At 44.2% G+C, this 222,914-nt stretch overlaps 1 protein-coding gene across 1 annotated transcript; it reads right to left on the reverse strand.

Moving 5' to 3' along the window:
- Window positions 1-38,413: 38,413 nt before the first annotated feature.
- Window positions 38,414-164,975, reverse strand: MARCHF4 (membrane associated ring-CH-type finger 4). The gene is made up of 4 exons (XM_056111783.1): window positions 163,972-164,975; window positions 66,725-66,880; window positions 60,932-61,124; window positions 38,414-38,808 (listed from the first exon to the last, which is right to left on the reverse strand). Exons 1-4 carry the CDS (start codon window positions 164,485-164,487, stop codon window positions 38,441-38,443), a joined length of 1,233 nt encoding a protein of 410 aa, XP_055967758.1. The 5' UTR covers window positions 164,488-164,975; the 3' UTR covers window positions 38,414-38,440.
- Window positions 164,976-222,914: the final 57,939 nt, after the last annotated feature.

Raw genomic sequence — 222,914 nt, forward strand, 5'->3', positions numbered from 1 at the left:
TATGTCCATTTTTATTCCAGTGCCATGCTCTTTTGGTTACTATTGCTTTATAAGATAGTTTGAAGTCAAGTAACATGATGCCTCCATTTTTTAATTTTTTTTCCCTGAAGATGGCTTTCATTATTTGGGTCTTCTGTAGTTCCATATAAATTTTATATCTGTTTCACCAGTATCATTAAAACTTCGTTAGGGATCCCATTGAATATATTGCTTCTGGTAATATTTGGCCATTTTGGTTGTGTTAGTTGTGCCTGCTTTTCTTTTATGGTTTTTGCTCCTTGAATTTGGTGAACTTCATGTTTTTCCCATTGGTTTCTCAGTGTTCCTGCTGTGCCAAGGATGAGTATTTGTAGTTAGAATCCCTGGGAGATTAGGGGATTAGGGATTAGGCTGTATTGCTATGAGATTAGGCTATATTGCTCTATTCCTTCCCTATCTGCCTTCACCCAGTGACAGGAAGTATAACTGTAAGCAATGTAAGATTTGCTGTGTGAAATGGGATATGTGGCATGGAACATACATATTCCACACTAATATAGTGAAGATCAAGGTGGAGACTGCCAGGATCTAGTCAGAAGGGAGGGACTGTGCCTCCCATTTTTAGTAGAGCTGATGATGTCAGCTGGAGATTGATCTCACCTGGAAGGTGGAGCAGCAAGTACCCAAGTACCTGGACACTGATGAGGGGAACACATACAAAAAGATGTGGAAAATAGAAGAAGCCTCCTTTGGAGAACATCAGAACAGCTGGGAGCAGAGATATAGGACAGACAGATACAGGTAAGGGTATATAACATGCTGGGAAAAATCATACAAAGGGGCTAGAACAATAGTACAGCAGGTAGGGCATTTGCACACGGCCAACTTGGGTTCAATCCCCAGCATCCCACACAGTCCACTGAGCACCTACAGGAGTAATTCCTGAGTGCAAAGCCAGGAGTAACCTCTGAGCATTGCCTGGTGTGACCCCCCCAAAACCAAAAGAAATGATTGAGGGAGCCAAGGCTGAAGGGTGGATCACCCAACACACCAGCTACAGGGGTTCCTAATGCAGTGATCAGCCCTTAATGCCTTTCAAACCAGTGCCTGTCCAGAATAGCAACCAGCTTCTTAGTCTACCACCCCGTGGTAGAGACCACTGGAGATAGAACCTTGGGGGAAGGTTCTGCAAGTGAAGCTTGTTGAAAGCTAAACACATCCATCTGCAGCATCCTCTCAGACCATGCTTGGGGTATATTCACCTATGGTGCTTGCTGCCTCTAGCCAAGTTTTAAGGTTGTGGTAATCAGAAAAAAAAATAGTTGGTATGATTTTAGTCTTGCTAAGTGTAACATTTCAAATGTTTTCTGTGCATTTGAGGAAAATGTAAATTCTGCTGTTTCGGCATGGAATGCACTATAAATGTTTATTAAGCCCATCTGGTCTGGTTCATTATTTAAGTAAAGTGTTTCTTTATCCTCTGGTCAGACTACTCATGATTGAGAATGGAGAATCCGCTACAGTTCTTACGTTGCTGTTAATGTCATTCTTTAGTTCTGCTGATTGTTTTATGTATTTTAATGCTCCATCATTTGGTGTCAGTAGTAATGTGTTATGTCTTTTTTTTTCTATTAAGCACTTAACCATTATAAAACACCCATCCCTGTCTCTCAGTTATATTATGTAGCTGAAAATGTACTTTATCTGCTATAAATACGACTGTACCTGCCTTTTTTTTTTGAATTTTTATTAGTGAAACACCATGAGGTACAGTTGTAGACTTACAAATTTTTGTGCTTGGGTTTCAGTTATACAATGATCAAGTATCCATCCCTCCACCAGTGCCCATTTTCCACCACCACAGATCCCAGTATCCCTCCCAACCCCTATCCCCCTGTCCCACCCTGCCTCTGTGGCAGGGCATTTCCTTTTGTTCTCTCTCTCTTTTTTTTTTTTGGTGCTGTGGTTTGCAAAAGAGGCATTGAGTGGCAATCTGAGCTGCCTTTTCCCCTACCATGTGTGGCTGGCCTCCAAGTCATGGAGTAAACCTCCTGGTACTAATCTCGGCTATTCTTGGGTGTTAGTCTCCTATTTCGTTACTTTATGTTCCCCAGATGAATGCAATCTTTCTATGTCTGTCCCTCTCTTTCTGACTCATTTCACTTAACATGATACTTTCCATTGTACCTGCCTTCTTATGTTTGTTATTTGTTTGCAAGATTGTCTTCCGACTTTTACTTTGAGCCCGTATTTTTCTTTAGAGCTAGGATGTGATTCCTGTATACAACAAATGTTGAATTTTTGGTTTTGATCCATTCAGCCGCTACTTTTTCACTGATAACTTCAGGCCATTAATATTAGAAACACTGAAATCCAAGTACATATTTCCATTTTATTGTTTGATAGCTGTTTTGTCTTCTGTTTTTGTCTTATTCTTTTTTTGTGCATTGACATTTTCCTCTGCATTATGTTTGAATTCTTTTCCAATTTTATGAGTTTCTTCTGTGGATTTTTGCTTTGAGTTATAATGTTTATGTGTAAAGTTTTATATCTATGACTATTGGACAAATTGATCTTAAACTCTTTCTAATGATCTGCATTTTGACTTTCCTTACCCCTGTTGTGTAGTTTGGTGTTTTGCTGTTTCTGTGTAGGAAAGATAACAAGAATGACTGGTATTCCACCCACTTGGTAGAAACAACATTTCTCCTAGACAGACAGATGAGCTCGATCACTGATAGGTTGAATCACTGGAAAATTATGACCAGTTTTTTTGACTGACAGGGTCCAAGAACTGGTGCCTGTGTGCAGAAATTTTCTGGTGGCCTGAAAAAAACTTGCCCCCACTTAACAAGACAATGGTGTTTTTCCAACTAGTAGTCAGCAAGTGTGAAAAGGTCGAAAACCACTCATCTGGACAGTCTTTTATGCATGGCTTGTCTTTCTGTGCCTCTGTAAGAATGAAAGGTTGAAAAACACTTTCATTTCTATCCAAATGCACCGATAGATGGTGGAAGTGAAAGGAAGGGAGTGGTACCATACCCCAGCCCACCTGGGAATGCCCAAGAAAGGTGAAGAAACTCCATAGAAGCTGGACTGATTCTTATCCATCATTCATGCCTTTGGTAACACCCAATAATCACTTGATGAGAGCTGAGGTCCCATGTCTAGTGTCCCAGTGCTGTCAAGTGACGTGAATAGACTGAAATCTACTCACCTCTGAGAAGATGAGAGGATAGCTTGGACCAGCCCAAAAGGCTGAGGAATGAGATCCATGCAATTGATTTCTATGAAAGAGAGGTCTGCTACTAGCTTTTTTTTTTTCACTAAAAGGGGAAAAATAATGTAAAGTCGATCTATCTGTGGTTAACGTTTTCACAAATGAAACTGAGTCAGAACTAAGCCTCTAGTAACTTCTGCTGCCTGTGCCTGAGCCCTGAGGATGGGGAGAGGTAGGCTGCAGTCTCGGGCCACTCAGAATGTGGATAAGTCTACCAGAGCTGAGGGCGGGTTTGGAACTTAAAAAGAGCTGGGATTCTTAGTGTTCTTCAAAGAAATCTTGAGAGGCCATACACATCTTGTTTAATTGAAGCAAGTCCTCAGCTTTGTCTTGACTATTACCTTCCAGGATTTACCAGAGATGACTTCACTTTTTACCAACATCAAATACACTGTCCATCTGACTGACTTCATTCAGCACAACATCTTCTAGATCCATCCATGTTGCCACATAGTGCATGATTTTGTTCTTAGAGCTGCATTGTATTTCATTGTCTATATATACCACAACTTCTCAATCCATTCATCTGTAGTGGAATATCTCCTTTTAGGCTTCCATTTTGCTGTATATGGTGGGCTTGTTTGAAGGGTAAATAGGAGTATTAGACAAATACTATAAAGGAAACTCCAGTGTCAGTACACTTGGCCCTGCTGCCCATCTGTCCAGCCTGTGTAGTAACAATAGTCTGCAGAAATCTCTGGAGGAATCTGGAAGAGTCTCTGCCACCTGCCCTGCTGCCCAGGCCCCCTAGGTCTCCATATCTGGGGCCTACTCAGGAGGGCCTGCCCCCTCCCTCCTGCTGCCTTCTTCACTCCATCAGTACTTAGGTAAGTGCCTGAAGAAGTGACGGTTGTCCCTCCTTTGACAACTGTTGACTGCTGCCCTTGAGTAGCCCGTGTTGACAGTTATTGGAGTAGAGTGGCACAGAGGAAGGAGGATAGTATGGATTTGTCATTCTACACCCAAGACCTTCAGTCATCTTCAGGCTGTCATCGAGTGAACTTACAGTGCTTTTCCCACCAGCCCCAGTCTACACTCTGCCTGCCTGAATTTGTAGCCTGTCTTACCATTTCCTGGCTGTGTGGCCATGACCAAGTTAGCCACTCTTGACCTTAGTCTTCTGCAGCTCTCAAACAGGGTTTTAGTCCATGGTACCTTGCTTGGAGGGTCAGCAGGATGATCAGCAGTGAGTCACACAAAATCTAGTCCATCCAGTGCTCCGGGTTGCCTTCCTCAAACCCCTCCTCCAGCTTCTGAACAACCATGACCCCAGAGGCACACAAACCAATTTCAGAACCCAGGGGCTTTTGGCAGTAACCCCTCTAGTTTTATTACTAAAATAAATAATACCTCTAGGTTTATTACTAAAATATCAGAAATCCAAATTCATGTGGCCGCTATTGTGGCCACACGACATCATATGCTCTTCATAATCAGCAATAGAAAACAAATTATCTAACAATGTCTTTTTGGCAGGTCTGAATGTTGGGGAAAATTCCAAATAATAATGTTGGGTCTTTCGTCGTAATATTGAATGTGATCAACGTAGAGAGAGTAAAGTGGAAATCTGCCATACAGGCGGGGAATGGGTGGAAGGGGGGAGTATACTGGGGTTCTTTTTTTGCTTTTTGGTGGGGGGGTAACACCCAGTGATGCACAGGGGTTATTCCTGGCTCTGTACTCAGGTCACTCCTGGCAGTGCTCAGGGGACCATATGGGATGCTGGGAATCGAACCCGGGTCAGCCGTGTGCAAGGCAAACGCCCTACCCACTGTGCTACCTCTCCAGCCCCTATACCGGGGTTCTTGGTGGTGGAAAATGTGCACTGATGAAGGGATGGGTGTTTGATTATTGTATGACCGACCAAGACTTGAACTGAAAGAAAGGCTTTGTGACTGTTCTCACAGTGATTCAATAAATTAAAAAAAAAAATCTAGTCCGTCACTATGTCTCATTACTAGCCCCTTCAATCCTGTTTTTCCCTCCTCATCATCAGCACTGACAGTGCTTTTGAAAGCACTGCTCTGGGGCTAGAGACAAAGTCACAGAGGTTAAGACACTTATCTTACATGTAGCTGCCATTGGTTCCATCCAAGTACCTCATAGTCCCCAGGGCATTGCTGGGTGTAATTCAGAAAGTCCCTGAGCACCAGTGAGGTGACCCAGATATTCTGCAGGATGGTGGGGGCTCAAGAAATACTGTTTCCATGCATGGATTTACCTCCCTTGTTAACAGGATTAGCTGGAGTGACTTGTTGGGAGTCACTGAGTCACTCCAGAGACACCTCCCCCCACTCTCCAAAACAGTAATATAAAAATCTTTGCTCTGCCTCAACAAATGGATTCCTTGTGGATTTGCCAGCCAGTTTCTTGAGCTCTAGATGCATAGAGACAGGTTTGCAGGTATGAATGTGATTTCCGGTATCTGAGACTCCACACCTCAGCCCCGTCATGGAGTCTCCTCACCCACTTCCCAAGTTCCTAAGACTTCCCTCCCCCATCCAGCTTCCTGCTCCCTAGGTCCTCCAACAGCGTCAGGGGCAGCTGCCTTTTATGGCGTACTTTGATTAGCATCCTAATAGAGGTTTAATCACCATTTATAAACTGCTCTGCTCTAACTACTCCTGGGCAGTAGATGACACTTAAGAGTCCAAGCCAGAGGACAAACAAAGGTTCAGGCATAGGACTGAGAGACGTGGCTTTCTAGTTTGCATCCCTGCAGATAGTCTAGGAGTGAATCTAGGCTCACAGGCCACCAAGGTAGAAATAAAGCTTATTACTTGAAAATCAATATATATATATATATATGTATATATATATACATTAATGTTTTAAATAGTATCACTACATTATCCAGGCATATCAGGCCTACCATGTGTTATGCACCAGTAATGTTTTCACAAATGGGAAGGCAATGTTTGTACCCCAAGTGACTGGTGTTTGCAAATTTCTTAGGCTGGGGGTAAAGAGGCAGAGAAAGAAAAATATTTTTAGCTGAAAAGGCAGTTTTGTGACTTGATAATACATATGTTTATACAAACTCCTATGCGCACTTATTATGTACAAATGGCATAATTCTGTCCCAAATATGCACATACTCCCTTGCTGGGTCACTAGGTTCCTTTCAGAAGGCATCAGAGAAGGAACTAGTCATTGGATCAGGAGCACACTTTCCAGTAGGGCTTCAACATGAGTAATTATGTCACCAATGACCTGTTTCTATATCTGGCACATTCCAATATACTGGGAGTGAGGACTGTTGCACAGCTTTTGTGGAGAACATAATTCAACCTGTCGCAGCTACTAAGATTAGTCATTAATGTTTGCAGAGAATAAAGGTATATGGACGGGGAAGAGTGTTAGGGTATAGAGAGGCACTATAGCACTGTCCTCCCATTGTTTATCGATCTGCATGAGCGGGCCCAGTAACGTCTCCATTGTGAGACTTTGTTGTTACTGTGTTTGGCATATTGAATACGTCACGGGGTAGCTTGCCAGGATTTGCGGTGCAGGCGAGATACTCTTGGTAGCTTGCCGGGCTCTCTGAGAGGGATGGAGGAATCAAACTCGGGTCGGCCAGGTTGGTCGCATGCAAGGCAAACGCCCTACCCGCTGTGCTATTGCTCCAGCCTAGGGTATCAAGAGGAGGTAAGTTAAATTGTACACACACGCGCGCACACACACACACACATACAGAATTGTACAGAATTGTACACACACATTTGGGAAATGTGTGTGTGTGTGTGTGTGTGTGTGTGTGTGTGTGTGTAATATACACCTAGAACAGCATGTGTAATATAGGATTCAAGAATTTTGGTTCCTCACTAAGTTAATGATGATTGGAGGGATCACCCAGGATGGGAGATATGTGCTGAAAGTAGACCAAGGACCAAACATGATGGCCTCTTAGTATCTGTATTGCAAATCATAACTCCCAAAATTAGAGATAGAGTAAGAAGGATTGTACCTGCCACAGAGTCAGGGAGTGGGATGGGGCAGAGGTGGTAGGAGGGACACTGGGATCAATGATGGTGGAAAATGTGCACTGGTGGAAGGATGGGAGATCCAGCATTTTATGACTGAAACATAATCATGCAAGTTTGTAACTGTATCTCATGGTGATCCAATAAAACTTATTTTAAAAAAATGAATTTTGGTACCCATAATACCCAAAAGGGAGGGGGAGAGGGAGAAGAAACATACCAGCCACAAGAGGGAGGCTGGGGAATGGGGGGAGGGAAACTGGGGACACTGGTGGTGGGAAATGTACACTGGTGAAGGAAAGGGTATTGGATTTTTTTTTTTGCTTTTGGGTCATACCCAGCGATGCTTAGGGGTTACTCCTGGCTTTGCACTCAGGAATCACTCCTGGCAGTGCTCAGGGGACCATATGGGATACTGGGAATCGAACCCAGGTCGGCCGCGTGCAAGGCAAACGCCTCACCCGCTGTGCTATTGCTCCAGCCCCCAGTGGTATTGGAACATTGTTATGACTGAAACCCAATCATGAACGACTTTGTAACTCTGTATCTCACAATGATTTAATTGAAAAAAGAATTTTGGTTCTCCTCTTCCTAGAAATAAAAACTGGGTTTGTGTTGTTCTCACTTGATAGGAAGGTAATAACCACTTGTGTATCACCTGTGATCAGGAGGGATTATAATCAAGACTGCTGGATTATGAAGAAGTAATTTCTATGTGTCTGCATTTGTTACCAGTGTGATTATGAAATAAGCCAGTAATCAAAACACGTCAGCAATTATTGATAAGCATATTGTCATTCATGAGTTCTAAAGAGAAAAAGAGAGCCTGTCTTGCCTGGTCTCAAATATGTTGGTCTTCCCTTTTACATTTGCACCTTAAGGCATGATGGAGTACAGGGATCTTATGTAACACCACAGTTGGCAGAACGGGGAACCTGTCTTGATATTCCAGCTACCCCATAAACAGGGTCATGGACTCACCTGATGTGTCTCAAGTGTCTTGTCAATAAATTCAATTTAACAAGCTAGCACTGAGTGCCAGCTACACCCAAAACACTAGCAGGCATTCCAGAAGATTCACAGGGGAGGGGGAAATAAAAAAACTAGCAACAGCCTTCGGAAATCCACAAAGCGCTAGAAGCCACAAGAAGAGGAAAACCTCTGAAAGGCACCCCGGAGAACCACGGGGGCACTGAGGAAAAGATTAATTTCAGCCTGGTAACTGGGGACACTTTCTGGAGTTGTTGGCATTTAAGATGGACCACGAACAGAACAAGAATCTAATAAAGAGAGAGAGGAGAGGGCTCGGGCGTTCAAATAAAGGACAGCAGAAACAGCCCGGGAAGGTTGGGTGGGGCTGGAGAGAGAGGGGGACGCGATGGAAATTGGTGGCCAGGGAGACAGCGGAGATAGGTCAGGGCAATTACCGTGGGAAATCGAATTTTGAAAAGAGAAATGGAATCGGATGGGCACTTGGGCAAGGTTATTTGGACACAATGCATAGGCAGGGTGGGGAGGGCAGAGGTGTTTGGAGGCTGTGGGATTCTCTTCCTGTGTGGGAGAATGAGGGTCCGTGCCAGTGACTGGAGGGGAAAGACCACCCTGAAGCCAGCCCACCTACAGCTGTTTCATTGTAGAACTGCACCTCCAATCGGCCCCATTCAACTTGCTTGCCAGGCTGAGTTCTCTCCTCCCAGTGTCTCTCCACTCTCAGAATGGGCTCCTGGTGCTCAGGGACTCCACTGGCCTTGCTCCCTCCTGCCACATCTCCCTCTGGCCTTCACCCCACATTTCAGGAAATTGCAAACAGCCTTTATCTCTCTCCTATCCTGTTCATCTTCCAGCCCTCTGGGGCCACAATTCATGAGAACGGGACTCACACTCACAAAGCTCCTCACCGGGGGACTTCATGCAGGGCCCCACAAGAGGGAATGTGTCTGCCATGGAGGCAGGGTGGGATGGGTTGGGGGTGGCTGGAGGGACACTGGGAACATGGGTGGTGAAGAATGGGCACTGGTGGAAGGATGGGTACTCGATCATTGTTTGATTAAAATGTAGGACTGTAGCACTGTCATCCCGTTGTTCATCAATTTGCTCGAGCGGGCACCAATAACGTCTCCATTGTGAGACTTGTTGTTACTGTTTTGGGCATATCAAATACACCACGGGCTCTGTGGGCTCCGTGGGGAGCTTGCCAGGCTCTGCCATGCAGGTGGGATACTCTAGCTTGCCGGGCTCTCCAAGAGGGATGAAGGAATCAAACCCAGGTTGGCCGCTTGCAAGGCAAATGCCCTACCCGCTGTGCTATATCACTCCAGCCCTGATTAAAATGTAATCACAAAAATTGGTAAGAGGCGGGGGAGGGGGTATGAGGGGGTAGCGGTAGGGTTACTGGGAACATTGGTGGTGGAGAAAGCACTGGTGGAGGGATGGGTACTCGATCATAGTATGACTGAAACGTAATCAGGAAAGTTTGTAAATCTGTAACTGTATCTCATGGTGATTCACTGTAACACTGTAGCACTGTCCTGTTGTTCATCACTTTGCTGGAGCGGGCACCAGTAATGTTTCCATTGTAAGAATTGTTACTGTTTTTTGGCATATCGAATATAATATGTCATGGGCATCTTGCCAGGCTTTGCCGTGCAGGTGCAATACTCTTGGTAGCTTGCCAGGCTCTCCGAGAGGGGAGGAGGAATCGAACCCGGGTTGGCCTGGGTCGGCCGCATGCTAGGCAAACACCCTACCCACTGTGCTACCGCTCCAACCCATGATGATTCATTAATTTTTCATTTTTTTAAAGAGTGAAAATAAAATAAAAGACACTCTAAAAAAGGAGATGAAGAAAAGAGGGGATGAAATCTTTGAAACTCCAACACGCCCCAAGCCTCTGGTGTGGCAAATCCTCTTCTAAAGGAATGTTCTTCCTGCCCTCTTGGGGCACATAAGGACTGGCTCTGCCTCCGCTTCATGGATGGGTTCCTGGGGACGAGTCTGCACAGAGAAGATAAGGGGGAGGAAGGCAGTGGCGTAACCCCCGCAGGCCCTGCTCTCTCTCCCACCCCCTCCCCAGGAACCCTCAGAAACGCCAGGGCCGGGAGGGAGACGTACGGATTAATGGCTCTCCAGGCCCACAATGGCACCTCCGTCGCCAAAGTTTTAATTAATCATGCCAGCAGATGGGCTGTCAAGGGCCTCAGCAGCCGGGTAATGAACTCATTTATTATCCGGCCCCATCCAGGGGAGGCTGGCCGGGCTTCGGAGAGAAGAGAAGCTCCCAACTCCAGAGCCAGAGACCTGAGGGTTGGAGGACCCTGGGATTGCTCCAGCTCTGGACCTGTGGGGGCCAAAAGGAACCAAGTTGTTGCCTGGATTGTGGTCCAAGCAGGTGCAAGAAGCCTGGAGCATGGTGCTCTACTCTAGATCAGGGTTTATCACCCAGCGCCCACAGAATGACCTAACATAACCCAAGGGGGACACAAGGTGAAAGCTGTAAATGGGGGACACAGTGCAAGACTGGTGGGGGGGCAATGGGTAGGACAGTGGAAGGTCACAGGAAGAAAACAAGGTCAGAAGTGGACCGTATTGGATAGAGTGAGATCACTGGTGTAGGCGGTATATGAGGATAACCTGTGAAGGTACAGGGACATGAAGGTGGGCTTGACTTGCCCTTGTTCACAGGGATGTGGCAGGATGCTTTGACATACCAATATCAGAGGTCTAAGGTCCTGCTTTGAGGGCACAGTTGTTGGTTTGTCTCATTCATCCAGTGCCCAGGCCAAGTTGTGTGCGACAAGTATTTATAACACATATTTCTTTTCTGGATGCCTGGATCGAAGCCATGCCCTGTGTTGCTTGGGGGCCACCTAACAGGGATCATGTGGTGTCATAAATCAAACTGGGCTTGGTCACATGCCAGGCAAATACCTTTATTGCTGTACTCTTGCTTTGGCCACATGACAAGTGTTTACTCAATATGGTGGAATGAGGGAATGGATGGAGAAATGAACACATAAGTGAGGAATATCCAGCATGAGGACACTGTGACTATTAGGGAAGAAAAAAATTATTGACCCCAATTCAGTTCTGAGACTCTAAGCTATGTGTGATGCAGCACGCTAGGACTTCACATATACATGGGCATTTTCTCTTTGTTCAAAGGCCATATCTGGCAGTAGCTGGTGGCTACTCCTGGGACAGTGCTTAGGGGTCAGGAATTCATGCAGTGCTGGGGATGGAATCCAGGACTTCATGCATTCCAGCCTATTGAGCCATCTCCCCAGCCACAGTCCTTGCTTGGGGGTCACTAGGGAGGACAGCACCAGACAGAACATGTAGAAAGCATCACTCCTCTCAAGTTGCTTTTGGGTGGTTTTCATCTAAATGGAGGGGAGATCAAAGGAATTTGACTATTCCAAGTGTTGATAAGGGCAGGGGTGGGTGGGGAGGAAGCCCCAATACCACCTATATCATCTCACCTTCTCTTTCACAGCAGTTGAGATGGAAGAAGTTTTGGTTGAGCTAATGGGAGGAATCACTATGGCCCATGTGATAGAGTCAGACTGACAGGACTTCTAGGATCCCCGCTCTGCAGCCTAGAATTTCTGGGCCTCCACTCTGACAATGATGGGAAATCAATGTAAGATAACACCTCTGAGACATGATGGAATCATTGAAGGAAAGGGAAGACTTAAGGATAAAAAGAAAATAGTACAGAGGTTAGGGACATGTTTAGCATGCACCCAACACAGGGTTGATCCTGATATCACTTGATCTCTCACGCACCTCTGGGTAAGGTCCTGGACAACCCTGAGAAGCATTGCATTCTTGGACCCCAGCAAGATCCAAGCAACCACTGGCCTGGTTGGGAAGATCCATGGTTCCCTGAGCACTTAGGAGCCCCCACCCAATTTTTAAGAGTTATAATAATAAAAATAATATACAAGAAGGCTTAGTGCCATGGAGAGTCCAATAAGTGTGAGCTATCACTGCTCTTTGCCCAGTTCAGAGCTATAGCCTGACATGAGCTATAAGAATGAAGTACACTCTGTATTTCAAAGTCTTTGTGTGTGTTTGTGTGAGAGAGCAAACATCCTTGCAAGGTTGTTCTACCACATGTTTTACCACATTGCTAAATTCTCAAAATTTTGAAGTCAGGAGAAAATGAGAGATGATTCTGAGAAAAATTTCAAGTTATAGAGCAAAATGTCTAGTATAGAAAAAGCCCTGAGTTTTGCATGTCCCCCTAGCTCCATCAGAGGTAGTCCTGGGAACTCCCAAGTACCAAGCCATCAGCCTCACATCTCTGGAGTAAGCATCACTGAGAGTGACTCCCTATCCCCCTGAGTTCTGCAGCACACCATCTTACAAATGAACACGTAAACAATGTTCCTGGGACCACAGAGCTCAACTCAAAAAAGCTGAGTGCATGTTTTCATGCAGAAGGCCTGGGTTCAATTCCTGGCACCATATTATCTCCTGAACAACCTCAGTATTAGTCCCTGAGCATGACCTCAAAACAATAACAAAGCCTAAGCAAGGTCATTAATACTTTATGTACTGAGTAGTGTTTCAATAATATTTTGTAACTATTGAGCTAACTAAAACATGCATTCGAATTTATTTAACCTAGCCCACATGGCAAAGCCTGGCAAGCTACCCGTGATGTATTCAATATGCCAAACACAGTAACAATTGTCACAATGGAGACGTTACTGGGCCCACTCAAGCAAATCGATCAACAATGGGAGGTCAGTGACAGTGACAGTTCTAATATGACTACTCAAGAGTTTTAAAATGATGTTCATGGTTCATATTCAATTTCTGTCTAAAGTGTTGGTCTGATATAGAAAATGGTACCTAACACAATAGGTTCTTAAAAGAATGATGAAGGAATCACGAATCACGAATCACGACCATCCTGTTATTCGTCGATTGCCTCGAGCAGGCCCCAGTAACGTCTCCTTCAGCCTAGCCCTGAGATTTTTAAGAAAGTGCTATATTCAAGGCTCTTTAGGAGAATGAGACCCATCATTGTTACTGGTATTTGGCATATTGGGTACGCCACGGGGAGTTTGCCAGACTCTGCCGTGTGGGCAGGTTACATTCGGTAGCCTGCCAGTTTGTCCAAAGTAGGAATGAGATAATAAGATGTCATAATTCACGGCCACACGGTTCCATGAGCTGGGTTTTATAGTCTCTGCGTCTTGGCCATTGATGGGATTACACGGCACCAGGGGGCCAGTTGGTGGGTGTGACCCCCGCCTACTGGAATTCGGAGGATCTGGGTGGAGGATGCTCAGCCCTGATCCGAGTAGGCTTGGAGGTCTCAGCCCCGGGACCCACTTGCCTTTGTTCCTCTGCCAGTACCTTCATGTGTGTGGAGAGTGGTCTCAGCACGGTGGTGGCTGGTTCTGGAAGTCTTCGGCTGCCGGAGCCCTGGTCGGGGTGGGGAGAAAAGCTCAACCTGCTCCCCTTGAAGGGGCCCTGGCGAGGACAGCCAGGCGCGGGGGCAGGAGACCGAAGGATGAAGGAATAGATAATTTTTTTTGAGCTTCTGTGTTTTCATTGGAGCCTCATGCCCCATTTCTGACCTCCTGCCCTACAATTAATGACCAACACAGACTCAGCAGTAACTCTCCTAGGTGCTTTCCTTCCACGGAGGCCTCCAATAGAGAGAGGACCTCAGGAAAGGCACCCAGTAAATAATGGAGCAGAGGCTGGAGTCAGGGTGTCTAGGCCACAATGTGGGTCCTCCCATTACCTTAATTTTCCAGGGAAGCCACAGACTTTCATAAACATCTTCATCAAGGCTGGTGGAAACTTACAGAATAAGTGGTGATTTGGTTGTTAGAATTAAAAAAAAAAACCATGAGCTCTCATGGAGCATGCCATCCCACTCTGAAACCCAAACTCACTCACTAAAGTCAAGCCTAACCCCAACAGCCCTCTAGGAAGCACTGGAGTTGCAGGCCTTGGAGGCAGAAATCAACAGCATTCTCATTTGTAGCATTTGGTAATGTCTTTAAGTAAAAGGGCCTTGGGGTGTCCTTGTAATTGTGATAATAGTATTGAAAAAAGTCAAAAGAGTTGGCAATGGCTCTTTGGAAGTCTCTATAATCGTTAATATTATTGATCCAGAGGGGCTGCCAGTTGGCACTTGCTAAATTGTTTCTTGCGTTTAGTTTACACACATACACAACACACACACAAACGCGCACACCCCCCCACCACCACCACCACCATCACTAACAACAACCACCACCAAAGTGCAGTCAGAACCCAGGGTAGTCAGTGCTAGTCAGTAAAAGGTTCTGGAAGAACACACTTAGAGTCCATTAAATCTCAGTTTGAGATGGTTGCGTAATGACATAAATAACTACTGGGATCACAATGACTGAGGAAAGCAAGCGGCAACGTTCAGTAAGAAGAGCAAAGGCACACAAGAGTAAAAATGTAGGGAAAATGTAAACCAGGATTTCTTTTGCCGCAGCTGATCTCCTTTATAGAATTGGCCACAAGAGTCTCTGCCCTGTTTATTCTATTTCAGATCTCAGAGCACTGCCATCACATCTATCCCCCAGCCTGGATAATAATGATGGAACGGAAGCTTCTCATGTTCAAGGTGACCTAGACCAAAACAGGAAACAACTACCCACAATGTACAGGATCGTAGAGATAAGTCACAGAGACCTAGGTTCTAGGTTCATAGTTTCTACTGGAACTAAGGTTCTAAAAGAAAGCAGAACTGAATGGTTAGTGTGTAAGAGTAAAAAATGGGGAGAATAAATGAACGAAAACTTCTTCTAAGAAGAAATACAAATGGACAAAAGGCACATGAAAAAATGCTCTACATCACAAATCATCATGGAGGTCCAAATAGAAACAACAATGAGATATCATCTTACACCACAGAGACTGGCACATATCAAAAAGAATAAGAACAACAAGTGCTGGCATGGATGTGGGGAGAAAGGGACTCTCATTGTTGGTGGGAATGTGGACTGGTCCAACTTTTTCGGAAAACAATATGGTCACTCCTCAAAAAACTAGACATTGATTGAGCTTCTATATGACCTCGCAATACCATTTCTGGGACTATACCTCTGGGGTGCAAAAACACACAGCAGAAATGACATCTGCTCTTGTATGTTCATTGCAGTATTGTTCACAGTACCCAGAATCTGGAAACAACCCAAGTGTCCAAGAGCAGACGAATGGCTAAAGAAACTTTGGTACGTCTACACAATGAAATACTATGCAGCAGTTAGGAAAGATGAAATCATGACATTTGCATATAAGTGGATCAACATGGAGAGTATCATGCTAAATGAAATGAGTCAGAGAAAGAGGGAGAGACGTAGAATGGCTAGACTCTTTTGTGGAATATTAAAAAAATTCATAGTATGAGACTAACACTGAAGGTATGAGACTAACACTGAAGGATAGTAGAAACAATGATCAGGAATATTGGTCCACAGGTGGGAGCTGCCTCAAGGGCAGGGGATAAGGGCAGTTGGAATAGAGAAGGGACACTATAACAATGATGGTTGGAGAGATTGCAATAGGTGAGAGATGCATGCTGAAAGTGGGCAGAGGGGACCAAATATCATGGCCACTCAGTATCAGTATTACACAGCATAATGCCCAAAAGGAGAAAGGAGAGAGAGAGAGAGAGAGAGAGAGAGAGAGAGAGAGAGAGAGAGAGAGAGAGAGAAGAAAAGTGCCTACCATGGAGCATGGAGGCAAGCTGGGGGAATGGAGAGGTGACAGGAGGGATACAGGGGATATTGGTGGTGGGAAATATGAGTGTATTTGTGGAGGGATGGGTGTTAGAACATTGTATGACTGAAACCCAATCAGGAAAGCTTTGCAATTAACTCACAGTGATTTAATTGAAAAAATAAAATTAATTTTTTTAAATTTAAATTTTTATGCTGTGAAGTGGGTAGGGTGTTTGCCTTGCACGCAGCCAACATGGCCGACCCGAGTTCGATTCCTCCGCCCCTCTCGGAGAGCCCGGCAAGCTACCGAGAGTATCTCGCCCGCACGGCAGAGCCTGGCAAGCTCCCCGTGACGTATTCGATATGCCAGACACAGTAACAACAAAGTCTCCAATGGAGACGTTACTGGGCCCGCTCGAGCAAATTGATGAACAACGGGAGGACCGTGACAGTGACCGTGACAGAAATTTTTATAAAGCAGTTCACAGTATTTGATTACATTTAATATTCGAACACCAATGCCACCACCATTATACCTTCCCACCACCATATTTCTGATGTTTCCATCCAGAACCCCAACCTCTGCCCCAAAGCAGAACCAAAATAATTTATTTTGTATTGTTTGTTATGAAAAACCACTGAGAATGTTCCAAAAAAGTTTCCTTAGAGGAAAGTGTGTGAAGATTATTGCATCTCATCCGGGGACCATTAAGCCCTTCTATAAAAGATCACTAACATATTATTAAAGGTTGAGTCTTGTGTGCTTTATACACACACACACACACACACACACACACACACAAGGCTGGAGTGATAGCACAGCGGGTGGGGCATTTGCCTTGTATGTGGCCGACCCTGATTTGAGTCCTCCGTCCCTCTCGGAGAGCCTGGCAAGCTGCAGAGAGTACCCCACCTGCACGGCAGAGCCTGGCAAGCTCCCCGTGGCACATTTGATATGCCAAAAACAGTAACAAGTCTCACATTACTGATGCCCGCTCGAGCAAATCGATGAACAATGGGATGACAGTGCTACAGTGCCACAGTGCTATATATGTGTGTGTGTGTGTGTGTGTGTGTGTGTGTAAAAATATATTTTCCTCTAAGATTGGTTGTCTTCTACTATAAACTTTATCAAATGCGGTGCACTACTCTTGGATATGAGTGATATGAGTGGTGTGAGGTATGGGACACATTCGCATCCATGCAGACCAGGAATACATTCACTCATACAAGAGAATCAGCCTGAGTGTGTGGAGAATGGCCATGAGCATGGTGACGGTTGGGTTCTGGAGGTCTCCAGCTGCCAGGGCTGGATTCCTTGGGGAAGGGAGGGGCCTCACCCCCCCCCTTGGGGTGCCCTGAATGAAACAGCCTGGTGCAGGATCCAGAGGCATGGATAGAGTGAGTCATTTTATGCTCTCTTCCAAGAGAAGGACCTAATTAATTAATTTAATCAAACACACACACACACTTTTTTAAAATGTGAAAAAAGAGGGGGGAGGTATGTTGTTTAACTGGAAAGATATTTAGATTTGCAGGTAGACCTGGAGGCAGGTGAGAGCAGATGGAGAAGCTGATTATTCTGGATAGTGACAGAGACCCTGGTTGGGAAATGTCCTCAATTTTTAATGTAGTCCTCGTGAAAGATAAAAGCAGACAGTTGGGGGGGGCGGGAAAGAAAGAGAAGGGACTAGAACTCATTCTTTCCATCATAGCAGTTCGTGGTGACTTACCATCTTCCTTCATCAGCAGTATTTATTCAATAACACTGAATTTGCTGCCATTCTCAAATGCCATTCTCTGGAGCTTTTGCCCAGAGCCAGGGAGGGTGGGGTAGGGTATGGAATGCTGATCTATGGTAACTAGGTTTAGCCTGTTCCCTGAAAGCATTCACCTGCTGAGAGTTCCAGTTGTCTGCCTGCCACAAATGATGAACATGACACAGAGAGCGAAAGTAGGGCAAGTGGAAGGATGAATTGAAATAAAGAAAGGGAAGCAACCTGTGAAAATCCTTGCAAACAAGACTGACATCAGCAGTGAAAGTCAGTGAGCCAAACACCATCTGGCCTTGAAAATGAATGAAGCCAAAAAGGGCAGCCTCGCCTCCCGGGAATCTGTGTTCCAGCCATGCCCAGAGTGGCCTTCATGACTGCCTGGATGGGAGAGCAAGGGCTGATGTGTTTCTGCAGAGCAAGACATTGTGGTGAGATTATTTTTTTCACTCCATCATGTATCTGGGCATATTTTTGCCTAGTGGACACTCTTCACCAGGTAGTCATTATTGTAATGATTTCATCTCTGTCTCCATACAGAGCAAGATGCAGAGCTTTGATCACAGGAGTTGTCCCCAGAGAGGCACATCTGGATGGTCTCTAACCACTTCCATTCACTCATTTATTGTTGTGTTTACCTGTCCTTCTATTCATGCATCCCTCTCTTCCTCTCATTTCATAACCACTATGCACTGGATAGTCAGTCTGCCTCTTTATGAGTCTAGAAAGGGGTTTGTTCAGACCCAGGGGGAGTGCTTGAACCAAAAAAAAAATCCCTAATGGAGGAAACACATGTATGTCTGGGTCGGGCTGCCTTGTGCCCCACTCTGTCCTACACATGAAGCCAGCAAAGCCTCTTTCCAAGACCCAAAGTGCACTAATCTGCTCCTCTCTTCAGTGACCTCATTGCTCAAATCACAGGTGACTCCCTCCTCCCAATGAAGGAGCCACTGCCAATCTCTTAACCTCTCCACACACCCAATCAACTTACTCTCTGTCCACTCCCACACATTTAGGACACTAATGAGTTCATGTCTTCATACATAATGGTTCGTACACAACAGTTTATACCTTTGTTTAGGTAGGTCTTCCATCCTGCAATACCTTCTTTCTTATCCTCTCCCACATTCTCTCACCTATATACCTGCTAATATTTACATGAAAGCCCCAAGTATGGTGGCCAGGAAAATGGGCCACTATTGCTTAGTGCTACTGGGAGTTCAATTAAAGATGCTCCCAGCTGAGCTCAAGTTGAATCTACCTTGTTAAAGTTGATTCCTGAGGGGATGATCCCAGTCAACAATGAAGAACAGTGGGGTTTGAGGTAGTCCCATCCAACAAGATTGCAATTTTTCCTATGGATAACTTCTGCTCAGGGATTTTGCTACTAGGTTAGGCTAAGCCAAGTTTTCCTTGAATTTCCCTGCAGTTTGAGATTATACACTTTTCTCCCTTTTAAAAAATGGGGGCCAAAAGTAGAGAGTATGGGGAACATTGTCTGCCATGGAGGCAGAGGGAGGGTGGGAGTGGGGGGGGGTGGTATACCGGTATATTGGTGGTGAGGAATGTGCACTGGTGGAGGGATGAGTGTTTGATCATTGTGTGATTGTAACCCAAACATGAAAGATAGCTAAAACTCTCATGGTTATTCAATAAAATTTAAAAAATAATCACTTGATCACTTGAATACTTGACATCTCGTTACTTATCAATTTGCTTGAGCAGTCGCCAGTATTGTCTCCATTTGTCCCTGTCACGTGCTAGTATAGCCCAATGGTGTCTGCTTGCTCCAGGAACATGAAGAGCCTCAAACCGATTGTTCAGGGTCTTGACAAAGAAGTCTGACCATCTTGTAGGTGGCAGCCATGCGATCTTTTGATGTCCTGTGAATTCCAGTTTGTAACGCCTCTGGTCCAGCAGTTGTCTCCAAATCGCATTATTTGTCCAGCCCATCTGATTTTCAACGTCTTGGCAAATGAGACAGCATCCCTGATTCTTGATCATCCACAAAGGTTGGAACTCCGGATTTTTTCTCATTTGAGTGAAGTGGGTTACTCCAAGCATAGCTCTTTCGATTCATCTTTGGGAGACCCGAATAGCGTTCTCATCCTGTTTTCATAGGGCCCAGGTCTCTGAGGCATATGTTAATGCAGGAAGAATAGTGGAATCAAAGAGATGTGCCCAGAGCTGGAGGTTCTTTGTCCTTTTAGCTATTTCTTCAATGCTCTTAAGGGTGTTCCAAGTTACTCTCTTCCTCTTGTGCAACTCAGGTAGGTGCCAGGTCATTTGTCAAGTTGACTTCTTGACCTAGGTACACATACCCATTGCATTTGGAGATATTCGTTCCATTGAGAGCAAATGAAATGTGAGAAACGAGACCGTTTCTCACAAACATTGTCTTCATGAGGTTTAGCTGTAGTCCGACTTTTCCACACTCATGGTTGAAGTCGGCCAGCATTTGTGCTGCTTGGCTGATGTTTGCTGTTATTAGAACGATGTCATCAGTGAAGTGGAGGTGGTGTAGTTGACAACCGTCTATCTTCACTCCCATTCCTTCCCATTCTAGTCATCGCATGACATTCTCAAGGGTGGCACTGAAGAGTTTTGGTGAAATGGTATCACTCTCCTGAACCCCTCTATTGACATTGGTGATCACTTCCTTGTAGAATGGTGAGTTCCTGGTAGTGAATTCGTAATACAGCTCACGGAGGATCCTGATGCATTGAGTTTGAATGCCCTGATTGGCTAAGACTTCGATGACTGCTTCAGTCTCAACAGAATCAAAGGCCTTCTTTAAATCAATGAGTGTTAGAGTGGCATCTTGAATTCCTGAGAAACCTCAATGAGCTTGGTTATCATGTGGATATGGTTGATCATGCTGAATCCTTTTCAAAACCTGGCTTGCTCACATGGTTGTTCTTCATCTAGTGTTCTGCTAATCTATTCAGGATGACTCGAGTGAACAGCTTGTACATGACAGACAATAGGCAGATCAGGTAATAGTTGCCAATGTCGTGGATGTCTCCCTTTTTGTACAGTAGTACAGACCTGCTGGTTTTCCATTGGGACAGAACCTTGCATTCAGACAGATAGCATGTGAAGAGCCTAGTCAGTGTATTGATGAGTACTGATGGCAGCTTCTTCAGGTGTTCGGGTCTGACCTTGTCTGGGCCAGATGCTGTTCGTTTTTTTACCCACACAATGGTGTGTCGGATTTCGGAAGGGAGAACATTGGGAATGACATATCCATCCTGCGGAATTTGGTATGTGGACAGGTGAATGTGGCTATCGAAGAGATCTAAGTAGAAATCATGGATAATCTTCTCCACTGCCCTTCTGGAAGATGTGATAGATCCATCAGGACATTGGAAGGCAGTCATCTTGGTCTTGTAGTTGGCGAAGGACAGGCAGGCATTGTGAATGTGTTTCCCTGCTTCTGCCACATCTGCCAGCACTGCTGCTCTTCTCTCTTTGATGTCTTCCTTGATCGCTTCTCTGCACTGCTTTGTGAGCTCGAACATTTGCTTGAGGTTATCTGAGGCTTGTGCCAAGCCACATTGACAAATGAGCTGAAGAGTTTTCAAAGACAGGCGTTTTTTTGTGGCTATCTCTCTCTCCCTCAGCATTCCTTGCACAACCATGGAGGTGCCAAACCAGTCAATCGTATTCCTTGTCAATGTTGTCAATGACGGCATCTTCCACGTTGCCACAATAGTGCCAAAGAGCTCCCAGTTGGTGGTCGTTCTGGGAATTCTCTTCTTAAACTTTGCAGCCCTTTCTCCCCGCTCCATGAAGTAGAATTTTGCACGAAGGAGACCGTAGTCCGATCCTGTTTGGAATGTTGGGACAACAGTGACATCAGTCAGGCAAAACCGTCGATTGAGTATGATGTGGTCAATTTCGTTGTGAAACTGTCCACCGGGAGACTCCCATGTCCAACATTTAGATTCAGCCTTCTGGAACTGTGAGTTACCATGGATGGTCTTTTATTATTATTATTACTATTAGTAGTAGTAGTAGTAATAATAATAATAATAAAATTTTAAAATGGGGGCTATATTCAGTGATGCTGGAGAGAAAAGGGGACAGTGTGGAGGACTAAACTTGGTCTAGCTGCATGAAAGGCAATATCTTTTATTTTTTTAGAATCATACAAGGGTTCTAAATTTTATGTATTTTTTGATATATTTATTTTTATTGAATCACCATGAGATGCACAGTTACAAAGCTGCTCATGGTTGAGTTTCAGTCACACAATGTTCCAATACCTATGCCTTCACCAGTGCATATTTCCCACAACCAATGACCCCAGTTTCCCCTCCCACCACCTCTCACTCCCTCAGCCCGCCTCTCTGGTACGCATATTTCTTCTTTCTCTCTTTCTTGTTTTGGGCATGATGGTTTGCAATACAGGTCATATTTGTTCCTTTACCAACTTCCAGCACTCAGTTCTTATCTGGAGTGATCATTTACAACTGGCATTGTCATAGTGGTCCCTTCTTTATCCCAACTGCCTCTGGCCCAGCTCTTGAGGCACGCTTCCTACAGTGAATCAATTCTCCTGGCCCTTGTTTCTACTATTTCTACTTTCTTCTTCCTACTTCCACCTGGGGCTAAGATGAAAGGCAAACAAACATCTTAACCCCACACTATCTCTCCAGCCCCTTCTATCTTCCTTTTTAAACAGGTGTCAAGATTTCACAGTGGTCTAAGGGCTCTTTCTACCCCCCCTTACTTCTTCCATCAGTGAATTTCTTGCAGGTTAAGCCTCCCTTTGCAACTGCGTTCCCACAGATCTCAACTACAGCTCTAACTTAGCAACAACTCTTTTTTGAAAATCTTCTTAACCCTCACTCCTAGAAATTCTCCCCTCTGCTTTGTCCACCGTTTTGATGATTTCACCAGAAGTTCCTTAATGATTTGTTTGTAGACCTATCTCTGTTTCTCAGGCTATGACACAGATCAACAAAGCCACTGAGCTGCCCGCCTTATCTTATTGCTACCGCTACTCAGAACAGTGCTTGTCATTTTCAGATGCACTGCAAATGTTTATGAAATAAATAAGTGATTGATCCACTTATTCATTTGTCAGTTTCCATGGTCCTAAACCATAGGTTAAATCTGGAGGAGAAAGTTCAAGGCACTCTCAGGCAGGCCGGTAGGCTCAGCACTCAGAGGACAATTTTATAAATGCGAATGAACTTGTTGCTATCAAAACGCTACAAGCAAAATGAAGCTAGAAAGAGGAGGGATGCATTCTTGTTCCTCACTATGGAGGAGGGAAAGAGCATTGAGCTTGTAGGATCCATCTGATTTGTATAGGGAGAGGAGAAGAGGAAGCACTTTTTCTGCCAAAACACTGCTTACACAAGGTGCATGGAAGACGAATATGCCAGAGCTCTATGGTGTTGATTTCATTATGAAAAATTTCAAATACTCATTTTTAAATAGTAACTGCCTTGTCTAATCTTTCCTTTTGTTGATGTTGTTGCTGCCAAATCAGGTTTTATTTAGTTAATGTTTGTTTGTGTTGCCTGATCCTCTAGGATCTCCATCTGCCCAAGAAAGAAGCCTTCATTTTGTCCTCTTTTTTTTTTCCCAATTTCTCTCCATTGTCAATCTCCTTGACTAATTTTCCCATGTCACATCTGGCGGACTCTGAGGCCAGGCCTGGTGTTTGGGAGGCTTCAGGCATTTGACTGGAAAGTCAGGAGTCTTCACTGACCGTCCCAACTGACTCTCTCTAGAACAGAGATCGACTGACTCCTGATATCAAAGTTCAGTAGCTCCTGAGAGCTGGATCCAGAGTGGGTTTGAAAGGGGCTACCTATATCCTACATGTTGTCCTCTCTCAGCCATTGTGAGGAGGCATTATCTAGCCATTGCTTAAAAACATGAACCTACAGCCTCAGCCGCATACCTCTGAAATCTGGGGCAGCCACACCCACACCCCATAATCACCGTCATGTAAATTTCACTGCCCAGTTAAATATCCTGGAGTTTCTGGAGCTCATGGCCACATTTGCAGCCACACAACACCTTCAACTTCTACAACATTGACATCCCACTAGGAGCACATCAAAGCACTAGGTGGGAAAGTAACATGGTAGCCAAATAAGCCCAATAAACAATAACAATCACACAGAAAGCTCAACTAGCAATGAACAGTTTTAGTAAACCCTCAGACAAGGACTTAATGACCCATGGTGAGATATAACAATTTTTTTTCAATTTTATTGAATCACTGTGAGATATAGTTACAAGATTTCATGTTTGAGTTACAATCGCACAATGATCAAACACCCATCCCTCCACCAGAGCACATTCCCCACCACCAATATCCCTGGTTTACCCCCACCTTTCCCACCCTCCCACTGCCTCCATGGCAGACAATATTCCCCATACTCTCTCTCTACTTTTGGGCATTATGGTTTGCAATGCAGATACTGGAAAGTTATAATGTTTGGTCCTTTATCTACTTTCAGCACACACCTCCCATCCCGACCGATTCCTCCAACCATCATTTTCTTAGTGATCCCTTCTCCATTCCAGCTGTCCTCTCCCCACCCGCTCATGAGGCAGGCTTCCAACTATGGAGCAATCTTCCTGACCCTTACATCTTCTGTGAGATATAGCAATTTTCACAAGTTTTCTTTTAATAGCATATTTTCGATCATTCCATTAATCATTTAGTTGTAACATGCAATGTAAAATAAATTGTTTTGTGCCTGTTGAGGGGGCACGTTTGGCCAGGGAGCAGTTAGAGACAATGGTGGAGGGAAGTTCACACCAGCAGTGGGATTGGTGTTGGAATATTGAATGCCTACAACAAATGTATCATGAACAACTCTGTAAACAAGTTTTAAATAAAGTGGGGGGAAAGAGCCCAAGCCTAAGGTGGACTTGGAAGGGAGGGGAGAGAGGAAGGGAAAACACCAGCTTCCTGTAGCTGGTGTTTGGATGGTCCAGTGCTGCCCAACTCACCTGCTGCTTCTCAGACACACACCAAGCAGGATGACGGGCAGCCACTTGCAAAGACATCTGTCTGCAGAGGTGCTCAGTAGAGTAAAGGTGTACTTCCTAGTATACTTGCAGCTATTTGCCAATCACATGCTTCTGTGTATGGCATGGGAAGTATACAGAGGCGGATACACTTTTCTTGTTCCAGGCCACTCTTCTTTGGGGAGTGTGTTGGCATCCTAAACTCAAGCTTTCTGATCTGGAGTCTGTGATGACCCTACTAAAGGTCCTCTTTCATCCAGTTGAGATTTTTCTCTTGTCCTTCAATAAATCTGTGAATATAGTCTCAGTTGCAGAGACTTGGTTCCTTGCTCTTAAGCCTTACTTATCCCCAGACCTAGAAATACAGGAAGCCTCCTGGAGACTTTTACACCACATGTCCATAGGGGAGACCCTCTGATCCAAGCCAGGTTCTAGGAAGAAGGTGATGGAGGACTTAAGTACCCATTTCCTTCCTCTAGAGTTAGTAATCAGTGTTGCAATGGTTGCTCAACGTCCACTCTCTTTAAAAAAACACTTCAAAGATTAGACAATCCTCAATAAAACCGCCTTGAGATATGGTCAATAGAGCTGTTCCTAAGGACACAGGGTACAGAGGGTTCAGGGAAGGGACCTTGGGAGATTGGTGAAGGGATCCTGTCCCTTTGTTTGTGGTCATGGTGTAGCAGAATACCAATATAAAACAATAAGATTGTACCATTATTTAAAAAAATTAAACTTCTGTGTTGAGTACATACCCAGTGGTGCTCACGGCTTACTCCTCGCTCTGTGCTCAGGGGTTGCTCCTAGTAGTGCCCAGCGAATCATATGGGTGCCAGGGATTGGAACTGAACCTGAGTCAACCTCATGCAAGGCAAGTGCTTTACCCATTCATTGTTCTCTGTCTCCATCCTCTTTTTTTAAAAAAAGTTTTAAATTAAAAAGTCACAATAAAATATGCACAAAAAATAAAATTGCACAGAAACAATAAGCATTCATTCTTAAAAGTGCAAAAATGCAAGCTACATGAGTGGAGAGAGAGTTGTCTGTGTATTCCCCAAGCTCAACCCCACCTAGAAACAAAAAGCTCTGATCCATTTGGTGGTATCCTTCCATATTGTTTGGGACTATGGCATTTAAAAGCTGAAATGTGGGTGGAGTTCTTTTTTGAGTTCTTCAGCACATACGCAATCACTGCGCACATCGCCCGCAGATTATATCTTTTTCGTCAACAGTATGACTTTGAGGTCTGTCCCTGTGGGTGCATCCCGGTCTGTAACTATGTCTGATACAGGGGCCAACCGCAGGTTCATTCTCTGACTTCATCACTCGAAAGTGACGGCCCAAGGTCTGGTTTATTTTTCCAGTTTGTTTCCTTCTGAGGGTGTTATCCCTCTGATTCTCCTTTCCCACACCCTTCGAGAAGACAATGAACCTTCTTTGGAACTCTAGAAGATTTCCAAAGAGCTAGAACTTTTAAGAAAAGAGTACACACCTTTTAAATTCAGTGTGATGCATGTGATGCAACCAGTGGCTCTCCTCACCCCAAAGCACACCGCCACTGTTAGCTTCTTCTCTTTCTATCCTTCCCCTCTGGCATCCTTGGCATGCTCACTAACCCATAGCTATAATCACGCAGTCTCCGGGGCTATTATTTATTGTCCAAACTAGAAGGAAAGGAGAAGACGTGAACCCAGGATAAAGAATAATGCCTAGAATCATGTTTCTCATCCTACCTGCATCCACTTTGGGGCCAGAAATGTGTCAGTCACTCTCAGCGGCAGGAGGGCTTGGAAAAGTGATTGCCTCTCTCTTTGGGTTCCTGCCATGGAATGCCCTGAGAAGAGGAAATAAAGGATGGGTACCGTGTAATCCCATCAACGGCCAAGACTCAGAGACTATAAAACCCAGCTCCCGGAAGAGAACAGCACAGAGTCTCCTGCTCCCTCACCTGGCTGTCCTCGCCAGGGCCCCTTGGAGGGGAGCGGGTTGAGTTTCCCTCCCTGCCCCTACCAGGACTCCGGCAGCCGAAGACCTCCAGAACCAGCCACCACCATGTTGAGACCACTCTCCACACTCATGAAGGTACCAGCAGAGGAACAAAGGCATGCGGGTCCTGGGGCTGAGATCTCCAAGGCTGCTCAGATCAGGGCTGAGCATCCTTCACACAGATCCTCCAAATTCCAGTAGGCAGTGGTCACACCCACCAACTGGCCCCCTGTCGCAGTGTAATCCCATCAACGGCCAAGACTCAGAGACTATAAAACCCAGCTCCCGGAAGCGCGGCCACGCAACATCTTATTATCTCATTCCTACTTTGGACAAACTGGCAGGCTACCGAATGTAACCTGCCCACACAGCAGAGTCTGGCAAACTCCCCATGGCGTACCCAATATGCCAAATACCAGTAACAATGATGGGTCTCATTCTCCTAACCCTGAAAGAGCCTATCTCAGGGCTAGGGTGAAGGAGACGTTACTGGGGCCTGCTCGAAGCAATCTACAAACAACAGGATGGTTGTGACTGAGTATGCAAATCAGGGACCTTTGCCCCTCTCCTGCTCTGGATGCCTCACTACAGAATAAAAGCAAAGGTTTGGGACCAGAGCCATAGTACTGCAGGGAGGGCATTTTCTTTACATGCGGCTGACCCAGTTTCAATCCCCGGCATCTAGTATGGTTCCCCAAGCACTGCCAGCAGTAATTCCTGAGTGCAGAACCAGTAGTAACCCCTGAGCATTGCCGGGTGTGACCAAAAAAAACAAAACAAAAAAAAAAAAAGAGCAAAGGTTTGATTTTTTTTTTTTAAAGTCCTGCCTAATTGGGTATTTGCTATTTCTAGCTGAATGGAAACCTAAATAAGACAAAGTACCAGTGCCAGGTGCTCATTTTGGCTTTGATTTAACCTCACTTTCTGTCTACTCCATGATCACAGTACAGCTTTGCCATTACTCTCTTGAGCAATAATAGGATAATAGCAATAATGTATTTGCCGCCAACCTTATCCGTGTTATCTCTGATTAAAGAGATAAAGAGGCAAATTGATTATGAGGCAAAGTGGTGATCTTTCAAAGATGAAGGAAGCAGAAACCAGAGAAACTAAATTACTCATCCATGTTCAGAAAGGCTGGATTCTGACCTAGTTCTTACTGCTTCATTTCTTAAAGTCAGGGAGCAGCGTATCTCTTACTTACTCCTATAAAATCAACAAGGTGACCTGTGTGTGTGTGTGTGTGTGTGTGTGTGTGTGTGTGTGTGTGTGTAAGGAGGGGCATATCATGTATACCATGTCATATATCACTGCATCACTGTATCACTGTCATCCTGTTCATTGATTTACTCGAGCAGGTGCCAGTAAGGTCTCCATTCATCCCAGCCCTGAGATTTTATTTATTTTTTAATTTTTAAAAAAATTTTTATTAGTAAAACACCATGAGGTACAGTTGTAGACTTACAAATTTTTGCGCTTGGGTTTGAGTTATACAATGATCGAGTACCCATCCCTCCACCAGTGCCCATTTTCCACCACCACTGATCCCAGTATCCCTCCCATCCCCCCACCCCCATCCCACCCTGCCTCTGTGGCAGGGCATTCCCTTTTGTTCTCTCTCTCCTTTTGGGTGTTGTGGTTTGCAAAAGAGGCATTGAGTGGCAATCATGTTCGGTCTATAGTCTACTTTCAGCCCTGAGATTTTAGCAGCCTCTCCTTACTCATCTTTCCCAATGGTATTGGAGGCTCTTTCAGGGTCAGGGGAATGAGATACGTTATTGTTACTGTTTTTGGCATATCAAATTCACCATGGGTAGCTTGCCAGGCTCTGCCATGCAGGTGGGATACTCTTGGTAGCTTGCCGGGCTCATATATATATATGTATATATGTATATATATATATATATATATATATATATATTTCCCTCTATGATTTGTTGCCTACTGTCTGAACCCCATCAGATATGGTGCGTGGTGTGGTAATTATGGGAAATGGGTAGGGAGTGTCTTATGATGTGTCTCATGGTCACAAAAGTGGCCATATTGTCGAAGAATATGTTCATTCATAAGGGACCCAGCCCCAGCAGCCGACCTCCACTACCCAATCGCCACCATGCTCCAGGCTGCTTTCCACGCACTTGGGCCGAGTCTCACATATCATTTTATATATATATATATATATATATGTATATATATCAATGGGAGGACAGTGATATATATATATATACATATATATATATATCACTGTCACTGTCCTCCCATTGTTAATTGATTTTGCTCAAGCGGGCCCGGCAACATTGTGAGACTTGTTACTGTGTTTGGCATAGCGAGCCATACTGTGTTTGGGGAGCTTTCCAGGCTTTGCCGTGCAGGCCAGATACCTCGGTAGCTTGCCAGGCTCTCTGAAAGGGGCAGAGGAATCGAACCTGGCTTGGCCGGACTGGCTGTGTGCAAGGCAAATGCTCTACCACTGTGCTATCACTCCAGTCCCATATATGTGTGTGTGTGTGTGTGTGTGTGTGTGTGTGTGTGTGTGTGTGTGTGTACAAGGTCGTGCCAGGGGAAAGAGAAGAATCATTTGACTGTGGCCAGAACATCAAGGTCTGGCGCCCATTTTGCTTCCTCCACTTCCTCCTGTCTCTGAGTCCTGGCCTGCTGGTTTCTGTACTGTGGTCTTGCAACTGGAACTGGATCATGCCCAGTTCCAACCCCATAGACTACATTTCTGCATATGATCTGTTTGCTCTTTAGTTCCTTTTCTGTCTCTTCCAACACAATCTTTTGTTTTGTTTTGAGGTCACACTGGATGGTGGTCAGGGCTTAATCCTGGCTCTGCAGGAGCATCACAGGGCTTGGGGACCATTTGGGATATAAGGGATTAAATTTATATTGGCCACATGTGAGTGTCTTTTGCACCATACTCTTTATCAGTATAGTGAGAAACATAATCTTATGACTTAAAAAAAAAGGTGTCATTTTTGTTTATTTGTTTGTTTGGTGGGATATTCCCAGCAGTGCTCAGGAATTACTCCTGGCTCTGAACTCAGGAATTATCATTGGTGGTGTCTGGGAGACCTTATGGGATGACCAGGATTAAACTCGGCTCAGCAGCATGCAAGACAAGCACCCTACCCTCTGTACTATCACTTTGACCCTTTAAAGATATTTTCTAAAACATTGAACCTTGCATGTATGTTTGTGCATACTGTTTTTCTATTTAATGTATTAAAACGTTTAATAAGATTAAAATAATCAATAATTAAGGGCCAGAGAGATAGAGCTATCTCTATGAAGTGAGCACATGCTTTGTGTACCCTGAGTAAGGTCCCTGGCACCACATGATTCCACCAAGCACAGAGCGAGGAGTAACCCCTGAGCACCGCTGGGTGTAGCCCCCAAACACAAAAGTAAATAAACATAGCTAGGGGATTACATCAGTGGCAACAAATGCTGCTGTTATGCAGACTTGGGCCCCTGACCAACCCTGAAAAGACTTTCCAATATCTTTGCCCCCCACAAGCAACAAACATGATTTGGATTTAGCCCAGACTATTGTCACAGGACATGGATATCTTTGTATTTGTGATGGATGATCTGGTTTGTGACACACATTCAGATGATTCTAATGTAAACAACCCCCAAAACCTTGGCAAATATTCTTCAAAATCAGTGAGAAGCAGATTCAGATGTGGATCTGGGAGAAAGCCAGGGTCTTTTTCCTCCCGCTGTCTCCTTGACTTTATTCTGAAAACCAGTGCTTCCCATGGGGGCTGTTCTCACCAAGGCCTGGTCTCAGGGGCCAAGCTGAGGGTGCAGCTTCCATTCGCTTCCTGCATTTCTGGGTCTGTGTGGCAAATGCACGCACCTTCAGCTCTGATCTTCCTGGCTAACTGAACACCAGGCACCCTCATTTACTGGGTGGTAGAGATCTGCCACTTACTACTCCTGCTTAAAATGCAAAACACTGATGAAGAGAACACGTGTGTGTGTGTGTGTGTGTGTGTGTGTGTGTGTGTGTTTTGGTGGGGGACAGGTGGAACCACACCCAGAAATTCTGGGAGTAGCTAATCCTGGCAGTGCTCAGGGGGTCAAACCAGGTTCAGCTGCATGCAAGGCAAACGCTGTAGCCCTTATACTATTTTTCCAGCATGAGGAAGGATCCCGTGAAAGTCCCTGTTTGTGGTCCATTAGACTAAGGAGGTTAGGTTCTCTCATGTGAATAGCTGTGGATGGGAAACGCTGAGTCTCTGACCCATAGCCGGATAGCCGGCCCCTGGACTGTGAGGTCCTGGAAGGTAGTTATGGCTGACTTATACTACAGATATCCACCTGGCAGCAATCTCTCACTGCCAGCTTTTTGTTTTGTTTTGTTTGTTTCCATTTTGGGTCATACCTGGTGATGCATAGGGGTTAATCCTGGCTCTGCACTCAGGAATTACTCCTGACAGTGCTCGTGGGACCATATGGGGTGCTGGGAATCAAACCCAGGTTGGCCACGTGCAAAGCAAACTGTGCTATTGCTCCAGCCTCTCACTGGCAGTTTTTATGTGACTCGGGACCAGTTTACCTCCAAATCTCCAATTACAAGCGTAAGACACACAGCTGTAAGTGGTAATATTCTGAGTGAGAGGAAGAATCAAAAAGGAAGCATGCTGCCCCACATTAGGGATTAACTTGGAGTCAGAGTAAGGAAATTGCTCTCAGGCAGAGACTGGAAATCTTCGGTTCAGAAAATTCTAGAAACTGGAATAGAAAATTATGGGGGATCTGGTGGTTTAAGAATTATGAGGGCATTAAGGCTGTTGTCTGAGTGGCATACACAGGCCTGTGTGAGTGGACCCCTAGTTCAATCAATCTCAGGCACTGCACACCCCCACACCCCCACCCAGCACCTTTGAGTCCAAACATCACCTGAGAACTGCTGGGTGATGGCTTCCAGAAAACTATTTCTTTCTTCCTGATGAACATCCCCCACCCCCTAGGATGAGGGCTGCAGAGGTTTGCATCAATTTTATTTGGGGGGTTTTGAGCCACACCTGGTGATGCTGAGGGCTTACTCCTGGCTCTGTACTCAGGGATCATGCCTGAATGGTGTTCATATGATATGAACATATGAGGATCATATTGATATGCTGGGAACCAAACCTGGATCAGCCACGTGCAAAGCAAGCACCTTACCCACTATATTCTTGCTTGGGCCCTGGTTTGTATTGATTTTTAAAGGCAGGTGACACAAGTGTTATCTCAGGTGACATCCAGTCAGTGTAGGGATCATTCACTCCCCCCCCCCCCCCCCCCGTCTTTCAAATTAGGACCAGTCTTTGATGATTGTCTGTAGGATAACACTGTTTTGTCCTTCCTCAGGTAGCTTACGTTTTTCGAGTCACACCCATCCCAGGGCATTGAACTTGTATTATAAGTTAATATTGCCTTTCTCCTCTCCTTATGTCTTTTGAATAGTTTACCTTAAAGCAATGTCCTTTCTGTATGGGCACAGGAAGACAGTTAATATTATGCTTTGTAACTTGGGAGTTGATTGACTCCAAATAATGTTTACTCCTGGGCATCTTATTTCTTGACTCAGTTGCCCTTAGTTCCTAGCACCCCAAAAGCAGGGTCCCGTCAAGGGACTGAATGGACCCACAGCAAGCTGTGAGCTACCCTGGCATTGAAATGGGCCAGGCCAAAGCGCCACAATACTCAACTCTAAATTGAGGACATGATCATGGACAAATGCTGTCATGATCCAAAAGTAACGATGAGACTAGGACCCTGCTGGGGTTAGGAAGATTAACCTGGCCTGAGGACTGTGGAATGTATAGTTAGATGTTCTCAGGAAGAACCAAACTAAGTTCATATCTCTTACTGTGCTCATACAGAATGACATTGCTAGAAATATTAGAAGTAAATTTATTACAACTATTTAAGTAGATTACTAATTGAGGGAAGAGCACACCCTTGTTGGTATCCCACCCTTGAGCGGATCTTCTAGTAATTAGGAGTAATCTCTTTAGATGAGATTTTATCCTTGAATAAATCTCCTGGAGGAGTGGTCTTACCTCTCTTTGTTGATTTGTTAATGTTCAAGCCATCTTTGTGTTGATGCCTTACATGATTTCTATAAAAACTAAGACTGTAGGCCCAGGAGGGGGAGATCCAGAGTCAGAGCGAGAGGGGCTCAAGCTTGAGAGAGAGAACAGCGGTCCTGATCCAGGCCACACACAGGGCTCAAGAACACCGAACGCGGGCGGTGAGAAAGACCCATACAGAGAGCCCGCAAACACACAACCTTCAGCGTGCTAAGATTTTACAAATGTCCACGCAGGAACATGGAGTGGCTGACAGCCCAGCATATGATAGCATGCGCTGCACTATCGATTATAGCATGCCCTGTGTGGCCCACTCAGTCGGAGGTGCCAAACTTCACCTCTTTAGGCTTCCAGCCCCACAGCTGAAACATGGACATTATAGTACTCCCCAAATGCTGTGTCTCCTTCCCTCCCTCTCTCTCCCCTTCCCTCCAGTTTCTTCTCTCCTATTCCCCTCTCTCCCCTCCTCCTAGTCTCCCCTTCCTCCTAGTCTCTTTGAGTACCTACGTACAATGCTGCAAACTCAGGAATTGGATTTGGGGTCAAGCCAGCCTTAGGTTCTACCTAATATTCTTCTGTTCATTTAAAACTACCTTGGGATGATATTCAATTGCCCACCCCTAGCATTCCCTGATCCTATGTGCTGTTCTGCCAATAACGGTGGGTGGAGAGGTGGGGTGGTGGAGGTGTAAGGACCACTGAGCCTTTGCTGTAGGATCAGAGCCTTATGGGAAAGTCATGCCTCAGTGCTTCCTCCTCGTAAGCAGAATAACTGGAGAAAGGGTGGTGAGGAATAAAGCAAAACCTACTTTCCCTCCTGCAGTCTGCCTGCTCACCTTCACAATACCCTGAAGTCAGCTTACAGAGCACACCCTACTGTTAGGAATCAGTGACCCCTCTATTACACACCTTTGGCTCACACAGGTGAAACAATGAGGTTGTGGACCATTTTCTCACAAAGATGAGAAGATTCTAGGATTCTGGTGTTTCCTATCAGGTGGTGACAGGCTTGATTCTCCTAATAGGGAAGGGCCAGACTTCATAACTGTGGGGTCCTTTTAAATTGTGGGAGCTATGACTAGACTCCTTGCCTTACCCTTCACTCTGTACGCTCACATGGAATGAAGGTGCGAAGTATAATCTTTGGGTAGGAAAATTTTTTTTTCTAAGAGAAGCTTTTATGATCCCTTGTGAAACCTGAACATCTGTCCCAAATGTGACTGAGTTTGGTCCACTGTCGTTCTGAGTTCCCAGAGGCTAGTTAGAAATAGTTTCTATTCTATTCGATAAGCTTCTATTCAATCTCTCCATTATCTAAACAACAAAAGTCAATTGTTAGGGGGCCAGAGAGCATATGGGGTGAAGGTTTTTTGCCTTGCACGTGGCCAACTCCAGTTCCTTCCGCCAGCATCTTCCCCCAAACATCAGCTGGTGTAGCTCTGTAGCCCGCCCAGCACTACAGTACCTGAGCAGCACCTCATCCTCAGACCACCATCCTGGTTGGCCAAGAATCACTGAGAGGCACCCCCAGCTTTCTGAGCACTGCTTGGGAGACATCCCACCACCTCCACCACCACCACCACCACCACCACCACCACCACCACCACCACCAAGAATAAAGAGTTTACAAACGCAGGGCTTTCACTTTTAAGTTTTTAGTAAAGGGCAGTAACAGTTCATAATTATTTAGGCTCCATTTCTCCACTTCCCATCTGCTTCTTTAGTCTCTGCAGGATTGTCTCCCAGCATTGGTCTGACCCAGATTTCTCTGCCACTGGAGTGATTTCAAACAAAACCTGGAAAGGACTCCTGGCTGGGGTCTTTGGGCTAGTTTGTTCTGTAACCTCTTTGCCTCCAGTTCAGTCTCTGGAAATGGAGAGGTTAAGAGTGTCTGGAACACTGGTTGCTGTCTCTCAAGCATTTTTTTCCTGGTGCCTAAACTCTAGTAATGGCTACAACTGCTGGTTAGTGTCTTGTTCTGACATGGCCATCTTTGAGGCATATACAAGGGAGTCTCACTTTTCCCCTCCTTCTGCATCAGGGAAGGCCACTGGTCATCTAGGCATCTGCTCATGGGGTAGAGGAATACCTTTTCCTCTCTCATTCTCTTGTGGGAAGAGAACCATGGCTTCTGGTGACTGTATTGCTCTCTTGTGCTCCAGAGAAGCATATAGATTATAAAAGCCCAGTTTATTCCTCTTCATACTCAGTGACACGAATATCCACAGAACAGGAAATTAGCCATCCCCTGGAGTGAGAGGTCAAAGGCTGACTTTTCTTTGTTCTATGACTGACTGTGACAGCTAGCATGTCCTTGGAAGAAGGCTCATTCCAACATCCCAAAGACTCTCTTTTACTCATTCCAGTGTGTTGTGTTCATCTGGGAACATTTATTGAGCACCGTCAGTATGCCAAGCACGACTGTGTGCCCTGGATATAGAGCAATAAATAAGACAGATGAGGGCCTTACTCTCTTAGAGTTTACAACCTCAGGAGCCAACACATTTCAGAATTCTATTAGAATTTCTCATTAATCACGTCTTCCATGTGGCAAATTCACAAAGATGGCCCTGAAGCACCCCAACATTCTGAATCACCTAAGAAAGATACCACAACAGCCACTACAGTTTAGGAGACAAGCGTATGCTGTGTTTGAATACTTCTTGAAAATAGAAAAGTTCTGGGGCTAGAGAAATAATAGTACAGCAGGATGGGAGCTTACCCTGCACATGGCAAACCCAGGTTCAACTCCAAGCACCCCAGACGGTCCCTTGAGCCTGTCAGGAGTAATTCCTGAGTGCCAAGCCAGAAGTAAGCCTTGAACATTGCCAGGTGTGGCCCCCAAGAGAAAAACAACATAAAGGAAAATAAAGTCCATGTAACAAATCTATAATGTCCATAACGTTTTATTAAACTGAACAACACCATCCTGGACACAGAGACGCCATGAATCTACATGAATTTATCTGATGGTTTTGTGGATTTCTACCTGCTGGTATTTCCTCCCTGCATCTTCTTCTGTAGCTGTATTGTGCCCCAGGGTGAGGAAGTGTCCAACCCCAGGGGAGACCAAGGGGAGAGTCCTGTGTGGTCTGTGACAACCATCAACACTGCCACCACCTCCCTGGGCTCACCCAGGGCCTCTGCTCTGACAGTCAAAGGGCCACTGTGGTGTCTGAGGTGCTCCGGGCATCGGCCTGCAGTACCCCAGCTCCGGCTCCCTGTCCCACTCCTGGACTCTACAGCTCTGCTCTTAGGGGGCAGAAACTTCCCGAGTTTCTGCAAGAGCTGGGGTTGTGCGTCAAGTCAACTTGAAGGGATCCATGTGTCAGGATGCCAAGAGGAGGCCAGGAGCCACAGGGCATCATATCACACACACACACACACACACACACACACACATACACACACACTGCACATACACTGCACTATTCTATAGGGGCACCCCCCCCACACACACACATACACATAGACACTGTGCTTCTCTACAGAGATACACATACTCACATACATGTACATACTCTGTACGTCACAGTACACGCACACAAACACACTCACATACTGCACTATACTAGAGGGGCAACCCCTTACCCCCCGCACACACATAGATACTGTGCTTCTCTACAGAGATACACATACATACACATACACATACTCTGTACATCACAACATACACACACACACACACACTGCACTTCACTACAGGGACACATGCTCAACCCCCACACTTACAAACACAGACACTGTACTTCACTACAGAGACAGACACACTCACACACATATACTCTATATATCACAACACCACACACACACACACACACACACACACACACACCCTCCACACATGAACTGGCATCACAAAAGGAACACACGCACCTGCACTTCACTGCAGGGTACCCACCCACTTCCACACGAATCCCCATTCAAACACACACACATACACACACACAACATAGCACTTCACTATAGGTGCAGCACATGCCCACCCCACACACTTATAAACACAGACACTATACTACAGAGACAGACACACTCACGCACACTTACTCTATACATCACAACCAGGACACACACACACACACACACACACACACCCCATCTCACTTCACCCACACTCTCAGAGAAGTGAAAATACTCTTGGTCTCTTGCTCTGAAGGAGACCCCGGGTGGCGAGGACAGGGATAGAGGGAAGATGGGGAGGAGAAAAGGAGAGAGAGAGGGAAGAAAACACACAGATGGGAAAGGACACTCACGGTAGGGAAAGAAATTTTATTTTCAAGCTTTTAAGAGAATAATACAAACAACAGAGAGTTTTAAAAAACCCTAAAAACTAGTTTAAAAAAGTACTCGACAGTGTCCCCTTCAGACCCACGATGACACAGCCATTGGGCATGGACATGAGCCGCTCTCCCGGGACCTGCAGTGGCCTTCCTGGCAGAGGCCTGGGGCAGCAGACATGGGAAGACCAGGGCACCAGAAGGACAGGAAGCTGCACTGGAAGTACCAGGGAAGCCCATAGCACTGAGGGGTAGGCCACGCTGCCCAGTCAGAAACACTTAGATGGCTCCCCACTCCGGGTACATCCGGCCAGTGCCCCGCCACCCACAGAGGCGGCTCTCTGGGGGCCCTGGGGTGCAGAGGGTGCAGGCAGGGGTCCTGGCCAGGTGGGTGGGTCGTTGGGACAGGGCCTCCGGGAGGCCAGCAGGAGGATGCTGGGCCCACAGGAACCCCGCCTGCTCTCCCCGCGTGTGCCCGCGCCTGCGCGTCCTGTAAACATCTTTTCCAAATCACCACACACAAAAAAAAGTAATAAGGGCACAAAAAAAAAAAAAGAAAGACCCCCATCTCCATACCTAAGCCCTCTCCCGAAATTGGGAGTTCTGGGTTCGAAGGGAGGAGAACTCCCCGTCTCTCTGGCCTCCGACACAGCCTCCCTCCCACACCATCCACCCAGCAGCCCGAGCCAGGGGCAGCCGGGGCACCCTGCCCACCCCGTGTCCCTGCCAGTCCACCCTGCCCTCCCCGACACTGCCCCAATCCAGGCCCAAGAGGCAGAAACCCACACTCCGAGGCACACCCAACACGTCGCCTTGCCTCCCTGCCCTTGGCAACTTCTCTTGCACCCCGAGGTGTGTGACTTCGCCCTGACCAGCGGACACTTCTTTCTCCTAGGTTCTCTGGCACTGGGACATGAGGAGGAGTGTGTCTTCCTCTTGGATCCACCTGTGTGGCACCCCGATGCTGAGTTTGTGTGGATTTTCCTTGCTCTTGTCGTGGGAGCCTGGGATGGACTGATGAGAAACCACAGGGTGCTCTTGGCACCCACCTCACCCACCCCCGTCCACTCCAATCCTGCCCACCCCGAACCCCCTCCAGGCCGACCACTCTCTGCTTATCCCTGGCTCTGCGCCCCACCCCAAGTGCCGCCTTGCCCCCTCCCCATTTCTCTCTCTCTCTCTCTCTCTCTTCTCTCTCTCTCTCTCTCTCTCTCTCACACACACACACACACACACACACACACACACACACCCCTACCCTATTCCCCAAGCAGGCATGTCTGGAGCCCGGGGTTCGGCCTGGGCCAGCTCCCCCCCTTGTAGTCATGGCCTTCCTGGGAGGAGGTCTCTCACACGGTGGTGACCCTCATGACGAGCTCCCGGCTGCCGCCCTGCGGATTCCGCTGCTCGTGAGGTCTGAGGTGGCTCAAGATGTGCAGGATGGTGTAAGCACAGTGGTGATCGGGCAGAGGGCCTGCAGGGTGGCTGGCAGCCCGGGCAGGACCGTCCTCGGGGGCAGGGGTGCCCGTGGCCTCCTCTTCAGAGGAGGGGCCATTGGCCTGGGTGGAAGAGGAGGTCCGGGGGTTGGTCCTGCCTCCCGCCTTCTGTTCCTCCAAGTCTTTTGTCTTGTCATAGTTCAACACTTTCCACTGCTGGTTGACAGCCTGCCACCGTTTAAAGATGCGGTACACGGAGGGGCCCTCGTGGATGATGAGCCCTGCAGCCGCAGAAAGGAGGGAAAAACAAAGGCCACATCAGACAAAGCCAGTCCCCATCTCCCTCAGTTTATTAACAGAAGCGTCGGCGGGCTGAACTGCAACTCGTGGGATTCGATGTTTTCCAACCTAGGTTTCAACTGAGCTACGTGGTCAGTGTCCCTGCGTTCTGGGGGCCCAGCAGGCAGAAGGGGTCAGGCTGCGGCCCCACCCCCTTGCTCAGAGGCTCCTTGAGCAGCTGCGCACAATCCCTTTGCCTACCTCTGCCCCGCCCCACCCACTGCTAGCTTCGCCAAAATGCGAATTGCTAGTGGGTTGAGGCATAATAGAAGCATCTTTTCTTCACTCCATCGTGTATCCATGGCATCCAGCATTTAGCAGATGCTGAATGTGTTGCGAGCTTTCAAAGGGCCCGTGAAAGAAACCCTGTCATCATTCCAGCCGTGTTGAATGATGTCTGAAATGCCAGGGCTAGCTCTGCACACAGAGCCCGACACTCCTGAAATGCATACTGCTCCCCAGCACCAAATCATTTTGTTATGTTGGTGCCAGAGGCAGTGCAGAGTGACTGGCACGTGGCATCAGACAACTGGGCCAACACAGATGAACTGCATGCCTACTATGTGCTGAATGCTTGAATGTAGAGGCTGGGCAGGCAGTGCCACGCACTCAGAGAGTTGACGTTCTCATGGAGAGACCCACAATACACACTTCAACAAACCAGGCTACTAAAAGTGGTGCCAAATCTGTGAAAAGATACAATAGGGTGAGGTAGCCCCTGGCATTAGGGGTCCCCGTTTCAATGAGAGGGTGGCAGGGAATGGACTTTTCAGGGAGGTGACAGCCTTGGACGTCCCCAAGCAGCTACTGGGGTGGTCCAGGGCTTAAGCAACACTGTATTCCTGGTGTGGCTGGGAATCACTGGGAGAGACCTCCAGATCTCCTGAGAATTGCTTGGAAGACCCAGAAAAGGAATAATTATAAATAATAAAGGGAAAGGAGAATCTTGCAAAGATCTGGGGAGGACATTTGTGGCAAGAGGACACTCATGGCAAGAAATTCAAACGTGAAGACCAGGAGGTGGGAACAGAAAGAAGGCCAGCACGGCTGGGTGCAGTGAATAAGAGCAGAGAATGAACAGAGGACTGACCGAACACTGACCAAATGTAGCCCAAGGAAGTCCCTGAATGGTTTACTGTTGGGGGAGGGGCAGTATGTGATCCAGGAAGCTTCTCCTGGTCCCAATAGATACAATCAGTTGGAATTTCTCAAAATGAATATAACCAGAACCAAAAAAAAGTGAAGAAGTGATGATTTGTCAGGAAATGATTGCTGGACGAGACTCGGACTTGGGGCTAGTGATGGAGGTGGAAGGAGACCATTGGAGTTGGTGTTTGCTGATAAGCTTGAAGATGGATGAGATGTGGATCAAGGAAAACAAGAAGTCTTTGGCCTTGCCCGTTGGGGAAATAGAGGTGTGGTGGACTGTGCTCTGGGGGGTGCAAGGGCAGAGTGGTGACCACTGCATGTGTTTTCTGCCTGTGGCTGCTGTTATAAGGTACTACTCATATAGTGGCTTGAAACAACACAAAGGGATTCTCTTGAGATAGCTGTAAGGTCTAGACTCAATCGCCCTGGGTTAATACAAATGTCTAATGGCTTTGAGCGGAAGAGCCATTTCCTTCCCTCTTTTTCAGCTTCTAGAACACTCCCGCCCTCCTCGCCTCTTCATCTCATCATTCCACCTCCTTTTGGTGTCATCAGATCTCCCTCTTCTAAGAACACTTGTAATTACATTGGGCCCATGTGAATAATCCAGGACAATCTCTGCATTTCAAAATTCTTGAATCACATTGTAAAGCCCCTCTGGCGATGTAAGGAAATCAAAAGCTCCAGATTTTAGGAGCTGATATTACTGGAGGTTATTAGTCAGCTTTCCATAAAGATTAATAGTTATATTTTGCTTATGGTAAATCTAGGACTGGAGCGATAGCACAGCGGGTGGGGCGTTTGCTTTGCATGCAGCCGACCTGGGTTTGATTCCTCCGTCCCTCTCGGAGAGCCCAGCAAACTACAGAGAATATCCCGCCTGCATGGCAGAGCCTGGCAAGCTCCCAATGACGTAGTCGATATGCCCAAAAAACAGTAACAATGGAGACGTTACTGGTGTCCGCTAGAGCAAATCGATGAACAGTGGGAGGACAGTGCTACAGTACTATTGTGAATCTAAGATGTCTGGTAGGAATCTCACTGGATAGGTTAGGTGGGCTGTTAGATATGTTAGTCTGAGGCTTAGGGAGGGGTCTGACTGGGAAATAAAGGGAAGTTTGATTTTGGAAATACCCCAAATCTCTTGGGAATTACAAAGATAACAGTTTCTGATCAATAGATGGTGGACGGAATGCCAGCAAAATAAACCAGGAGCAATAAATGATTATTGAAGCCAGATCAGCAAATGTAGAGCACCAGACAGCAAGAAAGAGACAGTTTCCAAGGGGTGGGGGGAGTGATAACTCTAAAATGCCATTAGAAGGTGGGCTCAGGTGAAAAGAGGGGTGGGCATTGGCTTGGTGGACATGCGGAGAAAGGATGATAAACACAAGAGTGAACTTCAGGTAGTTCTCATCTGAGTGCATCCTATCTTTTTCTTCCATGAAATCATCATCTAGAGTAGAAGAGGCAAAGGAGGGAGTGCTGCATATTTGTGGGGAGAAGAGGAGGTGAGAAATAATTATCCTGGAAAATGGGAAAGTGAAAAAACAAGGCAGATATGATAGAACTAGCTGATGCTTTGGGGTGCCCAATTGAGATTTGTGACTCTACATTTCGAGTGAGTCATTATTTGTTGTGTGATTTGGATCCACACCTTCAACAGTTGCTAGGAGCACCTGTGGAAGAAGAAGAGGAAGGTTGGCTTTTGTACAGACTGTTTTTCCAGGCGTGCAAAGTAAGTAGGAGAGGGAGAATGACAGATGCTTGCAAGGGATTGATTATTATGTGTACCCATGGAATTTAGACTGGGGAGGAGGAGAGTGAAAGTACAAAAGGGAATAAGAAAACTGAAAAAGAAAGATGGAAGAAGCTAGGGCCAATGCCAAGTGCTCTCTATGAAACTGGAGAATCGATGAAGCCAGAAAATGACAGGGGGAAAAGGTCATGGTTCAAAAGGAGAATGTTGAAATACAGGTTTTAGAATATCTGGCTTGATGATGATGAGGTCTAGGAGGGGATCGCTTGAGTAGGGTTGAGGTGGGATCGAATAGTGAGAAAGCCAGGGAGATGGATATCCAGAGTGCTATCCAATCAAATGCTTCCTTCCTAAAACAAATATATTTCAGGATGCTCTTTCCTAGCTTGAAGTGAAACTCATATGGTAATATGAGCCACTGTGGTTTTTTTAAAAAAAAATTAATATTAAGCTCTAACACAGAGAAGCAAAGGGTGAAGTCATTTATAAGAAGACAACACAGAGTTGTCTTTTTCAATAAAAGCTGGGACCCAACTATATTAAAAAATAAACAGAAACCCCACCATCATTTCTGAAATTCCCCTAGTGATGGTTCAACCTCTGCTGAGAACAAGATCCTGAGGGTCACTCGAGCCAGGTACGTGATGGAAGGGGAAAGGTGAAGAGGCAGTCAGCCGCAAGATCGGCAGGGAAAAGGGGGAAAAGGAGTGGAGGGCAAAGAAAACAGGCCCTCCACCATTCTCCACAGAATCAATTATATAGGAGAGAACACAGCCACAAAGGCAGAAACTGTGCTATCAGAGGACAGTTATGTCGCAGTTAAAGAAGACTGACAGGAAGTCCTAGTGATTAAGCTGAGCTCCAGAAAGTGACACGGAAGACGGGGTCAGATAAGGATGGGCTATTGAGGAAAGGGGTGACTGTCCATCTGGGGAGACTGTGTGGAAGACTGGGACCTGTGACAGTGAGTGAGGTAGGGGTGGGGGTCCAGCCCCTGTGGAAAAATCTGTATCAACATCAAACTGGTGAGATGGGGCTGGAGCGATAGTATAGCAGGTAGAGCGTTTGCCTTGCATGTGGTTGACCTAGGTTTGATTCCCAGCATCCCATATGGTCCCCCAAGCACCACCAGGAGTAATTCCTGAATGCAGAGCCAGGTAACCCCTGTGAATTGCCAGGTGTGACCCAAAAAGCAAAAATATTAAATTAAAAAAAACTGGTGAGACTCCTCCATCTCCTCCATATCAAGCAGATGAACGGGACCACCGGAAGTTGACACTCTCTCTCCTCACTGGGCCTCTAGGAGAAGAGACAACCAACCACAGTGAGCTTCCCACCATCTCCCTCAGCCCCTGCCACCACATTCTGGGAGAATATTCCAGACTTCAGAGGGAAACAGTCTCCTCGTTGCCCAGAAGATCCTTGTCCTTAATTTCACAGACTCGTCTGAGGATCCAGTGAAAGTAGAGGACCATCTCCCTGGAAAACTCCAGACACTTGAATTATCCTTCTAATTCTAGGAGAGTTCTAAATACCTATGGATTCTTTGAACTGGAGGACCTGGCTGATCCAAAACTAGGACAAGGGGCCACTCTCTCTGCCCATGTGTGGCGTCCTCCTTATGTGCCCACTCTCCTGAGGTCTTTCAGCCTTTGGGAGACCGTCTTGTGCACCCATGACTCTTCAGCAACCCCCCCTTTTTCCCCCAGCAGTATTGTCCAAACAACGCCAGACTCCGTCTCCTAGAGTGTAAGTCCCAGGGGGACAGGGTCAGGTGTAGTCGAGACTGGGCGCCAACACATTATCCACAACTTCCTGGGTAATGACAGAGGAGAGGAGGGTCCTGGGAGAAAGAAGGAAGGATCAGTTGAATTCCCAAACTAACTCCTTTCAGTAAGAGCCACTACACTGCATTCTTAATTAGCTTCTTGATCAGACAATTTTGCCCTGATTGAAGAGGGTGGCTTCAATTTTTGGTCTGAATACCGCCTTCTAATTATATAACTGTCTCATGTGCAGGAAGTAATTAAACCATTTTAATGGATAGGTGGCTGAAGGGGAGGAAGGCGCACCTGTTTTTGTAGATAATGTGTGTTTGGCAAAAGTTGGAAAAGTACTAAGTACTGCATCCACTTCCCTCAGTCCCTGCCTCTGCTTCCCGCTCGACAAATTACTTATTGATTTCTTGGGTGGCAGAACTTTTCTTCATAGAGAGAAAATGGGCAGGGCTCTACAGTTTGAGACAGGTGAAGGGGGAAAGGTGGGAGGAATGGAAGAGAAAATGAAGGGGAGGGAAAAGGCAACTGATAACAGAGAGACAGAAATGAGGACAGGAGGGAAGAGAGCACTGGGCAAGGGAGCTGTGGAGCATGGCAACAGGGTCAGAGCTGATAAGATCTGTCCCTGCATAGCAGATAAGACCTATCCCTGCATAGGGACCCAGTAGGGAGTGTCTGGGTGCATTTGACAAGCACCAGGTATCCTGTGTTGAGTCTCATCCCCCAAGAATTGTCACCTAGCTGCATTCCTAACTAGCCCTAATTGGGATTGGGCTGGAGCAAAGCAGAGTTGGAAAGGTGATAGATAGGTCAGTAATGCTAAACTTTATGTGATTGAACCATCCTCTTAGGCTGAGACCCTCTATAAAATATGTGTGTATTTGGCGATAAATGAGCAGCAATCAGCTATCTCCCAGAGTGGTTTCTCTGCATACCCATCATCCTTCACCCCAAGTCTGCCCAGACCCAATGGGCAACGTGTCTGGGCATGTTGAGGAAAAACTGTTCCCCAAGAGGGAACCAGAGAAGTAGCAAAAGAAAATGTAATCTTAAGGTGCTTGGTCAAACCCAGGATGTTATGACTCAGTCCTTTGGGGGGGGGGGGGGTTCTGCTTATCAGTTATCTGGGAACCACCTAAAAGATACCCGAACCCAGGACTATATTTATGGAAAATCCAGTTCGAAAAGAATGGAATGTCCGTATTCCAATGTCTTCCATGTCAGAGGATCTCTTCCCTGTAGACCTGCAGGCCCACAGCTGACCAGATCCTTCCAGTTTCATCATCTGTGTTCCCACCTTTATTGAGATAGCCTTGAGAAGTCCAAGACTGTAGGAAATGGGATAATCACTGTAGGGGCGGTCCTACCTACTGGGTCACCCCTTTGCCCCTCACTCCACCCACTTCTCCCCAGCCTTGACCACTGGCACTTGCTCTGTTCGTTACAGTGAATTCAGTGCAGCTTTTTTTTGTTAGTAATTCCCGAGTACCTTCTACAAGTTCCTAGGAGTACCTGAGGTAGAACCATGGGTGAGTGCCCATAGGGGTGGGGTCAGCCAACTGAGAAGTCTGCAGAGAAGCCCCTGGGCCCCTCAGCACTACGACAGTCCTCCTCCCCAGCCCCTACTTCCTGCTGGTCTGAGGCATAAACACTGCTGGCATCTCCAAGACAGTGCTTTTTCAACTTTGGCCTGTTCTAGGCTCAGCCAGAAGGGGTGTTAAAGCCATTTCCCCACACCTGCACCTAGAAAATGGAAATTCAACAGCTCTGGGGGGAGACCTAGGAACTTGTATTTTTGGGTAATGCTGAGACTACAGATCTCATTTGAGTAGCACTGCATAAGATCTAATCCTTACCCTGGCCAACTGCTGCTTGGAAGAATATATATATATATATATATATATATTTTATATATGTATAAATATTGTTTGGGTATCTTATATATATCTTATATCATATATATATATATTGCTTTTTGGGTCACACCTGGCATTGCACAGGGGTTACTCCTGGCTTTGCACTCAGGAATTACTCCTGGCGGCGCTCAGGGGACCATATGGGATGCTGGGAATTGAACCCAGGTTGGCTGCATGCAAGGCAAACACCCTACCCACTGTGCTATCGCTCCAGCACCAAGACTATAAATTTTCATTAAAAAAGTAGAAAGAGGGGCTGGAGCAGGAAGGGTGTTCTTCTTGCATGTGGCCCGACCCAGGTTCGATTCCCAGTATCCCATATGGTCTCCCAAGCACTGCCAGGAGTAATTCCTGAGTGCATGAACCAGGAGTAACCCCTGTGCATTGCTGGCTGTGACCTCCAAAAAAAAGAGAGAGAAAGAATTACTAAGGGGCTGGAGGTGTGGTTCAGTGGTGGAGTATATACATTCCTCACATAGGTGAACCCTAGCTATCATCCCTGAAACCACAAAGTGAACAAAAACTATATATAATTTAAAAGGTATATTTTAACTGATATAACTTAGAGGTTTTTAACCAACCCAGTTGAAGAAAAGGAGATTTCCTCTCCTACACTCAAGGAACTTTGGGCCCCCTTACTTGAATGCGCTTACTACCAAATGTGCTAAGTACCTCTGGCCTACCAAATTGAGACTTCAGTCACACTTCCTCTTCCTGAGCATGTTTTTTTACTGACACATTGAGGCTGACATTTCCCTTGTTGTTTTATTTTGGTTTGGGGAGCCACACCCAGCTGTGCTCAGGGCTTTCTCCTGGCTCTACACTTAGGAATCACCTCTTGAAGAATTTGGAGGAACTCTATGGAGTGCCAGGAATTGAACCTGGGTCAGCTGCATGCAAGGCAAGCATCCAACCTGCTACACTACCTCTCTGGCTACTACTGACAGTCCCTTTCTTAGAAGACTGTTGGGAGGGATGGTCCCATGAACCAACACTTAGTACTAACCCTGGCACGCCTTTTGCTATCAATGCCACATGCCAGTGACATGCCACAGCTCCAGAAATCAAAGAATGTTCCAGATGTGGAGACAAGCCTTCACACTGGGGTCTTCACTTCCTCCCCACAAAGCACCCAGCCCTGTCAAGACCTGCACTAATGACCTAATGAGGTCAGTGTGAGAAAAACTAAATGTGCCCAGCTATTTCAGGGGTGTTCAGATGGTATCACTGGGAGAGACTGGATCAACCATGCCACTAGCTCAGTGTTCTCCAGGAAGATAACTTCTCACAAATGGAGCTCGACTGTACTTCTGCGGGGGTCTCCCTGGGCAGATGTGGGCCCAGGGGTCCTATTTGAACAGGCTCACCTCATAGACTCAAATGCTTTGAGCCTTAGTTTTGTGAATGCTTTGATCCACAGTAACAAAGACTCAAAGGACAGAGAATTGAGCATTCAGTGAAGGTGAATGAAAGCATGAAAAAATCACCATCCAAGGGCTGAGAGAGATGGTATAGTGTGCAAGGCGCTTGCTTGCCTTGCATATGGTTGACCTGGGTTTGATCTCTAGTGCTGTACAGCATCCCTCAAGCCCTAACCAGGAGTGAATTCTAAGCACAATGCCAGGGTATAAATCCCTAAGCAAAGTTGGCTATAGCACGAAAACAAACAAACTGGGTAACAAAATGTTTAAAAAGGAGAGACTCAGCAGTCAATCCCAGAAGACAGCAGTTTACCAGAGATCTCTCCAGACCCTGTACCAAGCCAATTCCACCAGGGCACCTCAAATGGAGGGGGTATGCCCTCTCTGCCCACCCCAGATGAAACCCTGGTAGCCACAAGCTTCCAGAAACAAAACCCAGGTACACAGGTTCAAGGTCTAAGACTCCATGCCACATGGCGGCAGTAAATATGGGCCATTCCTTCCCATCAGCTTGGGGTCCTGGCTGTCACACCCATGATCTGCCTCCAGGTGCCATCTCAGCTTATCAACAGTCTTGATCCAGAGACTCCCAAATGAACCTCACAATGAATTAGCTCCCTACAGAGATATCTCTGGACCTCAACCATTTACAATTTTAGAATTCCAGAAGCAACCTCTCATGAGATTTATAATAAGCAATAGAAAAATAAATTATTTAGCATCTGCTCCGCAGGCAGGCTTGAATGGTGGTGGGAAAATTCAAAATAAAGGTGGGAAGGTGTCATGGTGGTGGGACTGGTGTTGAAATTTTGAATATAATCAATGTGGAAAATCTTATGAAAATAAAATTTTTTAAAACCTTAAAATAAAAGTTTTTAAAGGATGATGTAAAGCCACCATCCCATCTATCACTGCCCCAGCCATGGCTTAGGCCGCAGCTAAAGTGCCAAGGCCGAGGGCGTCGCTGTGGAAGTGATTTCTGTCAGAGCTCTCTCCCGAGTAGGACCTCTAGAGGTTGACCTTGGCTGAGCATCACAGACGGTGTCTCCATGCATCAGAGCCAGAACATTCCCCAGCTCTGCTTACTCAGGACATTGCCGAGCCCTAGGAGACCTTCTCTTAAAAGCACTGAGTGATTTTAGAAATGAATAGAGACCAAGACTCTTAGAAATGACATGAACTTCGTTCAGAAGGTCTGGGTAGGAAAGAAAAATAGCCCTGAAGCCCCAGATTTCCCTGCGTCGGTATAATTGAGAGATCCATTCTTGAAAGGAGGGTTATGAAGCTATGCCCCAAGATACCCTGTGGGTAATCCCCACAGGGAAAAGGTTTAGCCCTGTCACTGCTGCAGACAGATATAGTTGCATTTCTCGGCCACTTCGGTGATGATGAAGGCCATGAAGGTGACGATAGCCAGTCACTATTCATTGAATCCATATTAGTCTCTGTCGTTCTAAAAGCACTTTGCAAATACGGTCTACTGTTCACCGACCCCTCTGAGAGAGGCGAAACTCTCCCCACATTCTTGAAAAGGAAAATGAGGTCAGAGAGACTAAATGTCTTGCCCAAAGACTCACAGCTTGTCCTTGAAGTGGGACATAAACTGAGATGCATCTGCAACAGGAAGTGCCAATGTGTCTGGCAGTTTCCTCCTGCACACTGCAGGCCATATGCTCCCCCCAGAGACAGAGCAGCTATAGGGGAAACACTCTTCAAAATATGGATGTGTATTGGTACACACTTTCTATTTGTGTTCATAATAAGATGCCGTTTGTGCTATGTGTTTTAATGCTTTACCCGGCTGAGAGTGGCTTACAATGTGGGCTTTGAAATCGGATGAAACTCAATTCGAGCTGTGTGATCTTGAGAACTGACTTCTTAGCCTCAATTTTTTCATCAGGAAAATGGGCATTATAACAGCAAGTACATCCCAAAGTTATTGGGGGAATACATGAGAAAGTGTGCAGAATCACTTCATATAGTTAGGTATATTATGAAGAACAAATGAGTTCTTTTGTTGTAATTATTATCATTTTACAAGTATCAGATACATTTTTTTCTTTTTCTTCCTTTCTTTCTATTTTTTTTTTTTTTTTGGAGCTGGTAATCAAATCTAAGGTCTTCCACTTACCAGCAAGTGCCCTACTGCTGAGTCATATTCTAAATACAAGTATTTCTCTGTAGTAGATACTATAAAGTTACAAAGGTAGTTTATTCATGCAACATGATGAGATGGGTTTAAAATTTTATATTTTAAAATCCAGGTATTATGTTCTCAAGTAAGTGCGTTTGCCTCGCACGCAGCCAGCCCGGCCAAGCCAGGTTCGATTCCTCCGCCCCTCTCAGAGAACCCGGCAAGCTACCGTGAGTATCTTGCCTGCATGGCAAAGTCTGGCAAGCTAACTATGATGTATTCAATATACCAAAGACAGTAACAACAAGTTTCAAAGTGGAGATGTTACTGGGCCCGCTTGAGCAAAATCGATGAACAACGGGAGGACAGTTGTATTGTATGTTCTCAAATATCTGGGACAAGAAAACACAATGGATATCATAGTTGTTTTGTACACAGCTGCCTAGTTCTGTTACCAGTACTACATATGGTCCCTGAGCCAGGAATGATCTCTGAGCAAAGAGTCAGGAGTAAGCCTTGAGATTTACCAGTGTGGCCTCCAAAACCAAAAAATAAAGTATTTGTAAAAGATGTCTATAAGGTTTTAGTGTTGTCTGTTTGTACCTGGCTGCTTTCTCCCTTATTTTAGTTTTAAAATAAGGTGAGGGGTGGGCTCATTTTCCCCAAAAGAGAGAAATATATTAGCTTACATGTTTAATTTGTGGCATATATTAAAATTAAGTTGAAAAGTCATATTTTTACAGTCCTGACACCATATCCCTTGTCCATTTGCTCTAATTTTGGATTATACACATATTATTGAATTCATTATACATATATAGTTGAAATAATATCTCATCAAATCCCCTTATTTCAGAAGGAAAGGGCCTAGTCTCTCTAAATCATAGGAAGCAATCTCAGAGGAGGAACACAGGGCGCTTTGACAAAGATTTTTTTCCCTCCCTTTTTTGATAAATACTGTATATTGGGCTGGAGCAATAGCACAGTAGGAAGGCATTTGCCTTGGGTGCAGCCAGCCTGGCCAAGCTGGGTTCAATTCCTTTGCCCCTCTTGGAGAGCGCAGCAAGCTACCGAGAGTACCTCGCCCGCACGGCAGAGCCCGGTAAGCTACCCGGGACGTGTTCAATATGCCAAACACAATAACAACAAGTCTCAAAAAAAAAAAATGGAGACGTTACTGGTCCCGCTCAAGCAAATCAATGAACATCGGGAGGACAGTTTGTTTATTATATTGACTATATATCGAAAGATGTGGAGCCATCTCAGAAACTTTGCTCCTTCCTCGCCCTAATCCTAATCCGTTGCAAGCGAAAACGAACATGATGAGGACAAGTGAATCCTTTTTCATTGCAGAGTTCACGTTCTGATGGCCAACCTTCTGAGTCTGCGGAGTTTTGCTTTTTAACCATTTTTGGTGCCAAAACCCTTAATTAATTTGCTCTTGTTAAATCCTAATAATTTGACTCACTGGAGCAGGGAGTACCCCATTTGTTTGCTCTGTCAGTCTCCCCGCTGGGGCAGACAGAGTCATTAGAGATGACGGAAGAGGAGGCAGGTAGAACAAGGACACTGGATGTCATCATACCTTCTCAAGGAAGGGACAAGGATGAAGGAGCCAAACACTATCTAGAGAGGGCGCTGTTCCTGGTACCAGCAGTCTCTTATTTCTCTATGAGAGCTGAGGGTTGGGCTCAGGGACGGGGCTCAGGGGCGTGGGCCGGGTTTCAAGAGTCTCAGTGAATCTTTGTCTAGTACCCCTGTGGGAGAGGTCCAAGCTGATCAGGAACCTCCTGGCTAGCCTGTGTGGTGGCCGCTGAGTGCCTGCTCCTCCACACACACCCCTCACCCCTATGCTCACAATACCCCTCAGAGAGGAGACTATTGTTCCACTTCACAGAGGAACAAAAGGAAGTCCAGAGTAGTTAATGTAAATCACCCAAGGTCCTGAGGTTGGTAACAGAGGGGAGCAATAGGCAGCCCTCAACCAGCAGGTTATAGCACTCTTGCTGTCCTGGAAACCCATCACTCTGGGTGCTGTGTCTCAGTACCTGCCCTTTTCCCCATGCTCTCTCTGTCCCATCCCTAAGTACTTAATGCTCCTCCATTCTCTGTCCTTAGACACCAATTCTCTGAAGACTCTTAAGTTAACTCATCAAAATGGAAGGCTTTACAGAATCTGGAAAAGACCTGAGTGCCCGAGAACAGATGACTGGTTAAAGAAACTTTGGTATATCTACACAACGGAGTACTATGTAGCTGTTAGAAAAGATGAAGTCATGAAATTTACGTACAAGTGGTACTACATGGAAAGTATCATGTTAAGTGAAATGAGTCAGAAAGAGAGGGACAGACATAGAAAGAATGCATTCATCTGGGGAACATAAAGCAACAAAATAGGAGACTAACACCCAAGAATAGCTGAGATAAGTACCAGGAGGCTTACTCCATGGCTTGGAGGCTAGCCGCACATATTAGGGGAAAAGGCAGCTCAGATAGAGAGGGGAGCACCGAACAAAGGGTGTTGGAAGGATCCTCCCAGGATGGGAGATGCATGCTGAAAGTAGATTATAGACCGAACATGATTGCTACTCAATGCCTCTTTTACAAACCAAAGCACCCAAAAGTAAAGAGAGAACAAAAGGGAATGCCCTGCCACAGAGGCAGGGTGAGATGGGAGGGATTGGGGGGAATGGGGGGGTGGGAGGGATACTGGGATCAGTGGTGGTGGAAAATGGGCACTGGTGGAGGGATGGGTATTCAATCATTGTATAATTGAAACCCAAGCATAAAAATTTGTAAGTCTACAACTGTACCTCATGGTGTTTCACTAATAGAAATTTAAAAAAAAAAAAAAGGAAGGTTTTAACTTCGCCTCAGGGTTGACCTGCAGTCTGTCCCCAAGTTCAACAGCAACCTTTTCTTATGCCTCCCTACCCCGCTCCTACTCCACCCTTCCATCAGTCACCAATCTTTATCAAAACTGTTTCCCTGCTTTCAGCATCCTCCTCTGTGTCTCAGGGAAAGAGCCCCCCAGGCAGAAACTCTTTTCTCCATAGTCCATGAGGTTCTGCATGTGTCTTACTTCTACTGCAAATTCTTTCTGGAGAATGAACTCTTCCATCTCTCTGAATCGAGGTCCCCTTTTGCTTTGGGACTTTGGTCTCCTTTGTGCCCCCCTCCCTTCACTGCAAAACCCATTTTCATGATGGTGCTGGTTTCCCCCCAACCTTGAGTTCTGGGGTTCTCACTTGCCTGGAGGTTAGCTCAAAAAATCCTATGGTTCCACTGCCTCGGTGTTTCTCAAGCTCATCTTGGACTCCTCTTTCCTCTGCCACTGTTTCTGCATCTCTTCTATTCTTGTTCCGGGTATTATGAGTGTTTTCCAACAGTTGCCAGAACTTTCTCTTTAGATTACACACCTGACCATACTTCTCTCCAGTATAAAATCTTACTGATGCCTTCCCATCACAAGCAGAGCAAGCTGAGCTGCCAAGCACTGATTCATGATGCCGCGAGTCCTGCCAACCTCCCTGTTCTTCTCGTTCATCATTCACCTCCCAATCCTGGCTCTTTGTACTGAGTGATATAAACCCACCCAAAGTTTTCTAAGGACTCCTGTTCTCCATGTTTTATGTCAGCATGCCTGTCCACAGGCTAGTAGTCACTCTACCTAGAATGTCCTCCACTCCTCAGGATAAATGTTGACTTCTCTTTTGAAATTAGCTCAAGTTTAGGAATTCTTCTTTAAGAAAGTTTCCTGAATTCTCCCAAGAAAAACATGTTTTCTTGACTCTGTTTCCCCTTCTGTACCTGATGCAGACTGTAGCAGTAGCAGTACTGTAAATGATCTGTAGATAGTAAGCTCACTGAGGACAGTGACTATGTCTCATTCACCTCTGTTAAATATTGCTTAATTTTGAGAACAAGACAGCCAGCAATTACTACTGAATGATTGGATAGGACCACTTCAAGCCCCCTCTCACTCAGTTATTTTCAGGGCTCACATCCATGTGACCAGGTCTTAATCTGAGTTCTTACTATGAAGGATCATGATTGACTTACCTGTATCATCAATGAGATGTTAAGAGCAAGCTATTATTTTATTGTAAGGTATATATCTAGTGCCCTCTCTTTTTTTGTTTTTTTTGATGGCTTTTTAAACAAATTTTTATTAGTGAAACACCATGAGGTACAGTTGTAGACTTACAAATTTTTGTGCTTGGGTTTCAATTATACAATGATTGAATACCCATCCCTCCACCAGTGCCCATTTTCCACCACCACTGATCCCAGTATCCCTCCCACCCCCCTTCCCCCATCCCACCCTGCCTCTGTGGCAGGGCATTCCCTTTTGTTCTCTCTCTCCTTTTGGGTGTTGTGGTTTGCAAAAGAGGCATTGAGTGTATCTAGTATCCTCTCAATAAATATTTTTGTTGATTAATGAATTACCCAAGTCCATATAAATCTGTAGATTTAACTGTACCACCACACTCACTCCATTTTATTTGAGGTTCTTTTAGGGAGATAAAATGCCCCATTTTTATCTCAACTAATCAGTCATTTGTGTCACATTGATGAAAAGAAGCAGCTAGTTCTCCATGAATTTCTGATAATACCCTGTACATCCAAGTATTTTCTAGACCAGTTTCCCCTCCACTTACCTCCTTGTCTGTACTCTGCATTTGCAATTTGACAGAGTAATCAGAGATAAAATAGCAATAAGTGCCCTGGAATTGGAACCGGAAAGTTTTGATCCAGGGCTCAGAGCCATTATTTGCTTAGTTGTATGACCTGTAACCCAGTTGCTTTAAGTTTTTCCTTGCTTATGAAATACAGATTGTATTATCCATCCTGCTTATCTTGGAAGAGTGCTGTGCCTTTCTCAGTCCTATCTGCCATTTCAAGGGGATTAGTGGTTTGTTCTGCTCAACCTACATTGGGTTTCTAGAGAGATACGTTTTGCAGTATGGCAGGACTCTATATACAAGGGTAGTAGCACTGTAGTAGCACTGTCCTCCTGTTGTTCATCAATTTGCTCGAGCAGGCCCAGTAACATCTCCATTGTGAGACTTCTTGTTACTGTGTTTGGCATAACAAATATGTCACGGGTAGCTTGCAAGGCTTTGCCGTGCAGGCGGAATATTCTCGATAGCTTGCCGGGCTCAGGGGCGGAGGAATAGAACCTGGGTCAGCCGGACCGGCAGTGCATAAGGCAAATGCCCTACCACTGTGCTATCGCTCCAGCCCATATACAAGGGTGCTTCATCTATATGGACATACTGCATCCTTGAATTGCGAAACCACTGCCTCAAAGAGCATCAGACCTTTCCGAAAACATTTCAGGCAAAGTGTTATGATGAGAACTAAAGATCCTTCTCTGATTCATTTTCTGCGATCTTCTCCTAGATTCCTAGTTGATCTGGAGGTGATTCAGGAGCAATCAGAATGGAGGGAGCTGTGTCCTCCCAGACTGAGAAGGTCTGCTGAGCTGATATTGGGCCCAGGGAGGTTTCCCCACATGTACCCCTCATCTCCCATAAACTCTCCCTGAGTACGTTCCTTCCATAACTGAGGAGGGGAGCAGTAATTAAAGCTATACATGTTATCTTTTTTCAGATTATTTACTATTATTATTTACATTTTATCTTCTTTCAGACGAATTGAAAATTTAAGTATAAAAAGTCTCTTTAGTTATGAGATTAATACCCAAGAATAGCTGAGATCAGCACCAGGAGGATTACTCCATAACTTAGAGGCCAGCCGGGTATCCTAGAGGAAAGGGCAGTTCAGATAGAGAAGGGAGCACCAAATAAAGGATGTTTGGAGGATCCTCCCAGGAGGGGAGATGCATGTCGAAAGTAGACTATGGACTGAACATGTTTGCCACTCAATGCCTCTTTTGCAGACCACAACACCCAAAAGGAGAGAGAGAACACAGGGGATTGCCCTGCCACAGAGACAGGGGGGATGGGGGGATGGGGGTGGGAGGGATATTATCCATGGTGGTGGAAAATGGGCACTGGTGGAGGGATGGGTATCTGATCATTGTATAATTGAAACCAAAGCACAAAAAATTGTAAATCTACAACTTTAAAAAAAAATAAAATACAATAAAGGGAAAAAAAAAGTCTCTTTAGCAAATGGATTATTTTTTTTGAACTCTAATTTTTGAGCAGTTATAGGACTAGACTATCTTCCTTCTCTGTGATAAACTTTCAGAAGTTGGATTGCTCCAATCCAATATTTTGAGTCTAGAACAGGGATCATCTCATTCAGGAGCTTTCCCCCAACAGTTCTGGAGAACATATATCTCTCCTGTCAACCCTTCCTCCCACTCTCTGCTAAGAGGCTCTCTCTAACTCTGTCTAGTCCTCAATATCATCAGAGTCTACTTTCTAGGGACTTCTGGAACATTTGGACTTCTCTTTTCTCCTGGAAGTAAGATAATTGATTGGAATTTTTGTTTATTTGCTTTTGGACCAAACCCAGCAGTGCTCAGGGCTTATTCCTGGCTCTGTGCTCAAGGATCTCTCCTGGCAGGATTCACAGGACCATATGGTGTGCTGGGGATTCAATCCAGGTGAGTCGTGTGCAAGGCAAACACCTTACCTTTTACACTATCTGGTAGCAATTGGGGTTTTAACTGGTGTCTACCTCAAAAGTGAAACAGATACTCTCTGTAGCTCTCTTGTCTGTTTTTCTTTTCTGTGCTGTAAGCTCATATTGTGTCTCCTATGACTGGTCCTGTTAGGTCTCTTCTCCCATTTCTAGCTTCACTGCCTTCCAGTAGTTTAGAGAATTAAGCTATTATGGCCAAAGCTCAAATTCCTATATGGGCGCAAGAGGCAGTAGGAGATGGGAGACAAGACACTTTCTTCTTTTACCAGCATAAATTCAACATGAGCAAAATCTGAGGAACCTACAGATACACCACACATTGACCAGCTAGGCTGGAGGTAATTTCTTTAAGGCATGTGCTTTACCATGAATGTCTGGTGGGAGACCATGACTTCAGGCTTCCCTGAGCATGTAACTGAGTATGACATTTGTGAACCCCAGAAATTGTGTCAAAGTGAAACTTGAACCCACTGATGTGACTCTCATGTCAGTTTTGAGTTATCATGTGAGGACCAAGAGCCTCGTCACAGCCTTGGATATAGTGCATAGTAAGGATTGACCTGCAAGAGGTGAACTGGACCTGCTTTGGGGCTGAGGCTATGGTTCCTAATCTATGTTGCTCTAAATGAATCCAGTGCTAAATGTGCTCTATGATTTTTACATGACTCTGAAAGACTCAAAATAAAAAAAAAAAACCTGGCAAGGGATGAGGGGAAGGGCATGCACTGGGAGATGGCTTAGTGTTGAAAGCATCTTCCTTGCAAGCATCTTCCATACAAGCATGGGCCTTAAATTTGATCCTCAGTGCTACCTTCATGTGCCAAGTACACTTCTGGCATCTCTACTGTTTGTAGCTGGGGACTCTGCTGCCTACAACCCCTGGTGACTCTACTATAGCCAGATAGAGTGTATCTACCATAGCTAGAGGGTACATCTCCCAGAAGTACCACGACTAGACAGGCAGGCACCACAGCCAGGAATGAGAGTCTCTCTCGGTGAACACATATGTGAGCTGAGAACCTCAGCAAACCCCGGGTAGCACAATAATTAGAATGTATTTGAGCACCACATGAGAAAGTTGTGGAACCCCCAGTGGGCGTGGAGACCTCACCCAGAACCCTGGTGTTTAACATAACCAGAGGCGACACTACCACAGACAGATGTGTGTGTGACCCCTGGTCATCACAACAGCAACACAAGGAAGGGAAGGGGGAACATAGTTCCCTGGTGGACCTTACAGAGTCACTCGTTCTCCTTTGCAGACATTCCCTTCTTCACAGGCACATGTGGAATGCTTTGTTTTCCCTCCCCTAGCCAGAGCCCTGCAGAGATGTGCTGCCACATGAACTCCACCCCCAGTACCTCTTTTATCACTACCTATCACAGCCATCGCAAGACTATGTCCTCGGCAAGCTCTGTCCAGATCACACACTACTCCCTCTTACATGGAGCCTCCCAGCATTTCTTCCTGGGAGCAGCCTGTCCTGGAAGAATGCTGACCTGTGGGTGCTACAATGCAGCCCGAAACAAGTCCCTTAGTCTCAGAATTTCAGCCTCTAAAAAACAGGAAGATGAATGGGTGCCCCCAGAGACATGCAATGCAACTGAATTAGCTCCAGCAACAATTGATAACAGTAACAACATTTGTTATAGGCGAGAGCATCTAAATATCAACTATACAACTACCTCAGGTTGGCACCCAAAACCATGGGAGCCCTCTTTGTTCCCCTGTTATCCAGTGGCTATTTCCAGCAGACAGTGACTTGTCCAAGGGTAGGGCATGGTGACGCTGGATATCCTGGGAAACTCTCTTTTTGCTAAAAACTGGGACAGGAGGAAAACCATGAGGAAACCTACATCATTAGCATCTCTGCTTCTCCCCAAAATGGAGTGATTGAGTGTCACAAGGAGCAGAAGCACTGGAGAGATGCAGAAGTGGACTGGGGGAGGTGGGCCACTAAGGAGGTAGGTACTGGGGAAAAGAGACAGAGGAGATGGTGCCGCCGAGCCTTGATCCAAGGGAAGACTCCAAAAGCAGGAGAAGCCAGAGCACCAGGCAGGCAGGGGGAAGGAGAGAGGTTCTCAGGGGGCTCAGAGCCATGGGGAGCAAGGCCTATTGGCGGGGTTTTCTCCTGTGAGTGGGCCAGGTGCACTCCGTGTGGCAGATGGCATCCCATCACTGGCGCTGCAGGACTCTGATGCAGGAGGGAAGGCAGAAAAACACTAGACTGACAGTCGGTAGACTACTGCTCTCGTCCCAGCTGAATAACCTTGAGTAGATCACTCCCCTACTCTGGAACTTTAAAAAGAGGGGGTTGGTTTTGTTTTTGCAACGTTAAAAAGAGGTGGTTGGTGGGCCGGAGCGATAGCACAGCGGGTAGGGCATTTGCCTTGCACGCGACTGACCCAGGTTCAATCCCCGCCATCCCATATGGTCTCCCGGCACCGCCAGGAGTAATTCCTGAGTGAAGAGCCAGGAGTAATCCCTGAACATTGCTGTGTGAGACCCAAAAAGCCAAAAAAAAAAAAAAGAGGTGGTTGGGTCAGGGCAATAGTATAAAGGGTAGCGGGTAGCTCACTCGCCTTGCTCATATTCAACCTGGTATCCTGTATGGTGCCATGAGCACTGAGCATTGCTGGGTGTGGCCTATGCATCCCACAATAAACAAGGGAATTTGTACTGGCTGGCTGTGCAGTGTGCAGTCTCTTCCATGTGCAAATCTTCGTCGATCTAGGACGTCCTGAGTTGTAGGTGGTAGTTATGCTCTCTTCTCTAATCCTCACTCCCCTCAATCGAGAAGGACTGAATTTCCCATAGGTGTTGCGCTTGCAGGTGACTTACATTGGCCAAAGGAACAGTGTGTCAGCACTGGCCAGAAGCTTTGAGAAGCATTTCTCCTTTCCACCAGACTTCTGTGCTCAGTTGGAAGATTATTCCCTACTAACGTTTGCTCCTGTAGCCTGGACTCCAGCACAATAAGAAACCCAGGGCAAGACTGAAGTCAGTGCACATTCAGAAGCTAAGCTCAGCCAAATCCAGTAGAGCTGCAGCTTTCTTGCAGATCTATGAATGGGAAGTAAATGCTTCCTGTTGTGTGCCCCTGCAATCGGGGGGTTGTTCCTTACTGCAGCTAAGGCTGACTAATCCACCACGTACCAGGAAAGCTTGGCTTTTAACCAGGCACATCCAGGACCAATCACCGGCCTGGCTGAAGGGTAATGAAGGGCAGCTGGAAGGGCCCCAACAGAATGGTCTTCCACTGCTTGGCCCTTCATGCCAGAGCCGTATGCCTCCATATGGAGACACACCTGGGACTTGGCATCAATAACCCAGGCCTCAGCGGGAATAGGAAAGGAATGAGATAGGAGGGAGAATTGCATCAGAATTTCTCAAAGTCAAGTTCTTTCCCATTCCCAGTCCTTCACACTAGAACACTCTGTTTCCTCACTGTCCAGGTGTCAAAATGAAAAGGCACTTAAGCTTGGGGGTCAATATATTCGTTTAGCTAATGTAAAGGGGCTTCAAGAAACTTAGGCAAATTTACAAGTTCCAACATCACTGGTCTTGCTGGCTTCTGTGGTATGTATGCAAGGCTCTGGGTCTCTCTGTTTCTAACAATACAGAACCCCCAAAGAAATCCATGTTCACAGCATCCCATTTATAACTAATAGATGCTTTTTGGCCAAACATATCAGAACAGTGTACTGTAACACTGTAGCACTGTCCTCCTGTTGTTCATTGATTTGCTCTAGCAGGCACCAGTAACGTCTCCATTGTGAGACTTGTTGTTACTGTTTTTGGCATATCGAATATGTCACAGGGATCTTGCCAGGCCCTTCTGTGCGAGCGGGATACTCTCGGCAGCTTGCCGGGCTCTCCAAGAGGGATGGAGGAATTGAACCCTGTGTGCAAGGCAAACGCCCTACCCACTATGCTATCACTGCAGCCCCAGAACAGCATATTTGATATAATTATACAAACTAATGCCCAGAGAAGACAAGTGTGGGACTCTCTGTCCTCAATGCTGCTGCCTAGGGAATAACCTGAGTGTAACCTGATTCAGTGTGTGACCAGGGCTTAAGCATGCTTCATCTCACTTGAAAAATCCAGGATGGTTCCCCACTGCCTCAGTCACTTGAACCAAGATTTCTGAATTGGCAGCCACACTTCTCTACTGGGGCAAACAAAAAGATCTTATCCTCTACCTAACAGAAGGCAGGCAGGCAGGCAGAACACTGATGTGCGAATGAGGTAAGGAACAAGCAAGAAGTAGAGTGATAGGCTTCTAAAAGGTAAAAAAAAGGTAAAGGTAAAGGCCCTCCCGTTGATCATCGATTTGCTCGAGCGGGCCCAGTAATGTCTCCATTGGAGACTTTGTTGTTACTGTGTTTGGCATGCTCTGCCGTGCAGGCGAGATACTCTCGGTAGCTTGCCGGGCTCTCCGAGATAGGCTTCTAACTTGTATTAAATCCCCAAACCATTTAAATAGAATCTGGATGTGTAAGTCAATTAAAAAAAATACAGATGCTCAGAGTGAAGCAGAGGTAAAGCCGAGTATAGGTCTTTCTGGGCATCATTCCATGTTCCACTCCCAAAGGTGGTGTCTGGAACTGTGTATGCAGCCCCAAGCCCCAAGAGAGTTTGAGAGGGGGAAAAAAAAAACAACCAAAAACATGAGGCTAGAGAAATCTTGAATAGGTGTATAAAAAGCTGGGAAAAAAAAGAGGGAGGTGGTACTTGGATGGCTATATCTGTAGAAAGAAGGAAATGAGGGGTTGGAGAGATAGAACAGCGGGTAGGCTATTGCCTTGCCTGTCACTGACATGGGTTCAATCCCTGGCACCATACGGTCCTCAGAACACCGCCTGGATTCCCGAGCGCAGAGCCAGGAGCATTAGCCCTTAGCATTGTCAGGTGTGGCCACAAGACAAACAAAAGAAATGAAATAATGAAATGGCTTTCCTTCTCCTTTTGCCTGAGAAGTTAAGAGTTCCCAACAGAAAAGACAGCTTCTATATTGTGTGTGAGGCCGATAGATTGACCCACAAACATTTCTCAAAATTTCCTAGAAACAAGCTTCTTTATCCTTATCTCCAACTGGAAAGATATATTTACTCAAAGATTTATATTTTCTTTATCATCTTCCCCCTTCACTCCTTAAATCTAAGCCACTAGCCCTGCCTAAACTCAGAAACCTGGTGCCATATTGGCTTTGGCCTTGGGGGCTTCAGCTAACGCATCAACATGTGGCTTCCAGTTTCCATGGACACAAGTTTCCAGCAGACCCACCTATGCACACCACGTCCATGAATCCATACATCCCGTAGCAGATCTGGAACAGGAGGTCTTGGCGCTGCCACTTTGCAGAGGGACTGAAGGTTGACCAGATGAGCCACGAGATACTGGCGATGAGGAAGAGGGAACCCAAAATGGCAGCAGCAATTTGTACTTTCTCAATGACTGTCAGAGAGATGGCCTGCCACTGGGGAAGAGAGAATGACAGGTTAGTTGCTGCTTGCACGCCCTCACTCCGGTCCCGGCCCATTTCTCTCCCTCTTTCTTCTGCTGTTTGAACCACTCATCTCAGGCCTCATAATAAAACCAGGCTTCTCCAGAGGCTGCAAGATAGCATAGCAGTTAGGGTGCATGCCTAGCATGTGTTCAATTTGAGTACTAGTCCTGGCACCAGTGGTCTCCAGAGCATCACAGGAGGCAGCCTTAGAGGCCTCTGGGCACTTTTGGATTGACCCTGGAAGCCCCCAGCACCATCAGGGTAACCCAGGTGGCCCCAGCACCATGGCCCCAGCACCACAGGGCCCAAGCAGCATTGCATTCCTTCACCTTTGTATTGATCAGTCAATCTAATTGGACCAGAATTATTGATGGAACCACCAGACCTCCTGATCATCACTTGTGAGACCCTCCCCCAAAATGTCATTCTGGTTTGTCACTGTCACTGTCCTCCCGTTGTTCATCGATTTGCTCGAGCGGGCCCAGTAACGTCTCCATTGTGGTACTTTGTTGTTACTGTGTTTGGCATATAGAATAAGTCATGGGTAGCTTGCCAGGCTCTGCCGTGCGGGCGAGATACTCTCGGTAGCTTGCAGGGCTCTCCGAGAGGGGCGGAGGAATCGAACTTGGGTCAGCCATGTTGGCTGTGTGGAAGGCACACACCTTACCCGCTGTGCTATCGCTCCAGCCCATAAAAATGGATTTTTTTTATATATATTTCTGACTCTTTTTACAATGTAGTTTTGATGCAGAGGAAACCCAATCATGTCAAATAATTCGAAGTCATTGTAGGGAGGACGGTATGGGCAGCGTGGCTGAGAAGGAAGGTCTTTCCAGTTGATTATAAGACAGAGAAATATAAAAGGGAAAGGAGAATGCAGAACCTTTGTGTGGGTGGTATTCTGGGACCCAGAATATTCTTTTAAGAGCAACACTGTTTATTTTTACTTTAATAGGTACTGAGAGGGCACAGGCCTTTCTATTGCTTGTTTTCTACAACACCTGGCATGTCATTTAATATTCATCCTAGAGATTACCAATTTAACAGATGAGAAGAGGAAACAGGATGTGGAAGAGAGATAAGAAAAACAGTATAATTTACTGAATGTATATGAACACTGAGACTCCATTTGTTTTCCACAGAAACAATCCTATACATAATAACAAGTCTGATGGATGGGTTGAAGGCTGGAGTGTGGGTGAATTTCGTCACTGAAATTCTATGGATCTATGTTACTCTAGGTAACAATGACACAAATAACTCTGGAGCTGTACTTGAGTTTGGGATTTATTCAGACATTGACTCAACAAATATATACTGAGTATGCTCTATGTGCCAGTTCCTCTGTTAGATGCTAGAGATAAAGTCACAAGCAAAAGCCTACAAGACTTATGTCCTTGGAAACGTTCAAAATAAAGACAATTATAAAAATTTTTTTTCTACAACTGGATGCATAAGGAGTAGAAAGGGAGGCATGGTGACAACCTATAATGGGGTGGTTTGACTTCTCAGGGAAAGCAATACTTGAACAGAGTATAGTTTACAGCACAACGAGCTCCAGGCAGAAGGAGGAGCATGTACAAAGGCCTTGTGGCAGATGTAAGCATAGTAAACACAAGCTCTTAGAAGAAGATTTTGGATGTAGCAGAGACAGCCAAGGGAGCATGGGTGACACTTCTGGGAGAGAAGACAAATAATCTTGAAGAACATTCATACATTTTTTTTTCAGTTTTAAGCAAGGAAGAAACAGGATTAGATTTGGGAGGTGGAGGGGAGGATAATCTCTGTATAATGCTCTCCAGAGAATCTCCAGGGAAGGCGTTGGAGCTAATCTCCTTAGAAAGGATGGGCTTTCTTCTCTCTGCCAACAAAGAGGCCCATGACATGATGGCCTGCATGGAAACACTGGCTGTTTCCAGCCAGGGCTGACCTAGGGCCTTGATGAGACTGTAACTATTAGAAACTACTTCACTTGCTAGTAGAGATGTAGGACATCCTCCTTTACTTTAAATTATACAGATAGCATCCCATTACAGGTAAGTGAGTCTTCAAATTTTCCACTTCTTCCCTCAGTCTAGAGTTACACAAAACAAAGGAATTTTCCAGAAGATGGAAAGAGTCCTCTCCAATACAACAAATGCTTTTGCCAGAGGCTGTCTCCCTGTTAGGAGGGCTCCTGAATGAGCTTTTAGTTTCTACCAATGAGTCATAAATAATCCTCATGTTCTACTACTCCGGACTTCAAAATTCCCAAACAGAGAAGCAAGAAAGAGTAACTTAATACCCAAAGTCCTTCCCTACAAACCCCAAGCTACCTGCAGAACCTATCCAGGAATCGTGGTTACAATTTGAAGCATGAAGAAGGAATGATTTGGGAGTCCTTCAAATAGGCTCTCCTGTCGGTTCTCTAAGAGCCTTCCCAAGAGGTATGGGGTAAAGGAGAAGACAGAGAACAAGAGCGCCCTGAAATCTCCCCATGAGGTTGGCACAGGGTAAAAGTGCTCCTGCCGCACCAGGCTTGACTACCAGCAGCAGACATGGAAGCATCTTTCCCAGGAAGAAGCTGATCTCAGTATCACTAGACAGACTTCCAGTTTCCAATGACCTGACTTCCAGGTCTGAGGTTCTGGTGTGGGCAGACAAGACAGAAGAGCTGGAGTTCTACCTGATACGCAGAGGAGACCTGAAGAAGAGCTCTGGAGCTTCAATCCTAGGCCACCCAGCAGAATATGATCTAAAAGTCAATCACGGTATCACAGTCCTCCCGTTGTTCATTGATTTGCTCGAGCGGGCCCAGTAATGTCTCCATCATGAGACTTGTTGTTACTGTGTTTGGCATATTGAGTATGTCACGGGTAGCTTGCCAGGCTCTGCCATGTGGGCAAGATACTCTCAGTAGCTTGCCGGGCTCTCCGAGAGGGGCAGAGGGGCGGAGGAATCGAACTCGAGTCGGCCATGTTGGCTGCGTGCAAGGCAAATGCCCTACCGCTGTGCTATCGCTCCAGCCCCCTGAAAGTCAATAAATCATAAAAACTCAATTTTACCATCTTCAAAAATGGAAAAATTGAACCTTCTTGCTTCCTAAGTATTATAAAGTTTAGATGAAATAACTATTATTTGTGGGAGGGAGGGTTCCCACACCTGGCGATGCTCAGGGGTTATTCCTGGCTCTGTAGTCAAGAATTACTCCAGGTAGTGCTTGGGGAACCATATGAGATCATATGAGATGCCGGAGATTGAACTCTGGTCAGCCATGTGTAAGGCAAGCATTCTATCTGCTGTACTATACTCCCAGCCATGAAATAATGCTGTAATTGGTGCTGTGAAGGGTCATAGATTCCATCTATCATTATGTTTTAGCAAAAAAAAAAGGTATGTTTGTTAAACTGGGATTATTCTCAAATGCACTCAGAAACTCTGCCTATACATGAACACGTAGAAAGTGATGACTTCAAACTCAATACAGTGTATGAAACCCTTTGCACCTCGGTCAAATTGCTTACTCATTCTCTCTTCCTCTCTTTCTCTCTCTTTCATATTTGAATGTGGTCCATGTAAAACTCCAGTGTCTAAAACAAAATGATAGATAGACCCCACCTACCACCTTCACCAAATCACCCATTCCTGGTCCTTGCAGAATTATCTCCTTTCACGCCAGATAGTCATGCAGCTGGGCCATGCAGTTCCAATTTTCACTGACACACTAATGGATAACGTGGCAGTTTAATTTATTAATTGATACATACAGTTTAACTGATACATATGTGGAGACATTTGCAGAAGCCTCGTGCTCTTTTATATGTACCTTATAGGGAGAGCTGTTGGATTTGGAGGATTTATGAGGTTATGCAGGACCTGCAAGCTTTTGGGGGGGGGGTGGTGATGGATATGTCCAGAGGCAGTGGGAGGAGTGATAGAAAGGTAGAAGAAACCCCCCATTCTGAGGGGTCCATCCCTATCTGTTAGGCAGAACCCCTCCCCTCCACCCACCCCGGGTCTCTTTTTTTTTTTTGTGAAACATGAGGTACAGTTGTAGACTTACAAGTTGTTGTGCTTGGGTTCCAGTTATACAATGATCAAATACCCATCCCACCACCAGTGCCCATTCTCCACCCCCACCAATCCCAGTATCCCTCCCACCCCTCCCATCCCCCATCCCACCCTGCCTCTGTGGCAGGGCACTCCCTTTTGTTCTATCTCTCCTTTTGGTGCTGTGGTCTGCAGAAGAGACATTGGGTGGCAATCATGTTCTGTCTATAGACTACTTTCAGCATGCATCTCCAATCCTGGGCAGATCTTCCCAACACCCTTTATTTGGTGCTCCCTTCTCTATCTGAGCTGCCTTTGCTCCTACAGTGTGTGGCTGGCTTCTAAGCCATGGAATGAACAACCTGGCATTTATCACAGCTGCTCTTGGGTGTTAGAGTCTCTTATTTTGTTACTTTATGTTATCCAGATGAATGCACTCTTTCTATGTCTGTTTCTCTCTTTCTGACTCATTTTGCTTAGTATGATATTTTCCATGTAGTACCACTTGTATGTAAATTTCATGACTTCATTTTTTCTAACTGCTACGTAGTACTCCATTGTGTAGATGTACCAAAGTTTCTTAAACCAGTCATCTATTCTTGGGCACTCAGGTTTTTTCCATATTCTAGCTATTGTAAACAGTGCTGCAATGAACAAAAAAGTGCAGATGTCACTTCGACTATACTTTTTTGCCTCTCTGGGGTATATTCCCAGGAGTGGTATTGCTGGGCCAAATGGGAGCTCAATTTCTAATTTTTTACTGTTTTCCAAAAGGGTTGAACCCGTCGACATTCCCACCAGCAGTGAAAGAGGGTCCCTTTCTCACCACATCCGCGCCAACACAGGTTGCTTTTGTTCTTTTGAATGTGCAGCCCGGGTCTTCTTGACCTCTATAAGTGATCTATCTTATTACCCAACCTTCTTTTGTCTTCTCCATTTTACTCTGGTTCCTTGACACCAGAAAATATGGTCCCTGGATCAGCATCATCAGTTATCAGAAATGCAGGATTTGAGGTGTGGCTCCACTCCAGACTCATAAACTGAGTATACATTTAACGAGATCTCAGGTGAATTATACTCACATTAAAGTTGGGGAAGCTCCAGTGAGTCTCCTCTCTCTTTATCCTTTTTTGTACCCTTAGCTTCGTGTATCTTTTCCTTGTCCATCCTACTGTCTTTTATTTTTCCTTCTCTTTTCTCCCCTCTAATGTGTTTTCTCCCTCCTTCAGGGCTCTTCTTACTTCCCTTTCCTTTCTACTTTCACCCATCCATTACCCATCCCCCACCTATCCACTTACTAACTAACTGACTTATTTTCTCTTCCATCCGCTTCTCTACACTCACATCCTTCTCTACCTATTGCTCTCTTTTCCCCCCATCCCTTCATTGCCTCCTACAAGGAACCGAACATTCTTTTATCCTTTCCTTCCTGCATGCCATCTGTTGTCTTGCCTTTCTGGAAGTCAGCCTGGCCCCTTGGAAAGCAGGCGGAGTGGGAAGGCCTGTAACCCAGCCTCCCCTGGGGCCAGCCCCCACTGTACCTGCAGAGGATTCTTTGTGCTTATGGCGATGACGTGGTACTTGTAGTAGCAGAGTTCGCAGCTCCAGCAGCCCCTCTCGCTGATCCACTTGATGAGGCAGGGCTGGTGCGTGCACTTGACTGAGCCGTCGCACCGGCATGGGCTCAGCAGCTCCCCCTGCAGGAAGAGACACAGTGGTGAGTGCTGGAAACCGCCAGGTGTGCGGATGAGTTGGAGAGCTGCTGGCAGTAAGGCTTCCCCCATTGGAACCTTCTTTGGGAATAGCAGACCTCCTAGAGGGGTAAAGGTAAAGGTAAAGGTAAAGGCCCTCCCATTGATCGTCGATTTGCTCGAGCGGGCCCAGTAACGTCTCCATTGGAGACCTTGTTGTTACTGTGTCTGGCATATCGAATACTCTCGGTAGCTTGCCGGGCTCTCCGAGAGGGGCGGAGGAATCGAACTCGGGTCGGCCATGTTGGCCGCTTGTAAGGCGAACGCCCTACCCGCTGTGCTATCGCTCCAACCCAAAGTTGATAATTTTTTTTTTTGGCTTTTTGGTTCACACCTGGCAATGCACAGGGGTTACTCCTGGCTCTGTGCTCAGCAATTATCCCTGGAGGTGCTCAGGGGACCATATGGGATGCTGGGAATTGAACCCGGGTCGGCCGCGTGCAAGGCAAATGCCCTACCCGCTGTGCTATTGCTCCAGCCCCTAGAGGGGAAGAAACGAAATCTAATCTTCTACCGTCAGAGTCAGGCAATTTCAACTAAGAGTTCTGAATCCAGTCCCAGCTTCCACTTGGTGCTGGACGAGTCTAGGGTTTCTGTTAAAAAAATAAGTGGATTGATTTCTCCAAAAGCCCTCGGCCATACAGCAATTAGGCTTGATCTCAGGCATCACATAGTATGCGGAGCAAGGCCGGGAGCAGCCACACCATCCCCACCCCATCCCCCCAACACAGATGTCTGCCTCCCCCCATACAGGAATGAAGGAAGGAAGGAAGGAAGGAAGGAAGGAGGAAGGGAGAAAGAAAGAAAGAAAGAAAGAAAGAAAGAAAGAAAGATAACAATGAGCCTGCTAACCTCCATACACTTTTAAAGGTGTAGCGGTCACACACAAGTACCCTCAGAGCCAGGCAGGCAACACAGACACCAACTGTGAATTTGGGAGTTGGGGGACACAGAGAGAACTGGAGAGCCCAGACTCGCACCTCCCCTCATGAAAGAGACAGCCACCATCAGTTGCAAACAGCTGTAAATGAGACAATTCTTATGTAAAAATTCCCTCAATAGCCCAATACTAGTGATGAGTACAGATTTTCTAAATAGATCAATACTATATCAATCAATAGATCTAAATACTTTGCCTGAGATTGGCACTATGCTCTTGAGCCTTTCACACTTAGGCAGACAAGCATGAGGGGATACATGCCCCCTCTGTGAAGCAGTGACCAGGTCACAGCAGGTGAGAGCCAATCTCACTTCGGGGACCGAGGAGGTTGGCCAAGTCCCCATAGGTCTGGAAGCAGGAGACAAAGGCCTTGTTTCAGGTAGGTGGCTGCAGGACTTGAAGCCCCTCGCAAGTGACAGCAGAGTCAGGCTCTGTCTACAGAGCACCCTGTGACTATATGTCACATGATCTGCTCTGAGGCCTGCCTCTACTTCCTGCCTAGTCTGCCCCATGGTGCCTATGAGCATCCCTATACCTCCCTCTCTCTCTGTTCTCTACATATGCTCGCTTTCTCCCTCCTCACTCAGCGTCCTTCAATCCTACTTGCTAAATCCCATGCACTCAACTCCTTCATTGACCTTCATAGAAAGTTGAGCAACTGAGTGTATATTGTCCCCTGCCTGTGCTCCTTTGTAACCTGTCCCATGACCATTCCTTTCTTCCTCCCTTACCTGAATCTATCCTTCTATCTCTCTCTTACCAAAGGACACAGGAGCTGACACACACAGCCCAGATTCAAGAATCCTATGTTGATTTGTTCATAAAGCGGCCACTTGGACCACAGTCCTGTCAACTGGGGGATGTTGGCATTCAAACCACCACATTTTGCCCCCAATTTGGAGTGAGTAAGCACAAGAGCTCCTGACTTGTAAGTTACAAGATCCACTGGTAAATTTAGTTATATGCTTTGCTGTAAACCAAAGATGTTTCCTTCTAAAGATGCTTGGAATTGATCTCAGCTCACTCTTGATATCTATACTACTGAGATCTAGAATTTCCTTTTGTATCTGGTCTACCTGCAGTACTTCTTTCCACAATGGCTCCAGTGCCACCTCCTACAGGGAGTTGCCCCTGACTTCTTGGTTGAACTCAGGACTTTGATCTGAGTGCCTTGTGTGAATGGCCTTGCATTGTGTTTCATTGAGAGCAATGTTTCTCAACTTTTTCCTACCATGGTCCCTTTATGACCTTATTTCCTTCCTGTGCATCCCTCCATCCTACCAGTCAGGCCCCTAGTCTCATGCCCTTTATGTGGTTTCTACCTGTGGTCCCTTTGTTTGACAAGCCCTGAGCTAGGGCACTCAGTAATACTGATAGGGACCTATGCATGTGCCATCTACCTGTAAGAAGATCTCTGGAAAGCAGGAATGAAGGAACACTTATCTTTATATCTCCCAAATTGCCTAATCTGCTCCCAGAAGGCCCTCAGCAACCTTTGCATTTGAATGTGTAAATCACACAACTAAATCACTTGTACTTTCTAAGGAGTACGATAAGACTGCCCCCAGTCCATAAAAATAGGAACCACACCCCATCTTGTTGACCTTGGGACCCCTGCATCTTGTTCAGTGCCCAACACTTCCATGTATATCTGCAATGAATAAACTTCGTGGCAGAAATGCTCGAGTCCAGAATTCCCATGAAAATATCTCTGGCTCTCCAACTGGTTCTTCCATAGTGAGTGGTGCCTTCACCGTGGCTCCGGGCACTTTCCCATCCAGATGTCATCATCTCAGCCTCCACAGACAGTCTTCTTTGTCATAAGACTATCCCCACTTGTGCCTGGGTCACTATAATGATAACCTCTTGCAAGGACAATATCTCATCTCTCTGCAGCCACAGCATGCAGTTCAGTGCCTGAAACAGTGAGACTTTTCCTGCAATGTGGCGAGCAGAATATATACCTACTGGTTTGATGAAGGAAGTAGCCAGCCTTGGGCTCCTGGAGGGGAGATATGGAGCCCGGAAGAGAGAAGAGGCAGCAAGAGATGCTTGCCTGCAGGGCACTCAGCACACTCAGCAAGGCTTAATATTCTTGGCATTGAGGAAGGGCTATGTTTCCTGTTTCCAAGAAAGAAGCAGGAGGAGCCGATGGATAGGGGTGCCAGGGGGAGGAGCTAAAGCCCTCATTATTCATGGCCATATTTCCTAGGCTCATTAATTCTAACAGGATGAGCTGGGTTTGATTAATCGGGTTGTTAAGCAACCATGTCAAATTGCCGATCAGGTAGGAGACATGACTTCTGGTTCCCGGCAACGGTGCCTAGCGACTGTGAGGGTGAGGGTGTTCCTTCCCTCCACAGTCACAGTCTCCAGGCATGACAGGAGGGCTGCTGGAAGACTTCACTGATTGCAAGACCTGGACCCTTCACTAGGGGTTCTGGTGGAAGTGGGGTTCACTGGAGCCCCTGATCTTCAAATACTTAACTGAACAAAGGATCTTCAAATCTGGACCAAGAGCCCTGAGGTCACAGATGGACAGCTCTTTTTTCAGTCCCCAGTACTATTCCTTGGGTCTGAACAACCCCAAAGACAGAAACTGAATTTGTCTTGGGGGCCACCAATCATAGAAAGCTGTTTTAAAACCTCCTCCTCCTCCCCCTTCCCCCCCTCCTCCTCCGTTTCTGGACCACACACCACTGCATTCAGGATTTACTTCTGACTCTGAACTCAGGAATCACTCCTGGTGAGCTTGGGAGACCAGATGGAGTGACGGGGATTAGATTCAGGCAAATGCCCTACCTGTTATACGCTCTTTCCAGCCCCAGAAAAGTTCATTTTGATAAAAGAAGTGACTCAGATGCTTCCTCCATGATCTGTTCAGAGCTTTGGGGGCCAGGGACCATGCTGGCAATGACTCAGGCAAGAATAATCAGCTCCTTCCTAATGCCTCAGCAGGTGGGAGGAAGGGCCAAGGATGGACTCTCCCCACTGTTGGTGACGCAGCAAACTGCAGCCCCAAGATCCCAGTCATTTATCCATTCATAGATTTCTTTCTGTTTATTTGGGATTTGCTCCATGATTCTCCTTCTGACCCCCCTACCCCCAAATCTGAAATTTTAGAAAAGTACGACTAGTGCAGAAATAAGCCATTTTAACTTTGATATTCAGGCAAGTTTTGTATTTTATCCGTGTATTTTTACATCTATTTAAGAAAGGGGCATTACCTTTTTCTGTTTCGAGTTTCACCATCTTTAACTGGTTGGACCTACACTCTATGAATGATAAAAAAAAAGGTGGAAATGAGTCATCAGTCAGCTGGAGTTCAGGTGAGACACTGTGAAGATGTTCATTGTCAAAAGCAAAACTGAAAGAATGTGGAAAAAGAGATGGAATTGCATCTCTGTAAGGGACCTGCATTGAAGAGAATGGGTAAAAGACCAGTTGAAGGTCACTCAGCCAGGCTCAATGGAAGGCAGCCTCTGTGTGTGTGTGTGTGTGTATGTTTGTGGGTTTGGAGTTTGGGACCACACTCAGTAGTACTCAGCAACTACTCCCAACTCAGTGCTCAAAGGACACTCCCGGCAGTGCCGGGGGTGGAGCAGGCAGTGCTGATGATTGAACCCACACCTCTTTCTGTCGCCAGACAGTTCTCATCAAACCTCTCTGCTTGAACCTTTTCTGCCACCTGAGCCCTTCTGTGCTCCTACCCTGTGCTCAGTGGTCCTTCCTGAGACTCTCCATCTCTAGATTCCATCCCTTTCCCAGCTCAGCCCCTCTGTCTAGTGGCCCAAACAGGCCAGCTCTCAGCCTTGCCTTCTCTTTCCAGATCCGCACTGAGTTAGGTCCTTAATCTTTAACTGTATCCTCTGGAATCGAGCTGCTCTCCTGTAACCTGCAAAGAACTAGACACACTGGGAGATGCACACTCAGAAATAAGCTTGCTGACCAGGTGGGCCCAGGTGTATGGGAGAGAATGAACCCTTCTGGCCAGGATCCTGAGGCTCCAGACTTTGGGCTGGGAGGATTATTCCAATCTTGTCTGTAGAGCTCAGTAAACTCCAAGGATCAAAGGGGCTCATTAAATTCACAGGGAACGGGACTCTTTCCTCCATGATCTGTTCAGAGCTTTGGGACCCAGGGACAACCCTGGGAATGACTAAGGCAAAAATAAATCAGCTCCTCCCTACTATCCCAGCCAGCCCCTCTCCTCCACTCCAGGACTCAGTTGTAAAGAGGATCTCAGCATCGTTTTGGTCATTGCTTTTGTTAATTATTGTTTTTAGAGACAGACTCCTTAGTCTGAATCCCTTTCCACAGCTTATCACTTGTGCAAACTCAGACAAGTTTCATAACCTCTCAGGAGTTCTATTTGTTTCTCTATTTCTTGATTATAGGCAGTGCCTACCTCCTCCCAGGATGGCTCTAAGGACAGAAAGAGATCTCACAGGCTGCAAGCTGCACGCCTTGCCCAGAACCAGTAAAAGCCCTGCTTTAGGGTTCCAAGTCATATATCCATCTGACTTTAATTTCAGTTTGTTTTTTCTATAACAGTTCTATTTCACTCTACAGCTGCCATTCTCAAACAGGTCAATTAGGCAGTTACCTACTTCTGAGTAGGTAACTGAGGAAGGGATCTACAGGACCCGAGAAAGGGGTAGAAATAATAATAATAATAATAATAATAATAATAATAATAATAATAAAAACCTGTCTTTGAGACGCTCTTCTCCTGAGCTGGGGAAGGAATCCCAGACTTCTGGCCCAGGACTCTCCTCTGGATTCTTTATGGGGATGCTGCAAGCACTGGGGAGCCCTGCTCCCCAGAGATGACTGCAGGAAAGAGGGCTAGCCTACTGGGTGGATTATGGAGAAGCACGCCTGTGGCCAGAGGAAGGCAAGATGAGACAGAGCCAGACTTGGCAGTGGTAGCATGGAGGCAGGTGGGAGGAAGGGCCAAGGATTCTCCCCACTGTTGATGACACAGCAAACGGCAGCCACCAGGTCCCAGTCATTTCTCCATTCATAGATTTTTTTCTGTTTATTGGGGGTTTGCTCCATGGTTCTCCCCCTGCCACCCAGCCCCCTAGGCTGAAAGGATTTGCTTCTGGAGTCCTTAGGTTACCTGGTTGTCATGGCAAAGGCAGGTAAGTCAAGACTTTCCCTGACACCCACGCAGGCGCCAGGCATGCCTGCCATCCAGCAGAAAGAAGCAAATATCATCTAGTCAAACAGAGACAGCTCCAGGGGGGCTGCAGTTTGCAGCTCTGGGAAAGCGGAACAAAAGAGTCCAGAGAGAGAGAAAGCCAAGGGCCAGAGTGATAGTGCAGGGGTAATGCACTTGCTGTGCATGTGGCTGACTTGGGTTTGATCCCCAGCATCCCAAATGGTCCCCTAAGCCTTTCCCAGGAATGATCTCTGAGCTCTGAGCCTAGAGTGAGCCCCCAAAATGGCTGTGTGTAGACCCAAAACAAACACAAAACAAAAAGCAGAGAAATCCAGTGTGCCGTGTGGAAACAACTGCTTTGTGGAAATGAATCTGTTGGTTTAAGAATTTTAACTCTTAAAGGGCTATACATGACAATCTTTCAGTATTTGTATTGCAAACCATAATGTCCAAAACGAAAGAAACAGAAACAGAAAGAGACAGTGAGAGAGAGAGATGCACACACAGAGAGAGACAGAGAGAGAAGAAAAGTGTCAGGAAGGTGGTGGGGGTGTGGGGAGTGGGGAACAGGAGGGAAACTGAGGACATTGGTGATGAGTAAACGTACACTGGTGAAGGGATGAGTGTTGAAACATTGTATGACTGAGACCCAATTATGAACAATGTTATAGTTGTGTATCTCATGGTAGTACAATAAATAATTTTTTAAAATTAATTAAAAATAAATGTAAAAAATAAAAGAATTTTAATCCTAGAGTCTAGGAATGTGGCTCAAGTAGTAAAACCCAGTGTGGCCCCCACACAATAACAAAAGAATTCTAATTCCACAGACTAGAGGTAAAAGGGGTGAGGAACTTGCCTTATATGTGACTAACCCTAGTTTGAAACCCGGCTCCTGAGCACTGTTAGGAGTGACCTGTGAGTGTAGAATCACTATTGGGTGTGGCTCAAAAACAAAAAGAAAAATTGAAAGAATTCTAATCTCTGACAGATAATGGTATAGCCAAGATCTCACAATCTGTATGACTCTGGGCCATTCATCTACTTGCATTCATTGAGTGTTCATCTAGTATGTTCTACGTTCTGTTCTTGGTGACAGACGCACAGCAGTAAGGGGAGCTAACTGAAATTCTCTAGCAGAGAGGAACAGACAATCAAAAAGATAAACAAGTCCATTTGAGCCCCTGTGATGCTGTTATGTGCCATGGGGGAAAGGGAAATGGTAATCCAGGGAGGATGCAGGTTAAAATTCTAAATCGAGTGGCTATGGAAGGCTTTTCCCAGTGGGAACATGTTAAGAATGAGCTAAGGAAGGTCAAGGAATAGACCAGGCAGATATTTGGATGGTCTCTGGGCTCTGCTGAGCAGAGGAAATGGGTCCAAAAGCCCTGGGAGAGAAGCATGCCTGTCCCGTTCAGTGACCTGGAGAGGCTGGTGGGACTACGGTGGGGGCAGATGAGAAGGAGCCAGGGGGATGAGGTTAAAAATACTCTGGGTATCAAGAATGTAGGACTGAAAAGGCAAAAATTGCAGCTCATTTTAAAGACTTGGCATTTACAGTAAGTTGGGAAGTAGGAAGAGCATTTGAAGCAGAGGAAATTAATGTGATCTGATCAATTTAGCAGCATTTTTCTGATTGTTCCACTGAAACCTGATGAGAAAGAAGAAAAGGGAGAGTATGGAGACAGGAACTGTGCCAATAGTTCAAGTAAACCATATCAGTGCTTTAGACTAGGGGAAGCTCTGAGCAATAGCCAATTTCTGGATATAGTTTCAAGCTATAAATATTAATATGTCAATGGATTGGATGGGCAGATGATACGGAAAGAAATCAGTAGTGATGCTAATTTTGAATAGAAAGTTATCTTCAACGCAGACAGGAGAAACTGAGGGAGAGGAAGGTAGCTGAGGGTAAACTGAGCACTGAACTGTGGGCATATTAACTTTGAGATTCTGCTTAAATATCCAATAAAATAGGTCCTTATTGATAACAGTCTAGAGAGAGACCCAGGCGAAGACATAAATTCAAGGGTCTTTGGCAAACAAATGGTGTTTAAAGCCACAAGCCTGAGTGAGGTCAGCAAAGGAGTGAACTTGGGTAGGGAAAGAGAGGGGAACTGGGGCTGGAGTGATAGTACAGCGAGTAGGGCATTTGCCTTGCATGTGGCCAACCGGGGTTTGATTCCCAGCAACCCATATGGCCCCCCAAGCACCGCTAGGAGTAATTCCTGAGTTCAGAGCCAGGAGTAATCCCTGTGCATTGCCAGATGTGACCCAAAAAGAGAAAAAAAAAGAGGAGAACCTCCAGGAGTAATTTCACCGGCAGGAGTAATTTCTCCCTGTAGGAAACCCAGATGGTAGAGTTTGGGGAATGAGGAAAAGCTGGTAGGAGAGACTGAGGAAAGAAAAGGAGCAACATGACAAAAGAATATGATGCTCCAAAAAGTCAAAGAAGCAGATCAAGTGTTTTAAGGAAGAAGCACATTCAACCTTGTCACATGCCGCTGGGAGATCAGGGTGAATGAGAATGAGTAAAGTGTGGATCTGGCAAGTTCTTCTTCAATTTCTTCTATTTCTTGGATGAAATATGAAGCAAAGTCATGTGCTGAGAGTGAAGGAAGAAGGGGATATTGGAAGTTGAGAACTGGGATAAAATAGTCATCCTGGAGAGTTTAAGAGTTTTAACTGAAGGGATGGAACAATAGTACAGGGGGTAGGACGTTTGCCTTGCATGCTGCCACCCCAGGTTCGATTTCCAGCATCCTCTATGGTACCCCGAGCACCACCAGGAGTAATTCCTGAGTGCATGAGCCAGGAGTAATCCCTGTGCATCGCTGGGTGTGACCCAAAAAGCAAAAAAAAAAAAAAGTTTTAACTTTAAAAATATAGTATGATAACCGGCAGCCCAAAACCACATCCTGTGAATAAAATTGCTCATCTGAAAATGAGGGAGGAAGGTCAAAAGATAATTATTTAGTACTAATTCAAGGCTTACAGTATGATATCAGTAAATGTGGGCTAATACAGAATGAGTTGTGATGGGGGTGGAGTCGATCTAAGTCCACCTTCTTGCCTACTCTAAATAATGATTACTGTCCTTCCTTTCTTCCTTCTATATTTAACATTCTCTTCTTATTAATAATCCTAATGTGAGAAACATTTCAAAGAACTAACAAAATACATGCGCAGACATCATACCATCTACTACCTCAATAGCCATTTGAGGCTAATAATAGTTTCCCCTGTTTTACATATAACAATAGCCCCTCAGAGAGGTAATTAGATGCTCAGGAAGAAAGTAGTTAAGCTCTAAAATGGATTCTTGTTTGGTCTATTTGGTGCTCCCTTCTCTATCTGAGCTCCCTTTTTCCCTAGCATGTGCAGCTGGCCTCCAAGCCATGAAGCAAACCTCCTGGTACTAATCTCGGCCACTCTTGGGTGTTAGTCTCCTGTTTTGTTACTTTATATCCAGATGAATGCAATCTTTCTATGTTTCTCCCTCTCTTTGACCTATTTCACTTTAGCATGATACTTTCCATGTAGTACCACTTGTATGTAAATTTCATGACTTTATGTTTTCTAACAGCTGCATAGTACTCCATTGTGTAGATGTACCAACATTTCTTTAACCAGTCATCTATTCTCGGGCACTCAGGCTTTTTTCCAGAGTTTTGCTATTTGTAAAGAGTGCTGCAATGAACAAACAAGTGCAGATATCACTTCGACTATACTTATTTTGCCTCTCTGGGCAAACATGATTGCCACTCAATGCCTCTTTTGCAAACCACAACACCCAAAAGGAGATAGAGAACAAAAGGGAATGCCCTGCCACAGAGGCAGGGTGGGATAGGGGAAATGGGGGGTGGGAAGGATACTGGGACCCGTGGTGATGGAAAATGGGCACTGGTGACGAGATGGGTACTTGGTCATTGTATAACTGAAACCCAAGCACAAAAATTTGTAAGTCTACAACTGTACCTCATGGTGTTTCACTAATAAAAATTTTTTAAAAAATGAATTCTTCCCATCAGCACCCACTTGTGTGTACAAGCATCCATGGTCTTACTCTCTAGGGTCACCTACATTTCAGCTCTTCTTCCACCCCAGTAACCTGGTCTTTTTCCATCCTAGTAAGACACATAAACTGGCTCAACAGCAGACACTCAATAAAAAAAGAAAGCCTCTCCTCCTCTTCCCCTCTCCCAAAGTCAACTCCAGGCAGTATTGGGTATTGATTTTTTTTTCTTTTTGGGTCACACTCATCTATACTCAGGGGTTACTCCTGGCTTTGAACTCACACTCCTGGCGGTGCTCGGGGGACCATGTGGGATGTTGGAAATTGAACTCGGGTAGGCTGCGTGCAAGGCAAATGCCCTACCTGCTGTACTATCGCTCCAGCCCCTGGGTATTGATTAATGGGGTGGAGGTGGTGGTGGGAACAGGAAGAGTTTAGCTTTCCACTGATTCTCGTTTCACACTCTGACCATTGGTGGGAAAGAAACACTTGGTAAACCAAAATTAAAAGAATTTTTGTAAGCCCTGGAATATATTAAACTCTGATGTGGTTGTCTTAATTTTGTTGTTGTTTTGGTTTGGATTTTTTACCATACCCAGCAGTGCTCACAGCTTACTCCTGGCTCTGTGCTCAGGGAGAAATCCTAGTGGGGCTCAAGAGACCATATGTAATGACAGGGCTCGAACCCAGGTTGGCCATCCACAAGGTAAGTGCCCTACCTTTTGTACTATCCCTCCAGCCAAAATGTGGTCTATCTTAATAAGGAAAAGCTTGGGTACCTTTTAGATGCTCCATGGCATCTACTTTATGGCCTGGAGCCTTAAAGTCAGGATTCCCTCTCCAACTCAAAGTCGTAATCTGTGTGTATTTTGGGTGCAGAAGAATGACCACAGGAGTAGAAAAGTTCATTTGGATTGTAGAGAGGAACTAGACAATATCAAAGGAAGTCAGGACTCCCCGTTGTTCATCAGAAAGTATCTATAAGGATGGATAAGGTTGGACTTAGTAGAGAAAGTAAGGAACTGTTTTTACTACTCTGAGACTCTACATACCTGGGGGAACCAACAGACAACAGACTGATCACGAATACCTCTCCTTGTTGATCCATGAACAAAGAACTTGGTCCATGATACTAATAAACTATTTGTGTAGTTGTTAGTCTGGATCAGTTGGGGGAAGACTTGGAGAAAGTGGTGGGGGAAAATTCGCATAAATGATGCTAGGGTAAAGAAGGAAAACTTAGAAGATTTCAAAGCATTTTATTTGCTGAACATCAGGGTATAATTTCTAACTTACACAGACTTGTGAAGGGTTAATGTATTTTGGTATAAGGATAAAGAAAAATGAACCATGGAACCAGAAGAATACTACAGAGAGTAAGGTTTTGCCTCTCACATGGATGAACTGGGTTCAGTTGCTGGCACTGGATACCCAAGTACTACCAACATTGTTCTCTAAGAACATCCAGGTGTGGCCTAATAACCAATAAAACACACACACACACACACACACACACACACACACACACACACACCAGGAAAACAGGATGTCATGAAAACCTAGTTATGACCATAGTATAAGCTGTAATAGAGAAATAAATAAGGAAAGGTGTAACTCCTGCTACCTGGAGGATGATAAAGCAAACCACCTACCTCCAATCTATGGCTTGATTGGCCAGATGAGCATCCAAGGTCCTCATAACCCTAAATCCATGATTATATGCAAACAAGCCATTCTGAACCCTCTGTACACTGTGTCAGGCAGAGTATGGGCAGTTTCTTATTATCAGACCCTTTCTAGTCAATCTTTTCTCTCTGTTATGCCCCACCCATAGTGTCCATCAAACTTTCTTTCCAGCCAGGCCAGTTCCATTTTTCTCATTTCCCCTCTCAGTGATCCAATGGTCAAGACTAACAGTGACTCAACACTGGAATTTGAAGGAAAGAATTAAAAAACAAAAGAAGAGGCATAACTCTACAGACTCACAGTTAAATCTTAGAAGAGATGTGAGCCAAGCTGCAAAAATTCACAGGTACACTGGTCTCTGGCAGAAAACTCTGACATGTCCTCAGGAGGGGGCAGGCTGAATCCTCACCTGGTCAAAGTCCCAGGAGCTGCACCCACACCCCACAGCTGCCACCATGCCAACAGCCCAGCTCTACTTCTTCACGACTAATCTCTGCAGAGATGCCAAACTGCCAAAAATTCCAGGCACACCAGTTTCAGGTGGAGAACTATGGGGTCTTCTCGGAGTGGGGAAGAGTTGTCTCCCCCGCTAGCTCCCTGTACTTCCAGAAGCCCTGGAAGCCACACCTACATTCACAACCATGTAATCTCATGGTTCAGTTACATATCCTGAAATTTCTGAAGAGCTTGGTCACATTTGCAGCCCTGCAGCATCTCCAAATTCTACAATACTGACATCTCAGTAGGAACACACCAAATTAGATGGGACAATAACATAGAAGTTAACTATGCTCAATAAACAATAACATAGATGGCTCAACTAGTAACAAACCACTTAGTAAACCCTCAGACAAGGACCAAATGACCCCAAGATGAGATATAAATTTTACAAAATAATTTTTATTGATATATATATATATATATATATGGGCTAGAGCTATAGTGGATAGGGTGTTTGCCTTGCATGCAGCTGACCCAGGCGACCCGGGTTCGATTCCTTCTCCCTTCTCAGAGAGCCCGGCAAGTTACTGAGAGTATCTTGCCCACTTGGCAAAGCCTGGCAAGCTACCCGCGACATATTCAATATGCCAAAAACAGTAACAACAAGTTTCACAATGGAGACATTACTGGGCCTGCTCCAGCAAATTGATCAATAGCGGGAGGACAGTGACAGTGACAGTGACATATTTTTTGAAAATTCTTTTAACTGGAGCATAAAATGAGGCCCCGCCCCAGGCTGTTTTCGCTCTGGGCGCCCCAGAGGGGGGCAAGTGAGAGTGCTCCTGCCTCAAGGGACCCAGCCCCAACAGCCAACCTCCATTACCCAACTACTGCCACGCCTTATGCATGAGTGAAGTCCTATGGAACCTAGGTAATGCGGAACTTTGTGACCTTATACTCTGGGCTCAACAGGACCTGGAAGAGGAAATCCTCTGCCCATTTCCTCCAGCCTCCAGATGCTCAGGGGTCACTCCCATAAGCCACCTCCTGTCGGTGCCAGATAATCTCGTCATCGCCAGATCCCACAGCTGCTTCTCCTGGAAGGGAGCATAAGATGAGACCCCCATAGACTATCTTAAACTAAGAAGCTTCTACATCTCAAAAGAAACAGTGACCAAAATACAAAGACAGTCTACAGAGTGGGAAAGGATATTCGCCGAATACACATCTGACAAGGGGTTGATATCAAGGATATACAAAATACAGGTTAAACTCCACAAGAACAAAACATCCAACCCCATCCAAAAATGGGGTAATGAAATGAACAGAAACTTTCTCAAAGAAGAAATCCGAATGGCAAAAAAGCACATGAGAAAATGCTCTACATCATTAATCATCAGGGAGATGCAGATCAAAACCACAATGAGATACCATCTCACACCTCAGAGACTGGCCCACATTCAAAAGAACAAAAGCAACCGATGCTGGCGCGGATGTGGCGAGAAAGGGACACTCCTTCACTGTTGGTGGGAATGTCGACTGGTTCAGCCCTTCTGGAAAACAGTATGGACGATTGTCAAAAAATTAGAAATTGAGCTCCCATTTGACCCAGCAATACCACTCCTGGGAATATATCCCAAGGAGGCAAAAATGTATAGTCGAAATGACATCTGCACTTGTTTGTTCATTGCAGCACTCTTTACAATAGCCAGAAACTGGAAGAAACCTGAGTGCCCAAGAACAGATGACTGGTTAAAGAAACTTTGGTACATCTACACAATGGAGTACTATGCAGCTGTTAGAAAAGATGAAGTCATGAAATTTACATACAAGTGGTACAACATGGAAAGTATCATGCTAAGCGAAATGAGTCAGAAAGAGAGAGATAGACATAGAAAGATTGCATTCATCTGGGGGATATAAAGTAACAAAGTATGAGATTAATACCCAAGAATAGCTGAGATCAGCACCAGGAGGATTACTCCATAGCTTAGAGGCCAGCCGGGCATTCTAGGGGAAAGGGCAGCTCAGATAGAGAAGGGAGCACCAAATAAAGAGTGTTTGGAGGACCCTCCCAGGAGGGGAGATGCATGTCGAAAGTAGACTAAGGACTGAACATGTTTGCCACTCAATGCCTCTTTTGCAGACCACAACACCCAAAAGAAGAGAGAGGACACAAGGGATTGCCCTGTCACAGAGGCAGGGTGGGATGGGGGGATGGGGGTGGGGGGTATAATATACATGGTGGTGGAAAACGGGCACTGGTGGAGGGATGGGTATCTGATCATTGTATAATCGAAACTCAAGCACAAAAAATTGTAAATCTACAACTGTACCTCATGGTGTTTCACTAATAATAAAAAAAAAAGATGAGACCCCCATAACCATGCCACAGGACTGTCACGCTACAGGCCACTCCCCTCTCACTCGGGCCAAGCCTCACATATGAGTGAACATATTCCTGGACACATCATGAGACACTTCCTACCCATTCTCCATAATTGTCATACTGTATTTGATGGGGTTCAGACAGTAGGCAACAAATCATAGAGGGAAATATATATAAACATATATATGCATATATACATATTTTCAGACATAAATACCAAAGCTCACATCACCCAAACTTTAACAACATGCTAGTGATATCCTATAGAATGTCTTAATGGCTCCTGCCAAAATAGAACAATCTTCACACTGTCTCCTATATGAACACTTTTCTGTAAGCATGTTCAGCAGTTCTTCATAACAGACAATACAAAATATATTCCTTTGGTTATGTTTTTGGACAGGGATTGGGATTTGGGATGAAAACATCCTGAATTTGGTGGTGGGAAGTTGTAATGGTGGTGGGATTGGTGTTTGAATATTAAATGTAATCAAATATTATGAACTAACTTATAATTGAGCAAATAAAATAAAAAAATGTAAAAATAAAATTCCATTAACCATTTAGTTGTAACAAGCAATATAACAAATTATTTTGTGTCTGCTAAGGGAATAGGCTGGGGGTGGGATAATTTGGAAAATGGGGACAATAGTGGAGGGAAGGTCACACTGGTGGTGGAACTGGATTGGAATATTGAATGCCTACAGCAACTGTCTTATGAACAACTTTGTAAAGTATAGTGTGTAAGTAAAAGGAATAGTTTTTTTTTAAAAAAAGAAATGGTTGCATGACAATTTGATTTGAAAGAGACAGGACTGTATTACTAAATTGGAAATAAAGAAGACTTAAGACTCTAATGAACTGTAGGTATCTGTACTAAATACAATTAGCCTTATCATTTTTTCGACTTCTACTCTCACACCAGCAAGTTTACCTTTGACACACATAAACACACATACAATGGACCTTCTCGTAGAAACATTTTCAGCTTTCCTGTTTATCAGTTACAAAAAAAGAAACATAGAGAAAGAAACAAGGAAAATAAACACACAAACTCAAACCAAACCAAAACATGGTTGGGTTTCCCAGCACCCCCCCTTCATTTTCATGGTAATTGTTTTATTCCTGTAGTGCTTTTCTCCCTATAATTTAACTGGTATAAGACAAATGTACCTATTTCCTCTAACTGCCTCTAAATTTACTCTACTCATATTAGAAAGAAGAACTTAACCTCACAATAATTGAATTTAAATAACATTCAATTCCATAATGTCAAACATGATCTGCATAATAAACAAGCCAGGCCATACTAAGGCTGGCGGAAAGATGGAAAGTCATATTTTATGTGTATGTTCAGAATCCAATCAATACTTCTAATGACCAAAATGTGCAATATATTGTCTGTTGGTCTTTCTACGTAACTCATCATTATCAGCAGCAGCAGCAGCAGCAGCAGCAAAGCACTAAAATGAAAGGCTGATCTTCCCTCAGTCCTCTGCCAGACTTAACAGTGACTCTTCATTTTGATAAAGCTTCATTGGTCAGAATTGAGCTATTTGCATATAACAGCGAGCTGGGCCTGTTTCCAAGGTTCCAGGCCAGCAGGCTAAAATTTCAGAGATTCCAGGTCATCATGTCCTCTTTACATGCACACAAATTAGGCCAAACCAATGGCAAGTTAAGAGACAAATGCTCAGCTCAATTGTTCCTTGGATTCAGTCTTCCTTTGAGGAACAGGGATCCCCTCCCCCATGCAAATCTTTGTGCTATTTGAAGGGGTTGTGGTAAAATAATACAAAATTAGCTTCCAGTCACTGATATATATTATTCAGGGTGTTTAAGGGATATATATCAGTGACTGATATATATTATGCAGGGTGTTTAACAGCAGATGTTATAAGTATAAATGAGCTAGGATGAAGTGTTATATTTCACAAAATTTCTAAATCACAGCCCTCTTCACTTGGAGGCTTTTGGTAAGGTTGACTTCTACAAAACCAAAAAGTCGGGTTTTCCTGGGTGCCAATTCCAGCTCTGCCACCATCTGGCAGGTGATCTTGAGTTTCTGCTGTCAGCGCCCAATTCCTTGATTCTCAATCGGTTGTACACAAGATACCCCAAGGGAGTCTGTGGTAAATGGATTCTCCAGGCTTTTCTCTAGAGAATCTGGCTACAAGGGGATTTCCTCTTCCTCTCTTGAATCAAGGTCAGCTCAGACTCTATGATGCTCTGGACCGGACACTCTCTGGCAAACCTCTGGTTCCCTCATCACTCTAAGATTCTTATGTACACAAAGAACAAATGCCAAGCGCTGAACTTCACTGAGAACTTACTATAAGCCAAGCCCCACATGCAATCATTCACAGCTGGCTTCCAATCCTAGTTCTACCGTTTACTCTTGTGGGAAGGCTTGAGGAGAGATGTTAGAGGAGAATCCTAGTTCTACCATTGTTTTTAAGTTGTTCCCCCACTCTAAGTCCCAGCCCCCCACCCCATCTGCATCTTGACTCCTTTCCTAATGAGTACCATCTTCTACTGCTTCCTTTCTCTTATTGAGCACATGGAGAGCAGGTGTTGCTCTATACACTAGACAAGCTTGAAGGTATAGCATAGTTCCTGGGAACTGTGAACCCAGACTCATTTGAATCCTTGCTCTGCCACTTGCTACCTGGGTGGTGATGCCAGGTGTGTTCAGAGGCAAGGTGGGACCACAGATAATGTGGGATGGTGGTAAGGTTTACAGAGAAGGAATGTGGGGCCTGCTCTCCAAGTTATCATAAGGATTAAATGAGAGAAAGCACGACAAGAAACATGCAGATAATGAATCCCTACCAGAGAGCACAACGGGGGGGGTCTCATGTGTTCCCACCTAGGGCTCCAGAGTCCCTCCACGTGCTGACAGAAGAAGAGATGCAGCAGAGACAGTGCTCTCTCTGCACTTTGTAGCCTTCCTAAGCTCCTCCCTTTGCCACCTTGTAAATGAAGCTCATCAGTCTGAAATCTGCAAGTACTTAAGCTGCCTGGGAGCCTGGATAATGAGTGTAGGTAATAATAGTGTGATGAAGGCCAGGCGTCTCCAGGTGCTGCTAACTGTTCTGTGATTTCAGGAGGAACAAAACAGATACCCCAGCTTCCATCCACCTGGTGGCCTCAGCGTCTCCAAGGAACCATCCCTCCTCAAGCCTCCTTCTCACAAGTGCCTGAGTTTTCACCTCCTAGGAGCAGGAAAGGTAAAGGCCCTCCCATTGATCGTCGATTTGCTCAAGTGGGCCCAGTAACGTCTCCATTGGAGACTTTGTTGTTACTGTGTTTGGACGAATGGTCTTGGTCTTGAGCTGCAGGTAATTATTTGTTTTATGTTTTTGTTTTTGGTTGATTTTTGTTTGGGGGCCATCACCCAACAGTGCTCAGGGTCTATTCCTGATTTTTTTCGGGTCACACCCAGTGATGCTCAGGGGTTATTCCTGGCTCTGAACTCAGGAATTAGTCCTGGTGTTGCTTGGAGGGATCATATGGCATGCTAGGGATTAAATCCGGGTCAACCACATGCAAGGCAAATGCCCTAGCCACTGTGCTATTGCTCTGGCCCTCTTATTCCTGATCTTGTGCTCAGGGATCACTCCTGGAGGAGCTTGGGGGAACCCTATGCAGTGCTAGGGGTGGAAGCACAGTCATCTGTGTGTGCAAGGTAAGTGATTTACTTTCTGTACCATTGTACCAGCCCAAAGATGCTTGTCACCATCTCTCCTCTTCTGCCCTCCACCTGTCAGATAAGGCTGTTAAGTACATGTGCTGGAGTCCAACTGAGCACTATGGAGTGGCCGCTTCCTAACAAGTCACAGACAACATTGCAATGGTTTTCAATTCTTGCTGAGGTGGGGTTTGCTTCTTTCTTCTTCACAAGCCTCTTCATATTCTCTTCCACGTCACTGGGAAAACCTGAAGCCCAGAGACGGCAGTGTTTTTCCAAGGTGGGTGCAGGTAGAGCAATCTGAAATAGGTGCAACATAAATCAGAGCCCGGAGAGAGTCCCACAGCCTTGTGGGACTGAGGCCTCTCCCCAGCTGGTACCCAGTTCAGAGTCTGCTGGAAACGTACCACCATTCTCTTCACACTTCCCGGGGAAGCTTACTATTCCTGAAGTCTTGGCTCTTGCTCCCTGTCAGGAATAAGCATGCTAAGTGGAATTTGAATTACTATGGTGTGTGAATAGACTCAGCTCTGTTGACTCGAAGCTTCTGATAATCTGCTCCAAGTGGTTGTAGCTTCTGTCATCTTGGCAATTTTTCTTTTCGTTTGAAAGACTTCTCTATTTTTTTATTCTTCTGGAGCTGAGAAGAAGGGTGGTCTTTAAAGGTTCTCCTCTGAATCCCCCAGCATCTGTTCGGCTTGCCTGCCCCAACCCTGACAGATGCCCCCCCATATAAAGAGAGTGCTGAGGACGAGGACCCCCTGGGATATCCCCTCCCTATCAGTTTTACTACTTACATCCATTCATGAAAACTAGTACAGGACTAGGTCAAAATTGACAGAGCAGACCAAATTTTTGCACTCGTGGCTGGCAAGAGGTGGTACATTTATGAATCAACAATATATTTCTGCAAATGATAGTGACTATAGTTCCCTGTCTGTAATTATCATTAGAGTTATTATTAGTTTACCTTCACTTATTGCTGTTGCAATGACCAAGGCTCACACACATGCTTAGTTATGATGCTAGCTGCACTGCTGGCCACAGCGCTTGCCCACATTTAGCTGTGTTCCTCCCTGGGGTAACACACTGGGTACTCGGGTGTGCCTGGTATGGTGCACCAAAGATCACACACCTTTTGTAATGTAAGGATCCTAAATAGAAAGCTGTCAAGATCACATATGAATAGCACCAAGGATCAAACTCCCAGCCTCAAGCTTGCAAGTCAGGGGCTTTTGTTACTGGCCCATCCCTGGGCTTCTATTGTCTCCTCTTAGGAGCCATTCAATGCTTTGGTTGAGTACCAACTCGGGACCCGGTGATGAGAAAATAAGAGAGTAACTACAACATGGACACTAGCATAGACTTTTTTGAAGCCATTCAGATTCTCAGCCTTTGCCATGGATTTTAAGTCTGCATTTTACTTCAGCAGTGTGGTATATGAGGTATCACTTTTTCCTTTTGTTTTTCACATCTTCCAGATGACAAAGTGGTTGAACGAGCAATCAAGGCTGTTTTCAATGACTTTTTGGGATTTGGGGATCCTAGTTCCTGCTTCCCCCGACCCCTGCTTTATATGATTGTTTAAAGTTTTATTCATCTTCCCTTCAGCAGTTGTCTATCCCCAGTGAAAAGGTCTATTTTTAAAACCCATTCCCATGTCATGCATGATTCTAGCTACTATTTTTTTTCTAGGTCTTCACCACCATTACATTTTTAAGGTACATTTTCCTGCTAATTCCAAGCCAACCAAAGACCACTTGTCCAGAGACTAAGGGAGCAAAACTCATGTAGAATATGCATAAACGTTTGTAGAAATTAAATATGTATAATTTAAATGTATGTAGAAATTTACTTTAAATAAAAATTTTCTTATAACCATAGCTCCCTCACCATGCACACATAATTTCCTCCAAATCAGGAAAAATAACATACAACTTATTTAACAGTCTCAAGTCGACTGATTCTGCTCAGCTGGTCTGGTTGGTCTTGGCTGATCTTGCTCATGCATCACTGAGTTGGATGAAGGCTGGATAAACTAGGACTGGATGTAGCTCTGTTCACCAGTCTCTTATCCAGTAGGATTTTCCAGGTTTTTGATGATAACATAACAATTTCCACCAGCAAGAGAGGGCAAGTCCAGATGCATCATCCCTTTTCAAGTCTCTCCTAACATCAGTTAATGTCCCTCTGGCCAAAGCAAGTCATGTGCTACACCAGAGCCTGTATGAGAAGGTGTGGCCAAAAAGAAGTGACTGAAAAGAACTCATTGTTATAATCAAACTATCATGTTAGCTATGAACTTGGACAATTTCCTCAACCTGCATATTCAAAAATGTGGTTTTATAGGATTCCTTGCTATCATATATATAAAATGTCTGACACATAGTGAAAATTCCATATGTGTTCATTTCCTCCTCTTTCCAATCATTTGGACTTTCTCCTTTTTTTAAAATACATTAACTCTATGCATTGCTTTCAACATTCAAAGCTTCAACATAGTAAACCAGGCTGACTGTGACTTCTTATGAATGCCCAAATTTTAACCAATGCCTCCTAGAGTATACCACCAATGCATGCCTCCAAAACTGGAATTTTGATATTAGTCATTTGCAATTCATGGACTGCTCTCTCCTTTATTCCTAACAGATCATCTCTTGACTCTCTGAGCCAGTTCTCCCACCAAAAGTGATATAGAAGAAGTTGCCATGTTTGCATTGATTCGTGAATAGAACAGAAGCAACAGGATGGGACCTTCCATTTTCTAATTTAAAGGTGGCCTTGTAGGTTAGATAAGTATCCTGGCCTTTCCTTAGCTAAGCAGGCTCCAGAAGAGACATTAATTGCAGTCAGTCTGTCCTGCTGGGGAGACCCAAGGCTGCCAGCTCCCTTGCTGGGAATGGAATAGAATTTTAATTGGCTGTGAAAGCATCGTGGCAGGAGGTACAGATAGAGTTGGTCCTCTCCCCTAGAGCAGGTGAGGGAAGCTTCAAGGGAAAGGTCCCTAGGAGGTTCATGGAGAAAAGATTGGCCACCTTCAGAGGACATCTTAGTGATAGCCACAGTCCCCATTCTAGGGTTGGCCTCCAGGCAGGGTCAAGGTCCTCTCACACAGTGTTCTTATGATGATCAGAACAGGAACACTGAGTTGACAGTGTGTTCTGCCCCTGTATTTCTCCTGACTTTGATGAGAGAAGCACTCCACGGTATGGCACTTGGAAAGCCCAGAATATCTGTATGCCCTGTCTCCAAGAGCTCTCCAGATGCTCAGCCTCTTATGATTGTGTGTGCTTATGTGTCCATTTTCCTATTTATGTGAGCTGACAAGGCACAGCATTCCCTCACTGACGCTTCAGGGCAATGCTAGTAGGTTTTTTCCCACTTGGATTATTATGATAATTAGTGGATAAAATGTGTTCTTGAAATGTGTGTATTTTTTCTGCCATGGGAATTCCTGGAACACATATGTAACATAGGGTGACCTATGTAGGCCATAGATGTGATTATGAACGAACACAAGACAATGTCAGCTTATTAGCATAAACATGATCAGAATTAGTTAACTTCCTTGTACCTTAGTTTCTTTATCAACAAAGTGAGAATAACATTAATTGTAAAATAGGACCATTGGAAAGAGTAATAAGATGTAATGAGCTCAGACTAATACAGAGACCTGATAAATATGTTTTCATGCTTGCTTCTAGGCTGGAGCAATAGCACAGCAGGTAGGGCGTTTGCCTTGCATGTGGCCGACCCAGGCCAACCCTCATTCGATTCCTACGCCCCTCTTGGAGAACCCAGCAAGCTACCGAGAGTCTTATGCCTGCACAGCAGAGCCTGGCAAGCTACCCATGACGTATTCGAAATGCCAAAAACAGTAACAAGAATCTCACAGTAGAGATGTTACTGGTGCCCACTCGAGAAAAACAATGAACAATCAGAGGACAGTGCTACAGCCCTACAGTGCTTACTTCTAGAGACACAGAGGTGGGATTTGTCACTGACCTGCCCTTTCTGTCAACTTAGTGGTTTGATGACCCTATTGGCAAAAAGTGAAACAGAAAAAGAGTGAAAAATACACATGCAAAATCAATACTTTAGAAAACTCCTTTGTAACATGAAAGGTTGATTAAATTTCCCAAGAAAACATTATTAATACTTTAAAATGTAGAGCAATGGACGATCATTTGTAACTACTGGACAGTTTTATTTTTGTTGTATACTTTGGTTTCTATTATTAATGGTTTATCACAACCCAAGAGAGAAAAGATGCATTGGAGACCACTGAAATGGAATTTTATAATGTATAAAAATACAAACTTCTAAAACACTAAATAAAAACAACTCTATTCCATTCCAGTCTTACCAAGCCTTTCTCCTATTCTAACTTCTATATCTTCATTGGAGAATAAGACCTCTTTCTGGTTTAAACTGCAAATGGGAATGATAATAATCATTATAAAAGAAATGGCTATACACGGCATCCTCTCTGAAATAATAAGAACGTCATCTCCTCAAAGAAAAGAAAACGGAAGTCCTTGACCTTTAGTAAAAATAACATGCAGAAGAGGACATTAATTCACTCCCTTTAAGGACAGAACAGTTCTCTCACTATTAGAAAAGCCCTTCCTCCCCCTACATCCCCCCAATCTAATCCCCAGCTCATACTTGTGTGTCCAAATTTCTGTTCCTAATATATCCCACCTCAGGCCTGTAATGTTTGAGAAATACACAGAACAATCATTTAAGGAAGTAATTGGTTGCACAAATCAGCTCACCTCTTCAAGGGATGGTTTTTCTTATATCTCTGCATCTCTAATAGGTAAGTGAGGTTTAGTGGAGAGATAGCCAGTTCTCTACTGTCCGTGGTGCTGATAAAGCAGGCCTGGACCACTTCTCTGGGGTGGAAACACTAGTGCCCCATAAAGTGCCAATGCCTTAAATGAATACATCCGTGGCAGCATAAGAGATGAGGAAAAATCCATTAAAATTGAGAATAAAAATTTGTCTCAGATACAGCACCTGTTTATGATGAAAACTCTTAGCAAAATGGGCATTGAAGGAACTTTCCTCAATATAGTTGAAACCATCTACCATAAACCCACAGCAAGCATCATTCTCAATGGGGAGAAACTAAAAGCTTTCCCTCTAAGATCGGGGACAAGACAAGATTGCCCACTCTCACCACTCCTAGTCAATATAGCACTGGAAGTTCTTGCCATAGCGCAAGAAAAAGATATCAAGGGCATACAGATAGGAAAGGAAGAGGTCAAGCTATCATGTTTGCGAATGATATGATACTATACTTAGAAAATCCTAAAAACTCTACAAAATAGCTCCAAGAAACAATAGGTTTGTATAGTAAAGTGGCAGGCTACAAAATCAACACCCAAAAGTCCATGACTTTCCTATATACAAATAATGAAAGAGAAGAAAGAGATATTTTTAAAAACAATCCCATTCACAATAGTGCCTCAAAAAATCAAGTACCTTGAAATCAGCTTAACTAAATAGGTGAAGTATCTATACAAAGAAAATTACAAAACACTACTTCAAGAAATAAAAGGACACTAGGAAATGGAGACACATCCCATGTTTATGGATAGGGAGATTAACATTATCAAAATGGCAATACTTCTTGAAGCACTCTACAAACTTAATGCGGTCCCTATAAGAATACCCATGATATTCTTCAAAGAAATAGACAAAACACTTCTGAAATTTATATGGAACAATAACCCCCCATGAATAGCTAAAGCAATCCTTGGGGAAAAAAGATGAGTGTCATCGTCTTCCCCAACTTCAAACTGTACTACAAAGCAGAAGTAATTAAAACAGCATGGTATTGGACTAGTAACAGACCCACAGGCCAATGGAACAGAGTTGAATATTCTGTCACAGACTCTCAAATATATGATCACTTAATCTTTGATAAAGGACCAAGAAATGTGAAGTGGAACAAGGAAAGCCTCTTCAACAAGTGATGCTGGAAAAACTGTACAGCTACCTGCAAAAAAAAAAAAAATGAACTCTGACTCCTGTCTAACACTAGGCACAAAAGTCAAGTCAAAGTGGATTAAAGATCTGAATATCAGACCTGAATTCATAAGGTACATGGAGGAAAATTTAGGCAGAATACTTCATGACACTGAAGCTAAAAGCATCTTTAAGGATGAAACACCACCAACCAAGCAAGTAGAAACAAACATAAACAAATGGGACTACATTAAACTAAGAAGTTCCTGCATCTCAAAAGATACAGTAACCAAAAATACAGAAGTTTCTGCATCTCAAAAGATACAGTAACCAAAAATACAGAGAGAGCCTACAGAATGGGATAATACTTACCCATCTGATAAGGGTTAATATCCAAGATATACAAGACACTAGTAGAATTGTACCAGAACAAAACCTTCAATCCCATCCAAGACTGGGGAGAATAAATGAACAGAAGATTCCTAAAAAAAGAAATACAAATGGCCAAAAGGAACATGAATAAATGCTCTACACAACTAATCATCAGGGAGATGCAAATCAAAACAACAATGAGATATCATCTCACACCACAAAGATTGGCACATATTCAAAAGAATAAAAGCAACCAGTGCTGGCGTGGATATGGAGAGAAAGGGACTCTCTTTCATTGTTGTTGGGAATGCCAACTGATCCAGTCTTTTTGGAAAACAATATGGACATCACTTCAAAAACTGGAAATTGAGCTTCTATATGACTCTGCAATATCACTTCTGGGAATATATCCTGAGGGTGCCAAAAAGCACAGTAGAAATGACATCTGCACCTATATGTTCGTTGAAGCACTGTTCCCAATAGCCAGAATCTAGAAACAACCCAAGTGCCTGAGAAGAGATGACTGGCTAAAGAAACTTTGGTACATCTACACAATGGAATACAATGTAGCTAGGAGAGATGAAGTCATGAAACTAGCTTATAAGTGGATGGTCATGAAAAGTATCATATTAAGTGAAATGAGTCAGAAAGAGAGGGACAGACATAGAATGACTACACTCATTTGTGAAATATTACAAAATGAGACTGATGCCCAAGGAAAGTATTGCTCCGTAGATGGAAGCCTGCCTCATGAGCTTAGGGAGAAGGGATCACTAAGTCAATGATGGTTGGAGGGATTGTTTGGGATGGGAGATGAGTGCTGAAAGTAGATAAAGGACCAAACATGATGGCCTCTCAGTATCTGTACTGCAAACCATAATGCCCTAAAGTAGAGAGAGTATGGGGGAAATTGTCTGCCATAGAGACAGGGGGAGGGGTGGGATGAGGGCGGATACTGGAAACATTAATCACTTAATCACTTAACTTCCCGTTAATCGTCGATTTGCTCGAGCGGGCTCCAGTAACATCTCCATTTGTCCCTGTCGCGTGCTAGTGTAGCCCAATGGCGTCTGTTCACTCTAGGAACATGGAGAGCCTCAAACCGATCGTTCGTGATCTTGACGAAGAAGTCTGACCATCTGGTAGGTGGGTGGCCACGCGGTCTTTTGACATCCCGGGGAATCCAGTCGGTAACAGCTCTAGTCCAGCGGTCGTCTTTAAATCTCATTACGTGACCAGCCCATCTGATTTTTGACACCTTGGCAAACGAGACAGCGTCCCTGATTCTTGATCGTCGATGGATGTCAGAACTCCGGATTCTTTCTCTCATTTGAGTGAAACGTGATATTCCAAGCATAGCTCTTTCAATTCTTCTTTGGGAGACCTGAATAGCATTCTCATCCTGTTTGCATAGTGCCCAGGTCTCTGAGGCATATGTTAATGCAGGAAGAACAGTGGAATCAAAGAGATGTGCCCGGAGCCAGAGGTTCTTCGTCCTCTTAGCTATTTCTTCGACGCTCTTGAAGGCGTTCTAAGCCGCTCTCTTCCTCCTGCACAGCTCGGATGCCAGGTCATTTGTCATGTTTACTTCTCGACCTAGGTACACATAGCTGTTGCATTCGGAGATGGTCGTTCCGTTGAGAGCTAATGGGGCATCAGGAATGAGGCTGTTTCTCATAAACATTGTCTTTGTAAGATTCAGCTGTAGTCCTACCTTTCCACACTCACGGTCAAAGTCGGCCAGCATTTGTGCCGCTTGGCTGATGTTTGGAGTTATTAAAACAATGTCATCAGCAAAGCGGAGGTGGTGTCGTTGCCAACCATCTATCTTCACTCCCATTTCTTCCCATTCCAGTCGTCGCATGATGTTCTCGAGGGTGGCACTGAAGAGTTTTAGTGAAATGGTATCACCCTGCTGAACCCCTCTCTTGACATCAATGATCACCTCTTTGTAGAATGGTGAGATCCTGGTAGTGAATCCGCAATACAGCTCACGGAGGATCTTGATGTATTGGGTTTAAATGCCCTGATTGGCTAGGGCTTCAATGACCGCTTCCGTCTCTGTTCAAGAAGGGAGACATCCATGACATTGGCAACTATCGCCCGATCTGCCTATTGTCTGTCATCTACAAGTTGTTCACTCGAGTCATCCTAAATAGGATTGGCAGAACACTAGATGAAGTTCAACCATGCGAGCAAGCCGGGTTCCGCAAAGAATTCAGCACCATCGACCATATCCACACAATAACCAAGCTCACTGGGAACATTGCATGGTGAAAAATGTGCGCTGGTCGGGGGATGGATGTTTGATCATTGTATGACTGAAACTCAAACATGAAAGCTTTGTAACTGTTATCTAACAGTGATTCAATAAAAAAAAAAAAAATAAAAATTTGTCTCTGAATCCTGGTTTGCTACTTGAATAAGTATATTTTTCTTTTTGGACTTCTGTTTTCTCGTTGTTAGTGTGGGAGGCATAACATTTAATCTATATAATAATAGATTAACATGTATCTATTTCTGACAGTTTCTAACTGTCATAATGACCCTGTAGAGTGAGTATTTTAAATTAGTATTTCAGCCCCCACATGTGTATCTCATCATTTTTCAGTGTCTCTGTAGTGTGTTCACTACCTCATAAGGTTAATCATAGCATCTTATAGTAGTTCCAACTAGTGAATGCTGGGCAAAAAAAATAAACATTAGTTCACATGCCATAGGAGGGCTGTGGACAAGTCATAACAAAGAGACATCGTGAGAGACTGGAATGTGCTCAGGATATGTGGCAATGTGTACCCATATTGGTAGAATGGTGTATATGAAGAACTATAGCACTATCCTCCCATTGTTCATGGATTTGCTTGAGCGGGCACCAGTAACGTCTCCATTGTGAGACTTGTTACTGTTTTTGGTATATCAAATACGCCATGGGGAGCTTACCAGGCTCTGCTGTGCAGGCGGGATACTCTCGGTAGCTTACCAGGCTCTCCAAGAAGGACAGAGGAATCAAACCCGGGTCGGTCGCATGCAAGGCAAACGCTCTATCCATTTGCTATTGTGCCAATACCAGGGTGTATATGTGTTGGCAGAAAAGGAGATAGGGAAAGTTAAATATAAGAAAGCCCAAGTATGTATTAGAAGTTTATCTTAATGTTCATGGTGCTCTGTACATAAACTGGTGATCTTTTCTTATCTTGTTTGCAGCCGTTTTCCCTACCACCTGTCCCACCTCAATCATCTGGAATAAATTCCTTTTCGTATTCACCGTGAGCATCATTTTTTCTTTCCCTGACTATGACTCTCAGACAAAGTACCAGAAGCAAGAAGAGTGGAGGAGAGGTGGAGGAGGGAAATGTGGTATAAAAGAGGCAATCCAAAGGCTTCGAAGCTAAGAGTCCCCACGGGGATAGGCAGTCAGGCATCTCAGTGTCCCCAGGAAAACCATACAGACAGACTCTGTGGTTAAAAAAATTTTTTAGTTTACCACCTTTTATCTCAGTTATTTCAGGCCTGGTTGAAACTTTGTAATTTGTTCTGGGGGCTGGCCTGTGTGGTCCATGACTCTTGAAGGAATCAAGTATTGGTCATCACCACTCATTTATCTAGACTTATCTCTTTCCCTTTTGCCTGAGCCCCTCAGAAGAATAACACAGCATAAATATTAAAGAAGAGAAAGGCAGACAAACCACATAACTCTTATTCTGGCATCTTCGGTCTCAGGATGCCCCCTTGCACCAACCTATGTGCATCCCATGTTTCATTCATTTACACATTTTTATAATAGTCATCACTACCTTTGATCTTAGCCAAAAGGACAAGAAGCAATGGAGCGATAGCACAGTGGTAGGGCATTTGCCTTGCGCGCAGCCAGCCAGGTTGAGCTGGGTTCGATTCCTCCACCCCTCTCAGAGAGCCCGGCAAGCTACCGAGAATATCTTGCCCACACGCCTGTGATGTATTCAGTATGCCAAACACAGTAACAACAAGTCTCACGATGGAGACATTACTGGGCCCGCTCGAGCAAATAGATGAACAACGGGAGGACCGTGATAATAGTCATCATCATGATCATTATTATCCCAGTAGAGGTTGCTTTTATATCACTACTTGAACCCCAAGGATGTTTTGATTTACAAAATGCAAACTTGAAAAATTTATTTGAGTCACCATAATATACCGTTAATGATGGTGTGATACATACAGCCTTCCAACACCACACCCTACATCAGAGTTTTTGCTTTCTTCCACCACATTCTGAGCTCCCCTCAATCTCCCGCTGTGATAAATTCAGTTATGTAGATCAGTTCTCATGTTCTGACAAATGTAAACTTTTAATAGGAGTTATATATGCATTGACAAACTCTCCCTGAGAACATATTTTTCAAAGAATGTCATTAAGCCAATTTAATTTCTGATTCAATCATTTTAATATGTGGTCATTAAACTGTTTTAATTTTTCTATTTTTCATTTAATAATATTGAAAAATTTTATTGGAATAAATCATAAAATGAAATATGTATTAACCATTTGATTAGTTGATCTGTTTTGGGTCCATATTAAAATTTGCCAACTCTCACTTCTGTCATTGAAAATTTTATTTTGTGGCCTTTGTAATTCCTTCATATTTAATTTTTCTGGATCACAGTTTGCAGATCTGAATTTTATTATTAAGCTGTGAGTGAGTCTTCTGCCAGGTTTTAATAAATTACAAATTTTACTGAGGGCAATTTTTAGTACTACCAGTTTTTCTGGTACTGAATGATTCTAATTAGAACAGCATCAGGGTGAAGATGCTTCACCACAATAGATCAAAGATATTTTATTAAGCACCTACTACATGTGGACATCAAAACCACAATCCTATCAAATAAATACAATCTCAATAAGCACAATGGCGTTCATAAATATCTTATCTCATAGTTAGGGAAACTAAGATGAAGAGAAGAGAGGTCACTTGCCCAATGTCAGATAATTTTCAATGCCCTATCTGACTAGGGCTGGAGCGATAGCACAGCGGGTAGGGCGTCTGCCTTGCACGCAGCCAACATGGCCGACCCGAGTTCGATTCCTCCGCCCCTCTTGGAGAGCCCGGCAAGCTACCGAGAGTATTCGATATGCCAGACACAGTAACAACAAAGTCTCCAATGGAGACGTTACTGGGCCCGCTCGAGCAAATCGACGATCAACGGGAGGGCCTTTACCTTTTACCTTTTATTGAAAACTAACCATGGGAATTGAAAGCTAAGCCTTTGCATATTAAAAGTTTTCATAGTTTTCAACTGTGCCACAGTGTATTTGCTCCTTACTCATCATGTTCATAATTTTTAGTGACCAAGGAAACATTCACGTATCCTAGCACCTCTGCTTTTGCTCTTACCTGTTTCCTATTCTCTCTGTCTCTGTGACTCTTTCTCTTCCCTCCCATCTCTCTCTCCCTCTCTCTCACACACACACAGTATCCTTATATCAAAACATATCTGACTTCCATCAGACTCCAGGCTTCCCCTGGTATAACTCACTTTCTGCTTTCTCTCTCTGGTAGGTGAGTCCCACCCAGGAGACCATGTACTAACATCACCTTAAGTGGATCCTTTTAGGTTCTCATCCATGTGTGCCTCCACATTCCAGCTGGATCCTGGATACACAGTCTCCTGGTATCTGTGTGAGCACAGGGTCTTAATCTGGCAGGGGCTGAGGGGCAGGGCTGGGGGGAGGGGAGTCTATCAGTGTCAGTCTGATTGAGTCTGCAGGAGCATGTCTTTTTGGTGGAGAACATCCAGGCGGTTTCCTTTTTTACAACAAATTACAGGGGGATGGGAAGGAAAGGAAATGGAGGGAGAGAGGGAGGGAGAGGGAGGGAGGGAGGGAGGGAGGGAGCGAAGGGGCTTCTATTTTTAAATCCTTGCCAGGCATTAGTTCTGTGGAAGTTTCTGTGAGGAAAGTAGAAGGGAATAGAAGCTGGGAGGGAGTAAAGGAGAGCAGACTAGAGGGCTGGGGTCAAGGAAAGTTGCTTTTGAAGGTACTTTTTAAAGAAGATGGAACCTTTTATCCCAACGTGTCCTCTGAGGAATGCCAGTTGGTCCTTCCCCTGAGCATATCACATCCCTAAATACTTCTCCTGTAAACAGGTTTTATCATGTATTGAACAAGGTGTAGGAAGCTCACATTTCCATGTATTCATTCACTCATTCATTCATTACAGACTTATTGAAGCCATGCAGCTGCTATGCAAGGACCAGGCAAGATACTAGAGGTATTGTGGCAAATAAATCAACACTGGTCCCTGTTTGTGGCCCATTAGAGAAGACAAACGTTCATGAAATAATTCTGCAAATGAATCATCTGCAAATGAAAAGCTGCTACTTTGACAAGCACCGTGAGAAGCTACACACAGTGACCAGAGAGGAAGGTGCCCGGAGGGATCCATATGTGGGCTCAAGGCTGAAAGACAGACTTTCCAGAAATGAGCAGGTTATTCTAGAAAGGGAGGATGGCAATTTTGGGGTCCTTGGCACAAGTGAGCATGGCATGGGTTCCTGTCATCCACTTCCTGTGAGCAATCCATCCATTAAGCTAAGTGGCTTCAAAACAACCACACTCTGAATCTCAGTTTGAGCTTATAAACAATAAACACAAATTTCCTCCAGTGATCAGAGGATGGGAGGACCAAGGTCAAGATGGCAGGAGATTCAATGTCTTTTGAGACCTGCATTCTCATTTATGCATGACCATCACACAGTGTCCTCACACAGTGGGATAGGACAAGGCAAATCCCTAGGGTGTTTTATATAAAGCGCTTGTCCCATTTATGAAAGCCCCCTGAATCTCCCAACCGTCTAATCACCTCCCTAAGACCCCACAGCCTTAAAACATTGCACTAAGGGTAAGAGGAGGCATCAACTTTCAGTCGGTAGCATTAGGTGTGTCACATGCTTCTGGATAAATCATTATAACTCCTTACCTGCAGAATGACAGAATGATTGGCACCTCCCCACCCATCCCCTCCCACACATATACACAATTTACAGAAAGCACTAGGAACAGAATTCAGCACATAGTAGGTCACAAATAAGCACTAGCTGATATTAATATTTTGATTCCCACAAAGTTGAAAGATGAAATGACTCTGGCTGTGAGTCACAGATACCAAGTAGTGTGGGCATGGTGGGTCCACTTGGGATGGGTGTGCAATCTTTGGTGGCTAAAGGTCTTAGTTTGACTCCCACAGTAGCCTCAAAAATGTGGTTGTTTTTTTGTCAACCTACAAAACTGATTGTGAAGATTAAATGAGAAGTAGGAGACCTGGCTGGCAAACAGCAGGAACTGGGTACATTGTCAACTGTCTGTCCACCTTCCTGTTCTCCATTGTGGCCTGCTCGAGAGTATTGAATGCCTGAGTCCCACCCCTTCAGACTGACGTTGGCTGCCTGGGGGACAAGGCAGCAGGATTCCTCAGGATCTAAACATATAGAGCAGGTGGCACTGACACCGGGAACTCCTGCTGTGGAAGTGCCTAGAGCAGCCCCATCAGAGCTATCCTGGGTGCCTCATTAAGGGATCGGTCAGTGTCCGTCTCTCAAGAGCAAGACATTCAGCGCTGTTTCCAAGCAAGGATGTTTATAAGCAATTAATGATTTAGTCAATGAGTGCATCATCATTGGGGGTCTACAGCTATTACCATTCCTCAGCAGAACTAGGTTTGCGTTAAGAAATCGACGAGGCCATCTTACAGCACACAGTCGCAGAGAAGAAAGGCCGCTGGATGGCTCCACAGCTCCCAGAGAATGCACCAGGTCCCAAAAAGAGCTGAGATCACCGGGAAGTCCCAGATGGGGTAGGTGCTGCATCCTGCCTCCTCCAGATGGAACCCCGGTGACCATGAGCCTCTACAAGCATAGCTCGAGTATGTGGGAACCAGGACCTTTACTCCAAACCGCATGGCTGCTTATGCGGCCGTGCGACATCCCCCTATATACAAAGTGATCAATGGAAAGTAAATCATCCAACGTGTCTCCCTGAAAATCAGGCTTAACTCTTATACAAACCACAACACCCAATAGGAGAGAGAGAACAAAAGGGAATGCCCTGCCACAGAGGCAGGGTGGGATGGGGGTTGGGGGGTAGGAGGGATACTGGGATCCGTGGTGGTGGGAAATGGTCACTGGTGGAGGGATGTGTATTCAAAATAAATTTTAAAAAAAGAAAGAAATCGACGAGTGTTACCTCATCTCTATGAGCCATGCCCATGAGGAGGAGAGTGCTATAATTCCTCAAAGCTCCCACCATTACAACCCCAGGACCCCTTCTCCATGCTTCAACCTTGTTCCTTATAACCCAGAGCCACTGAAGGGATAACTGAAAGACCCTGAGTAAGCCACCCCAAACTGCACTTAAATTTACCTTGTATATTAAGGTTTCATGAATTACACTGTTAAAATAAGTTCTGCAGGGGCTGGATTGATAGCACAGCGGGTAGGGCCTTGCACACGGCTGACCTGAGTTTGATTTCCAGCATCCCATATGGTCCCCCGAGCAGCGCTAGGAGTAATTACTGAGGGCATGAGCCAGGAGTAACCCCTGTGCATCATCGGGTGTGACCCAAGAAGCAAAAAAAAAAATTCTGCAGCAGGTAGGGCACTAGCTGCTTCAAACCCCAACACCCCATTTTGTCCCCCAAGCACTGCCAGGAGTGATCCCTGAGTACAAAGACAAAAGTAACCCCTGAGCATCACCAGGTGTGGTCCAAAAACAAAAAAAGAAAGAGAGAGAAAAGAGGAAGGAAGGAAGGAAGGAAGGAAGGAAGGAAGGAAGGAAGGATTTGTTGACAGTTCTTTAAGTTGAAAATTGTGGCATTAAATACATGAATTTGGTTTTTTAAGATGCTAATTTAATTTTAACTCCCACTTTGTTTTGTTGTTATTGTTGTTAGACCATAGGGTCATTTGAAATTGTGCAAACATAGAAAATAATAATGATACTTCCATACAATTACATACTACATTGCAGTTTTCATAATGCTGTTGATTATAGTTCTTATATGAATCTCACAATAACCTAGAAAACTATTCAAATAAGGGCTTATTCCTTATTTGCAGATGAAGAAAATGAGATATAGGGCCCCAGAAGATCCTTGTGAAGATGAAAATCTATCAAGCTCTGGATGGGCTGTCAATGACGATACTAATCACAGAGAAACTTTCAAGGACCTATTTATATCAGTCCCTATGCTAAGAATTTTATATATCCTCTCTTTGGGTTCTGAAAACCATAAGAGTTGTGTGAGATTATCAGGAAATTGAGGCTGTGTGTCATTGAGTAACTTGCTAAAAGTCACACAGATAAGAATTCATGCATTGAACTTGAATCTCATCATCAGTAAATTATCAGAAAACCCAAATTGTGTGACTTTCTATGAAATAACTGGCCTGGACTCTTCACTCTTCAAAAAATGCAGTGTTGTGAATGATAGATTAAGTTTGGGAGATAGAGAGACAGGACATTAAAAGACATTATGGAGATGCTCCGAGATACTTGAATATAGATTGTACATTAACTTTTAGCATTGTGTCAGTGCAAACTTTCTTGAGTGTTATAGTGTGCTGATAAAAGAGACTATGCCTGTTCTTAGGAAATTCAGAAAGAAGTGTTTAGGGGTAAAAGTATCACATAGGCAGCAACTTAGAGTCAAATCATTAAGCGGAGGATTTTTTATAATTAAATATCTGGTTAGACAGATGTATGCACACATGAATACATATATATGCAAAAGATAAATCCACATTCCATGTGTGTATTGCAAGATTGATATGGTATATAGTTACCATCTAACATTGTGTATAGACATTGTATATAGATGTGTACCTATATCACATATAAGATAGATGTGCTATCTATGGGCTAGAGCGATAGCACAGCGGTAGGGCGTTTGCCTTGCACGCAGCCAACATGGCTGACCTGAGTTCGATTCCTCCGCCCCTCTCGGAAAGCCCAGCAAGCTACCGAGAGTATCTTGCCCGCACGACAGAGCTTGGCAAGCTACCCGTGATGTGTTCGATATGCCAAACACAGTAACAACAAAGTCTCCAATGGAGACGTTACTGGGCCCGCTCGAGCAAATCGATAAACAATGGGAGGACAGTGACAGTGACAGTGACAGTGATATCTATAGCTGTAGCCCTCTATCTACCTATCTATATGATGCAACATATATAAATGAATCTACACAAGGGTAATCCTTGTGTAGACTCTCTATTTTTGTGTCATCCTTGTGCTAGTCTCTCTATTTTTCCATAGGCCTTAATGTTCTTTAAATTAAAAGTTGGGTGGTAGGTATATTGTTGCTGTTTTAAGTCAGGCACATGGAACTTCTGCCCTAACTACATTGCTATCTAGAATAGTTTTGGGAACAGGTTTTCTGAGGGTGGGTGATGGGCCTATGCAAACAAAGTGAGCTGATGAGACAGGAATGCCCCATAGCAAATCTTGTTTTACCCATGGTCCCATAAGCGAATAGTCTGCTTCCTGAGCCCTGGGTTTGGCTTTTCCATTCATTCATCACGTGCTTCCTAATCTTTGTCTCTGACAGTACCCAGAAAGAGCTCTTGCAGGTTGACAGAGAAATCCAGACTATGACGTTTGCACACTGCCCAGACAGTTATATATCATCCATAGCTCATTAACCAGAGCTAAAAAGGGAAAACCACTCCACAGAGCCAGCTGTAATCCTCGGGGTACTGATCCTGGTTAGATTTGTATTATACAACCCATTTAACTAAGCCTGGTGCTTCTATCTCCAGCATCTACTCTTTGTGGAGAAGCGTCTGAGCATCCACCAATCACAGTCATTCGTGTTTGTTGTTTGTGAATGGCAAAGGAAAAGTTTTTGGAAAAGGAAGGTATTAGTTATCAGAGCCAATATGAAATCTGTGACGATTTGTAGGGGTAATTTTTTCTATCTTTGGATCCATTATCACCCCATAAGCATAATTTTTAAAAGGGAGAGTTCTGGTGGCAACATATATTTTCAAAGCATCCAATTCTAAAGATCCTATGACACTTTACAAATGGCTTCAGTAAAACCTAATTAATCTTCACAGTCTGTCTGTGAAGGAAGAGATTTCTATCTAAAAGTTCCTGAAGAAAGAAGGTGACCAAATTCCCCGAAGATCAAGATGATAGGGACTTATAACAGAAGGAATTCACCCAGAAGAGAAGTGGACCCATAAAACAAACATTTATGATATTACAAACGTTACCTCAATGGGCTAATATATACACATATGTATATTTGCATATACATAGCACTGTAGCACTGTCTTCCCGTTGTTCATCAATTTGCTTGAGCGGGCACCAGTTTTCATTGTAAGACTTGTTGTTACTGTTTTTGGCATATCGAATACATCATGGGGAGCTTGCCAGGCTTTGCCATGCGGGCAGATACTCTCAGTAACTTGCCAGGCTCTCCGAGAGGGGCAGAGGAATCGAACCTGGGTCGGCTGCATGCAAGGCAAACACCCTACCCGCTGTGCTGTTGCATGCATATACATACATAAGAAAATGTAGGGAGATGAACAATTTATCTGAATATATTCTAATATTGATTTAACTTTCAATCTTTCATATGTTTGGAATCCCCTGCAAAATAGTAGTAAAAATAAGCAATATGGAAATACATTGATTTTTTTTCTGATATCACCTCCCTGTATTTAAAAATATGTAAGAACTGGGTGGGAGCGATAGTACAGCGAGTAGAGCATTTGCCTTGCATGCAGCTGACCCGGGTTCAATCCCTGGCATCCTGTTTGGTCCCCCAAGTACAGCCAGGAGTAATGCCTGAGCATCTCTGGGTATGACCCCAAAAGAAAAAAAAGTAAGAACTACCTGTGTGAATTAAGTTGGTTTTTTTGGGGGGGGTCACATCTGGAAACCCCTGTTACTCCTGGCTCTGCACTCAGGAATTACTCCTGGAAGTGCACGGGGGACCATATGGGATGCTGGGAATTGAACCCTGTTTGGCCGTGTGCAAGGCAAACGCCCTACACGCTGTACTATCTCTCCAGCCCCTGAATTAAGTTTTAAAAAAGGAATTTATCATAAAAAGGGAAGTACAGTTGGTAGATAATATAGACATAAAAAAGATTTCAATGGCAACTAAAATATTTTTTTCCAAAATATTTGTAAAATAGAAGAAATCTCCCTAGAGCAGACGTTGTAAGTGTTTACGTCCATGAGCCAAAGAAAGCTAACCTACCTCCATCTCACCCAGGTTCCAGGTATGTAGAGATCACTCAGCCTAATTAGTCAATTGACATTCCCCTTGGATCTTGAGATTGCAAAAGCAAAAAAAAAAAAAAAAGACTTTAAATTTTGAAGGAAAACAAAACTGACCTAAGCTCAGGAATGCTCCTGGTGATGTTCGGAGGACCATATAGGATTCTGAGGGTTGAATCCAGGTTGGCCGCTTGCAAGGCAGATGTCCTACTCACTCTATACTATTGCTCATGCCCAGGAAAACAGTGCTTAGTCTGAGTTTATGATCTGTAAGCACAGTATAAACTCAAAGCATTCAGAGATACCTTGGTAAGCAAGCAGCTGCACTCAACTACTCAGATCAAGAATAAAATTTGAAACTTAATTTGAGAACTTTTTTTTTGGCTTTTTGGGTCACACACTGTGATGCTTAGGGGTTATTCCTGTCTCTGCACTCAGGAATTACTCCTGACAGTGCTTGGGGACCATATGGAATGCTGGGGATCGAACCTGGATCAGCTGCGTGCAAGGCAAACACCCTACCTGCTGAACCTCCAGCCCCAATTTGAGAACATTTTTTAAAATTTAAAAACCATTGTAGAATGGTGAGATCCTGGTAGTGAATCCGCAATACAGCTCACGGAGGATCCTGATGTATTGGGCTTGTATGCCCTGATTGGCTAGGGCTTCAATGACCGCTTCCGTCTCAACAGAATCAAAGGCCTTCTTTAAATCAATGAACGTTAAGCAGAGCGGCATCTTGAACTCCCGAGAAACCTCAATGAGTTTGGTTATCGTGTGGATATGGTCGATGGTGCTGAATCCTTTGCGGAACCCTGCTTGCTCACATGGTTGTCCTTCATCTAGTGTTCTGCCAATCCTATTCAGGATGACTCGAGTGAACAACTTGTAGATGACAGACAATAGGCAGATCGGGCGATAGTTGCCAATGTCATGGATGTCTCCCTTCTTGAACAGTAGTACGGTCCTGCTGGTTTTCCATTGAGATGGAACCTTGCATTCAGACAGGTAGCGAGTGAAGAGCCGAGCCAGTGTATTGATGAGTACTGACGGCAGGTTCTTCAGGTGTTCAGGTCTGACCTTGTCTGGGCCGGGTGCTGTTTGCTTCTTTACTGACGAAATGGCGTGTCGGATTTCGGAAGGGAGAACATTGGGAACGACATACCCATCCTGTGGAATTTGGTATGTCGGCAAGTGGACATGGCTATCGAAGAGATTTGAGTAGAAGTCATGGATAATCTTCTCCATTGCCGTTCTGGAGGATGTGATGGATCCATCAGGACGTCGGAGGGCAGTCATCTTGGTCTTATAGTTGGCGAAGGACAGGCGGGCGTTACGAATACTTTTCCCGGCTTCTGCCGCATCTACCAGTACTTCTGCTCTTCTCTCTTTGAGGTCTTCCTTGATCGCATCTCTGCACTGCTTTGCAAGCTCGGACGTTAGCTTGCGGTTGCCTGAGGCATGCGCCAAACCACGCTGGCGAATTAGCTCAAGAGTTTTCGAAGATAGGCGACTTTTTGTGGCTATCTCTCTCTTGGCGTTCCTCGCACATTCATGGAGGTGCTGAACCAGTCGATCGTATTCCTCGTCAATGTTGTCAACAATGGCATCTTCCCATGTTGCCGCAATAGTACCAAAGAGTTCCCAGTTGGTGGTCGTTCTGGGAGTTCTCTTTTTGAACTTTGCAGCCCTTTCTCCCCGCTCTGTGAAGTAGAATTTTGCACGAAGGAGACGGTGGTCCGATCCCGTTCGAAATTTTGGGACAACAGCGACATCAGTCAGGCAAAACCGTCGATTGAATATGATGTGGTCTATTTCATTGTGGAATCGTCCACCGGGAGACTCCCATGTCCATCGTTTAGATTCTGCCTTCTGGAACTGTGAGTTACCATGAATGGTCTTGGTCGACATGATGAACTCAGACAGTCTCTCACCCTGTTCGTTCCATTCTAGGCCATGGGTTCCGATGTGAAGTTCTTCAGCTGATCTTCTCGGTCCTATCTTGGCATTAAAATCACCCACAATGATCTTGTAGAAGGTGTGGTCTTCTTTATAGAATTTCTCTAGCTCCATGTAGAACTTCTCGATTTCTCTTTCATCATAATGAGATGTTGGTGCGTAGACAACGAAGATAGAAACTGCAGGCAGTGAGCCACATCTATTCAAATGTAAACGTCCGATTCGGGTTGTTAGGCATTCGAATGAATCAATGCTCTTGATCGTTGATCGTTGATCTCAAGAGAGGGGTGCGGCAGGGTGATACCATTTCACCAAAACTCTTCAGTGCCACCCTCGAGAACATCATGCGACGACTAGAATGGGAAGGAATGGGAGTGAAGATAGATGGTCGGCAACTACACCACCTCCGCTTTGCTGATGACATTGTTTTAATAACACCAAACATCAGCCAAGCGGCACAAATGCTGGCCGACTTTGACCGTGAGTGTGGAAAGGTAGGACTACAGCTGAATCTTACGAAGACAATGTTTATGAGAAATAGCCTTGTTCCTGACGCCCCATTCGCTCTCAATGGAACGACCATCTCCGAATGCAACAGCTATGTGTACCTAGGTCGAGAGGTCAACATGACAAATGACCTGGCACCCGAGCTGCGCAGGAGGAAGAGAGCGGCTTGGAACGCCTTCAAGAACGTCGAAGAAATAGCTAAGAGGACGAAGAACCTCCGGCTCCGGGCACATCTCTTTGATTCCACTGTTCTTCCTGCATTAACATATGCCTCAGAGACCTGGGCCCTACGCAAACAAGATGAGAACGCCATTCAGGTCTCCCAAAGAAGAATAGAAAGAGCTATGCTTGGAATATCACGTTTCACTCAAATGAGAGAACGAATCCGGAGTTCTGACATCCGTCGACGATCAAGGATCAGGGACGCTGTCTCATTTGCCAAGGTGTCGAAAATCAGATGGGCTGGTCACGTAATGAGATTTAAAGACGACCGTTGGACTAGAGCTGTTACTGATTGGATTCCACGGGATGTCAAGAGACCGCGTGGCCGCCCACCTACCAGATGGTCAGACTTCTTTGTCAAGGTCATGAACGATCGGTTTGAGGCCCTCCATGTTCCCGGAGCGAAGAGATGCCATTGGGCTACACTAGCACGCGACAGGGACAAATGGAGACGTTACTGGCGCCCGCTCGAGCAAATCGATGACTAACGGGAAGTTAAGTGATTTAAGTGATTAAAAACCATTTGGAGCTGGAGCGATAGCACAGCGGTAGGGCATTTGCCTTGCACACAGCCAACATGGCCGACCCAAGTTCGATTCCTCCGCCCCTCTCGGAGAGCCTGGCAAGCTACTGAGAGTATCTCGCCCGCACGGCAGAACCTGGCAAGCTACCCGTGATGTATTCGATATGTCAAACACAGTAACAACAAAGTCTCCAATGGAGACATTACTGGGCCCGCTCGAGCAAATCGATGAACAACGGGAGGACAGTGACAGGACAGTGACAGTGAAAAACCATTTAATATATTTGAGTCAGCTCATGAAAACCATGGAAGTTGGAAGAAAATGTACTGGCATTAAATTTTAAAGATGACTTGAAATTGAAACGATTGTAGACCAGCATCCTTGATTCCAGTCCTTCCACACCTAGTTCTATGATGCTCACGTTTTCCTGATTTTTGAAGAAATTTTTTTCTCCTTTTTGGATCACACCCAGAAATGCCCAGGGATTACTCCTAGCTTTGCACTCATAAATTACTCCTGTAAGTGCTCAGGGGACTATATGGGTTGCCGGGGATCGAACCCGGGTCAGCCGCATGCAAGGCAAATGCTCTACCTGCTGTGCTATCACTCCGGCCCCGATTTTTGAAGAAATTTTTGATTTGTTGTAGTTGCTGCTGCTGTTTGGGACTAATATCCATTCTAATTTGCTCAATACAATTTGTATCCCTAGCAATCAATCATGCTTCACTGGTATTCCTTGACCTTCAAGCCCTATCCCTAATCAACCACAAATACACAACTTTTGTCCCAGATGGATTTGGTACCATTTGCTTATAACTGCTGATCCAGCAGAGTTTTGATGAGCTTCAGTACTCTCCGTGCTTTATGACGGGCAAACCATGGCATCAGAGGTATCAATGAGGCTCTAGAAAACACCTTACTTGTATAGTCACCTCTGTGACCTTTCTAACTTTGCCCAAGGTTGTCACCCTCCCTGGATTTCAGCAATGAGCTAAGCCTGCCTTTCTCTATGGGTCTGTTTAACTCATTAGTCAGTTCTTCCTTATACTGAACCAAAATCCATTGTATTATTTGTAGTAAGTGGTATGCTCTCAGTGACACAGAATAATTTGCCGTCTATGTTTTTTTGATTTTATCAAAGTACTTAACAGCATACAATCTGGCTGCCTGGTCTTGTCTATCCTGCGGGTCTTGTCTCTCCTGAGGGTTACCTCAGGAGTGGGGGCAGGACACCTCATGTCCTTTTGTAGCTACTTTTCATATTCCACATGAGTCCTTTGATCGTGTCACCCTTCCATGAACATACTTACAGTATTATGCGCTTTTAGTGGTGATCTTCTGAACATAATAGATGTTCAACCAAACTGCAGGCCTTCTCAGAGTTTGGATGGACAACCTCCCCCAACCTCCCATACTTCCAGAACCCCCTGCAGCTACATCCATGTCCCATCATCTCTATTATGTGAGCTCATCAACCGGCCTTGTTCCAGACACTCAAAATTAAGTCTCGAGAGATATCAACCAGTTGCAAATATTTCTCAGATACTGTTCTCAGAGACCTCTAGGGTTACCTCAGGAGTGGGGGCAGGCCAGCTCATGTTCTATCAAAGCCCTAGCAGCCACTCCCATACCCCAAAGCTACCACCATCCCTCTGTCTGTACTGCCCAGTTAAATATTCTGGATTTTCTGGAGTGACATTTCCAAACTCCACAATACTGACATCCCAATATTAGCATCCAGTTTGGATGGGAATGTAACACAGAAGCCAATGCTCAACCAACAAAAGCATTAATGCAGAAGGCTTTAACTTGCAACAACAGCTTAGTAAAGGCTCAGATAGGACTTAATGTCTCTGTGGTGAGAGACAACAATTTTCACAAATTTTCTCCTACAGAAATATTTTTTCATCATTCTGTTGGTTAGAATCAACAAGCAATATAAAATAAGTTATTGTGGGTCTGCTGCAGAAGCCGGCTTGAGGAGTGGTTGGGAAAATGGAGGCAATGGTGGAGGGAAGGTGACAGTGGTGGTGGGGTTGGTGTTGGAATATTGAATACCTGTAACTAATCATCATGAATAACTTTGTAAACCTTGGTGTTCAAATAAAGTGGGAGCGAGGACTGTTTGGCTAACAGGGGAGGAATATGGAGATCTCTTACTTCCCTTTTTTGGGATTCTATACTTCAGTAGTCAGAGCTCAATACCACATTAACACCAGCAAGTAATGAAAACGGGATCTTTTCTAGAGGGGCTCAGAAAATCACATAAGGATCAAACCCAAGTCAGCTGTGTGCAAGGAAAGTGCCCTACTTGATGTATAATTGCTCCAGTCCAAAAGGGAAGACTGCTTTTTGCAGGGTGGCACATCTGGTGATGCTCAGGAGTTACTCCTGGCTCTGCACTCAGGAATTACTCCTGACAGCATTTGGGGTACCATAAGGGATGCTGAGGATCAAACCTGGGTCAGCTGTAAGCAAGGCAAATGCCCTACCCAATATACTATCTCTATGGCCCCCAAAGGGAAAACATTTTAAAAGTTATTAATGGGTTATAAGGAATTAGGAAACTGTAAAGAAGAAAATGAAATATTACAAATAATCCTACCACATGAAATGAGTACTGTTAACATTTTATCATCTCTGTCCTACTCCGTTTTCTATAAAAATATGGTTTTAAAAAAATTTGAATTCAAACACTGAATACTTATTATATTCAGGAGTATTTCTCATTTTTAAATTAATCTATGAAAATACTATTAGTTTTTATGCCATAATAGTGCGTTCTTTGCTGGAACCTGAACTTTTTTTAATGTCATTATTATCAAATACTTAAAATTTTCTCACATTTTTACTTTAATAAATAACCACATAGTGAACATTTTAATAGCAATTTCTAGAAGTAAGGTTAAGAACTAGTAGAGTAGGGATGCTTGAAAGCTTTCTGTTTTGTCCTGGAAATTTCTATTTCAGAAAATTCATATTCTTCCATCAACAGCAAACAAAATACTTGTATGGTCACATTCTGTTCAGTACTACAGATTATAATTTCTTATTTTATTGTTATGTCATTAGGAAAATGTTGGCATCTAATTGTAGTTTTAAGCAGTATTCTGTTTTTGTGAAGTGAAAATTTTCAAGTTTAATATGATTATTTTTAAGAGTCAAGTTAGTCTTCCTTTGTGACTTTCTTGCTTATCAAGTTAAATGGGAGCTAAATGTCCCTTTAAGTTGCATTTTCTCAATTAAAACAATATTTTTCAATGTAAAGCTGAACATTTTTAGATTAATTAAAAATTTTTAAATGGAGCAAAATCAATTCTTTCATGCCTCCTTCCACTATTTTATGCCTAACGTGTTACTCTCCTAAAGAGGAAAAAAATTACTGATATTAAATTTTATTTTTATTTTCAGTTCTGAGGCCACATCCATTGGTGTTCAGTTTACTCCTGGCTATGTACTAATGGATCACTCTTGTTGGGGCTCAGGAGACCATATAAGGTGCTGGGTATCAAATCTATCTCAGCTGTATGCAAGGCAAACACCCTATCCACTGTCTTATCACTTCAGTCCCTTGTTTGGACTATTTGAAAAAACTTAAATTCTATCTCTTATCTATACTTTATACAAAAAAAGATTAATTTAAATTCAAAAACTCTTTACATGATTGTTTTTTATGCCTACTATGTATCAAGCACTAGATTCACTGTATCACTGTATCACTGTCATCCCTTTGTTCAGGATTTAGTCGAGCGGGTACCAGTAACGTCTCTATTCCTCCCAGCCCTGAGATTTTAGCAGCCTCTCTGTACTCGTATTTCCCAACTATCAAAGGCTCTTTCAGGGTCAGGGGGAAGGAGACCTGCTATCATTACTATTTTTGGCATATCGAATACGCCACAGGGAGTTTGCCAGGTTCTGCCCTTAAAGCACTTGATTAGGTGCTACAAATACAAAATAATATGATTTCTCTCCCCACCTTAAAATTACAGTCTAGTTGTAAATACTGGATAGTAGACAAGATGGCAGATAAAACTAATGAAGGAAAACAATAGGGTTCAAAAAAACGGGAAAGCATCATTTGGGGAGCTAGGGCTGGGTTCTAAAATCAGGAAAGGATGACTGAAGAGGTGATCTTTAATCTGAGACTTGAGCAGACATCTAGATTGGATTCACAGAATGGAGGAAGGTAGTTCTATGCAGAGCAGACAGTAATCAGAAGACTGTGTGGACTGAAAGAGTTAGAACAGGGTGACTGGAGCAATAGTACAGCGGGTAGGGTGTTCACCTTGCACGAAGCTGGCCTGGGTTTGATCTCCAGTATCCCATATGGTCCCCCAAGCACCACCAGGAGTAATTCCTGAGTGCAGAGCCAGGAGTAAACTTTGAGTATTGGCAGGTATGACCAAAAAGAAAAAAACTTAAAAAAATAAAAGAAAAAAGACTTAGAACACATAGAAAGAAAACATGTAAACATTTTTATAACTGTGTAATAGAGAAGGTCTTTCTAAATATAATTTAAGGAGAGAAAAGCTGGAAGCACAGCAATTCAACAACACCTAGTCAGGTTAGAGACAAGTGGTAAATGAGACAAAGTAGCAAGTAGTATGACAAATTATTATCTTTACTGTAGTACTGAAAACAATGTAAGGAAGGTTGACAGTACCAAGAGGAGGTGTGGGCCAAGAGAATCCACAGAACAAGAACCACAAATGTCAATCAATACAGAGAATATTGTTGAACTCCTCTAAGAAGTAGAGAAAGGCACATGAAAGCAATTGTACAAGGCTATTTTTTCAATCATAAAGTTGCCAAACTTGGAAGAGTCTATCTTTTTTTGAGGAGGGCAAAGAGAAAGTTTCCTATGCCCTGTGAGTGGGAATGCACATTGATTTAACTACATAAAAGAGCAAAAATATTTATAGATACACATACTTCAGTATAGCTATTTAATAATTTTACCATGAGTAAATAGTTTTGCAGAATGATTTAACTATGAGGCTGTTCATTACAGTTATTGTCTATCATGAGTGAAAACCAGAGACAATCTCAAGCGGTCTGTTAATTCAGTGGAACACAGTGACATTAGAATATGTTGCTAAATTTCTATTTTACTAACATGGAAATGTATTCAAGATGTCACATGAAAAATTCAGGTTACAAAACAGTGCTTATGGTGGGATTATATTTTATTTTAAAATACTGCATATTTGCACTACAATGATTATCCTTGATCCATATAATTGTTACTTTTTAAATTTTTTACCTTTATATCATGAATAATCTTTTTAGAATAAATGTGCATTATATTTCCCCCCATAACAGAATTTGGCTTCCACATTTTTATGGATTTTTTTTTACTTACCATAACTTACATCCTTGAACACAATACATTTCCACACAATAAACTTCTCTGCTTCTCTGATTTTTATAACAGTGTTGTAATTACAATTATGGTTAGGTACCGTGGCCACATAGTGTTAAAGTTTATGATTCTGATGTACTCTGTAACTACACCTCACCAACACCAAAGTGCCCAAGACTCTCCACTATTGACCTTAAGTTTCTTCTAATTCACCTCTTCATTCTGCATCCTCATGCTGCTAAGAACAAACAAAGCTATTTTCATACTGAGGTGGGCAAAAAGTGAGTCATCCCAGCTCTCTTGGGTCAGAAGGGACCAGTAGATGATCCTGTCTGGTTCATTTCCTGGGAGCGGACCTGTTTGATCAGCATCACCTGAGCCCTCCGGAACAGTTATATCCCCCTCCAATCCCTTTCTATCCCCAGTTTAGACACTGTCGCCCCATCCACTTAAGCCCCCTGCTCACTGTTTTCTCTTTGGCTGGGAAACAAAGCTCTTTGTGTGCTCTGATTCACTGCCCAGTTGGAGACCGAGTCACAGGAGCCTCAGACACAGGTGTCTGGGGGTAACACAGCGCCACACAATGCCTTTGGAATAAGGGCAACCCTTCTGCATTCTAGGCGTGAAATGTCAGACGTGATTAGAAAGGTCACTTGTCCTGACAGCTCTCTGTGCTTCCCAGAGACCAGCCTTCCTGCTGGGAACATTCTTAATTGTGCTTCCTGTTATGGGGTCCCTGTCTTCCCTCTGCCTTATAATAAAAGAGGCCCTATTTTATTTTTTAGGAAAAGGACCTTCTGCCCTCCACACCCTGAGTTGTTCTCAAACTTGGGGAGAGGGAAATGCCAAGAATTATAAAGCATAGCAGCTGACTCAAGGAAAGAGGAAATATTAGTTTTTAGGAAAGGGTGGAAGGAGGACGCAGTTTAGGAGGGAAACATGAGTGACCCTCAAAATGTGTGGGGAATTAGATGCCAGGAGTTCAGAGGAACAGGGTGAAAAGAACAGATGCACTCCCTGAGAGCAAAGAATGAAAAGCAGTATATGAAACTCTGAAGGACAAATACAAACACTCTAAAACTGGGAGCACAAGTTCTCACACAGCTATAGTTCTGGCCCCACTCCCACGCTCAAATTCTGATTTTGCTCATCAGGGGTCTGATTCTGCTGCCTAGAAAACTGCATTTTAAATAATCATCCTGGGAGTGGTTGGTTCAGTATAGGCTAACTACATAACATAACTGCTTTGAGAACTCTAGCCTCAAGAATAAGGTTGAATGTGTCTGGGAGGCTAGTTGGTGAGTACAAAAGAAAAAGCTAAGTGAAATGGCTAATGAAGAATGGAGCTAGGTGGGCAAATAAGACTGCCTGTAAGGAAGAGGAAGGAATGGCTATTAGATAAACCATTCATTTCTTGAACCCATGTTGGCCAACAAGTGGGCTCTGACCCTGTTGAGTACACACATGACATGCATATCCCTGCAACCCATCATCTCTGACTGGTGTCTTATTGAGGATTTGCACTCCGTTGAGACACTAGCTAGACAATTCTCTAGTTTCCAATGTCTACAGTATTCTTCTGAGCATCAGGTTCCAAGGTATATTTTGATTCAGTATGTCCGCAATGGGGTCTCTCAAACTATGGTTTCTAGCCAACTCTCAGTTTTTGTTCACACTAAGTAGCAAGACCCCATAAGGCTATGACTCTCAATCCAGTACAATCATCCAAAGTGGTTAGGCTCTGTGGGGAAGACTTAGATATAATATGCAAAATATGCATGAAAGTACAATGGCTATAAGAGGTATGTGATGGTATAAGAGTAAGAAGATTGGTCTGTCCTTGAAAATGTGGTGCTTGAGCCAAGATAAGGATGATGACTAAGATTAAGAAAGAAGAAAAGAAGCAAATAGAATTTTCTGTTCATTCTCATTCTCCCTTCTCTCAAACTGCCATAGCAGAAACCTGAATCCTGTGAAATGGAGATGGGAGAGTATAGGAAATGGATCTTCCAGGTCTTATCCTTCCAAGAAAATATAGCCTCGGGAATACTAAAAGTTTTATTCTTTAGGGAGAAATAAGAGACAAGATGACTGGTGATACAAACCCAAAATAGAGTTAGTGGTATTTTATCCTCTGAGAGCTTCTGGACTCAGTAGTAACACTGCTAATCCAGCAGTACTGCCACTGTCCTATATATTGCATTTGTTAGGACTGGAAAGGATACCTACCCTCCAGAATGACCCAATCTTAGACTAGGGCGCCAGAGGAAAGCAAAGCATGAGGAGCGAAGCATGAGCTATTGCCAATGGTCAGCTTCCATGACTCAAACAAGGCACTCTTGTGAACACCATTTACATCTATCCATGCAGACCTGTGAACAGTCCTCTGAAAATTAAGTCTCTGTGACAGCTGTGAAACAAGGACTAGACTGATGGAAAGTGATTCATACTTAGGGATATGTGTGTGCGTGTGTGTGTGTATGTGTGTGTGTGTGTGTGTGTGTGTGAGAGAGAGAGAGAGAGAGAGAGAGAGAGAGTACTGGTGCAATCAAAAAATGATTAGAGAAGTCCAAGGGAAGTACTGTCACTGTCACTGTCCTCCCGTTGTTCATTGATTTGCTTGAGCGGGCCCAGTAACATCTCCATCGTGAGACTTGTTACTGTGTTTGGCAGATTGAATAAGTCACAGATAGCTTGCTAGGCTTTGCCCTGCAGGCGAGATCAGTGAGCTAGCTGCTCTTGGAATGTGTCTGTCAGGACCAACTTACCAGATGGACATCCAGCCATTATGAAAAGAAAACTAAAACCGGATGATTGGTGACTGGTAATGACGTACCTAAAATAATCAGTGAAATTGAGGGCAGTATCTAGACCCATTCCAGTCTAGAGAAAAGGTTTCTGTTTAGGGGGTTGTTGGTATACTTAGGGCTATACTTAGGGCTTACTCCTGACTCTCTGATCATCAATCACTCCTGGAAGTGCTCAGGGGGCCAATTTTGTGCCAGGGATCAAACCTGGGCCAGCCACGTGTAAGGCAAACACCTTACCTGCCATATTGTCTCTCATGCTCCTGGCACAAAGTTATTTTAGCTTTGATTCCATGAACAAGCTTCAGGGGTATAACAATTTTGCACACATATGTGTCTAAACACTTGTACTGTGGGCAGGGTTCTTAGCTATTATATTTGAGCATCAGATGATCAAATTAAGACCTACTGATACTGACAGTCGAAATGACATTTGTACTTCTACGTTTATTGCTGCACTATTCACAATAGCCAAAATCTGGAAAAAAACCTGAATGCCCGAGAATAGATGACTGGTTAAAGAAATTTTGGTACATCTATACAATGGAGTTCTATGCAGCTGTTAGAAAAGATGAAGTCATGAAATTTACATACAAGTGGTACTACATGGAAAGTATCATGCTAAGTGAAATGAGTCAGAAAGAGAGGGAGAGACATAGAAACATTTCATTCATCTAGATATAAAGTAACAAAATAGGAGACTAACAGCCAAGAATAGCCAAGATAAATACCAGGAGGTTTACTCCATGGCTTAGAGGCCAGCCACACATGCTAGGGGAAAAGGCATCTCAGATAGAGAAGGGAACACCAAATAAAGGTGTTGGGAGGATCCTCCCAGGATGAGAGATGCATGCTGAAAGTAGACTATAGACCGAACATGATTGCCACTCAGTGCCTCTTTCGCAAACCACAGCACCCAAAAGGAGAGAGAGAACAAAAGGGAATGCCCTGCCACAGGGGTGGGGTGGGGGGGGATGGAGGGGCAGGATGGATACTGGAAGCACTGGAGGTAAAGAATGGGCACTGGTGGAGGGATGAGTACTCAATCATTTTATACTGAAACCCAAGCACAAAAATTTGTAAGTCTACAACTGTACCTCATGGTGTTTCACTAATAAAAAAAAGACCTACTGATACTGAGATATACAAACAATCTTCTGTATAACTTAGAGTATATTCCATAAAGATACAAACGTCTTGTCATGGGAATCATTTCAGAAAACAAAGTTATTTACTATTAAGAATGGATATTGTGGGCCTGAAGAGATAGTACAACAGGTAAAACAATTGCCTTGAGGTGGCCAACTTGGGTTCAATCCCCACACCCCATATGGTCCCCTGATCCTTGCCAGGAGAGATCCCTGGGCAGGGTTGGGTGTGGCCCCCAAACAAAAAAAAAACAAACATAAAGAATGGAAGTTGTCATTTTCCATAAAAAGAACTTACCACTGCTTTAAATTGCTCTTTTGTTCTTGAATAGAATTTCATTACCTGGTTCATAAAAACCTAATGGTGACTATGAATGATTCAAGTTATCTGAAAGAGTTAAAATTGAGTTTGCAAAATGTACACTTAAGAGAAGTTTAAATTGGCTCTCCCGTAGGTTACTCAAACACTGTTTCTGACTCCTCCCACTATAGTAAATAAAATTCTGGTAAATCATATTCCAGATGATTTGAATATAACAGGGGTTAGATGAAAATACAGACACTGGAGTTCTTTAGTCTGGGATTCAATATTCGGTACTCTTAATTAATAGCTGAAAATCTTTGTATATTATTTCATCATCTTGAACTTCAGTTTCAACATCTGGAAAAAGAGAAATGAAAAATATTTCCTACTTCAAAAAGTTATATGGCTGCAAGTATAACATAATCTAATTAATCCATGTGGGTCATTTTTACAATGTAAGTGCATGGCAAAGTTGAAATTATAATTTATTCCATGTTTTCCTTTTTTGGGTTTGTAGGTTTTTTTTAACTTCATGATTTAAAAAAATTGGGTACTGAAGTGATAGTACAGTGGTTTGGACATTTGACTTGTACCCCATATAGTCTCCTGAGTCTATCAGGAGTGATCTCTGGGTGCAGATTCAGGAGTAAGCCCTGAGTACTACTGGATGTGACCCCCCAAATCAAAATAATCATAATAATAAATAATTATTTTAACTTAGTTAGAATTGATGTGATACAATGTACGGAATTTGGGGGAACGATACCTAGCAGTGCTCAGAAATGGGGCACTTCAGTGCTGAAGATATGGGGTGCTTGAAATCAAACCAAGGTCAGTAGTATGCAAGACAAGCACCCTATGTACTGTACTATCTCTCCAGCCCCCAAACTTAAGGATTCCAAGTGGACAATTCTTCAAGCTATGACACATTCATGCATCTTGTTTTGTAAACAAGTGCTTTTTCTTTCCATCTACATTGTGAAATATTGTTGTTTCCCAAATATTAGGTTATACAACAATATCTAATTTAGCTATAAAAAAATCTCATCCCTCTTTTTCCACCCTCAACCATTTTTAAAAGCTAAAGGAACTGAGTACAGTTATTTTGCACTTCCTCTGAATCCAGGAAATCCATATGTATCTGTTTTATTCTTGGGCCTTCAAAGCAGAGAGTTTTAACCCCTTTGGTCACCGAATCAGCAGCACTTGATCCTAGAAAACTCTGCCCCTGTTTGTCTCTGATTTTCAAATGAATAGCAATGAATTACATAAGGTTTCAGCAAGGGTCAGAGATTCAGAAGAGGTCAGTGGAGATGGATAAGCGTGGTACCAGGAATGTGCATGCTTACAGGGAACTGACCCAACTGAGATTGTGTTTCAGCATCAAATGACCATTGCTCAGCTCCAGCCCACTGACCCATCTGCCTTCATGTAACCAATGGTTAATTTCCAATCTCAATTTTGGAGTTTGCAGGTATTCTCACATTTGCTATCTCATGCAATCTCAAATGCTCCTGTAAGACAACTAATAAGCCAAGTAGGTGAGCAATCTAGTTTCTGAGAATGAAAAAAATGGAGGCTCCATGCACGTTTATTCACTTGTTTGTTTGGTTTTTGGACCAAACTCAAAAGTGCTCAAGGCTTACTCCTGGCTCTGTCCTAAGAAATCACTCCTGGGAGTGCTCAGGACACCAAGGTGGTGCAGGAGATGGAATTCAGGTCAGCCACATGCAAAAGAAGCATCCTGCCCTCTACACTATCTTTATGATGTTGGAGGTTCTGGGTATGAAATTAGTTGAAGCTCATAGCTGGCAGAGTCCCAAACTCAAGATTCTGTGTCACTTTTTCTACTGCTGTGTTCCACCCATATCTTCCAAGGTTCTTTTAGAGTATTAGTTCTTATCTCCTTGAATGGGGATAAAAGTTTATCAAATAATTATGGAAAAGAAGGACAAAATGAGGAATAACCCAAAGAGTAGACATGTGGTCGAATAAAATTGAATGTCATTGGGGGCTGAAGAGATAGTAGAGCAGGTAGAGCTCTTGCCTTAAATGCGGACTTCCAAGGTTCAATCTCCAGCATCCCTTATGTCCCTCCAAGTCCTTCCAGGAATGATCCCATAGTGCAGAGCCAAGAATATGTCCTGAGCACTGCTGGGTGTGTCCCAACTTCTCCTCCCACCACCACCACAAAAAAAGGTCTAGATGAATTATAGTTCTGAATGTAGAAAGAAAATTCTCACAATTTATAGAAGAAAATTTATAATATTTTCATGGCCTTTGGGAAAGGTGATAAAATTAAGAAATTTAGTTTATCTAAAGAGTTTAGAGTAAAAAAAGATATATTTGGAAAAGATCTGACAACAGGAAAGACTTAAATCTAGAATATAAAACAAACTCCTATAAGTCAAGAAGAAAGACAGAAACCTCAGTAGAAAAAAAATGGGCAGAAGTCTTGAACAGTCAATAGAATGGCCAAAGGGCCAATGTCTTAATGGGAAAGTATTCCACTTTAGTGGTCACCAGAAAATGCATTTAAAACCACAATTTGATACCATGTCACCCCACTGGTTGGCTAAAATTAAAACAAGATAAAAGAGCAATGTTTGGAGACACTGAGGAACATCTTCATTGCTGGTGGGAAGGTGAATTGGTCCAACAAATATAAAGCCTTATTTATAGGCTCTGCTAAAATGAAACATGCATGCCTTGTGTCCCAGAAATTCTACACATGAGTCAAAGTCATTATTCAGTTACTCCTCCTTTCTAATTTCTATCTGCCTTAAGATAAGTTCTTTGAGGTATTGGAGAGATAGCACAGTGGTAAGGCATTTGTTTTACACACAACTGACCTGGGTTTGATTCCCAGCACCTCTTAAGGTCCCCTAAGCCTGCCAGAAGCAGTCCTTGAGTACAGAACCAGGAATAAGCCCTGGGCACTGCTGGATGTGATCACCCACGCAAAAACAATTTCTTTGAGGGTAGGAATATAATACGGGGGTTAGGATACATTACTTCAAGCATCACACTGTACCTCAGGCACAGCAAATGTGATCCTGGTGGCCCCAGTGGCCCCCAGCATCAGAGCCTCCTGGCATCACCACTTGGGAGGACTTCAATTTTAAAGTTAATAATTGTATTAATTATAAATAATTAATGTATTAATGATTTAAATAATTTGATTCCCATTTTCCCACATATGCTCCAACTTTCTCTTACCTGTTCTCACCCAGGCCATGATAGGAGGTTGTCTTCCTCTATTTTTAATTTGTGTGGCCTCTAAGATTTTACTATCCCCCTAGGCCCACACTTTTAACTATTGAAAAGAGGGTCTTTTCCAACCCCCGTAGAAGTGGCATGGAATCATTTTCATGGAGGTTTGGGGTAAGGGAATGTCTTTGTCCCACAATGCCAAAGCAACCACAGGTCCCTATTTCAGTCCCCTGAATCGAGGTCTAAGATTTAGGTCTCTGCTTACAGAGCTGAGATGATGACCTTCTCTTTTTCGTAACAGTAGATAATGTTGGTGTGGGATCAAAATATGAGCTTGCCCCCACCCCCCCCACCCCAAGATATCTATAGCCTAAGTCAGAGAAACTGTGAATGTGTGTTTCATAGCAAAAGAGAAACTGAATCGCCAATCATCTGACATTAAATTAAATAGATCATCCTAGACCATCCAGGAGGGATCCATCCAGACACACAAGAGGTACAAGAGGAAAAGAGAAGAGTGGATCAGAAGTGGGGCAGGTTTAGTGCTGTTGCTGATTTGGAAGAAACAGGCAGCAACCAAGGAATATGGCAGCCTCTAAACGATGACAAAGTCCTCGGTTTCCAGACAACTAATGAAACAAGAACTTCAGTCCTGGAATCATAAAGACTTAACTTCTGCCAGCAACCCAAATGAACAGAAACAAATTCATTCCTAAGGCGTCTGGAAAGAAACATAGTGTGCCAACATCTCTATTTTGGTCCTTTGAGACCAATACCGAACTTCAGACCAATAGAACTGTACAAAAAATTAATTTGTGCAATTTAGCACTACTGAGGTTGTAGCAATTGGTTGCAGTGGCAATAGAAAGCAAATATAGTTGGCAAGGATGCAAGGAAATAGGGCTCTCACAAAGAAGGAGGCTATTTCATCAGAAAAGAATTCACTAAAACATGGATTTTCCAAACAGTCATTAATCCTGTAAGTCAGTGAACTTAGAAAATTCATCTGAAATAACTATGTGTGAAGACTGCTGTGAAGACTAGCCTGGGGATAGAACCTTCAGAACTTCTCCTACTGTTGAAATGGCTGTGCACTGTGTCCGTAATAAAGTGTGATTTATGTGTTGAAAAAAAATAAAAGCAGTAATATCAACTTGGCAGCAATTTTTGGAAATTTTACATAGCTCACCATTGGGTACAAAACTATTGCAATTTTTTTTTAAAAGCCACTAATGACAGAACAGAGTCACAAAATCTGCTAGACCAAAAATAGGAGGCAAATAAAAAGTCAAATGTTAATTGTCTCCAAATCTTATAAACAGCAAAATATGAGAAAGGCCAGAAAAAGGCAGAAAACACTATCAGTATCTAATTCAAACTAAAGAAATTCAAAAATTAAAGCTGCAACAGTACTTGGAGTTGATAAAAGAACACCCCAAATGACTAAAGACACTGCAAAGATTCCCAACATAACCCCACCACAAGAAAAAAGCTAATGTTAAAAAGTCTTACGCTAGCAATACATTGAGGTTGATAAGTAATTTGAGGAATTAGCAAACGAATGCTTGAGTTGCACATAACTGGAAAAAAATTAAAGATATTCTCTTTTAATTTCAAAGAATCAAAGAAAATTGAAGGAAATTGTTTCATCTACTATGAAAGTTTGACATTTTTGTTTCTAACAAGGAGTAATTGGTATATGATGATCAGTAAAAATGGAAATGAAAGAGAACAAGCAGTCACAAGAGAAGCCTATATATTATGATATATAAAGAATACTTCCAACATGATGGACATTTGCCATTGATATAAAATTCCAGAGGATGGATAAACAGAAAATTAACTGCTAGTCCAAAAAAAAGCTATGCTAATTAGTTTTAAATTAAGAATGGAACTAAGAAGTGAAAAAAGTAACTTATCACAGGTTAAATTTAGTTTACTCATTGCTAGAAATAAGTCAAAGGACAATTGAGAAATAGCAGATGCTTCCTAAAAATGTTAACATTTCTGGTAACAGAAAATGATATTAATAAAAAACACACAGGGAACTAGAGAGATAGTAGAGGAAGTGAGACATTTGCCTTGCATGCTGCCAGCCCAGTGTTCAAATCCCTGGTACTGCATATGGATGTCCAAGAGGTAACAGAAATGGCTCAAATTAAAATATCAACAACAAAAGAACACACGGGGGCCAGAACAATAGGACATTTGCCTTGCAAGTGGCCAACCAGGTTTGATCCCCAGCAACCCACATGGCTCCTTCACACAATGCCAGGAGTAATTCCTGAATGTAGAGCCAGCAGTAACCACTGATCATCTCCAGGAGTGGACCAAAAACAAAAACAAATGCAAAAGAACACATAAACCAATCAATGGATTTTTGTTTGGGGGCCATACCTGGCAGTGCTCAGGGGCTACTCCCAGTCCTGTGCTCAGGAGTTGCATCCAGTAGTGCTTTGGAACCCTCTGGAGCCAGGGATGGAACTGGGATTGGCTACATGCAAAGCAAATACATTAACTCCTGTATTCTCTCTCAGAACTCCCCAATATTTTAATATTTAATTGCTTAAATATATAGGTAGCTCAGCAAACTGTAGCTGATGAGTTTTGAAAAGGAGCCAAAAAACCTCAAAAGGTATCATAAAAATGAAAACAACTTCTCATTTAAAAGGTCAACATTCTGTTTTCTCCCATGAATATGTAGTTTTTAGCTATTAAAAATAAGTCACATAAAATTTCATCGTTTCAACAAACTGAATATTCCTCACACTGCTACAACAATACAAAATGAAAACCAGTCAGTCCACTCACACTTCTCCAAAGGCCACTTGGAAATCTCCCCATGCTATAGAAACTGCTTTTTAAAACAATACTAATGAGAGCATTTGTTAAATTACTTATTCTGTTAGGTGGTCGCAATGAATTGCCATTGGTCCTGTCTGTCTGTCTAGTTTTCTGATCTATTTTTCTCACTGACCACTTGGTAAACTGGCTGTTTGAGGAATTGAGTTTTGAAAAATGGCATTAAAACAACTCAATGTTGATAAACTTAGAACCATTTCCTCCATAGAAAATGAGGAAAGCAAATGATTTTTAGGAGAGAGAAAAAGCTTTCTAGAAAGCAATTTGGCAATCCTTTTTAAAAGCTGTAAAAATGCATATTCTTTGACCAGTAATCTACTTCTAGGAAATTATCCTAAAGAACTAATGACAATGTGCAAAAAGTCTAGGCTGCACAAATTTCACAATAGAATTTTCTAACACTGTAAAATATTAAAGACATGCTGAAAAAATCAAGAAAGTGCTTGTTAATAAAGCAAGAGAATGTGAACATGACCTGATCTGAAGCTTTATAATATATGGTGTAAAACTGTATTTAATGTCTAGGAAAGTTGTTCAAACATTATTATTAAGGTTTTTTTTTAAACAAAAGCAATGAGTTAGGCTGGAACGATAGCACAGAGGTAGGGCGTTTGCCTTGCACGCAGCCAACATGGCCGACCCGAGTTCGATTCCTCCGCCCCTCTCGGAGAGCCCGGCAAGCTACTGAGAGTATCTTGCCCGCATGGCAGAGCCTGGCAAGCTACCCGTGATGTATTCGATATGCCAAACACAGTAACAACAAGTCTCTTGATGGAGATGTTATTGGGCCCACTCGAGCAAATCGATGAACAACGGAAGGGCCTCGAGCAAGCAATGAGTTACTGTACACTTTTTTTTGTCACACACATCACAATCACGATCATGATCATCCTGTTGTTCGTCGATTGCCTCGAGCAGGCACCAGTAACGTCTCCTTTGTCCTAGCCCTGAGATTCTAAAAAGGACCACATTCAAGGCTCTTTCAGGGTTAGGAGAATGAGACCCATCATTGTTACTGGTATTTGGCATATTGGGTATGCCACGGGGAGTTTGCCAGACTCTGCCGTGTGGGCAGGTTACATTCGGCAACCTGCCAAGCTGTCCAAAGCAAGAATACAATAATAAGATACAGCGCAGCCGCATTTGCAAATGCAGCTGCATGCTTCCGGGAGTTGGGTTTTATAGTCTCTGGGTCTTGGCCATTGATGGGACCACCTGGCTCTGGGAGCAGCTGGTTGGTGTAATGCCTACCTACTGGAAAATAGAGGATCTGGGTGGAGAAGGCCCAGTCCCAATCCGAGCAGGCTTGGAGATCTCAGCCCCAGGACCAGCATGCCTGGGTTCCTCTGCCATTACCTTCATGCGTGTGGAGAGTGGTCTCAGCATGGTTGTGGCTGGTTCTGGTATGAAGGTAACGGTGGAGGAACAAAGGCATGCGGGTCCTGGGACTGAGATCTCCAAGCCTACTCAGATTGGGGCTGAGCATCCTCCACCCAGATCCTCCATCTTCCAGTAGGCGGGGGTCACACCCACCAACTGCCCCCCTAGCACCGTGTAATCCCATCAACAGCCAAGACCCAGAGATTATAAAACCCAGCTTCCGGAAGAGAACAGCGCAGAGTCTCCTGCCCCCGCACCTGGCTGTCCTCGCCTGGGCCTCTTGGAGGGGGGCGGGTTGAGTTTCCCTCCCCACCCCGAGCAGAACCCCGGTAGCTGAAGACCTCCAGAAGCAGCCACCACCATGCTGAGACCACTCTCCACACACATGAAGGTACCAGCAGAGGAACCCAGGCATGCGGGTCCTGGGGCTGAGATCTCCAAGCCTACTCGGATCAGGGCTGAGTATCCTCCACCCAGATCCTTCATCTTCCAATAGGCAGGGGTCACGCCCACCACCTGCCCCCCGGCCGCGCATGTAATCCCATCAATAGATAGACCCAGAGACTATAAAACCCAGCACCCGGAAGAGAACAGCACAGAGTCTCACACACATACACACAAAAAATGCCATATGTATATGTCTGAGTGGGTAAACTCCAAAATATTTACTGTGGATATTTTTAGTGTTGGCATTTTGGATCATTTTAATTTCTTCTTTTTTTTAATCTTACCTGTGTTTTCTAAATTTTTCCACAGTAAATAGTTGTTATTTCTTGTAAATAGATAAGTCAAAACTGTAATTATCAATTAGCTAAAAAGCCTGGAAAACTGACAATTCTCATTATGCATAAGTCCCTTGGTTTTTGTTTAGACTTTTGTACCTCTTATCTTCCTTGAGCTTTATACCTTTCTACTGAAGGTCTTTCCTCTCTTGCCAGTAAAATTCTGTTAGAGACTTACAAATTTTCGGAGTCCTAATGACACAATGCCAGCATTGCTTGCAGATGGTTTTGAATGGATTGTACTTTGACCAATGGGGCTTTCATCCAATTACTATGGAGAATGACAGAAAGTCCAGGAGCAAGGGCTACAAGAAGAGGAAGCCACTGGTAAAGGGATATACATGATAACCTTTCAGTATCTGCACTGCAAACCATAAATCTCAAAAGTAGAGAGAGAGGGGAGAGAGAGAGAGAGAGCTAGAGAGAGAGAGAAGACAAGTGCCTGCCATAGAGGCAGGGGTGAGTGAGGAGGGGCAGGAGGGAAACTGGGGACATCGGTGGTGGGAAATGTACAATGGTGAAGGGACAGGTGTTGGAACATTATATGACTGAAACCCAATCATGGACAACCTTGTAACTGTGTGTATCACTGTGATTCAATGTAAAAATTAAACATATGGACTTTAAATAAAAGGGGGGCTACTTGTAGGAGGTCTTACTAGAGTGGATGAGATAGATACTGGATCCAAAAAGAGCACTGCACCAGTCCTCAAAGTATAAGCAAGGAAGTGAGAGACCTCAGAAGTGAGCAGTGCCTTTAAGAAGAGATGCCACTTGACTTGGATCCTGAAGCAAATGAGAGTTACTGAATACTTATTAGAACCAGGCACTGTGCTGTGGGAGTTGTCAGCCTTCTCGTGCATTATCATGAGAACCGCCAAACAGGTCTGTCTTCAGGCATTTCTCTCTCCCCACTTTTTCTTACGCAGTTGAGAACACTGTATAAGTACTGTGCCCCAATGCCCATGTTGACCCTAGCTTGCATTGCTCTGTTCAGCTCTAGATTGCAGGGCATTGACCTCTGGAGACTGTACCACCTAAATTCCCTGAGTAATTTATTCATCAAAGTGAGAGGTGGAAGAGTGGGTGTTAGAGAACAGCCAGAGTTATTCTTCCAGCAGCTGTGGAACCTCCTTATTCCAGGACCCCTACCACTGAGAACCCTTCCTCAGTGAGCCCACAAATATACCTAAATCTTCAGTCCCTTAGGAAACCACCAGCTCCTGCCTCCCTCTAGCTCAGGGATGATACCTCCTAACCAACCTGCTTGTTAATGCTGTTGCTTCAAGATCTCTGGCTCCAACCACACCTCCATAACTAGTTCCCACCTTAAAAAAAAAAACAAAGCTCCTGGGTTATGGTGCTGCCAGCTGGTCAATCTGTACCTGTGAGGTGAGGGCATCAGCAGCCTGATGGTGCCTTCAGACTTCTAGATACCCCAAAATTGCTGCTGTGCCTCTGGTCAGACCCCAACAACTTGGGGCCAAGTTTACCAAGAAAGTAAATGGGCAAAAGTTAGGTATGTGGGAGACACACCTACAAACCACCTCCAGTTCAGCTACATAATTGGAGGCAAGGCCTCTCTGGTTCCTAATCAAACTGCTTAACGCCCATGATCCCAGAGACTCAGAAACAAATCTCGGAACCCAGCGGCTTTTGGCAGAAATGCGTCCAGTCCTCACAGTAGGTTACTGGCGCCAGGCCACCCCAGAGGGGAAGGGGTGCTGTCCCTCCACCTGCTCCCTCTTGGTAGCTCAGTGGCCACAATCCTCCAGAGGCCATTGGACAGTCAGGTTTGGGCCCGCAGTGACGAGACACGTGGGGCCTCACAGCATAGGGGTGGAACAGGCCCTTTCCCCCATCCCCCGCCCCAACGAGACCCCAGGTTGCTGCCCACGAATGGCCTCTCTGGCTCCTGATCAAGCTGCTTAATGGCCATGATCCCAGAGACTCAGGAACAAATCTTGGAAGCCAGAAATCTTGGTAGAAATCCCTCCAGATTTAATTGTTAAAAATTCGGAATTCCAAAATTGCACAGCCACTACTGTGGCCACACAATGTTATATGTTATTCATAACCAACAATAGAAAACAAAATTTCTACTGTTGCCTTATCAGCAGATCTTAGTGTGGGTCTGGTGTCGAAATATTGAATGTAATCAAAGTAGAGAGAGAGTAATGTGGAAATCATCTGCCCCACAGGTAAGGGGAGGGTGTGGGATGGGGGGTATACTGGAGGTTTTGGTGGTGGAAAATGGGCACTGGTGAAGGGACAGGTGTTTCATCATTGTATGACTGAGACTTAAAACCGGAAAGCTTTGTAACTAACTGCTCTCACAGTGATTCAATAAATAAATTTATAAAAAAGAAAAAAAAGTAAGGTGGATTTCATGCCCAATTCAATCAGTCTAATCAATGGCTAAATAAATAGCAACACTCCTATATTAAAAATAAGAAAAAAATAAAAAGAAAACAAAGCTCCACCTCTGGGCTCTTCTGAGCCACAGAGAGACCCACAGATACTCATTGGCCTACCCAGGGCCAGTGAGGTTCTTGGACATGGTAACTTCAAGATGAGGGCCTGTTTTCATTTCCATTGAGCTCTTTCTAAGGTCTTGAAATGAGTCATCTACCTAATCCTCACAGCCTCCTACAAAATGAGTGCTATTATTAACTTCCATGTATGAGAGATGAAACTCAAGTGTAGAAAATTAACTGTTCAAGGACCCAGCAAGTGAGGGGGTAAGGAAAAGAGGGACCCAAGGAGCTTGAGTTCCGGGCCTTGTCCCCAGCTGCTTGGCAGACCTCAGGACAGGAGTGTCAGGAGACAGAAGATAGACTCTAGAATGGTAAGAGTTAAGCACAGAGAGAACACAGGATGGCCATACTACAGTCCTTTGACCTTGAATTATTTGGGGAGAGAAAGGGTAAGAATTGCTCCAACAGTTCTCAAACTATTCCTACTTCATGCTTAGGAGTGACCCCTACTATACTGGGGAGGCCATATCCAACCAAGGTTTGCTGCTACCAGGCAAGTGCCTGAACCCCTGGACTATCTCTCTGACCTCTCTCTTGACCTTCAGTCCACCCTCTACCCCCATCCTCTGGAGGACAGTATCCCATAATCCCTTGGGGAAACTCCACCATGTTTCCAGCGCCTGCTCCCTTGGCATTTGCACATGGAAGAAAATACAGGTTGTTCTGACTCTAATTAGCAGGTGCTAAGCAGTTTCCACATTTCTTAGTAAATATGTCAAAACACAAAATCCACTCATTCTTCCATCGCCCCTCCCTCTTTCAAGACTGCCTTTTTTTCTCTCCGCTGAGAAGTGTTTTTGCTTCAGCAAGAGTGAGAGTGGCACTAACACGGGGACAGGGCAATTTTACCATTCCTTTCACACCTTCATCTGCCCTCCTGGTCATTCATTCACTCAAGCCTTTGCACAGGACTCTGGCAGGCACTGTGGGGTGGGGGCGGGGGGCGGCGCTACTGGTGTCTTTGGAGTAGAGAATTGGAATCAAGAGGAATCCGCAGAGAACATCAGGGAGTTCACGTGACCACCCAGGCCTGGGCTAGGGCTGGATGGTGCATGCAGCCTGCAGGTAGGGTTGTGCGCTGGACTTCCCACCTGTCTTTGCCTCCTATTGGGAGGAGTGGAAGCCACCTCTTCAATCTAGCTATACTGGCGTCTGCCCCCACCAGCACCTCCCAGCAAAGCCCCGCCCCGTGAGACCCCGCCCCATAAGGCCACACCCCGTAAGGCCCTGCCCCATAAGGTCCAGCCTTGCTGACCCTCCCTGGATAGGCTCCACCCCATACATGCCCCGCCCCATAAGGCCCAATAAGCCCCCCTCCGTAAGGTCCCGCCCCACTGTTCAAGTCTACAGCTAGGCCCCGCCCCATAAGGCCCCGCCCCACTAACCCCGACCTATAAATAGGCCCCGTTCCCTTAGGCCCCGCCCTACTTGCCAGACCCATAGATAGGCCTTGCCCCATAAGGCCCCGCCCCGGGCACGGAAGCCCAATCCAGCCACAGATGCTCATGCCTTCCCACCTCCCCTCCTGGAACTCAGGCAAAGGAAACCGGAAATCACAAGCTGGGCCAGGCTGGCTCTGGGAATCCAGCTTCATTTATAGGGCCCTATGGATGGACCTCATCTGCTTCCTCATGTGCATCCGTTTTTTTTTGTTTTTTTTTTGTTTTGTTTTGTTGCTTTGTTTTTTTAAGACTTTGTTTTAACTGGCTAAGGTTTGGAGCTGTTCAACAAATGGTTCTCAGTAGTTTAGTCCTGGGTATTTCTGCAAATGCTCTTTGGTAGCATTGTAGCACTGTCCTCCCGTCGTTCATGGATTTGCTTGATCAGGCACCAGTAATGGCTCCATTGTGAGACTTGTTGTTACTATTTTTGGCATATCGAATATACCCTGGGGAGGGCAGAGTACTCTCAGTAGCTTGCCAGGCTCTCTGAGAGGGACGGAGGAATCGAACCCGGGTCGACCGCATGCAAAGCAAACACCCTACCCACTGTGCTATTGCTCCAGTGCATTTGCTCCCGTGAGAGCAAATCTAAATAATGTTCTTTTCCAGTCAAGGCAGATAAGAGTCTACAGTCAGGTCATCCACTTTTCCTCACTTAATCAAATATGTTAGGCTCTTTGGTACCTAACATATCTGACAGAGTAGCAAGATGCCCTACTTATTTCTACTAATGCATTTTTTTTATCGAAGGGACATAGGAAAACACACACACACACACACACACACACACACACACACACACACGATGTTCAAGAGTTAGTATTCCTCTTAAACTAGGAACTCACAGTTCACACCACCCCAGTCCTTAACCCTGAAACTAGCTAGAGATGAGTGGAGGGAAGGCAGAAGCAGAGACTTCTCCCTAGAAGACATCCTCAGGAATGTAGGAGGTCTCTCCCAGATTCCATACCTGCAACTTCTGGGGAATCTTTCCCCTAAACCGCTGATGCTTCCGTGAACCATGCCCAACCCCCAATCCTATCTTCAGCAGCATCTCTCATGCTACCAGCACCTCAAAACTGAATGGAAGTGAAAGGTTCCGGGACCTTGAGAAGGTTTTCCTGACTGCAGAGAGAGGGGCATCAGGTTAGTCAGATAGTAGCACCCGGGAGGTCAGTATCAGAGCTGATGGTCCCAGTAGTGGCAGGTGTAGGCCAGGAACGCTGGCACAGTGAGAATGTCTGAGAATGCCCCCCTAGCCAGGATCCTTGGTGCTTGCAGGGGGCCTGGAGGGCTACCTACTCGCCCACCACTTCCACTGATGGTTAGGAGACCATTTGGCACAAAGACTTGCCAGCACAGGAGGCAATGTGGGGTCGGGGACTGTGAGAAACTCAACCTCCCTCACCACACATGCACACAGGGGTCAGGTTAGAAAGTCATACATACACAGGGTTCCGGTTAGGGACAGTCACAGTCAGACATAGGATATAAAGAAACAGAAAGAGACGGGGCTGGAGCAATAGCACAGTGGGTAGGGTGTTTGCCTTGCATGCAGCCGACCTGGGTTTGATTTCCAGCATCCCAAAAAGCCCCCTGAGCACCGCCAGGAGTAATTCCTGAGTGCATAAACCAGGAGCAACCCCTGTGCATTGCTGGGTGTGACCCAGAAAGAAAAGAAGAAAAAAAAAACCAGAGAGAGGAATAACAAATGCCCAAAGGTGTCAGGAACTGAGACTTGGAAGGAAGAATTTAACAGAAATTTAGGCGGAAGCTTGCCATAGCAAGGGTTAAGGGAGAGGGATTAGGAGGGGACTGAAGAGGGCGGGGAGAGGCTGGGACAAAGGCAGCCGGAAGTGGACACTTTGGTGAAGGGTGTGGTTCTGAAATGTTTTATGCATGAAACCTTACCGTGAAAAATATTTTTAAAAAGAAAAAGAGAAGTAGATGGCACATGCCCAGCACCCCCCACTGCTCCCCATCTCCCTCCACTGTGTCTAATGGGGATAAGTACTGAGGACAGTACTGACTGAGGTTGACGTTGGGGTTTGTTTATCCCTTTTTTTTTTTATCCCTTTTCTTAATAAAGATTCTGTTACTTTATCTAATTTGAAGTCTCCTGAGTCAACGCTTCTGTCTCAGTTGGCGAGAATCAAGAATGGAGACGCAGAGACTCAGAGACGGCTTTCCCGTCACCCCACCCCCACCCCCTGAATGTTTGAGGATCCAGGTAAGGTTTCCATTTCACTTGTGGAAATGGAGATGTGGGTCCCAGAGAGGGAGCAGGGAAAGGGAGGGAGGGGGGAGGGAGGGAGGGAGAGAGAGAGAGGAAAGAAATAGAGGGAAAAGAGAGGGGAAAGAGTGAGAGAGGAAGAGATGGAGAGAGGGAAAGAGAGAGAGAGAGAGAGAGAGAGAGAGAGAGAACTGAAACTGACAGACATGGAAGCCACACTAGCCCAATCTACTTAGTCACACCGTGGTATGGAAAAAGTGGAGAGGATATTGCCTAGGATTTTCAGCCTGTTTCAGACGGAAGATCACATTTTTGCGGAACTGTGGACAGCCCACCCTTGTCAGTTCCCTCCGCCTCCCCCTCATACTGGCTTCCCACTAAAGACATTCCCCCTGCTATCAAATCCCCAGGATTTCAGGGTACAGGGAAGCAAGAGCTAGACTCATTCCAAGGAGGCAGGCTTGCCTGAGGAGCGCCAGCAGGATCTCCATCATTAATTTATACCCTTTCAGGACTCCTCCAAACTGCCTGCTCCCTGCTGGTCCTGCTCCATCCCAACCTCGGAGATTGCTATTTTGTTTGTTTCTATTGTCTGAGAAAGAAAACGACTCTGATTACATCCCCGGTCCGTGACTACATTTTGGCTGCCCACAAGGCAGAAGGCACCATCTGTATGTCCCTGCCTTTGCTTCTGGAAGGGGCCAGCCTGCTGCCGGGAGCTTGGATCAGGAGACCCCACCACACCTCCTCCCACCCGCCCATGAATGGATATGGATTGAGAGGAGGGAGAAGAGGGGAAGAGAATGCCTGGGAGAGGGATGCAATTTCCTTTCAGTTTCAATGGAAGGAGGGTGAAGGAAAGAAAACCAACCTGGATGAGAAGATAAGGCAGTTTCTGCTGGGAACTCAAGTGGGCACTGAAGCACACACTCCAGTACCTCTGAGCACTGATGTTCAGAGTACTGCACATCTGGAACTGCATGTTACACCAGCCTTTCAGCCTCCCGAGAGCCCCTATAAGGGTCCACTGCTAGATCCTGGTAGGTCAGATAAGAGAGTCCCAAGGGAGGAACTGGGGTAGCTAAGATGGTAGAGCCCCCAACAACAGTTGTTCACAAGCCACACACAAGTATTCCAGCAATGATGAACATCAGCCGTACACACAGAGACTCGCAAGAGGAGCTAGAGGAGGGACTGCAGAATGCTGCCACTATTCAGCATGGCCTATAATTGTCTCGGGAAAGTGAGTCTAGATCTTCCTTTCTTTTTTCCTTTTGGTGGAACGAGGTGAAGAGTTGAGCTACACCCAGTTATGCTCAATGGTTACACCTGGCTCTGCACTCAGGACTCACTCCTAGCAGTGCTCTGTAAACCATATGGGATGCCAGAGATGGAACCCTAGTTGGCACATGCAAGTGAACCCAAGTCAGCTTCATGCACTGTACTATCCAGTGTACTGTCCATTGTACTCTCACTCAGCCCCATCGATCTTCCAATTTTTGTTGTTGTTTGGGTCAGGCTGGAGCGATAGCACAGTGGGTAGGGCGTTTGCCTTGCACGCAGCCTACATGGCTGACCCAAGTTTGATTCTTCCACCCCTCTCGGAGAGCCCGGCAAGCTACCAAGAGTATCTCGCCTGCACGGCAAAACCTGGCAAGCTACCCATGATGTATTCAATATGCCAAACACAGTAACAAGTGTCACAATGGAGATGTTACTGGGCCCGCTCGATCAAATCGATGAACAACGGGAGGACAGTGATAGAGACAGTTGTTTGGGTCACATCCAGTAGTGCTCATGGGTTACTCCTGGCTTAGTTTTCAGGGGTTACTCATGGCAGTGCTGAAGGCAGCAGTCTAAGCAAGGGCATCACACATGCAAGGCAAGTGCTCTACCACTGAGCTGTATACCTGGCCCAGATCTTTCAATTTTTTAAAAATTTTTATCAGTTGAAACACCATGAGGTGTTTTAGACTTACAATTTTTTGTGCTTGGATTATACAATGATCAAATACCCATCCCTCCACCAGTGCCCATTTGGTACATCTACACAATGGAGTACTATATAGCTGTTAGAAAAGATGAAGTCATGAAATTTACATACAAGTGGTACTACAAGGAAAGTATCATATTAAGCAAAATGAGTCAGAAAGAGAAAGATAGACATAGAAAGATTGCATTCATCTGGGGAACATAAAGTAACAAAATAAGAGTCTAACACCCAGGAGTGGCCAGAGGAGGTTTGCTCCATGGCTTGGAGGCCAGCCACACATGCTAGGGGAAAAGGGAGCTCAGATAGAGAAGGGAGCACCAAATAAAGGGTGTTGGGCGGATCCTCCCAGGATAGGAGAAGCATGCTGAAAATAGATCTTTCAATTTTTTAAGAGTCAGTTCTGCACTGTGCAAGTACTCCTTTGATTATAAAAAAAATACATGATATACCTAATCCAGGTCAAAGAAAATCTCTCTCTCTCTCTCTCTCTCACACACACACACACACACACACACACACGCACACACACACACACACACATACACACACACACACTCTTGAGTTTTCTGGCCTTAAGATGGATATGCAGGAATTGTGCTTGACATTACAGGTTAGCACAGCAGTAAGGCATTTGCCTTGCATGCAACCAGCCTGGCTGAGCCGGGTTTGATTCCTCTTCCCCTCTCGGAGAGCCTGGCAAGCTACTGAGAGTATTCAATATGCCAAACACAGTAACAAGAAGTCTCACAATGGAGACGTTACTGAGCCCGCTCGAGCAAATTGATGAACAACGGGAGGACAGTGTTTGTTTGATTACAGGTTAAACTGAAGTTAAGCATTTCTCCATATGGTTTATGCCACTTCTTTCAGTTAATAGATAAGGACAAGGTGAGGTGACAGGATACCTATCTGCTACTCTACTGATCAAGCCAGAACAGCCTGTAGAAAAGACAGTGCCAAAGAGTCTAATGCTGTGGTCAGCACTTGCTGTACAGCTGGATGGGCTGGGGTGGAGCACAACAAGCAGAGGGACCAGCAAGAGCATAGGGTGGGGAGGAGGAGGGGTTGCACAGAGTATGTCTGGCTCAAGATGACTGTGGGAGTGGTGGAGAAAGGATATGACTATCAGCATAGGTGGGATGTGAGGGAAAGAGAGTCAGCCACAGAAATGACCCATTTTGGACCTTGGAAGAGAAGTCAGAAGCCACACCGAAGTTCACATGCCACCTTCTTGGTTGGCACTGGGTCCTAGGAAGTTATTTTTCATGCATAGTAGATGCCAGCTGCTTCTGGGCTGGAATTGGTGTCCATGAGGTCACCAGCAGGAAGGAGGACTCTTATGTTCTCCATCTACAAGAACATCTGTAATGATGAGGAAAGGGACTGAGCAGAGGGGAATGATCTGGCAGGCAGGAGGAACTACCTGGGAAAGGAGCAGGGGCTTGAAATCGAGACCTTTAGCTCATTAGTCAACAGGGACCCACTCAAGGTCTGATAGCAGCATGTCTGATGAATTAGCTGGGTAGTAAACAGAATCACAGTTCCTGGCTTATGCTGGTCTCCATCGAGATGTATATATAGAGACAGATAATAGAAATGGTAGATATATAGATGCATGGATAGTTATAGACAGATCTCTAATAATCCTGTGAAAATGGTATTATGTGCTGGAGCGATAGCACAGCGGGTAGGGCGTTTGCCTTGCACGCAGCCAACATGGCCGACCTGAGTTCGATTCCTCTGCCCCTCTCGGAGAGCCTGGCAAGCTACCGAGAGTATCTCGCCTGCACGGCAGAGCCTGGCAAGCTACCCGTGATGTATTCAATATGCCAAACACAGTAACAACAAAGTCTCACAATGGAGATGTTACTGGGCCCGCTCGAGAAAATCGATGAACAACAGGAGGACAGTGACAGTGACAGTGACATTATGCATTTCTACTTTGTAAAAAAAGATTCTGAGGCTCAAAAGCTAATTGACAATTCAGGATTGTAATTGAACTGGGCATGTCACCAGAGGTGGGGTGAGTAGTTAGATGCTGTTGTACTAATCTGAGTCACATAGCAAGATCTGCAACTGCAGTGGAAGCCGGGAAAAATGTCGGGACAGTGAGGGGGGATACCAGTGGGACACAGTGAGCCAGAGCAGTATGTACTATGGATGGGGTTAGGGAGGAGAAGCCCAAGGTCGGTGGGTGGGTATGAAACCTAGGAGAAACCATTAGCAATAGAGGGGTTTGAGAGAAGGTCTCTCAAAGAAAATATTCCTTCTTTAAAAAATTGGGGGGGAGGGTTGGAGCAATAGCACAGCGGGTAGGGTGTTTGCCTTGCACACGGCCGACCTGGGTTCGATTCCCAGCATCCCATATGGTCCCCTGAGCACTGCCAGGAGTAATTCCTGAGTGCAAATCCAGGATTAACCCTTGTGATCGCCAGGTGTGACCCAAAAAAGCAAAAAAAAAAAAATTGGGTTTCTCTACTTGATTATTACTTTTGTATTTAGTCACTGTGAAATTGCAAAGTTATTCATGACTGGATTTCAGGCATACAATGTTTCACTTTGGTGGTGGGTGGCGGTGGCTGGAGCGATAGCACAGTGGGCAGGGCGTTTGCCTTGCACGCAGCGAATATGGCCGACCCGAGTTCGATTCCTCCGCCCCTCTCGGAGAGCCCGGCAAGCTACCGAGAGTATCTCGCCCGCACGGCAGAGCCTGGCAAGCTCCCCGTGACGTATTTGATATGCCAAACACAGTAACAACAATGTCTCCAATGGAGACGTTACTGGGCCCGCTCGAGCAAATCGACGAACAACGGGAGGGCCTTTTAATGTTTCACCACCCATCTCTTTCCCTCCACCACTGTCCACTTCCCTCCATCAATCCCTCCCTGTTGTTCCCCCCACCCACTTCACTCCACCCCCCCCCCCCGCTTGCCTCTATGGGGGCACTGTAGCACTGTAGCACTGTCCTCCTGTTACTCATTAATTTGCTCAAGCGGGCTCAGTAATGTCTCCATTGTGAGACTTCTGTTACTGTCTTTGGCATATCAAATACATCACGGGGAGATTGCCAGGCTTTGCTGTGCAGGCGAGATACTCTCAGTAGCTTGCCGGGCACTCTGAGAGGGGCAGAGGAATTGAACCCGGCTCAGCCAGGCCAGCTGTGTACAAGGCAAAGGCCTTACTACTGTGCTATTGCTTCAGCCCATGAGGGGCACTTTAAAAAATTTTTTTTATTTTATAAGTTACTCCACAATATTTGATTACATTTAATATTCAAACACCAATCCCACCACCATTACACCTTTCCACCACCAAATTCGGGATGTTTCCATCCCAAGCCCCAAGCACTGTCCCAAAACACAAATGAAAGAATATATTTTGTATTGTCTGTGATGAAGAACAACTGAACATGCTTACAAAAAAATGTTCATATAGAAAAACAGTGTGAAGGTTGTTCTATTTTGGCAGGAGCCATTAAGACATTCTATAGGATATCACTAACATGTTGTTAAAGTTTGAGTGATGTGAGCTTTGGTATTTATGTCTGAAAATATGTATATATGCATACATGTATATTTCCATCTATGATTTGTTGCCTACTGTCTGAACCCCATCAAATATGGCATGGTAATTATGGAAAATGAGCAGGGAGTGTCTTATGATGTGTCCAGGAATATGTCCGCTCATATGTGAAGCTCGGCCCGAGTGTTGGAAAGCAGACTGGAGCGTGGCGGCAGTTGGGTAGTGGAGATCGGCTGCCAGGGCTGGGTCCCTTGGGGTGGGGAGGACTCTCACCACGCCCCTCTGGGATGCCTGAGGAGCACTTTTTTATATATATAAATGTTTACGCTGTGGTTTGCCAAACTGTCATCAATAGGCTTTCATACGTAATAACCTTACTACCTTTCAGAACCCCCTCCTCCTCCAGGTTGAATGCTTCCCTCTACACAGTCATTGCCCCCTCCCTGTCCTGTTCCCTAGCCCCTTCAAGTGACATGTTTCCTCCTGTTCAAACGTTTTCAGAACATATTCTTGTTGTGATTTTAGAAATGTTGCAAAGGGATGGTTTTTACATCCCCTTTTGGCAGTGCAGAAAGGCAAATCAAGAACAGAAGCTTCCTGTGTGTGTGTCTGTGTATGTGTGTTGACCAATCCACACCAAAAGTACACATTTAACAATCTATTATTCTTCTTGTAATGCAGTGCAGATTCTTTTCCCCACCTATTCTTATTTATTTCATGATCAACTGATGTGGAGGAAGAGCTTGCTGGTTCCACAAGGAATGACCCAAAGTTAGGACAAGACTTCACCAGACTCTGGAGGGAGTGGAGGATTAACAGCCAGGGCTCAGCGGGCGGATGCTAGAACAAGAGAGCAAAGATACAGGCAAAATGGAGAATTAAGTAACCATTGCAGAGGAATCAAGAAGGGGGTGGTGCTGCTAAAAAAAAAATGCCATTCCCTGGGGCTGAAGCAATAGTACAGCAGGTAGGGCATTTGCCTTGCATGCGGCCGACCCGGGTTCGATTCCCAGCATCCCATATGGTCCCCTGAGCACTGCCAGGGGTAATTCCTGAGTGCATAAGCCAGGAGTAACCCCTGTGCATCGCCGGGTGTGACGCAAAAAAAAAAAAGTCATTCCTTTTGAGGATGAGATTATCCGGGGCTTTCCAAGGAGCATTTCACTCCATGGAGAGGAGTGGGAAACATAGTGCACATGAGGCAAAGAAAGAGAAAGAACCACATACCTTCCAAGGGACAAAGGACATGAGTCTACTGCTTGCAGAAGATAGAATACCAGTCAGGAGGTGGGGTTAGCACATGTCAGCAAGTGGTGTTAGCGGTGCAGGTGGGATAATGGATGGTGTAAAGACCTGAGTTGGGGAGGGTGGAAGACAGGGGGTGAGCAGGTGTAGCCACTTAGGGAAAGAGAGAGGCAGGAAGAGGAAACGCTATAACAGACATACATCTGCAGAAGTGAAGGGGAAGACGGAGATGGTGAGATGTGAATGACTGACTCTTGTTTACTCAGTCAAGTAAGAGACCAGGTCATCAGCTAGAAATGAGTTTGGCAACTTGATGCAAAAGGGAAATACTTGGAACAGCTGCTAGGAAACATGCTTAAGCGAGGAAGTTGGAATTTCTGCAGAATTAGAAGACTTGTCTGCACGTCTTGGTCTACGAAACCTGTGCTCTGCTAGCAAGTATTTTCAAGGTAGGACCTTCGTTTTCTTCCCAGGGTTTCAACCCGAGTTCTATCCTCCGAGAGGCTCAAAAAATGTTGTTGATTCCCGGCTAAACGGTTGTGGAACACAAATCATAATGCCCTGTTGTTTTTGTGTACTTTTTAAAAAGAATCTTGCCTCTAGGCTTTCCAAAATAAGCTGCTTCTTTTAGATTTCTGGTTCCACTTCCAATAAATCTCTTGACAGCACAGCCTAGCCCATCTGGACCAATCAATCACTGCTTATCATCAGGGAGTGTTTTTCTCCACTTCCCCTTCCTGAGATTTGCAATACTGAAATAGCCTGGGGAGAATTAAAAATACTGATGCCCAAGGGCCAGAGAGATAGTCTAATGGGCAAGGCACTCATCTTGTATATGGCTGACCAGAATTCAATCCTCGACACCCTCTGTGGTCCCCTGAGTACCACCAGGAGTAATCCCTGGGTGCCAAGACAGGAGTAAGCACTGAACATTGCCCAGTGAGCTCCCAAAACAAAAATAAATAGATACCTTAATTGGCCTGTGTGTGTGGCTAGGCATCTCCTTCCCACCAATAATTCTAACCTTAAGAATAAGGCTAAGTATAAATGGATGGATATAGAGTATATCGTGCTGAGTGAAATGAGTCATAAGAAGAGGTACATATATAGAATGACTGCATTCATTTGTGGTAAATATATACATATATATGTGTGTGAGTATATATACATATATATATATAATCCACTGACCAGGGAAAATAGGGACTAGGAGAAGAACTGGTCAACGGTTGGAATCTACCACAAAATAGAGAAATGACAATAGAGTATGACGATAATAGCTGAAAATAATCGCCCTGGACAAGAAATGGGTGTTAAAAGTAGATAAAGAGATATACCTGATAACCTCTCAGTATCTGTACTGCAAACCACAATCCCCAATAGGGGAGAGTGAAAGAGAGAGAGAGAGAGAGAGAGAGAGAGAGAGAGAGAGAGAGAGCGAGAGAGAGAAGAAAAGTGCCTGACATAGAGGCGGACGAGGGGGAGGTGGGGGATAATGGGAGGGAACCTGGGGAAACTGGTGCTGAGAAATGTACACTGGTGGCAGGATGGTTGTTGGAGCACTGTATGACTGAAACCCAATCATGAATAGCTTTGTAAGGTTCTATCTCACAGTGATTCAATACAAAAAATCTTTTAAAAAATTTTGAAAAATTTCAAATATAAGATGACAAAAAAAAAAGAAGAAGAAGGCTAGGATAAGGAAGGATAAGAATCATGTTGAAAGTAGATAATGGACGAAACATGATAACCTCTCAGTATCTGTATTGCAAACCATAAAATCCAAAATTAGAGAGAGAGTATGGAGAATATTGTGTGCCATGGAGGCAGTGGTAGAGTGGGAAAGGGGCGGGTATACTGGGGAGATGGGTGGTGGGGAATGTGCACTGGTGGAGGGATGGGTGTTTGATCATTGAGTGATTGTAACCCAAACATGAAAGCTTGTAACTATCTCACGGTGATTCAATAAAATTTAAAATAAATAAATAAAACGTTATCACAAAGTACAAAAAAAAAAAAGAATCACGGAATTCTTTGCTGTTGAAGCTGTGTTCTCTACATCCAGAGTATCAGCACTGACCCAGGTGACCCGAAACAAAGGATCTCATATTCTGTTTCCCACGTGGGGTCTCAGACAATGACACCACACACACATTCATGTCTGACAACCTCTGGCCTAGAGTTTCACTTCTCAAACCCTCCTTCCCACCCTGTCTAAGATCAAATAGGAGGGGCTCAGAGATCATACCTCCCTGACCCATGACATCCTGAAAAATAACTAAACTTTTTCCTAATATGAAAAACGGGTTTCTATCAGCCAATCAACAAGTGTTTCCTGACATATGGGCCAGCAGACACTAAATATTGGAGCTGTTGTCCTGTGTTTTGTCTCTTCCAGCATTTGTAGTTTGAGGAATCTTTCTTTTTTTAATTTTTGTGTCACACCCAGTGATGATCAGGGGTTACTCCTGGCTCTACACTCAGGAACTACTCCTGGCAATACTTGGGGGACCATATGGGATGCCGGGAATTGATTAGCTGCATACAAGGCAAATGCCCTACCTGCTGTGCTATCGCTTTGGCCCTGGAGGAATCTTATAGAGTGATTAACTCTAGATTTGTCAGGAACTGTCATGCTTTAGAAGCATAAGTCCCCCCACAGCTTGGAAATTTATCAATTCCAGGCACACTGGAACGGTAGACCACACTGTGTTAAGAAACATTTAGAAGTGATTTTACCAATCAGCCCCTTCTCCTACACATACACATACACACATACACATATACACACACATACATCAAAGATAAGACCTATCTGCATGACTTGGTCTTTGGTACTCTTCACCTTCTCATGAACATACATAGCTAGACACTAACACTTTCCTGGGCTTAGTTGATGCTTAGAAATATTGGCTCATTCATTCAACAAAAGTTCATTGAGTGCCCACGGTACTAAGGAAGCAGCCTGACAAAATAGACATGACATCTCCCCTACTGGGAATTACAGGTTAGAGGGAACTGAATACAGGTGAGAGCACAGTTTAGAGGGGTGAGTTCTATGACCAGTGGGGTGAGTATAGGGGTCTACAGGAGTTTAAGGTGCATTTAACCCATACATGAGAGCAAGGCGCTAATAAGGAGTTGGGGAAGTTAATCAGATGAGAGGTGAAAGGTTTGTACATGGGAGCAGAGAGTCTCCTAAATAGAAGAAATAGGTGCAAAGGGTAAGCACAGGTTGGGGAAAAAATAGTCAAACATCTTTGGGCCAAGATGAAGGTTGGTATCTCTTTATATGATAGCAGGTGGGAGGTGAGGGTAGGCTGGAACCAGATCTGCAGAGGAAGGTAGAAGTGGGTTCATAAATTACCTCTTAAAGCAAGTCAGAAGCTGGACATGGTCCTGAAAGAAATGCCTCTGCTGACGAATTTTAAGCCAATTTTAAGAACCCAACATGAATAAAGAATTCTTCACACTACAGCTCTGCAGAGAACATAAGGGGGGGGGGCGAATAAAAGAGTGAAAGCAGGAGCAAAATAGAGGTTTAGCAATCCAGGACAGAAAAGAGGAAGCTTGAATTGAGCAGGTGTTAGTTTAGATCCAGAGCCATTGATAGATGGGAAAGATGTTTAGGAAATAAAAGTAATGGAAGAATACGTGGATGAAAAAAGCCCTGAGTGAATGAATCAACATTAAGCTAGATAGAGAAGCTGTGACACTCAATGGTATGTTTCTTTTTTAATGAGCTCATGGGCTAAAAAGATAGTGCAGTGAGTAAGGCATTTGCCTTGCTCACAATTAATCCCAGTTCATTCCCCAGGACCCCATATGGTTCACTGAGCACTGCCAGGAGTGATCCTTGAGCCCAGCGTCAGAAGTCAGCCCTGACGACTGCCAGGTGTGACCCAAAACTAAAAAAAATAAAATAAAAATGAGGCCATTCTTCGAAAAGTTGGAAAAAAAGAATGGGTCTTGAGGTGTTTAATAATAAAATAAAGGCCCTCCCGTTGATCATCGATTTGCTCGAGCGGGCCCAGTAACGTCTCCATTGGAGACTTTGTTGTTACTGTGTCTGGCATATTGAATACTCTTGGTAGCTTGCCGGGCTCTCCGAGAGGGGAGGAGGAATCGAACTTGGGTCGGCCATGTTGGCTGCGTGCAAGGCAGACGCCCTACCCGCTGTGCTATTGCAATAGGTAGAGAAGTGAGAGACAGCAATTGCATGGCGCCACTCACATGGGGAGACTGAATAACAAAAAAGTAAAGAAACCAGAAACAAGCAACAAAATGACCTCCTAGACTTAGTAAAAACTAGGAAGGGCCAAGGGAATTGGAGGAATGAGTGTAAGAGTCTTGTGGAGGGTGGAGAGGGATGGCACGATGACTTTGGTCAGTGTGGTGAGTCTCATACACATATATAGGTGTGAGAGAAAACCCCTGAAATTTATTAATATTATAAGCCAATAATAAAAGTTGTAAAAAAAATATTTCCCGTGTCAGAGAAAGGGTGAAGGGAAGGGAATTAAAGATTGTGCTTGGGTTTCTTTTATTTATTTTTTGTTTCTTTTATCTTTAACTTTTCATTTTCAGCTTATCTTAAACTTCGTGAAAAGTTCAAAAATAGCATTTTCCATACATCCCTTATTGAGTCCTGATGTTATCCTCATGCATATTTACCAGACTTGAGGAGGAAAAGAGATGATTCTATCTCTTTCATAGTTCTTTCCCTGAGAGACTACTCTTTAGAGGACTATCATTCTGTCCATCATACTGACCTCATTCAGAATTGCTTTTTCTCAGTCTGGGTGAGTGTATGAAGCAAAAACATACAGAGAACAGGCACTGTGCCACCTCTTGGAATTTCCCTGCATGTCAGACATCACCATGGGCAAGGGCAAAGACATCTGGTGCATGTTTGATGCAGAAATGCAGTGGCAACAGAAAGTTGATCAAAAATTGTTTATGTTACTGAGGAGGGAAGAAAGACCTGTAAGGGTAGGACACATAAGAACTACAAATAGAATTGTGCCCAGACATTAGAATCATTCTCCAAGATGGCCAAGACCTGCAAGCACCACTACCATGACAGAGTGCTGGTTGGGGGACCCTTATTCTCACTTGGTTACTCTAAGAATATAAGCTCCATCACCACAGACACCTCTTTTGTTTGATTCATAACTGCGTTAGCAACACCTGTGCTATCAGTCACATGGACACCTCATTACCTTCTTTAGACCTTGATTTCCTTATCTCAAAAATGAAGAGGAGTCTCTTTCTCAAAAGGGTGCTATTCTACAAGTAACAAATAAATCTGTCTGTCAACATTTTCCAGCATGAGGTTTGACAGTAATGATGCTAATGGCAACTACAGAGTTATGGTTTTATAAAAAGAATTTAAAAGGCAAACATAAAACCTTAGTTCTGTGTCTATGAGGTAAAGGCAAGCACAGAGGGATGGAATGAAAAACTGAAGGTATTACAAGAAAACCATTTTCATTTGGTTCTCTGGCTAGGAAATGGCCTCTCATTTAGAGACCTGAAATGAAAGTGTGCCTGGGTCTGCAATGAGACACTGTTAGCCACATTAAAAAGGACACCAAAAATGCATTGGACCCATATGCCGATTTCTTGAGTCTCTGTACTCTCTTTTGTCAACCTATTGCACTGCCCAGCAGCTTAAAGCGGTTGTTTCCATGGTTGTATTCCACACTAAGGGGGCATCTATGTGTGTCCCCACCTGCTTACATGTGCTAAAGAAAGCAGTCTCCAGGTAGAAATGAGGTGGGGCTAGGGCAGGACCTGCATAGATGAAGCTCCAAGTTGAATGAGATTCAGAGGATGCTCTTGAATGACACACACAACCCTACTACAAGCATACAGAGAAGGGAGGCTGGATGTTAAAGAAAACTGGAGTATTCCATTGTTTCTGAGAAAACAATCCTTCTCACCCTCAGTGTTTTGGAAAAAAAAATTCCTTCCTGAATGTCCTTCAATTCTCTTCTCTTGGCCAACCTCAGGTCAGTCATATACTCTTTGGGGACCTTATCTCCCTGGTCCTAAAATCTGTGATCCCAGACCCACACCTATTAGTCTTACCATCCTGTAGTGTAATCTTGCCACCTGCTACAAAACTGCAAAATCCTCATGACAAAGGAACTGGATTCTAGTTCACAGAAAGCTTTAGAGTACTCAGCACAATTCTACCATACAACTACTGCTCAGTCAATATTAGTTGAATAAATTAACTCTACATTTTATTCCACTTATGCAGGATAAAAATAAAACAATTTGCTATAACCATTTAATAATTTAATGTATAGCAGGTAGGTAGTTTGCCTTGCATACAGCCAACCTGGTTCAATTCCCACCACCCCATATGACCTTCCAAGCCACCAGGAGTGATTTTCTGAGTGCAGGGTCAGGAGTAAGCCCTGAGCACTGCCAGGTGTGGCCCAAAACCAAAATAAAGTAAAATAAAATCTAGCTACCAATGGCCACTAGATAATCTTGTGATCTTTGTAGCTAATACTTCTTTTTTTCTTTTCTTTGGCCATTTGTGATCACAGAGGCTAACTTGAAACAACCATTGTGCAGTATAAAAGTATATCTTTTATACTTTTGCAGTGCAAAATTGATATTTTGTAAATATTTTTAACAATGCCATTGAGATATAAATTGTAGAGTTATCTTCAAAATTCATTACAAAAGATGACTGACCATAAATTCTTCCTTCCTAATTCCTTCCATTCTCCAAACATTCTGGCAAATTAACACGTTACTATAATATATCAATGTGTTAGGAAGTGGGCGAATGAATAGTCTGTGGCTGAAAAAGGGGTTGAGGAAGGAAGAATGTCTCACTCCTATAATATATTCACTGGAGTTTCTCATTCTAAGAATTAAAGACTCCAGTTGAGCAATTTGCATTTCTGTCATGTGCATATCACCTCCCCTTTCTTAGAGCTGGTTAGTCACTTTTTAAAAATTGGGGAGATTATGCCTGTTCTTCTCTCCCTCCCTACCTGAGGGATATTACTAAGTGCCTCTGCATGTGTTTGAGGATACCCCAGGATGTCCTCCCAGATCTTCCTGAAGCTTTCAGACAAAAACTCAAATCAATCAACTAGAGAGTTTTTGTGGAGTTACTATTCCCAGGTAAGGAGACTCTGAGTACAACCAGACCATGAGGTTCCAATTACAGAAAGCCATTAGGACCAAGCCCATTGAGAGGAATAATTGCTCGCCCAGTAAATGCTCCCCTCCCTTCTCTACACCGTACCCACACTCTCATTCACCCAGCTCTCCAAGGAAAGCTATACTGAGTCTTAATCCTAGCAGAGTAATTTGAAAAGCAATGAAAGGGAGAGAGGATTAGGTTGAGTAGAAAGGAATACATTTCCGAGAAGAGGAAGGGTAAATCTCAGATGCTGTGCTCAGGCAGACACTTAAGCCTGGAGAAATCCTTTCACTGCCCTTCCACCTACTCATCTCTTCTCCAAGGTTAGTTTCCAGTGGTGCTTCGCCAGCTCGCCAGCTGTGGTACACACACACACTCACACACACACACACACACTTTGTGGTTTTTCAGTACAATCAATGGCCACAATCACGTTCCAGGGAATTAATTGTGTGACCATAGGATTGCTTCCCAGCATGCTCACCTTGCACTACATTCTGAGTTCCTCATCTTATCTCCATATTCCCAGAAACCAGTTGTGTTCACTCTGTCTGCTGAGTGATGTATCACACCAATCCTTTTGCTGTCACGAGACTAGGTGGGCAGAAAAGACATGGACGACAGGATGTTTTTATCCTTACCTTCAGATCCCATAAGAGTCACCACGTTTCACCATCAAAAAATAGGGAAAAGAATTGAACAGAAAATCTCACAAAAAAGGAATTGGAATGACCAAAAGGCACATGCAAATATGCTATACATCACTAAACATCAGGGAGATGCAAATCAAAACAATAATGAGATATCTTACACCACAGAGACTGGCACGAATCTAAAAGAACCAGAGCAACAAGTGCTAGCATGGATGTGGGGAGAAAGGGACTCTCCTTCGTTGTTGGTGGGAATGCTGACTGGTCCGGCCTTTTTGGAAAACAATATGGACATTTCTAAAAAGACTAAGTTCCCATTTGGCCCAGCCATACCACTCCTGGGAATATATCCTGGGGGTCCGAAAACACACAGAAGAAACATCATCTGCAATTCAATTTTCACTCTGCAGCACTATTCACAATAGCCAGAATCTGGAAACAACCCTAGTACCCAAACAGATGACTGGATAAAGAAACTATGGTGGGGGCTAGAGTGACAGTACAGCAGGTAGGGCATTTGCCTTGCATGCGGCCAACCTGGGTTCGATCTCCAGCATCCCATATGGTCCTCTGAGCACCACCAGGAGTGCAGATCCAGCAGTAGCCCCTGAGCATTGCTAGGTGTGGACCAAAAAAGGGGGGAAAAAGAAACTATGGTACAGCTACACACATAAACACACACACACACACACACACACACACACAAAGCTATGGTACATCTATACAATGAAATACTATGCAGCTATTAGGAAGAATGAAGTCATAAAATTTGCTTATAAATGGACGGACATGGAGAGCACCATGTTGAGTGAAATGAGGTGAAATGAGTCAGAAGGAGAGGACAAGTATAGAATGACTGCATTCATTTGTGGGATATATACGTATATATATGAAGCTAATATCCAAGGTGAGGATAAACAGAGGGCAGGAGGACAGGTCAATGGTTGGAAGTTTGCCATAAGAATGTGTGGGGGTGAAGGGCACAGGTAAAGGAATGTAATTGCTAACCTTTCATTAACTGTATTTCAAACCATAAGACCCAAAAGGAGAGAGAGAGAGAGAGAGAGAGAGAGAGAGAGAGAGAGAGAGAGAGAGATGAAAACTGCCTACCATAGTGGCAGGTGGTGGGACAGCGTGGGGGGTGAGGAGGGAAATGGGGATCATTGGTGATGGGAAACGTACACTAGTGAGGGGATGGGTTTTGGAACATTATATGACTTAAGTCCAATCATGAACAACTTTGTAGATGTGTCTATCACTGTGATTTAATTAAACAAATAAATGGGGAAAAAAGAGTCATCACATTTTTCATCCTCTTTGATCAAGGGTTAAAAAAATCAAAACTATGTCCTATCTGCCTTCGACTACTCCTCAGTATAATTCTGCTGCTGCAGAATTGGGCTATCTGGCCCAATCTCAGCTAGCTCTATTTACCCTTTCATAAAGACTGTCTAATGAATGTCTTTAAATAATATTTTTATAAAACAATATGTCATATTTTTATTGTGGAAAATTTTAAACACATGCCGAAGTGGAGACTACAGTAAACAAACCACACACCCATCACCCAAAGTAAGCATTTATCAACACATGTCCCTTCTTGTTCCATCTGATTTTTTTTTAACCTAGATTATTTCTGTGCAAATTTCAGCCATGTGTCAAATAAACACTTTATTTGAATCAAAGTAATGGGAAGGATAAAAGTAAATTTAAATCATGAGAAGCCATGTTACATGGTTTAGGGATGGAGCAAACAATTGATATGGTATCATATGATCATAAATGTTCCAAAATTTCAAACTGATTTTGGGGTTTTCTGTTTTCTGTAAGCAAATACTTAATGGATATCAGAGGCAAAACCAACCAACCAGAAACAAAAAAAACAAAAACTACAAAGGCAGTGGGTGTTATCTAAAATGCCAGCACTGACATGCCAAAGACCAAATCCTCTAGGCTTTCTCTGAAATAAAGATGCTCAAAAGGCAGGAACAGCCAATTGGACGAAGCTCCCAGGGCCTTTTCTCCCATCTTACATAGTCGTGTTCCACTTGTAGACACACATCCCCTTCCGTACCCCTCAGGCTTCTCACTCGCTTCTGCCCACAAAGCAAACACACTACAGGAGCAGACCACTACACTCCCACACTCAGCTCAGCAACTTCACCTGCGGTTGCTGAGTCTGGGCTATTGTTTTGGAAACACTTTGGAAAACTCAGAGCCCAGCACCAGAAAGCTGCTCTTTCTAAAGTAGCACAATGCTCCACAGAGGCTTAAATCTGCGGTTCCTGGAGGGATCACCACAGGATGAATCAAAATACACAACCCACACTCACTCAGTGCAATGAAGCTCTCCTTTTGGGGTGTTAGGTTAAGGACTGTTAAAGAACACTGAATAATGGCCAATGCTATTTATGCTAATTATTATTAACTCTGTTTATATGCTTAAGATCCCATATTGGGACAACTTTCCTGCCCACTCAACACTTTACAGAGCTTGGGTGTTACCTTGTCAATCTTAAAGCACTGAGCACACAGGACTTATACCTGATTAAATGTATAAAGCATGTTTATCCTCCTCCTTGGACGGAGTAGGGAGGATATACCAGAAAGGGGACTAATGTTTATCGTAAACTCCCTTATAGCAAGCTCCCAAATACTAAGAGTATTTTGGTAGTGCTCTTGACTTAAGTGCTCAAAAATGGTTCTAGCAAGTGTTGCTTTTTAAATTAAATCTAATTTAATTTTGATTTTTGAGCCACACCCTGAAGTGCTCAGGACTTACTCCTGCCTCAGTGCTCAGGGATCACTCCAGGTGGGTTTGGGAACCATGTGGGATGTTGGGGGTGGAACCCAACTCAGCTATGTGCAAGGCAAAAGTTCTACCAGCTGTATTATATCTCTGGTCCCTAGTAAGTGCTGCTTTTTATTATACAGAGACCCTGAAGTTCAGAAGATTTTAGATTTGCCCAAAACCACATAACCATGTGGCAATAAATGCAAGAGTAGAGATTATAACCAAGTTTTCCTAACTACTGAACTCATGCTCTTTTCTTCTAACAGTTCCTACAGGTTTGACAGGCTATCTTGATTTAAATTATTTTTATATTTTAACTTTTAATTTTTCAAAAATGTTATACTTCTTTGTTGTTACTGTGTTTGGCATATCTAATACTCTCGGTAGCTTGCTGGGCTCTCCGAGAGGGGCGGAGGAATCGAACTCGGGTCGGCCATGTTGGCCGCTTGTAAGGCGAACGCCCTACCCGCTGTGCTATCGCTCCAGTTATACTTATTTTTTAAAAACTTGTTAAAATAACACAAAGCATCAGAGACCCTTCCCTCAGCTATCTCAAAGGTTGACATCTTGGAGAGTGAAGACAATAACCAAAACCAGTAACCTAATTTTGACATAATACTATTCACCATTCTACACATCCAGGTCAAGTATCCCCAACTGTCCCAATGATGTCCTTCATTTTGCCCAGAATCCAATAACATAATGTTTTTATTTGTATCTCCTCGTACTTTGCAAGCTGAGACAGTTCTTTGTATTATTTTTCATATCTCTAGACCTTGAAACATTTGGAAAATACTGGCTTTCTCTTGTATCTCTAGACCTTGAAACATTTTGGAAAATACTGGCTTGCTTTCTTTCTTTCTCTCTTTCTTTCTTTCTTTCTTTCTTTCTTTCTTTCTTTCTTTCCCTCAGGTTAGATCCTTTGGACATTTGCATTAGCCATCACATGAGCATAATTGTCCATTGAGTTTCTGTTGATTAGGAATATGTTTATTGACAAGATGCTTTACTCAAGTGAAGAATGCTTTTGATTTTCTTTATTACAATGACTTCCATGCACAAGAGCAATAGTACACATATCTGTGAGATACATTTTATTTAGTCTATTGACTATGTCTGGACATAACTAATTTCATCTACTCTTGTGATATCTTAGCAACTTGCTCTGAAACAGTCCACAGTTGGGGCTGGAGCAATAGCACAGTGGGTAGGGTGTTTGCCTTGCACACAGCCAACCCAGGTTCGATTCCCAACATCCCATATGATCCCTGAGCACCACCAGGGTAATTCATGAGTGTAGAGCCGGGGTAACCCCTGTGTATCTCCAGGTGTGACCCAAAAAGCAAAATAAAAATAAAAATAAAAAAGAAACAGTCCACAGTTATACACACTCCAAAGTAGAGATTTTCAGACAGTCAATCAAGAAACATGGACACTAATAATGTCTATTGTTTTATTTATTTATTTATTTATTTTTGCATTCTGCACTGACAGGAGATTTTCAGGTTTTGAACCTCATAACAGTCTTTGAGACAGATACTACTGTTATCATTTCTGGACTACTCTGCAGGAAATGAACATTCTGACTCTGTGACTTGCTCAAGGACACACATATACCGTAGAGCAATGTGGAGAAGGTAGAACAGTTCTGCTTCCAGGGAGTTAAGATGCTCTTATCTACCTGACTAATTTACACAAAATTATCTGTGAGTTCTTTGTTTCCTTTGCTTCTCTTAGACCAGTTTCCTATTTTCCTGTCTTCCTCGATTTAGTCTTTAAAGTTTAGTTCTAAGGTCCAGAGAGATCTTCTACTTGGGAGGGAGGGAATGATTTATACCATCCTAGGGATTTATACCAACTCCTCCACCCTGCTATGGTGAACAGAAAGGGACTGGAGCGTCCTCAATACAACAGCCTCCTTTTTCAACAGGGAAATAGCAAAGCTACCAGTGTATGCTGAATGCTTACTGGAGGTGTGAGTGTTCTATGTGCTTGGCATGTGGTGTCCCATTGAATCTCATAATAATCCTAAATGGAAGATACCAATACAATTCAGGGTGAGCTTTCTAACATTTGTCCGTATCTGGATTTCCTTTCTCTCCAGCATTCAGAAGGATTATACTCCCCTCCCCTGTTACTGTTGGGGAGAACCATGTTTCCAAGCCCAGCCAATGATTTGGAGGCAAAAGTGATGTGTCATCCCTGCGCTGAAGCCCTTCATTGTTGATGCTCATTGAGCTGTGAGGAAGCGAGCTGTGCACCATCTGTTGTCTTGCTCTATGGCAACTCTGGGGCTTCCTTGGGGAGCCCCCAGATTTGACTTCACTCAAAAATACTTCTAGACACAATTCAGGAGTGGAATCGGATGGTTGTCTTAGAGAAATTAGCCTTAAGATAGGTAACAGATGAACGCCCCAATCTCAGAGTTTTAACACAAAGTGTGTATCTCCTGCATGTCCAAGTCCAATGCAGCTTATTAGCCTAGACATTTCCACCATGTGGCTCTTTCATCCAACACATGTAACTCTCTGATCACTGAGACAGGGATAGAGAGAAAAGCCAGACACTTCCCAGCCTGCTTCTTCCCTGAATGCCACATACACTGACATCCTAGTCACAAGGTCACGTGTCATTTCAACTCTTTACCTCCTTCTTCTCCAGTGTCCACACTCCTGTCCTTGCTGGTCTGAGAACCTCACGTCTGGGAGAGGTCTTGCATTTACTCATTTCCTGCCTAATACTCAGTAGCACTGTAGCACCGTCCTCCCATTGTTCATCAATTTGCTTGAGTGGGCATTAGTAACATCTCTATTGTGAAACTTACTGTGTTTTTGGCATATCCAATACGCCATGGTGAGCTTACCAGGTTTTGCTGTGCGGGCGGGATACTCTCGGTAGCTTTCTGGGCTCTCCGAGAGGGATGGAAGAATCAAACCCGGATTGGCTGTGTGCAAGGCAAACGCCCTACCTGCTATGCTGTCACTCCAACCCTTCCTCAGGAATCACTTTCTTCAGAACTATGAAAACCATTGGTTTAAAATACAGATTTGGGGTACCTACGGGACCATCGGTCTAAAATTCTTCCTGAAGAATTTCTTGGTGTTTTTTAATGTTTAGAACTATTTTAAGGGTTGGAGTGATGGTACAGAAAGGAGGGTGCTTACCTTGCTCATGGTCAACCTGGGTTTGATCTCTGGCATCCCATATGGTCCCCTGAGCACCTCCAGGAGTGATTCCTGAGTTCAGAGCCAGAGGTAACCCCTAAACACTGTCAGGTGTGGACCAAAATCCAAATAAATAAATAAATAAATAAATAAGCACTGTAGCACTGTCTGTAGCACTGTCCTCCTATTGTTCATCTATTTGCTCGAGCGGGCCCAGTAACGTCTCCATTGTGAGACTTGTTACTGTGTTTGACATATTGAATACATCACGTTTAGCTTGCCAGGCTTTGCCCTGTGGGCGAGATACTCTCAGTAGCTTGCCAGGCTCTCTGAGAGGGGCGAAGGAATTGAAACCAGCTCGGCCGGGCTGGCCGCACACAACACAAACGCCCTACCACTGTGCTATAAGAGGAATTCAAACCTCCAGAGCTGAGAGTGAAAGCATCAAAACTTGGAGGAGAGAGAGAACAAAGGGGAATGCCCTGCCACAGAGGCAGGGTGGGATGGAGGGATGGGGGGGTGGGAGGGATACTGGGATCCGTGGTGGTGGAAAATGGGCACTGGTGGAGGGATGGATATTTGATCATTGTATAATTGAAACCCAAGCACAAAATTTGTAAGTCTACAACTGTACTCAGGGTGTCTCACTAATAAAAATTTAAAAATAAATAAATAAATAAATAAAATCCTAGGAAGAATCTGATTAAGTATATATAAATAAATTTTGAAATGTAAAAAAAAAAATCTTGGTGTGTGTTCCATAGCAAACACCACACTTAAAATGTAGGAGCACCACAGTCAGTTGTCACCACAATATTATCAACAGCAACATCATTGAAGGGAAGGGGTGGGGGGGAGGTAATGAAAACATATCAATAAAATTTTTGAAGATTTACTAAATTAATGAGCTCAATGTAAACCATGAATTTTAATGATAATGATGTGTCAGTGGTGGTTTTTCTATTTCCATACATGTGCCCACTTTGGTGCAGGATATTGATGGGGGGAAGGAAGGCTGCATAGGTGTCAGGTAGGGTGCGGTACATATGGTCTCTATACTTTCAATTCAATTTCACTATGAACTCAAAACAGTTCTTAAGAAAAATGACCTGTTAAAACACCAGTCCCTCACACCACATTGGTGGTCCACTGTGTTCCACCAAGAATGATCCCTGAGCACAAAGTCAGGAATAATCCCTGAATACTACCAGGTGTGGCCCAAACACCTCTCCAAAAATAAAACACACTTGCACACAAGCAAGATGAAAAAAGAATCTAGCTAGTGATACTGCATGTCCAAGTGTTCTAGCCTGACGCCTCTTTGTTTACAAAGGAGACTGACAAGCTTTAGAAAGGTGTTAAAGACATATTATTGCTCCAGTGATATTTTCTTCTGAACACAATCATGAGCAGGAGAACAAACTGAAAAGAGAACAATGTTCTCAATGATGAATCAATGTCATTTAATGCTGCGTCTGTCTGGATTGCTCACCCCACCCCAAACCTTCTGAAAACACCAATATGGATGACACTGGGTGCAAACACCTTGCAGTTACAGGTGGGACAAGTTTTCTCTGCCACTTCTTCAACATGCTCCTCCACTCATGAGACTTGAAGTCCATAAAGTGACCTCCTGCACAATCTCTGCCAAACAGAGCATACTTCTTGTGAAAGACCTCTCAGGGATATGGTGATGAAAATGGATGAAGACAACAATGCTGGGAGTGAGGGACCCAGGCAGGACTGCACAGCAGTCCAGCTGAGTCCAGAAGGAAGGCAGCTGAACAGAAGATTCAGGATTTAGAGGTGCAACTTTGTCAGGCACAAAAACATCTGGGGTTTTTCTGTGATCACTTCCATAGAGCCTCTGGTTTTCTTAAGATTCCAGTAATGAAGAGCAGCAGTATGATGTGGGGCTTCCACCAGGACTCTGAGCCTCCACTGAGAGATTTGAAGCAAACACCACACCCATTCGGTGAATATTTGCTCTGTGCCTAGAACTTGAAGACATCTGCCTACTCTTTATGACAAGTGTTTGAACTCACTATTTCTTTTTGTTTTTAAATAAATAGATTTTATTTGGAGGGTTTTTAAGATGTTGGAGGGGGAGAGAGTGAGAAAGAGAGAGAGACAGAGAGAGAGAGAGTAAGTAACGTACTCAAGAGAGAACATGAGCTTCTCCACGGGTGGGGAGAGCCCCTACATACATCCTAGCATTAGACACAAAAGCATGCAAGCACAGGTCTCAAGAGGGGAGATGCGGGCAACACATGCGCTTGGGCACCACATGTGCTCGGCCACGTGGGCACAAACAGCACATGGGCTCTGGCAGCATATGTGCTGAACTCACTATTTCATTCCCTTTTAGAGAACAGTAAATCTACGTACAGGGTGGGCAAGTAAATTACCCAAGATGACCCAACTGGGAAATGCCTAAATTGGAATTTAAATCCACGTCCTTCTGATTTCAAAGGCTCTGTTCTCTCCATCTACAACACAATGAGAAAAGGTTGCTCCCGGACAAGTTGTCTCAAGTTGGAATTATTATGATTATAAGGACAAGATCATAATTGTCCTTCTATATGGCCCCTATAATTATAAGGACAAGAATCATCCATGTGCCATTTTTGAATCAGAAAAAGAGGTTAGCAGGTGTGGCTGGTATCTCAAAGGGCCATCTATATTCCGTTTTCTTCACATTTTAATTGATACACACATACTGAAACACCTATGGCCACACATATACAAATCAGTGATGTGTACTCCAGAGACCGAAGGCGTTGGGATGATAGTATGTCAGAAAGGAAGAGAAAGGATCAATAAATGTTGAGTACCAACTGTATATGTCATACTAGCTACTAGGCTAATTTCAGGAATCTTCTTCTGGAGAAATATTCTTTTCATCCTTATGTGAGGTAATTTTTCATAAAGAAGAAATCTGAGTTGACCCTTCCCTCTCAACATCTCTAAATTCAAGCTCTGGAGAAATCCACATGAGACCAGTGTGCTGGGTCCAAAACTGAGGCCTGTGTGTCCTCCTTGTGAACTGGATCACGAGGTTGGATGATCCCATTTTTCTCCTGTCAGTTTGCATCTACCAAGAGCTCAAACTGGAACGTCAACTTTTCCTATTTTGTCATTAAGTAGGTGGAGCCCATTTGTTCTTTTAACTTAAGTAAGGGGGAGTATCCAATGTGCATTCTGTAATGGGCACAGGTAGACTCTCTCTTACATTGGGTCCATCTCAGGAGGGGGATGGTATGCAGCTCAGGCCACACGATTTTGCTTGCCAGCCTTTACATCCGGGCTCAATTCCAAGTTGGCTTTATTCCCAGCAAACAAGACGCTGCTAGCAGCTCGCTCATTCCCACACTCCTTCGAGTATCCCCTCCCCCTAAAATCTAGTCTCCCTCCCCAACTCACTGGTCACAGCTGGGCTTCTTCAACATACCAGCTGGAAAAGAGTACAAGAGGAAGGGGGGATTGCAGGAGCAGGGAAGGAAGAGACACCTCCCATCTCTCCTTTCTTCTCCGGACTCTTTTAAAATCCCTGGTTTACTCCAGCCTTACCAGCTTTATTAACTAACTCTGTATGGGGGACTCAGCTAGGAGCTACACCAGTGAATCAGCCAGCCCACCACAAGCAGATGCAGACTGCCAAGTGATGTGGGATTATCCCAAAGTGAACACTGTGCAGCAGATCTGCAGACAATCTAGGTGAGAATCTCTCCAGAAGAGTCCAGACACCAGGTGTCCTCCCTCCTCCACCCCGTGTTCTGTCTGTGAAGGAGAGACAGATGTGCTCAATGTTTGATTCGTGTGTCTGCATGCAAATGATAGCTGAATCTGAAAAGTACTGAAGAACCGAGGGTGGCATTGGAACATCCTTCTCTCATATCCCAGTAAGGAATTAATGAGAGTCCTGAGTGAGAATAGGGTTCTTAGAGCTTCCAGTTTTAATAGGAACAGGAAAGCTGGGAAGATGGCTCAAAGGGCTGGAGTGCATGCTTTGTATGTGAAAGCATTGGGTCCTGTTCTGGTACTACATGTTTCTCCCAAGCACTGTCAGAAGAGGCACTAAATAAACACACATACACATAAATAAGTTCTGGAAGATAGTACAGTGATTAGTGTTCATGGCTAGGTGTGCCTGACCCAGGTTTGATTTCCAACATCACATGGTCTACCAAACATCATTAAGTAATGCTCTGGAAGCCCCCAGGTACTTCCAGGTGTGTCCCTGAGGTCCCTGGGGATCCCCAACACCACAGAGTCTAAGCAGCATCATATCCTCAGGCCTTGCATTGAACTGACAGTCCAGCAAGCTAAGAATCACCAAAAGAGCCCCAAAGCCTACTGAACAGTACTTGGGAGTTCCCCCAAACAAGCAAATAAATAAATGTGACCAAAAGAGATCAGGGAAGGGCACCTGAACAGCTACAATGGAAAAACCCAATGGAAAAATGAAGATACTAGGGCTGGAGTGATAGCGCAGGGGGATAGGGCTTTTGCCTTGCACATGGCTGACCTGGGTTCGATTCTCAGCATCCCATATGACCCCCGAGCACCACCAGAAATAATCCCTGTACATCGCTGGGTGTGACCCAAAAAATAAAAAAAAGAAGATAGTCACCCAAATTCTGGGGGTAGAAGAAAATAGATGCTCATCCTCTTTTCTGGTACAGCTCTGCATCCAAAGGCCCATGAGAGCTGTCACCTAGTGCATATGAACTACTTGCTCTCCTACTATGGTGTGTTCTTGGTATACTCACTTGATTCCAGCAGTCATGTGATCATCAACACCTCGCAATTTCTATGATCTTGGGACAGAGACTTTGTGTTCTTAGTTTGAAGACACATTTGCACATATTATGTGCTATGTCCACTAGGACTAGACATCCTGGGGCATGATGATGCTCAAATTGAGAAAGGTAACAGGTTCATCTTATGGCTTAGATTAAAAGTGTCTCTGAGAAGGGACCACTATGACAATGATGGTTGGAGGGATGGCTCTGGATGGGATATGTGTGCTGAAAGTGGGTAAAGAACCAAATACAATGGCCTTTCAGTATCTGTATTGCACACCACCTGTATTTCCCAAAAGTAGGGACAGAGAGTAAGAAGAAAATGGCCTGGTAACAAGGGGTTGATTTGGGGGTGAGGGATACTGGGGGTGGGAAATGTACACTGGTGGAGGGATGGGTGTTGGAATATTGTATGAATGAAACTCATGAAAGTTTTGTAACTGTATATCTCAGGGTGATTTGATTAAACTTTTTTAATAAAAAAAAATGAAAATTGTTTAAATCTCTTTGCATCCCCCAAAAATTTCATTGCAATGAATCCCAACTCTCAAGTTCAGAAGAGACCTTAATAATCATTATTTCCAGGGCCAGAGCAATAAATAGTACAGTGGGTTTTTTCCTTGTATGCGTCTCACTTGGGTTCAGTCCTTAGCAGCACATAAAGTCCCCTGAGCTCTGCCAGGAGTGATCCCTGAGAACTGAACCAGGAGTAAGTCTTGAACATCACCAGTTGTGACCAAAAACAGGCAACATAAAATGAGTCATTATTTCCAGTCACCCATACGATCCCTCCAAAAATAGTCTATAGTATCTTGGTAAAGTGTTAAAAAAAAAAAAAACTTCCGGGGCTGGAGTGATAGCACAGCGGGTAGGGTGTTTGCATTGCACGCAGCTGACCCAGGTTCGATTCCCAGCATCCAATATGGTCCCCTGAGCACTGCCAGGAGTAATTCCTGATTGCATGAGCCAGGAATGAGCCAGGAATAACCCCTGTGCATCGCCGGGTGTGACCCAAAAAGCAAAAAAAAAAAAAACAAAAAACTAAAAAAAACTTCCAATATCAAAACCCAAGTTGACTTCCCTGGAGAGCCTGTCATTAGAATGGAATCCACTTTGATCCCACATAACAATCTGCTCCTTCTACACAAGCTCACTTTCCACATAAGATACCAAAGAGGCACTTTCTCCTTGGGCCTTCTCACTTTCTTAGTTCCCCTACTGAGGGAACAGACCATAAGATGAGCTCTAGAAGCTTATTCAGTCAACAAACATTTACAGCACATAAAACAGGTAGCAGACACTATGTTTGGAGCTGATGACCCAAGAATGAGATATGAGCTGCTCCTCTTAGGACCATACAATTCCTGTAGTGTTCCCCCTTTGCTGCAGGTAACAGATTCCCTTGCTATAGAGGTCTCCATTCTGTCTCTTCTCTGGTCACACTCTCCCCACAGGGTAAGAAATATGCAGGTTTGGGCCAGAGAGAGTACAGAGGGTAGGGCATTGCCTTGCATACAGCTGATCTGGGTCTGACTCAAGAATCCCATATGGTCCCCTGAGCGGTCCCAGGAGTAAAGAGCCAGGAGTAACCCCTGAGCATAGCCATATGAGACCCCAAAACAAAACAAAAATGGAATTTGCAGGTTTAAGAAGACATACATCTTCTAGAACATTCTCTTCCTGGGATTCCTGTGTAGTCAGCTATGAGTCAGCTATGGGAATTGCAGGTTCTTTTCTACAGGATCAAAGGAAGATGAACAAAGAACAGCTGTTAGAGGTAGTGATAACAGACTTTGGACATACCCACTTGAGTGCTCATACACGTGTTTAAGCTTTTTGTGGTATTAGATGGAGCCAGAAAAAAAAAAAAAGAAAAGAAAACAGAGTGGCCTGTGGGCTAGCTCCATGATGATGTCTATTACCCATCATGTATGAAATACTTTCTGGGTCAGATAAGCCTATTAGGATAGAACAAAATTCAGGGGAATCTAAAAGTTCTAAATTCAACCCTGTTTTCCAGTTGTTTGGAAATAGATTTATCAGGATAGGAGAATAAAATGTGTTTTGGACAGCTTGCTGTTTTTCTTACCTTTAATTACTTTGGCCTGAGGTGTGTAATTTCTTTCTTTTGCTTCATGGAGCTCCCTTCCTCTCTCTCTCTCTCTCTCTCTCTCTCTCTCTCTCTCTCTCTCTCTCTCTCTTTCTGTAGAAGCCTTCATTTACTCTTGAATGCACTACCATATCTCTTTCCTCTTTTAATACAATTTATTTGTTTCACTAATTTATATGTTTATAAATTATAAGTGCCTGAAAGATAGTGCAGAAGGTAAGACCTTGCAGCCTGCCAATCCCAGTTTGATCGCCAGCACAATATACTCTCGTGATCACTACCAGGAATCACTTATGAGCACAAGGCCAAAAATAGCATCTGAGCACCACTGGGTATAGTCTCCAATCTCCCAAAACAATCAATAAAAGATAAAACAAAATAGAGATTTGGGAATATGGAATATGCCTGCTCTAAGGCCATAACTGTTAGGATGGGCCCACTGTGTGTGAAGATACAAATTAAATAATCACACAAAGAACAAAGGATTGGATTTAGAGTTAAGAAGATTAAGTATACTTTCTGGCTCATTCCTCAAATGCTCTACCTGATCCACATTCACAGACTTGCCACATAATGGGGCCTGTAGGTTCCCCTAAAGCTACAAAACTCTTCTTTGACTCCCTTTCCCCCAACCCCACCCAAGCCCCAAACTCTTATTAAAATATTCCACACTGCTATTTCCCTTTCTCAAAATTGAGCTGTAGGAGAGTGAACCGAAAAAGGAAGAGAGACTGAGTCTGTTAAGCTATTCTAGACACATTTCCTCTTTGTCTGTGTCCAAAACAGGTCCCATGATGGCTTTTCTCTTGGTCCCCACCTCCATAGCTGAGCTTCCTCCTTGTTGAGGCATCCAAGTGTCTCATGTCTCTCCTCCTGCCAGCTCTTTTACTCCAGCCTGGCAGCCTAAATCTATTTTCACTGAACTTCAAGAACCATGAAGAAGCCATCTCTGACTAACTGGGGAAAAGATAGCGTATTCCTCCACTTGTCTTTCTCCAAAGGTGCTCCCTGTACTCACAGCTTTTAAACATCCAGCTCTTTCTTGTGCCCATATGACTGTAGTTCACCTCCAACTCAGTGTCTGTCTTTCTCTGCCCCTCTGATGGCTGGGTTAGATTGTGAAACTCTCAGAGTTCCACACTCTCCTTTCTGTCCAGGCCCTGCTCAGTGGAGCTGCAGACACAAATAGGCACTTTGTAAAAACCTTTGAACATGGAAACACAGGAGCAGCACTCTGCCTGCAGAGGAGCATTAAGTGCACAGAAAGCAATCTCCTTCTGCAGCTTGAGAACCAGCCACACTATTTCTTGTTGGTGAAGCAGAGGAAGCACTCCTTTCCTTATGTGACAGCAGCAATGCAATAAGGTGGCAGCACTGTTCTCATTTGATGGGTGTGTGATGCTCAGAAAAAAAAAAAAAAGAAACTCAAGCAACGGGACTATTGTGAGGCACAGAGAGACTGTGTACTGGACTCAGTCCTAAAACTAGGGCTAACTGGCTCTGGAGATCTTAACCTACCCATCATGGCACATTTTTCCTCGTAGTGAATAAGAGCACCTTAAGCCAAAATTGGTGAGGAAGAGGTTTCCAGCTGCACTCCTGTCCCACCCTCTCATGGTTTCTTGAGCCCTGTACAAGCCCAGTGAGTGACAGAGAGAAAAGTGTTCCCCTGATTTCAGTAAGGAGCCAAGTTTACTCTCAAGCATTTGCTTATGCCTCATTCCTCTCCCTCCTCCTATCTTCTCTTCTCAAACATGTTAAACATTTTCACACTTAGGTCTTGGAACTTGCAATTTGCTCTTCTTCTAGATCTACGCATAGCTTGGTCCTTATGACTTAGGTAACAGCTCCAATGGCACATTCTTCGGAAGGCTAGTCCTATACTCTCTCCGATGCCGTAGAATCTTTTCCAAACCCTTCCCTTTCATTCTTGTCTAGACCAATTTCCTGTGTTCCTTTCAACGTGGCATTGAACGAGTGGCACTTTACTAGTTTACTTGTCTCACTACAAATGTCAGCTTCAGGAGAAGAGAGACCTTATGTGTTGTGTTCACTCCTGGATTAAACAGTCCCCACTGCCTGAAACAGCAGCTGGCACACTGTAGGTGTCCAATAAACATTTGTTAAATAAATGCATAAGTGAATGAATACATGCGACATCCTTTGTAGGCATGTGCAAAGGTAGCACTGGCTGCACCCTCCAGTTGCCACTCACCATATTTATTACAAGCCCTTGAAAGGAAAAAAAAAACCCCAAATCTTTATTTTTGGCAGCCTTTCAGTCCTTAGAGCAGTGGTGAATGACTGGGGATGGGGGAGCTGTTCAGTTCCTTTGTTTGGGCAGAAAATGAGGAATCCAAGGAACATAGAGAAAAGAACAAGACCTTGAAACTACTGAGGTTGCAGACAGTGCATCTCTCATGGCCAAGTGTGGACAACTGCTGGACAGCTCTCTCCTTGAAAAGATCAAAATACTGAATTCTCTTCCCCATCCCTATCCCTCCTCTCTTCCCACACCCCCTTCTATAGAGAGTTTCTCTCTTCTGCTTCTTTTGTCTCCATTCCTCTTTGAAATTATGTAAAGAAAAATGAGTGGTGTGTGGAGAAATGTATCCTCCACAGATCCACATATATCCAATGTTACTCTTATTGCCACAATACCAATGCCACTATATTTAAATCTCCTGGCTTCTGCACAGACAAAGCAAACTCCCTAAATATAGCAATCATATACATAAAGTTCTTGATTTTATCCAATCTTAATTCTGACATAACTCCCTGTCCCTCCCTCCCACATAACAATAGAACCAATTGCTTTATTGGAGTTAACTTTTTTATTCAGTGCTATATTTATGAAACATGATGAAAATGATGAACAAGAAAGGAAAGCTCTAACCTCTAAGCCATTATATTTTGATCACTTTCAAAGCATTTCCCTCCCCCCCCCCCCACTCATCACCTTCTGCATCCTCCCAATATGTTCATCAAGAAACAGGGGGATATAGTAGGAGTTGTTGCTTATAAGGCACAGACATGAGAAAGTTACCCTGGGGGCAAAGAGACAGTACAGGGAGCAGGGCACTTACTTTGCATATGGACAAACTAGGTTCAATCTCTGGCATTTTATATGGTTCCTCTGATCAGTGCTGGGAGTAATTTTTGAGTGCAAAACCAGGAGTAACCCCTGAATATCAGTGGGTGTGGCCCAAGACAAAAAAAGAAAAAAAAGGAAGGAAGGAAGGAAGGAAGGAAGGAAGGAAGGAAGGAAGGAAGGAGAGAGGGAGGAGGAGGTAGGGAGGGCGGGTGGGAAGGAGGAAGGGAAGGATGGGAGAGAGAGAGAGGGAGACAGAGAGAGAGAGAGAGAGAGAGAGAGAGAGAGAGAGAGAGAGAGCAAGAAAGCAAACCAAAGGTCCAAAGCAATTTGATAAAGTTCACACAGCAAGTGAAATTCCATGCAGAACAATCTGCAGTTTCTGCCATTTTCTGGAGACAAGGGTGCTCTTGCTAAAAAAGCTGACCTCCCAGCAGCCCCTGTGACATGCAGACCTGAACCAGTTCATATGATAGAAGAAAGAGTTTTAGAGGTAAGAAAGATCCATCATTGTTCTTTTGCAAAGGACAAGGGCCCTTGATGTGCTAAAATATGACCAGGATCACCCCAAACTGCAGGACCCTTTGTCGGGCCTCTCTCATCCAAGACACTCTGTCTTGTGTTTCATCTGGAGGTCCAATGTGTGTGTGTGGGGGGGGGGGTGTTAAAGAAAATGCATCAAGCCTGTACTCTGACCTCTTGCCTGAACTAAAGGCAAAACTTCATTTGAGACTTAAGGGAATCATAGTCAAAAAGAGAAGGGGCCCCATCCCAGCATTTTGAGATAGTCACACTAAGATCTGTGTCACCTCATCTCATAATGTCCAGACTGTGACTCCAGACATCCTCTATCCCTGAAGGTATTTGTCATCTCAGTAAAAATGGAGTGCATAAAGATGCCTGCTGAGCCTGCCTCTCACAGAGCAAGTTCTCAGCAATAGTCAGAGCCCCGGCGACTATCCACACAGCATCCTACTATCTAACCACTTGTGCAGGGAGCACCCAGAAGAGTTTGCTACACCTCTGGGAAATTACTGTGCAAGTGGTTGATATGACCACATATTCCAGTCAAGTTTGCAATTGGATCTTTCTTCTCCTAGCTAGATCTGATATTAACTAGATCTGATATTCTTTTTCCATTTTTTTTTTTGTTTGAAGCCCACTCCCAAAGGAGATTAGGACTTATTCCTGGCTCTATGGTCAAATATCACTCTTGATGTTGCTCAGGGGATCATATGGGGTTTTAGGGATTGAACCCAAATTGGCTGTGTGCAAGGAAAGCACCCTATCCATTATACTATCACTCCAGCCCCTAGATCAGACTTTCAGGTGAACCTATTATAGCTGAGGTTCTTTAGAAGTAAGTTTCTATCCTACCAAGCACTGAAGACACCACATTAGAGGAAAAAGCTAGAAGGGGTGGGGTGAGTGTCTGTGAAAGTCTGAGGGATAGGAAAAACCCTCAGACTTGGGAAGTTTCTGGTTTATGAGGGTCTTAACTTTCCCTATCCTGAATGGAGAAAGTTTGAGGGACACTGCAAATTGGTGTGCTAGAACAGCAAAGGAGAAGGTCAATACACCAGACTCCCTACTCCCTTCTCCATGTCATTTAATCCCACTCTCACCCTACTGCCTGTTTTGTGCCTAAGAAACTCTTGAGCCCACCAATCTGAGCCTGAGCAAACTGGATAGTCTTCTTGAGCCTTTTCCTCCTCAACTCCAAACACTCACTGCTGAGGATATACAGATAATTGTTGGAAGGCATGCTTTCAAAGTGAAGGAAAATGCTTATTGGGCTTCACTCTATGAAAACAGAGAAAGAGACTGAGATTTCCACATACTTGGAAAAGAAAAACTATCCAAACAGAATTAACAACAGACTGAGCAAAATATCACTGACAACAAATCACAGCACAGGGCCACAGCATAAACGAACCATCAAGTTCCCTCATTTTGTCATCTCTGACTTCTGGATCTCCTATTTTCAGGATGCGTATGGAATTCAAGGGTGGAATTAAAAGACTTTGGCATTGAAAGGCAAATGTAAAATCAAAGATACAGCTGAGCCCCAGGCTCCATCAAGAACCAGTCATCTCTTGGACAAACTTAAACGCAAGAAGCTTCATTGAGGAGCTCTTACCACACAGAGCCTTGCACTACTAGAAGGGCTCCCTGGGGGGCAGCGGTCGAGTTCGAATCTATAAGAACTGGAGACACCACAGGGAAGCAGAAGAAGGGAAAGGCGAAAGACAGTCTCACCTGTTCTGGCCCCTGGAAGCAGATGCGACAGAGCGGGGTCCTCATGCCACTGTCCAGGCTGCTGCCCAGTGAGTAGCGATCCTCAGCCTTCCCCTTACAGAAGTCATCTGAGGAGGCACTGCTGAGCAGCAAGGCAGGTGGCTCTGTGGCTGGGCCACCCCAGTCATCTTCCACAGAAGAAGGTGGCAAAAGTGATGGAGGGGGCAGAGGAGGGGTCTCTCTGCCTGTTCCTTCTCGAGGACCCCTCCAGCTTGCCCACCCCCCGGCGCCCAGAGCCGGAAGGGTGTTGTTGTTGGCCGCCAACCCGGGGGGCTGGGGGTCCCCGTGCATGGGCAGGGGCGCTGGAGGAGGGGGGCGCCGCAGTAGGAAAACCTTCAGGTCATTGAAGAGCATGCGGCAGCGGCACTTGAGGAGACCTTGGTGGCGGAACATCTGGGGAGCTGGGGCTCGCAGTCCACAACAGCACCAGGCACAACAGCAGCACCACCAGAGCAGCCCACTCAGGGGCATCAGCATGTGCCCAGTCGAAGCAGAGAGCCCGGGAGGGGCAGCTGGAGTCTGTGCTGAGGAAGATAGGATGCTTTGGGGAGGTCCACAGCAAATCCAAATGGGAGGTGTGGGGTGGGGGAGGGGAGTTTGCTTTCTCACTGGCTTCTTCCGATGGACTTCCAAGTAGCCACCAGATGACCCCAGGACTGAGAACTGAGTCACTGATTCTGAAGTCTACCTGGTAAACCCCAGGCCCCACCAAAATGGTTTCTTGTCTCCTTGCACCCCTACCTCAGCTTCAGACTTCACACAGGGTGTCTACTTTCTGCCTTTTAGCTGTGGGTCCCGTTATGGGGCAAGGGGAGAGCAAATGAAAAAAAAAATGTGGAGGATGGGCTCTTCTGGGGCCTTCAGATGAAAAAAATCTAATTGTTAGAAAGTTCCCCAGGAGAGGGTTATTGAGTTTTCTCCAATCCGTCAGCCGTGGGAAATCTCTTGTATAGTGGAAGGGGTGGAGGAAAAGGTGGGGGACATTAGAAATAAAAATTTGGAGGAGATGGAGCTGGGTTTCGGCCAACTAGCTCAGTCAAGAACTGAGGTTGCTTGTGCAAGCAGGAGAAGGTAGTTTTCCTGGGATCAAAGGAGACTGGGGATGGAGGTGGGAGTCAGCTGGGGAGGAGAAGTCTGGGGGAAGTTTCGATTCTCCTGGGCAGAAAAAAAGACTGGGGCAATGAACCCCCCAGCAGCACCGTGGTTTTGAAGAGAGCTGAGGGTGGGGGCAGGGTCTGCAGGGGAACCTGGGCAAGGGGCTTGTGCTTTGCCTCTGCAGCCAAAGAGCCACCAGGAAGTGGGGGGAAGCCAATTTAGGAGAAGTGAGGTGGAAAAATAAGGGATTGGGGAGGTGAAAGGAAAGTGAGGGGAGGGCAGAGAAAAGATCCTTTAACCCTTGCAGAATCGCCTCTTTCCTGAGCATTAAAATCCTGGTCAAAGGAAGGGTGCGGGGGTCGGGGAGGGGTGGCTGAAGGCTGCGGAGCAGAGAAAAGGGGTAGAGAAGAGGGGCGCGGGAGGGGATGAGAGGAAGGAGTAGTTACATGGTCTCAGCCCCCAGACCACCCCTAGCTGCAGTCTGTAAATCCGCGGTCCCCTCCCCGTGGCTCCATCAAAGGTCTCTTCGGGCTAGGGGCTCCGCGGGTCGCGAGAAGGGCCGGTCCGGGCGGGTGGGTGGCCTCGCCTTGTCCTGGGCTCCCTGCTCTGGACCGACGCGGCCCTTCTCCTCTGGCCGGGGGGTCTGCCCGCGGCCCCCGAAGCTGGGGTGGAGGCGACGGCGGCGGCGGCGGCGGCGGCAGCAGCGACTCCTCGTCGGCGCGTCCGGGTGTCTCCGGGGCGGGGGCTGCTCGGGCTCGTCCTCTGGCTGCTGTTCGCCGTCGTCCGGCGCGGCGGCCGCGACTCCCGGCTTCATGATCCTCCACCTCCTCCTCCTCCTTCCCGGGGGGCCGGCCGTGAGCCCCCGCGCCCGGGCAGCGCTGCCATGCAACCAGAGGCGAGGCAGGCGTAGGGGAGGGGGCGGCCGGGGATGCTGAAGAGGAGGAGGCGGGAGGAGGGCGGGATAATAAAGAAATGCAATAACACTCGTGGACGTAGGAGAATTCGCTTCTCCACGAAGCCGGCTCGCAGTGCACCGGGCGGGCTGGGGGCGCGGAGGAGGGCGGCGGGGTCTCCAGGCGGCGGGGCCCCGCTCCCTGCACCCGGGGCGGCCCCGGCCGGCGCTCTGCCCCCACCCCTCCTCGCCCCTCCCTCCTCCCCGCTGCCTCTGGCTGGCTGGCTGGCTGGCTGGCTGGCTGGGCTCGCTGTTGCTACCTCTCTCCGCGATGCTCTGAGGTTGGCGGTGCCAGCTCAAGGTGGGGAGGGCAGAGCCAGGCAGAGTGCGTGCCCGAGGTGGTGGGTGGCAGCCACTACTTGGCTCTCAGGCTGAGTCCTCGCGACTCGCCCCCTCACACACACACACACACACACACACACACACCTTCCCCAGACCCGTGTATAAATAGATCTCATCCAAAAGAGACGGGAGGAAGCGAATCGGATGGCAAGCTGCCTCCAGGTGTTGTCTTCCGCCGTTGCTCAGCACCCGCCGCCGCCACGGATGCCCACCCCCACCACGCCCTTGGCTCGGGTCCTCCAAGGGGTGGTGGTGCTGCAAGCAAGGTGGGGGTGGTGGTGGTGGTGGTGGTGGTGGGGCGCGGGGCTGACCGTCCGAGCGCCCGAGACGCGGTTCCTGCAGCCCAGGAGACGCTCAGCTCCTGCCGCCCCCGCCGCCGCCGCCACCGCCGCCGCTGCCGCCGCCGCTGCTGCTGCTGCATTCAGCACCCGGGCGAGTGGACAGCTCCCACCCAGACCCCGCGCGCGTCACGCACGTGGGGGCCCTGACGCAGACGCCGCGGAGGGATGGAGCACCGAAAGGGGACGAGAGAGGGGAAGAGATGGAGGGAGAGAGCGAGAGGAGGAGGAGAGAAGAAGGGAGCGAGGGAAGGGTGTGGGGAGGGACCTAGAGAAAGGAGAGGAGGAGGGATTGAGGAAGGGAGGAGTGAGAGGGATAAAGGCAAGCGGGGTGGAGAAGAGCAATTCAGGTGTTAACTCGTGCATTCTCCTCCAGCTGGAAAGTATCCTGGTGGATAGTACGGTTGTAGAATTTCTTCCCACAGGACACTGTCACCGCCCCCCATTGACGCTCACACACACACACACACACACACACACACACACACACACACACACACACACATTTCCGTACTGGTATAAGGCAGATAATCGCTTGCAAGGTTTAGAAGAGGTAAAGTTTAGTGATTCTTGCTCCGAAGTGGAGACTTGATGGAAGACGAAGTTCTTGGTGACTAGGAACTCATCGGAAAGAAAGAAATACTGCAGAGAAAAGCGAGTGCTAGCACCTTTTTTTGCCAGTTTCTTCGTGTAAAAATTAAGTCCCCAAGCAACCGTAGGAACCTCTTTATTCTGCATGCCAAGGTCAGTGGCAGTACATAAATTCTCTCTCTCTTTCTTTCTCTACATATATGCATATATATAGTATAGTCCTCATCAATCATCATTATTACAGACCATAGACTTTCAGTTTTGAGTCATAAGAAACCAGAGCAATATTATAGCTTCATCTCTACCAATATCTCTAGTTTTCTCTATCCAAGACTTACTTGACAAAAGGTAATTGGAGATACATTATTTCCTCTATTACTTCTGTGTTGGAAGAATGTTCCTAAATGTAAAACTGCAAGAAAGAAGAAATTTAATGTGGTTTGTCTATACCACATTACTCAGTATTTGTAGTTGTATATTTTGTAGTTTCAGATTTTGTATATCCTAAGCAATAAAGGTAGGATGGCTTTATTGCTTCCTTTTCATAAACACTTCTCTCTCCTTCTCTCTGTCTCCCCTTCCCTCCTTTCTTCTTTCTCTCTCTCTCTTACACACACACACACACACACACACACACACACACACACCATGTGTCTCTACAGTCATACACTTGGATAAGCCACCTCAATGAGAAATCTGTACAGCTGTAGTAACACCTTTAGAAATGATAGAGCCTTAAAGTGGTTTGCAAAATCTTGGCACCAAATCATCATTGACATGAAGTTCAACCAAATTAATCATATGAAAATTACCCCCTTTGCTGCCATATTCTTGAGTGATTCATTTCTACAAGCACAAAGAACAAGGGTCTAATTCTGTGTCTAGGTTAACCCAGGATAGCTGCTTATTTGGATGATAGCTCAGTATGCTTCCTATGGAAACCGAAGCCTGACCTATGCTGAGTAGTTTAAAGATGACAGTTAATGACCATGGTTTGAAAATGTTTTAATAACTGTAAAGTATGACAGATATTGTTTATATCTTCATGCCCACTGTAGTGTAAAATAGAATTTCTTTATTTAAAAGAATCCATCTGCACTCAATGAAAATTCTCTGTGCTCTACATTACCCTCTGTCTGCTTCTGCACGAGTCATACTTTATAATGATCTCATTGTACAATAATCTCTCTTTATAAGACTCAGGACCCTTTTAAGGCAGGCACAAATATTTATATTTGCATCAATGGCACCTAACAAAAACCTAATTGAGTGACAAATAAAATAACCACTGAATGAATGAACCATCTTTTTATTTTAATGCTTACTTGACAGTATCTCACCTGTAGCTCAGAAACCTACATGTGAGTGCTCATCTGCATAATTGAATGTCTACTTTATCTAAAATTGATTTTCAGAATTTTGTGCTTCCAAAATACTAGTTTCAGCTGTGCCATGTAATCCAGAGTAATAAAGTGGGGTGATATCCATTAGAGAAATTTTCCAACCCTCATTACCCTGAAGGCAAAAACGTTTCTAGAAATAGAAAACTGCTAAGGATTGAATGTAACAACATGATTATCTTCAGAAATATGAAAAGACTTGAAAATATTGCTTTCAAATATAATGTAAATCCTAAAGGGCACCTCGCTAAGTTGGATTCTGTTCACACTGATGATGAAGAGTTGTTGTAAGTCTCAAGAGTGAAAGCCACATGACAAAATGTTAAATCAATGAGTCTCCATTTAGGCATTCAAGAAATATTTACCAAACACCTAACACAGACCTAGCATTGTATTTGAAAAATATGGGAAATGCAAAAATGAATCGATCTGAATTATATTCTCAAGGGCCAAGTACCATAGTTATATAATCATAATATAAGGTAGAAGATAATAAATATGACACAGGCAGGAAACATTTAAGGAGTATTTGTAATAAGGAGGTAACTAGTTCTTACTACTTGGCAGCAATTTGGAAATGGGGGAGAAAGGTGGAGACTGCAGAGTTCCCAAAAAGCTTTTAGTCAATAATTGACATTTAAGCTCAGTTAAAGTATGTCCAGTTCAGAGGGGGAAGCATATTTATGGCAGTTAGGAGACACTAAATACTTTATTCTTCCATTTGTTTGAAGTGAAATTTGCTTGAACATACATAGCTGAAAGTAATGTCAAAAGTTAGACTGGAGCCAGATCAGAGAAGGCCCTGAATGCCATTCTGGGAGAAGATTTATTCATTGGTCAGGCACTTGTTTTAATGGTTTTAAAGATTTGGAGTTGAAGGTGAAAGGCAGAAATAAACTTTATCTCTGAGCAGGTTAATTAACTGGATGGGATTTCATTGCTAACAGGTGAGAAGCAATCAATATTTTTCATTTCACGCCAGAAAGTTCTCAGCTCTTTAATAGATTTATTCTTTTAAATGAGGTTGTTTTCCGTTTATATTTCATTACATACAGAGATTCTGGGGTCATATGAATTAGATGAAGAGTAGGGGAATGAGAGGCTCTAAGGAATAGTCTTCAAGAAGAAATATTAGAAAATGCAGTTTCAGAGAAGATTTATTATGGAAGCAAATGCACTTTTTTTCTCTGACCAGGGAAGCCCATGCTAGGTTCTCTTGTTCCTTACTTATAGAGTACCCAGACTAGGAGGAACGTTATGTAAATCCCTTGGGGGAAATATCTGTACCAATGGCTTTATGCTCAGACCCTCTATCAAAGTCAGCATCAGGTTAGGACTAGAAACTAAGCATCTTCCATGCTTTAATATGGCTTGTTTTCCTCTATTTCACTGTTAACTCTCTTCAAACATTGTTTCTCAAGAATAATAGTGGAATTACTATTCACATGAAAATTATAATAACTAACACATATTATTAGGTTACCATACACTTTTTGTTGAAAATATCAGATTTATTAAAATTGAAAATTTTGATGCCAATATTTCTTATCCCATGTTTCAAAGTTATTGACATCACATGATAGGTATTCAACACAAATTTGTTGAATAGATTAAAACCACCATCACCACCATCATTGTTGTTCTAAGCTTTAGACTTTTTTCTGGTAGTATATCTAGTAGTATATCATAAGAATCTAAAATAATATTTCAGCCTCATCTTTTTTATTTTTTAAATATTTTATGTCTGGATTTGACTTATGTTATAGTATTATAAACATATAGAAGTGCTACACATATATCTTTTATTAGGGTACAAATTTCTATAAATTCTGAATTCTGATTGTTTATTTGCTTAAATATTCTTTATTATTATTATTATTATTAGTGAGACACCATGAGGTACAGTTGTAGGCTTACAAATTTTGTGCTTGGGTTTCAATTATACAATGACCAAATACCCATCCATCCACCAGTGCCCATTTCCCAACACCACGGGTCCCAGTATCCCTCCCACCCTGCCTCTGTGGCAGGTCATTCCCCTCTGTTCTCTCTCTCCTTTTGGGTGTTGTGGTTTGCAAAAGAGGCATTGAGTGGCAATCATGTTTGGCAATCATATTCTACTTTCAGCATGCTTCTCCCATCCTGGGAGGATCCTCCCAACATCCTTTATTTGGTGCTCCCTTTTCTATCTGAGCTCCCTTTTCCCCTAGCATGTGTGGCTGGCCTCCAAGCCATGGAGCAAAATTCCTGGTACTAATCTCGTCAGCCTCATCTTAACCACTATCCCAACCAGCCTCTCCTTATTCATTTACTGAGTCGTTGATAAGGGATAATTAGAAATAGATTTTTATATTTTGCACTATTTCGTTTCTAACTCATGTCTCAGGCTTATCGAGGAGTTAGTTTCTAGTGAGCAGATAAGTGTTCTTATACGTGAGAGCACACTAACTTTGGGGATAATTTGTTACACAGAAATTAACTGCTCATACATTAAGAAGTAAACTGATAACATTAGTCACTGTCCCCAAACTTCTGTGTCCCAAACTATTCCACCTGTCCTGACCCCTAACAGAGGTTGGTGGTTCTCAAAGGCAATATGGGCACAAATGTGAGAACTCAGCAGGGAAAATAAATCTACTTTATTTATGCTCAATTGAAGTGTTGAACTGGAGACCTGGTAGAGATTTTCTCAAGCCAAAGGGTACCCTAAAAAAGCACCTTTGGTAGCTTTTGAAAGTGCAGATTCCTGGGATGACTTTGTCTCCAAATATCCCATCTCATGTGGAATTGGGAATATGTATCTTTCACAATTTCCTTAGACAATTCTGAAGTAAGTGGTATTTTGACCTTTACCATGGTGAATGCTGTTAAAGTTCGCCATGGTGAAGATCAAGCTCAGAACCATGATCATAAGCTCAGAAGCAGGACCTCAATGCTGAGTTGTCTGTCACCATATGTGAAGAACTGGTCCCTCCTCAGACATGAATAAATAAAGAGCAAATTCCAAATCAAGATTTTAAAAAAGAGATCACCCAGTAATATGGAAAAAGTACCATGCAGAGATTTGTGACCATACTACTGGAGTTTCTGGATCATTCCCAGTGATAGGAATAGAGTAAGCAACAAATGGGATCTCACAAAGTTCAGATCCTACTGTGGAAGACAGGTAAGTAGACAAATAAATAAAATCAATTTATTTCATATGGTGATCAGTGCTGTAAAGAAGTTCTTGGGTAATGCAATAGGTAATGGTCCTCAGTACATGTACTGACTATAGGGAAACAAGCATGAGAGGCATTCTGAATTGAGATATTCAGAATGACAGGTAAAAGGGCAATGATGATGGGAAGATCTGAGACAGAGTGTTCTTAGCAGAAAGTGAATAAGCACAGAGTCAAGGTGGGTAAAATGTAGAATATTAGGGGAACAGAGAAATCAGAAAGCCTAGAGACTAGAGAAAAGGGGGAACCATTGAAGGGAAATTTGGAGTGAAGGACAAAAAAGCATATCACAAAGTCTTATAAAATAATGAAACAGTGCGATAGAAATTAATTTTAAGTAATATGGGAAAGCACTGAAGTATTTTATTTTATTTATTTATTTATTTATTTTTGCTTTTTGGGTCACACCCGGCAATGCACAGGGATTACTCCTGGCTCTTCACTCAGGAATTACTCCTGGCAGTACTCAGGGGACCATATGGGATGCTGGGAATCAAACCTGGGTCGACCGGGTGCAAGGCAAACACCCTACCTGCTGTGCTATTGCTCCAGCCCCGAACTGAAGTATTTTAAATTATGGGTTTCTCTTTTTGTAAAGGTCATTCTGATTGCTAAGAAGGATAGTAACTAGAGTTACCATTCCTTGAACACGTATTATGTGCCAGACACAACACCAAGCAACATTTAAGCTTTATTCTCTTTTAATCTTTACAACAAACTAGGGGGAGAAAAAAACTGTTGTGCCCATTTTATAGAAGAGGAAACTGATGTTCAGAGAGTTAAGTAATTTATCCAAGATTAACTTACCCGAAATCAACAGCCACAGGCAATATTTGCTGTGGTAGTTAAAACCAGAGGTCAGCAATATTTCTCATTCTCTTTGCCTTCCTGGATATGTCAAATACCATACTTCCCATCTCTCTTTGCTTTGGGGGAAGGTCTTGTGACTACTGTTGCCATGAACTGTGACTTTTAGAAACAAAGTTGGTCAGACACATTTCAAAACTGTCATGTGATCCATGCTCAATTCCCCCACCACTACAGAGGGGCTGCAATGGAGGGGGGGGGGGGTATGTTGAGCAGAATGTGCCATAAAATTGAAAGATTGCATTCATCTGGGTAACATAAAGTAACAAAATAAGAGACTAACACCCAAGAACAGCTGTGATAAATACCAGGTTGTTCACTCCATAGCTTAGAGGCCAGCCACACACTCTAGGGGTAAAGGCAGCTCAGATAGAGAAGGGAGCACCAAATAAAGGGTGCTGGGAAGATCTGCCCAGGATAGAAGATGCATGCTGAAAGTAGTCTATAGACCGAACATGATTGCCACCCAATGTCTCTTCTGCAGACCACAGCACCCAAAAGGAGAGATAGAACAAAAGGGAGTGCCCTGGCACAGAGGCAGGGTGGGATGGGGTATGGGGAGGGGAGGGATACTGGGATTGGTGGGGATGGAGAATGGGCACTGGTGGTGGGATGGGTACTCGATCATTGTATAACTGAAACCCAAGCACAACAACTTGTAAGTCTACAACTGTACCTCATGGTGTTTCATTAATAAAACAAAAAAAAAAATTGAAGTTGTCTGAATTGTTGAACCTCTACATAAAAACAGCTAGTCTGCAGTCACTTGAACTACGCTGACTTAATTCAAAAGCAAAATGAGCGATTAATGTGTAAAAAAATTGTGTTAAGAAAACAGAAAGGCGGGACTGGAACAATTGCACAGTAGGTAGGGTGTTTGTCTTGCACGCCAATTTCCAGCATTCCATATGGTTCCCTCGAGCACCGCCAGGAGTAATTCCTGAGTGCAAAACCAGGAGTAACTCTGTGCATCGCCAGGTGTGACCCAAAAAGAAAAAAAAAAAACTAGAAAGGCATTGTTTGTTATTGTAGTGTAACCTAACTTGCAAGAACAGAAACAAAAGCCTTAGATTATATCAACAGCTTGGCCACTGGTTGCCTATATGACTTTAGAGCTTGTTACAATCTAAGCCTTTGTTTGCTTGGGAGTCAGAAGAACAACAGGGTTTGTTCTTCACCATTCTATGAAATACAATGATATAACTGAATTCAGACCAAGTGCTCATATGTGACTGGAAATGAAGTCTCTGGTTTCCGTCTCTTTTTATGTCTTGGTTCCTTGATAGCAATTCAGCACTACCTCTTCCTCACTGAGGCTAGTGCCTGACTTGTGCCTGAACCCCACCTGACTCCCACCTCGTGTCTGGCCTCCTCTCCCTGCTGTATCCTTAGCCCAAAGCCAGCTGTTGGGGTTTTCAGTTTGGAAAGATGCTTCAGAAAGCGAACAATTGGCCAGCAAGCTCTATATAAGCCAAAGCCCTGAGGCCCACCTCCCGTACCCATGACTGCATAGGCTTCTCTGAGCTCTTTTTCTGGGAAGGCAAATTGTATTATTAAATATTCAAAAAGCCTGCACGGAGGCAGTGGACATGATAGACAGAATCTGCTTCTCAATTATGCTGAGAGGGCAGTTTCCTGCTCAGGGTGAGGCTGGGACCAAGGCAGAGGTGGTCCCAGCAGCAGCTTCCCAGCCTTCTCTGGAAGCACCTCTTATATTTACCCCACATCTGGACACAGTATGTCCTTCAAGGGGATAAAACTCTCCACCAACCAGCCCTCTTTGATAACATCACATTTTGTTCAAGTGATCTGTGACTATGTGTGGAATTGCAGGCATCTGAGATGCATAGTTACATGCATACAGTGGCCTAAATATAAATGTAATCTGTGTTTATATTACTAATTCCCCCAGTTCACAGGTATATAGATGATGCCACACCCTTCAAATTTCGGCCCTGTCTACATGTAGTTCATTTTAACAAAAAGCCCGTGTTAATGCAATGTGGCTTTAAAAAGAAATTGTTTTTAAATGCTTACTTGATGTATCCATGTAGATCAATAACCAGACAGATAGAAACATTGATTTTTAGAGACATACATAGCAAAAAATAATTCCTTGAATTTATATGCTCTCCTTCTCTTGGGAGAATTCACAAGATATGTCATATCCCTCCTATTTGAACAGAATAGAAGTTATGTGTATATATGTGATGTGAGAATTAATAATAACAAATTAAGCCCCACAGCGTCTTGATTTAAATGTCTTTTACCTTTAGACATCTTGAGCATCTGGATTTGTACACCCTCCAAGAAAGGGAAGACCTGAGTTCCATAAATTATAACCAGAATGTGTTAACTCTACTTGCATGCTGTATCTCATGTTGTAAATAATACTATCCTGCTGGAGATATGACTGTGGTTGCATGCCTTACATGTATGAGCCCCTGAATTCAATTCCTAATGCCACAAAATTAAAATTTGTACCTGAATTTCCTGAAATATATTTTATAATTTGATATAGTTATGGAGATAGTTTTTACATGGATATATAATAATTGGGCACAATTTCATGAAGCTGTCTACCTGAGACTTATGCATTTTAAATAAATGGGAAGGCAAATTGTATTATTAAATATTTTTATAAATTTTGTATTACAATTACAAATACAATTTATAAATATTGTATTATTAAATATTTTAAATTTAAAGCACTGTAGCACTGTCCTCCTGTTGTTCATTGATTTGCTTGAGCGGGCACCAGTAACGTCTCACAACAAATTGTAAGACTTGTTGTTACTGTTTTTGGCATGTTGAATACAGCACAGGGAGCTTGCCAGGCTTTGCCATGCGGGCAAGATACTCTCGGTAGCTTGCCCAGCTCTCCAAGAGGGGCGGAGGAATCAAACCCAGGTCGGCCATGTCAGCAGCGTGCAAGGCAAATACCTTCCTTGCTGTGCTATCACTCCAGCCCTTTAAATTTAAAAAGAAATTTAATTTGCCTCTTACAATTCAGGATCTAGTCTCAGAAATTGGAGTTAGGGTAATAAAAGCAACTTAGTTATCATCTTGTCCTGGAGCCCTACTAATTCAGAGAGGATAGGTCACTGAGTCCTAATTATAATGGCTCAGGGCTGTGTCACCCTAACTACTTCATACAACTGCTTTATGCCCCTTTTCTCATATGCGTATAAAAAATGGAACCAACCTCAAAGAGTATTGTTAAAATTAAGAAAATTATTGTTAAGTATTTCATAAGGCGCTGAGTTGACTGTCTCTAACTGTTGGCTTTTCCCATTATGATCATGGCAACCCCGTTCCTCTTGCTGACCCAATCAAAGGCCACTCAATGCAAAGTTTTTTTTCCTGTTCACAATCATTGTCTGCCGGAAAGCCTCTGCAAAAACAAGGAAGAAATCTAGGATACTAATGATGATTAGACAGACTAATGCTCTCATCTGTCTAACTCCTCCCACAATAGAAAAGAATTCAACAATAAAATTTAACCCCCATTCTACGATAGGATTCAACCTTCTTCAACAACAGGATTTTTACAGTTCAGGTGGTCTCAGGAGTAAGCCCTGAGTATCACTGGGTTCAGCCTAAAAAGCACTGTAGCACTGTTCTCCTGTTGTTCATCGATTTGCTCGAGCAGGCCTAGTAACTTACAAGGAAAAAAAAATGAATGTAGCTTCCTTATCTAGAAAATGAAAAAGAAAATGCTTATATGGTTGCAGAAAGAATAGAATAAGAGCATGTACCAGCCAGCTAAGTTCCTGGTGTGGTACTGAGACTAATATTACTAGAGAGAAACATGGGTTAGTGCTCAGTAAGAAGGAACTGGCTGTAAACTCCTTGCTTAGGAAAATGTTTGCCATTCTATTGGGAAAACTCGTTCTTTGCTAGTCAAAATAAAATATTGTACCTACTTCTCTAAGCATTGTCATTGAGAGTTGATCCTAGCTAGGGTTGGCAAGACTGTGTAATTCACACATACTTGTGAAATGCAAGCACATTATCTCTTACTGACAGATCATAATGACTGCAATAAGCGGGACTGCCTCTATTCTAATAAACAAGTAATTATGCTTGACAATAAATGTGTAAACACAATGATAATTGGCAAATCCTCTCATAGCTTACCCAGTTTGGGGACCCATGTTTTATGCTTGGGAATATGGGTGAGACTAGGCACTCTGTGCCAGTTATATTACAATGTGGGCAATGGTGCCATGTTCTTTGTCAATCTTAACCTATTTTTCCCCAAAAGAAAGTTTTATCTTCTTCAGTTGAAGAAATCAGTTAACATCTTGATTTTTAGTGTAATCTTTTAAACTCAAGTTTCCCAGTAACCTAGGAGAGCTGTGATTTATTACACTGAGTACCTTTAGATATAGAGACACTGACCTTATTACTTGGGTTATTTCCAAGCTTAAATACGAAAACATGGTTTGTCGTTTCTTGAAATTTGGGAGTTAGAGTGTTAGAGGCCGAAAATAGAAAGTTATTAAGATTAATAATAGGTCTCAAGCTGAAAAAAAAATTTTATGTACTGAGCCAAGAAAAAAAGTAAAGCACACAAAGAAACAATGGAGGTTCTATCCTGATTTTAAGCAGAAGGTCTATAGTTGAAGCTTCTCTTCCAATCCAGAGAGAATTTCCAATTACACTTCCCTAGAAGTCGACTGCAGAAACAGTTTTCGTGAGAAAAAAGTGGTCATATTTTACTAACACCCAAGGACAGTAGAGACAAGAGCCAGGATGATTGCAACACAGTTGGAAGTCTGCCACATGTGCTGGGGTAGAGGCCGTTGGGTTAAAGAAGGGATCACTAAGTCAATGATGGTTGGAGGGATTGGTCAGGATGATAGATGTGTGCTGAAAGTAGACTAAGCATGATGGTCTCTCACTATCCGTATTGCAAACCATAATGTCCAAAAGTAGAAAAAGAGTGAGAAGGAAATTGTCTGCCACAGAGGCAGTGGAGTGAAGTGGGAGTGAAGTGGGAGTGAAGTGGAGTGAAGTGGGAGTGGCGGGAAGGATACTGGGGGGATACTGGTGGTAGAAAATGTACACTGATGAAGGGATGGGTGTTCGATCATTGTATGTGTGAAACTCAATCATGAAAGCTTTGTAACTGTATCTCACAGTGATTCAATTAAAAAATAGTTATACTTGGTGCATATGCTGCCTGAGCCCATGTGCTGCTTGCACCCATGTGGCCAAGCACATGTGGTGCCAAAGCACATGTGTCGCCCGCATCTCCCCTCTTGAGATGTGTACTTTCATGCTTTCGTGTCTAATGCTAGGATGTGTGTAGGGGCTCTCTCCGCCCTTGGAGAAGCCTGTGTTCTCTTGAGTACGTTACTCTCTCACTTTCTCTGCCTCCATACCTAAAAATCCTCCAAATAAAATCTATTTACTTCAAAAAATAGTTATACTTAATTCTCATCTATAATTTTAAAAACTTGGTTCTTCTATTTAGAAACCATTTTATAAGTAATTATTTGCTTCTAAGGAACTGTTTGGTTCTTGATTTTTGTGGAACCTCTCTGGGCCACTTAAGGTAGATATCCAGTGGTGCTCAAAAGCCAAGCAGTCCCAAGGGATTAAATCCACGGTTCTCTGCATACCAGGCTTGCATCCTAGTTCTCTGAGTTATATTCCTTATTCCAGGAATCCTATCTCTTTTTTTTATTTTATTTTTTGCTTTTTAGGTCACACCTGGCGATGCTCAGGGGTTACTTCTGGCTTTGAGCTCAGGAATTACTCCTGGCAGTGCTCAGGGGACCATATGGGATGCTGGGAATTCAATCCGGGTCGGCCACATGCAAGGCAAACACCCGCTGTGCTATTGCTCCAGCCCCAGGAATCCTCTCTTTTAATTTAATTTTCTTTTTTTAAGTTTTATATGGTGAACAAAGGAAATATATCATGATGCAATGAGCAAAGGAAAGATGTCATTTTATACTAAACTATTTTCTTATTTTTGATTCCTTTTTATAAGAGTCTTCAAGAGTATCACTTCCTTTTCATTTTCCCCTTTCTCTCTACTGTACAAGACCATTTCTTCCAAAAAGCTGAATAAAGAGGCAGGGGGAAAGAAATATTGTTCTTGGATTAAGGAAGCTGATGCTTGGTTCATAAAGATGTAGATTTGACTCTAGCTTTTCCACTGATGCAGCCAGCTTCGAGTAGGTAATGCTGCAATAACAAACAGTACTATATTTTAACACAATAGTAATTTATTATGCCTTTATACCAAATTAATATAGGTTCATGTGACTGTACGTAAAGGCTCAGAAATTCAGGCTGCTTCAATTGTATAGCACCCTCTCCAACCCATCGTCCCATGCTGCCTCACTGCAGTGGTAGAGGCATACAGCACTGAACACATGCCAGATCTAAAATGTGTTCATCCCAAACCTTGTTTCTAAAAGACACAGTTCATTGGCAGCAGCAGTCACAAGACCCTCCTCACTGCAAAGAGAGAGCTTAACATAGTATGTAAATATCCAAGAAGGGGAAGAGAATAAGAAATATTGGTGATTACTGATATAAATGACCAAAGCCAGTAACTGGATGTTTGATCTTAAGTTACTTAAATCTCTAAGCTTCTGTTTTCTATCAAATGGGCAGAATAGTAGTATAGTAGTATCAATTCCATAGTTTATTGTAGAGGTTAAAGGAGATAAAGGTTACAAAGTTTCTTATAAAGTGTCTGAAATATTTTGTGTTCAAAGAGCTATTTTTTGATGTTTTTTGGGGGGGGCTGGGGGAATCACACCCAGCAATACTCAGGGGTTACTTCTGGCTCTGCACTCAGGAATTACTTCTGGCAGTGCTTGGGGGACCATATGGGATTCTGGGGATCAAAGCCAGGTAGGCCTCGTGCAAGGCAACCGCCCTACCCGCTGTACTATTGCTCCGGCCCCTCAAAGCACTATTAGCAAATAAAGACTGGTTAGCATACTTTCTCCTAGCTCAGACAATAGGAAAAATATGTAGCCAGGATCCGGAAGATGAGAGGGAGAAAAGAAAAATCCATTGTTGACACTATCGTGTGTCCCAATTGTTCTAGGTTATAAAGAAATAATGTGAATTTTTTTTAAGGGGAGGTGGTACCATGCCCAGTTTAGTTCTTTGGGGACTATTCCCAGCTGTGTGTTCCAGATTGAATCCTGGGTGATGCTCAGGGGACCGTGTGGTGTTAGGGATCACATCGGGGTCAATAAGATACTTGCCTTGCATGCTGTCAACTAGAGTTTGATCCCCAGCACCACATATGGTCACCTGAGCACTTCCAGGAATGGTCTATGAGAACAGAGAAAGGAGTAAACCCTGAGAACAGTCAGCTATGGCCCCAAAAGCAAAACAAAAAGCAATCTGAATACAAGACAAGTGTCTTGCCTCTGTACTATCTCTCTGATTCTGAGTGGTTTTTCTTTAGGTTCATGGAATACCGGATGTGTTCAAAGCATGTAGTTCTTTGGTACAACATGAACAAACTTTGTTCCTGTTGCTTGCCTTTCACATCAGTCAAGATCCTTGCGGGTCAGACAACACATTCTGGGCCTTCTGGTGATGTTACCATGTGCAGATGTGTAGGCAAAATTTAGAGAATCACTGGCAAATGTTGAGTCACCCAAGAAGATAGTTTCAGGAATTAATGCCATCTTTACATCTGAAAAAGCAAAGGGAAGAAGAGAAGCTCTGAAGCCCAGATGAAAAAGGCTCCAATGAACTCACTGGTCATACTTACGTGTAAACACCAACAGAAGCCTGACAGAGAAGGAGACTGGAGAAATAAATGTATCAATCTCTCCTTTCTCCTTCCCTTTCATATAGTTCTAATGGTAACCATTGACAAAAGCAACCAGAAATCATACTAGAGGGTACCTGAGTGATGCAGGTCTATAGAGCTCATCTCCAAGGCAAAGAAGTCACCTATATTCCATATCTCTCTGTGTCTCTCTCTTACTGTCTCTCTCTATGTCTCTCTTTGTCTCTCTGCACCCTTCTTGACTGTCACTTCCTCCTAGTCCTTCCCCTTCTCTCATCCTCCTGCCTTCACTTTGCCAGGTTGACTGAGCATCTCCTCAGTTGAGAAATGCTGCGTGGATGGAGGTAATTAAAGCCACAGGACTTCTACCTGCCATGTGGAATGAGCAATTCATGGGCATCAGCCCAGAGTGTTCCTAGACAGTGCCATTTGCTATTGACCTCCCACTGTTACTGCTGCTATTTTCATTCCAAGTGCAAACATAAGTCTTGCCTCTATAATCTCTTAGTGGGAGGAAAGGGGTGTTGGGCAGCTGTTGTGTGTGTGTGTGTGTGTGTGGTTTTTTTTTTTTTGCTGCCCAGTATCTATTTGCCTCATCTTTATTTCTATTCCCAGTTCTTTCTATGGATCACCCTTTCATCCATGACTCTCAGCTCTGCTTCATGTATATTTGACTCAACTCATAAGAAGACACAAGCTCAAAAGTGAATTATGTGACATAAGTCCACCATTGTATCTCACCATTCTGTACAGTTATTGGTTCAGGGCAATTTATTGGCTCTGATGTATTCAGAGCCAGTAAAATGTTTTAATGTTTTACTGGAAATTCTATGACAAAGGCAACTGCTTCTCAGATAGAGCATTGTAGAATACATTATGGTTGGCTTTCCACTAGCCATTTCCACTAGCCATCCTACAGTCATTTTCGACTATATAGTCCTTTGTTACAGGGCAGGGGGATAAGGGAGGGGTTCTGTTAACTATAAGATGTTTTGTTGCAACATCCCTGTCCTTTATCCACAAAGTACCCATAACCTTCCCAATTTGTGAAAAACAAAACTGTCTTTGGATATTGTCAAATGTGTGCTGTGAGACAATATATATCCTGGTTGAAGACCAGGAGCCTAAACTCCCAAGGTAATACTACCTACTTTTCAGTGATGTGTGAAGGGATGAGCAAGTGGGGCAATTAGGTCTCGTAAGGCATGAGAAATCTTCTAGAAGATTCTGGACAAAACATTTCCTTTTTCTGAAGATGAAAAAAAAGCTGGAGGAAAAAGTATTTTTATTTGGTTTCCTATACATTTTTATGTGTGGATACTGCACTTAGAATTTCAGTAGATATCTTATGAGCACCAGAGAAGGCTTTCTGACAGATTGCTACTATCCATAAAGGAGTGAATTACAATTGATTACTTAATAATATTGTTGAGGCACTTCATTGGCCAATCTGAATCTTACTATCTCTTTGGATTTCTTACTGCACAAGACATGAAAAAATTAGATCATAATACTAAGAGAAACAAAGACAATGAGATTACAACCAAAATATTTTTGTTTTTAGCTAAGCTAAATTGAATCACATGTACTGATGTTTGCAACTCAAAGAATCCCAGTTGACATATTTCACTGTGGAGGTAAGTAACTCTGGATGTTCTCTTTTGATGACTTGAGAAAATATTTGCAGCACTGAGAGGAGAGGGAAAAAATGTATTTTAGTGATGATGCTTTGGGCTGTGAAACAATATATTTTCTTTGATAGTCTTTAGTTCATTAGCATTAAATTTGCTTGGGGTGGAGTGATAGTAGAGTGGGTAGGGCATATGCTTTGCAGCTGACCAAGCTGAGTTTAATCCATGGCACCACATATGGCCCCCCGAGCTTCACAAGGAGTGGTCCCTGAGCAGAGCCAGTAAGCCAGTAAGCATTACAGGGTGTAGCCCTAAATCTAAAAAAAGAAAAAAGAAAAATAAGATTTGGGTTCTCTGTTACTTGCAATAATAAGTAACTTAACTGACACAGAGGGAAACATAATAGAGCATCTTACCCTAGAAAGTTAACTCAGAAAAGACAAGAGATAAAAGTTTTTTGGATGTCTACTCACATTAAGTCCAGTTCACCAAACTCTTTGGACCCATCCATATCCTGAAATAAAGTAGAAGGAGGCATTGCCTAACCTTCCCACCGTATCTATCTTTTCAAAAAATAACAAAATACTTCTACTTAAAAAAATAAAATTAAAATATGAGCCTGGACTATAGAGGCCATTTTCTTGGCATGCCAACTTCAGATTTCACTACTTCATTGTAGACTTTGCTTGAATGCCGCACAGAAATATTTGATCCTGTTGGATAATATTATCCATAAAAAAAGTCAGATACTCCTTGTCTAATTTTGTCATTTTACAGAGAAGAAAACGGAGACCTACAGAGAGGAAATGACCACTAAGTTTACACAACCGCTGTGTGACAGAGAAAATCTCTAGATTTTTCTACCTGAGTCCTTCACCCCATCTACCTGTTACATCCTAGTTTCTGAAACTATGCAGGGATTAAGGATTAGGGTCTTGGTCTGACTTTGGGGAGCATTAGAAGTGACCTTTTCCATATTTAAGTCAGTGAAACCCTTGGGAACACATGTCTTAAAATCTTCATGGAAAAGCTAATTCAATGCTCTGGGAAGCCTGGGGACTCACACACACACATACACACACACACACACACACACACACACACACACACACACAGAGCAGAGAAAAATGGTTAGGGCCTTGGCAAAGCCACTCAGGTGGCCTGCTCTCCTAGAGGCTGGGCAGGAAGCCAGTTGGATGCTTCAGGGTCAAATAACTGAAAGTGGCATGTGGGAGAACAGGCCTTCCCAGTGGCAGGGAGCATCCGATCCTTTGTGCCCCCAAAATTCCAATCCAAATTTAACACTGACACACAGGTGGAGTAGGCGGCCTCTGTGATGTGATGGGTTCTCTGAGGTGCTGGATGCCTAAAAATATCTCCTCTCCCCACCTGCCTAGGACACCCTCCCTTCTAATCTGCCTGCAGCTCCTACCATAGAATGGAGAAGGTTTCAGATGACAAAGGATGGAGTGTGTTTCCCAGCAGGTCACAGCAAGAGCAGTTTCCTGGGAGTGGAAGGGAGGTCCTTCTGGCTGCTACTTTTAGCACAAAGAGCTAATACTGCCAGAAGCTCAGAGAAGACAAGCGTGGCCTACTTTACAATTTTGTCTCCTACTGGGACAACAGTCACTCAATTCATTCATGCCCCTGTGACCAGGGCCTGGAAGAAATTGGGCAGCAGACTTGGAGCAACAAAAGCAAGGAAAGCAAAGGTCTAGAAGCAAAGCATTATCCTTGGCCTTTCCTTTGTATTTCCATTTGACTTCCCCTCTCATCCCTGCTGGGAATCCAAGTCTAAGTGGGAAGACTTTTCCAGATGCTGGCTGAGGGCCAGACGTCACAGCACTTTCAAAGTTTTCTGCAGGGCTCCAGTTATTGCTGTGGTTTTCCCTGAATTTGTCCCCACTTCCTCTTGTTATCACTTTCTCTTGGCCAATCCAAGGATGACATTTAAAATCTTGGCATGCCCTTGAGAAGTAGATGGTTGAAATGGTGAGGGGCAGGGAAGGGGAAGAAAGTGAGATTCGGGACCCTGTTGATTGATTTTTGTTCACCCCATTCCATGAAGTGTGAGTTTTCCTTGTTCTGCTCTGTCAGAGACTGGGGAGAGGGAGCAAGACTGACAGAGAGGGTCAATGGGAACAGTGGCTGACAGAAAGAGCCTGGCAGGTGGCAGTGATTAATGATCTTGGTCTTGGGGAGCAGACATAGCCAGAGTAGGAAAGGATAGTATTCATCTGGTTGGGAGTTATGCTAAGCATGTATAAGCTGTAGTGTTGAATGGGGACACTTTCTGATTACCGAAGTTGCTTGGTATGGGGTTTGTTGGTTGGAACCAGGGAAAGTTCCTTGGGTTTGGCAGGTCACTCACTTATTCATCTAGAAGGAGCGTGTTAGTATTGCTGGAGAACCCAATGGAAGGAGCGTCAGACCATTCGCTCTTGTTTCTTTTTGGTACAGATACGCCTTGATGGAGGGTAGAGGTGGGGATTTCGCTAAAAGTAAATGCACACTTATTATCAATGATTCTGGCAAGATTTTCATTGGATTTTAGAAAACATGATAAAAGACTTGCTCTGCGGGGTCAGGGAGGGAGAAGGGAACTAAGAGTTTGTTCTTTCTGGCATAGACTGTCTCTTCAACTGGCACCCCAAGATCAAGGACATCCTGGGAATCTTCTGGTGGGGACATGGAAGGGGTGTCTTTATGGTGACTTAAAACAATAACAGTACATGTTACAATTTTATGTATATATGGGTCAAGAACTTGGACCTGACTTGGTTGAATGATTCTTCGACTCTATTTAGTGCTGGCAGAAGATATGAAGGTGACACTCAATTTGCCTTATCGTAAACAGCTGAAATTCTGGGCTGAGTTGAGAGGCTCAAGTGTTTACAGGTCACCTCCGCAACATTGCAGCTTAAAGTAGTCAAACATCTACATAGAGACCCAGAGTGAGTAGTCTGAAATCCTGTGCAACAAAACTACATACGTGCTTCAGAATTCCCAAGACACCAGTTCTATCATTTTCTACTAGTCAATCAAGTCACTAGAGATAGTTTAAAGAGGAGAATTGGTCTCAAAGTTAAGAGCAGCAAAGAATCTATAGTCATTTTTAATCAATCAAAATTAACACTATTATATAAATAAATATTTTTCTTTTGTTGGGTGGCTGAGCTATACTCGCGATGCTCAGATCTATGCTCAGGAGTAATTCCTTCCAGTGCTTGGGGAACCATATGCAATACCAGAGATTTGAACCAGAGTCAGTGGGATGCAAGGCAAGTACCTTAACCCAAGTACTATCATTCTTCCCCAACAAATCAACATTTTCTATGCAAAGGTACAGAAATCTATATTTTGGGGGAACAAAGAGGAAATATCCATGATTGTTTATCCTATTGTGGATGGAGAAAGTCTCTAAACACAAAGGTTTGAAAGAAACCAAAAATGGAAAACTTGGGAGTTTTGTTTGTTTGTTTTATGGGTTTTTTGTTTTGTTTTATTTTAAATTTGGACCATACATGGAGATGCTGAGGACTTACTCCTGACTCTGCGCTCAGGGATAATCCTGGCAGATTTGGGGGACCATATGAGATGCTGGGGATCAAAACTGAGTTGGTCACATGGAAGACAATGCCTTACATGCTATACCATCTCTCTAGCCCCAGAAAGAATTTTTTCATCATTTAAACTTCTGTTTTTCAAAAGAAGTATAAAAATAAAAAAAACTGAACTCATTAAGTATATCTAAAATATAACATATATTGATATCTCTGAGATAGAAAATCAATACAAACAATTAGGCAAAGTAAATTGGCATTAACCCAAATAAGAAATGCACTAATAAACATAAAGAAAAAATTTATCCCATTTCAAAATTAGAAGTGAAGACCATTGTAAGATATTTTGTCATCTCTTTGATTTTGGCTGACCAAAAATACTCTACTGAATATTGGCAAAGATGCTGGACCATAGGTATCCTTGACAAACTTCCTGGAAACCAGCTTGATATTATATAGCAAAAGTTCTTAAAATATAATATTCTCTTCTAGACCACTAATTCTGCTTCCAAAAATTTATCCTTTGAGACCAGAAGACCAGAGAGATAGCTTAACAGCTCAACAATGAATGAATGCTTTGCATGAAGAAAATCCAGGTTCAATCTTTGGCATGGTTCCCTGAGCACAGAATCAAAGGTATCCCCTGAGTTTATAAACCAAAAGCCAAACCAAAACAAAAATTTTATCCTGAGTAAATAATCATCAACATACACAGAGATTCAAAGATAAAAACACTCATTTCAGTACTGCACAAAACAACAAAGGGAAGAAATCTCACAATAGGAATTTCTTAAATAACTTATGATACATATGCATAGTAAAATACTATACAACCACTTTAAATGAGATAAATATGCTATTGATATGGAAACTTTAATATATTATGAAAATTAAATATTAAATATGATTCTGTTTATAAGAAAATATATATTTCTCTGGAAAACCAGGTTTGTTCTTGATAAATATTGCTTCCACTACTCACAGTCACTTGAAGGGGTGAATCTCTTTTGATGGGACTTTCAGAGGTTGATTGTGCTCCCCAAACCAGATATAGAAATCCTGTCTAGTTCCGGTACGTTACTGGAAAGCAAGATCTTTGTAGATGTTCAAGTAACGATAAAGAGGTCACTAAAGTGAATCTTAATACATGCCAACTGTTTTTTATAAAAAGAGGAAACTCAGTTATAAGCTCATGTGTGCAGAGAGACTATCCTGTGGAAGAGAAAGTGGATATTGTGAAGATGCAACAGAAGGCAATGAATGCCAAAGACACTGTTTAGCAAACAGCTAAACTCTGGGCATGAAACCCAAGCAAATCCTCCTTCTAAGCCCTCGGAAGGAAATAACCCCATGGACACCTTCACATCAGGCTGACTCTAGAACTGTGAGACTATAAATCTCTGCTGGTGAAGTCACCCAATTTTTGGTTCTTTGTTAAAACAGCCCTAAAAAATAAGTATAGATTGGTGGCCTTAGCTATTAGACTGGTTCAAACTGGCATCAACAGCATCTTTTTGGAATTTGGAACTGCAATAATGAAAGACTGAGCCAGTGAGACTGAAAACCATATCTTTTCCAATACATGCAAAAACAACTTGCTAAGTTCAACCACAGAACCCCTTTGTAGAATGTTTACATTTAATTAAATGAGGAAACCAAATTTTCTCATTCTGACTTCCTAGAGACCTAAGCTATGGTAGCCCATTGTTAGTCTGTTGGTTTTCTCCAGCTAGATTGTCTCCAGAACAAATTTTAAATCACGATAAAATTATATAATAAATAATTATAATTATTTAATTCAATGAGCGCCAACGCAAAGAAAAGGAATTTGAGAGGAGGATGTTTCATAGTTATGGGTTGTCTCACAGCAACCTTTGCAGTGGACTCCTGGAAATACTACAAGGCAAGCAGGACTCACTGTGAATCAATGAGTGAACAAAAGAATGTGATCTTCAAAGAGAAGGTTGGAGCGAGTAGGGAGATGAAGCAGATACCATGCAAGGGAAGTTCAAAGATCCAATGGAGCCAAAGAATGCTACATCACTCTCTGTGGGGATTTCATTCCCATGAGGCCCAGATGTGTTTAATTCCCTGTGGATTTCTTGGAGCCCACTACAGCCCTGCTAAATATCCCTGCGTTTGGGTCAGTGGGAGCAGATTTACTTCCTTACAACTCAAAAGGTATTTATGAAAGCAATCAGAAATGATGCCTAGAAAATGTCAATATTGGATATTTCCAGAGGGTTCTGATGGGATTGTTGGGATCGGGAGTTCCCTAGCCCTGGGAGGCGCGGAGAGACCAGATAGACACAATTCCTGCAGGAGTAAAAACGGGGTTTATTTAGACCAGCATGCTGGGGCTCCGCAGCATACCCCAAAAATGGGCAGTGGCTGAGAGCCCCGAACTTCTTCAAAGGGGATCTTATATAGGCCTTCACTGGCCGTTACAGCAAAGCCCGCGCATTTCATAGCCAATAGATTTGTAACAACATATACTTTCTTAACCAATCCATTTAAAAGTACCTCACTCCTTAGCCTATAGATTCAAAGATCAGCATTTACGTACATCGATTGTCAGCACAAGCAAGGTTATAGCCGGAATCATTAAGCCTTAGGTAATCTCCCTTGACCATCCTCGTTTTGAGTTACCCAAGTCTGCAGGGTGCTTTAGTGAGACAATACATTCCAGGAAAGGGCAATTTCCCCCAACCACCCGCATCCTGAGTTATCCTTTACCCAAATCTGCAAGGTGCTTTACTGAGACAATACATTTCAGGGACAGTAAATCACTTTCCAAGTCCCCTCTCCCCCAGGTGCAAAGCAGCCAAGCAGTTTTACAGAAAGCAATGTTGCAAGTTAGCTAAAGTACACAAAAATTTGATGCCCTAATATGGATTCTTTCAGGATGAAATGAGAACTAAGCCTTATCATAGTTTTCAGACTTTCTATAAGTAAACCATATCATGTTTCACTTTTAAGCTAGTGAGATAATTTCATATATTCATTCATTTCACAAACAGTTGTTGGGAGTTTCCTGTATGTGCTAGACACTCTTTGAGACACTAAGGACACAAAGAACATATCCACAAAAGTCTTTGTCACAAAACTAAAGAAGGAAAAATGAAATCGATGAAATGTTAAATGGTGTTGAGGATTATGGAGAAAGTAAAGCTGTGTAGGGAAATGGGATGATTGGGTAAAGGGAAAGAGCTTTCATTTTAGAAAGGTGTGTAAACACATTAAAAAGGACAGGCAAAGGGACTGCAGCGGCCTATCTCTCCCGCTGCCCGCGTTCGGTAGTCTCAGGCCGTTTCCCCACTCCAGGGAGGTCGATGGCGATGGTCAGGCGAAGGAAGGAAATGAGGGCCAGGACGGGTAGTCTTAGTAGCAATTTATTACATGGAAGAAATGTCATGGAGGCCCCAGGATCTCTCAGGCACGTGTTCCTTTGTTCTCTCAGTTTCTGTCCCCATTCTCTCAGGCACATGTTCCCCCAGAGAGCCCTGAAATTTCCCTTATATGTTATCATGGTACCTCTAAAGGGCGCAATACAGTGATGTCCTCAAAAGGAGTTACAGAAAGAACATTGAGGTGGCAAAACATATATTGTTTCTTTACATCCACAGGCCAGTAATCTTGGCCTTGGGAAAGAAGATACAAAACCAAGACAAAAACCTTTCACAAACACTTTCAGAAGCTACCAGCACTTGGATTTGCATCCCAAAGACCAGTCTGCTAGAGCTTGGAATCTACATCCCAAAGACAAGTAGCTGAGCTTTGCATCCCAAAGACTAGCCTGCCTAGAGCCGGGAATCTACATCCCAAAGATAAGGCCTGGCTAGCACCAGAGATTACTGAGAGAAAAGGGAAACTGCCTCTTATAATATACTGAAATTATTTACTGAAGGCAGTTTGAAGGGGAGAAATGTTCTCAAACAAACTAGTCAGGACACACGGGAAAGCTGCTTCTAGGACAGATTCTCATTTAGCAGATCAACCCACCCTAGAACAGAATTCCCTGGGTGTGTTTCTCTTCTCCTTGTCCAACCAACATATAAGCATACATAATATAAATCATTTTGTATGGACACAGTAAGAAATACCTTAAGCTTATAGAATTGCTCTCCTAGGGCCATCTCAATCTCAGACTACAGTGCCCAGGCCAGATAGTCTTTCCTATTCCTAGCAGGGTCCTAGTCTCGTCGTTACTTTTGGATTGTTGGGATCGGGAGTTCCCTAGCCCTGGGAGGCGTGGAGAGACCAGATAGACACAATTCCTGCAGGAGTACAAACGGGGTTTATTTAGGCCAGCATGCTGGGGCTCCACAGCATACCCCAGAGTGGGCAGTGGCTGAGAGCCCCGAGCTTCTTCAAAGGGGATCTTATATAGGCCTTCACTGGCCGTTACAGCAAGGCCCGCACATTTCATAGCCAATAGATTTGTAACAACATATACTTTCTTAACCAATCCATTTAAAAGTGCTTCACTCCTTAGCCTATAGATTCAAAGATAAGCATTTACGTACATAGATTGTCAGCACAAGCAAGGTCATAGCGGGAATCATTAAGCCTTAGGTAATCTCCCTTGACTATCCACATTTTGAGTTACCCAAGTCTGCAGGGTGCTTTAGTGAGACAATGCACTCCAGGAAAGGGCAATTTCCCCCAACCACCGCATCCTGAGTTATCCTTTACCCAAGTCTGCAGGGTGCTTTACTGAGACAATACATTTCAGGAACAGTAAATACACCTGAATCCTGTCACACTTGGTTTAGAAAGTTATGCCCTGTTCACTTTCCAAGTCCCCTCTCCCCCAGGTGCAAAGCAGCCAAGCAGTTTTACAGAAAGCAATGTTGCAAGTTAGCTGAAGCACACAAAAATTTGATGCTCTAATATGGATTCTTTCAGGATCATGACAGCATTTGCCTATGATCAAACTCTTAACCTATAGTTAACAATCATGGCACTGCCCCCCACGAGCGGCTCTCTGGCACAGCCATGGCCCCAGAGGCACAAGGACTTAGCACAGAGAGCCACCCGCTTGGAGCAGAAAAGCAAATGGACTGTGTGTTAAACTGCGCCAGCATGCCTGCCCGGAGGGGAAAGGGTGTTGCTCCATTCCGCCCAATCCTCTCTGGAAAGAAAGATGGCGGCCGCACGGGAGCCTTGTGGACAGTAGGTTTGAGCCGCGGGTGGGGGCGGCAGGGACCTCATGGGAAGGGGGGCGTAATGGGCCGTCCTTCACGCCCGACCGAGGTTGCCAGCTGCCCCCCACGAGCGGCTCTCTGGCACGGCCACGACTCCAGAGCACAGAAACCAATCTCTTAACTATCTAACTTTTAATAGAAATTCTTCCAGGGTTAATAAGTAAAATAGCAGAAATCCAAAACCACGCGGCCGCAATAGCATCATTTTATTCTTAAACCAAGTTGTAGAAAGCAAATCATTTCACAACGCTGTTTCAGCATGTCTGATTGGGGGAGGCGGGGGGTCGTAAACTCTAAACAATAATTGTGCATCTTCTATCGAAACAATGTATCTAGTCAAAGTAGATAGAGTATTAACTAGAACTCATCTGCCTCACAGGAATTGGGAGGGGTGGGAGGTGGGGTTCTATTGGGGTTCGCGGTTAAAAATAAGTATTGGTAAAGGGAAATGTGTTTGATATTTACATGACTGAGACCTAAACCCAAAAGCTCTGTAACTTTTCCCATAGTGATTCAATAAAGAAATAAATTATAAAAAAAAAAAAAAAAGAATCATGGCACCTTGACCAGGCCCATCTCAATGCCAGGGTAGCACATAACTTACCGGCTTTCCCTGGTTCCATCCAGTTCCACATTGGGACCATGCTTTTGGGAGTGCTAGGAAGTGAGGGCAACTGAGGCTTAAATTGAGAAAGCAGATGCCTGGGAGTGAATAATATTCAAAGCCAATTAAATCCTAAGATATAATATTAATTGTCTTCCTGTATCTATACAAAAAGGACTTTGCATTAAACTGTTCAAAAGACATAAGGAGAGGAGAAAGGCAATATTAACTTACAGTACAAGTTCAGTGTCCTAGAAGGATGAGACCTCACAAATTGATTGGGGAAGAGAGAACAAAGAAGTAGTTACAGACAAAGTAGTGGGAATGACTCGGGAGCACTGTGATGGGTGCAACCTGATAAACCTAAGATCCTTGTACTCCAACAGAAAGGATCAAGTCATGAAATTTACATACAAGTGGTACTACATGGAAAATATCATGTTAAGCAAAATGAGTCAGAAAGAGAGGGATAGACATAGAAAGATTGCATTCATCTGGGGAACATAAAGTAACAAAATAGGAGACTAACACCCAAGAGTGGCTGAGATTAGTACCAGGAATTTTGCTCCATGGCTTGGAGGCCAGCCACACATGCTAGGGGGGAAAGGGAGCTCAGATAGAGAAGGGAGCACCAAATAAAGGGTGTTGGGAAGATCCTCCCAGGATGGGAAAAGCATGCTGAAAGTAGACTATAGACCAAACATGATTGCCACTCAATGCCTCTTTTGCAAACCACAACACCCAAAAGGAGAGAGAGAACAAAAGGGAATGCCCTGCCACAGAGGCAGGGTGGGATGGGGAGTGGGGGGTGGGAGGGATACTGGGACCTGTGGTAGTGGAAAATGGGCACAGGTGGAGGGATGGGTACTTGATCATTGTATAACTGAAACCCAAGCACAAAAATTCGTAAGTCTACAACTGTACCTCATGGTGTTTCACTAATAAAATTTTTTTTAAAAAGACATAAGAAAAAAATAAAGATTGTGATCAGGAGGAGGGTTTTGCTGAGTAAGTAAATTTAGAACCAAAGCTTGGAGTTGATGAAGGAGCATTTGAATGCCTGGGAGAAGAGTGGTTCAGTCAGAGAAAACCACAAATGCAAAATATTTGAGGCATTAGTGTGCCCGGTGTTCTCCAGGACACTTGACAATTTAAATTTAAAGTTGCAATCACGATGTCAGTGGGAGCTGCACTCACTAGAGGTCTTACTGAGGCTGGGGACCCACTGGCAAGGAGAATCAATCACTCAGTTGCTACAAGGAACTGGATGAAGGCAGAGGACTTCAAAACATTCCCCACAGGGTCTCTCCATCGAGGTCACTTGCGTGTCTTTGACATAGACTTAATAGCGATCCAAGACAACACAAGGTAAAACCTCAATGTTTTCTCACCTGGCCTTAGATGTCACATTCTACTCATAATATTTCACAATATTTGTTTTCTTCTTTTTTCTCTACTATTTATAAGTTGTGTGATCTCAGCCAACTCTCTTGACATTCATATAATGAACTGGATTTCATTAGATTCAACACTTAACAAATATTTAGTGGGTATCCTTTATGATTTCACAATATTTTGATTTGTTTTAAAATTTTTTTTTAATTTTTTATTTTGACACAGGTCAATCCTATTGACTCTGAGACTAACAAGAAGCTAACCACTACAGTTACTCTAAAAAATTTCTAATGCACAAAGACAATTTGCCAAGTTTGACTGTATTCCCCTTTTAGGATTTCACTAGATGCAACAAAAATTGAGCAAAATGGCAATTCTCCAATGACTGACTTCCAAGGGACCTAATTTATGATAGCTAATTGTTAATCTATAAATCCTCTCCTGATTGGTTGTCTCCAGAACACAAGAATCATACGAAGATTATTTAGCTGTAAATAACAGATATCGATTTCAACTAACTTGAGCACAAAATAATGGAATTTGAAGGCAGAGTTCTGTGGTGTCTAGCAGAAATCCCGGCAGCAGGACCTGATAGTCAAAGCAGAAAAAGGCTGAAACTGGCTGCTGCTTCTCCACCTGCAGTGCGCTACTCTCTTCTAGGGGTCGCTGTTTGCGTGCTGACTCTCACACCCTCTCTACCTCTTTTTCGGTTCCAACTACCGAGATCCTGTGCTAGAATGTCTGATGGAAACTCAGTGGGCTGGTGCATGAGGCTAGGTTTCAATCCTGAGCACCAAGGAACAAGCACAAAGCTGGGAGTAGCTCTGATTACCGCAGAAACCAATTTTACAAAGAACACGTGGGTTTAAAGAGGTAGTACAGGAGTTAAGGTGCTTTGCCTGAACCCCAGTTCGGTCCCCAGCACTGAAAATGGCCCTAGAGCACCTCCAGGAGTGATCCCTGAGCACAGAACCAAGAGTAAGCCCTGGACACCACTGGTGGTGGCCCTAAAACAAAACAAACAAATGAAAACAAAGCCTGAATGGACTTTATTGCTCCAGAGTGCCTTACCCCCAACCAGACACCAATAGGAATCAAGGTGTGTGTGATACAGACCCTAATCTTGAGTCTGAATAAAAGAAATTCCCACCAAAGAAAATCTTGGAAAACTGAGCAGCCTCCCTAAAAAATAGCTTCTATAAAACTCTTAGACATATTGTACTCAAAAGTCACTGCTAAGATAGTTTTTTTTGTGTTACTATAGTCATATTTGTCTGTATTTTTATATTAAATGATCTCATTATGAAGGGCCAGAGAAATAGTTTAATAGGCTAAGAGTATGCTTCACATGTCTTGCATGCAGGACCTCCATATTCTGTCCCTGGTACCTGATGTCTATAGAACACCATTGGAAGCAAGCCCCAGCACCATCATGGGTACTCCCTCCACACATACACACACACACACACACACACACACACACATACACACACACACAAATAAACATAAAATTATTTCATTTTGAAGCCCCAAAAAGCAAGCAACTTTTTTCATATCCTCTAATTTTCAAGTTCAAAGTTTCTTGGTTATCATTGAATTTTTTGACAAGTAATTTGCCATGTTTCCGTTTCGCCATCTAGCACAGGATCAGCTCTGTAAGCAAACATTTTTGGAAAAGTGTGAGACGTTTGGGACTGCCCCTGGGGTGGGTGGGGAGGGGCTCCACTCCTGAAGGTTTAAGTGGAGCCCCTCTTAATCTTTCTTTCCATCTGTGAAACAACCCTGCATCTGCCTTCCCCCTGCTTGGCATGACTTTCCAATGTCCAGCTAGAACTGTTTATAAAACTGGGAAACAGGTATAAACACCAGAGCTTTTGAACATCGCTGTGTTTCTATGCAACCAGAAGGAATTTCATAAATGGTTTTTAAATGTATGCTAAGTCAACGCTAAGAATAAAACTCTTTCCTGTGATGTGAATGATGGAATGGCTTGATTTGTGTCCTGTGCCAGGGCTTCACTAGGAATCGCTCACTGTTTTGGAAAATTGCCTCAAAGACAATTTTCAGGGCAGGAGCAATAGCACAGCGGGTAGGGCGTTTGCCTTGCACGCGGCCGACCTGGTCGGCCCAGGTTCAATTCCTCTGCCCCTCTCGGAGAGCCCAGCAAGCTACCAAGACTATCTCGCCTGCACGGCAAAGCCTGGCAAGCTTCCTGTGGCATATTCGATATGCCAAACATAGTAGGGAGGACAGTGCCTCAAAGACAACAATTGAGTTCATGGTCACTCTGTCCCCTGTCTCCCTGTGTCAGTCTTCATGTACAACTGTCACCTTTGCTATTTTCTTTCTAAAATCCAGAATCTATTCATCATGCCTTTGCTGTGGCCCTCTTGGAGCTATTACATATCAAAATCTACACCCGCATTCTATTTCCTCACCTCTTTCAACTCTAAGTCTGCCAGTCCCCCTTCTAATCATGCCCATACCAGACACAGAAGTCTGTAACTTTGCTTTCCTTAGGACAACCCCAACATTAAGATATGGAGAAGTTAATTTACATGTGTCGGCCATATAAATTCCATGTAAACTCCAAAATATATTAACACAGAATCACGAATCACGAATCACGACCATCCTGTTATTTGTCGATTGCCTCGAGCAGGCCCCAGTAATGTCTCCTTCATCCTAGCCCTGAGATGTTTAAGAAAGTGCTATATTCAAGGCTCTTTTGGAGAATGAGACCCATCATTGTTACTGGTACTTGGCATATTGGGTACGCCACAGGGAGTTTGCCAGACTCTGCTGTGTGGGCAGGTTACATTCGGTAGCCTGCCAGTTTGTCCAAAGTAGGAATGAGATAATAAGATGTTATAATAGGATGTCGTGCGGCTGCAAATGCGGCCACGCGGTTCTGGGAGCTGGATTTTATAGTCTCTGAGTCTTGGCCGCTGATGGGATTACACGGCACCAGGGGGCCAGTTGGTGGGTGTGACCCCTGCCTACTGGAATTCGGAGGATCTGGGTGGAGGATGCTCAGCTCTGATCTGAGTAGGCTTGGAGATCTCGGCCCCGGGTCCCGCTTGCCTTTGTTCCTCTGCCGGTACCTTGATGTGTGCGGAGAGTGGTCTCAGCATGGTGGTGGCTGGTCCTGGAGGTCTTTGGCTGCCGGAGCCCTGGTCGGGGCAGGGAGGAAAGCTCAACCCGCTCCCCTCCAAGGGACCTGGTGAGGACAGCCAGGTGCGGGGGCAGGAGACTGCACTGTTCTCTTCCGGGAGCTGGTTTTTATAGTTAACTTATATAACTTATATAACTTTTATCGTTAATTTATAGTTAAATTAACACAGAATTGATTTTAAATGTTATGAATGACAGGTAAGACATGATTATTACCATAAGGAGAGCCAAGTATAAAATAAAACATAATTTTATATAGATTCCAGAATTGAAAATGTATGTACGTAAATGAGAATAGGCATTTTTTATATTGTATCAAATGTTTTTAACTTTCTTATTTACATAGGGCAAAATAATATAGTACTTACTAATTGGTTCTTGCTGATTTATTTTCTAATCATTCTATTTGCCAGCTCTTAAAGTTTTGTTGGAATAAGCAATATAAAACAAATTTTTATGTGCCTTTGAGGACAGGTTGGGATTGGGAAACTGGGGAGAATGGTGAAAGGAAGGTCACCCTGGTGGTGTTGGAACACTAAATGCTTGAGAACCAACTGTAAACTAAACGACTTTGAAAATCGTGGTGTTTTAATAAAAGTTAACTTAAAAAAAAAGATTTGGAAAATATCAGATCAAGAGATAGCCAATGAATTTCCAAGCTCCCCTGACACATGGGGAAATGGCTATGGGAATTTTTCCACTGGGTCAACAGAAATACAACCAGCTGGGGCTTACTGAGGGGGTTGAGGGAGTCTCTTATTTGGATTTGTTTTCTGCTTTGGACCCAAACCTGGCAGTGCTCATGGTTTACTCCTGAATCTGTGTTCAGGAATTACTCCTGGTGAGCTCGAGGGACCATATGCCAAGGATCAAACCCAGGTCAGCCATGTGCAAGGCAACTGCTCTACCTACTATATGGCTTTGTTCTGCTCTGGCTCCTGGAGCAGGGGTGGGGGGAGAGGGTAGTTCTTGCCTCAGAACTGCCACCACTGACACCTCCACTACTGTCCTTATTATCACCACTTACCTTCAAAATAAGGCTTCTAATTCACAGATTCCATTGAAATGCCCAGACCACCTCCACTGTACCAGCCGTTGCTCTAGACATCCCATAAGTATCAAGATAAGAAAGATTGTCACTATTTTACAGGTGAGAAAACTGACATCCAGTTTCCAGAACATAGAAAAAGGACATGGGAAATAACCCTCTAGAACCTTCACCCAGCTCTCTAGAAGGGCTGGTCCACCATCTTCACCTTCAGACTGAGCTATCAGAGTCCCTGATAGCTTTCTCTCTCTTTGTCACTTCTTTTGCCTGTGCAGCTTGGAGGAGAAGGGGGCTGGGAGGAGTTCTGGCCAGATGGCAGAGTAATAAATGAGTCTGATTTAATAATTTGTTGCTCTCTTCTTAATTAAATGGCTTTTCCCTAGATAACTTGCTGATCACACATCACACAAGCGGCTCACATTGATAGGGGCAGGATTGGGGGTTATGGGAAACGAGGAGAGAAGGACCTGGATGGAGAATCCAGGTGGGTAGAAGAAGCCACGTCCATGCTGGGTGGGCACAGTTTTCAGGGCCTCTCCCTGTCTGCTAGTCTGAACACGTTCAAATCAACAATACCATCTTAGGGGACTGGTTCTTCCCCGGGGCCAGCGTTTGCCTGGAAGCTGACTTAGCCACAGGGCTTTTGAATTTCTGAAATCCAGACATAAGCTGCATTTTCTCAAACACATGGCTTGGCACTCAGTTTTTCAAAGCCCCATCTGGCCTTGGGAGGTGGTTGGATGGCCTGTGGGCCATTTTTGCATGTGCAATCTTATTCACACTTAACACTTGGGGGATGGCAGTGGTTGCTGGAGAGGGGTTGGGGAACCTATTGTTTCCAGCATTTTTAATATCAGCAGTTGCAATCTAATGACACCATTGAATAAGCTCTCTCTTTCTTCCGCACAATTACAATTTACAAGTCTCTGTGACTAAAATCTGCTTTACAGCAATTATCATACCCTGACATATTTGCAAAGCTTTAAATGCAATTAGAAGTGTTATTGATAAAGTATTAGCTAAAGATTTAGACTATGTGTTTATTCATGAGGGATTAGTTTCATTAATATTGATACTTTTCCCCCTTTTAACTGCAGTTGAGAGTCAGAGTGAGGTGCCAAATTCAATGAAAGCTCACACAACAAACCCCTTCCTCCCATTTTGCTCCCTTCCTGGTCAAGTCAAAGGACTCTAAAGCCTTCCTGGTTTATGCTTGGTTTTTAGTTTGCAGGGTTGAGTTGGTTTGTTTGTTTTGTTTTTAACTTTGGGTTTGTTAGAGGAAACAGTTCCAATTTTCACTCACAGAATTATTCATCAAAATAGCAAAAGTAGATTTACAGAGCCACATGTCTATAACAAAATAGGAAGGAAATGAAATGTTTCAAAAACATCTTGGAAAGTTTCAAGCAATTACACACCAGGCTAAAAATCTACAGTCACATTATGGTGGTACAATAGGGTATATTCTTTCCAGCATTTTCTCAGTAATAAGTTCTTCCTGGGTTTCTCAATAATAAGTTTTTGAAATGTTTCAGAAACATCTTGAAAAGTTTCAAACAGTTACACACCAGGCTAAAAATCTACAGTCACACTATGGCAATAAAACAGGGTGTATTCTTTCCAGAATTCTCTAAATAATAATTTTTTTCTGAGTATCAGGGCAAGGGGGAGGGGGATGAGAATTTAGGTTTATAATGGAGGGATTCTGACTTTGTGGTGGTGGGCATGGTAAAGTACCCTGCACATATAAAACAATTGGTACAAACACAAAAAATAAAAATGAATAAATTTTTAAAATCAAGAGGGAAGGCATTCCCTTTGTTCTTTCTATGTCTATCCCTTTCTTTCTGACTCATTTCGCTTAGCATGATACTTTTCATGTAATACCACTTGTATGTAAATTTCATGACTTCATCTTTTCTAACAGCTACATAGTACTCCATTGTGTAAATGTACCAAAGTTTCTTTAACCAGTCATCTGTTCTCGGGTACTCAGGTTTTTTCCAGATTCTGGATGGGGGTTGGGAGGGATACTGGGATTTGTGGTGGTGGGAAATGGGCACTGGTGGAGGGATGGGTAAAGTATTGTATAATTAATCATTGTATAATTAAAACCCAAGCACAAAAATTTGTAAGTCTACAACTGTACCTCATGATGTCTCACTAATAAAAATTTAAAAAAAAAATTAAAAAATTAAGAATCAAAAAAATAGAGCATTATTAAAATTTTAAAAAATCAAGAGGGAGTATCAATCTGTAATATTATTCACCATGTGACTTGACTTGTTCATTTCTCAAATTTGTTGACAAATTTAATAGAATCAGCCAAATAATAACACTACTAATAAATTTTTTTCCTTACACTTTTTGCCTTTTTCTTTTCTGATTTGGCAAGATTTAACTTTGGTTTCAAGGAAGATTTCCTGAGGCTCTGGAACTGATGGTGTTGTTAGGGTATCTCCCTCACCTGGATTCAGTCCCTGGAGGCACATGACTGGCTGCAGCATCACTGGGTGCAGCCGTGGAGGCCTCCAAGTACCTCCGGGATGACCCAGGTAAACCCCATGTCCCAGGGATCAAATAGTGAACCACTGGATCACCTGACTGAGAATTACAAGTAGAACTTCTAACCTAGAGCACTACTCATGGGGGGAAAATGTTTTCCTGATCTTCATCCAGTTTTAGCCTGGTATTTCCTACCTGTCACTGTCACTGTCATCCTGTTAATCATCGACTACTGAGGGTTGGGGATGAGGGTTGGGGAGGGCATAGTAGCACTTCCATTTGTCCCAGTCCTGAGATTTTAACAACGTAAACTTTATACTTTCTCTCTGAGAATGCGACATGCCAGCTGGATGTCCTTGGGGATAACGGTGTTGCACTTGGCGGAGAGGTTGGTGTCCTCGAAGAGCCCCACCAGGTAGGCTTCGCATGCCTCCTGCAGTGCCATGACTACCGAGCTGTGGGAGCGCAGGTCCGTCTTGAAATCCTATGTTATCTTGCGCACCAGCCGCTGGAATGGCAGCTGGCGGATCTCGCTTAGCTCCATGGTGTTTGTTCCTACCTAGCTAGGGTAAATAACCATGCAGACAGTGTGCTGTTGGCCTTCTCAGATTGGCCACACTCTATGAAGACGACATGCTTTTTTCTGTCCACCTGGATGAACTTGCCCCTTTATTGACCTTTTTCAGATTCTCCAACCACCTGGAACTCGCTGACCTTATTGATGGACATGGATTGGACATTGTATTGCCGTTGCAGTTCCTTGGAGATTGGGGCGACACGGTCATCTGACACATGTACCCAGGACATTTGCCCTTGTTCCTACAGTCCTAAGAGCCAACTGACCATCTACCTAACGCCAGGTTAACTCAGATTCATGTTGGGTCTAATTCACATTGGTTGATATCTCCAATGATCATGTCGTTCAAGAAAACATCCTTTCAATCTATAACTTCCCTCCTCTACACTTCATCTAATTATCCTTAGCATTCATAATTTTGTCAGATTGGATTGCTTTCACCGTCGCCACCACCTTTTCTATTTCTGGATGTTGATTTATATTTCAGTATCACCTCCTCACCCACTATTCTCCTTGTTCTTACTCCCTAGGAAATGTGCCCATTGAGACCTTCAGGGCACCCTCTGAGTGGGTTGGGCCTGTTCCCACCCAAACAAAGCTCTGGCAGTACTTCCACACCCCAAAACCTTGGACAAAACCCGCTCCTTGTGTCCCGTTGCCTGCCTAGTTAAATATTCTGGATTTTCTAGAGTGACATCTCCAAACTCTACAATACTGACATCCCAGTAGTAGCACCCCAGATTGGATGGGAATGTAACACAGAAGCCAACCCATCTCGATGAACAAAAACATTAACACAGAAGGCTGAACTTGTGACAACAGCTTAGTAAACCCTCAGACAAGGATTTAATGTCCCCCTGGTGAGATACATCAATTTTCACAAACTTTCTTCTACGGAAATATTTTTTTGATCAATCCATCAGCCATTTAATGGTAACAAGAAATATAAAATAAATTGTTGGGGGCCTGTCCTGGGGCAAGTCGTAGGAATGGTTGGGAAAATGAAGACAATGGTGGAGGGAAGGTGACAGAGGTGGTGGGATGACTGTTACAGGATTGAGTGCTTGTAACAAATCTTATAAACCACAGTGTTTAAATAAAGCATGGTATTTAAATAAAGTATGTGTAATGGTGGTGGGTGGATAACAAAAACAAAACAAAAGGAAAGTTGCCCAAAATAAATTCAGAATTGAATTCAAAATTTAATCTAGTAAACTCTGCTGGGCTGGGATAGCCGAGAATGTAGCACGTTTCTCTTATCTTGTCCTTCTCCCAAAATCCTGCTTAACGTAGGAAGATAGCCTTTAATCAGAAATCTCAGATTTGATGTAGGCAAGCAGACAGGGAAGAGTTCATGGCAATGGAATTCCTCGGATGTAATAAAACCAAGAGCCCAACACTGCAAAGAGCCCACCTTGTGAACTCAGGTCTGATGAGACCTTCACCTGGTGCCAGCAACAGACCCAAAGAAGGCTGAACCGCCTCCCTTCCAAGAAGTTCCTCCCCTTCAAGAAATTCCAGCAGGAACAAAAGGCCAGGAAAGGAATTTCAAAGAAGACCATTGACCACTCCCAACTCTACCCCTTTGGCAACATCCATAGCAACGGACTTCAACCTAGGAAGAAGCCGGAGATGGGTGCCAGTTGGGAAAAACCCTATAAAAGCCACCTTGAGCTGCGGAAGGGCGCGCATATGCTCCTGAGCCCTTGTGCTGCTTATACCCACGTGGCCGAGCACTGGTGGCGCCCACATCTTCCCTCTTGAGATGTGGACTTTCATGTTTCCATATCTAATGCTGGGTTGTGCGTGGAGGCTCTCTCTGCCTTTGGAGAAGCACGGGTTCTCTCTTTAGCTCATAGCTCTTTCTCACTTTCTCTCCCTCCTTCCCTTTCCAAAAAACCTCCAGATAAAATCTGTCTTTATTTCACTGCTACTGAAATTCTTTTCTGCGAGGTAAGACAAGAACCCGGTAACTCTGGGTCTCAGGGTGGCAGAGGCGGATCGGGAGAAAGTGACCATCCTTCTCCTCCCCGATTTCAGATTTGCAGGTATGATATTGTATGTATACCTCAGAGGACCCCCAAGGGACTTCATTGATTATTCTGACACTCACCAGTCTGCAATTCAACCTATCTAAGACTGCTTCCTTTTCCTGTATTAACTTTTAAAAATATATATATATTTATTTATTTATTATTGAATCACTGTGAGAAGATAGACTCTTACAAAGCTGCTCAGGATTACGTTTCAATCATACAATGTTCTAACACCCATCCCTCCACCAGTATACATTTCCCAGCACTGGTATCCCCAGTTTCCTTCCCACCTAACCCCCATCAGCCACCCCCAGCCTGCCTCTATGGCAGGCGCCTTTCTTCCATATTATCTGTTTCTAGTCACCATGTGGGCAAAATCACTCTAAGAAATGTGTTCACCAGGATGGTGGCAGAGTATTGCCAGTGGGACCTCTTGTATCTCCTGAGTACCTCCTGGGAGCCTCCCTCTCTAAAAATTAATTAAAGAAAAATAAGTACAAAAAATTTTGCAGCCACTTGAGACTGGGCAGCTAAAATAGATTTGGCGGGGGGGAATGATTGGGGTCACACCCCCAGGCATGTCCAGGCATGCTCAGATACCTCCAGAAAGAAGCTGAAAAAAGTGGCTGCCACAGATCACCCAGGATTGACGTCTGATCAATCACTGCAAGATAAACTTTCCACCAATCACAACTGCACTAACTGAAACTGCTTTATGATTCATCACCTAAAGCAGAACTGAAGGGGGCTGGAGCAAATGCACAGCAGGTAGGGCGTTTGCCTTACATGCAGCCGACCCGGGTTCGATTCCCAGCATCCCATATAGTCCCCCAAGCACTGCCAGGAGTAATTCCTGAGTGCAGAGCCAGGAGTAACCCCTGAGTATCGCCAGGTGTGACCCCCCCAAAAAAGCAAAAATAAAATAAAATAAAATAAAATAAAGCAGAACTGAATGTGGAACTAGGGCCCCCCTTTTTTACTCTTCAGCCCCCCCTTTTTTACTCCCCACTCCTGACAGGTCAGGCACATACCACACACACATGCCTCTTGGGTCTGTGCTCCTCCATAGCCTCAGTCCTGATAAAACCACAAATATATGCATATGTTTTGCTTCAGACAGGTCTTACTCATTCTGGGGTGACAACCACTTGTGGTGTCATTGCTTGAGCAAAGGACTAACTGCTTCATGTTACTTCACATCATCCTAACAGGAGTCTATGGGCCAGGAACACTGATTTCCATTTTATAACCAAGGCAACCAAAATATGAAGAAATCAACTTCCCTAAAGGTGAAAAACTAAGGTAGGGGAGGGAAGCCAGAAAAGATAGCACAGCAGGTAAGGTGCTTGTGTTGTACATGGCTGACCCGAGTCCAATTCCTGGCACCCCATATGGTCCCCTGAGCCTTGTCAGAAGTGATCCCTGAATCCAGAGCTAAAAGTAAGCCCTGCGGGGCTGGAGTGATAGCACAGCAGGTAGGGTGTTTGCCTTGCACGCTGCTGACCTGGGTTCGATGCCCAGCATCCCATATGGTCCCCTGAGCACCACCAGGAGTAATTCCTTAGTGGAGAGCCAGGAGTAACCCCGTGCCTTGCCGGGTGTGACCCAAAAAGCAAAAAAAAAAAAAAAGTAAGCCCTGGGTGCCATCAAGTATGGTAAAAGAAAAGGAAAAAGGAAAGGAAAGGTAAAAAAAAAAAGAAAAGGAAACAAAAATAAATGTTTTTACTTAAATACTTTTGCAAGCACAAAGCAGATTCATTAAAAAAAAAAGTGGCAAGAAACTCCTAATATCAGTTGCTTGTTAGGAAGCAAATTAGTTCGCTAAGTGAGGAATGAGGGCATGAATGTTTTGGGGATTCTGCAGTTCATGCTATGTGGCTGGGCATATGGGAACTTTTAAAGGGGGAAAAACATAGAAAATGATAATATGCCTGCCACAGAGGCAGGGGGTGGGGTGGAGGTGGCAAGAAGGACCCTGGAAATATTGGTGGTGGGAGAATGGGCACTGGTAGAAGGATGGGTACTCGATCATTGTATGACTGAAACTTAATCACGAAAAGTTCATAAGTCTGTAACTATCTCACAGTGATTAATTTTTTAAAAAATGCTTAATGTAAAAAAAATTACAAAATTATGACTGGAAAATTGGTGCAGGAGCTTGGAGTGGACCTGGGCAAAGCTGGAAGCATCCAGGGCTTTCTGTGGCAACTGCTTCCAACTGGAGCAGACGTTCACGCTAAGTCTCTTAAACGTGAATGAAGCTTAAATTCTGGAAATGTTTCACTTAGCCAATAAATATATAGCCTCGCAATTAGTATTGTTAAACACAACCTCTCCAGGGTCCAGAGAAATAGTAAGCAGTAGCAGTGCTTGCCTCACACCTGGGGTTTGATCCCCAGCACTCCATATGGTCCCACAAGCATAGCCAGGAGTGATCTCTGAGCACTGACTCAGGAGTAAGCCCTAAGCACCGCTAGGAGAGACCCAAAAACAAACAAACAAATAAACAAACAAACAAACAAAAAACCCTCTCCCACCAAGGGCACAGAACAAGCCATTAAATTGTTTTCTTTTTTTTTCCCTGGTTAATGGCATAAGTTTTTAATTGTGCATAACCTCTCATTAGACTGTCAACAATATTTATTTAACACATTGTTACTTGATTGGCACTTTCTGTTCTTGAGTTTCTTTTTTTTTTCTTTTTTTTTTTTCATTTTTATTACTGAAACACCATGAGGTACAGTTGTAGACTTACAAATTTTTGTGCTTGGGTTTCAGTTATACAATGATCCAGTACCCATCCCTCCACCAGTGCCCATTCTCCATAATTTACATTTTTTAAAAAATTTTTGTTAGTGAAACACCATGAGGTACAGTTGTAGATTTACAAATTTTTGTGCTTGGGTTTCAATTGAACAATGATCAACACCCATCCCTCCACCAGTGCCCATTTTACATCATTAATCATCAGGGAGATGCAGATCAAAACAACAATGAGATATCATTTCACGCCATAGAGACTGGCCCACATCCAAAAGAACAAAAGCAATCGGTGTTGGCGCGGATGTGGTGAGAAAGGGACCCTCCTGCACTTCTGGTGGGAATGCTGACCGGTTCAGCCCTTCTGGAAAACAGTATGGACTATTCTCCAAAAATTAGAAATTGAGCTCCCGTTTGACCCAGCAAACCACTCCTGGGACTATATCCCAGAGAGGCAAAAAAGTATAGTTGAAGTGACACCTGCACTTGTTTGTTCACTTGTTTGAAGCACTCTTTATAATAGCCAGAATCTGGAAAAAACCTGAGTGCCTGAGAACAGATGACTGGTTAAAGAAACTTTGGTACATCTACACAATGGAGTACTATGTAGCTGTTAGAAAAGATGAAGTCATGAAATTTATATACAAGTGTACTACATGGAAAGTATCATGTTAAGTGAAATGAGCCAGAAAGAGAGGGATAGACATAGAATTCTAGATTGCATTCATCTGGGGAAAATAAAGTAACAAAATAGGAGACTAACGCCCAAGAGTGGACAAGATTAGTACCAGGAGCTTTCCTCCATGGCTTGGAGGCCAGCCACACACTCCAGGGGAATTTTTTTTTTTAAGAATCTTCCCAGGCAGTAAGATGGCGGCTGCCTCAGAGCTTATTGGAAAGCCAGGTATGAACCAGCAGTGACGGGGCAACTGAAACCTCATGGGAAGGCGGGCGTTCCTGGCTCATCCTTCATGCCCTACTGAGGTCATGAGTTGCCTCCCCCAAGAACGGCTCTCCGGCACGGCCATGGCTCCAGAGCCACAGAAACCAATCTCATAACTATCTGGCTCTTGGCAGAGATCTCTCCAGACTTAGTAAATAAAATATCAGAAATCCAAAATCACGCGGCCGCTATCACGGGCACACAACATCATATGGTTCTCATAACCAGCTATAGAAAACAAATTATTTCACAATGCCTTTTTAGCAGTTCTGATTGTTGGGTGGAAACTCTAAACAATAATGGTGCATCTTTTGTTGAAATAATGAATGTAATCAAAGTAGATAGAGAGTTAAATAGAAATCATCTGTCTCACAGGCATTTAGGCCTGTGAGGGGTGGGGGGGTATACTGGTGGTGAAAAATAAGTACTGGTGAAGGGAAAGGTGTTTGATCATTGTATGACTGAGACTTAAACCTGAAAGCTTTGTAACTTTTCCCACAGTGATTCAATAAATTAAAAAAAAAACTTTTGTAATTTTCACTGAAATAACATTGTATTATAATAACAGATAAATGTCAGGGGTGCACCATTATTGATCACATCTGTATGTTTTACACAATGCTCACCACCAAGTCCAAACCTAGCCTTCACCATGCAATTGACCCCTTTTGACATTAGGGATAAGGGCCAGGAGGATCACTCCATGGTTTAGAAGTCAGCCCCATGTGCTGGGGGAAAGGCAGTTGGGATGGAGAAGGAACCACTAAGAAAATGATGGTTGGAGGGATCACGTGGGATGGGAGATATGTGTTGAAAGTAGCCCAAGGACCAAACATGATGGCTTTTTTGCATCTGTATTGCAAATCATAATGCCCCAAATTAGAGCGAGAGTAAGAAAGATTGTACCTGCCACAGAGGCAGGGAGTGGAGTGGGGGTCACGGGTGGGACACTGGGAACAATAGTGGTGGAAAATGCATACTGGTGGAGGGATGGGTGCTTGAGCACTGCGTGACTGAAAGGTAATAGTGCAAGTTTGTAACTGTATCTCACGGTGGTCCAATAGAACTTAAAAAAAGGGGGGGAGCAAACAATTGATCCCTTTGACTGGATTTTCAATGATAACCACGATAATTGAGTGTTTCGATTGAGATACCAGCAGGGAACGCCATGGGGCTGGAAGAGCAGTGGGGAGAAGTTCTGGAGTAGTGTGTTCCAGAGAAGCTGGATAGTGGGAGGTGGGCACTGATGCTCATCAGACTTTAGAAGCACAGATGTGTGTGTGGGAGGTCTCAAACGCTTAAGGAGGTAATCCTCGGTGGATTGCACATCACTCACAGTACAAGTAGAGCTGAGAAGAGAGTCCATGCTCTTTTGGAAGCTTCACGGAGAAAAACGAAATGAAAACTCCGATCATATTGAACCGGATCGCTAAGAGGAAGCTGATTTCCTGGAAACAAGCGTTGGACGATCAAGGAGTCGAGTGGCCTGGATGCTAATGCTCTTTCCCAAATGGAGTTGATGGCCGTGGTTTGCTATTATTGCACCAGGAGGAGGAGGTCCCTTACTGTAAACTACCTAGAAAGCATTTATTCTCTTAACCACTCAATTAGGGTAATTTACCCTCGTGATGAATGGGACTGTTCCTTCTCTCTGGTTCTGTCTGTGCCTGCCTCCATCCAGTGCATGTGGAAATAGCTCTTGCTAACAGCAAAAAGCCTGCCTCTCAGCCTCACCCGCCAAATGCCTGATTCTGCAGCTTGCCATGTGGGCCCACGCGAGGAATTGATCCCCAGCCCCTCAGATTAACAGGAGGGTAAAATACCTGGCAGCTTCCTCGATCTATCTTTCTCCCCTTGACAGAACAAATTCTGCAGGTTTGTTCTTGACAGTAAGAAATTTGAGATATTGGAGTCAGGGGGAAGGGAAAAAAAGTAACTTTCCCCCACAGCCATAGAAAAATTCTCACTTAGTGGGGAGGGCATTCAAATGCTGTCTTGGTTATACGAAAATAGGATCCAGTGCTGAAAACCTCTTAAATATTCCCTGAATCTTTACATTTCTTAACAATGGAATGCCTTTGTGGAGGGTAGGGAGTTGGACCACACCCAATGATGCTCAGGGCTTACTCCAACTCTGTTCTCAGAGATCACTTCTGGCAGGGCTTAAGGGACCATATGGGGTAGAAGGGATCAAACCCAGGTTGGCTGTGTGCAGGGCAAATGCCCTACCCTCTGTACTATTACTCAAGTCCTGGAATGCCTTGTGTGTGTGTGTGTGTGTGTGTGTGTGTGTGTGTGTGTTATTTGGGTCAGGAAAGGAACCTCTTATTCTATTAAGGAGATAAGTAATATATTAAAAATCAATAGGAATGGATAAAAGCTAGGGGGAGGGAATAAAAAAATGTTTCACTCATACTACTGGAAAATTGAGAACCAGGAGCAATTCAACACAATATAACATACTTCTAAAAATAAGCTTTAGTTCTATGCTGTGATCAGGCTGTACGTGTGTGTGTGTGTGCGTGTGTGTCTTTTTTATGCCATTTTTCCAACTGACAGCATGAAACCAGCCTTTTAAATTTTTCCTTTTTGTTCTTTTATAACTTATTTCTACTGGAGTAGCATTGCATTATAACGTTTCAGGTAGGTATCATTATACGTCTCTAGATCCTACATTAAGTTCACCACTGGAACATAAGACAAAAAGGAAAGACCAAGCATGAGCAGAGAGAAACAAAGAGGAAAGAGGGGGTACAGACAGAGGGACAGATGGGAAATGAGGACATGAGTCTATTTTCATGGATAACGATTCGCCCCCTCGTGGCCCTGGGGAACATTACATCAAGCCAAAGGCAACCTGACTTTAAATTTGCATTTGAGGGAACCTTAAGAATGACAATGACATGAAATTTACATACAAGTGGTACTACATGGAAAGTATTTTGTTAAGCGAAATGACTCAGAAAGAAAGGGATAGACATAGAAAGATTGCATTCATCTGGGGAACATAAAGTAACAAAATAGGAGACTAACACCCAAGAATGGCCGAGATTAGTACCAGGAATTTTACTCCATGCTCGGAGGCCAACCACACTTGCTAGGGGAAAAGGGAGCTCAGATAGAGAAGGGAACATCAAATAAAGGTGTTGGGAGAATCCTCCCAGGATGGGAGAAGCATGCTGAAAGTAGACTATAGACCAAACATGATTGTCACCCATTGCTTCTCTTGCAGACCACAACACCCAAAAGGAGAGAGAGAACAAAAGGGAATGCCCTGCCACAGAGGCAGGGTGGGATGGGGGGTATGGGGGGTGGGAGAGATGATGGGATCCGTGGTGGTGGGAAATGGGCACTGGTGGAGGGATGGGTAATCGATCATTGTATAACTGAAACCCAAGCACAAAATTTGTAAGTCTACAACTGTACCTTATGGTGTCTCACTAATAAAAATTTAAAATTAAAAATAAATAAATAAATAAAGGGAAAAAGTAAGGTAAGGTAAGGTAAAGGCCCTCCCGTTGATCGTCGATTTGCTCGAGCAGGCCCAGTAACGTCTCCATTGGAGACTTTGTTGTTACTGTGTCTGGCATATCGAATACTCTCGGTAGCTTGCCGGGCTCTCCGAGAGGGGCGGAGGAATCGAACTCGGGTCGGCCATGTTGGCCGCTTGTAAGGCGAACACCCTACCCGCTGTGCTATCGTGACAATGACAGAAATGAGGTAACCCAGTGCTCTTCTCTAGTTACCATCTTTGGTGGTTGTTGCTGTCTGAATTTCATGAAATAGGCTTTTAGAGGAACTTATAACTGATGGACATTATTTAGAAGCCTAATTAGAAGCCTAAATAATGACGTTTGATTTTTCTGTTTCACGTGCTATATACATTGTAGACCGTTTTAAACAGGACTCTTATTTGTTCAACCTAAAGTATATACCAATTTAAAGCTTAAATTAAAATCATTGTGGTGCTTTTGTTTATTATTTCTGTTATCATTAGTCATATGGTACTATCAAACTTTTTCTAATCTTTCCTAGGTTATTCTAAATTGCAATGAGAGACCAGAAGTTAGAAATTAGAAAAATGTAGGCATCGGTGTTCTTTGTGGCTTAGAGCAAATAACCCTCTAAGCTTTAGTTTTCTTTTATATGAACTAACGAAATTAACATCTGCACAATGTATTTTACATGTTTTTTTCCCCACTTGAGTGATAGCACAGCGGGTAGGGTGTTTGCCTTGCACGCAGCCAACCTGAGTTTGATTCGTCCATCCCTCTTGGAGAGTCTGGCAAACTACCAAGAATATCCTACCTGCATGGCAGCGCCTGGAAAGCTCCCCATGGTGTATTCGATATGCCAAAAACAGTAACAACAAGTCTCACAATGGAGACTTTACTGGTATCTGCTCAAGCAAATCGATGAACAATGGTAGGGCAGTGCTAGAAATAAAAGGTACAGTGGGTAAGACCCCTTGCCTTGCATGTGGTCAACTCAAGTTCAATCCTTGGCACTGCAGATGGACCCCCAAGCGCCACCAGGGGTCTCTCCTGAGTACAGAGCCAGGAATGGCTCCTGAGCAGGATGAACACAGTAGCTGTGGCCCTTTCCACCCAACATCCTCCCAAATAATCATCATAATAAAAACGATAAACAGATACTTTTCAGTAGATGTAAATGGGGTGTCACAAGACCTCTCAGAGCATGCATAAAACAATGCCACAAGTTGGAGGGCCAGGGGTATGGCCCAGTTACAAAGGAGACCCTTGCATGTGTGAGGCCCTGGGTTCAATCCCTAGTATTATCAGTTCTGTGCGACCAGTGCCCCCACCCAGCCCAGCTGAGAGCCTCCCCACGCACTGAGACCTTGGTGACCCTGGAGCCCCAAGCCTTACCACACAGTCCCTATAACTAGCAACAGAAACTCTCACAAAAGGAGAATCTGAAGTCTAATCTGGTGACTCTTCCCAGGCAGGGAACTCTTGAAGAACTGGCTGGGTCATGAGAAGATGCCCGGACACCGAGTGTCTGTGTGAAATACTGCACTCTGTGGCAAACTTCTTGGTTCCTCTCCACTAATAACAAAATCACAAAAATCACACTTTTCCCCACTACTCAAGAGAGAACACAATTGGAACTGGAGCGATAGCACAGGAGGGTGGGGCATTTTACCTTGCACGTGGCCAACCCGGGTTCGATTCCCAGCATCCCATATGGTGTCCTGAGCACCTCCAGGAGTAATTCCTGAGTGCAGAGCTAGGAGCAACCCCTGAGCATTGCTGGGCGTGACCCAAAATAAAGCAAAAATAAAAAAAAATAAAGAGGAGAGAACACAATTGCCCCAACTCCTATCTCTGTAAAGAGTTTCCAAGTACATGGGGAGAGGAAAAAAAAAAGTATTGCTGAACTCAAGATTCCACCCACGTTGTCTAAAGCAGCTTCACGCCAGGTTCTGGGGCAGGCATGTCAGGAGATCTGAAGATGGGGCTGACACATTCGGATTCTCTGCCATCAGCACTCGGTGTGCAGTCTCCCTCCAAACTACTTTGCAGCAGGACCATCTCACCATCCGCTCTCTGACTCTCTCATCCTGAGTGGGTCTCTGTTCACACCTTTTTTCAGGACCTCCTGTACTGTCCTGAAGACATGGCAGAGTTCCTCCAGACCCCTGGGAAGTCATTCATGGGCTCCCTGCTCTGTTCCAGAGCCTAACCTGAACTTGTTTGAAGGGCCAGTTGGGAGCTGAAGGGGCCAGCCCGCCTTGCCTCTCTCTCCCCTGGCCCCTCTTGCCTCTCTCCAGTCATGCTGGCCTCCCTAGAGCCCCTCACAGTGCTCAGCTTGCTTGTGGTGGTGGGGGAGGGGCAGTTTTGCTCACCTTTGCCTCTGGTTCAACAGTCACGATTGTTGTCTATTGGCACTCCTGGCTGTGTCCTGGCTCTGGGCTCCTGATAGAGCTCAGGGGACCATATTTCATACCAGGGATTGAACCCCAGATAGTTGCATGCCAGGAAAGCACCGTAACCCCTGAACTATCTCTCTTGGTTCAGAACCCTCCTCTTATTTTTTTTTTGTTTGTTTAAATACTCAAACTTTGGCTGTGTGTGTGTGCCAGGCAAGCACACTGTATAATCACTCCAGCCCTGTAAAAACCCACTGATGTGTATATATATTGTTTTTAGCAGAATTGAAAATCTAGTGGTTACCATGAAAACAAGTGCCATTGTGGATTCTCAGAAAGTGGTTTCCAGCCTTGAGTACAGTGCTGGTTAGTCGGGCTTAGATGAGAGATTCCACGATTCCGTCCCAGCTCAATGAGCTGCTGACCCCGGACCCTGGGACTTGATCCCCCTGAAGTATTTGACTTGAGCTTGAGCCAGTTAATTAAACTGTATCTTCTTCTTTTTGATTTATTTATTTATTGTTAAAGTGAGCTTTGAAATTATTCCTAGTGGGGCTGGAGCGATAGCACAGCGAGTAGGGCGTTTGCCTTGCAAGCAGCCAACATGGCTGACTCGAGTTTGATTCCTCTGCCCCTCTTGGAGAGCCCGGCAAGCAACCGAGCGTATCTCGCCCATACTTTCGCCCACATGGCAAAGCCTGACAAGCTCCCCATGGCGTATTTGATCTGCCAAACACAGTAACAATTGTCACAATGGAGACGTTACTGGGCCCGCTCGAGCAAATCGATGAACAACGGGAGGACAGTAACAGTGACTTATTTTGACTCCCTTCTCCTACCCCCTCTACCCCCCACGTCTCCCCCACCCCCCCCGCCACATACACACACATACCTCATCCCCTCATTCTTGCTGTTTTGCTGTTACTGCTGCAATAATGGAGGGAATGGGGCTGGAGAGATAGTACAGTGGGCAAGGGATTTGCCTTGCACAGTCAACCCGGGTTCTTTCCCCAGCATCCCTGAGCCCACCAGGAGTGATTCCTGAGTGCAGAGCCAGGATTGAACCCTGAGCACCGCCAGAGGTGGCCTCAAAACCAAAAAGATAAGAATAATGGAGGGAGGGGGCAGGAGGTATCTGACTGCGGTAATTGCACAGTTCAGCTGTGGTCCTTGATGGCTATGGCACACCATCGCGGTGCCCAAACTTGGCAGTGTGGCTCCTTGAGATCTGTGCTCGCACGTGCTCATCAGGGCTCACACTTATTTACAGCTCCCAGGCTGTGGTCATGGTGCTTGTAGGGTCATCGCTGCGGTATGCACACATGTGCTCCCCAGAGCCCACACTCCCTGGCTGCGGGGCTCGCCAGGAAGTTGAGACCCTTTTTATGATGCTCCTACTCATGCTTGGCAGTGGTGCAGCTGGGAATTGCCTGTGCCAAGGGCCATCACAGATAGCACAGCCAGCTCTGGGCTCAAACTGCAGAGCTCCAGGACTGTGCTTGGCAACTGGGGGGTGCCGGGGATTTGAACTCATGACCAGGAGCTTGGAAGACTGGAGCTCTATATGTGCTGGACAGTTAGCCCCTGTGCTGTTCCTCCTGGACCTCCTGTCTCTGACTCTTCACTCTCTTCTCCTCGGCTTCAGAGCCTCCACAAAGGAAGATCTTCCCGTCCACTCTCAAATGACTCCCCCTCCCCCTTTCATCATGACTTGGGTCGTCTATTCAGGGCATCTATTTTAATTTTATTAGTTTGGGTTCTTTAGTGTGGTGCGGGGGGTCATGCCTGGGGGTGCTCAGGGCTTACACTGACTCTGTACTCAGGGATAACTCCTAGCAGGATTCAGGGAACCCTCTGGGATGCTGGGGGTGGCACCAAGGTTGGCAGTGTGCACTGCACTCTAGCCCCTTGAGTGTTTTTTTAATTTTCTTTTCTGCTTGCTTTCATCTGCGGCTGCTTTTTTAAATCTATTTATCCAACCAGACTTTAACTTTTATTTTAAAAAGGACAATACCTTAATTGCTGGAGATGATCACACTGGATAAGAACTGAGTGCTGAAAGTAGGTAGCACTGTAGCATTGTCCTCCCATTGTTCATCGATTTGCTCCAGCGGGCCCAGTAACGTCTCCACTGTGAGACTTGTTACTGTGTTTGACATATCAAATACGTCATGGGTAGCTTGCCATGCTTTGCCTTGCGGGCGAGATACTCTCGGTAGCTTGCTGGGCTCTCCGAGAGGGGCGGAGGAATTGAACCCGGCTCAGCCAGGCCAGCTGAGCGCAAGGCAAGCACCCTACCACTGTGCTATCGCTCCAGCCCACTGAAAGTAGGTAAAGGAATATATAGGAAAACCTTTCAGTATCTGTATTGCAAACCAGAATACCCAAAAATGAGGGAAGGAGGGGGGAGAGAGAGAGAGAGAGAGAGAGAGAGAGAGAGAGAGAGAGAGAGAGAGAAAGGAGAGAAAGGAGAGAAAGGTATCTGCCATAGAGGCAGATGGGGAGGAGTTGGGTGGGGTGGTGAAAGGGAAACTGGGGACACTGGTGCTGGGAAATGTACACTGGTGGTAGAGGGATGAATATTGGAACACTGTATGACTGAATCCAAAATACTTAAAAAGAAATAAAGAAAAAAAGGAAAAAAGAATGAAAGATAAAAGAAAGAAAGAAAGAAAGAAAGAGGAGGAGGAGGAGGAGGAGGAGGAAGGAAGGAAGGAAGGAAGGAAGGAAGGAAGGAAGGAAGGAAGGAAGGAAGGGGGAAGGAGGAGGGGAAGGAAGGAAGGAAGGAATGAAGGAAGGAAGGAAGAAGAAAGAGAAAAAAGAAATAAAAAATTTTAAAAAGGGCAATACCTTCAGATTCTTCTTCACTATTGACATTCCCCCTTCACCCCCACCCCCCATGCCTTTGCACAATATGAAGCCCATTTCTGGCTCCTAACATGTTTTTTGTTTTGTTTTGTTTTTTGGGCCACACCCAGCAGTTCTCAGGACTCAGTCCTGGCTCTGTATTCAGGGATCACTCCTGTTGGGGTCCAGGGGCCCATACATACTGCTGGGGGTTGGTTGAGGGCAAGTCAAGTTCCCTACCCACTGCTCCAATCAATGTTCTGGCCCCTGTCCCTGACTTCTTAAATGGATGATTGGGTGAAGAAGAACTGAAGGAAGAGAAATAGTAACGTTGGACGAGTCCAAGTAACCTGGAGTAGTCCATCCAGGAGTATTCTATGGGTAAAGGACCTACAAACTGTCCCAGCAGAAGGTGTGCCTGGTTCCAGAGGCTTCTACAAGGCTCTACAGCATTGTTCAAGCCCATGTGCTCTCTTGAGCACTTATCTCGCTTGTGAGTCTCTTGCTCCTTCAAGCTCATGTTCTCTACTCAACACATATTCCCTTCTTTCTCCCCCAGTCCCTCACTTCCAAGTAAGTTTTAGTCCATCAAACCTATGTTGCATCACTGAAAAAAATAAAATGAAATCATAAGAAGGGCATTACCGTCACCAAGTCCAATTAGTTAGATGCTTGAAAACTGTTCATACCAGACTTGGAATGTTTGGTGTAGAAATAAAACCAGAGTTTCTGTCCTTTTAATACAATTAAAGGTAGGTATTGGGGAGGGGGGATGGAGAAGAGGCAGGCGAAGGGGAGGCAGATGAAGAGGGGAGGGGGAAAGTGAACTGTGAGAGGCAAAGCAATTAAGTCCATCAGGACGGAACAATTGCTAAGGAAGGTGAATTTCTTGGTTTATAAACCATCCCATTGCTCCTCTGTGCTTTGGATATGCAAATGCCTTTGCCGATTAGCAGAGGGGAGAGAACACCTCCAAATCCACGCAAAGTCTTGCATCTGCTCCTGCATCTTATCACGGTGCTCTGAGTGTAATTAACTTGAGCGATGACTGACCTTGAGGTGGCTGTCAATAACTTACCCCCCACCCCACCCCCGCTGCCGAAAGGGCACTATGGACGTCTTGGGGAGACACGGATGTGGGGAGATGCAGGCCCGCACTAATATCACTCACTGTCAAAGCTAGCTCTGACATCACTCTATCCGTGGCAGATACTCAGCCACATCATCAGACAAAGACAAGTGTGTGACAACCACCTGCATGGTTAATTATCTTCAGGAATGTGTCTTACTGGGGACTGAGGGACCCCCCCCCCGACCCCACTGCGTCTCACTCTGATCTCAGGACCTCCTAATTTCACTCTGTGACTCGAGATGAAAGAGAGAGAGAGGGGAGAGAGAGAGAGAGAGAGAGAGAGAGAGAGAGAGAGAGAAGAAAGAGAGAGAATCCCTGGAAATGTGTAATAACACCGCTAGTACTTGAGGACTACAGTGAGCAGAGTCATAAGAGTTATGGACTGGAAAGGTTAGTGGGCTGGAGAGCTCGGACAGGAGTTAAAGCACCTGGCTTGCCTGTGTCTGGTTTGATCCCTCTCGTCACACCCAGTTGCTTGGGCACTGCTAGGAGTGACCTCTTGAGCACAGAGTCAGGAGTAGTTTTTGAGCACTGAGCCCTGCCAAGAGTAGCCCCCAAACCCAAACTAAACAAAACTCAGTCAGTTGGGATGCTGCAAAATCCTAGAGGTCAAACTAAGAATAAGGAATTGATACTGTTAAATCCTTTCAGAAATATATTTCTGAAATATATTTCAGAAATATATATAAAACACACAGCAGAAACACCATCTGCACTCTGATGTTCATTGCAGCACTGTTCACAATAGCCAGAATCTGGAAACAACCTGAGTGCCCAAGAACAGACCACTGGATAAAGAAACTATGGCACATCTACACAATGGAATATTACGCAGCTGTTAGGAAAAGTGATCATGAAATTTGTCTGAAAATTGATGGACATGGAGAGTATCAGACTGAGTGAAATGAGTCAGAAGAAGAGAGACAGATACAGAATGACTGCACTCATTTGTGGTAGCACTGTACTGTAGCACAGTGGTCCCATTGTTCATCGATTTGCTTGAGTGGGCACCAGTAGCGTCTCCATTGTAAGACTTGTTACTGTTCTTGGCATATCGAATACGCCTCGGGGAGCTCGCCAGGCTCTGCTGTGTGGGCGGGATACCCTTGGCAGCTTGCCAGTCTCTCCGAGAGGGACGGAGGAATCGAACCCGGGTCGGCCGCATGCTAGGCAAACACCCTACCTGCTGTGCTATCGCTCCATTCTCATTTATGGTATTAAAAAAATAGTGGAAGACTACTATCCAAGGCCAGGGAAAGCAGGGGCTAGGAGGACTGGTCAGTGGTTGGAATCTACCACAGATGCGTGTGGGGCTGAGGGTAGGTGAGGTAGAGAAGGGACCAGTATGACAATAATAGTTGGAAATGATCACAATGGACAAGAACTGAGTGTTAAAAGTAGGTTAAGGGATATAAATGATAACCTTTCAGTATCTGTATTGCAAAACATAATGGCCAAAGGGGTGGGGGGGGAGAGAGAGAGAGAGAGAGAGAGAGAGAGAGAGAGAGAGAGAGAGAGAGAGAGGAGAGGAGGGAGGGGAGAAGAAAAGACCTGTCATAGAGATAGAGGCAGACTGGTAGGGGGTGGAGGTGATGGGAGGGAACCTGGGGACACTGGTGGTGGGAAATGGACACTGGTGGAGGAATGGGTGTTGGAACATTGTGTGACTAAAACCTCATCATGAATAATTTCACAGCGATTCAATAATAAAGTCTATTAGAAAAGAAATATTGCTGTTTTGTGGCTATATTTTGCAGTCAATTCTGCAAAATAGTCTGTAGAAGGAAGCAAACTCTGAAATGAGAGTTAGAAATCAGAGCTCTTCGGGTGCGAGCAACAGAAACCTAGTTTGATTAAATTATGATGCACCACCGCCCCTCTTCCCGAAAGAGAATGCAGAATGCTCCTAGAATAGCAGAATCAGAACTCAGAAACGACAGAATCAAGGTGACTCTGGAAAGGTGGGGACAGGAACTTAGAAAGAGTCTCCATTCAAGCTCCCTTAGAACTCAGCTCAATGATTCAGTCACCAGAGGAGAGAGTCTTCTTGTCTCCACTTGTATGTGACCGTTTGACCAGTTGATGAGACCCCTTGATTAACAACTATCGACATCCCCCCCCAAAAAGACCGCATGAAAGGGAAGAGACTTGGTTTCTTCACAGAGGGGACATGCAAACATCTCTTCTCTGAAGAATCTTATGTCACCCCACTGAGGGGACATCTCAACTGTTGTTTATGTTTGCCCGGGCTTTGTCCTCTGCTAGGGCACACTGTTCTGTCTGCAAGGAGTCCTGGAGCAGCGCGGTCACCTCCAGAAGGAAGGGAGCATTTTCATAACACTCTTCCCCAAAGACACCATCTGGGGAGCAGTTCACTGGCTTCTATTCCTTCACCCATGCAATTCGAGAGTAACCAACTCCCTCTTGACTTTATTTAGTTTACTGTTTTTGGTTTTTTGCCCACACATTAGCATGCTCAGGACTTGCTCCTGGTGATGTGCTCAGGAATTATTTCTGGTAGATTCAGGGGACCATATAAAGTGCCAGCCACTGAACCCAGGTTTGCCATGTGCAAGGCAAGTGCCCGACTTGCCTTCCTTCCTGATTTAAAGATTAAGTCTTCAACATATCATCTATCAATACAGAGAAGGCTCAACCAAGTCTGGGTTTGTTTAAAAAATTTAATCACTGTGATATACAGTTACAAAGCTTTCATGTTTGTGCTTCAGTTGTACAATGATCGAACAGCCATCCATCCACCAGTGCACATTTTTCACCAACAATGTCCCCACTATTCCCCCCTCCCATCTCAGCCCTCCTTTGCCTCTGTAGCAGACAATTTCCCCCATACTCTCTCTCTCTCTCTCTCTCTCTCTCTCTCTCTCTCTCTCTCTCTCTCTCTCTCTTTTAGGGCATTATGGTTTGCTCGAATTTTCCCACCACCATTCAAGCCTGCCTGTCAGGGGCAGACGCTAGATAATTTATTTTTTATTGCTTATTATCATGAATATCATGAGAGGTCGCTTCTGAAATTTTAAAATTGTAAATGGTTGGGGTCCAGAGACATCTCTAGGGAGCTAATCCATTTTGGGATTCATTTGGGAGTCTCTGGATCAAGGCTGTGTCTGGGTTATTCTTATGGCTCTCAGATAAAACACAGGACACCCAGGCAAATCTGAATTTCAATACCTAAAAAATGTTGTTGTTGTTGTTGTTGTTGTTGTTGTTGTTGTTTTCAGTATAAGTATATGTCATGCAACTTTGGGTTGCATTTGCTAAGAATGCATCTTTAGCCGTCTTCTAGGCTTCAAGTACAGTTTCCTTTTGGAGGAACAGGGGCTGGAGTCCAACCATCTCCGGAAGGCTTCACAATTGTGTCTGCAAGATTTTTAGGCTTCACAGACTAAACAGTATTGGGACTTTTGAACAAAAACCAACTTTTTATTTTGGCACATAATGACATTTATGACATCAGTTTACTGAAACAAAACCAGTTAAGCATCAAAAAATAAAATGCAAACACGCTTGAATTATTTTATGTGTCTTTTTTTTTTCTTTTTGGGTCACACCCGGGGATGCACAGGGCTTACTCCTGGCTTTTGCACTCAGGAATTACTCCTGGTGGTGCTAGGGGGACCATATGGGATGCTGGGAATCAAACTCGGGTTGGCTGCATGCAAGGCAAACGCCCTACCCGCTGTGCTATTGCTCCAGCCCCATTTCTTTAAAATGTGTTTTTTACATAATTATATAGTCATGTCTGTAGTTGCATGTACTTAACATTTTCAACTTTTATAAAATTAAAACATCCCAATGTGGGGCTGGAGCAATAGAAAAGCGGGTAGGGCATTTGTCTTGCATGCGGCCAACCCGGGTTCGATTCCCAGCATCCCATATAGTCCCCTGAGCACCGCCAGGGGTGATTCCTGAGTGCAGAGCCAGGAGTAACTCCTGCGCATCATCAGGTGTGACCCCAAAAAAGCAAAAAACAAACAAACAAACAAAAAAATCCCAATGTCCTTTTGCTGTACATACCTAAAGTCCTAGAATTCAGACACTGTGAACCAGTCTAATACTGCCTGAATGACCTGTGTGCGGGAGCGATAGCTGTACCATGTTTAGCTGAAGGCCAACATAGCCAACTCTTTCACTTCTTGCTTGTGCTGCTAGAAAGCTCCTAGTTTATACTGAGCTCTAATTATCCTTTCCTCTCCCTTCATTCCTTGACTCCTGTGCTTTCATCCAGAACACTGACATCTCTAACAAGTTTTTACTATCCACTGGCTCAGAACTTTGGCGGTACAGACAGGCACCAGCTAACACTGGAGATAAGTTCTGAAAAGTGTTGTTAAATGATTCTCTCATTGCACTAACATCACAGAAAGTGATCACACAGAATGCAGAGGGCAGAGTTCATCTCACCTTTGGACTGGATACTGTAGGTACAGCCAGTGCTAGATCAAAATGTTATGTGGTGCACGACTGTACAGATTTTTTTTTAAAGCATGCATACAGTAAGACCTGGGGAGTAAATACCACTGTGGACAAATGTGAGGGTGAAACTGATGCCATGACAGGCGGCAGCTAACATTAAGTCTCAACTAGGCCTTAGTTTGTTTCCTCAGAGCAGGACTTGCAGTTTCTGGTAGACTCCCAGTTGAGTGACGTACCTAGGTAAGAACTGGACCGTTGGATTTATCCTGTCATGAGGGGTGACCACACTCTTTCTGGAAAAACCCCAAACTGTTATTTGCAGACCACTGTTGTAATAGGCCAGTGCTAAAAACAGACCAGTATATAAACCGTTTCATAACTAAACCCTATGTGATTTGGAGTCAGGGTCCTTGTCAAGACTCCACTGCATTGGATGAGACTTGGACCCTAGCTCGAGTTAGGGTCTTTTAAAGTTCTTTTGCTTTTATGTTATTGTGTGTAGACTTGGTCTCTCCTCTCGGAGAGCCTGGCGAGCTACCGAGAGTATTCAATATGCCGAACACAGTAACAAGCAGCCTCACAATGGAGACGTTACTGGGCCCACTCGACCAAATCGATGAACAACGGGAGGACAGTGTGTGTTGGTCTCTCTGCAATTGGGTATCTGAAACTCAGGCACAACACAAAATAGATATGACCACTGAGTGAGTTTAATTTATGAAGATGAATTTTTTTTTTAGGGGAGAAGCCCTGGGCCAAACTTGGTAGTACTCAGGAATTACTTCTGGCTTTGTTCTTATGGGTCACTCCTGGTGCTGCCAGGGGAATTAAACTGTGGTTTGCCACATGCAAAGTAATCTCTTTAACCATATACTGTCTCCCTGCCTTTATCGATTGTCTATTATTTATTTGGGGGTTTTGGTTTTGGGACCATACCTGGATGTACTCATGTCTGACTCCTGGCTCTGCACTCAGAAATCACTCCTGGTGAGACTGAGGGGATCATATGGAATGTCGGAGATTGAACATGGGTTGGTCCTATGCAACACAGGTGCTTACTCACTGTACTACCTCTCCAGCCCCTTAATTGCCCTTTCTTAAAAGTTTAGGATGTGGGGCCAGAGCAATGGTACAGTTGTGTGTGTGTGTGTGGGCGGGGGGGGCACTTGCCTTGCATGTGGCCAATCCAGGTTCCATCCCCAGCATCCCATATGGTCCCCTCAAACACCTCCAGGAGAGTAATTCCTGAGTGCAGAGCCAGGAGTAACCCCTGAACATCATTCAGATGTGACACAAAAAGACCAAAAAAAAGAGTTTAGAATGTTATTGTTGGAGAGATAATATAGGGATTCAGGCACTTGCATAGTGCAATGCCTGGTAATGCATATGGGGCCCTGAGGATCACTAGGAGTAATCTCTGAGCACCCACCATATATATGTGCATGTATATATTAGAATGTTAAAGATTACATTCTATCCAACTTTGGCCAGAAGAGAGAGGTGAGTTTTTCTTTCCTTTTTTGGGGGAAGTGAGGCAAGAGTCAGGTGTTGTTATCTCCTACAATGTACAGGGGACATTCCTGATGGTGTTGTGCTGAGAATTAAATCAGGGTCAGCTACGTGCAAAGCAGACAACTTAAAATTCCTGTGCTTTTTTTTTGGCCCCTTTTTGTTGGTGGTGCTGGGGATCAAACCCTGGCTTCCTACATGCAAGGCAAGCGCTACCACAGAGCCACTTTCTTCCCTGATCATGTCAAACTTTAATTTTTAAGTGAGCCATGTTTGCAAATAGAGTAACTACACTCAGGGACCTACGGTTGCCGGGGGAGTGCATTTTCCACCAATATGTAATTGTGGGTAGCTTTGCGGAAGAGTAAGTGCAGGTGCTCAGAAACGCTTTAGGTTGACTCCAGAGGGTCCGGTTGCTAATTCTCTCATTCAGGAGCTGGGCTTGCAGGAACAGAGTCACAGAAAACCTAAGAGGCCTGTTTTTATTCCTGTCTGTAGAATGGAACTAAGAATAATGTGCTCCAATGGGTTCTAGAGAAAAATAAGGGAGAAAAATCTACTTTAAATGGTCATCAACACAGGAACTGAAGGGATAACGGGTGGGACTTAGATGAAAAAAAGTTAATTAAAAAAATTATTTTAATAAAGTTACTGAATAAGTCTGGCTCTGGGGTATGCCCTTTGGAGACAACTGACAGAGAGACTCCAGTTTTATAAACTTCAGTGTCACAAGTTTCAGCTCCAAGGATCTGGGTGAAAACGCTTGGAGGGATGGAGAACTACACTTCCCATAGTGCACCACTCCAACCTCGTTCCCACCAAACAGCGTCGCATCTCCCGATTCGCACCTGGCTCCTGGCGCAAAACTACAAATCCCAGAAGACCCTGCCACAAAGCAGCTCGTTCAACTCATCACTGCTCTTCTATGGGAAACCGAGCCGCGACCGCGATGCCTGCTGGGAAATGTAGTTCCTCGATGATTGCGCCCTCCACCCTCCGTTTAAATAGGCCCAGGCTCCGCCTTAAAAAGCGGGCGATTTGGCTGCATTGGCGTCCCCGC

Source organism: Sorex fumeus, unplaced genomic scaffold (assembly GCF_029834395.1).
Source record: "Sorex fumeus unplaced genomic scaffold, SorFum_2.1 ptg000014l, whole genome shotgun sequence".
Taxonomy (NCBI): domain Eukaryota; kingdom Metazoa; phylum Chordata; class Mammalia; order Eulipotyphla; family Soricidae; genus Sorex; species Sorex fumeus.

Excerpts from the sequence above, each read along its gene's own strand:
- MARCHF4 (XM_056111783.1), bottom strand. The coding sequence starts at position 164,487 with ATGCTGATGCCCCTGAGTGGGCTGCTCTGGTGGTGCTGCTGTTGTGCC. Across the intron at positions 66,881-163,971 it reads GCTTCCAGGGGCCAGAACAG|GGGGAGCTGCTGAGCCCATG; the intron begins GTGAGACTGTCT and ends CTCTTCCTGCAG. Across the intron at positions 38,809-60,931 it reads CATGGACGTGGTGTGCATAG|GGCTCATCATCCACGAGGGC; the intron begins GTGGGTCTGCTG and ends CTGCGGCTGCAG.